This window comes from Aptenodytes patagonicus, chromosome 5, assembly GCF_965638725.1.
Source record: "Aptenodytes patagonicus chromosome 5, bAptPat1.pri.cur, whole genome shotgun sequence".
Classification (NCBI taxonomy): domain Eukaryota; kingdom Metazoa; phylum Chordata; class Aves; order Sphenisciformes; family Spheniscidae; genus Aptenodytes; species Aptenodytes patagonicus.
Window position 1 is genome coordinate 4,327,740 of NC_134953.1, and position 251,003 is coordinate 4,578,742.

Consider the following 251,003-nt stretch of genomic DNA (forward strand, 5'->3'; position numbering starts at 1 on the left):
CCATGTAAAATCATGTAGTGCATGTTATATATCAAGGCTATTGCTGTAGAAACCCGAGATCATCTCCTTGATGCTCAGGGATATTGATTCACTGATACAGCCCTACAGAATTAAGTTCACTTGAATGCTCTGCAGGAAGACCACCCATCTGTTTTCTGAAGTATCCTCTCATGTGACAATAAAGTGAGAGGCAAGTGCTTTCAGAGACGGGTTGCCCACCTCATGGAGATGAGACGTGGGCAGACACAACAATTGCTTTAAAAGCTGCTGCAGAAAAAGGAAGGGATTAGTCAGCTCCCCTTCCTCATGATTAGGACAAAAAGTGATGGTCAATGTATTTTGATGAAGCATTGCATTAGACATTAAGAAAAAAAAAACCCAACAAACTTTCTAACAGCAAAAATAACGAACTACTGGGATAGGTTGCCAGGGGCAACTGAGAAATCCATACCATTGGAGTATTCAGAGGCAGTGCAGGCAAAACCAAAAATGACATAGGTTTAGCTGCGTTGTGGCATAGGAATGAAATAGATCCAATGCAGTGCCTTTTTTCTAAATTGTGATTTTAAAAAATTTCTGTCTTTTCACAAAATGGAGATTTTTTTTTTTTATTTTACCAGTTTCGTAAGAACTAAAAATTTCAGCTTTTCAGTCAGCTCCAGCAATCATGAAATATTCTCACCAGTTAATATTACAGCTTGTTTATCTACAGACAAAAAGTCCTTTCTCTTTTTTACATGGCCCACTTGTGTTCTCCCTCAATGTCATTCCTCATATTTAAAAAGAAAGCAGAAACACAGACTTCTACCTATAGCCAATGGCAGCTGTGCACAGCCATCTTCTCAGTGAAGCACTCGTTCATACCATTTATTTCACTGGTTTAAAAATCATAGTTTTCCATATGAATAAATTTGTTGACATAATAGCTGCCATTCAGAAAATACTGGTGTTAGAGTAAGTTCAGATTCTTGACTATAAATACATTTCTAACATCAAATGTAATACTTCAGGCTGCAAACTGAGTATTGACAAAAACAAAATACAACTTTTGTAATGGTTTTGCACTCTGGAATTGTACTTTGTAAATCAATGATTTCTGTATCTAGCAGTTCATCACTGGAGTAGGTTTGCCCTTAACAGTCAGGGTTGAAGTTTCTCTCAAGTCTATATTACTTTCCAGAACTCAAACTCCATTACTTCAACCTCAAAATAATGCTTGTGAGAGGGTTGGAATTTGTTACTGGAGTTTAAAATAACAATTTTTTCAGCACCCAGATTGAAGTGCAAAATTTTGACTTAAGTGTAACTTCAGCTGGAGTCTTAACTGCGACTAAACACAAAAGCGTATGCCTTTGGAAGAAAAAGACGAAATAGAAAATATAAAACGCTCTGTTCTCTCTTTGTTTGCAACTAAAGACAAAGAGGTGTGAAGGGATGAAATTGAGAAGCAATAATAACTTGGATGAGGAAGAGTAAGAAATAAGTACATGGCTTATATTGCTTCAGAAGAACTCAGGAAAACCACTGGTTTCCAGAGATTTCAGTAATCTCTTGGAAGGCGCCCAGCTACTCGAAAGCTAAAACTAAACCGTCCAAAATGTGACTCTCCAATCAAGTGATTTTGTTGCATTCAATGATAAGTCAAGGAAAAGGACCGGCTCTGACCTCCTTCCCTTCGTACATTCAGTGACTGTTTTGCACATGGGAAAGAAAGATAATCACAGCAGCCATACTCAGAGTAAAAGTACGTTCTCTTTTCTGGAGGCCCTCTTGCGTTCCTGTGTTTGCCTGAACTGGTTTTGAATACTGCAATGATACAGATGTCACAGCTTCCCCAAGGCAGCCTGGGCTTCACGGCAGCTGCAGACAAATGTGCTTGCACTACAAGTTTTTGTATGCAACCCTGCCAACTTCTGACTTACAATTTAATTTAATTCTTGACCTGCTCATTATCTCTGGAGCAAAGACTTCCAATTACTTTGGCAATTGATATCCTAAGGACTGCTCTGGCATACCCAAATCCTCACTATCGGCTCCCAAGAAGGATGTCAACCAACCTCCCCAGAAAATAACATTCCTGTCATCAGCTAGTGCTCTCACAAAAAATCATGGGTACCACTAAAAAAAATAGACATCTGAGAAAGAGTCTTACTCATGCAACTCTTCAAGCTGTACAAGTGTAATTGGAATTAGAATTTACTCCATACTGCTACTCTGATACAAACGTTCATTGCCAAATCAATAGCAGCAATCCTCCCAGGCAAACCGGGGACAAACTGGGTCTATTCTTCCTTAACCTCTCGCATTGGGTCAAATTTCAGTGGAGAACGGAACTTGCAAAGACCTAATACAGTATCCCCTCAGGGATTTAAAGGACAAGGCTATAGAAAGAAAGAAAGAAAGGTTGTAAGTGAGTCCTTCCTACTTTTAAAACATTTTTCATGTTCATTTTGATATTAATATTCATGTCTTGTTGACAGGAACATGAGTTGGCAATACAGTGACATTTGTATCAATGCGAAAGGTAGAATGAACTGTACTACAGAATAATCCACTGAATCTGTGGTTCTCTGGTCACGCATGAATGTCAATTACAGTCACTTTAATTGCTCCAAAAAAGACAACAATTGATTATATCCACCTGCTTCATTTGTTCTCCATCAGTAAACGTCTGCGTAAGCAGCCAACTTCTGACTATGGAAACATCAGGTATGTGGGCAGAAACATATACGTATGTGTTATTGTTTTGCCAGGTGATGCTGGCAACAATAACAAATGAGTTCAATCAACTAAAGGTCTCTTCAAAACACGCAGCGCAGGTTCACACCTGCAGACAGGGTTCACGTGGTTACCGAGCATCCTCTACGCAATACCAAGTGGACAGAAGGGGAACAACCAGTGTGGAAGAAATTAGACCAATTTTACTAAAGGAATTATTAAAGTTTAGGAGAATACTCTTACAAAATGTTGGTCTAAATCAGCAGATAATTAATCCAACTTTAGTTTCGTATCCAAGGACGAGCATCCTTCTATTACACCGTTGTTCCTCAGCCCGTTTGTGGTTAGGTGCCAGCACCCCAGACTCCCAGCACACCTTCAGACCTGGCTCCAGACACCCCTGGACATCTCTCTGCACTCCCACTCTACCACAGACACCCAGCTTCATCCACCGCTGTCTGTCACTTCAGAGAAACGTGTTTATTTTGCGACATCCTCTGTCATTGAGACCTGTCCCTACGTTACCTCTGCACACCAAGTCTTCCCAACAGTACAGAATCTTAAGGGAAAACTCCAGTACCATACAGGGTGTCTGAAGCAGAGTCCTTGTTACAGCAGATGTACTCCATGGCACAAAGTCCTTTTCTTCTCCCACCCCACCATTTCTCAGTCGAGGTCTACTACACAGCTAATCCTGAATTCGCGTACAATTCTGGTTGACTTCTAAGAGACCTGGAGGAACTCTGGACAGACATTTTACACACAGATGATCCTCCCTGATGATGCACTTCTCCATGGTCACTACCCAATGGTACCAAAGACCTTTTTCTCCTAATGAACTGATGTCCACAGGGAGTTCAAATTAAACACTTTGTGGATATTCTTCATGCTGTTCACTCACAGGCTCTAAGAAGAAAGCTCCTTACACTCTATAGCAGCCCATGGCTCACAGGTATATACCGTTCATGACACCACGCCGCGTTAGATGTGGAAATTGAAGGGTAAAAAAAAAAGTTGCTGCAGTGGTTCAAATTTACAGGGAAAAAAAACCCAAAGTATGATTTTGCCTGCAATCAGCCTAAGGAAACGTTTCATAGGCTCTTGAATATGAGCTGCTGTTCTGCTTCATTACGAATTACGAGTCTGGTAAATCCCTAGTACCTTTAGCAAAGTCAGAATTATATATATAATTAAATCAAACGTTAAAAAAAAGATCAGAAGAGCTCATATCTCATTCTCACAGGACCATCCCTAGCCAATAACACCAGAAAAGAAGAAAACATCATTCTGTACTCTGCGGAGGGAAACACAGGCAGAACACCTAATGGATATTTAACTGGCGCAATCATTTGGAGTAGATGCAAAACTATCACACATTCAGTTTTCTAATCAAGAGTGCATACATATTTTAGCTTTTCCACCTTTATGCTGTTATTTCTTATTTCTTTCCCTAGTTTTCTTTGGCCAATTAATCAGGATTAAGACCATCCACTCACATTCGCACTGCAGGAATATAAAATATGAAACACCACCCTTTTTAGATGCAGATGAATTTGACAGATATTCAGAGCATCTGAACATAGCTTGACACAGAGGTAGTAGCACTTTTGATTTTCTTAAGATCCTGCTACAAATATTTTAATAAAGAGCCTTCGAAAGCCCACAGAAGCCTTCCTGACTTACCCTTTGATAGAGGCTAAGGACTAGTTAGCAAACAGTGGGAACCTAAACACTTCTTTCTTTATCCCAGTGACACTAAAGTATGTACAGCAATCACCAACTGTTGTGAAGCTGACCTGTACTAGTGTCCTAAAAAAAAATGTGTATAAACAAACATAAGCATACAAGGGGTGTGAGTGTAATGAAATGATTAAACTGGACTTTGGAGACTCAGGGCGATTGGAAACTAGCAATGTTTCCCCAGAGAAATTTCTGCCATTTAGTGCAATGTTACCTACTCCAACAGCTTGCTTTTTGCTTTTACCTCTTGAGCATTATTTCAGGAAGCCCCAGGAAGGGTCCTGTCTCTGGCACTGGTTTCCGATCTGCGGAGACACATCCAAGGACGATAAACCAGAGGCTCAGAAATTATCCCAACCTTCCCTTCTGTTAGGAGTAACCAAGAAATGTCTTCCTCCCCAGCAATCTTGTATACGATTATGTGCTCCCTAAAAGCTTTTTCTATTTTTTTTTTTTCCTCTCATGCCAGAATTACCGCCCTGCCCTTGGTTTCCCACTCTTAGATAAACAGACTATACAACTGCTGCAAGAAACCAAAAGTGCTGCTTTTCATGCAGCCACAAGACAGACTTCCTTTTCTCAACGTATTCTGTGCACAGCATCCACGCCAGCCTCCAAACCAGAGAGACGATAATGTAATCGCCGAAATGCTGAGAAGTTCCTCTGGGCATAGACCGAAAAGAGGGCAGGAGTGGGGAGGCTCTGAAATCAGAGAGTGCATCACATACTAAAAAGTAACTTTTCGGCAGGGCGTTGGGAGGCTGAGCACCAGGCAGAGAAGGGGAGCACGCAGCCACATGGTATATTCCTGCCTCTGCCTCTCTCCTCTCTCTTTTGGTCCCTCTCTCCGGCTTTCTCTCCCACCTCCTCTCCCCGGCGCTGCCTTCCCCTCTCCCCCTGCCGCAGGCTGCAGAATGGGACACGCTTGTTCCCCAGCCAGCCGGCAGCTGTCACACAGCGGAGGCAGCCAGCAGCCGGTGCAAAGAGTGAGCCTACTCTGTCATTTAGGATGACTCACTGGAATCTGGCATTAATTTCTCTTTTTCTGGTAGTGGACGGAGAACAACCAAAAAGCTACACTGGACTAGACCAAGGTAAGAGATTTAAAAGTCTTTTTTTACCCGAAAGCCGCCCGACGCTTTGAGGGTGCCAAGCTGTGTACAAAAGCTGGCACTGGGACTAATTCGGTGGGTGTCTGAACACCTGGCGTTACATGCCACCAGTGTGCCTTTCTGGTGTTAACCCTGCGCATGCCACCCAGCTACGCACCCGGGGGGAGAGACGGCAGGTCAAAATATAGCCTAGCGACTGCATTTTCTCCCCTTAATGCAACTTTTACGGCAGCGCTACCACCTGCTCCTGTGAATACAAGAAGCTTCTCAATATTGCTAAATGATCAGGCACGCTTTTGTGTTCTGCCGCTGGGAATATAGTGTATGAGGCGTCCGTCATGGACTCCGTGTGGATTCATTCCCGCAGCAGTTGTTTCATCACTTTAATGAGTTGAAATTCCACAGTCCACAGAAACGCTTCCCTGTCATTTCCCCTCCCTCTGAGGGATTCTCGTAGGATCATACAGATGCGATCCATTTTCAGGCTTTTCAAAAGTAGTGCTCACTGAAACCACCAGAACAAGTCTGCTGAAGCACGGGCAGCGCTGCACTACATAATTCTGTCTCCATTCCTCTCTGTGCTTTTTCTGCCGTGAATCAAAAATTCAGTGCTGCAGGAGGGTTTTTGCAAGGACAGTGCATGTCTCTGGCACAGCCATTTAAAGTAAAGGGAGAAGCTGCTTCTCTCAATTCTGAAATCCTGGGCAAGTTCCCTTCTTCCATTTTCTGAGGAGGTACAGTATTTCAAGGAGAGTTACCTAAGCAGGTTTCTGCTGGGGCTGATTGACAGTTTTTAGTTGTGACTTTAATGAAAAGATTTCACCGAACATCTACAGCTTTGTTTCTGTCAATCCAATGCTTTTCACCAAATGGCTTACTTCAGAGGGTGACACCTTTAAAATTAACCCAGCATCACGCTTTTCTAAATCTATAAACAGAGTATCAGACTAGCTAGTGCACATTGCAGAATCACACGGTCTTACCTTTGCATCTTTAATGGTCTAACTGCAGTGAAGGCATTTGGTTTGGTTTACGTGTTCTCTGTACTGTGGAAAGTGTTGCAATTGTCACTGGATGTACCTATGTTTCTTATACGTTATACAGTATTTTTCTGCAATATCTTACACATTCTATTTGTTCAGACCTCCTGTGTACTGGCAATCAGTTTATTACGAGCTGACTTTTAAACCCACAAAGGACAGTCCTGACATTATTGCTATGAAAAAGAGTCTCTATTCAAAGACGATGATGGGTCCCACATTGATCACATCTACAGAGATGACCAAACAGGTACCAGCAGTTAACACTGAACACCATTCAGCTTCCAGGTAGTCACCAAGACCCACAGTCTGTTGACCCAGCATGAGCATTTTTGGAATGAACTCAAAGATGGCAGTAACAGACACTCCCCTTAGTTACTGCCCCTCCATGCAATCTTTTAAATAGATTCAGGGAAAACAGATCCTTATTTCAGAGAACTTACAGGACTTTGGTACAGAACTTCAGGAAGAGGTAGGACAACAGCTTGATGTGTCAGCACGGATTCTACCTCATTTTCCATCGGAATATGGTACATTTTTCCACTTGATAAAAGTGGAAAGCGTTTACCAGCATTATGCTTTAAGATTATTTCTAATCATTTGGACAATTGTAGAGACTTCAGCACATTTTTTTTAAATTTACCTTTTCTCTTAGCATTTAGATATGATACCTGACTGCAAGGGTATCGATTATTTCCAGGGAAGGTAACCCTGAAGTGCAATTCAGACAACAGATCATTGTGATGCTGTCTTTAAGCACTTGACAATATTCACGCTACTTATTTTTAAATTAGTAGCTATTTATTGTATGCAAGCTCTTAGTCACTTGCTACTGTAGCACATGTCATAGTCTCTGGGGTCTGAACAGCTATTTTTGAGCCTGTCTGGCTAATGTCTAGAATACAAAATTATCCTGTTCACAAGTTGGGTTTTTCTGTTTTATTTTCCTCTCTTCAGAGACATCAGTATATTATCAGTTTTCATCAGTATGGCTCTTTTCAGGTGGAATCTTTGTCCATTTAAATGCAATCTACTGTGATAACAGTATATCGTAACTTGGCAACAAGAGCTAAAAAAAATCAAGTTACATCCATCACGCATGCAAACCTTGTATTGTGCTGCCCCATACTTAGCAAATTAAACCTTTGAGATAAATGACATTCTAGACTCGTGCACCAGTCAGTTTAATATCATTAGCTGGGCTCGCCGGTTGTCCTAATTACAGAAGTCAAAGACTGCAGGAAGCAGCTGCAAAGTCAGCACATGTGCAAGGAGCTGTTTGTAAAGCAGAAACACATGTTTTAATTTGAGGCTTCTTTGTTGCAACATGGATTATTAAGGAAAAGTATGGCATTTAATATCACTGTCCAAAAAATGGTCCGACTACGGCCCAGGTGATGAGACTTGTATGGGTTGTATTGTGTTTTGATTGTATAGAGCTCAACGATTGTGATGATGGTACGGTTGAGTGTCTATGGGTAAGGATGAGGGGGAAGGCCAACGAGGCAGATATCCTGCTGGGAGTCTGTTATAGACCACCCAACCAGGATGAAGGGGCGGATGAAGCGTTCTATAAGCGGCTGGCAGAAGTCTCTCAATCGCTAGCCCTTGTTCTCGTGGGGGACTTCAACTTCCCGGATGTCTGCTGGAAATACAACACGGCAGAGAGGAAGCAGTCTAGGAGGTTCCTGGAGTGTGTGGAAGACAACTTCCTGACACAGCTGGTAAGTGAGCCTACCAGGGGAGGTGCCTCGCTCGACCTGCTGTTTACTAACAGAGAAGGACTGGTGGGAGATGTGGTGGTCGGAGGCCGTCTTGGGCTTAGCGACCATGAAATGATAGAATTCTCGCTTCTTGGTGAAGTAAGGAGGGGGGGCAGCAAAACCACAACCATGGACTTCCGGAGGGCGGACTTTGGCCTGTTCAGGACGTTGGTTGAGAGAGTCCCGTGGGAGACGGTCCTGAAGGGCAAAGGGGTCCAGGAAGGCTGGACGATCTTCAAGAAGGAAGTCTTAAAGGCACAGGAGCAGGCTGTCCCTGTACGCCGTAAGAAGAATGGGCGGGGAAGACGACCGGCCTGGCTGAACGGGGAGCTCTTGCTGGGACTCAGGAAAAAAAGGAGAGTTTACCGCTTGTGGAAGAAGGGGCAGGCGACTCAAGAAGAGTACAGGGATCTCGTTAGGTCGTGCAGAGAGGAAATGAGAAAGGCAAAAGCCCAGCTAGAACACAATCTGGCCGCTGTCGTTAAAGACAACAAAAAAAGTTTTTACAAATATATTAATGACAAGAAGAGAGCCAAGGAGAATCTCCATCCTTTATTGGATGCGGGGGGGAACATTGTCACTGAGGATGAGGAAAAGGCTGAGGTACTCAATGCCTTCTTTGCCTCAGTCTTTAACAGGCAGACCAGTTATCCTCAGGGTACTCGGCCCCCCGAGCTGGAAGACGGGGACGGCGAGCAGGATGAACCCCCCGTAATCCAGGAGGAAGCAGTCAATGACCTGCTATGCCACCTGGACACTCACAAGTCTATGGGGCCGGATGGGATCCACCCGAGAGTGCTGAGGGAGCTGGCGGAGGTGCTCGCCAAGCCGCTCTCCATCATTTATCAGCAGTCCTGGTTAACGGGGGAGGTCCCGGAAGACTGGAGGCTTGCCAATGTGACGCCCATCCACAAGAAGGGCCGGAAGGAGGATCCGGGGAACTACAGGCCTGTCAGCCTGACCTCGGTGCTGGGGAAGATTATGGAGCGGCTCATCTTGAGGGCGCTCACAAGGCATGAGCGGGACAACCAGGGGATCCGGCCTAGCCAGCACGGGTTCATGAGAGGCAGGTCCTGCTTGACCAACCTGATCTCCTTCTATGACCAGGTGACACGCCTAGTGGATGAGGGAAAGGCTGTGGATGTGGTCTACCTGGACTTCAGCAAGGCCTTTGACACTGTCTCCCACAGCATTCTCCTAGAGAAGCTGGCGGCTCACGGCTTAGACAGGTGGGCTCTGCGCTGGGTCAAAAACTGGCTGGACGGCCGGGCCCAGAGAGTTGTGGTGAATGGAGTTACATCCAGTTGGCGGCCGGTCACGAGCGGTGTTCCCCAGGGCTCAGTACTGGGGCCGGTCTTGTTTAATATCTTTATTGATGACCTGGATGAGGGGATTGAGTGCACCCTCAGTAAGTTTGCAGATGACACCAAGTTGGGTGGGAGTGTTGATCTGCTCGAGGGTAGGAAGGCTCTGCAGAGGGACCTGGACAGGCTGGATGGATGGGCCCAGGCCAACTGTATGAGGTTCAACAAGGCCAAGTGCCGGGTCCTGCACTTCGGCCACAACAACCCCATGCAGCGCTACAGGCTTGGGGAAGAGTGGCTGGAAAGCTGCCTGGCGGAAAAGGACCTGGGGGTGTTGGTCGACAGCCGGCTGAACATGAGCCGGCAGTGTGCCCAGGCGGCCAAGAAGGCCAATGGCATCCTGGCCTGTATCAGAAATAGTGTGGCCAGTAGGAGTAGGGAAGTGATCATGCCCCTGTACTCGGCCCTGGTGAGGCCGCACCTCGAATCCTGTGTTCAGTTTTGGGCCCCTCACTACAAGAAGGACGTTGAGGTGCTGGAGCGTGTCCAGAGAAGGGCAACAAGGCTGGTGAGGGGTCTGGAGCACAAGTCTTATGAGGAGCGGCTGAGGGAACTGGGACTGTTCAGCCTGGAGAAAAGGAGGCTGAGGGGAGACCTCATCACTCTCTACAACTACCTGAAAGGAGGTTGTAGCGAGGTGGGTGTTGGTCTTTTCTCCGAAGTAACAAGCGATAGGACGAGAGGAAATGGCCTCAAGTTGCGGCAGGGGAGGTTTAGATTGGATGTAAGGAAAAATTTCTTTACTGAAAGAGTGGTGAAACATTGGAACAGGCTGCCCAGGGAAGTGGTGGAGTCCCCATCCCTGGAGGTATTTAAAAGACGTGTAGATGAGGCGCTTAGGGACATGGTTTAGTGGGCCTGGTGGTGTTGGGTTGACGGTTGGACTCGATGATCTTAGAGGTCTTTTCCAACCTCAATGATTCTATGATTCTATGATTCTATGTATGGGGTTATCGTTGGCCTTTCTGTGAAGCTTCATTTCTGGTGTAATATTTTCACTAAAATAAACAAACAAGCACTTCTGATGCTATTTAGCTATGATCAGGCTCTTGGGTCATTCATTTACCGGTGAGCTGGGAGGACAGCGAGAGGGAAATCAGTTGCACTGCTAGAGAGCAGCTAGCGCAGTACTACCTACTGTCCTGCCTACCCCACTCCAAATCAATCCATTATCAATGTAACTACATGTGCAAGGGGCATTAGAAGACACATAGCTGCTACACTGGGAAGTAGGAAACATCCCCAAGACACAGAGATGCTCAACTCTAGAGCTCTGATTGAGCCTCAAAAGATTAAACCAGCCACAAACCAGCTAACGGGAGGTCAGGCAGCTGCTTTGATGGGTGGCCGGGGATCCCCTCAGCTCTGAGTTTCACGTCCCTCTTTGGCAGTTCACCTCCACAAGCTGAAGTCAGGAGAGGCAGAAGTTTTGCTGTGATTAGCTAAGTGGATTTAGTCTTACAACTGATTCCATTCAGAAAAGATGAAGGTTCAGCCAAGTTCTTCAGCTCAAAAAATCAGCTGAAATAGAAGCTGCTTCACTTCAGTTCTCACTTACGTCTGTAGATTTCATTTGAAAGTAAAACCCCATCCAAAGGTGAAGAGCTCTGAACAAGTCAACAAGTTTTTACACATCAGGAACATACCAGCTCTTAATAACAACCTCTAGAAAGGTATCAAATTCATCCCAACTACTCGATAAACCATAGTCTTCTGTACATAGGCATGCAAAGATGGGTAAAATTTCATTCTCCATTGCAACAAGCACACTTTGCCACTTTCATGGTTCACTATTAATGTCACTGTAACTCAGGCGGCTGTAGCTCTATTCATTGCACACCAAACAGAGTCAAGATTACCTCCTCCTCATTGCACAGTACTTTGTTAAAAGGTAAAGAAACAGTACCTACAGGTACCATTTTGAACAGTTCTATTAATCATCATTAAAATGGTATTTTAAGTTGAACTGTACACAGGCATTAGTTTTAGAACCGGGGACATTTTGCACGCTTGCTATATTGCTTTCCAGGAACTTCTTGTAACATAGTCTCACCAACTAAGATCAAATCTAATCGTAGTCCAAGATCGAGGATGAAAGTTAGGCGTGTATGCTATGCCAAACAGGCATCCTACCCTTATGATTAGACATTACCTTTTGACGAGAGCATTTTTCTTTCCTCAGAGTAAAGAAGTCTTGGTTTCAAACATCCTGTAAATTAGGGATGAATGAATCTGTTGGAGAGGTACTATTGCTTTCTTTGCCTTCAATTTTTGTATTCCTCAACAAACTTGACCACGCTCTTGTAGCATTTTCAGCCCAATAGAATTTGAACCTTTGACCACCTACACCAGTGAAGAGTACAGCCAGCTGAACCATAAGGAGTAGGTAAGAAATGTGTAGTGTATCTCAGGATATATGTGTGAAAGTAGTGTCAGAACCTAATATAAATACAAAGTAATATATCCATTTCAATCACAACCAAGTTTTAACAGACTCTTCATTAAAATAATGTCAGCAATTTTCAGTTTCTATTTATTTAGGACTAATTCCTTTCCCATTAAAATCTGTATTATTTCTTTATTTATTCCAAACAGTGCTCTGTATTGTCTCCCAGATAAAACGCAGATGGTGCAGTTTCCAAGGCACCATTTTAGTTCTTTCTTGCTCAAGCAAAATAAAAACAATATTGTGTTCACCACAAAGTAGCTTTTCCCATACTTTTGAGCTTTGTCATATAACTTGGACTTGTGAAAACTGATGTCTTTCAACAAATGAAACAACAGAAAAACACTTTTTTTCTTCTAATTCATTTCATTAACATGTGAAAAGTCTTTTCACTCAATATCAGCTTGCTTGTTTGTTTTCCTTTGATTGTAATTCAAATTTCCAAAATGATGAGGAAACTAAGTATGCTAGGCATGTATTCTCTTCAGTTTTTGAGGCGATTTCGTTATTGAATTATTGGCTAGTTTAGGAATGCTGCGTTAAAGACAATCTGCGTGAATAAACTAACAACAGCTCAGAAGTGTTTCTGAGAGCAAAGAGTACATTCTCTAGAGCAGTTCCAGTGGATGACACATCTGAAATTGATCTTAGACATAATCTGAATTTTTGGCTATACTCAACAAGCTCTGTGTAGCTTTTCCTTCCTATTTCTCCTTGTGTCTTTCCCAACCTTGTCACGTTAGCAGTGCGTGTTTGAGAAAAATGTTCTTATTCCTGAGGGCACCAGCAGTGCTGGGTAACGTTTAGTGAAGTGTGTATCACCCAAGTGATTCGTAGGTTACACAGAGGACAATACCATGATCCACAGGGTGAAGCAACCAGAGTAAAAGCCATCCAGGAGCAGGTTTTACTAACACAAGTACTGAGATTGTTGATTTCTATGGACGCTTGGAGCCTGTAGCCACACGCTACTTGAAACCATATAGCAAAGGACAAATTTGCACACTGCAGGGATACCGGAACTTTACAGGACAAGACCAATGCATCAAGATGTACAAGGGCACAAACGAAGTGTGTGGTGGAAACAGCAAATGAGATGCATAACTCTCTGTTACAGACTTCTTTCCATCTTTTACAATGAAAAGACTCAAGTTTTTCCTAGACCCTAAACATTACAGGTCCTGTCATGAAATTTAAAAAGATAAAATACTCAAAAATTGTATGAACCTGTGCGCTGTGTGTACATACAAGTGCATATATGACACCATAACAGTGGCTAAAGTTCCAGATGCTAAAGAAGAAAAAAACCACGCCCAAAACAGAAATACAACTGCAGCTTCACAAATCACATCTGATCATGTTTGAGGCAAGGTTGTAGGCAGAAATAATAAATGTAAATAGGCATCCTCACGTAAATAGAAAAGAACATGGAAGCTTTGAGCAGACTGGCCTTTCTTCAGCTCCTAAAGCACCTGCAAACTCTGCCTTGCTTACAACCACATCCTCACAACTTTACCATCACCACTAAATCATGTCTGCTATACTGAACGTAGAGTAAACTAGAAATTATCCCATAAAACTCCAGGATGCAGTTCAGGTCATAAAACACATAAGACCCTGCCTTGCCAGGACACAGTTCAGGTTTACTTCTTGGGGACACCACTGCGGTGGTGTGCGGCACAGCAATGCCATATCCCGCCAGGAAGCACCAAGAACCACGCATACCCCATCTACTGCCCTTGGAGGCCAGGACAGAACAGAACTGGGAACTGACAAAAATATGAGGCAAAAAAAAGACGTCTACGTTACCAGGAACTGCAGAAAGCATCTACAACGTTATAGTTGTTAACTTCATTATAGCTGGTAACTGATTTGAAAGGAAAGGAAACAATACAGAAAGCCCTGCACTTCTAAGAAAGCCAAATAATTCTACAGTTAGTTTCTTCACCAGGGAAATGGAAGAAAGAGTTAATTAAAACTGTTATCTGTAGTCTGAAATATTAACCTGACAGTCCTGTTTATCTTTTGTGAAACAGCTTTAATGATGCTATTTATGCCTTTACATTTTTCTCATTGTTTTGCTCACTGTCCTCTGTTGCCACTAGTATTATTACACTTTCAGTATTAGTAATAAAACAATTACTGAGCCTCTCTGCTGTTTAATGGCTTTGAAACCTCAGGAGTTGAAAATAATTAAGTTGGATATTTGTGCTTGCAATGGAGTTTGATATTTGATGAAAAAAGAAAAAAAAACTAACAGAAAGTTCCATAAATATTAACGCCAAATGGGACCACTGAATAATTGAGTCTGACTTCCAGCATACCACAGAAACCCTATAATTTCATCCAATTTTACCTGTGTCAAGCCTAGTATCTTGTATAGATAAGGCCATTGTTACAAAAATAGTTTCAGATCTTGAAAATGATAATACAGGCTGCAAGTGCAGGACCTTACAACTGCTGATCACAACAGAGTGGGAACATTCCCTTCTGCCCCCTGCACATAACTCAAACCAACTAATGGAAAGGCCCTACCTTGCCACACATTCACCCTGTCTAAGCATGGCAATTTAATCTCAAAATGCATTTCTCGCAGAAAGCTAAGAGAAACTTAGAAAAGAAAGGGAAAGCGATTAGAGAACATGAGCTAGGATTCAACACAGATGACAGGCACTTCTACCACTTGTTATTAAAAGAAAAAAGTTATTAATAATTCCAGAAGTCTCAGAAGAATTGCAACATCACCACACTATTACTTTTTTTTTCCCTGCCTGAATATTTACTTTTTCTTCAGCATATTGTTCCTCCATACCATAATGGGGAAAGAGGAAAAAATGCTAGGTTTAACATTAATCAACAGTTTATCAGTGCTGCACCTCAAAAGGTAAATGTAAATGTTAACTCTCTTTGTGCACTTTCTTGCAAAGGGAGTGTATAAAGTTGTCTGGAGCCAAACGCACACGTGCCATAATGGATTTAAAAAATGAAAGGATGGCTTTTATGTGGTAGGAGAGAACAGGACCAGGAGAGACTAATATCCCTGTGCAGCATTATGGTGGGATTTACTGACAGAGAAAACTCCTCAGTTCCCTCAGCCATTCTCTGCGCTCCTTACTGCCGCCTGAAAAATCTGTTTGCAGCATTACTTCTGCTAATGAATGAAATGAACACAGCTGAGGGAGAAAGGGAGAGAGCACACGCGTTGGAAAATGAAGGAAAGAAATGAGAGGGAAGGAAAATGGGAAAAGAAAAGAAAAAGTATTTGCTCCCCTCCTTTCCTCTCAACATTTCCCACATTTATAATGCATTTAGGGATGAATCAGTAAAGAAACAAGGATTAACACACAAATTAATACAAAAGAAAAAGAAAACAAACACAAATGGAATGAAATAAAGTGGCCAATAGACTATATAGGTGACGTTACAGACGTCATCTCCCCTAAACCCAGGGTTGTCCTATGGTCCATACTGTGGGCAGGAACTAAAACATAGGTCTTTAGATCCAAACCTTCCGACAAAGCATCTGCACCTTCAGCTCACAACCCTTGTGCAATGGAAGCAGGTATAATAATGCCTGCTGGGGGCCGGGGGTGTGGGCACAGGGGTTGGTGGTGTTAGAGAACAGATACCATAGCAAAAGACAGTTGTCACTATGACATTAGTTTATAGTACATTACAAGATCAATTCAACACCTTTCGTAGTCTTGTCAATCATCATTCTGAAGCATTGCAGGACAAATGGATTTTCTCTGTGGCAGTGGGATAGGGAACATGAATTCTGAACCTTCTGGTGGACAATTCAATAGCCATAAAGTTGTTGAGTCAGCAGAATCCACACCGCCTTTTAGTGTCCCGCTTCCAGTACGCAAGGGTGGGCTTCCAGAAGGAGCAGAGTTTTGTAGGTGGTGGAGGCATGGGACGGTGGATTTTGTGATGCACAAAAGAAAGAAAAGACCTAGGAACAACCACTGAAATACAAAGAACGTGGTGCGAACGTCTCCTTAAAAATACTGAAACAGTAGAGATCTGTAGTCTGCTGAAGAAAGAAATAATGAAGGGAAGAAATGTGGGTGCTAGTATATCGCTAGTATAAAAACTGAAAGCTGTAGAACTAAGTAGAGATTTGATTTTCACCTATTGTGACTCAGAGCCGCGCTAAATCATGACAACCTCTTTTCCCTGAACATGTATGCCAGAGCCAAGCCTTCTACGCCAGTTAACCTGCTGGGGATGGGAAGTTCTGTGATATTAACTGAGCATTTTAAGTAAGGAAAAACACAAGAAAAGTCAATAGAAAAACAGCCCAATATGTATTATTTAAGCTATCATCAATCTAGAGTTGCTAAATAACAGCACTGTTTTTATCTTCAGATCTGTAGTGTTAACTCACAGTAACTAATATCCCATTCATATATCGCTTCTTGATATGTTTTGACAGCCAGAAAATTGTTCCTCTGCCTGAACTTAGGAAAGAATTTATCTTCTGAGGTGAAAATGTAAATATAACAAGGCACAGCAGAAATAGCCCAGTCCTCCTCTGGTAAATACGACAATTAGTGGTACATACATTCAGCCCTCATCCAGGAACCTACAATCACACAAATTTCTGTGAGTACTAAACTGCTTAGAGTGTAGTGCCTAATACTACTTTAAAAAGTTATTACTAACTGTTTAAGACAGCACATGGGGGACAGGTATAGAAGGGAAGGGGAAGAATAAACCAACTTTTTCAAATTGCAGATGGTTTGAGAATTGTCCCAGAGAGGGGGTAGAAGAAGTGAGGAAACAAAGTTTAAGGTCCCCTGCTCTGAAAAGCAGACTGATGTCCTGTAAGTGGTATCTCAGCCTTCTACACTAAGTCCTGCCTAATTATATTTCATGTAAATGCAGTGCTTTCCACACCCACCCCTTGCTTCTGATCATGAGAGGAAACGGCCTCAAGTTGCGCCAGGGGAGGTTTAGATTGGACGTGAGGAAAAATGTCTTTACTGAAAGAGTGGTTAAACATTGGAACAGGCTGCCCAGGGAAGTGGTGGAGTCCCCATCCCTGGAGGTATTTAAAAGACGTGTAGATGAGGCGCTTAGGGACATGGTTTAGTGGGCATGGTGGTGTTGGGTTGACGGTTGGACTTGATGATCTTAGAGGTCTTTTCCAACCTTAATGATTCTATGATTCTATGATTGCTTAGGGTCGGACTCTGAAAACTGCCAGCTCTTACCTAGGCCTCTGTGAATATAAATAACCAAATGTCTCCAATAAGCCAGGCAGCAGCTGACTCCAGGGTTTTAAAGGTCAATAATTTCTTTTTAAAAATCAATATATTTGTAACTAGCTAGTAAAAGCTTCCAGCCTAAAAATGTGCTTAAATGGACAATCCAACGGGGCTTTTTTCCAAGCTGCATGAATTTTAACAATGCTCACACTTGTCAGTTTTCAAATTGTCAGAATGCCTTTTATAAGGGATGGGGAATTCTGAAGATTAATTCTGCTCCTTTCCAGGAAGCCACCACTTCATCATCCCCTATTCACGGCTTATCACATACAATGGATACTATTCAACAGCGACAACTCGGGTGCATTAAAACAGGAAAAGTGTGTAGGCCATAGCCAAACAATGGCATTTCGCTGTGTCAAAAAGAAGCAGGCATGGTGTTGTGCTTAGCTTCCCTGAAAGGAACACTCTCTTTCTTTCAGCTCACTCTGTTCTCCAGCTGTTGCTGTGAGAATCATCACTGTTTTAAAAAAAGAAGGGGTTGTCTGTGATCCAAGAAAAATGATTGAGGATAACCCCCCCCTTTTTGTATAAATGTTTGTGCAATATATGAGGCTGTGAGTGAATGAAATTGCTTGCCTTTCCTAGAAACCATTTGTTTGGTTAGCTATGACGTATTTAATTTATTATTTATAGGCCTAAAATTTCACATCATACTGAGATACTCTTAAGCGGGCTTGAATCCTAGCATTCAAAACAAGCATGATTGGGAAATGTATTTGATTGAAAGGAAGTCAGATAATTTGAGTTCCCTTTGTGCTTCATCCCTTACTGTGACCACAAGCAGCAATAAACCACGATAACCGCTGCCTAAACAAAACCTTAAAGGAAAGGTTACAGCAGGGTACATCTCATGCAAGCAAGAAAAGCCTACATGGAAGCAGCTGTAAGTGTTGGCTTTGGTTAAGGTTTTCAGACACCAAGGCAAGCCTCAGCTATTCCCTTGTAAGAGGGGCTCGCAGAAAATAGGCTAGGGAGTAATAGAGGCCCCACAGGAACTAAGTTTCCTAAAATTAGGTCAGCACTGGTATAAAATTAGATTCAATGTTCTGCTGACCGAACCGAAAAGAGGAGTGATTTTTAATCAAGAATTCTTGAGGGTAAGGATATATCTTGCTGGAAGTCACCAAGTATGGGCCACAAACTCGCACAGTGGTTAGCTCCTTCCTCTTGCCAACATCTGCTAACACTCATTCGAAGCCCGAGCACAAATGAGAACTTATAAATTAACAATGAGGGCCAAATTGTTTAAAGTCAAAACATGCAGCACTATTTAGACAAATGATTACACTTTATATTTAAAGGGCGTTCAGTATAAGACTTAGTTATCTACTATAATTAATTTCTAAATTAAATTGCCAGATGAAATTGCTTGTGTTTGGTGGGGGGAAAAAAAAAGAAAAAAAAGGAAGAAAGAACAACACACAAAACCAAAACCTACTTCAATTCAAACCACCCAAACATTCAAAATACATTGGTGGAGATCGTAATTATAAAAAAGTATGATGTAGCAACCTTGGAACATACTAAACAATGATCTTGAACAGTAATTTTCTAAAATCAATTCTAACCATCTACTGTCTTACAATGCAGTATCTCTGAGGCTTCAAAACCAAACTCCAGGGAGAAGGAAATGTTGCTTTCTAGTAATGAATGAACTGACCTTGACTTAAAGAATCATCTGAGCAAAAGGACTAGACTGGAGCAGTGAGAAAGAAGGCTCCACAAAAACCAACACTCATTACTACCTTCTCAGTATTTCGGGACTATTTAAAAATATTTTATTACAAGCTTGTTTGAACAACAGTAAGTATCATCCTGAATTGCCGTAAACTGTATACTGTCCACCCCACTGTTCAGTCTCACTAAGGTCACATCCCCTGCGGATCCCTCTGCAGAGGGCTGGGTGTGCGGACTGACTAAGGGAGATCCTGCTGACTGCCGCCAGCATATGCAGCAGTTAAGAAGGATGTCCGGAGAAGTAGATTACTGCACAAACAGTGCAGGAGAACCCTTTTGGGGATCGCAGCAATGTGTAAGGATGCTGGAAACTGCCAAGAAGGTTATAAAACGGATTTTGGCAACTCTGGGACAGAATTTCCCTGTGTACCTGGGGAGTAGGCTAACTAGTGCAACGTAGGATTTTGTTGGTTTGCAGACATAGTTAATCCAGAAGCTCAGCACGAAATAATCCAGCCTGAACCTATCACAGACCTGGACAAAAAGTTCCTTCAGCATCACAGTATGGCAACAGAGAGCCCTATCCAGTATAAAAGTCTATAAATTATCTTCCCCAGGCCATCTAACATCTAACGGGTTCGTGGTTAATAAATGAGAGGTTGGGAAATAAGCTCCTGGACCACTGGCCTGGAGCAATGCAGGATGGAGTGTTTTAATACTATTGTGAAGACTGTTTACCTGGAGCTGAAAATTGCAAGGAGCTTGTACAGCACATCAGAAGAAGGTTTATGAACACCAGTGTGGGAAGCACTAATGAGATACACAGCATATATCACACAATGATCAGGGGGATGGAACACCTCTGCTGTGAAGAAAGGCTGAGAGAGTTGGGGTTGTTCAGCCTGGAGAGGAGAAGGCTCCGGGGAGACCTTATTGCAGCCTGTCAGTACTTCAAGGGGGCTTACAAAAAAGATGGCAGCAAACTTTTTAGCAGGGCCTGTTGCGACAGGACAAGGGGGAATGGCTTTAAACTAAAGGGGGGGTAGATTGAGACTAGATCTAAGGAAGAAATGTTTTACGCTGAGGGTGGTGAAGCACTGGCCCAGGTTGCCCCGAGAGGTGGTGGATGCCCCATCCCTGGAAACACTCCAGGTCAGGCTGGACGGGGCTCTGAGCAACCTGATCTAGTTGAGGATGTCCCTGCCCAGGGCAGGGGGGTTGGACTAGATGACCTTTGGAGGTCCCTTCCAACCCAAACTATTCTATGATTCTATGATTCTATACCTAACGACAGTGCTTTGAAGAGATCTGGCTTTTTGTAACTAGAGAAACACGTACCCTACTTTTCCTATGATCACTGACTAGGAACTTTGTTCCCAGCCAGGTCTCTACTGGGATGCTGAGTTATGCAAGAACTCATCTAGACTGTCCTGCCATAGCTTTTGATGTTTTACCATACAACTTAAAATCCAAATGAATAATCACATTACTTTCCTTAGAGTTCTCCAGGGGTGGTACAATGGGCACTTGCAACGCTGATGCTGATGCCTTTAAGCGATCACGACAAACTTCTTGTGCAGGCTTATACCCTGCTGTGCTCCAAATAGCATCTGTGAAACCAGAAACAAGCATTTACTTATAGAGGGGACTCTAAGTGACCGTGGACACCATAACCAATCCATACAATGAAGCAGCACCATATGTATGTGCATTTATTGCACATGTGGCAATCTTAATGAGTAATGATTGGCTAATACGCATGCTGTTTTGCAGCAAACTGCTGTGAAGCATATTGTTCTCATATGCGCTGGGGATCTGAAGTGCCAGTTGTGCTTATTTTCTAAAACTTCTTGGATGAAGAGCTTGCCAATCTGCATGTGGTATTTTGTGGCTGATTAATTTTATAGATTGTGCTAGGTAAGAACTCTCTGACTTGCTGAATCCAATATCAATTTTAATCAAACTGTAGTTGCTTGCTAATTTGGAGACACAGGGTGCCACTTTATTCGTTTCTGTAGACTGCTTGCTCTCCCTATATATAAATAGTTCAGAGAAACCTTTTGGCATACCTGTTTCTTCCAGAAGAGTGGACCTACACAAGTTTTTAACCACAAACCTCATGGTTTCATACAAGAAGTAATTTAAGAATAGCGCAGCTAATTGATGTATACTCATATTTTTGTAACTTTCTAACATGACAGCAACTGGAAAAACAAAGTTCAAATCGAAAACGACTTGTGAACTGAAACATAACACAAAATCCAAGCACGACAAAAATCAGAATATTACTTGTCGTATAGACTGCTGACCAGGTCCTGGAGAGTCACAAACAATCCTATCCCACAAGCAGTCAGCAAATGTCACAAAAGACGTGCGAATCGGTGCCTAACCCTACAAAGAACTGTGGAACTGAATAAGGATTTGTAGGCAGTTCTGTTTCAGTATCATGCTCAACACATAATACTCTGTGGGTTCCTGGGTCTGCTCCCTTTCTATAATCTCCACTCTTCTATAATCTCATTGTGTAAGTCAACAAAAGCAGCTTCTGTGCCCCTGTTCGCAGTACGCTAACAGTAACTGCATGAATCCAGTGAATCTCTGTAAGTCATTCTCCACAGGATAATTTCCTTTTGCCATCTGATGCAGCATCTCTGTGCCCAGGCTCATTTGAAGGTGTGTGGCCTTCAAATCTTGCAATAACTGCACAGGAAAAAAGTTCTTTTAATTCTGTTTTTAGATTCAGGATTATTCTCCCTATACGGTCTGCACATGACAAACCCATAGATTCTTTCAAATTCAGGGTTTTCTCCTCTTGCATTTGCAAATTTATAAAAAACTGACAAGAATTTTGGGGTTTTTTTTGTTTGTGTTTTAATGTTTTCTACTATTTCCTGGATGGCATATTATATGTCAAAGACAGAGACAATTAGCTTCTCTGAGGGTTTTTGTTTGGTTTTGTTATTGTTTTTAAGTTAGGCTGCCCACCGAGGACACACACATTCGGGAGCTCCTGAAGTAGAAAAAAGCAGTTTCAATCCAGGACAATGAAGATTTTTGAAAACATGGAGACTACACAACACATAAATGAATGGCTTATTTTTATGGCTGAGGCAGGCTTTGCTAACCAGCTTAACTAAGCAGCTGCATGAAAAATTTGCCAGAATCACCTTCTGGCAAATCATAGTGGGTGGAAGGTCCAGAAGGAGTACTGACAAGCACTGATAAGCTGCGAAGTCAGCGCTGCTTCACAGACAGGCACTGAACGGCTTCATCTAGGGTCTAGAGAACCACCTCTGCTATCTAGAGAACCATGATAAAAAGGACAAAAGAAAAAAAAAAAGGAAAAAGAAAAAACACATTTTAACTATAGACAGTTTTGGTTATTTTTCTTAACACTGGATATTCAATAGCAGCCTTGCAATAAAACTGAAAAACTCAGAAAACCCTACCAAGAGCAATGGACTCGTTTTGTTGATAAGTCCTGTAAAAAGAAACAGGGAAAAGTCCTTGTGCTCATAAAAACTGACAGATATAGCTCATTAACGAGACTATACCACCTCCCACAAAATTACAATTTCCTGAATTCCATGACTTTCCTTAAACTACAGTATATGAATCATGAATATTTTACAGATCATGACAATGCTTTAGAAACATTAGCTGATCTTCCCTGACAACTCCCATGAGACATGTGCCTCTGTGTTTGAATTTATTTAAAAAAAAAAAAGTCCAAGTGACTGAATATTAATTAGCCTATTTCATATATTTATAGATGAATATATATTTCATATATATATATATATATATGGGAATTTAGTGAGGAAGGATGATGAGGCAACGTGATATGCCAACCTTCCACAGATGGGCCACCTACCAGCATTTCCATAGCATCTTCACTCAGACCGATAACAAAGGCGGCATCTAGCACATACCAGCCTGAGGATCTGATAGCTCTTTTCTTATTTTTGAGGCAACGTTGTGGACCTACAGGAAGCTTCATGATGGTGCAGTGGCCAATATATTTTTAAAGGCAATAAAAAAACCCCAAAACCCCGTATGTAGAATCATAGAATCATAGAATAGTTTGGGTTGGAAGGGACCTTTAAAGGTCACCTAGTCCAACCCTCCATGAATCATTTGGCTGTGCCACTTGGTACAGCAGACTGGAACCATCGGATGACTTCATCTGCTACATCCTTGGTACATCTGCATTATGCCCTGGCCAAAACTACCTTCAGATCAGCCACTCTCTGTCCTTTGGACTTCTGAAGACCTTTGACCCTCAGAACAACCCCTGAGAGTCCTCACAGATGCTTAACTTCAGAATATCTTTTGAAATGGGAAACAACTGGATAGGAGCAAAACAAATCCTGTACTTTCAACCAGATTTTTTTATCCCGACACATTGAGCTAAATTCCCTGCAGAACTAGAGCAAGCTGATCCCATCGATTCCCCGGTCCAGACCTTGCTAGAAGCTGCTTGTCACCTGTCACTGCCTTAGCCAGCTCAGCAGTCTAGTCTTTCCTTGTGCGCGTGCCAGTCAGAGGGCCAGAGGAGTTGTACTTAAATGTTACATATGCCAAGATCTTCAAATGGATGCTCTTTAGAAATACCCATAAAAGACACATTTACCTCAGAGGGACCTTTCGAGACGGCTCCTATGAAGTCACCTAGACTTGGGCAGTTTACCAGTGATGCAGCAGCTAACGCCTACAGTAGGGACAGCATGGAGTTTCCCATGCAAACGCACAGGTTGTGCCAGCCTTTAAGATCAACCATAGATTTTTTTTTTTTAGTAATTTGTACTAGGACTCCAGCAAAGGATTGCAGGCTCTGAGAGGCTCGAATCCAGCGCTTTCAAATGAGGTCGTAATTTTCTTGCCTATATTTTTCTTTAAAAGCGCAGCTACATAATCAAGTCATCAAGCTAATGTGTATTTGCTGGCTTTATCTAAGCACTTGTAACACGTGCATTGGCTATGATAAGCCAATTAGACTCTTCTGAGACCTGATACCATCTGTCGAAGAAATCGCTGGCAGTCCAGCAGGTAGTAGTCTCTCAGTCCCCCAGTGGGTTTCACGTTTTACCACTCAGTACTCACAGTGCCAGAACGGAAAAGAAAATGAAGAGAAAAGCTTTAGTCGTTATCTATTGTGAAAAGAGGCAGAAGAGACAAAGCATGCATTTGTGTATGTCTAAAGTCGGTTCTTGCGTTTCCACTCTCACTCCACTTCTGATTTTACCTTGAAGAGATGTAGGTTTTCAGTTGCCATAGCAACCGTATTAACAAATAGCAGCATAGACTTTACACAAATGATGTGATTGTCAGGAGTTGGGGATAGTCTAACAGGTTTTTATTAGCTTTTCTCCCCCCTAAAATACACGCTTATTAGCTAACATAAATCCATCACTTTTGTTTTTCCTTATTGCATACTTCTCATTTCATAACAGCAAAGGTTTTTGTTTAAGAGGATATACCTATATCAAGAGCCTCTGAATTTGATATACCTTATCTTTCATGCCTGAGAAAGGCATCACATGATTGCAGCATTCTTTAAAAGGCATAAACTGATTTGCATTAATGCTTCTCTCAGTGAGCTAACTGGGGGACTATAAATACAGTTCCTGTCTTCAGGATTACTTAGCATTTTTGCTCTGAAGAGGGAAAATAAAAAAAGGCAAGGAGAAACGTAATCTTCTGAGACAGATGGAAAGGGGGAGAGAATGTTCTGTACATCATCCAAAAATTAATGATGAATCTGTCGGTTCCTTTAAAATGTAAAGATTTATAAAGGCTAAATTACGCAGACTTCAACACCTGAACATTTCTACTGTGTGGTTTTTGTGGTTCATATGCATTTCTTGAATAAATTACTGATAGTCCACTGGATTAAATATTAACTTTGGCAGATTTTCTTTCTAGAGAGCAAATTTTAATTTTAGCTGAAGTATAACAGTAATAACAGTTTGCACTTCTCTAGTCCCTTCCACCGTCATACCTCCTTCAAAGCACTTCAAATATCAGTCAAAACTATTAATTTGAAATATGGCCACGTTTTAAGGATAAAGAAACTAAGATCCCACCTCAAAGGGACAGGAAAAGTCTGGGGCATGATCAACCATAGATCATGGTAAACATGAAGAGGTAATTAACTATTCTCAACACCTAAGCATTTGCTCAGCTTTCTATCAGCCAAATAAGACAGATGAAGTTTCCCAAATGATGTCATATAATAAGCAAAGAATTTATGGATCTATTTAAATACAACCACAGTGTATGCATACAGACACTTGGTTAAAAAAAAAAACAAAACAACTTAGCCAGCTGAAGGATTACTTAGAATTCCTATCTCATCTCCTTGGCCAAAGCAGTGACTTACCGCCTGTGCTAAATTTGCTTTCTACTTCACGTAGGTATTATACTAGCCTAAAAAATGGCTTTCTTCCCAACTCTTAACTGGCGCCATGTCCAAAACTGTTCAACAGAAGTGCACTCTAATGACAACTTAGAGCCAACATTTTAGATCACTACAATTACGCATTTCCCCTCCACTGTCCATTCCTACCCGAGGAAGATGCTAGAGTCCTGAGATAAAATTGTACAGAAGATTCTTACAGCAGGTAAATTAAATTTAATTAAGTTCTGGTTTTCCTTATTTTGTATCAAACAAATGTGCTTTCCGTTTAGCTAAAACAGACTACTATTATCTGGAAAGAGGGTAAGGCACTACTCTTTTTACCTACAATTTCTTTTTACCTCTGCAATAAATCCTGTTTCCATTGGGCATCTTTCATCCATATCTGGTTGGTTTGGTAAAGCTAACAAGCCATAGATAAACTTGTGTTCAGCTGTTTAAGCCCACTCTTCTCCTTTTTCCACCAACACTGCAAAACCAAGTTGAAACAGGTGCTGCTAGGAAGACTGATTTCTAAGTGTTTTCTCCTTCCCTCCCCTATTAGCGTCCCAAGTCTCTGTAAAGGGTTAGAAAGATTAGCTTTAACATTTTGACAATTTTAGCAGCAAATATTCATTACCAGCAAATAGCAAATGCGCCACCAGGGCAAATTTCCTTTCTTTCTTTTTTGGCAAGCCGTATCACCGTACTAGGATAAGCAGCTGCTTATTTCACCTGCCTTTGAAGCCGACTGAGCTCTTTATACCTTTCAATCTCTGTGGCAGGTAGCACCTTGGAAAGCCTGCACTAGCCATCCAAGCTCCGCGCTTATTTCCATAGGGAGTTCTCTCCCAATATATTCTAATTATGCCTAAACATTTATAGAACAGCTTCCATCTTAAAAATAGCTCACAAGCTTAATATACCATAGAGCGGATTCACCTCACCTACCCCAGGCAGACCGCATAGCAGTTTGACAGCTCTCAACACTACCACAATCTACATTTTCAGGATTGCTGTGAAGGAAAAAATACATCCACTTAACACTTCAGGGAGAATGTAGATAGATATATACCATGCTATAACTGCATAGTATGGGGTGATATTCAGACTCTAGGACTAAAAACTACCAAGGGTGTAAAAACTATCAAATGGATCTTAAATGTCCATCAGCTTATGCAGTATTGATTTCACATCTTATTAACAGTAGCTTTCACAGACTAGCATTCTTCACCAGCATTCCTATAAGATTTTTTAAAAAAAATTTCTTTGTTTAAAGAAATTGTTGAGCTTTTTCCAGTCAAGAATGAACATTGTGATTTAAAACAGAAGAGGCTCCACAATATTTAGGAGCCCAGGGTACCTATGTGGGATAGGCAAGTTCCTACTTCAAAACTCTAAGAACTGTTTTTTGAAACCACATTTCTTGTTTTCAGGAAAGTTCTCTTTATAATACGACAAGTGAGAGATGTTTATTACCAGTGCCTATCTGCAGCATGGTTCAGGTTTAACAGGGGTGTGCACTACATGCAACGCTTTCTCAGGGTTTCCTAGGAGTTCTTCTCCTAGATGCTACATAGGCTGGTTTGGAGAAGAGCTGAGATAATTTTGGGGTGGTATGGCTGAAGGTTTTTCCCTCTATTTACTTTAGACATATTGGAATTGTAAGGCAAATGTCTGAAATAAAAGCTTACAAGGGCAGAGAGGCCAGACACATTCAACATATGCTAGCAAAAGGGCTTTCTGCAGCTGATCTTTCTTCCGTACTTGGCTGGTCACGTGCAGAAGATCTGATGCCAGGGTTGCAAGCAAGACCTAAACTTTCAGATTTCCAAAGTTCAAGCAGATTATCATGCATTGAGTAACTCAGATCCCTTGGCAGTAGAACATGAAAGCAAGCTAAACCACAAGAGGACCAAGAGTCGGGTCTGACAAAAAGTTATTCTTTAGATGTATCATGCTCTGTCAGTACCACATAATGTAACGCTATGCAGAGATACCCAAACTAACCTAAGCATGACAGCCAGTAAAGTAACAGACCTGCCTTAATGTGCTCCTCCGTCCAGGTTCATTATTCCTTTTGAGAAGCACCTTGCCAAAATGGCAAAGCAAGTGTAGGCACCTCTGCGTGACACTATGTTATGTCCCAAAGATTTAGAGCAGTAGGCGGCTTTGGCAGATTTCAGGTTAAAAAAAAAAAAAGGCAAAAAAAAGCCTTTGACTTTTGTGACTAATTACCCATTGCCTGCCCACTGCATCAAATCACACTCTATATGAGAAGTCAGTTAATATAATAATATTTTTCTTTTTTTTTTAATTGAGAAATAATGGTTTGGTAATTAAGTAAAAGTGCACATGTGGCATCTTCAAGGAATTTTTACCGTGCTTGAGAAAGGTGCCAGACTAATACAGCCATGGAAATTGACCCACTCCATCAAAGCAGAGACAACTACAGCGCGGGTAGTAGCAGTGCAAGCTGCCTCCACAGCTCTGGCAGCCAAATTGCATCGATCACGGCCACGAGGGGACAGATTTAAGCGTAGGGGTAGGCCTGCACCTCTACACCCATACAAAACTTGGCCTTACTGAATGATTGTCGGGGAGCGCCAGCTGCACGGTGTGGACAGTTGCCCACAACTCACCAGCCAGACCCGGCAGTTCATGGGACACAAAGAGCCAAAGAGCTGTCAGATAGGAACAAATTTTCGCCATAATAACCAGAGAAAAGAAGATTCTTTATGCCATTACTAATCTTGTGAGCCACCCTTTTGTTTCATTATTTTAACAGACACCCCTAAGAGACATCCTGGCACCCAGTTTCATAGTTTCTTGATTTCAGTCGTGATACATACGTGGAAAGCACCGTGTTATTGAATCATGCATAGCCCTAACCTTTACTGCTATAGTTGGCTGCTGGGAATGTTTGAAAGACATTAACCCATTTGAATATTGCTGCTGCCTGATTTATACTATTCTTAATTTCTATGCTAAGAAAAAGGAAATCACCATCAATATTGCGTGACTTCCTGCTATCTCGGCATGCACAGAATACAAGACCTTTTGAAGAGGACAGCAATCATATGACAACAGAGAGAAAAAAGAAATACTAGATTCTTTGTCATACTAGCTCATTTTTCATACAACAGGTATTCCTCTGATGGCTCCTTTCTGAGGTTTTTAAACAGTGATTTTAAGACCCTTACTGGAAGCCGTGAAATATCGCAGTAATTTGGGAAGATTCAGAAGTAGAAGTTGAAAGGAGAGGCAGCTACACCACCCCACCAGTCTCAGTCTCTCACAGAGGCACACAGACAAAACTCTGCTGAGAGTTACACCCTGAGAAACATTCTGACCCTTATCGGCAAGAAGTGGAGTGAATATGGGGGGGCAAGGGGGGGGGGGGGGGCAAGGCAGGGAAGGGTACAGGGACAACATGGAACGGCTGCAGTATTTGCATCACTGTCTGACGAGCTAGGTTCAATTCCTACCTGCGTGACCTTGGGCAAGACATTTCTATGACTATTTCCCTCAAAACATAAATGTCCTCGCTATCGGTTAATGCTCTTTTTGTCTAGAGCTTGTTTGCCCTACTATTACACAAAGTTCATCACAAGCTTAGGGTAGGTTCATCAGGTAGCACAAAAGTAACTAACAGTAACTGCCCAATTGAAAATATGCCTGGGCTAGGCCTGACACGCACTCAAATGCTCTTTTTTAAGCTTTAAGCTAAAATCAGGCACCGCTGCCCAAGCATCAATGTAACCCACTTGAGTCAGTGGTCAGAAAGGAAGATGATGCAGGTAGAAGAGCGGTCTAGAAATTATTGCCACACCTTTGTTCAGGCTGCAGTGTTTTGGGTTTTTTGTAGTGCCTGCAAAGTGCCAGATACTTCAAAAAAGATTAAAAGAAGGAAGCGTAAGGCAGTAAAGCTGACCGGTTTTAAGAGTCATGCTTCCTAAAAGTGACAAACGGTAGGAAAGTCAATTGCTCAACACAGGAGAGAGGTGTAACAGCTATAATCTAGGGGTAGGTCAGAAGAGCCCTGATTGCCATTTTTTAAATCTGGAGGAGAACAAACAATATTAAGAGAAGGAATATTCTTTGAGGTTATCAAGAGGATGGAGCCAGGCTCTTTACAGTGGTACTTGATGGGAGACAATGGGTATAAGTTGAAAAAACAAAAAGAGGTTCAAACTGGGTATAAAGTAAGTTTTTTGTCATGAAGACAGCCAAGCAGCGGAACAGGTTGCCCAGAGAGGTTTTGCCATTGCCATCCTTGGAGGTTTTCAAGACCAGATCAGATAAAGCTCCGAGCAATCTGAGAGATTGAAGCCAGATACTTTCTGAGGTCCCTTCCAACGTGATTTATCCTATGATCCCAGGATCTGCCAAAAATAACCCAGACATATTTACAGAAAAACATTCCACACATAGGAAAGATCAATGAATAATTCAGTCAAAGGGGAGAAGGCGTGTATAAAAGGGAGAGGAGGGCTTTACATGTAACTCTTTCAGATGCATATGGAGACATATTAACTTTGCTTTTGCAATGTATAAAGGTTTCTATTTGGAGAAGAAATGCCACCATATTTGTGAAGAAAAAAATAAAACGACAATACTCTCTCATCAAAATTGTCCTAGTACAATAACCTCCTTACAAAGTAGAGCATTTATGATGAATATATTACCAAGACCATTTTTACTTTTTCTCAAGAGAGCAACATTTCTTTATTTAAATTATTTATTTCAAGGAAAATTGACAAGTTTCAAGACTAAACTAAATGAACAACAGAAGTCTTCGCCCTATGTCAGCAAGGAGCAAAAACTAGGAAAACTCTGTCCTTTTCACTCCTCAAAAGTTTAGCAGCTATTCTCTGTCTTTGCAATATTCACCAGCTCTTGTCTTCACTTTCTCTTACTCCTTTTACCTCTCACTCAGTGGGTAAAAGGCAAGTTGCACATCGTTGTCTTGTGATTCATCCTGAATGCAAAAATACCCTTTTAGTATGACATGTGGTGTTAATCACCATCTTCCTCTCACTTGATGTCAGAGTTGGCAATTTTCTAGCATCTTCACTGGATGGCCATGTGTACATCATTTCCCATTTCTTCATTGCATCCAAGTATGGGTAGCAACTGCAACTAAACTAACCTATTTAGAGATTTTATTTTTTTTTTTTTACATATTCAGAATCTGTCTCATTTTTAGACAGTGTTAGATATTAGAGAGATTAAACTACTCTCAATCCCAATGGATATAAATCAATGCATCTTTTAATACAGGGGGGTTTTTTTGTTTTTCTTTATCCATGTCGCTGTATTTCTCTCAGCTATTTATTTATATGAGGGGAAAGCCAAGTACATTTTTCCACCCCCTGCCAATAAGCTGATTGTTCTTTGGCTCAAGCTGTTCAATATATTCCAGACTAGAGCAGGGAAGTTATTTGTCCTCAACAGTTTGGCAGTGTTCTGCTATGTTAAACAGATGTTGTGTTTTACACCCCATTTGTAATTACTTATCACTGGTGGACTTAAAGATCTTTGTACATTAGCTCTTCTTGGTTCCCAGAGGTCAAGATGCACATGAAAATATCTCATTCTTTCCTCCACTGTGCTTGTTCGGTGTGCTAATTCTATTAGAAAACTTTGTTTAGCTCAAGTTGCAGCATTAGGATTTGCATGTGGTTTTTCGAATAGGTCCTTCTGAGCCCCTAAGATTTCACAGATAATACCACTACTAAATTCCTTGTTCTCACCAGGACACAAACTCAATGAGAGCTGTGAAAACTGCAAACAAGTAACAGGAATAGATCATGAATTTGTAAAGGAAACTCTCACTCTCACGAAGGTGTTTAGTTCTTGGACAACTGCCTATGAAATGAGCAGTTCAGAATTTCCCCTTGTAATTCTACAGCTAATATATATCAGCCTCTCTGTAGCAGCAAGGGTAAATGCAAAATCTATTATGACATCATAAATATTTTCCTAAAATAAACCCCAAATTCTAGAAGTATGTGCTGTTAGATATTACCTATGTGCCACCCATTCACTCATTCTTCAGTCACGCAACTTCTCAACAACCTAGCTCACTGCTCAACAACCTAGCTCACTGCACCCTCCACACCTACACCATGCCTTTTAATCAACTTACACACAGTTAGCCCAAAAGAAATTATAAATAAAATAGATACCCCATAGTAGAATATTTCAGCCTAGAAAGTAATAATTATACTCAACGCAGGACAATATGAACATGTGAAAGACGTGCTTAAACACTAATGCACACCTACTGTAGTAAAACTTCTAGCATTACACGCAATGAGAAAGGATGGTGTCGTTATCAGGGTTAGGTTAAAATCCCAGCTGATACAAAGTTATCTCCTATAGAGAAGTTTACACGGGAAAGTTAGAGTGTGGATATTGTTGATGAAGGAGCAGAGCAAAAAGATAATATGAAGGAGACTGGGGAGTATACGGTAGGAAAAACCAAGGCACTAATAAAAGATGGCATAACAACAGACAGAAAAAAGAGAATAAAAATATAAACATTATTTGAATAGCATTAAAAAATGCACACTTGACCTTATTAAAAGATTCACTAACTTCTCACGAAATAGCTCTACTTAAGTAAGTATGATTCTGCGGAGAACCCTTTTCAAACATGTAGTGATAATTTCTTATAGTGCAATCCCTAGTAATAAATCTTTTGATCTGAGCAAAAGAAGAATCAAAACGAAAGACTAGTCTCAGAAAAACATGGATTTTTTTCCCCATGCTTTCACACTAAATCTACTCAGCAAAACAAATCACAGAAGGCCAAAGTACAGAGGAAAGAATAATTTAGGTCAAAAGGTTTATTTATAATATCCAATGAAAACCCATCATCACAAGTAACAGAAAAATATTCCCTGTTCTGGAAATGTAATTGCATGCAATGGCACCCAGATAAAAGTTATAGTAGGAACCTAGATAACAATCAAGCAGATAAAGAACTGATGATGAATGAAACAAAATTTTAACAGACAAGTAGCTAGTCACTTCAGTATTGAACAACATATTTAATGAAATAAAATGGTTGCCAGCAATATTTTTAGGTTTGAAACTGAAGTATAATTTGTGCATTGAAGCTACCGTATTGCAAGAAACTGCCACATTTGTGTGCGTTACGTGCGTGTGTGAGATTGATTGGTTTAGTAGATGGTATGGAAAAAATACATAACACTAATGTTGTCCACACCTATACGAACTGGCACTTTGCAAGAGGAAAGTAGGCCAAAAAGGCAGGGCAGAATGCAAGAATATCGGCATCGACATAACCTCGGATCACCTATTTTATGTACAAACAAGCACCTCTGCTCTGACAGCAGTTGTACAAGCATTAAATTAGTGAGGAAAAGAAAAAAATATTTCTCCGAACATTTTTTGGAACCAGTAGAAGTTAGGGAATATCTTTTATATAATGAAAACTAAGTAGACTAAGATTGCACCATCTGGCTTAGAGATAGATGGTATGATCAAGGCATGATTTTACAGGAGTCTATAAAACCATGAGCAACAGGAAGAATAAGGTCGTTAGTTCTATTCTCTATGTGAAAATACAAGTAGAGTGCATCAGATGAAATTATTAGGTAGCGGGTTAAAACCAGACAAAACAAGGTATTTCATTTAACATATCTAGACCCTGAAATTCAGTGATACAGGATGTGGCAATCAAGAGGGAAAGGGAGTTTGAATTGGCTGCCCACACTTTGAGCACCAGTCACCCCCTCCATCCTGGCCTTAGTGAACAAGTAGAAAAAATTATTTGTAAAAAGAGATGCAAAACCCCTGTTACTGTTACAGAAATAATTTATTTTTGAGGTCCCATCCACCATGTTTATTGTTCAGCTGTGTGCCACATAAGAGAGAGAAATACGGATAACAGCCTACCATTTCCCTTTTGTGTTCACATTCAATCCAGAAGCATTATTACCAATGCATACAAGATTTCAAACCACAAAATTTTCTAAGAAATGTTCATTCATGGACAATGTATTAGCCTTGTGGCAAAACCAATACTGTTTTTTTTTTCTGAACACATAACCCTGTTGTCCAATACGCGTGTTGGAAAACATTTTCTCAGAACACATGTTTCTGATATCCAACATCCCTATATTGCACAGTTGTGCAAAGCAATCAGATCCTTCGCACACACGTAAATATCTGAGCTCTGTGGCGAAGACACAAACATAAACGCATAGCATGAGTGACTTAACTGCAGAAGGTTGCAGAGTCAACGTTGGAATTAGAAATCTGTTCCGGGTTTCAAACATTAACATCTTATCACAGCAATTTGGTATAAACCACTACTTTACTTTTTTAAAATGCCAATCACATGGGTGGCAACACCTCGGTTATTTCCTACTATTGCTCGGAAATTTTATAAATATGATCTGTGTTCCAAGAACTGTTTTTCTTTTGCTGTACAGAATTTTTCTCCCAGAGTTAGTTTTTCCACTAGTGATAGATAAACTCAGTATTGTCACTTTAAGAAAGTATGTGGCATTTACTTGCCCTTTGTTTTTAGTCATCCGGTGTACATTCTAGAACTAGACACCATCTTGAATTAATAATTGGAAGAAAGTATAATGAAAAGGTGCAAATGGAAACATACAAAAAATTCCTATTAAAAAGTATAAACTGTGCTTCTACAAACAACTTTTCAGTTGATACCCTTTTTCATGAAAGCCTGGCAGAGCCACATACATTCCTCTAACGACTCCCATCTGGGCTCTCATCTATAATAATGAGCTAAGATCATTATAGTACAGGGTAGTTTTCTATCAAAAGCGTTTCTTAGACTCCGAAACCAAACCCATCAAGGCACATGGTTTCTCAGAGCACTGCCCACAGAAGAGGAAGAGTCTCTCATGAATTAAAACCAGGTGAAAAACTTATTTATATATTCCTCTAGTCTGCAAGCAAAGCCTATTGAGTTAATCAATTACAGAAATTTAATTTCTCCTCAGAATACTCAATTTTTCACATAGTTTCATCACTCACTGAAGTCTGGGAATAGTATTTGACAACTAAGCTTAGGTATTGGTTTCAAAATTATTAATTTGTTTTTTCTGTTGGCTGCTGGGTAATTTATTGTGACAATCTTTGACATTATCCAGCCAGCTCTATTTGCAAATCATTAAAATAGGTAGCCGTTGTTTTCCACCCAAAACGAAGTTGCTCAAAATTAGGAAAAACAGCTTAAAGATCTGATTCAGCTTGCTTTGCATACCACCTGTCTGCTGCCCTTGTGGACAACCAGAAAGAGGTATGGCATCATTAAACAAATCCACCCAAAGAGCGTTAGAGGAAAAAAATGCGCACTCAACTAACAGCAGACATGACCGCACCATACAGAAGCTTTTCATTTGCAACTTTGTCCAATAGAAATACGATAATACTATCTTGTGGCCATCCTCCTCCTTGTCACGGCCCTGTGAGCAGCTCTCCATAACGGACAGCAAACAATGACAACGGACAAAGAAAATGTGCAGGGCCAGCCTGAGAGAAGACCTTGGAGAGAACACACACCACCTATAATCTCTTTTCATTTCCACTTAAAGAAAGAAAAATACCGATTCCTCTGCTGAACTTTTCTTTTTTATTATTTTTATTAGTGATAGAACTGATCTGTAAAGCCTAGATATTTCAGGTGTGTTAGCAGGTAGGGTTTTATCTTAGGCAATGCCTAATAATAAAGGCAACATCTTTGTGCAGATACTAAACTGTCATTGGAAAGAGCAGAACGTACAGATGAAGATGCACAAATAGTCCTTTGATAGAGAGGTGTTACGCCCAGCTTTTCTCCAAATGTTCCAGTACTGACTAGTAAAGAGTAATTTGACGCCAGGCCACTGCCAGCTTTTCATTACTGCTATTTTAACGCCTTTCCATGGAAGCATCAGCTCCTATTTTATAGCTGTCAAATGTGTTATGAAAATAAGTAAAAATCTTGCTCATACACGTTGAGCTCTACATTTCAGTGTAGGCAGTGTGTTCCAACAAGATATACTTGACAAGGAATTAATTCCTTTATGTTTTTCAGGGGCTTCATTCATATAACACTTCATTAAAAATGCATCCGCATACTGTTAATTGTACATGGGAAAAATATGTAGAGAAGATACATTTACAGAGAAGTAGTAAATTTATACTTTTAAATCCAAAACCAAAGGGCCTACAACAGATTTTGTATGCCCAAGGCTTCACATCTGCATATTTGCTGTTCCAAAAAGCACCAAGAGATGTTATTTATGATGTCAGAAAAGGCTGCATGAATCCAGGACTCTAAAACTTACATCTAGTCACGATTAAATTCAGCAAAGCGAATCATTCACCATGTTTCCAGCAACACGTGCTACCCCAAAAAGCTAACCTACAAGGGATTTATACTTTTATTCAGTTCCCTAATTTACCTGCCTCTGCCTGCAACTATACCACGCCGCACTTTCATCACATCACACTTTCAACATAGCTAGGGTAAAATTGCCTCGGCATTAAGTAAGAAGCAGAAAACCAATTCCCATATTGAAGGAAATTGTAAGTTGAGAAGATAATGAATCAATAATACAGTGTGTCCTGGTTATCAAAGTCCCTGAACGACTTCACAAGTGTAGATCAAGAGCCTTAGATCAGACAGTGTCCTGGTTAGACTGCAGTTTCGTTACCTCCGTCTTTCCTCTCCCCCAGTTTTGTCTGAATTGGATACTTCCCCAAGCAAAGCCACATTTGTTTTTTAAGCTGTCCCTGATCAGTCTTTTCTGCCAATTGCCTCCTAACCTATGTCAAGCCCTGTAATTTCCCACCAGTACTTACATCACCCGGTACTCCACCAGAAACAGCAATATTGGGAATGCTGACCTGTGAAGAACACCATAGGGCTGCAGATGTTCTGAAGTACCATGTTGTCTAACCCACCTCACAGGAAGCCCGGATGCCATGGTAATTAAAAGCTGGATACCGTAGAGAGGCTAGTGTATAGCACACTCCCAAAATTCTCCAATATGTAGAGATACTCTAATTTTATTAACAAATAATTTTAGGAAACTACATTTAATGAGAGTTACAGCAACAGACACAAATATAAACTAGGATGTGCATTTATAGAGAGAAGTGACTATGGGTCATCCCCACATACGCACACTGTTGGTCTAGTTAACATGTAGATATTCTCTAACTATAGTGCACCGGAATATTCATGAAGGTGCGTTTATTTTCACTCATCTTTTACTCACTGAATTCCAACTTTCTTCTGTAACATTGCCAATAAGAATGCTTAAAAAAAATTATAACCACACGTATGAAAATTTATGCTTCATTGCACAAACATTTGTGCTAAACAAACCTCAAAGGGGTATGTCCTTTACCAAAGCGATGTCATTTAAAAACTTAAACGCATATTCAAAGGAAATACTTCTCTAATATTTCTCCCTTAGCTCTGGGAACACAGAAGATACATTATCCATAACTTTCAGTCAAGCATTTTTATGACCATCAAATTAAATGAAAAATATTTTAAAGTGGAAGATTCCATACAACAGCACACAGACCTGACAAAAGTGCAATATACTAGCCAAACTTTTTTTTTTTTAATTATTCTTACAAAAGTCAAGGCATATCTTCTCTGCATGCTCTAGAGAAAATATTATCCTTCTTGATTATCAGTACATCTCCTTGAAGATTAAAATTATGAAATGTTTCTTCATTACAGAACATTTTTATCTTCAACACCCTCAGTAGATATCATCAGAAAGGACGTGCTTACAAAGAGAGACAACATTTTCTTTCTCTCTGAAGACATGCAACACACAGGCAATCTATAGAGAGTAATTGCATTTAATGTAATTAGCTAACTATGCACAACCCTCACTACACATCAACATTAAAGCTAGGCTTTTAAAGCCATTCTAGGTTGTGTGTTTGGACACAGCCACAGCAAAGGACAAATGACCATGATTATTGTTTTTGATTTTACTGCTTATTTCACCTCTATTCATTTGCATAAAGATTATAACGTAGCAAAGCAAAAGCAAGAGGAATCTTCAGATGAAAGGATGGTGAACAAATCTTTAACGCCGTAGAAGGCTTTCTTGAGTGAGCAACTAGTATGTCTCTGGGGAGAAAATGCCCCACTGCTAGAAAAAGTAAGTTTATCTTAATTAGTAGATCGATGAGCATAATTATATTCTATTATGAGAAAGGACTCACTTAGTAAAGTATAAGTTGGCTTGACCAGTTAAGCACAGTTGAGAATGCGGAGTCCATAAAATTGGCTTGGAGATCTAGGAATGGTTCGCCATGAAATTTTCAGTACTTTCAGCTGCCAAGTAGACATCGTCTCTCTCAGGGTACTCTGAACACTTCCACACATGAAAAATAATAATGCAACCATCATATGCCTATGCATGACCCCATATATACATGGAGTCCCTTGGTCACAACCATCCAATTATCACCTGTGTTATCTCAGTGAGTCATTGGACTTTGATCTCTCTTATTGATTTCTATTGAAATATGAAGTGACTCTTCAAAACAAAAAGCTATTTGTTCAAGGAAACATAAGACAAGAGGAAAAGGGTAAAAAAGAAGTGCATAGGACCTATATGCAAGTTTTCCTTGCAAGTTTTGGTAGGTCCACTTGTTCCAAGTACCTACCATAATTGGGAACAGATGAAATGGCTGTCCAGAAGCCTGTGTCTTAACCTGATTTAATCAGTGTGCATTCCTCGGAGCTCACAGGCAGTGTTTCATTCTTTTCAAAGTTTCTTTGTCTGTTCTGGGAATTTGGAGCCTGCCCAATCTGATTAGTTCATCAATAAAAGTATAGAGGACAAAAGTACACTTCCACAAAAGAGTCTGCTGTTCATTCAGCACCTTCAGTTATGTTACTATCATTGCCACCTTCATGCAGGTCTCCTTCAGGACTGAATTAATGCTTTTACTTCTGTAGCAGAGAGTATGAAAAAAAAAAAAAAAAAAAATCAGGCATGCACCAGTAATATTAATTACAAATAAACACAACAGCCCCCACTATGGCAACAAGCTCCTTACAGAAAAGGATATGGGCAAGGATGACCAACTATTGCACTGTCAGTTTTCTAAAGGAAACATCTTGTTAGAGTCGCACACTGGCATTCTGGGGCTCTGGAGTCAACACCCTGCACCTGCCACAGGTTACACTTTTTTCGGCGACTCAGGGAAAAGGCAAACAACATAAGCATGCAGGAGATAACTGCAGTTATGATATGGGCTGCTCACACGCCATGATAACAGAAACCAGATAATTGTCTTAGACAGAGATATTTGCCTGGACAGAAAATAGTATCTTCCCTATTAGATAGCAGGATCTATTAATAAGAATATTAACTGAATAAAAAAATAATTAATTTCCCTTTGAAGTGAAAGACAGATTTAATCATTTACTAAAGGGCGTAAGTCTGCCTAGAGAGAACAAAATGACAGAGCATCAACTTTCCAACGTTAACACTGAAATTTGGCTATGCAAAGTTCACAGTACAATCTAAAACCGCAGTAATAAGAATAAGGAAGGGTCTTTTAGAGCTTTTCAGATCACAATCCACATGTGCAGATGAGATCATGCTAGCTCTATGGTTTGTGGCAAGAGCATGACAGTAACCAAGACAACAGCACAAATGCTTACTCCAAATTCCTCTTATTAGAGCATACAGAACGTGGTGACCAGCCTATTCTTTCCTCCAGATAAAGCACAGTCATCTATGTTAGCACAAGATCTCATTAAGACTAAAGCTTGTCTCGGCTAATTAACATTAACTCTTGCATTTATCATGCCCAGTTTTAGTCAGCTGGTGCATGGTTAGAGGTTCAAATTGGGGAGCCAAGATTCCCTACGTTGTACCACAACACTCAACAGAAGCAAATCTTAACAAATTCCCTGTGACAAACTGCACAGGGTAGAAATATTTGTATGAGGATGGGCCCCTCCAAGTACATTGACCTACCATCGATACTCTTCTGCTGCACTACATTGTATTCAACAGAGCACTTAAGCATACATGCTATTCCCCTTTATTTCTGTTAGATCTAAACACACAGTTAAGTCCTCCAAGTTTGTAGAGTGGCATTGCATTTGAAATTGGATGCCTTCTTTATAGGGAAGGATGAAACAACTCTTTCGTATTAACCAGTCTTGAACTCCAGCAACTCCAGCACAACTTGAATGCGTTTCTGAACTTTGAAATAGGTTCCATTAAATTTCAGTGCACTTCTGCTCTTATTACTTTCTAGTCAGTTGAATGCTTATCTGTACAAAACCTTCTGAGTTATGTTCATCATTACTTTCAGGTTCATGGCTGCTCTAGCTTCCCTGACAGCATCAGAATGACCTCATTCTTCACATTCATTTGTTCTTCCCATAAATAAATTTCTCAGGTCACGTAAGTTCATTTCAAAGAGGTGTCTGCTTTTGCTAAGCACCATAACACGTCAGTCATCCGGACGCGTGATGGTCTTCAGCTACCTAATTCATCATGGACTGTCTCAGCATACACCTTTCCTTTGCACTTACCCACAGGCTTAATCCAAAGCTTACTGAAGCCAAAGGGCTTAAGGCAGCCTCTTTCCTTTTCAGCATCCTTTAGATGAGCTGTATTTTCTAACCTGCAGTTCTTGATACAAAAAATTACATTCAAGTAAACATGTTTGTGTCTATTCTGGTGACCAGCCATTATGAAATGCAAAGTAATTCTTCCCTTTTGAAAACATAGGTGCCATCTGGGGCGACCATGAAAATAATTTTACTAATTTTTAAAAAATACTGCTGTTGTTATCATCTTTTGTTTAATAAGCTCCTGAGTCATCACAGAAAACTTATTTCAGCAGAAGGGCTACAAAATCCACCCACCTAAAATTTACCATAGGTATGTGCACTAAAAGACATTATAAATTTGGGACTCAGTTCTTCTTACTGTGAGTTCTATACTTTATTCAGTCACTGTGACAGTGCAGACATAGAGAACAAAATACCAAACCTCAATTTCTTACATAAAACCATTTCCCTTTACAGTGATTAAATTTCTCTATCAATAGCTAATTATTAACACATTACAAAATCTCTCAAGTGCACTTACAATTTTTTTACAAGAATGCATATTTTATTGTGTGCTAAGCTACGTCTGAGCTACTTAAGTATTTTTTGGCAAATGTTTTTGAGAACTTCTCAAACTTCTCAAAAACGCCTGTATTCTCACACTAGGTTTTATGGAAGAAATCTTATCACCATTATATAAGATGGCGAACGGAGGCAAAAGTGAGGTTAACTAAGAGACACGGGCGTCTTCTGGGGGGATCATATTGTTGCCATTGTGACTGCACGGGCGTACTTTTTTCCTCCTTTTATTCAAAAATCAAATAAACTTTTAAACAAAAAAAGTTATGGGCATGGAGCATTGCAAGCTTGCAAGCTATTAGATTACTGCATCTTTGCACTTGTGGTTTAACCCGGCAGGCAGCTAAACACCACACAGTCCGATGTGCCAGGCCATCGAATGCACACCGTCCAGTAAACCCGGTTGTCCCTTTCCTCCACCTGGCTGGAGGCAGGGCCCCTCTAACTCCTGGTCATAGTATCCGTTACTCACTTCTTGTAAATGCAAATCGAAAGTCCCTTTATTAAGATCGGAAGTAAAATCAGCCCTTCTGCTCTGTCTGGGGAACTGCTCACTGGAAACTGGCGCAGCAATTTTCCCGGAAGACCCCCCCTTCCGTGATTGTTTTTCCTTGCAACTCACGTACCCGTGCCCCTAGGGTCGAGGTGGATTTTCCATCCCACTTCCTCATGTCCTCTCCATGGTCACGTAGGTAAAACCACAGGGTGGCCCGTGGTGTGCATCCCCTGTATCCTCTCTCTTGAGCAGAGGGACGCTGACTCCTAACGGCTGAGACACTGGTCCGTACAGGTGGGGAGTAAGCTACTAGGAAGAAAACTAACTCTATCCCAGACAAAACCAGGACAGCACTTTCTGCCCTAATGGTGGATTTAGAGACATGCTAGTCAGTTATAAACAATTACAGAAGTTGATTGGATGCTAAAACAGAAATGGAATGGATTTGTTCATATTTATCCAAGAAACCTGTTGCTCATTTTATTTTTATTGTTTTCCCTGATACTATTCTGCTGCATTGCAATTAAATTAAAAGGCCCAACTGGCAGACAAAATATAATGAGTTATTGCACTGATATAACCTATTCTGGGAATTGAAAAAGGTTAAGACTTTCTCAGCAAGAGAAAGGTTTTATAGGGAAATCTTCCACAGTTCCTTCTGTAATGAGAATTTGCATATCAAATACTCATTAGTTTGGAGTGGTGAGAAAATGTTTACAAAAGGTCAAATCCATATCCTCTTTCATAGCCATTCAAGAAAATAATTATAACATACTTAGAAATAATTCTCAAATATTTTAACAAAGTATATTTGGTTGCTACTTGCAACTATTCATCAAAGATTCCCGGGTTTAAATGTGTGATTTTCAACTTTTCCACAGACTGCATGCAGTTTAAGAACCACACATTTAAATATGTGCAAGACTACAAAAATGGAGTCAAATGTCAGAAAGGATACGAAGAAAACCTTAAATTTTAGAAGTGAAATATATTAGGAATTCCCAAAGATAACATAACAGAAAACAAACAAAATTTTCTAACATTCAGGAAACATCTTAGAGAATCAACTGCCCCCTCCTGTCTCTCTCATTTCAACATGCTCTTCCCTAACGTACCCAAATTGTACAACCTTTCTAACCTATATCCGTTTAACTATCTTATGCTGTTGATTAAGTCTGCATGCACATTCTTTTATTATGATATTGTTAAAGTTACAATGTTGTCAACCATTTAACTAAGGTAAATTTTAGCAAGTACGTGGCAAAAAACCTAGCCTTCCTCCACTAATGTTTTATGAGGACACTCAAGCTATTATCAAATTTACAAACATTTTAAACCAACAAAGTCACATGCTTTCATTATGCCGTTGACAGAGTCATCTTCCTTTTCTTGCATTAAAGACGAAACCGTCAGACACCTAATTGTCAGACTGAATTCCCTTCCGCTCGTTGCTGAAACTGACTCTTTCTAGTTGTTACTGCTGAAAGTCTCCACATAAAAACCTTAATACTGTCAGCCTTATTTTAGGGTATGTTAGACTTTATAATGGAAAGTTCCGATTTTCAGATTTAGATTAGATTTAGAAAAGTATAAGATCTTTTCTATGTGCAGGTTCAAAATACGATTTACTAACAGCCATATAGAAAGGCTGTGTATATGGACAACTAGAAATAAAAAGTTATTAAAAAAATCTATGTATTTTATATGCATATAATTTGTGTATATATATATTCGATGTATCTAGTCTTCACTTGGCAACTGGTTTACTAAGAAATATGTGTTTAATATTTTACCTCTATAACACCCAATTTACTGCCAGTGAACCACGTGGCACTAGCTCAATGCAGGCTAACTTTCTCCAGATCAAGCATTGGCCATAACTGCTAGTATTCACAACTACAGTTAGCACGAATGGGTTTCTTGTCACTATAATTACTATAAATTCCCTATTTATCTTTTACCTGAAGCACTGAACAGACTACAGAGAGAGCGCAGTAAGGAACTGCAGAAGCCTTTCTGAAGGCAGCCAACAGCCAGCGCAGAGTGTGTCACCCAGAGCGGTAAAATCATCGTTCTTTATCATGCATATATACCCAACCACACTTCTGTCTGTAAAGCCCAGCTGGGACCGTTAAAAAAGTCCCACATGTGAATTGTGTAATGTTTTCTGAAGAGACCATTTGAGACAACTTGGGCTAGATTTGTCAGAGCGACTTCATAGAATCGAAACACGCCAGACCTGAGCTTAGTGCCCCTCATTCATCCCTGCAGAGGATTCTGCAGAGCTACACTGGTACCTTTTTTCCTTTCCTTTGCCAGCCCCACGCTGTAGAGAGGTCTACGTGCTAACAGCATTTCTGCTCCTCACTTTTATTCTTCATGGCTCACGAGACTTTAGAGACCTCCCCTACTCTCCTCCACTATCAGAGACACCGAAACTTTTCAGAACAAGAGAGAAACACACATGTTTTCCACCTACTGATGACTTGCCTGCTAAAGGAGTAGCAAAGGGGAGGTAAAGAAAGGCACGTTTGGTTTCTAAATTACATCATTAGCGTAAGAAGAATGACTCAGAACATTCTCTGCTTCTGAGACAGCACACACAACAGTACACCTACTGGAACGGTTTCAAAACCTTTCAAAACCTCTTTGCATGTCTTTGCTTTAGTCCTATTTTCTCCCAGATAGCACAGGCATGTCGGGTGTTTTGAAGTCTAGGATAACTACAGTTCAGTTCAATGATCACCCACCAGTACCATTATACAGGTGTCTAATTGCCGTGACAGACCAGAGATTTCAGCAATAGCAACTAGAACTTTTAAGAAGAATTTTCTGGTAAAATAATCTCATTTTACAACATAGCTGGAAGTCCTCAAAAGCCCATGAACCCATGATAATTATTTTATTCAACAATTTACCAACCGTTCTGTAGGTCTATACATCTTCCTTCCCACGTAACAACCTTTTGAATCAATATGCCACTGGAGCGTCAAAAATAGTTTAAGGATCAATGAGCTATAACTCTCACATTGCTGCAACATCTTTATTTTTCAGTCAGCTGTAAGCTGATCCTTTTCTTGTTTTCTTTCTTTTCCTTCCATCCTAGGCCTTCATCCGATATGCCACTCGTTCACAGTCCAAAACAGGCAGGAGTCTCTATGTCAGCTGTATTAGATGAACTTGATAATTATTTGCTCTTCTCAACTTGCCAATTATTTACATCCCCTTCCTAACTCTTCCCCCAGCTTTTTGAAAAATGCCATTATATCTAATATTTGAAAGGTCACCTTGCTTCCAAGCCCAGGCCTGGCTACCAACTTAATCAAGAGCCTGTACCCCAAAAAAGGAAAAAAAGGTCTTTGGCACCAAATGCTTCTGTTATTGCAGACATTAGTAACAGGGCTGACAAAGCTACCTATTCTTTGCCACAGCCTCTGCCTTTCTGAGGAACACTGTGCACTGCTGCAAGATACGAATAAAAATTGTGGAGGAGCATATTGCCATGGAAATACTTACAAATGCCTTCATTTCTGAGTCACACTACCACAGGGAGTTTCCAGCTTGCTGGGAATGACTCAAATGTTTATCTCCCAATTGCAAACTATATCCCAATTATGTCTGGATTCTGAAAGTATCCCCCTTTCTCATTATTTTCTCTCTTGAGAAGAGCTCCACAGTTCCTGTCCCATGAAACTATTGTCTTGATTCTTTTTGCTTTTCTATTCTCTTCTCTAAACAGATCTGATGAGAAGTCACAGCTTCAAATACAGATCATTAGACTAAAAACAACCCCTTTCCCCAAGTACCTTTTGATGCTAACAGGTATCTAAAACAAGGATCAGAATTTTTCAGAAATGTTCCCTGTTCTGTTCCTACATGGACATTTACAATCAGACCTTCATGAGAAACTATCATCCACTTTCAATGCATACATTAACGGTAAGGCAACAGTGTGCAGCTCCATTTATTTCCATCATCCCTCCCACGCAAATTAATCCTTTTGTTAGGACATAAGTTACTAGGTGCTATTTGGGAGTTATTTCTGTTTCTATGCAGTAAGTTTCTGCAAAACTAAAGCACACTTTTTGTATTTCCTCATCTAATATACTGTCAATTTCCCGGTCTTTCTGCGTGATCCAAGCTCAGTGGGCACAAAATATTAAATTTTAGTCTTGCTGTATGGATCTGCCCAAGAGAATCCTCCTTTGTTTTCAAGTCTATGAAATCTAGAATTTCTAATAGCTGTTCCATGTTCAAAATGTAATATATCTCAAAATACCTTTGCTTACTTTAATCCTATCTACTACGTGTTTTGCAAATGCAACAGAGCTCAGTACAATATCTTATTACTAGCCTTGGGCAAATATTTTGTCTTTATCAGCATATTTTCTTGAACAATTGTTTTTTTAAGAGTGACAATTGGCAAATGACCTTTAATATAATGAAGCAAGAACGACAGTACAAAGGCTACTGCTTTGCAGATAGTCATGAGTTGCAGTACAAATCTGCAACTTAACCTTGGCTGTCAAAAGAAAATCAGAACTATATTACGAGTTGCTAAGCAAAGCCTATTCAGTCTGTCCTTTGGACAAGCTCTAATAAATTACGTGACTGATTAATAAGTTCTCTAAGCAACAAAAACTGGCAATTCAAAGTACAGCGGTCACCTTTACAAGATTATTGCGTAAATCCTGCATCTCAACTTATCTCTGTACACTTCAACTTAGATTCCCTGGGTGCTATCAAAGCAATTATAATTGGAGGCACAATAGTTGTCACTAGGAAAGGCAGACCTGCATGTTATTGATCCACTCATGCCTTTGTCCTATCCCTTCACTGCCAACACGTCCCTTTCTCTTAGAATGCTATTGGTGATAAAATACTTGTTCACTTAATTACTTTCATTAATGATGAACCTCAAGCTTCAAAACATGCAACAAAGACAAGAGACTAATTAGGTATTGAGTTGTCTGTATCAGATTAAGTTCAGTTAATCCATGATTGTTCCCATTCAATTATTTCAGAGAGTACAGCTTTTCTTTCTAGACGGCGTTACCATCCAATGAAAAAAGTCATCTTTTAGCTCCACTACAGTATAGTCGGCCATTTTATGATGGTATCTTTAGGAGATGTGTAGAAGATATAAAACTGAAACACGTTTTCAAGCCAAATTAGCGGGGCAATGAGATTACAATGTTCTCAAGCAATTTGAATCTCCCTCTGATCAAAGGGGAAAAGCACACATATAAGGGAAAATACAATTTCTTTAAAAATGTGATAATGTATTATTTGTCTTAGGAAAATATATAGCACCTATTGATATTTTTTCTGACCTCTGTAGCACCAGAGGTATTAACTGTACTGCAAAACCCTGAAATCATGATGTGCAGAATTCACTGCTGTGACGCCAGTGTCTCCATTCTCTTCTTGTACAGTGTTGCAAGGTTATCTGTCACGTGCCTCATCCCTACAGCATTTTTAATATGACAAAAATGTTGAGACTTTCAGAAGTGAAGGTACTCAGGTTCCTGCAAAATAGTTCGTTCTAAATATCAGCACAGCCTTGTAACAATGGATAAAATACTTTCTGTGAGGAGTAACAAAGTTCCCACTTAGTCACTAAGCTCAGAAATAGATTTCCTCTAATACCTGCCTGCTTACAAAAATTGCCACTACTTCACGGAGAATAATACCAGTTCCCTTGAAGGATAATTCACTGCAGAACTGCTCCCAGCAGAAAGCATGGGCCAGACCGAGCCAGCTTTTCCTTTTTTCTAACCTATACTGTCCTCCAGAGCATCCTTTAAGCCTTGCACACTTTACGTAACCTTGTGCCCTGAGGCATAAAAGGTATACCCTCAATTTCAGGTTACAAAATCAGCACTCTGGCAGGCCTACAGCCCTGCCATTTTAAACATTTGGAATTTAAATAATTAAATTTAAATCATTTAAACTAAATTTAAATAAAAATGTGATGATAATGAAATCAGAAGTACCATATAGTACCCACTAGTGACCTGGATCAAGAGCTTTAGATCAATCTAATATAAGGGAGCTGGATCTAAGCAGCATGTGGAGGAGCCTCCTGTACCACTGGGCTAGGAGATCATTCCTTGAAGGAGAGTCACTTGTAAGTAAAGATGTAGTTTTGTTCCTGCATCTGCTTGATGCTGTCATTCACTTGGGGTTTTCTGCCTAACAGGACCAGGGGAATTACGATCTGACACTACGAAGAAGAAAGGGCTCTTTCATATTAATGGATCTTCACCATGCACAGATTTAGGAATTAGCTGCAAGTCTGTCACCTGCTGAAAACACCTATTAAAATAAAAGGGAAAGGGAAAAATTAAGAGCAAAAAGGGAAAAAAGGGAAAGAATAAAAAGGGAAAAATTAAGAGCAAACAGGACTGCACTACTGCGTGCTGATCTTGCTGTGTGTCCATATCCAGTTGTTTCCCCCCAAATACACATCATCAGCCCTATTTACAGCACCAGCTTTCTAACAGTCCACAGGACTGTGATATACAATTAATAATCCTGTGCTTATATTAAGGAAGTTTCTTCATTCTGACATGAAAATATTCTTTATTATTTTTGTTCTGTTACTTTAGAGGAGTGGTTCACAGTACTACATTAATAATATTATGTACAATCAAAACCTTAAATGGAAAAAAAAATCCCCCTTTAAAACAAACAGATCTATCTTTCTTATCTAATAGTCTCTGCAAGACTAGGAAAGAATAAGTCCCTTCGTATAGGAATACGGACCTAAATTACAATGAAAAGAGTTAGTAAGAAAAAAACTCGTCATGTCTGACTACAAAACAGTTTTTACAATTAAAGAAAACAACACAAAGTATCGATGAGGAGGACTCTAAAGCACTTGGAATGACAGCAGTATTTAAAAATCACCATTGTCTTTTTTCTCTGGTAAAACAGCAGCCTGTATAAGTCAGAGCTCTGACAGGAACAAGTTACCCCAAGTCACCATGCATACACCTGTGTGAGTGCTCTTAGCTAAAGTAAAGCCAATCACACTAGATTAGTCATTAGTAAAACAGAGTTAATTTAACTCAAATTCCTTCATTTACCTTGGGTTAAGAACAAATACATGACCAACTATCAGGCATCAGCTCACTCCAGTCAATTTTTTGCATGTCTGCACTTTATCCCACTGAATTGCATAGATGGAAAACCCCCAAATTAACAAATGTGATAGGAGCAAAAAGGCTTCCCTTGAGAACAAAAAGGTTAATCAGTTGGAAATGCAGCATGGTTCCTACCGTAGACTCATTTCAATGTGGTATGTGTAGTGCAGTTAAATCAGGCACATAGAACTTCATTTCCTTACATTGTATTTTTCTTATTATTAGATGTTTTAACTGTCCCTATCATGGAAACAGGTCTCTTTTCAGGGGCTGCCCTACTTTAGACATAATATGCATATGTGGCTCTCTTGAAAACCAACACCACTTAGATTACCTAAATTTGTTGCTATAAAAAACCCCACATCAAACATCAGCTGAAATTTGTTCTGAGTTAGAGTCTTTCTGAGGTTTATTTGTACAATATCCTTCCACCTATCCTGTTTTATAGTCATACTAGCAATAAGTAATGCACCCTTTTGTCCTGGCAGCAATGGTGATTCACTGGAATAATTTTGCATGGTCCATAAAATACAGCAAAAATCACCTCTCACTAGCAAATGTCTTAGAAACCTTCATGGATATTTTTATGGAAACATTACAGAAACAAAAAGATAAGGCTTGTCAGGAACTAAAACCATGTTAGAGGGTATGCCTTAAAAAAGACTGCCTACAACACTGCGAGTAAAGCTCAGGAGAGTTAAAAAACCCAAACAAAACCAACCCCAAACAAAAAAAAAACCCTCTAAGAATCTACTCATTATAAATTTAGGCAGCAAATCAAAAACTGAAAATGGGATACAAATGAATTTTGTGTCTCACCACCAAAGCTGCAGGGAACAGTTTACCAGAAACTCAAAGTCTGGTGAATAAGCCCCTAAAGGCTCACTTGGAAAAGCTTGAAAACTGACTGGCATTTTCCCATCCGGCATGGAATGAAAAAGCAAACCTGAGAGCTGCCAATATTTATCTCTCTACATTTGGAGACTGTGGTTTTTATCTGTGGAGGAAACCAGCTGGGGAGGGGAGAGGCAGAAAGACTGTGAAACCAGAACAAACATTTTACAGTTCCATTTTTTTCCCCACAGAGATTTCCCTGCTGGCATTAATTAAAATTTCTTTAAGGTTATGCACTTGGAGAGTTTGTTTTCTTTTCATTCTTAAATAGTTTATTCACCGTGTGACAGATTCTGTTCTGCTTGGTGCATTAAATGCTGCAGGACAGGGAGAAAAAGCTTACAGGAAGATACTCTTGCCAGGGGCCCAAGCACACAGGTAGGAGCGTAACTTGAAAGTCAGCGCGACAATAAAAAAGATCCAAACATTCAGTCATGAAACGGCTCAAAAACATTGCACAGCCAGACAGTTCTTGCCCAGCTCCTCATAGTCCAGGGATGACACCTGAAGAAACCGTACAACGCACGCAGGCAACAGCTACGAGGCACCCAGGCACCAGCTTCATCATCTTCAGAACATGTCTCCAAAAAGCAAGGGCTCTAACACGCAAGCTGTAGCACTTCCTACTGTAACAGGTTCAACCACTACCACCCCAGACATCCTTCCTGCTCCTCTGCACTCTCACACAATAGCATTACAAGAACGGTACTTGCATAAATAACTAAATATCCCTCATTTACACGGAGACAGCTATTCTTCACGGACCAATCCCGCAGGCTGTACTACACAAGCCACTACCCACTGACCTATCCGCCCCCCCCCCAATGACTGGCAGCAATATCAAGGCCTCCTAGTCTAGATTTCATGCTCTAAATTTTTTTTTATTTACACTACAGGATTGATATTGATCGAAAAAAGGTGAACTTTCAGCTTAGATGACAAAGTTTGCTATCTATCTATTTACTTGGTGGGATTTCTGGTTAGAAAAAACGAGATGAGACTGTGTGTGTGCTAACCACCAAGAGTTTAGACTGGAGATGGGAGTACCTTAAACAGAGCATGAGTCGAGGGTTGTTTGGAATAAGTATTGAAAAAATAATTAAAAAAATCTGATGTCTCTACAAGTTTCCCAAGTCTGCAGAACTTGGCAGAAAGTCTTGTGAGAAAATGTTAGTATTGCCATTGTTTCGTATTTCCCAATAGATTCTGAACACTGAGAGTATCTCCTTACACAGTAGGACAGCACAGATAGTTCTTACAGGAACCTGCAGACTCTGAGTGTATGCAAAAGTTTATGCACAAGACTGGATGAACAAGGATATCTTACATTTCATAACTGGGTTTGCCTTTTTCAATGTTAAAAACAAGGCCAAAATATGAAAAAAGGAAATAACTTTTTTTTATTAGTGGGGGAATTTTAGCAGCACTAACTGTAAGACTTATCTGCACCTTAGCAATCCTCTAAACTGCCTTGAGAGTGGTGGCTGTGGCAAGATCCAGATGAGCAAAATAAAGCTGGGTGAGCAGCGTAAAGCCATCCCAGCAGAGTGCAGGCAACTCCTCTAATGACAGGAGAGTGGCTATTCAACATCTTGATCTGAGTTGTCTCATCTAGTGATTTGGTTGCAGTTCTAAAAAAGTAAAAACTTCTGTAACCTGGGTAGAAGCTAGTGACTATTCCCTTTGATCTACGCCCCAAAACATCTTTATTTTCCTATGTATCTCTTAAAAGCTCTTTTTTAAGTAAGTATCATTAGAATTACTGTACTGAAGTTAAAAAAATGCATATACCAGACAATATTACATAAAGGTTCAATCAGTTGCAGTGCAGTATCACAGTGCTTATGAAGAGCCATGCAAGACAACTCTACACAAGGAATTTACTATGAGAGATGCTAAACACCTCATATGATTTTATTCAGAAAAATTTTCACACGTTTTAAACTGAAAAACAAGTTTGATGTTAAGTGTTTCAGCAGGTTAAAAATATTGGGAACTGTAGTTTGAAAATTTGCTGTAAGCTGCTTTTGTTATTGAAAAATCAAATCAGCATTTTCTGCAAGGGAAAAAAGTTGTGTTGAAAAGTCTTAACAAGCTTTAGTGAAACCAGGGCACTGATGGGAAAAAAAATCATGAAAATTTAAATCGGGAAGATGAGATATTAATACAATAGTATTAATGTTAATTATATTGTCTTAACCAGAGACAGACCTCCCAAGTTTAGTCTTTGCTTCAAATTGGGCAGAGTGGGGACTTGAATCCGCATCTCTGACATCCAAATTGGGAGTTATTACTCCTCCCTATCAGCAATTAGAGAGGCAAGGTGGGGGCAGTGGTGTAAACGTTTATAATTCTGACAAGAAATTGCATGGTGGACATAAATAAAACACAAACTTCAATGAAAATGGTAAACTTGTAAGTCAATGCACTGGCATCTTCTGAAAATTTTATACTTGTTTTGGCAAAAGATTCCAGCACAGTTCTGAAAATACTTCCCATTTTCAGACAAAAGACCAAGTAACCTGACGGCATCTTTTGTCTGTTGAGTTTAATCTCCTGTATTTTGAGTCAGACCGAATAGAGGAAAACCGCTTAGATGGAAAAACTAAAGTTACAGATTCATTCTTCTGCAGTCTGCCACTCCTGTTAACTCAGTTCAGTCACTGGAAAACTTTCCCAAATCACTGCTATTTAACAGCATGCTATGTTAACCGCATACTATATATTAATTTTTCCTTACCAAAAAGAGATCCCTGAAATCCCTGTTCCACACCAAAGTGGAACCAAACACAACTTGGTTAATGTGTCACCATGCACAATGACACCACCACCACAGTAACGAGCATGTAACACAACAATTCAGGTTTCTCTGTATTGCTCTCTAAAACATACTTTGATCAAACCACCACAGGTGACAGATGAGTGTTACTCTGCCCCAATTTACAACATGTCAACTGGAAAGACTATTTTCTACTTATTGTTCAAGGTGTCTGAACAGAGCTCACCAGAAACTGCCTCGAGACACAGGCTTCATTTGAAGGCAAAGGTTTTGATTACTAATTACGTGGCTGTAAAGTCTAAACACAAACTCAGCCTAAAGTCTGCTCGAGTGTACTCTTAATTGGCCAATACTTCGTCACTTAATACATGATTTCACATTCCCATAGAATCGTGGCATTGAGTGTCAATGGTATTCATGAACTGCAATGGATTAAAGACAGAACATGCTACACGCTTTAGAGTCTCACAAAGTGTTGTTGTGCTGTTACATCTATCTAGCCAGTGAGAAGTGTGTTTTGGCAGAAGGTAAACACAGTGATACGTACTTTCCTCCAAAGGACTACCAACCATTGATTAAAATGGAGGTTTGCATATCAAAATCTGTAGAAAATCCAGATTTAATTCTGTGAACTACAATTGATTATGATTTGGGTACGTCAAAACCTCACCATGCCTTTCGGTAGCCAGCTGTTGGAGGGTTCAGTCATACCTCTTCAGAGGTGTGTGTTCATATTTAGCTAATTAATATCTTAATGATTTTATAAATCATTACTAGATTTCCCAAATAAAAGGTATCAGATTAACTCTGTAATTTTTTATTTAATTTAATCTGTGTTTAATTTAATCTGTAACCCTTCAGGTATGCAAAAAGCATCACTGAAAGACAGGAAAAATACTTTAAAATAATTTACACATTAAAAAACATTTTCTTTATCTATTGTCTCAGAAAAATGGAGAATGCCTAACTATGTCATCAAATTAAGCTATCTTCCACACAGGTTTTTGTTCCACCGTCAGTACCACGTATGTCCTAATGCCCACAAACCGCTCAGCTACCAGCACATAACATTCTTATCAGGTCCAGGCTCCTCTGTGAAGACAGGAAATCAGCTTTTCCTTGGTATAACAACGTTACCTGTTATATCTGATTTTTCTAGTACCTTTTCTACAAATAAATCAGGCTGTCATTTACATGTGTAACGTAATTCTGTAAGTGGCCATGCAATCCCCATTGGAAATACTCAGTAGAAAGAGAGCGAAATAAAACAGAGAATTTAAAGCATCTTTTGTCGAGACATTAAAAAAAAAAAGTAGCAAACGTTACTTACATTTTGTATGTATTCAGCAAATACTGATTTAACTAGCAGCACAAGGAAAAATCCTTTCTTTTTTAGTTGCCATGTATCTATGACTTCTATTAAAAGTTCTTGGTGAATCTCAAGGGAATTTCACTAGCTATTATTTTTTAAATGCTTGTGAATCTGTGCGAGAATGACAGAAGACAGAAACTGAGTGGAAAGCTGCAAAGAACCATTACACCAAGTCTGAACTGGGAGTACAGCCCCGAGATCTGGTAGGAAGGTTTTTAGGCTGAATAATGGATAAGAGGGATTTGGAGCTGAGAGAGGAGGAAGGGGGGAAGGGGGGGGGGGAGAAGAAAAACCAGCTACAATTGATTTGATTTCTAGTATTGTGTAGATTATCGGTGAATTAATTGCGTAGGTTTATCTTTTTTTTTTTATTTTAGCTGAGGCGGTAACAAAAAAAGCCCAGATTGTTACCAAATTAATTATGTTACAATCTATCTAAGTTGGAAAACATCTCACCCTGTAGAGATCAATGTCAGGTTTGAAAAATGACTTTCACCAAGTGCTTTTCTAAATGACTCCACCCCCCCCCCCAATCTAGTCACATTGACATGCCACAAAGTATTAAGAAATTAATCTCTTGGTGTTAACCTCTAAAGTGGGGGTGGAAAAATCAAACAGATAAAGGGGAATTAATATTTTTTTGACTGCGTACATGCAACTTCAGTACTAACAACTTGTCTCTGTCAGCACAGAGTACAGAAATTAGCTAAAATAACAAGCAAAAACCCACCAAGCTTCACATGCAGATGAGTTCACTATTATAATCACAACACAAATGGGATAAAAGCTGGAGGTATTGTGAAGACGGCTATTTTCTGATATTGTGAAGATACCGTAAGGAAGTCTGGGTTTACTAGTTTCTATGCATTTAGTAGAGAAACTGCATCAGCAATTTGATGCAGGAGTCCATTCCAGAGGGAAGCCAGCCAGTGTACATTTATAAAAAGACAGAAGAAAAAAGGTAAAACCAAATGAATTTAAAAAAGAGGTCTAAAACACATTTTAAACTTCCAGTGCGTACAGATGAATACCGAGAAGATTAAATAAATATATAAATAAAATCAGTGAAACATTTCAATAATGATCCCAAATCGTTTGTCTTTGACCAGCTGTTTCTCTGTGTTTCACAATCCCATGGTTTATAATTCCCATTCAAAGAGCATCGTATGAGAAGTGATTTGGGGGTTTGCTACACAGTTGTCAGTGAAAAGAGACATCGAGTAAATTAGGCAGTCTCCTGGTTGAAATCAATCATGAGCACAGATTATACAAAATGTCAGTGACAGAAAGCAGTTATTGAGACCCCCACATGATTGAAGTTGATTAGTCAGAAATGTTTTCAGCACAGTCAATGGGAGTTTTGAACATTCAGCAACTCAAAGGGTCAGGCCTCAGCTTTACGGAGACTAGCTTTTCCCTGCACCTCACATTAATGGAAAAACAGCAGTGCGATCGGTACCATCACTACAGCCAAAAGGAAAAGGACATAACTAAAATGAATCAACACATTGTGTTCATACACAAATTTTCATCAGTAATCTGCACCTCTTTGTTTTATTCTTATTTTTTAGAAACTGCTCTAAGTGTGAGTGGAGGAAAATGTCTATTTTGTGAAGGCCACAGTCAAATCTGATTCCATGTGCAAGACCCTCAGATAAGCCTATCTTCAGTACAGTCTGCAGGAAGCGATAAGAAGGACCTTGCTCCTCTCTTCACATTCCTAGTATATCACTACTTGTTTTGTGGAAATTAGCTCCTGATTAGACGGCTTGAGAAACAATTCCCAGCTAATGCGACTGCGCTAGCTATCCGATGATATTTGTGTTCCCGTTAGCAGGACTTAACTTTTCCTCCAGATCTTTATAGGTAAAAAATCAACAGTATGACAGTCTAATAAAATTGCAACAAGTCAACCCAATCATCTGTTTCTAAATAGTGAGGTAACATCTCTCTTTTTCTGCAAAGCCTTTTCCTATTCCTCCTACTGTGGTGGGCAGGATTTAGATTAGACCACAGATGACACTAGCAACTAGAGAGTTGGGGTTGTTCAGCCTGGAGAAGAGAAGGCTCCAGGACACCTTACAGCAGCCTTCCAGTGCCTGAAGGGGCCAACAAGAAAGCTGGAGAGGGACTTTTTACAAGGGCCTGTAGTGATAGGACAAGGGGTAACGGCTTTAAACTGAAAGAGGGTACATTTAGATTAGATACAAGGAAGAAACTCTTCACTCTGAGGGTGGTGAGGCACTGGAACAGGTTGCCCAGAGAAGTTGTGGATGCCCCATCCCTGGAAGTGTTCAAGGCCAGGCTGGATGGGGCTTTGATCAACCCAGTCTAGTGGAAGGTGTCCCTGCCCATGGCAGGGGGGATGGGACTAGATGATCTTTAAGGTCCCTTCCAACCCAAACCATTCTATCATTCTATGATTCTGTTTTATCTTTTTTCAAACAAGATCATCAATCTTAGGACTTTGGTAGGCCTGATTTGTTGAAATTTTATTACAATGTAACTCTCTGTAGAGTTGATCTGTAATTATACCGACATGTTTTTGAAGCATGAGGTTAAGTCCTGAGCCTCTAGCACATTTAGCAGAGCACCATATGCTTGCAGGCCTTCTTCCTCGAACGACAGGATTGGTTTCTCAGGGAAGATAAATATGGTCCTATGTAAATTAAGTTAAGAGCTGCATAAATATCTCTTATCTAAGTACTGATTTGGTCAAAGAGCTTTTTATTTATCTCTATTTTTTGAACAACTGCTATCAGTGGCAGTAGAAAAAACTGAGTAGTAGGAAAACCTCAGCATAATTAGTTCAAGGAATAGAGCTTTCAGACCTGCTGGTTTCTTAAAATGTAAAAGCTTGTTCGAACAGAAAGAACATCCTGACATCAATAAAATAGGAAACACTAATCCAATAATTCCCTGCTTTGAAATACTAAACCGAAGGAAAGAAAAAGAAAAACCTCAAACCCAACCCTCACATAAAGCCACCAATCTATAACGGTAACCACAACCCAGCACTGCCTTCATCGGTTGGCAGTTTTACACCATGTTCCTCTCCGGGAGTAAAAAGCTGAGTCTTGTTAACGCAGAGAAACTAACACTATAATTGATCAAACTGAGATCTGTTTCCTCCTGATCTATGAAACTGATATTCTTCTCACTACTTTTATTTCTAGTCTTAAGCCCACATTTGCTTGAACCTCGTTAAAACTAGCTGCCAATTTGTGTGTAGCATAGTATCTAGAAAAAGAAAACCGGCATTATACACAAATTGTGTGTGTGATCGCAAACAATACCACATGCTCGTGGGATCATTTTTCCTTTTAGAAGAGTCATCCTAAGTCAGAAATACTTTTATTATTATTACTGAAGTCCTTCCTAAGGTTTAGAGTGGTTTTCTTGTCTCATTGATGGAGCCAAGATTTCTTTGCAAAACCCAGGTCCTGCTGCCTCGTGGGGGTTTTTTTGTGCTTGTTTTGGGGGTTTTGTTGTTTTTTGGTTTTTTTTTTCTTAAGGCAAGATTTGTCCTTGTATGGTTTGTCTTCTGCTTTTCTCCAGAAACCACTCTAAAAAGTCTTTGCAACTGTTTACTGTGAGAAGCCCATCATTCTCTCTGATCCCAAGGTTTCCCCAGTTGCCTCTACACAATGACCTTCATGGGAGCATCATAAAGCTCATCGTTCTAGAAAATAAAGCGATAAACATTGTAAAAAATGTATCTTCTTTCAAATTTCCTTTTCTGATAGGTTTCTGCTACCCAAATCACTGAAGCACTAACACGCTGGGTGTCCAGAGCATAGGGCTCAATTCTTAGTTCTGCCACTGCATTGATGGGTGACCTGGAACAAGCCATCCTTCGTTGTGCTGCAGACAGCTCAGTTTTAATAGAAGGGAAAACATATAACTGCATGAATTTCAAGAGCTCTATGCATAAACAAAATACTATTTTTCAGTTATTAAAATTATAATAGTTTCCTGTATTTGTACAGCCAACATTTATCTATTAAAAACCGATGGTTTGTTGCAAAATGTATGGTTTTGATTTCAGATACAGTAGGTACATCATCAGCATTTGACTAAAAAGATTGCTCTATGGTTACAAAATAGCTTTACCCTAAAGATTATTTTTAAATAGGAGTTAAAATAACAATTTTGCTTGGTAGGAAACAATTATTATCTGCCACATTTACAAGGATAGATGCTCTAAAGAAAGTTGAGGTAAAAAGAAAGAGATTTTTGTAGCTCTGACCTGCATAAATACTTTTTCTTAAAGCATTAAGGGCTGAACATTTTGCAACACAAGTAAATATAATGAAAGCATAAGGTTCAGTACTACGTTATAGTTATCCATACTGTTTGATTATAAAGTGAACTTAATAGGAACATGTTTTTCCAGTACCACTCATTGCTACTTTAAAAATGAACCTTTTGATGAGTTTCTTTGTGATACACCATATAATGTAGGCATCCACCAGCAATGTCTACAAAGACTTGGATTAGGAGCATGGAGATGTTGAATACTGTCACTTTTGAAAGATGAATTAGAACAGATCTTAAAGTAGACCACATCATCCAAAAACTGGTAAACTACATAAAAGTAGCAATCAGGAACTGATAAGTAACCTACGTGACTGAACAGAAAACACAAGAAAATAGTTAAAGGGGATAAGAAAGTAAATTTTGTCAGTAAACTTTGAAAGCTGTTCTGTTCCCTTCTCCCGCCCTTATTCTAGACACATTTGTGCACAGTATATACGAAAAGGATGAAGCGAGATAGTGTTATTTATTCATCAATATTTCATGTCCGTGAGTAATTCATTTCATGACTCTCTCTAGTGGCAGCAAATTGCACTACTGCTTGGTATTAACTGTCAGTTTTGTTTTGGAAATGGTTTTATTTACAGGTTACTGTAAAATGAGTTTGTTTGCTCCTTATGTTCCTACAGCACATTTGAAAGTTAATTGTAAGAAGAAACTAAAGCTAGTGAAACAATAATTCAGTGCTGTTGAACAAGGACAGGCCGTTTGAGAAAAGCCGTTTTCCAGCAAACTATGATCCATTAACATAATAGGAATGGCAAAGCCAAGGCAGCATCTGTCACCACTGAAAATTATATATTTATATCGGGAGATAATTCAAGAACAATGAGGACAAACCACGGCGAGTTCATCAACTAGGTTTAGAAAAGGTGTGAGATTTGTGAAATACTGCACATTCACCTAATACTAGCTTTTAACATAAATCACGCTAATACCAGCCAACCATTTCCTCCAATAGCCCACCCACAAAATTTAATTCTCTCTGTCCAGATTGTAATGATGCAAAATAGGCTGCTTCAGGATGAAAGTATAAAACGTGAATGTATTAAATGAAATATTCTAGAGACCTGAGAGTCTTGAGGTCATAAGTATTTGTTTGGGATTCAAAAGACATGGACTAAATTCCAAGCTTTTCTCTGCCTCTTTTCCCAATGCTACCTTTAGAAAGAATATAAATCCTTTGTCTGCTTAGACTATTGAACTTTTTTAATGAGGGGTTGTCTCCTTCTACTGTATTAAATCTCCCAAGTAGAGAGGATAAATACTGAAATCAAGATAACTCTAGATGCACACCTCAACATCTACCGGTCTTCAGGTATTTGCAGAGGGTCTCACTACTTAGACCAAAGCTGGAAAAAACTTTCCTAGTCAGAGTACAGACTGATACACCTCTAGATGTTCAAGTGGCATGCACCTTGATTTTTTTTTTTTTACAGTTCTTTTTGCTCCTGCTTTACCAGATACCGATATGCTGATAGGGTGGTAATTCAAATGTTTTCCCACTTGGAATACACCTTGCCACCTGAAGACAGCAGTGAGGTACCTGGTGGGTGGCAGTAGCACAAAGATTCCCCACAAGGCTTTGCAGATCCTGAACTGGAAACACCATGTCAAGGGCTGAGCAGATAATTCAGTCTCACCTCCTACTTTATTTAATTATAATTAAAATAGCATTTGCACATATAAATATGTTTGCATGCATGCTTACTTATGAGGGCATAGTTTAGAAGTTTGTTCACCAAAATCAGATTAACATTGTTGACAGTTATACCACATAGACAGACAGAACAAAACTTCCTACATTACACTGTATCCAAAAAAACACATTTAGCACTAGTTCTGAAACAAAATCAGGTGCATGAAGGATTTTGATACCTGGTGTGTTTTGAGAAATGAAACTTCCAAAGGAAATTTCTTGGCCTACTGTAATACTTTTATCTTGGTTCAGGCTTCAAAACTAGAAGAAGCGTGGAGTGCAGTTCCTTTTTGGGTGTCTCCTACCACAAGACTGATGACAAGAAGTGGGCCAAAAAAAGCTACTGCCAGCACTTCTTTGGCACGATACTTGCATAAAATGTTTGCAGTGTCTTCTTTGCAAGATTAATGTGTCAGGGAAGGGCAAAGGCACTTAATTTGCTAACCTCTTCATGACTACAATTCAAGAGACTCAGCAGTCCAGGTCAATCACCACATATACTTGGCTTTCAACAAATGTTTGCTGGCTTTTACGTTGTTAAGGGATTAATATACTATAACTGTGCTAATTACATGACATGAACCATTTAGCTTTATTCCTATCAGCTGGATATAATGGTATATTCTTCACAGATAGATGATTTCTCCCTTCTGACACTAGCTGGGGGTTTACTTCATATGGTATCATTTGTTGTTTTGCATCTATCATGGGCAAAGAGGTTGATTAAAAAATAAATCATTTCAGCCTTCCTTTTTAATATTGCTGGAGGAGAAAAGAGAGGGGGAAAAAACCCCAGCAACTGACAGCTCAGAACCTTTAGCAAAATTAATTTATGGCATGAAGTTGCTGCCTACACCAAAATCTGCCTTTTAAATCCGTGTATAATACAATGGTGCACATTGATTATCTGTTTTGAAAGAGCAACATGACCCAAACATCTTCTAGCCTTTATTCACTGCTCATTCTGGCATGCAAGCACATGTTTTAGTAATAGGATTATATTTGTATCAATCCTATTACATGATTGGATTACAGTTCCTGATCCCAGGGATGCTTTTCAGCCCTAACAGGGATTTTATATCCTGCACCTTTAAGGACCAGCAGTTTCTGTCTGTGAGCATCTTAGCTTTGAAATATTTGCAGATACAAGTAGATACTGAATAAGGTAGCAGAGCTGTATATAGCTTGCACATATGCTTATTGCACTGATTTCGTGAGTTCTGCTAATATAATTTACTTCTTTTATATTGTTGCTCTGTTCTTATTAGCCTAATTCAGGAAATGAAAAGCTACCTTTGGCGGGCTGTTTCAAGAAGAACAGACAGGGCACTCCAGAGACTACAGTATCTTTTCCAACACTCTTCTATTGTGATAAAGAACAATTCACCCCTTCTTCCTACACTTCAGTCCCCGTCTTGCATATCTAGACTTTATATTGTCTCCACCTAAGAGGAGTCATCTTGTATCATCTCAAAATATGGTCTGAGTCCTGTTATGTCATATAAACAGACTTATCTGAGTCATAAAAGTGTTGGTTCATGGAGCGTGGGGTGGTAAGAAAGCCTTCACTATTTTAGACTACATACTTGAATAGATAGTAACATTCATGTTCATTAAATTTTAAAACCTCAGTGCTATCAGGATTGTGTTGTCAAGATAGAACAAGTATAAAACGTCTTCATGCTGTTTGGTCTGGCCCATCTGGAAGGCACCACTTTGCTATAAGCATCCTATTAACCTTGCTGGAGACCTAATTTTTACAATGCTGCAAGTACTATTCAGTCATGTGTTTTCCTTCCATTGACATGGGTTATGGAACAATTCAGCATGATTACCAGGATAGCTTTGTTTTTACAAATTACTATTTTATTGCTTTTATTGTTAAGAGAATATACCCCGATGGAAACAATGGGAAAGGATGAAAGCCGATTATAAATCTCGGTGTTAGCCCATTCCGAGTCAGTATTGAAAATAGCTCTGAATTGAGGGCAAGGAAAACTCTCATTACGTATCATGAAAAGCCTCACAATTGATTACTAGCACTCATATTGACATCATGCCAATCCTTCCCTCCATGGCTCAGAGAGAAAGGCGGTACAAATTCTCTTCTGTTAACTACGAGTCAAGTTTTCCTTATTGCAGCAATGTTAGAGGAAAAAAAAATAGAAGGAAACAATAAGAAGCACAGATGGTAAAATGGGTAACAAGTTTACCATCATGAATGTTGATATAGTTAACAATTAATATGCACATACATAAATAGTGACAGATTTCAAAGCTTATCACAGCACATTATGCAAACAGATATTCTGCTGTTGCGGTACCCAAGACCCCTTCCTTCCAGTTTTCATTGGGCTGAAACTTAGCTACATGAATGAACTAACATACTCCGGCAGGCTAAGTCTCAGCCCTAACTTAAAGGGGTATCAAGTACAATCTTCTCCTCTCTCAAAACAACAAAACCCCCTTAATAATCTGTAACATATTCAATTGAACTTTGCAAGCATTTCAACCTGTAAGAAGAATTAAAACCTTTAATGTTTCAAAAGTACATCCATCAAGCAGTCTAAAAGACCTATGGTCTAGTTTCTATCTTTAAACATCTGAAAGATGGTCTCATGGAGTTTATGCTTGAAATTATGATGTATTTAGTCCTTGCTTAGGGGTTTCATGAGATTCTTTACTTAGTTATATCACAGAAAATTGTAATACAAAAATAAACGTTACACAACTGCCTTTCAGGTATTAATTAAAATCTTTTTCTTTAATGCTAGTCACTTGCCATTCCTACTTTTGCCTTAGGGTAGATGTAGAAAGGACTCAAACAAAAAAAGAAAAAAAGTGGATTTTCTTTTTTTTTTGTTTTGGTGTGGTGGTTTTTTTTCAAGGAATGTATATGTTCTGCAAGAATTGGTTTTGCTATGTGATATACAGAGAGAAATGGTTCACAAATTAAAAGTGTGGCAGATCCCCACAAGAAGAGCTTGACTGAAAGTCTAGTGATATAAAAAGAAGATGAATCCACAAAAGGATCATTTGCTTGTGAAAGTACCTAGCCTCTCCCAGCTGAGAAAAAAATGGGAGCGCATCTTCCCTGAGAGCAGTGTTCTGGCACTCTAGTTCATTGAACTATTTTAGCTCAACTTTTTCCTTAAATATTTAATCACATAAAATTCAGAATCCAGAATCTGCTTTTAAATTCAGAAGCATTTGTTTAAAAATAATCACACTGCTGATTAGATGTGGACAAAATCTGCAGTCACTGACAAATTTGCCCATGTGATACTTCCAACATTTTGCTTAAAAAACAAAAAAAAAGTTGGGGAGCTGAGAGATCTAAATGCCTGCACAGCAGTCTCAGCTTATGTCTGCTTCCCATAGTCTCAATCTGTGAACTGGACATATGACGTACACCACGATGTAGTGACTATAACTTGAGAATTTAACAGCAGAGAATCAGGTCAACACATTTTTTGGGGAAAAACTGCTTACAGTGCAGAGCAGCGAGTAGCCATGATGACTTGCCAGATGTGATCCTGCTCACTGTAACACATTCCCCATATCAGCACTTATTATTAATCAAATGTTATAAGAAGCTGCCTGCAACAGCACTCTGCAACCATGATTAATTAGCCAGCAGGTTTTAAAGGGAACCAAGTCACTTTTTCACAGCCTAGAGCCTCTAGATTAAAAAATCATAAGTACAAAGGTAGGACTGCAGCACGTCAGCTGCTCAGCTGATTGCGTCCATCTTGAATGGCAGAGGTGCGTGTCAGGCAAATTAAATGTTCTTTCACTTCGCATCCAGAAGTACTGCAGAGAAGCAGCGCTATATGGTGCTGAATTGTCCCTGAAGAATCAACAAACAATGATACCGCTTGGTTTTCTGTAGAGCATAGGCTCTCTAGTGAGAGGATAGAGCCAAAACTTGGTAACTAGTGGCAAATACCTGTAATTTAGACCAAGTCTTTAGCTAAATTGCTTATCAGGAAAAAAAAAAAAGATCTTAAGACTGACATAAATGACAATTCTGCCTCACTAAAGTCTGAATAAAAACTGAACAAGCATTTGGCCTTAACATATTGCTGCATAGCCATATTCTACTGGAAAAAAATTGTTAAGAGTTTTATATCCTTTATAACGTAAGCGACAGAAATACATGTTCTAAAAGCACTTCTTATTAATGAAGAAAAAAGAAGTCATGTTACATCCAGTTACGAATTAGCCATTCTAGTTCCAAAAGTTAATCACATATCTAGCTTCACAAAAAATAATGGTATTGCAACAAAACGACACTTTTTTCTGTGAAACTACATTATTTGCTGTTATACACAATTATCATAGTAAGCACTAGCTAGTTACTAAAATATCCAGGAAAGGTCAGATTTTTATTAAATTAATCAATTAGAATTTAGAATAACATTTAGTTAAAAAAAAGTTGTTGTAGTTCAAGTCTGAAAATATTTCATAAGTAATCAGAAAGGGGAATATATTACCAATCATATATATCAAACGAGCCACCAAAAGAGGCAAAGACATAGAAAGTTGACATAAATGAGAAGCGCAAACAAGGAAACATAAAACAAAGAAAGGAAGGCATTCTAAGAGGAAAGGAAAGAGAAAAGAGCTGTTCTACTTTAAGTAGAACAGAAGTGTTCTCTTGGGAGGCTTTGATTTCTAGCTTGGCTAGACCTTCACAACTTAAGGTGGCAGGCGTCACCAATGCAGGAGGACGCACAACTCCTGGGGCTCCTTCGTCCCAGCGCAGAGCGGGAACACTAAGGGCATGTGACTTGTTCCTAAGGCAGGATTACCTTTGGGACCTTTGGCAGCCACTGCCTAACCCCCGACATAGCATTATCACACGTCCTTATGTAGCATTTGACAAGCACAAGAGCCACACTCAAAGCTGTGGCTCATAAGCCACAGGTCCTTCCCAAATTAGGGCATCAAACACATCCAGGCTTGGTTAATGATCCGTTATTATTATTATTAAAATAGATGATAGAACTGTGGGTACTGGACTACCAACCTTGGTACACAGGTGTAATTCCTACCTCTGCCAAATACTCTCCGAGACGGGTCTCAGTTTCCACTCTGCAAATAGGACACAACACTACCTTCTTTCCTATCTTTTAATTTTTCTTATCCCATTCCATTCATCCATGTAATACATCATTCCTTAAGGATTTTAATATGCATATACCAACATCTGGCCAAGCCCACTGACCTAGGATGTGGTTAGGGTTGCCAGGACAAGTTTCTTAGGAGTCAGTATGAGGTTCAACCCCAACATCCCAGACGCAAAGAAAACAGGCAGGAGTAGAGACAAACACCAAAGAGCTCATGCGCTACATCATTATGATAACACATTAAATAAATACAGGTATGAGCAGCCACTGGTGGCAAAAAGGGAAGATAGGGTAACAGGAACATACTCATAAAATAATAATAATAATAATAATAATAATAATAATAATAATAATAATAATAATAATAATCCTTTTCTACCAAGCGTGCAAAGGATGGAGTAGCATATACAACTGCAGCAGCCTTAGGAATGAATTCTCTATTTTGAATGCTTGCATTCCTTTAACAAGCCCCTGAATGAATGACATGGTCCTGATTGTGCTGAAGGCAAACACTTAATGGTTTTGAACACATTTTTAAAAATGAGTAACTCAAGTTTGCTTTGTAGCAAAAGTGTCAACCTACGTATGTTAAGAGCTGTCAAAGAAAGATACCCAATAGGAAGCACCAGACAATCGCTGTGAGCACTATTTAAAACACCAATGATTGTGCTATAATCTTGGTATGTTCTTGATAAGAGCTGTTTCCAAACTGTCAGACATCAATTATAACTCACATTGATGCTACGCAAAGTAATACACTTGCTATCACTGATTACAGCAACTTTATCTGCAAGCACAGAGCATATGGTATAAAATTACTTTGTAAGACATGTAGCAGACTACATAGCTCCTATTTACCAGCATGGAAATAATGAACAGCAACCAGAAGAACAGAAATCAATTACAAATTATCCCCTTATGTTTTCAAATTAAAATTTTCACTTATTACTAAAACGTGGACAATGCAAGAACCAAATACGTGCTCCAAATAAACAAAAAAGGAGGGGGGAGAGTTATAAATGCAGGATATAGCTTAAATACATGTTAACTCACTGTTGCAGAATCCACCATCAGCACTGCTATGAACCCCTAAAACTAGCAACTCAAGCTGGAGAATGACTGCTGTGGTGCAGGTAGGCAAGCACTGCTTGCAAAAGAGTTTGAGTAAAGCTGGCTTGCACGCCGCAATCCCCACTCACCTACTCCCTTCCCCTGCCAGCACTGTGGAATGTGTGTGAAGCAAAAAACCTGCCAGGGTTAGGGCTTTATTCAATGACCTCGGTGAGCCTGACGTTGGCATCAATACGTTTGGCAGCAAAACTACTGGCAGAATCTCTGCACGTCAAAGAGTTGTTGAGGCGTCAACATGCAACTGGCACCGACCCACAATCAGTGGCGCTGCTGCGAAGTGCTGGCTGCTGGTCAGGCAGCACATACACTGTCCCACCTATCTTACAGTGACGATTGACAGCAAATGTGGTAGGTCAGCATCCGCTGGATTAAAGGCCAGCAGTATAAAGGCCTGGACTTTATATTCTATCTCACAGATAGCAATCTAATCTTCATATCTCTTTCGGTACTAGCCCAGAGGATCCTTGAAGATCCATTGCTGTAATTATCACACTGAATTTAGGGAGCAGTGCACTATTCTGACACATCTTGATGCGCTATCCTAATTAGTGCTTCGTAGCCCTGGGTCTTTTACTGACTATCATCCTAGTTCTCATATTTCTGTGGACATATTTTTATACTTCTCAGAGTCCAAAAGTGTTTTCACAAATTAGAAGTGCCCAAGAACTTTTGAGAGAGAAGGAAAATGGCAAGAAAGATGACTTTGCCTGCATCTAATACTGGCTTATTTCTCCAGGAGAAGGAAAAAAAAAAAATCAACAGCAAAACCCCTTAATAATCTTATTCAGATACCCATTTGTGCATGTAACAAAAACATTCATTTTGACAGCTGGCCTCTACTCCAGAAAATGGAATCACACTCACAGTGCGCAACCACAAGGTTAGCAGCCTATCTACCCCTGGGCAATACCTAACACCGTAAGCAACCTCACTGACCTTGGCGGCAGCTGGTATCACACTGATTGCTCAAGGCATTTGAAAAATCAAAACAATTAAGATTTGGAGCCAATAAGAACTCTGAATTTCTTTTTTTTCATGGAAATTCTGACAATTCAGAACTACTTTTTAGGTCACAGGGAAGCACATCAGGATTCTCAGACACCTTTCCTTATCACACAGTCAAAATCCATTTCCCCTCTGCTTTGTTTCCAAAAAAAAAAAAAAGTTTCAAACGTTATTGCCACTTTATTACATTGCACAGTAGCAGTGCATCATATGACATGTCAGAAAGGACATCAGTTGCCATGGTATGTCACTGGACATATTTCATCTTTCTTTCGTTTTCTATAAAAAATTAATGACAATGGCTACGTACAGATTATATTTTCACGATTCAAGTGTTTTATTTTGTATCTGAATGAAAGAATTTGACATTGAAAAACTGAAACCTATACTGACAAAAATATTGGTGCTGACTAGCCCCTGGTTAGAAAGCTAGTGCTATTCATATTTCATTTTCACAGGCAGGAAGGAAGCCAAAACCCCATCCTAAGAGAAACACAGCATTTTGGAAATTTTCTTTTTTGCCTGTTCATTTTCAATGGGCGTGGTGTTTTTATTCCCACTCCAGAGACCACCCAGCTTCGGGTTACCAGTAGCGTGTGCTCCGGGGGAGGACAGGAGCGCTCAGGACAGGACAAAGCTGCAGTGGCAGAGCTGCTTGGGGGGGCGGCTTTCACAGAGACTGCCTGGCACGGGCTCTAGCAAGTGTGCTGCTCTCCTGTCCAAGCAACCGAGGCAGTTAATATCGTTCCTTATCAATAATAAAAATAGTGATGCAATAACACATGCAAACTAAATATTAATCAGTCTGAACGTAGTATCACCTATTCTGACACTGCCTGAAAAGAAAACCAAATCCATATACTTAAGTCCCACTTTCCATCCCATATGCCCCCAGCTGGTTGCCGGGCAACCAAAAAAATATCATTGTGCGTGTGAACTAGGAGCGGGTAAACAAAACACAAACACACCAAAGAAATGTTTGCAAACATTGTAAACTGCCCTCTCCCAAATGGTTCCCAGGACCTGCATGCCCTGAGCTAAGCTTGCTGCCAGGTGGTCCCGGGGCAGGTGACAGGTAACACCCCTGCTGGCATGCAGCAGCCCACATGCATGGGCTCCCGGTAAGTTCTCCTGCAGATGTTTTAGAAGTAGCTGATTAAAAGACAACATGGCTCAGGCAGCTCAAGTCAGCAAGGTGACCGGGCTACTGAACAGGGTTAGGGGGTGTAGCGGCGCTTTCCAGAGGAGCAGAGCAACCACAGGAAGTCGGATACAAATTGCTTTATTTCTCACAGGCAACCACCGCTTTCTTGCAACCTGTCTGCTCCGGGAAGGGACAACTCTAGTGAAAATGAGTGCTAGTGGACTTGGAACGCTATGCCAAGACCCATAATCTGACCAGTAACTAATGTCACGTGGATACTACACGTGCACACATGCACATCTCACATTTTTACCAAAGGGAATTCTCTGCAGTGAAACAACGCTGTCTGCCAATTTATTAAGTGATGACAGCTCAGAACTGAACTTCCGCACACAGTTAGAAAGGATACCACAACGGCAGCAGGCTGAAAGTGTGGCTCCTGACAGAGCCAGGCAGGGGAGAAAATGATAGCAGGATACCTGTTTTCCATCAGTGTCATGATAGCTGGGGGGTGAGTGTGTGCAAACTTCTTGTCTGCTCCGTAACAGGACAAGCCTTGCAGCTTAGTAAAGTTATTCCAAGTTGTCCGTCATGTAAATGCTACACTTTTGAATAATAAGGTTTATCACGGAACCGCAGAAATGTTGTTTGGAAGAGACCGCTGGTGGTCATCAAATCTAACCTCCCGTTCAATGCGGGGCCGTCAACAACATTAGATCAAGTCAGCCATGGCTCTGCCTAGCTGAGGCTTGAATACCTCCGGGGATGAGAGTCCAGAGCCCCAGCAGGCACCCTCTTCCAGTGCTGAACCATCCACCCAGGGAGGAAACACGTCTCTCTGTTAGAGCCTTCCAGGAAGGGGACAGCATGGCCCCATGCTGCAGTTGAACCAGAGGTTTAGAGATGAAAGCCCTGGCGTCCTATTCCTTGTCTCCAGAGACATTGTTTTTCCTTAATTTGATATAATGCTGTTATTACATACTCATTTACAGCTGGTGAATTAAAAAGGCTGCCTAAAAAACATTCTCTCACTTGACTATGGCAATACTTCTAGAAACTGGCACTATTTGTTATGATTGAGATATTAATAAGAATATAACTGAAACTGGCTTAATTTCCAGTTGGACTGAACACAGTTTGATTGACTTTCATCTCTTCTTCACCTTTCCCTACAAATATACTGAGTCTGAAGATGAATTTTGGTGATATAGATCTCAAATATACATTTTAGTAAGTAAGGTGAAAATGGATGTGCATCTTGAAACAGGCCAAGCAAAATCAGCTCTTTATAGATCATGTTTTTAGGCACAGGAAAGCGAAAGGCTGTGGGTTTAATCTGTGAAATTATGCACACTTGAACGTGCACCTCACATCGTAAAATAACCCTGCAGAGCAGCAATTCTGATTTGAAAACATTCATCCACTGTTCTTAACACTTAGCTGAAAAAGGGAGAGGAATGATATACTTACCACTCCATGCACAGTGCTTCAAGGAGAGCACTTTTTTGACTCCTGAGCAAGAGAGAAGCAGAATAAAGAAATAAAGTACTACATGGAATTCTCTGCATTGATCTTCCCTTGCATTCATTTTGTCTGTGTGTGATGCCATTCAGTGGGGTATCAGCACACCATTTTCATGTATTCATTCCCTGAGAGCTACAGAATTATTACAGTCCCATTCTAAATCATCCATAAACAGCCCAGGGAGCTCACACAGTCTGTGAGGAATTACGTTCCTGTCTTTCAAACCCTAGACTAGCAGACCTCTACAGATACCTCCAATCAAAACTGAACGCTACAAAGATCTGACCAATCATCCATATTATACTCTCATCCACTCCAAAAAAAAAAAAAAAAGCTGTTGCTATTTTTTGATAATGACAATATTTAGGCCTCCTATGTATTAAATACATGTAGATCCCAGCCTACCTGTGGTGGGGTTTTGGTTTTTGTTTTTCCCCTAAAAGAAACCATGGCACTGTAGCAAAATAAATTGCTGATTTTCTCAGGTGGCTGGAATCATACCATGACTACAGAAGATTATGTGTAAAGATAATTAGTTCCCACAGACAAAAACACTTGCATGAATTCTTTAAAACATTGCGTGGCAAGAATTTAACACCTATCAGATGCACATCAGTTCTACCAGAAAGCTAACCCCTACGCAATTGCTTTGTTTAACCACTAATTAGCCTGACAAAAGATTCAGTTGCCCCCAGCCTTTCTTACTCTATATTTCAGCGATTTGTCATACCAGAAGCTCAGATCCAACGTACACTTTACATATTAATGTCTTTACCTGACACCTACAGCAACTACATGGAAGATGTCTTTTTTCCCAGGGGCAATAGGTTTCCCTACAGCATTACTTGCCGATTCCTCTATTTTCATAGACTTTCCACTGGGACTATTAAAAACGCTTGGCGTTACCACCAGCCCCAAATCCATTTCAAGGGGATGGCTTAATAAGGGCTCTGACATGAACACCACGTTCATCCTCAGACGAATCTGAGGACATTGCTACCTCAAGCCCACCAGCCTTCAGTCTAGCCAGCTTCCAACACTGGCAGCAGCTTCTGGTTCCAGACCTTAATAAATAAATGAAATAAGAGGGCCTGAGAGTGTTGTGCATACATGAGTTGTAAAGAATACTTGTTCCTTTCCTACTCGTTTCCCAAATAATTTTCGCTAAGAAACGCTTCCTCCCACAATTATAACATCTCTCAGCATGCATCACGAATAGCCTAGACTGTTTTTTGAGCCTCCCCTCTGGAGCAAGCCTGCAGTCAGTTCTCACCCTCCTTGGCTACTGCTGAAACAAGAATCCCCTCCTCAACCCTGTTATCAGTCTACTCTACTGCCAACAGCACCTTTAGTGTTTTCAAGGTAATCTACACAAGAGAAAGTAATTTGTCATGCACACTGACTGACATTTAGCTCTCACCTCACAGGCAAGAAAATCATCAAGGCAAAAAACGTGTCTGATGTAGAACAGACAAAATAAAGCACGTCAAGTGAAGGATGAATTGTATGCCAAAATGTTGAGAGAGAGAGAGATGTTTTTTTCCTCCTAAGGCATCTGCAAGAGAAACCTAGCATCAACTGAATTATAAACTTCCTAGGCTAGGATATAATATGGAAATAAACTTATATATAGCATAGTGCCCTCAATATACCAGAATTGGCCGTGTGCTAAAAAAGCCTAGAAAAGCCTCATTTGCATTTTTTACTGCCTCACAGACTAGAAGTCTGAAAGGAATAATCAGGAGAGACAGCTTTGCTCCAGAGACTGCTTTGTAGATTAATTTGCACTTAGTAGTTACCTAATAAATGAGGAGTGCCAGTTGGTAACATTGACTGAGGAAGGGGATTAAGTATAAGAAATAACTTTCAGAATGGCATCGTGCGTTTTGGGATTATGTTGTTTGCTCTGACAGGAAAGACCTTTACTCAGAAGTATAGAGGAACCTTTCAATACATCTTGACAACACCTTTTGTTTCTGTTCTTCCAGGAATTTGTTGCCAAATCTGTAATAAAAAAGTTATTCTTTTACTTAGCAAGAAGTAACAAACTATTTCCCCCACATAATACAAGCGGTTTGGGGGTAATAGGACAAGCAGAGTACCCTCCTCCTCAAGGAACGGCAAATCCATACCCAGTATTGACGGCATAGTACGGACAGGTTGCCAAATGTGTTTTGGGGATTCACAAGAGCTGAGTCCACCGATCTGCAATGAATCATCTGAGAGCTAGTGAGATTAGGAGCAAGGTTATCAGTGGGCAGTTCTCCTTGGCAAGCATAAAACAGCTCCTCTTTCAAACAGCAAGCAGTGGGTGGGGAAATAGTTTATGAGTCCAGGAAAACCACTATGTGCAGTAAATCTTCTTAAAAATGAAAGCAAATGTCTGCTTAAATAAGTCTACCTTGAAAGTAGTGAAGCAGAACTAACCTAAGAGTTTATAACGCCTTTCAAGACTTACAGAGCAATAACATTTTAAATCCTACTAATCTGGTATTTATACTACAGTATAAATAGCTACCACATCCCTGTTCATGCACAGGCATGATTCATTTTACTTCTTGCACTCCCCCTTCCTTTTTCCTCTCCCCACAGGCATCTACTTTATTTCTGAGTGTAACTGTAAAGGGGTGAGAAAAAAGCCTGGGAAACTTAAGAACTAAAATACTAGTTATGTAACAGAAAAGGCAAACAAAAGGTGGAAAAATCCCAGGATAAGAATAAAACTCCAGGCTGTGACCTAGGTTATAATTCAACTCCGCAATAGCATTGCAAAGACCTGAGGACTATAAAACTGTAGTACAATATTTGCAGTATTGGTGAGAGCTGCTTCCAATATATACGGTCTACTGAATTACTTAAAGCGTCAGTTCTGCAAAGCACTTAAGCATGTAATTAACATTAAGCGTACGCTTAAGTCGCACTGATTTTAAAGCAGTTTAGACACACATAAGAACTTGCAGAATTGGAGATGTCAGAGCCAGACCATCAGCCTGCACTGTTTCAAGTGAGCTACTACATACTTCAGATGAAGATCTGCATTTAACTCTTCGGTTTTGGTCCACTGCATCAAGGAAAGCTTCTACTAACCTTTTCTTGCACCAAAGGCAACCCATACGCTTAAAAAGAAAAATCAAAGGATGTGATTTTGCATGCAGATGAGAAAGCCCAGACAGAGTGTTCAAGGCCTTCTGCAGCAAAACAACTTGAAATTAAATCATTGTAGTAGCACTTTTTTCCTGATTTATATTACACACAAAGTACTGTGTGCACCTTTAAACACCAGTATACAGCACGTTCTACTGGTCTCAGCTGATGAGTTATTTCTCTAGCTTAGCTGCTAAAAGTTAGTGATGTTCAGCATTTTTAATTTCTCTTTCCCTCTGAGGGATGAAGAGCGAGAACAAGACACATGCAACTACTAACCACATACGCATGACTGATTCAATCCTTCTTACTGTAACATTATATTAAAAAATAATGCAACAGTCAATAAAAAAAGTGAAGGGACAGATTTTGTCAAAAATATATCCTTTTTGACTTAAAAATGTCGAAACTCTTCAGTCATGTCATTCTAGCATTATGTGGTATACCATGAAAGGACCTGGGAGCATTTACAGGAAAGGTCGTATATTTTTCCCATTCTAGAGAAAGAAAAACGTAGCGACTGTGCGACCTTCCCAAGGTCATACTGCAACACAAGTAGCGTAGCAGAGATGTCCTGAAGGGCAGGAAAATCCTGCATCCCCCTACATTACAATCCCTTCCAAACTAGACATAAACGGGCATTTGCCTTTGTCTCGTATGTATTAAGCACACCCATTTTACACTGGTATCGTTCTTTTCCAGAATACACATTCCATCACACACAGTTAAAGTGTTATTCATCACATTTTCAGCTACATCGTTTGAGCTCCTTGCTTATGTAAGATTTGTTCAGTATATTGACTTTTTTCCTGCAGAACTTAGCTGTATCTTTTCCTACTTTTCAATAGATAGATAAGCTTTGAACATAAGTGATCAGTTGGATTACCCTTGTGAGCAAACTGCTTGGCAAAGCGAGCGTTTCATCGCTCTGACCCAGTATATGAAATAAATTAAAAGACTTGTATAAGTATGTCTGCAATGTGTCATATCTATAAACAAAATGAAAACTGAATACACAAAATTTCCTCTGTATGGTAGATCGTCTTTTAAATGCAGTATGTAACTTATCTCAGAAAATATTTCAAAAAATATAAGATTTATCAGAAAGCTACAGGTCTGTTACTCAAAATGTCACAAGATTTATTCCGGCTTCAATCTCATCAGATATTTCTTTGACTGAAACGCCTCTATATGAGACAGCAACTTTATTTACACTAAGATTTTTTAGACTACAAAGCACTGTGAATCAAATGACAGCAAAGACTGTCAGCTATGTCACAGAGGAATACAACTGGTAAAAACATATATACACACATACACAGGTACGTGTGTTGCAAAAACTGCATACAGCGCTATAAAGTAGAAATAACACAACTCAATAATATTATAAAACAACCCTAAGATTAGGTCTTTTGACAAACTAAGAAATGACCAGTAATTTTACGTACGTTTACATATTAATGTAAACGCTGTAACATTAATTAAAATTAGACATGCTTGGTTCAGTGCAAATGAGGAGACAATTCACCAAGTTTCTTAGGCGTGGATATTCCTCTCCCTTAGACCTCAATTTTTTTCTACGTGTCTCTCTGTGCTGTATGCAAGATGGAGCTTTTGCAAAAATGCATTACAAGGTCAGGAGGGTGCCTGTGCAGGTACACGTATCTTTTACAGTTACAGTCATCGCTTCTAAATACAGATGCTATTTAAATCTAAATCTGGCTGAAGGGGTAGGTCGCTTCTCTTTAAATCTAAACCTGACTTAACTGTCCCTGTTCCTAAGACAGGCTGACTACAGCTATTGTGGCAAATTTTAAAATTCTTTGATATCTTCCTGGTTTAGCTAGTATGAATCCCAGTAAATTCATTTAAAGCCTAAAGCAGCTTTTTATGGTTCAGGATGCTTTATGTATAACTCTCTGACTGCTTTTTGGTAATTAAATATATGGTCTCATGCATTCTTCTCTCATCCCTCAATTGTGTAAACGCAGGAAAACATATGTCCAAGCATAATTAAGGCTTGACCAACAGATTAAGAAAAATAAGTAACAAAGACTTTATTCTAACAAGATGCAAATTACTCAAATTCCCAAAGGTCAAAAACATAATTTTGCCCTCCTTTTATTTTGGGATTGGTAAAAAGTATTTATTGTTGTTTTTTAACATTTTCATATCCGTCTTACCACTCTTTGGAACACCTTGGTACAGACTGCATCTGTAGCCCTGATAATATACACACCGCTGTTCAACACAGAGAAATAAAGGAAATTATAGACTGGAAAATGGAAATTACAGAGGACAATACGCATTTTTTTCCATACAGAGCTATTATAAATTTATATAATGTAAATGTATTGTATTTGTTTATATATAAAATATAAGCATATAAAATATAAAATTAACTGGCTTTACTAGCGTTACAGCTGAAGAGAGTTATTACAGGAGATATAGAGTAAGGAACAAATAATGCCTTTGCAAATTCGGTAGGGAGATCACTCCATGCACAGAACTGAGAGAAAAGAGGAAAAAGAACCAGAATACACCGGGGACAGATTTTTCAAGTCTTACACCAAGACAAACTGTACCTGAAAGAAACCTCTAAAAGTTGTCAATCTCGCCAAACGTTTGTTCCTAGGCATCCCATTAACTTTCAAGACACGCTGTCAGTACAATTGCTGCAAAGCACTGTCAGTGAAGGTTTCAATACCAAGCTAAGGTTCTGGGTTAAATGGCTGTTAAAGGGAAGTTATTAATAGAGCATTCATTTCGTATACTATTGCTGCCATATCAATTACACCACTCGAATGTCACAAAAAGCAGGGCAAGCCAAGATATCCTAACCTGAACCAAGTCCAGAATCTGCCCTTACTTTTATTGCTTCAGAGAGAGAATGCTGAATACCGAGCTTCCCCAGCTGTGCCATACATTTGAAACATCTTTGCAGAGAGGATCAATTTGCATCCAAAAAGCAAAAATGCGCTGCCTTTAATACTTGTTTTTCCGCGTGGCATTACTGTTGTCAGCACTACTGCAGCATCAAAAACGGGGACAGACTTCCTTAGGCCTGAAGAACCACTGCATAGTTAATCCGTGAAGGAGTGAAAGCCCCCAGCCAGCCAGGGGAATTGCTCTGGCCTGGAAGTGCTTGAAGGACAAGGACAATCTCCCCTTGCAAGCCCCAAGAAGAGGGGAAGGAGACGCAGTAGGGAGGTGCTGTGAGAATTTGGACAGCTGTACTTCAAGGCAGTCAGAGGAGATGGCGATTTTCCAACAGAGGCCGCTGCAGCCTGCGCTACAGCCCGGAAAAGCGGAGGTGGACAGGCAAAAAATGGGGATGACCACTTGGTACTCACCATAGCGTGTTCCCGGAGGTATTTGACCTGGGTTTTCTGAAGCAACAATGCCTCACTAGTCAGGCGTTCCGAGATGAAATTAAAGGTTTATTAGGCTCTGCGGAAGGCTGCCTCGACGCAGCTATTCTCTGCATGACAACCTTTCTTTGTCCTCTGCCATCCTCATACAGCAATATTGCACAAGCATACCCTGTATGCTGCATTTACCCTTTTTTCTTTTAGATATATTTACTCCATAACTTTCCAGGCAATATGGATTTTTACTGATGTGTGAACTTCTTATATTTTAATTATCAGCCAGAAAGGTCATTTGAAATCCTACCCTATTAGTAGTCACTCCCAGGTGTGCAATACTGATCAAATGTGAACACTCAGAAACATTTTTGATGACTGCTACAAAAAGGAAATCCACTGCAAATGCAGCTAGTTTGTTGACAGTATTATGCACAGCACTAATACAAAAAGAGACAATTTTGTAAATGCAAATGAACAAACAGTACATTCACACATATATTCACTCTCTTCAGTCACATTCAAACTCATTTTGTCACAGAAAGTGGCACAACATCCTCATTTGGCCATAGCTGTAACTGTATTTTCTGATGCAATGCTTGTGGAGAGCAGAGTTCTGCTCTTTTCAGCATAACAGAAAGGTATACTGGGCTGATACTGACTTAACTGAGGTGATCCCCCAACAGAAATGCAATAAAACTAGATTTTGACTGAAAGTGCAGGAAAGGACTTCTACTTAAGAGCCTTCATAATCAGGGAAGACATTTCCTAAACACAATGGGTGGAAATCCTCGCTTCCCTTTCTCCCCAGTATCTGGGCACAGATGCAGTTGCTCCAGAGAGCAACCACAACCAAAGCACCATTTCCTCCCCGCATGTTCCTTCCTCCAAATGACAATGACTAGCATATCAGCAAGCCGGGTTATATTGGCAGAGCACGCAGAAAACTCAATCCCTCTAGCAGAGATGGAAAATACACCACAATCTGGTACCGTACTGCTGCTGCAGTAAAGAGCCTCAGCCCAGCGGCCGCCAAACTTCAAGAGAGCTCTTCATGATATGCTCCAGTGCTATCACAGGGGCTCTGAGAAAAAACGACGCTGTGGAGGCCTCTTTACATATTTTACAGCAAACAGCATCGATTCAGGGGAAAGCTAGTAAGGACGTGCTCTTTTCTGGGTTCCCCTCCTACTGTTTCTACCATGAGAAGGAATTATTTTGGAGCAGAACATTGCAAATTATCTTAGAGCAGTGTTTTGCGGCTTGGGATGGGGGGGGGGGATGTCTTTTAATTAATATGAAGTATTTCGCCAAACACTCTCATTTTCAAGCAACATGTGAAATGAGGTTAAATGCACTCCACACAGAAATTTTCTGTGAGCTTTCTTTGACTTGTTTCGTTCAACAATTTATACCAACTTAAAACTACATTGAATGGTAACAGTGATAGTGAATAGTAATAGTGAGACTCAAGTGAATCAAAATGACACACACAAAATGATAATACCGCACCTTACACGCTCTTATCATAAAATTTCAAAATCTAGCCCAAGTGTATTACAACATTGTTAAATCCGGCTTTTGCACTTGGAACTATCACTTGATAAATTAATACCACTTGGTAAATGAGACGTGGACACCGTATTTTGAATCTCATTTATCTGTCAGCACTAGTAAACTCCAAGATGTGACTTTGGAATCATCAGTGATGATTGATCATTTATCATTAGCCTGATTGCATAGAATTCATAGGGAGAAATATCCGTAACTTTGAGACTCCCACTAGGCTCCCAGCTAGAAATGAAATCAGAGAAACAGTGGATTAACTGGGAAATAAGCATTCTAATTTGTTAAGTCTTTGATCCACATGCAGAATATGCAATATAAACGCTTTTACATATGTCTGCTTCATGAAAGCATGCGTATTAAGATTGCTTTTTAAATTACTCATTAACGGTTCATTAATAGTTTGACTAATGGACAGCCAAATCATGCCTGGGAGGATTTCATTTACTTGCCTCATAATGGCCTTTTTTTGCCTACTCACAAGAGAATATGAGATACCTGGGCTTGCAGTCTCATAAGACTGGGGTTGGTCTACATCAACTATTTCAACTAAAAAATTATAATCATTTTAGAGAACACTGGGAGTCACTTAGGGGTGGATCGGGTAGCAATTTCTAATATAGAAGATGGGGTAAAATGTGAAGAATAGCATAGAAAGGCCAAGACCTGAAGCAGCATGTCTGAAGGCAGACCAACCACCCTCTAGCTTCTGTTATTCTAATTATTAAAGACAAACATTGAAAGTCGAAATGAGATAGGCCCTATACTTTAAACAATTTATCAATACATTTTGAAAGCTTAAGAGATTGTACTATTATCTGGGTCATTTTGGTAGAAATACTTGCAAACACCCATTTTTTTTTCTGATTAAGATTAAAAAGGCAAGGTCTTCAGGAAATGAAGTTATCTTCATTTGACTAATGACTAATGACTGTTCTCAGCACAGTAACTCTGTCAATGTTTCCAAGGGGTTAAGTTTGAAAATGAGTGATTATGAAACTAAATGTATGTCTGCACATGAAAACATTAATTATGATTTTTCAAATGAGTACAGAAAAAGCCACACGTCTTTTATAGAACCATATGTTTCTGCTTTTAAAATGAAAATAAATTAAAATATCCATAGGAGCTTTTGTAGTGATTAAAAACTGCCAACCAACTGAGCTAAGTAAGTTAATTAGCACCAAAGAAGCCTCAAGTGATCCGCAGTTTTAGGCACTATTCCTTTGTCTTATTTTTAGATGACTAAGGTTATTTCATATATGGAAAAGATTTATGTAGCACGGTACAAAAGACAAAGAGCAATGCTGGAATGATTTTCACCTGATTTCTACCGTATTTCCTATGCTTGTTTAGTTACAGCACAAAGCTCACATCAGATAATAGCAGCCATTTTATAATCGTCACTTTACCAAGTGCAAATGCCCATGAAGAGGAAACTTACTTTTTAGAAGTTCAAAGAAAATATCTGCTAGAGCTAAATGCCCAGGCATAGACAAATTCAAAATTAATACAAAAAATGCCCTTTTTTGGTGCTTTTTGGGCCTCAAACTGTTTGAAGCTCTTTGTATCATTTTAAAACTATCTTCTAAAATAGTACAGCTATTACAGGTATACAGGTACTACAGCTTTTCTTCAAAAAACTAGCAAGCTATACTGAAAACAAATCCCCAACATTCGTTAGTTGCTCTCTAACAGCGACCAAGTGCATACACACAACATACATTGCACCCAGTTGTAATATCATGAACAAGGAAAATAATTTTTATTTTACTACTGCAAATAGGTCTACGAAAATACGGAAAACAATTTTCTATGAATACTAGTTGTAATTTTAAATTAATCTGCCATTGTATGCATGAGCATCTGTGTTTATTTTCTCTGAATAGTCTATTTACTGGCAGCATTTCTAAATGAATAAAGTTACTGGCAGCACAATTCATGTACACAGAATTCACTTCTTGCAAGCGTTCACACCAAACCCGATTCAGCAAGGAGCTCTTGCAGTGAAATAACAAAAATAATAAATGCAAAGGAATAAAATGTGATGGAAGTTAATGAAACACCTCCTGTGTCAGCATAGGATCTAGGACCATGCACAGCTGGGACAGAACATTCAGCCAGTTTTCCTGTAACCAATATTCACAATTGCTTGGTAATGAGCTGATGAAATTATGTGATAAAGTCTCTGTGAAATACATTTGGGAAAAATGTCATCCATCAGTGACAGTTTGTAGACATGAAAAAAGAAGAAATTAGTCAAATAATTAGTACCAAATTACAAGCAAAGAATGAATTTAGACAAGCACTTCAACTGACCAGTGTGCACAAATGAAGAACATTAATAACAATTGTAGAAATGCAGTCTCTGTGCATTGTGCAGGTGCCGTCAACCAAATGGTTTCTTTGCACAGATCCTTTATGCGTTCTCCTTGTTCTTCAGAAAAAAATGTCTGCAACTACACCTTTCACCCGCAAAAGAAAAATGGGTGAAAATGCCACTGCAGCCCACTGCCCTCAGAGAGTTCTTTGTGAACTGAAGTAGGCTACGATGGAAGCGTCAGAGGTCTTCCAAAGCATGCTCAAAAGTGTCTTAGTTAATGGCTACCAGGCACTCCAGGCTGATGCTCTCAACTCATACAATAATTTAAAATCCTTTGGCCAACTGCTATGTAACATTTCAAGGTTTTTTTGCAATTTTTCCAGCCTCTAAAATTTCTCAACGACCTACTTCAAAGCCCTTACACAAACCCGGTTTTGCTTCACAAAATGGCATTATACCATCGTACCCCAATCAGTGAAATAAGCTATGCTTTTCTACTCACATTACTATAACACCACGAGGGAAGAACATATTTCTAATTTCACCAGTGTCACTGAACTCCTTTTGCAGGGTTGCCTTTTGCATTCATACAAGATCGCCTTCTACTTTATTGCAAGTCAAGTGGTATCTCAACAGTGTAGCACCTCATAGTTCAGATGCTTAGTATTTTAAGGATTTTTTTTTTTTAATTAAGTCCATGAATGGCAGAGCCGTGTTGAAAGACCAAAGATAAGAGCAACATTCATTATTACGGAAACCTAATCAGAATAATAGCAGTCTCACAATTATGTCATTAAATCTGTGGGGAAAAGTGACAAAACTACTACTTGACTAACTCCCACATATTTCTGACTGTACATTTGTTTTCAGCAAGAAAGCTTCAACAGCACTTTGTGACAAAGGCATCATCTTCATTGAATGATCTAAAGCTGGGGATCTCTAGGACACTACCATAATGCTTACTATATTGTAAACTGGGCGAGTCTTGCATTCCTCCTGGGGTACTGGGAATATTAATTTTTGGAAAAAACTTAGAGACATAGTTATGGAAGCACAGAGTATGGAAGAGGGAGTATAGCAAATGCGGAGTCTTCTTTTCCCAAGCCTAGCCCGAGATGTCGGCTCAGAGAGAGAGGCCTCCCTGTGAGAATGTGCCATGTCCTCTGACCTCTGAGAATTAGGGATTTCAGCGTGGTTATCCACAAAAGGAAATGATTATGCATTTAAAAAACCTGCCTGTAATGGGCATTTCCTTCATCTCAGTGAGATTAGAGTAAAGTAAGCAGCCTGCTACTGTATTAGAAGTCAGTGTCATTACAACTGAAAGAATTCAGGTAGGTGTAATAAAGAAAAATCTCTATTGCTGTAAGGTTGTCTCATTTTATATATATATATATTTTGCTACCATATAATTTGTGCAAAAAAAAAAAATTATTTTAAATTAGAGCGACTGATATTGCTGGGAAAAACAGTCAAGTTTCCTCTCCACAAGTTCTCCCTCAGCCTGAAACTGAAGCAGTAACTTTAAGTACTGGCTGCAATCAATTACATTTTTAGTTTTTAGTTTGACTTGATTACGCTAAGCAACCAATTTGATAGAAAGTAGGTAGTAGCACAAGGAAATAATAGCAAAACCATTTTTAACCTATTACATTTGATGTTTTCTTGAATCACTGTGCAGCAGGGCAGACTGAAAGCTTTCCTAAGCACAGCAACACAGCAAAAACTTGTTGGACTAAGCTCCTAGTTTAGTTTATGCATTATTAGTAAATTTGAAAGAAAATATTCATGGGGATTAATTTGCATAACCATTCTAGAAAATATGCTGTACTTTCAGGTCTTAAAATAACCCTTTACAACCACCTGTGAACCACACACATCTAAACCACTTTCCCATAGAGACCTGTTGATTTTCGTTTTAGAGGCACCACCAATGCACCTTCTTTAACATTTGACTGTGTGTGTCAAAGTGTTTGTTAAATCGGTATCAGTGCTGCGTTACCTTCGGCCATCGACATGAGCTAACCAGCAGGACATTTCTACGAGATTCCAAAGTAACAGGCACTGATGGGATTTTTCTGCTAACAATTGAGGCTTTTTCTGACATTCGATACAATAGACAAAAGAAAGGGGTCCTGATGCATCCGCTCACATAATGAGTGTTATTATTAATCTTTTTTTATTTTCTGTCATAAACACGCATCACTTTTCTACTTAGGTAAAAGCACCCTCCCTTGCTCTGCAATATGACCGTGCTGCAAAGGTTTAAATCTTAAGCAAATCCAATCCTGTGCACCAAACTCTAAATTTGATAGAAAACATAAAACAAGTTGTGTATATATTTAGTCAACAATTGCAGTAAAGTCCACCTGCAAGAGTATGTAGTAATGAGAGGACAGAAAAGTGGGGTTGCTATCAAGAGGGTAACATCATTAAAATCTTACAGTAATAACAACTTCCTTTTTCTGAACTGTTTCTGTAAATTATCATAAACCATCTGTTGTCTACAAGCTTCTACAAGTGGATGCCACAAACTTCCACTACGTTATTTTGAAAACGGCATATTTGTACATTTCTCTCCTCTGTCCTGGTTCAAATTCAGGAACTGACACCCAGTAAAGACCTAAAACAACGAAGACAAAATACTTTCTGAGGAAAGTGAAGTTGATGTTACAGATTCCATTCTGCTGGATTAGGAAGACATTCATTCATTTTGATACAAAATAATTCTCCTCCAAATTTGTAAAGCACAGCCATGATTTTGGAACTGAAATGCTGAAATATGTGCATTTGTACTTTGAGCTAACAGATTACATAATTTAATCTTTGTAACAATCTGTAATATTATTATAACCTACCTGCAGACTAGTGCCATCTTTTTCTCCCCTCAGACTTATTAGCCTTATTAGTCTTTTGTTGATTCCCTGTAGGAATCAACAAAATAAATTCGAGATCTCCTTTACTCTATCTATCTAGGTAGCAGAGAAAAGAGTTGATGTTATTTAAATGGAGAGATTACTGAAATATGGGAGATTTGAGAAAAAGGGAAAGGCATACTAACATCAGTAAACATACAGTGAAAGTCGGAAGCTTCTCAAAGAACTAAGTACATTAAGGGAAATATTATAAACAATTCACAAGAGCACAAGAGCTGTACCATGACATATTTACAGAACAGAAGAAATGGGGAAGGTAGGTCTAAGCAATAGCCAGGAAAGGAAGGACATTTAATTTTTATAGAATCTGATGGATGATAACTAATCCACAATAGCTGGAATCTGCTAATAGGCAGAGGAGCAGCAGCACAGGTGTTTCACCTTGGCTGCTATGAAATTTTTTTCCCATCCTTGGATAAATTTTAAACAATTCAGACTAGACTATTAAAACTCCGGAAGTATAAGCTCAGGGTAGACCCCAATGCAGCATTTGAACAACTTACAACGCATTTCCCAAAGGTTATATGCTTAAGGTAAAAGCACACTGGAAACAAATTGCATACATTCACCAACTATATTCTGAAACTGCCAATTTCATTAAGAAAATAAATAAATTGAAAATCCATAGTCAGTGACTTATTAGTTTGAAATGACAAATTATATACCAACTACAGCTCCAGTCAGCCTAAACGGGTCACACAGCTAAAGCTCACTCCATTTGAATTCAGGCTGGTCACCAGCATGTTTTCAGAATTATTCAGCTGAAGTATAAACACTATGAGATTGGTTTGGTTGTGTATTGCACTATTTAAAAAATTTCAAAGGTTGGACACAACAAGGAATGTTCAGACATTACTTACAGTGCGAATTCTAAATTTCTCTAATTGCCACAAGTATGACCACAGATCTTGTTTTTGTTCAGTCTAAGAATTTGAGAAGATGACCGTACGGTTAGCAATTCTTAAAATCATTTACTTCTACCCTTTTCTGCATTTTAAATACTACAGTGTGCTCCAAACACAAAGGAATCTTCATTCAAATCAGAACTTCATATACAGCATTTTATGGCAAATACTGGCCATTTCCAAACCCAAGAAATTATCCTTTCTTTATTTTGTGTTATTGGGCATTACATGCTTTAACAGTAGATAATTCTGATGTAAATACTTGTTCAGTACAAAAAGCGAGGAGTAATTAATCTTGACTAATACTTTGAGTTTCTCCAATATTCACTGTCACAAAACGTTGGCAAGCAATTTAGTCATTTACAGGATTGATTTCCTATGGATTTTCTGCTATACTTTAGTTGCCAAACAATAAAACCAAATGCTTTGTCTCAGGTAGACTAGCAATCCAAACTGCAATTTCAGGTAGCTTTGTTTGGACATATGGAAGAGAGCCATTCCTATCAGAATAAATAATGCAGTGAATTTCTTCTAAAGATCACAGAAATGTAGCAACGCACAGCTGGAAGGGAAAGGTGAAGAGATGATCTAAGCTAACTGCTGCTTTGAATTAGTATCCTTGCAGATATCCATCTAATTCATTTTTAAACACTTCCAAGAAAAGCTATTTTGCAGTCTCCTAAGGAGACAGGTCTACAGTTTCTTTCTTAATCTACAAAACTCACATTCTTAATTCGTCACCTAAATCTCCCTTGCTGCAATTAAGCAACTTAGCATTTGTCCTGCCCTTGGTGAGAAAACTCCTCTCCTTATGACAATATTTTTCAGATTTTTAAGACTCTGCTCTTGTCTCTAAACTCAGTTCCGCGAACCCTTCCTCACAAATCACATTTTCTAAAGCTGTCATTTTTCTTGCAGTTCCTTGCACTCTTTCCTCTTGCTCTGCATTTCCCTTATATGCAGTGCCCATAATTGGGCCAGCCTCACCACGGGCACGCCCTGGCAGGGACCAGAGGGAGATGATTGCTTCCCATGGTTTACATGCACTGCCATTGCTAATTCCACCCAGAACAGGCTCTGCGTTTTTCCATACCATCACACCGCTGGCTCACATTTAGTTTGTCGTCCACTATAAATGTCCATACTCTTTTCTGCTGTATCACTGTCTAGCCAGTTCCCTTTTTTTGCATTTGTGGCTTTGCATCTCAGTGCAGTACTTTGCCATTGTCTTTCTGAGTGTCATCTTGTTGGTCTGAGGCCATCTCGCCATTTACCAAGCTCTGGTCTCCACCCTGCCAGTTCCCCTCCCTCAGCTTGGTGTCACCCGCAGGGTTTACCTAATCCCAGTTACATTACCTAAGATGCTGAGGAGTACGAATAGACCCGGAAACATTAATCCCTTCTGGGAAATCAGATAAAATTATATCCCCTTTGATGAATTTTATTGATAACTATTTTGAAGTGCTTTGCAAGCCATTTGTTAACTTGCTTCATGACAAGTTTGCTGATACCACTGCTCTTCAAACTACAGATTGCTATCCTGAATAGTATTATAAGCCACTTTCTGCCCGGTCACAAGTAATCCCATTTATCTATTTTGATTAAGTATATGAAGTGGAGTTCATGAAGTAATTCTCACTTTCAGAGGAGCTGAGATGAGCGCAAGACCTGCCGGTCGGAGGCCATTTCCTCAGCAGTGACAGTGTTGTGTGGAACAGGCAGAAATGTGGCAGAAATAGGCAGAAACAGGGCAGAAACCCAACTACTTCCCTTTCCCTCACCAGGCCAGCCGTCCTCTCAGCAAAGGCAAATTAGACAATCCTGATTTTAGTTGTTCTCGACAAACCCAGAGTGTCTATGATTTACTGTTGGATTAATCTCCAGCCACGTACTTGTCCAGGCACACTGTGATGGCCGGGGCTCCCCGTGGTCCAGTGAGGCAGGGCCTGGAGTCAGGGTCCAACCTGCCGCCCCAGCCAGGGAACAGGGCAGCCAGGGGACATGGGTAGGCCTGGCTCAGCGGGGCCCATGGCTGGGCAGGGCTGTGGGGAGCGGGTGGCCCTGGGCTGGGCTGAAGCGGGGTCCTGGGCCATGGGCAGGGTGGGGGGAGGACCCCAGGGGAGAGGGGTCAGGGCCAGGGAGGCCTGTGAGTGCCCCCAGGGCCCTGACATTACCAACCGATTGCTGAAACATTTGCTCTCATGGTTTTTTTCCAAGCATCACAGTTATAACTCATATAACAGACTAATAGACTTCTGATTTATTTATATCTTTTCCTCCTGTTCAAATGTCCGAGTACTGCGTTTTCACTCTGGTTGGTTGGGATACCATCCATCCTCCATCACAAAAATGGTCACTAACATTTCAGCAATACTGTTGTAGTCAGTTCTTTACATAATCTGGAATTAACTAGCTCAGAACCCTTGTATTTCATAACACTAGTGATTATTTTATTTATTGCTATTTTTAATGCGCTATTTCAGTGTGCTGTCTTCCCTAGTATACCCACCGATTACATGAAGGACCTGATCACAGTTAGTAAAAAGAAAAAGCTATTGGATGCTTCAACCTCAATCGAAGACCACGATCAGTCTGAGCTGAGCTTTCACAAAGGCAGACCTGAACAAAGGATTCGTGAGAGTTTTAACAACTCTTCAGACTTAGTCCTCTTTTACACATTAGCCTTTAACCCTCTGGACCAAGATTAAAATCTTTAAGTCAAATTTAAAATCAAGTTTTATCCTATTATTTTAATCTGTCTTTTGTCCTTAAAACATGTAATCCCAAAGATTCATTATTATAGTAGCCTACATTTTTTCCAAAAGGTTCAGTTTTATATACAGGGTTATAACGTTCCTTCACAAATCAACTCCAAGGCGAGGCTTTGAAAATTTCCTACTGTAGAAAAAGACATATTTGTATTTAACGTTCATCAAAAGGTTTATTTCTTCAGACAGAGAGCACAAGGAAACCACGCACACTGTTCTGCATTAATTTTAATCTAAGGTAACATAGTAGTACAATGTTGAACTATTTTGGCAGAGTTGTGTAGTTAGCAGAGGTGGCTGAGTTATCTGTTGCAAACCATCTAGCGGATATGGACGCTCTTCAGTCTCTCTGTCTGTCTGTCTCTCTCTGTCTGCTCTTCAGTCACACTGAAGATTGGTTACATGACAATGGGAGCCTCATCTACAATGTCAGTAAGATTTTTAACTGCTATCTCTCTAGCAGTCTAAATCTTCCCTAAACAATAATTAATGCAAAAGAAAATGTTAAAACATACAGAACAGTAACTCTAATATTTAGCTAGAAATGTTGGAATCAGAATTAGGGTTCAAGCGTCATCATTTTCATAAATCCTACCGGACTGCTGCAGTTTATCCAGATGTTTTTATTCCAACTGTGCTTCTTACTAGCAGTCAGATCTTACTTTTGGTTCATTAAAGATAGCATTATGAGAGGGTTTGTGGGGTTTTGCTGTGCTTTTTGTTTTGCCTTATGATTCCTTCTTCTGAATCTTGTACTCATTGTTGCCATCTAAGATGCCATCTAAATTCAGTATGCCTTTACATAGAGAATTTGCTTCCTAATTTTCAGTTTAGTATTTAGCTCTTCAAGAATGCTTCAGCATTATCTCTTTTCTAGTTATTAGCACACCCTCAAGTTCTTATCTGGATGGTGAATTTAATTTGAATTTTCCTGCTTTTATTTAGAGCTTGATTTTCTACATCTGTTAGTGAAACCAGTCAATGAAATTTTAAGCCTTTAGCCAACCTCCATAAAATCAGGTTTTTTTCCTTTTACATACATTTAAGATTATAGGCTAGTTTCTTGTCAATCTGCCTCCAGTCTCCTAACTGTATGTCCCTCTCGTATAAAATCCACTTTAAGACTCATTCTATTCCAGTTAACGCTGTCAACTTGATACAGAGTCAAGTTGCCAAATGCATGCGTAGTGACAAAAACAAAAACGTGCTTTGTATCATTCTTCCTCATCACCTATTGACATTTTAATGCCTTTTCCTGTTCCACAATCTCTAGCGTCATTCATACTGACTAAATGATGCAACCAAGACTAAAGAGAGCAACCAATTCCTGTCATGGCTTTCTTTGAATAAACTTTTCATCTTGGGCAGAATGTCTTTAGCAAACAATTAGTTCCAACCTTTTACCTCTCGTATGACTTCATAATCATAACACTTATATGTACCCTGTGTTTTGATCTGTAAGTTTCAAAGCACTTAAAAAATAGATGTACATTAAAAAAAAAAAACCAACCAAACCATGTAAATGTGTTGGAAAGTATGTATGCCACTAAAAATTGCCAGAAGGCAAGTTTAGCTCTGCTAAACTTCTTACCACCCAACCGGGTGACTCCATAACTTTGGGCAGCAATAAAAGACAATTTTGAAAGGTACTTCCACACTTGAGTATGCTGCCAAACAAGTCACATTCATGCAAGCGTTCAGTTTCCAAGATTAGAGAGTCTACCTTGCTTGTTTTCAAACAATTAAAAACCTGCAGCTCTAAAAGCCAGGAGAAAAAAAATTATATGAGCAAAACCACAAGAGCATGAGTTAGACCAGACCTGGTACCAATATACGACCCCCTAAAGGAAAGCTTCACATCACTTCAAGGGTTATAGGAGTTAGTGAATTATGCCCAAGTAAATGCCACAACAGAAGCAAAACGTGGTCCTTCATTGAATCAAATGCCTCCTGAACAAGGCAGGCTAAAGCCAAAAATTGAGCTACACTGGAAGCTATCAGAGTCTGGCACTGTTCTTTCCCTTGCACCCCCCTACCTGCTAGTCCTTCTTGTGCTAGCACAGGTGTTTGTGTAGTTGCTTCATAAAGCCAAAGGCTGGTTTATAGCTGACCATTTTACATGGGTTTTGTGAGGGGTTTATTTGGTTTGGTTTGGTTTGGTTTTGCTATCACTTAATTAAAACCCTATTGCTAGTCAAAACCGCAACTTAAACGAAATGATCAAATCCTGACCGATTCTGAAGGTTATGAAGGTACTGAGGATGGGCAGCAAGACGCAAACATAAAAGAATGTGTCTTTGCACATCCAATCACTGCCACACATAAACACCAATTTGGCAGATATCATAAACTATAAGGAAGTTGAGTTAAAAAAAGCTTCTAGCAAATACTTTGTCCCGGAGACCATCCTTTCCGAACCACCATACTTTTTGATAAGCACTTAGCTAGAAACTAATTGGAAACTGCTTGGGGAGTTCAAAATAAATGCTATAAGCAAGACAATCTTTATCATCCTACTGACTGAGTTGACTAAGATACAACAAGGTTTAAGGCAAAAAGAAGCTGAAATGGTAATAGTATAATTTTCTTTTTTTTTTTTTTGTGCATTGGAGTGCATTTCTTTTCCTACCCAGGTTGTAGATCATTGCAGTGAGTGGCAAATGATAGTGTCACTGTGGTCTACAACAGAAGGAGGCAGAAACCCCTGTACTTTGCATAGCTAATGGAACAGATTGCTCTAAATCAGAAATAAGTTCTTTGCAATTCATCTGTTAAATTTGTACCCAAGAAGCTTTTTCCTTTTGGAAAACCAAAAGCAAAGAAAGCAGAAGGCTAACTGTGATAGAACATTTGCTCCTACAAGTAGCTTCTTTGGTAGATATTTCTGGGATTCAGTAACAGAATCAAAATCGATTCTGGGCAAAAGGAGAAGGCAAATTCTAATTAGGGAACTGAGTTTTATATGTCTTCAATTTTACACGATTGTAATCATTCACGTGGGCAAATAAGGCCTATACCTCACTACTGACAGTCTTTTGACTGAACCAAAGGTTCAGTTTTTGTTCAGTGGAGGGTGTAACCTCTATTTAGAAGTGGACATTTTAGACGGGAAGTCAGAAATGCAGCCGTGGAAATAGCATTCCGAGTGGCAGAGAAGAACACAAAACAGCAGAGTCAATCATAAATAGGAGCGGGAAGATCTGCATTATCCAACCGTGGCTGCCCATACTTCGCTTCTCACTCCGGAGGGTAGCGCATTTCAGTGTGCATACCAGATTAGTGAGAAATCAGAAAGACATGAGCATTGGTCTATGACTTGAAAGAAAACACACACAAAAGGGAAGATAATGTAATTTGATTAAACTCAACATGCTCCAAAACCAGAACCATTGTTATTCCGTAATATCTTTATGAAACAAAGATAACAGATTCTGAGGAAAAGAATGGAGTGAAAGTACCAAGCTCTGAAAAGAACGGACTGAAAATGTAGATGGAGTGCACTAGAAACTTGAAAAACAACATCCTTACTTTTACTAATGTACATGCTACATTAACTGACACATCTAATGGTGTCGCCGTGTCACCACAAACACGTCTCGAATAAAGTTATCATCAATTTAGCATATCTATGAACTCTAAACCAGGAACTTCAAAGTACTTCCCTTGCTGCTCTGGATCTCACTACCGTATAACAACATTGAAGCACGTTCATATCTGGGAATTTGAGTCTGTCTGTCTTCCCACCAACAAGAACCTATTCTAAGAGGTTCTGACTGTGACTCATTTCTCAAGTGTACATAATGGGCCAGTTTGAGCTAAAAGCTGGTGCATCCTGTTCTTGATTACAAAAATAAAGGGGCCAATTTAAGTCCCCCTTTTTTTTTTTTCTTTCCTTAAAGTGATGGCTGTACTAGTGAAAGATGCCAAAAAGACAGCTCCGTAAGATAAACTTCACCATTAATCACAGGGTGGAAACAGTTCAGCACAAAAGTCAGCAGAGCAGGCTACAGAAGCAGCTGTGGTAGTTCTTTTCTTACTGTCCTGCCAATGCATCTGAGCCAGCAGTGATTCCCCGAGCAATTGCTTTCCTTGCTCTGTCTTCGCAGCTGATACTCCAAAGTATGACAGCTAGGGTTGGTTTTGGTTGTTGGTAGTTTTGTTTTCCCAAAGGTGGAAAGACATTTCAATAATCCAAATATATGGCATGCAGCCCCAAACTGATAATCCATTTCATGTAGCTTAATCAGATAACAGCCAATTGTAGTCATTTAATTGTCCATTAAAATCTTTATCGCACACCTATTTTCAGCTCTTGAACTGATTTCAAGTCAGTATTTCTAGGGTAGTGTGCCAAACTAACTTGCAATCAGTAATAGATTCATAAACTAAACTTTTAACAACGCTAATGTTACTAAAATGGGTTGGTGATGGAAAGAGGAATTTGCTGATTTATTCAAATTTCATGGATTTCTCTGTAACAAATTACCATTGAAATTTCAGCTTGCTTTTTAGCATCCCAAATGACAGGAGTTTTGAGGGCTACTGAAGGACTTTTTAAGAGCGCAGAAAGAAGTTTTATGGTCTGACAACAGACAGGGACTCTACAACTACTTGGAATGCAAAATAACATTAAACTGCAATCATCCTCTGAAGAAAATATATGAAGCAAAATGTTAAATCACAATCCATGACGAATTTGTCTAGCTGATGAGCAGTTCCAGACCAATAGCCTTAAGCTTCCAGATTCTTTCTGCTCACAAAATTAAATGAGACAAATGGAAATGGAAAGCAACAAAAGCTGCAAACGTGAAAAATGGAAAGAAACATACAATTAAAAGCATCTGAGAGTTCATATCCTTTACTGCCTCCTAAGAACAGATTGTCTGGAAAACTAGATAGATAATATTAACGAAGAATCATAATAGAGGAGTTGAAAACCAATAGCATTTCTCTGTCTGGACCCGACAGTCACCCTAAACAAAAATTCTGCTTTCCCTGAATTGGGAAGTGGTTGCAAATCTTTAACCAGATCCTAAGCTGACAGCAAGAATATTAATTTCTTAATATTAGACTACAGAAATACAGAAACTTAAAGCACCTTGCCTGGTGAGATCCCCTAAATACAAGATTTTTGCTGATATATTTAGATCTCAAGAAAGGTAGCACCTTGTCTGTGTTTTAAAACCAAATCACAGGCAGCTGGAATACAGTAGTTGCTTACTCATGATGCAGGAGCTGACAGGGCCAGTGAGAGATACGCAGTTAGACACAGCTAGTTAGACAGCTTGCCACAGAGAGGACCAGCTAGTTAACAGTGCAGAAACCTAGAGTCTTGGACACACAGGGTGAAGACAGGATGTAGGGAAGGGGATTAATAATTGCAACATAGACTACAGAAGGACTAGAGGTTTGTAAAATTCCCCAGGAACAAAGCAGACGGTACCTCAGCTGAACTTCACTGTTCTGCTCAAATGATGCCCTAACAAGGTAGACTATTCATCTGCTTTCCTTCACCAGTCTAAAAGACACCTTGCTAACCTGAAGACAGAAAGGGTGAGTTTTAGCCACAGACTTTCTCCTTGTTACATCTAAAGGGATCCCTGGCACGATTAGCCCAAACTCCCGTTTCCTATTCTCCCATTCCTTCTACCAAATCATGCAACAGTGCCGTGCCTGCTTACTGCTCCTTTTTGCCAAACAATAGCTGCATTTCAATGATGTTTTACAAGTACATTCTTGGACTGTAAAGCCCTTTGAATGAAATGCCTCATATACATGTACAATATGCCATGAGTATTGTCAAGGAAACACTAGCTCAAAGAGAAATGCAGCAGTTGCTAGGAAACACTATAGCGGAAGAGAGATGGGGACTTGTTTACTGGCAGATATATACATATATTTGAATCATTCATCATTGTTATTTGGGGTATTTGCATCTCGAACCACACCTATATACTCGTAATGACTAATTCTAATTTAAATTTTAATTTAAATTCTAGTTCTGAAAGAATCCACATATATGTCAACATCACTGAATTGATTTCCCCTAAGCTCTAAGACCATAAACAGACTAAAAATCCTGGACTTTTGTAAAATCAGGTGATGGTTTTGGAACATTTTGTAGCAGACAGGACTACCATGCTTGTCACAGATCACCACCATCCCAAAGACCTGACTGACCTGCAGGAATTTACTTCCACACTACATGGGCTCCAGCAGATTTTATAGCAAGTCTTTTGAGACAGATTTAAAAAAAAAGAAAAAAACACAGAAAAAAAACCCCTTTTGTTTACTTTCAGGCAGGGGAATTATTTGCATAGTTGCTTGAACAAAGCACATAGAGGAAATCAACATTCCTGAAACTTTTGCAAGCAATAAGCAACACAAAAATTAAGACATACAGTATTATGTAAGCTACTCGGGTTAATAGAAGAATATTGTCAGAGCACACGCTCTCATCCTCTGACTTTATTGCAAAATGGAAAGAATTTCATCGGTGTAACTGAGACAAACAGTAAATGAGACTTGAGTGGGAACAAAAAAAATACCAACTTTTATAAGTGCAGTCATTCAGTCATACATTATAGAGAACAACAGGAAAAAATCACGTTAGGAAAACTTTACTCAAGTTGCCAAGTCAAACAGTTAGAAGGTAGAACATAATACCAAACAAATAACAAAAAAAATCCTACAGAACTTTCACCTAGTCCTTTTGTACACATATATCATGATAGTATCTGCGTGTGACAAAGACACTGAGAAACCCCATTTTTCCAAGATAGCATTCAACAGCTTAAAATGTTGCATTTTTTCATGCATTGCTGTCCCCAAAAGGGTAGCACTCCCAATTTGTACAACACGATACAGAGGTTTCACAAAACAGTCCTGCTTACAAAGGAGAGCTATCCTATACTTAAATGAATCAAAGAACCCATGGGAAAAAAACCGCTACAGTAATTAAAGGGTAAAAAATAGAATCATAGAATAGTTTGGGTTGGAAGGGCCCTCCAAAGGTCATCTAGTCCAACCCCCCTGCCCTGGGCAGGGACATCCTCAACTAGATCAGGTTGCTCAGAGCCCCGTCCAACCTGACCTGGAATGTTTCCAGGGATGGGGCATCCACCACCTCTCTGGGCAACCTGGGCCAGTGCTTCACCACCCTCAGCGTAAAACATTTCTTCCTTCTATCTAGTCTCAATCTACCCCCCTTTAGTTTAAAGCCATTCCCCCTTGTCCTGTCACAACAGGCCCTGCTAAAATATTATTTATTATATATAAATAATATATATTATATATAAATATATATAATATTATTTATTATATAAATAATATACACGTAAAAGAAGCAGAAGTTGTAAAAGCTGTTAAGCTATAAAAGTAACATCAAAATGGAAGATCTCAATTTATTAACACTTGACACTGCAAGTCTAATAATATGTAAAATACAGCCTTCATGCATAAGAACAAATGGAAAAAACCAAAAAAAAGTTTTAGCATCTCACACTATACTGAAACCAGTGTGAGTCAGCACCAGAGTCAACTAGAGTTTGTTGAAAATTTTGCTAAGTTACTCTCATTGTAAAACTCCATAGAAACAAATCAATTCCAACAACCTCTCATTCAATTAAAAAAAAAAACAAACCCAAAAAAAACCAAAAAGAAAGAAAGAAAGAAAATCCACAGGAGGCATTTCAGTAAGATGAAATGTCTTTCTCCAAAGTTCATTTTTAGACTGCAATTTATATCAAAGAAAGCAGACCAAAGGCCCAACTGTGAATAAACCTTTTTGATTTTAATGAAAAACAGAGCATTTTGTCTGACAAAGGCAGCTATAGCTGCTGTCATTCTTTCAAGGGGATAAAAATATACTTAGCTGGACTCATATGTGGCCCCAAATGGGTTGGAATTGTGTAGGGATCATTTGCATTAGCGCATGCCCAACACACGTTTATTTTCCCCATTTGAATATTTTGCCCAGGAGGATTTTGTACATCGTGTGCATCCCACAGCCCAGCTGCAGCCACCCGGACATGCCACCGCGCTCCCCAAAAGCCACCCTGTCACTCAGGCTACCTGTGCAGTGCCTGCCTAGTAAGCTCAGTGCTTCCTGGATTTAATGAACTCACTGAGCACAGGCTATGAAGCCCAGACACATACACTTCTGCCTGGCAAATCCACGAGAAATATCATGACAACCCTCTTCTTACTGCATTATAAAGGCCTGCTACGAAGTACACTAATATTATTCTAAGAAATGGCCACTTGAATGTGTTAGCAGAAGAAAAATCCTGTATTTCTGTTTCTGAATTTATTATCAGAAATAGCTGAAATTAAACCAAAACCACCTACAAAAATAGTAACACCAGAAATCTGCAAGAAAAACCCCAACTTGTAATGTGAAGTGTCTGTAAATGTTAGTAATTCAATACTGTTAACCATCTCGCATATGAATGGTATCCGCAACAACTATCGCAAGCTGAGAAACTGTCCAGCAGTAAGTACACAGAACCAATTTTAAAAACTCTCCTTGCCAAGTTTTGGGTTTTTGATGTCATCATAAGTAGGATTATATTAAGAAAATTGTCATGAACCCAATTATTATTCCATTCTATGTCCATTTTCAACAGCAAATTAAAAGGAAAAAAATACAGATTTTCCATCACCCACTTTTTATAGGCTTGATGCTTCCTCATTATATTGGTGATTATCTGGGTATAGAAATTTTACACTGAAAAGGTTGCTTTTAATATTACTCGTCATAAGAAAGTCGGTATGAATAATAGGATCCTGAATAGCAGGGGAAAGATTCATTATATCTGTTGGGGACAGATAAGCATTCATGAACAGATTCATAAAGTGCAGATGAGTTCCATGGGAGCATGATGTGTCAATCACCCTGGTGGCTTTGGGAGACAAGTCTGCTGAATGGACACGTTATCTTCCAAATAACCGATTAAAAAAAAGTAAGTGCTCTTAATCCGGCTCCACTGAAGTTCATAGGGTAAAACCAAGATGCCCCACATTTTTCTATTAAAAAATATATAGTATAGAGATCTACAATATAAAAATTACTTCTCCTGCTAATAGTCGTTTCCCAAACAATAAACTGGCACATCAGCTAAGAAAGAACAAATGTGCTCTACTGTGAACTAATTTAAGTCTCCACCCCAGAGCACAAGCCAAACTTGGGGAAAGAAATAAGAGCGAGTGATTTTGGTCTGCTCTCAAACAGTAAAACCAGAAGGTCTCTGCTTGAGGCAGGAACATGGAGAGGCTTCTAGTCAAGAATGGAGGTGAAAGCTGTGTGTAAAGTTTAGAGAAGGATCTGCATTTTGGAGCCCTTCCCCAAATAAATGTGCACAGTTATTATCAAATTTGAACACCTGAAAATTTTCGTCATCACTTGCCTTCTTAGTAAATTAATATAAATCATTGGGATTTCAGAGTTTAAAATGTGCTAAGGAGGTAATAGTTTTTAGGGATCAACTTTCCCCTTTTCCCTTAAATGTGATTTGTAAAAATTCTAGTAGCCTCGATCTGAATCTAAAAAAACTACATAGGAAGATGATATGCATTCATCAGAGTCTGAAATTAGAGCACTTAACTCGTTTATGTGCGTATTATGGACAGTAGATGGGAAATACAACATACAGGTATAAAACTAAAAAAAATTAAATACAGAAGTAACTGAAATCACGAGCTACGCATTATAGAATGTATCATTCTCCAGAAATTAAGGTCACACACTATTCAAAGACCATTTGCTGATGCCTAACAATACACAAGCATAAGAGTTTTTTTCCCCCCTTTGGGTTTATCTTTGTATCACCTAGCAAAAGATAATCTATCAAGACAGATGGTACCTTAGCTGTCAGTTTTGTGAAAATTGCTTCAGAAATAGGAATCCTTCAGTGTCCAGCACTATCTTCTAGCAACTTTCTTATAGCTATAATTTACTGATAAGGGCTATATGGAACCAATATATTATCATGTCTCCATCAGTTCTGTAGCTTTAGAAATATTTCCTTCCTGAGGTCGTTTAGAGAATTTCAGCTTCCCCAAAACATTTCACAGCTGGCAGAGCTGTAAATTTTGTACTATATATCACCTGCAATTTGATCATTTGATCATCCGTGTCAGCCAGCGTCAACTCTGATTCCAGTACTCACTCCTGCAATGCGGTTCCTGTCTGTGCTGCAACTGCCTGAGGGAGGCCAGGATTGATGGAGAACCCACAAGGCATCACTACAGGCTACGTAATAACTGCTCTGGAAATCAGAGAGCTAATACGGAAGTCAATGAAACCCACGGCTGTTCTCAGATCACCTGTGGGTTTCTGGCAAGTTCAACATTCATTGCAACCTTACCAGAGCTCAACGTTTCTCAAATCAGGTAAATACATCTTACCAAATTTAACAACGTGAATAGGAAGGCTAGATCAGAAATGCAATCTGCTTCAGAGATGGACAGAATGTACTTTGTATTTATGAAGTCATTTGAGCACTTAACTACTACAATTCTTAAACTGGAATCATCATTGGAAGTGCGATGGACCACTTGAGTCAGATATTCTGCTTTCGTCAGTAACTGTAGCTATTGGCACGTAGGCTTACAGAAATTGTTTCTGATTACTCAGCTAATTGTTTGGTGCCATTTATGATTTAGATAGATCAACAATAGTATGCAGATTTAAAGCATATCGCTTATCTTAGCTCTCACAAGACTTCATGAAGTTGCCCACCGTTCAGATTATGCATTTGATACTCTTACATTATTCTCCTCTGTTGAAATATAAAGAGGAGCATAGAAAATTTGAACCATCTACATGAAACCAGACAAGAATTATGGCAAAGCAAAGAAATAAAACAAGTGAGCAGGAGGCTGGACTACATGGCTCCCTGAGATCCCTTTTATCATGAGTATCCTATAATCCCATGAACCCATCGTTCCCAGGCTTCTGCCCTCTGGCCCTTTGTACTCGTCCTGTCCCTAAGTATAATGCCATTATAGGAAACCTAACTGCAGACTTTATTTTTCTGAAAATAAATAGATACTGAGCCTTACTTCTTCTCAGTCATGTACTGTATTAGACTAATACTGAATTCAAATTTCAAAATAAGAACAAAATCTCAGGGATTAGCCCCGACATTCACACTTGCTGCCATTATACTTCACAACATAGTCCCCTCGTCTGGAGTGTTTTACTGCAGCACTAACTTAGGCCAGTCAAGGCTGAAGCTTGCTGTGCTAATTCACAAGCGTAAAAAAAAAGACGACAAAAAAGTATATACGGAGGGATCTGATGAATAGCAAACGCAGAAAAAGAGAAATTGTTATTTCTATTTTGCAAATGTGCTATTCAGAGAGGAAGTGACACTGAAGCAACAATCTCCTTAAGGGCTGACAACCCCACTCTGAAGAGCACCTACCACACGTTGCTCTGCTGGCAAGTGATTCTCACTCTCTTTCTCATTAAGACTCTTCAAGCAAAATAATCTCAGGCTTCTTAAACTCACGTTGGCCAGGATGATCATAATGTCTGTCACCAATCTTGGTTTTCAGGCTTTATTAGTCATACATTTAATCTGCTGTCCAAGCCTTCAGCTAGTGATTTTGTTCTTTCATTTTATATGTCAGACATAATATGCAGCTATGAAGAATGATTACTGTAGCTATTTTTCAAGAGGATCTTTAACTAATACACATATAAATTCTCAGTTCAGCAACTAAATGAGGTATATATTTGCAGGATGAACTAACAGCTCAGAAGGGTGCATTATGGACTGCTACATAAATAAATAGGCATTTCTAAGTCACCTGTTTACCTATTCAAATTACTGATGCATTTCAGGTCAATACAGTATAACCGTGCCATAAAATATTTTGAGAAGACAGACAGGCACCCACCTCAGCAAAATAACCAACTGCTTAGCAAGATCCTAACAAACACTAAACGTAAAATCTTTCTTAAGTAGACCAGGCTAAAGTCCTAAGATGTGCAAGCACAACATATATATGTAAAATTCTATTTTATTTACACAGCAAGCAATTCCTTGTACGTTTAGTTTCTCGAGCCGCTATTCAGGGGCAGCAAGGGAAGGAAATGTTTGCAGAACAGCTGTGGGGGAACAATCAGAGGAAGAAGTGGCCTGCGGGTGTCAACCCTGCGGGACATCCCTATTGTGTCACACCTTCCTCGGGGTCCAAGGGACACGAGGGGGAAACAAAAAAGGCCTCTGAAAGCGAGGACAAGTTGTGCGCTCCTTGAACAATCACTTGTGTCTCAGACTTGGGCGAATGAGCAGCCAGCATGGCACCCCAGGCTGGCCATCGCCCAAGCCCACCCTGGGCCTGCAGCAGCGCGTAAAGAGTTTCAGCAGGGAACAGAACAGTTTTGTCTCCTGGGGAGGGAGGAGGAAATACTGCCAGTAGATAGAATTAGCTTGTTTGATGGCTCGTATTGGCCTAAGCCCTCCGTCAGCTCAGGAAAAAGATTTTCCTGCAGTATGTACTGCTGTTGCCTCTGAGTGTGTTTGTCCTCATGGTCAGAAACAGGTATTGGACAGTGTGAGTGATGCAAAGTTTAGATGCCAAGAAGCTTCGCTGGCACCATAAGCAGAGAGCGAGCTACCTGCAGCGCTGGGATCTGTACCTGCGCAGCGCTATCTTAACTACCAACAAGCAATACCATAAAAACAGGTATTTTCATCTGTGGCTTTCAGAACGCTTTATAAAGATGTTTAACCATCGTGATTCCTAGCTGACAGATGCTTAAACAATCTTAGAAAAGTTACCTGGCATTTCGCAGACAGTTGCCATGGCTGTTTAGCATTGCTTTCGTACACATTTTTGAGGCACCCATTGAATAAAAATTGGGACTGAGCTGAAGCTAAGTAAGGTAGGTAGCTGTTTGATGACGTTATCACAGATTTCGCTTTATGGTAGCAATATTCAAGCAAAAAGTCAACTCGACATATTTCAGCAGTTGATGGCTTCTCAAACTCTAAAATCATTCTTGATAGAAATACAAATGATAGTGCGAAGACAGGAAACATTTTAGGCATAAGTGCAGACACAGCCACAGAAATCACTGAAGAGTAAAAATTGATTCCATTTGCTAAGAAAAGGCAAACACTTTGAAAAGATTAGACTGTGTTGTGTTATTCCATTAGAAAGCGGATGAAGTTTGAAGCTCTGAGGAGGCATTCAGATTAGGTCTATGAAGAGCTAGTTCTGACAGAAACATGCTGACTAAGAAAAATCCCCTTCTATATTTAAAAATTGCAGCAGATGGTGCTAGCAGTAGGATGCTGCATCGAGTTGTTATGACTGTGGGCACTCTCATCTATCACTGAAAGTCTCAGAATGCCATCACCCTACTGCAGGTCTCAACCTGAACTCTGCGAAATGCTCAAAGTACTAACATGATTTATTGGGTTCCAAGTGCCTCTGGGTCAGGCTTCTTTGGAAAAGCTTCAAAAATTACATTCCTGTGGCTTAGGAGGACTTGGGATGTTTTTAAAATAGCCAGGACGTTGGAGATCTGTACCCTGTATTCACTGAGCAAAAATGTTCCCGCATTTCCAGCATAAAGCCCAGAGCTTTTGGAAATCTTGGGTATTTGTACACAGCATAACATAGAGATACGCAAGCCTGTCAGCGTGCCCGAAGGGGTGTGAGCCGGGGCCTGGCCCGGAGGGGACAACTCACGGCTGTGAAAGGTGGCGACTGACAGATGTAAGCGACATCTTCAGCCTTCTTTGGAGCTATGAGGCACGTGGGTTCAGGGACCCTTCGCTGAATGTGAGGCTGCGCAAGGATGGGCTTTCAACTGCATCAGCTAACAAAATCATCCTCAGGCTGAAAAACGTGATGGCCAGTCTCTCCTCCTCCTCCTCGCAGAGGAGGAGGCACAAGGGACGCTAGCAGTCTCTCTGTCCTCCCACGCCACTCACGCTGCTTGGAGCGGCACCGCTCCATCCCACCCTCCTCCATGCTGTGCCAGGGAACCAGGCTGTCTTTGCCTGAAGGTTTGAACACGCTCACGCCCACGTCAAAGCTAAAAATCACACCATCATGTAGCTACCCCTCCTGGTCACCTCTGCTCTTTAGCAGCATGTGCAATCATCTGAACAGAATGAGACAAATCAGTGGAGAAATTCCCTCCCAGCCTTCTGAAAAATCCACAGTATTTTTTATGAGTTATTAAGCTCACAGCCCTGCTGAGTGATGATTTTGGAGTTATAAAGGTATTCGCTGCAGGAATTTTTTATTCTTTTTCGGTCTTGCCATGGCAACCAGGGTACCGAAGTACTTCAGAGGAAGACAGCGCCTCACAGTCTATAAAATGTTTGCAGCACATCTGACGTTTCTTTTTTATAATGAGTTGAGCATTTTTAAAGCTCTCTTAGAAAAATTGGTTGAAAAAACAAAACCTACACAGCACAATTTTTTTCTGCCTGCTTTAACAAAAGGATGTGGATATAGTCTACACTTCATAGAATTAGAGGTCCAGGATTCTAATAAAAGGCAAAGACTGCAAAACAGGACCTAGCTTGTTTTCTTACAGTCACAGGGCACACCTAAAAGAACTGGCAAAAATACCAGAAAAAAGACACTTTGTCTTTTAAAGATAGTTCTGCGAGCATTGGTGGAAATGCATTAATTTAGGTTTCTCTTTTTTTGTCAATGCTCAAAGTTCAGGATCCTGCTTCTGCATATCTTATCTGCGTGCCAGTAGCTGATGCCTTTCCTCAGTTGTACAAGACAGCAAAGAAATATAGGGAAAATTGACATACCTAAAATACTGTGTATTTGTGGAGGCAGGGAATCGATAGCTGAAGGACTCCTTTAACCCAAGTCAGGATCAAGTTTGTAGCATTTATCCCAATCACAATGAAGCAGGAGATTTTCTCATTCCTAAAATAGCTGAAATTATTACTGTGCTGTTAAGAATTTTACATGCCTGTTGGGATCCCGACACAATCAGTAGACATGCAATGGTAATGATGAACTTCTCTGATTCAACAACAATTCTTTAAAAAGACTTGTCAAAATCAGACTGATTTCCATAAAAAGAAGACACTCCATTAGCAAGGACTGTCTTGCCTTTCTCTTGTTATCCTTGTTGGGGCAACAGAATTCTCTCCCGAATACTTATTTGAACAAAGATAAATTACTTGCCTTAGGTAATGTCTTATGACAGTTAGCTACAGTAACACTTTTCTACTCTAAATTGTTTATGTATACTTGCTTTCGTATCCTTTTATACCCATACTGTAGAGCACAGAAAATGGGAAGACTGAAATCTCTTTCCCCATTTTGGGAAGTCCAAAACCAACTATAGTCAACCAACAGACTCTTAGTGGCTTCAGCAGACTAAAGAATAAGATAGAGCACATCTCTGCTCTCATCCTTCTTTCAGTATTTTAAGATGAAAAAAAAAAGTTAAATGGAAATAAATAAAACTCTTAAGAACTGTCTGGAAATAGCTTTTAGGCTTTCCGAGCAGTGTGACAGAAAATCAGGGAAAGGATTTTATTCTCAGATACTAAGAAATTAAATTTCCAAGAATGAAAAACAATGAATGCTTACACTAACGAACACTTCCCGAACACTTTCACACTTGTATCGATTCTATTATCCATTTGCTGAAGAACAACAGTTGTCTACTCTCATGCAAATTAAAACCAGAGTGAAGAACAAATAGCCCATTTCTATACAAATCACGACAGATTCTTTAGTTACCAACAGTTATTATATTATCCTATCGGATAATATACACACAATTGAAAGCCAGGGGGCAAAAAGCCCCACCAGACAGTATTGAAAACAGATTTCTCGCACACTGATTTTATGCAATGCATCACAATGTGCCAAAACCAAAACCAAAACCTATGCTTCTGTACCAACTGAATTTTGGAAAATGTTCAAGGACTAATCGTCTGATAATTGTGTTACTGTCCATTGTAAAACAAATGCAATTTTGCTATCCAACCCCAATATCTTGTTTCATTATCCTAAAAAACATTTATTATTGCCTATTTCTCAAGTAAGTTCATTTACTTTTTTCCCCCTTTTTCTTTTTTTTTTTTTAATATGCTTTATTAGCAGTCCATAATGCACAATAGGAAGGAATCTTATTACTTCTGAAGAACAGCATTTCCATGGCAATACAAGTCATCTATAGCAACAATCTCTTATCATCTTTCCCCAACACCTACGACTGCTGGAGCTTTGCTTAAATTACATAATAAAACACAGTAGAAAGAACACAATCTCAATAGAGACTTTAGTGCTTCCCTGATGTCTCTTAGATATTCTTGGTTATATAAGAGCCTTTAGGTCATAACATTTCTTAAGCAATTAGAAGCTCTTTAATTAGACACAGGTGCACACAATGTTGGCACACATTTCCAGAGACAAACTCAACTGGATAGACTCTTAACGAAGTCACAAGGAGTGGATGACCATAGCTACGAGACCAAATGTTTGCTCTTACTTCTTTTGCAAATATTCTAACGCAAAATTTTTACTGTTGCAAAACCAGTAAAATTACTGTGTTGGTTTTTTTTTTTTAAAATTCACAGTGGGTGTGAAGCATAGGAACATAGTAGGACATGCAGTAGCACTATTTGCTTGTACTTTTTACTTACCTTTATAAATGTCCTTACATCAGTATAGATAATGTCAATAAACTCATCTTTAATCTGACATACCAAGCAGACTCACTGATCTCTCTCCAAAACATGCAACTGTCCAAGTCAATTAAAGCTATTGCATCTGAGCATTCAAAGTTAACATTGAAATAACAATTCTGATCAAACTCTGTAGTATAGATGATTCATATTTGAATCTTATTGGGAAAAAAGGGAGATAAATAAGAAAGGAATACTTACACCCTGATTATTCTCTGATTTGGGGGGGGAGTGTGCTTATAATTGTTACCAATACAAACCTTTCAGCCTTAATACCAGCATATCAGCCGTAGTTAGAAACGTATGCGCTATTTTCCCCTGTCCACAAGGCAAAACAGGCAGGTGACTTCCACAACCAATTGCAAGGAAAGGGTTGAAGGTCAATTATTGTGCTGTTGCTGTTAAACCCGGAGTCGGTTTTCACTATACCAGAAAGACAGCACGACTGACGTAAAAATGAAGGTATTTTGACATAGCAAACTGATTATTTTATTTCTAACCCTCACTGATAATTATCCCACTTTCAGTCTGATCCAGCTAAGAGGGAACACAAAAGCCTATTATAAACTGAAGCATATGGCACCGATCAAAGGAATTTCTTTTCCAGGCTAAAATTATTTTCTTTAGTAAGACCAGAAAGCAGCATTGATCTGCTGCTTTCATCTTCATCTTTCACTTCAGCAGGATAACAGCAACTCAACTGCATTGTCAGCAATGGACATTATCTTCAAGATGACTGACTTCAGGCCTGCTACTCATTTAATGACAATACTGTTTGTTTAGTAGAAAGAAGGCTGGATGATTACTTATGTGCAAGCAACAGTTAAATCTGAGGAAAAGGCTGATTTTGTAATCTTAATCTGGAAAGGCATTATACCATTCCCTGAAAAATGAGTAGTGAATGGATAGAGTGCCTCAAGAAAGGGTTGGCATCAACCAGAGTAGAATCTAAATTGCATAAAGTGAAATTAAAACTCTGATCCACTCTAAATAACAGCTTCTACAAAAGAAACGTCTGGTCCAAAAGAAAAATTCAATGATTCGGCATTGCAGTACTGCATTAAATATTAACACTGATGTTGAAATGACCCTGCTGTCTAATGCAGGAACGCCATGTGCTGGGGCTGTTCTAAGTAGCACCGCACTGAAAACCGGCTCAGCCTTGCTGCTGAATTACCATTTCAAGCTTTGCAACATCTTTCAGGAACAGTCATGGCTCTAAGTGAAGTATTGCCGAGAAAATATGGTAGCTGCTCAGTGAGTGAGGAAGGGGACGAGGGGATATAGATCCAATCTAAATCAGGCAGCAACAACTGCTTTATGTGATGCCAGACTGCGCACATACTGATCAGTACTAATGGAGAGATTTCTCAACTTCCTTGCATAAATATATGTCCATATAGCAAATACTCCATGCTGCTGCTACATCAGTGGCAACTGTATCTTTTAATATATTCACAGATCTTAATAAGTCCTCTGATCTGGAAAATGCTCTGACTGCAACACTACACAGCAAGAGCTAGAAAGCTTCTCTCGTCCCTTGCTTCACTCAGGATTTTTAAGGGGCAGAATACACTACTATTCTCCTCTCCCTTCTTAAAAGAAGCTTCTTTCCAGTGGTGGTCCTCAACAGACCAACAGCAGTAGTCAGTGAAGAAAGCCTCCAACGTCTTCTGCATCTACATCCTCTCATATATTTGCTTGGTACCTCAGAGAACACAGAGCTAAGAAGAACAGAAATATAACTTCATTGCGGCTCCAAAGAAAGAATCAACTATTACTTCTCCCCCAAAGAAAAAGCCTTTTCAGAACATCACGCAGGCGACTGAGTCCCCTTAATCCTACCTTCACGTGACTGCATGTGAAATAATTTCCTGTTAGCAGTCAATAAAGAAACTCCAATCCAGATATCAGAAACTTAAGGAAATAGTAAGGCTAAGCTTACAATCTTACATTCAATTTACAGTGCTTTAGCATGACAGCTACAGCATCGCAGTCTTCGGGCTGTTCAGATGAGCTGTTTCCATAGCAGATTTTGTATAGTGATTGGCTTAATGTTAAAAGTCTCTATGTTAAATTGCTGGAAGAGCAACACTGCATCAGTAAGGACTGTTACCATGCATTTCTTTTTTTGGTGGGCAGTGCCAAACAACATAAACCATTAAACAAACTGCAGCATTGTGGAAGATAAAGACACTTCATAAACTGATGGTGCATGCCAAAAACTCTCCTCCCCTGAAAAATGAGAGGAATTTGCATTGATAGCTTCAAGAGTTTACATATGGTTCAGTGACATTTTTCATTCCATAGTGATCAAAAATTGTTGGGGGAAGGGGGAGAAGAGAGAGGGGAGAAGACAGATGACTAATTACAAAGACTGAAATAATACATACTAAAGAGGTACTTTCTTGATCACTTACGCATGCAAACACATACCTGAATCACAAAAACATAAAATATATACACATACTTCGAGTCTTCTACAATTTTTGCGTACTCTGGGTCGTGGTTCCCGGGTCACTTATTCTTTCTCATTTAATTAGACTGGGAAATCTGGAACAAATTGCTACTGAGCAAAAACGGAACATACATCTTCCTATGTTACATGTGAAGAAGAGATGGAATATAAAATCATAATCAAAAGAGTGTGCTAAGGAGAAGGTTACTAAGGCTGCAAAATGATTGTAGTAATTATTGCACATACAAGTAAAGCATTCCAAAGTTAGGGAAGGCCGTGGTTGAAGAGGTCTGTATAATCTTGACTTCACCCTCTGGAGTGTTACGATCCAGTCTTCAAGTGACATAATCGTACTTTGCTCACTATGTATACACAGTAGGCAGCGCTCAGGGAACCAGACATCAATTAACAATTTGGTTTAGTCTCGCTGTTCAGTGTAAACTACCACATACTGACGTAAGACATAATGACAAATTACATACTGACCAAAAACTGCTTTAAGACAGGAATCTTTCTGACAGAGCTTTCCCTCAGTAGCCATGACTTTAGTATCCAAGGGCTTCACCAGGAGTCTTTACAGCACCCTGCTATGGGAGGGGGCACTATTATCTCCTCTTTGCAGCTATCGGCAAATTCTTACTCGGCATCAAATATTGGATTGCAAGTTTGAGATCCAACGTAGAAAATCTCTTAAGCCTGTTTCCGTTACACTAGTAGCACCCAACTAAAACACCTTCCAAATAAAAAGCATGTTTCTAATTGATGCTGTCCTGTTTAAAAACAAGCAGTTTCATCCCTAACTTTTTACGGAGCCTTTGTAGAATCAGAGACACTGAAATCAATCTGAACTGGCATGACCCAATAAATCCTAGGATTCTCTCTTAAAATCCTCCTGTCTCAGCCCTTTTCTTCAAAGCTGCTCTTCTTACTCGGTTGGAATTAAAAAGACCATATTGGTCTTGGAGGACAAATCAACAGAATATCTGAATTTCCCCGTAGGTTTTGAGCAGCTTTTATTCTCTCCTCTTCCATTCTGAAAGGTTTTGTCACGTTTGCATATTTTCCACATTGCTTTTAATGCAGCAAGAATCAAGGGAAGAGACAAAACATCAGCCCATTATATAAGCTTCTGAAGGCACTAGTTTAAATTCCTTCTTTTGCCAAATATTTCAATCAAATGGTTTTGGCTTTTTTTTTTTCCAAATAGAAATAACTGCTCTCTTTTGCAAAAAATCAAAACTGACAAGTCACTCCCAGATTAAAGAAACTGAAGAACTGCACAAGACTTCTTTAAAGAAAAATATCCCAGCCTTTTTACAGAACTACACCGCATGGCCCCAAACATTCAAAGTATTGTTGAGAGACTAAGAGGAATGCAACAGCTAACTCAGAAGTGTACAGGGATTCTTACTCAGCACATTTTCTTCTTCTTTCTGTTGTGTTACAGAAACCGTTGAATGATTTTATAAAAAGGACAAGAAAACCTTTTCTAAACAGAAAAAAAGGTAAAATCTCGAGAAACACAAAACTCCCTCTTTTGACATCTATTCCTGCTTTTCAGTGACAACATGCAATGTGCCTTAACTTTTCTAACAGCTCAAAAGAACTGTAAAAATAGCTTGCTTACGTATTCATTCATTGTTAAAGGAAAGAAAGTCATATTGTTCGAGTCAATAATACAGAAAAAAAATGTAAGTTTCTGAAATATTTTGTTTTATCCAAATCTGGATTTCTCCGTGAGAAAATGTTTGGGCAAAACACCTCTACAACCTTAGTCTGATGCTTTTTAAAAATGAGGTAGGGATTCCACCTTTTTAACTAAGTGACTAGTTCAAACAGTTATGTTTTGGTACTGGATTGTAACCAGACCATCAGCTGACATGGCTACTTAAATTAAGTAAGCATTGGCTTGTCTTTGCTTAGTACGTATTATAATAGTTTAGTTTTGATGTATGTGTCTTAATATTCCTGAACCTAGGACAGCAACATAAGGAAGCTGTTTTCCTAAACCAGGTTTCCTCTGATCTTGGAAGACTTAGAATCATAGAATCATAGACTCGTTTAGGTTGGAAAAGACCTTTAAGATCATCGAGTCCAACTGTTAACCCAGCACTGCCAAGTCCACCACTAAACCATGTCCCTAAGCACCACGTCTACACATCTTTGAAATACTTCCAGGGATGGGGACTCCACCACTTCCCCGGGCAGCCTGTTCCAATGCTTGACAACCCTTTCGGTGAGGAAATTTTTCGTATTATCCAATCTAAACCTCTCCTGGCGCAACTTGAGGCTGCTTCCTCTTGTCCTATCGCTAGTTACTTGAGAGAAGAGACCGACCCCCACCTCGCTACAACCTCCTTTCAGGTAGTTGTAGAGAGCGATGAGGTCTCCCCTCAGCCTCCTTTTCTCCAGGCTAAACAACCCCAGTTCCCTCAGCCGCTCCTCATCAGACTTGTGCTCCAGACCCCTCACCAGCCTCGTTGCCCTTCTCTGGACACGCTCCAGCCCCTCAACGTCCTTCTTGTAGTGAGGGGCCCAAAACTGAACACAGCATTCGAGGTGCGGCCTCACTAGGGCCGAGTACAGGGGCACGATCACTGCCCTACTCCTGCTGGCCACACTATTTCTGATACAGGCCAGGATGCCATTGGCCTTCTTGGCCGCCTGGGCACACTGCCGGCTCATGGTCAGCCGGCTGTCGACCAGCACCCCCAGGTCCTTTTCCGACAGGCAGCTTTCCAGCCACTCTTCCCCAAGCCCGTAGCGCTGCATGGGGTTGTTGTGGCCGAAGTGCAGGACCCGGCATTTGGCCTTGTTGAACCTCATACAGTTGGCCTCAGCCCATCGATCCAGCCTGTCCAGGTCCCTCTGCAGAGCCTTCCTACCCTCGAGCAGATCAACACTCCCGCCCAACTTGGTGTCGTCTGCAAACTTACTGAGGGTGCACTCGATCCCCTCGTCCAGATCATTGATAAAGATATTAAACAGAACTGGCCCCAGTACTGAGCCCTGGGGAACACCGCTCGTGACCGGCTGCCAACTGGATGTAACTCCATTCACCACAACTCTTTGGGCCTGGCCGTCCAGCCAGTTTTTTACCCAGCAAAGAGTATGCCCGTCCAAGCCACGAGCAGCCAGTTTCTCCAGGAGAATGTTGTGGGAAATGGTGCCAAAGGCTTTAGTAAAGTCTAGGCAGACAACATCCACAGCCTTTCCCTCATCCACTATAGTGGGTCACCTGGTCATAGGAGATCAGGTTAGTCAAGCAGGACCTGCCTTTCATACACCCATGCTGACTGGGCCTGATCACCTGGTTGTCCTGTACATGCTGTGTGATGGCACTCAAGATGAGTTGCTCCATAACCTTCCGCGGCACCGAGGTCAGGCTGACAGGCCTGTAGCTCCCCGGATCCTCCTTCTGGCCCTTCCTGTAGATGGGTGTCACATTTGCTAACCTCCAGTCAACTGGGACCTCCCCCGGTTATCCAGAACTGCTGATAAAGGATGGAAAGTGGCTTGGTGAGCACTTCCCCCAGCTCACTCAGGACAGTACCCTTGGGTGGATCTCATCCGGCCCCATAGACCTGTGTATGTCTAAGTCGTGGAGCAGGTCGCTAACCATTTCCCCTTGGATTATGGGGGCTTCATTCTGTTCCCTGTCCCTGTCTTCCAGCTCAGGGGGCTGGGTACCCACAGAACAACTGGTCTTACTGTTAAAGACTGAGGCAAAGATGGCATTAAGTACCTCAGCATTTCCCTCATCCTTTGTCACTATGTTTCCCCCCACATCCAATAAAGGATGGAGATTCTCTTTAGTCCTCCTTTTGTTGCTAATGTATATATAGAAACATTTTTTATTGTCTTTGACGGCAGTAGCCAGATTAAGTTCTAGTTGGGCTTTGGCCCTTCTAATTTTCTCCCTGCATAACCTCATGACATCCTTGTAGTCCTGAGTGGCCTGCCCCTTCTTCCAAAGATCATAAATTCTCCTTTTTTTCCTGAGTTCCAGCCAAAGCTCTCTGTTCAGCCAGGCCGGTCTTCTTCCCCGCCGGCTCGTCTTTTGGCACATGGGGACAGCCTGCTCCTGCACCTTTACGATTTCCTTCTTGAAGAATGTCCAGCCTTCCTGGACTCCTTTGCCCTTCAGGACTGCCTCCCAAGGGACTCTGTCAACCGGTCTCCTAAATAGGCCAAAGTCTGCCCTCCGGAAGTCCAAGGTAGCAGTTCTGCTGACCCCCCTCCTTACTTCTCTGAGAATCGAAATATCTATCAGGTCGTGAGCACTATGCCCAAGAAGGCCTCCAACCGTCACATCACCCACAAGTCCTTCTCTGTCCACAAACAACAGGTCCGGCGGGGCGCTTTCCCTAGTTGGCTCCCTCACCAGCTGTGTCAGGAAGCTGCCTTCCACACACTCCAGGAACCTCCTAGGCTGCTCCCTCTCTGCTGCATTGTATTTCCAGCAGACATCTGGTCAGTTGAAGTCCCCCACGAGACTTCTTCACAAATGCAGGCTTTTCGCTTAGGGACGATTTGACACATTAAGATGTGTATTTCTCCAGCATGCACTGACTATAGAGAGAATAAAAACAGAATGGCCTGGACAGCAAAAGTATCTGTAATGTGAGTGAAAAAAGCATTTAAAATAAATAGTTAAGATAGAAACTGAGTCCCTCAGACTAGAACAATTCTTTGGAGGTCTCAGTCCGGTCCTAGAGTGCTGCTAATTGTCTTTAAGGCAGCACAATTTACATTTTTCTTCTCTTCGTTTATTGCAATCACAGAACTTCTTCAAAAATATTTAGATATTGGAAGCTCAGAGAAGATATGTTTACATAGCTGAAATTGTGAAAGGATAGGAATTTCTCTGGTGTACAATGATCCAAGAGGTTTTATCCCTTGGGTAGGAATTCTAGTACTCTAATCAAGATAAATTATGTTTTACTAATGTAGACAGACACTAAAGAGGATATTTTGCAAACAAACAGTATAACACGAAGTCACTTGCTGATACACTACGCCACATAATATTTGGGCAACTGGGTATTTCAAGAGAAAGAAAGCAACAAGATTAAACATATTAGGACCAATTTTCATAGCAAGTTAGAGCAGGAAAATTAGTCAAGTGGTTGCTAATGGAATATACTCACATCAGCAATAGCTTATAAACCTCCAAGCAAGAATTTTTAAAACCTATTAGCCGTTTTTTTCTGCAGTGCCAGTGAAGCAGAAGTTGTGTACATTAGAAAATGAGAAATGAAAGGAAAAAAAAAAAAAGAACACCTGCTTGGTACTTTTGCTACTAGTAAGACAATTTCCTAAAGAAAGCAAAAGGCCAGTCATGCTTGGGCAGAAACTGAGATACATATGAGGTACTTTGTTAAACAAATGTGACTGAGCTTAAATGGATCATATTTGTAAACGATAACAGAACTCAGTTTCAAGGTCAACATAATCTTTGCCTCGTCTACCTAATCTTATGATAAAGATGACAGTTTTGATAATCTGTGGAACTCCTAACCTTTCAAATTGAGTTGACGCCACCATTAACACACTTTACAGCAGTAAGCCTTCTCTACTTGGCCTACAAGCAAGTGCTTTGCATGTGAAAAATGTCATTCCTCAGCCACAACTGGTTCCTCAAAGCAAGTCAGCTGACCTCATATTCACGTATACCTTTGACTTGAACAGCAACAAAGAGAGTCACATTTATTTTACAACGCAGCTTAAAACTAACCACATCAGCATTAGTATTTACAAGTAGTTTCTCTTGGAAGACTAGCATGTACCACTAGATGCATCTTTCATGCCTGAGTTTTCCAAAGGATAACTTGGGATGCGGAGAGCACAAAGTAAATCCACTGGATTAAAGGACAGAATAAATTTTTTTAAAATCCGAAGGAGGACAACTTGTCAGCCCACACTGCAGCGCTGCTGAAAACTACCAGAGTGCTGATATGAATCATAGCTGAGTCAATTACGTAACGCTGCAGAAAAAATAAAAGCAGTCCTGGTAGGTAATGACAGGAATATTATACGCTATATGCAAGATGGGAGAGGTAATCACGCCTTTCTTGTCAATACGTTCAAATGGGATACTGGGCTCAAACTGGAGTTCTTTGCAGTGGAAAGGATATAGACAACACACAGTGCCCAGGAGAGAGAAGCAGAAATGAAAATACGTTTTGGGAAATGCAACTGGATTGTTTCATTTAAGGAGCACCAAACTTCATTTTCTGATAAGTAAAAAATTGCCGTAAAGTGGACAGCATTAATTGTTCTCAGTGGCCACACGTACATTGGCGGTTAGGAAGGGGAGGAGAAAGGAGGCCGCATAGAAAAGATCTCTATTTGCAGCAAGAAGCATTAAGGTTGTATATTGTGAAAATCTTGACCCGTTCTTACTGAATCACTTGAACAGGGCAGGTATTGATGCAGTCTTGGTCTGACAAAAGAGTGCAAGCTTTGCAGAATACAGAAATGAACCCACCACTGGACATTACAAAGGGGAAAGAGGAGTGAGGAGTGGGAAGAGGCTCCTTACAGAAAACACTCCCCAGTTACATGAAAATGTTAAACAAATTTCTTAGTACAGTGCTTTCTTGATATTTGCAAATAGTTCAGAAAAAATATCCACCAGCAAATTTGCAGGCAAATCTGATCTTCCTCAGTGTAGGGTGCTGAACTAGGTAATCTCTTGAGGAGAAAGAAGCCTTCTTTTCTATTATTCTATTATTAGATGCAGGAAAAATTTCGTTTTCAAGAGTAAATTATAGGATCTAAATGACAGCTTTAACTGAGATTATTAGGAAGAGAGTAATGAGGCTCAAGTCCTAATGAAACTTGCTGTAACATGGAGACCTTAATGAGGTTTTAGGTTGGTTTGTTTTCTTCTGAAACATAATTTAAAGTATTTCAGAGATAAGACAGTCAAGTAGCAACTATGGTTAACAAATTTGCCTTTTTGTATGGCTTAAATTTTACTCCTTATCTTGAACAAAAACAATCAGCTAAAGATTTTAAACCAAAAGAGAGCTAGTTTATTAGCTTAATCTGGGCTTGCAGGAAAATTTAGGGTTCTTCCAAATTCCCAATAATTTTGGAGTACAGAAATATCGGAAGATGCCAAATAGATTGCATTTCAGTTGTTTCCCAGCAGGTACGTTTCCTAAGGACTGCCTCATGCTGTGCAGCATTTCAAAGCCATAACAATCAGCTCCCATTATAATTATTACAGTAATGAGTTGCCTACAGCCATGACCTTGTTGCCTCAACAAAGTAAGCGCTGGCCAGTGTTTCCAGTGATCCTTGATGGCTTCCTGTCTAACATCTTTAAGGGTTTGGGCAATTGGAGAAGCAGAGCACTTGCTCCTGGCTACTAATCCATGTTGTTTGCTTCAGCTTCTAAATGAACTCGTTGCACCTACGCTACTTTAAAATATCTCTACAGTGTGAATCTGGTTATGGTGCATTCCCTCATTTCCTATGCAGGACCCCTAGGTGGTACTGGCAAATTAGCAATCACTGTCTCTCATATCTTCCTGAAACGGTCCTTTTTCTCCGTTCCAATGAATGAATGGATGGCATCCCATTTTTTTGCAGAAAAACACTTTTGCGACGATTTGGTGAAGCTCTGAGAGGAATAAGTATGCCATGAATAACGCTACTGTTTGATCTACCTGAGAGTACCCGTTATGAGCAGTCTTGTGCAACTTTCAGCAACTCACTACCGACGTGCTGCCTCCTGTGGGTGTTTGAAATAGTTTTCTAATACACCCTGACACTAAAACTTAGAACAACTGCACGTACCACTGGCAGTTCTCTCACCTGTATCTTTTATCACGTGAAGTATCAAGCACTGTATGTTATTGTACTTATTTTACTCTGCAGCAGCTATTTTTAAATAGATCACTCTGCAGAAAGTTTCTGTGAGCACCTGTTTTCATGCAGCATTTACATATTTACTTGAACAAACAGTATTAGGTCTAACGCATATTTTACACCTTTCCATTTTGGTTTTCTTTTCAAAAGAACAAATTATATGAGAGAGAACAACAGAACCCTAAAATACAGACACAGTTAGTAATTTTATGTAGATGTTTAGCTGATGTTTATGCTTTTGAGATTTATGACTTCCGCATTATCTCTCATTTCCAATTACTGCTGTGTGTGCAACTTGCAGGGTATGTACTACGTTTTATCACTGCCATATGGTTCTGAGTTCAATGAATTAATCTGTAAGGTTTCCAATCAAAGCATTGGTGTTGGGAGTAACAGGGAAGATTCAGTTATAGATTTTTAAGTATCTCCCACATTGCACTAATTCCCATAACCTTTATTTACCACAGAGTGCCCTGCATGTAGAAGTGAAATGCTTGGTGGGGAAAAAGCATTTACTAGTCCACAGCAAAATACATGTCATTAGAGATGCATTTATAACAGAATTTGACTTAATGGAGATGGAGGCCTACAGACACTGTGTTAATGCTTTACAGCAATAAGGTTGTAGCACGCTTTTAGCACAACATAATGATTCACCAGGCTAAAATTATACACTGAACAGCGCTTGGTTGAACCAGCACATTATGTTTTCGGCACATACTCACACAACTTGGCAAAACACAGCTCCTTCAAATTGCAAACATCATTTATAATAATTGGCAGTATCTTCCAATTGTGCTGGCACTAGAAGCTTCGGAAGAAAAAGGGGTTAAACTATCCTCACACCATCATTGTGCAACTAGTTTTATAGCTCTCTTCACAGAGCTTAATATTAAAACCACTGATACTGTTGTTTATGGGAAATTCATAATGAATAAAGGCTAAGTATAATGTTGTTTTCAGTAAGAGACCGTTTTACAGACTAGGTTCTTATCAGCTCTGTACAAAATCCTTTTAGATGACCTTTGTGGAACAATGAACACCGAAAATTACCGTAAGGATTTTTGTCAGACTTTACTTTGCATTAGCTAGAAATTTTCATTAAATGCAGTACATAAAATTATCAGAAGTGGTTCTATGACATCCCTTAATGAAAGTATAACATATAAGATGTTCTTGCACTTTTCTTTCTTTTGCACATATGGGCTTTTCCAGAGCTGATAAGAATAACTCCTTGTTATATTTCAAGGTGAATTTTAATATGTACGGGAAACAACAAACTGATGGCTACTGTGAGTAAAGCAGCCTGTTTATCTAAATGATAGACATGGCAGAGGCATCCTGAGGACAAGTTTCCCTTACACACGCTGCCCTCCTGCTGATCTGCAAATTTGAAAGGGTACCCTACTCTATGCAGAATTACTCCTTGGCCTCTCTGCTAAGACTATGAGCGAAGGTCTTCTCCTTCTGTTCTTTATGATAGGGATACCTTTCCACCCACAGATGACTGGATCCATTACTCCTCAGCCCAGTCTGCTCAGATAGAAAAGGCGGGTAGAAATGCGTGTCAGATGACAAATAGGCTTTCCAACGCAGGATGTAAAACCGCCTCACTGCGAAACATAGTATTTTCTTTTGGTTTTGTGCAAAATGGCAGCCAGACAATTTTTGTATTTGAAAATAGCTGTATGAATTTGAATCAATCCAGATTTCTTAGTTCCTTCTTAGTTTCTTCTTTTAATACACTAAGTAATAATGTCTAATTCATCAGGCTGATATAAAGGAAAAAAGTGCTTCATACTACAGCCAGTTCTACTAGGCATCCAAAAATCAGATATCAATAACAGCAAAGTCAGACATTTCATTTTCATATGTTTCCAAGTAAAATATCTTTGCAGTGACAGTTAACAAGTGAGAAATGGAGCTGTAAAAGCAAATCAATAATCTGTTAGGATTATTACACATATCTGTGAATTACATGGGTGTAACTGGGAGTAGCTAGAGAAAATTGCTGAGGATTAAAAACTGAATGGAACGTTAGGAAAGAATTGGAAATATCAATATTCATTATCTACATTTCCATACTACAGTCTTACTGCACCAAAAGTAACATCTAGATGAACATGTACAGGGACAGTACCGAATGCTTAGGCGAGTTAGGGATTTGGGATACATCATTAAATCCCAATACTATTTTACCACAAGCAGTGACAGATGATGACCAAAAAAAGAAACTCTGAGGAAAGACCCCTGAAGATGGTTGGTTATCAGACACATATTGAACTGGCAAATGTTAAGGCATACCAAATTTTTTGGCAAGCCTTGCAGTATTAACTGCGTCAAAATGCATTTTTATGCGAGATGCTCAGTTGCTAGCATATTCATTAATAAAACTTGTAGAATATTTCTTTGCCAGCTGAAGACAAAAAAAATCTCATCTAGAAACAAAATAAAACCGGGACAGGTTGTATCTAGTCCTCTGGAAATTTGTAAATGGGAGCAAAACAGGAAGAAAGCCACAGCAGATCTCTTGCAGCTTACAGACAGACTTCTGCTCACGATTCTTTTACAACAGCTTTCCAGTACAGCTTTAATCGAGCCTCCTGGGCCAAAACATGTAGAGGTCTCTGAATTTAAGTGACAAGGAGTAAAGGTGTTGGTTCATTTTGGAAAGCAAATTTCAGAGAGGTGAATACCTGGGGCAGCCACGGAGGCTGCAGTTCCACGGCAGACCAAGCCTGCCTGATTGCTCGCCCCTCCAGCCAAGCCTCTGCACCCGCTTGCTCCTCGCCATATATTTTGGGCCTTCCTTTCGCATCGATTCCCACTACTGACCACATTTTTCACCAAGCCGTTTCAACGCGCAAAGTCAGTAGGAAGCTCATCAAACTACCAAAAGCAAATAGTTTTCTCACAACTTTTAGTGACGACAATGAATGCTGAATAGATGGCAGTAAGGACTGGAATTGCTTCTGGGAAATTTCCTCCCCCCTGCCTACCCCATAGCAACAGGGACCAGAGGAAAGAGGCAGAAATTGTACTTACCTTCAGAAGCAGCTCTAACTGGAGGCTTGTCAGGTGTGAATGCAACCTGGGAGCGAAGGTTTCTCCTTTGGCGTTACCCAGAATATGAACTGTAAATACAAACCAGTCTGCTTTTACCAATTTTATTTCCTGAGTCAGGAGCCAAGAGCAACTCAATGCACGTTTAGCAGTATCTACCATTCGTTATTCATTACAAAATATCAAAATAGATATTGTAGCAATACATTTTAAAGGACCAAAATACTCTCACACCAAAAAGAAAAAGCACTTTTCCTTGATACGTTGCAAGACAAAAGCATGTGTTTTTTAGCTTTACTATTGAAATACATAGACTAACAAAGCAAACTGATTGAGTTTGTACTCTATGTGCTAGATGCACAGAGTATCAGTTTTGCTTTGGAAGACTAGAGAAAGAACAACACTTGACAGCAAACAACCACCATTCCAGAAACAAACCCCACATTTCTGGAAGAAGAGCTTACCAAGTCAGATAGGAATAATAATAAAAAAAAAAGAACATTCCTTTAATGCAAATACGATTAGCCCTGTTCTTGACTACCCCAGCTCAAATTCTAGATGCAGATTTTTTTTTCTTCACACCATTTGGAGAATTCATTGATCCTTTGTGTTGCTATGTGTAGCAGAGAAAAAGATTTCATATATTCAACTTCATATCTACGTGACAGAACTCTTACAATCAGACTGCTAACAGCACCACAGTATGATAGTCCTCAAAAGGCAAATAAGATCTGCTTCAAAGGCACTTCTTATCTTTCCCTGCTCTGTGACTTTTTATACTCCCTAGCCTGCAACATTGCTGCGCTTCTTTCCACAGACCAGCTGTGACTGAAAGATAGGTCTGCAGCCTGTCCTCCCTTACAACAACCAACGGCCTACGGGGAAAAAGCAAGTCAAGAAAAAGCTGATGTTTATTTCAAGTGCTCAAACTGTGTGTAGTCCTACAGGATTAACTTCTTGCTAGACGTTTGTACAATTGTTATTATGTTCACCTCAAGTTATATTTCTGAGTGACTACGGGAATACAAACTACCCTTCGGTAGCTATTGCATCTCACTCTTTTCTCCACCTATATTGTGATCACCATTTCACATGTAAAACCACTAAAGTACAATTAATTAATCCAAATGAGATTATGGCAAGCACTATGCAGTTTTATAAATAATGCAATTGTATGTGTGTGTGTACACACACACACACAAATCAATATCCATACAACTTTAACCAAACCAGCTAGACTCTAACACCAACCCATCACACACAATAATGCATCGTCCCTATTTAATGGCCTGGTCAACCTCTGGTTAAATAGTAAAGCCGGGATCAAGACAATACTAGCTGATGGTATGTGGATGGAGACACTACTTTATAGTTTGTAGCAGTGTTATTTTCAATTATTATTCTACCACAAGAATATATATTAAGGAAGTACAAAGAACTGGAATATTGCACGTTTTGCTTAACACACTGAACATAGTACTTTAACAATAGCGCTTCCCGTTCAGAGTCCTTCCTAACGCTCAGATCCCATATCACTAAGTTGTCACAGCACTCTTACTATCAGTTAAGATAAACTCGTCATTTTCATATTATTTTGGATAAACCTAATATCCCAGTTCAGAATAGTACATGTCTGAACTCAATGGATGCCAATGCTTTAGATGTGTTTGTGAATTGAGACCTAAGTGAGAGAATTAATGTATTCATGTCACCTCCTGTTTTCTAAAGTACAAACTATTTCAGCAATTACTTCTTTCCTTTTGATTTCTTCAGCAGGTTATGAACAATGCAAAAGCAACAAAATTGCAGAGAGTGACCAAGAAAAATATTATTATGCATATGTCAAAAAAACCCCATCCCAAAACCAAACCCAAACAACCCAAAACCGTCTTGGTGGGCCTAATCAAACAGTTAATCCAAAAAGAAATTAAAAATCTGTTTATGAGCTAATCACTTTTACCTTTAAAGATCATCATTACTACAGCACAGAGAGAGTAAGGTTTACAGCTGATTTAGCAAATTGAAAACTCATAACTGTCAAATAAAGTTTTCTGAAACAAAATATAAAGGCCATTTCCAGCAAGAATAACATTTAAATAAATGGAGGCAAAAGAGATTGCAAGCCTCTCCAACTAAAGAATGCTTCTTTTCTTAGCTGACAAAAAAAGAGGAGAGACATTTAGCTATATAATTACAAAAAACGTTATCACACACAGAAATAAATCTAGGTCTGAACATATGGAAAGGCATATTCAGAACTGATTAAGTGTGAATTAAAGCAATGCTCCAAAAGGTCAGAGAATATGAATTTACACTCTGAAAGACAAAAGCTTATTTTTAACACACAGAATTCCTCTCTTTACACACAACGTTTTAAGTAGTAGCTCTGCAAGTTCTGCAACCTTCTACAGGCTACCCTACCTTGAACATTTCGTGAAGGACTTTCCCATAAACGCATTGGGGAATAATGCACAGTGGTGTTTTTGGTTCCTAGCATGCTCATTGCTATTTTCAGAGCAGTCTGATTAATAACCTATATTTTTCTGTTAACACTGAAAAATAAATTAGTACCCTAGTAAACTTCCTTAATTGTGATCCTCTGCTCTCTAGAAATTGGAATTATGCTCTAAAATCTCTGCACACAAGTCATCACACATGTTATTAATGGTTCTGGTTGTTATCCTTGCATAGGAAAATGCTCATCAACAGAACAGAGATTTGTCTGTGACTAAATCACACTAGCAGACCCATTTATAGTAGGCTGATGTTATTTAGGTGATCTTTAGCCCACAACAATCCTGCTAAATTTGTGACTTTTAACAGGATCTGTTCATGAGAGATCTGATCAAGCTTCCCTTGACATCAACAGAAATCCCCCTACCAACTTCAAAAGGAGATCAAATCAAGGAAAGCCAAATCCAAACCCAAGAGACAAAAGCTCAGAATAACTCGCTAATATTTCTGAATGAGATGCTTCATTGTCGTGCTTTGTTATATTCAGCTCTGGAAACGAGACCTTGTCTCCTTGGCTGACAGAGACTCCTTAAAAATACAAGTTCTAAATGATAAATTGTACGTGTCTTTATTCAGGACAGGCTTTTTCACAGCAGGCTTGTAAGGGGCTAGGAAGAAAGCCAATAGCGACTGTCTACAAATTCAATTTTAAAAGCGAGTTGACATTAAATGACACAGATGAATTCTTTCTACAAATGTAACCCAACCAGTTTGCATCTGGAGAATATCTTATCTTAATGTTTTTACTAGAACTAATGCAGTCAGGGGGTCATTTATCATAATCTGTAGTCCTAAGATAAACAAACATTGGTATTTTGGGGGGTTAAAGAATGCAGGTGAGAGTTACAGTAGGCAATGAGAGGACCTACCAGTTCATGAAACAGGATACCATGAACGGGTGCAAAAAGACTCAAAGGGTTTTGCTCTTTCAAATGCCGTCAGTTGAATTTGTGATAACGCTCACAAGAAATTTAGCGGATTTCCTGGAAGCACATTCCTGCAACTGCTTGCAAGTATTCTTACTGCTAAGCTTGGGAATAAACTCTCCGGCTTGAATAAAACAACAAATTTTAAATGGTTACACACATTCTTTATAAATAAGGACCTGAGAAAGGATGTGGAATACAGCAATGTAGGCTTTGCACAGATGATGCAAATATGGGAAAGGAATAAACCCCTGGATTCTGACATTTCAGTTACACCCCTGCTTTGCTCTATTTTTTGTGCATCTTTAGGTCTGAGAAATACAATTAGATCAGCACCAGTTTTTCTTGTTAACCATTTTTGTCAAAGATACTTGGACATATTTGAGCAACGGCTGTTAAGGTGGATTGCAGGCATGCTTCTTTCAGGAGCTGTTGAACAGGCTGAAGTGTATATTTGGAACAGGGCTGGAACAGGGCAGCTTAGCATGGCGGTTAGTATGTTGGTGCAAAACCAGCAAAAGTTGTCCTGGGAACTAACTGTATTGTACCAGGGATTTGTTGTTGTTGAAGTTTGTGTGCAAAAATCACACCAAATGTAGCACAGTAGCATTGTGCATGATGTAAAGCTGAAAAATCAGTTAGCTGTAAACATTTGATGTTTGTTCAAGCTAATTAATCCTCTAATAGCCGCAGTATTCAGATGAGAAGCTCATGAGAATAGATATGTAATTAGTTTTCCAATATTCTATTTGTGCCAATTCCATAATGTTCCGTTTTGTAACCAGCGAAGAGCATATAAGGGGAGATGCTAGATTGCTAGAGAAAGATAAACACAGCGTTTTAAATGGTGGAAGCAGGAGGGACTCGCTGTATTACATACAAGGACGCTAACTGTAATGCTCAGGAAGAAAAACAATCAATTTGTAAGCTCCTAGAGCACAATAAAGCGATGAGAAATAGCCGACACGAACTTGTCAAGAACAGATCACGTCAAACCAGCCTAACTTCCTCCTTTGGCAGGATAACTGGCCTAGCGACTAGGATACAGCAGTAGGAGCGACAGATCTTAACTATGCTCAAGCTATTTGGTCTGTCACAGAGGGCATTCTCAAATGGAGCCTAAGAAAGTTTCCTCCACAGGGAATCAGCGTAAGCAGGATCCACAATCAGCTGGAAAATCATAATGGAGCCGTAGTTATCAGTGGCTTGCTACTGTGTTAGCAAGCTGTCTCCAGTGGGATTATATGGGGTCTACACTGTATTCTGCCCTGTCTATTCAGTATTTTATTAACATCATCAACAATGATATAAATTACACATGAGAAATTTAGGAACGTTATCAAAGTGGGAGGAGATGTACTTGGGAAGACAGCATTTAAATTCAAAGTGTTCCTGGCAAACCAGAATCTAAAAATAACGGGACAAAGTTCAAATTAGACACATGCACGATGAGCCCAGAGAACTGCTAGCGAATGCACTCACATGAACAGAGGAACTCAGTAAGCAGGAGGTGTAGCGGATCACAATATGAGCCAATAATGTAACTCAGCGTGATTGCTAAAAAATAATTTTAAGAGATGAGAGGAATGTTATCTGCAGGCAGGGGTGGTAACTATTCCACTCTTCAATGCTGGTGTCTCTCCAGCTGGAATACAGTGCCCAAATTTGAGCTCCAAACTATAAAAACCCAGGAAGCATCCAGAGAAAAGCAAGAGAAATGAAAAATACTGGAAAATATCCTACAAGGAAAGACTGCAATTGTTTTGTTTACAACACACACAAACAAATCTTTCATTAAAACCTTTAAAGAGCCATTTCAAAGCCACATGCCAAGAATACCGTGCACCTTATCTTGGGTAGATTTTAAGTGGTATCTCAGGTCACTTCCAGGCCCCATTTCTAGCATGCTCTTCCTGAAATATTTCCAACAAGACAAAACAAACCCCACCACTGAAAGTCTTCATTGTATAAAACAGATGTAAAAGAGAAAGGTTTACACATCAGACTTGCAAATGATAACAACTTAATGAGATAATCCATACAATTCAGAAATAAAAAAAAGAAAGACCTACTTAATCTGTACCTAATGTAAAATTAAACTACATAACATTCTTCTCGAGAGAAGCACACACCATGAAAAGATAATGCGGGGGGGCGGGGGGCGGGAAATCAAAGAACTTCTATCCTTGATATTGAGAGCAGCCACTCCTAGTGTCCCTACATGCTGCAGTACTCAGAGAAATGAAAAAAATGAGGAAAGAATTCTACTCTTAATTCAGACTTAACATCCAGTAATTGGGGAAAAACTCCTTTTTCAGCTGCAGGAAAAAATAAAAGGAATAATAATACCTGTCTCCCAAATCAGCTAAGATGCATTTAGTATTGCATAATGATGACACGGAAGGACTTAAGAAGATTCAGAAAAAAATATTTAAAAATATTTTGGCACTCTGGCACTGACCTCAGTGGATGGAATTGCATTAGGCTTGTTAAACGCAGACTAATCAGGCTTTCCATAGGAGAGCTTATGCCTACATTAACTATCTATAAGAAATTGCAGCTCACTTTCACAGGGCTATGATTTAATTATGAATAAGCTTTACCAAACTTTTTTTTATGAAATCTCTTTTCAGTTCAGTGAAAGCTAAGAGGTGCATGAAATGACTTCACTTGTACAAACCATACATTACCTCTACTGGAAATCTGCATGAAAAAGAGTTCTCCCACATGTACCTACAAAGGAGTGATGAAAGGTCAAACAAAGAGACAGTATTGATACGGGTTTCTTTGTGGGTTTTGTACCAATAAATGAGCTGAGTGGGTCACAGGACTGGATGGCGTGGGAGCTGGATTGTTTACCTGGCTTTGCTGTTAACTCAGAACGGTATCAGACAAAAATCACTGAGCAGAGAACGCATTGCCTTATTTGAAAAATAAAGTTAGTGGTACTGCTTATGTTTTTGGAATCCTTCTCAGTCTATGAAGGAAGAGTACTAAATTATTGCTATCCTGAGGGGCAAAGAGCACTCCTGGGCCTTTGCACCCTATTTTAAGTAACTCATTCAACATCCTGTGACCAGCAAACCTAGCTGCTCAAAAATAATCTAATAAAGTCCAGCTCCCCACAGTAAAGGTTAATTGGTTGTTGTTAGTAGCATGTTTAGAGTCCTTAGACAAAAGGTGTGTCTCAAATGGTTACCGCTGATTTCAGAAACGAAAGGGTTTACACAAAGCCTGTATATGGCAGCTGCCACCTGGAATCTGCAAAGCAAAAATGTTGGAACAACATGATGTTTGGCCCCTGTGATCTGTCACCCTGTGGGCACAGCGGTAGATCGGAATCCTTCTAGGGCTCTCAGACTGGACCTTCCATGAATTACCAAGCCAGACTGCTGACAGAGAGCAAATTTCCCTGTGCCCTTCCATGGAGACATATTCCCAGTGCCTGAGTGAGAATCTGACTGCAGGTTTGTGGCAGGCGAGAGCATGGGACGTGGCTCCAACATAATCTGTTCACATACATCGCCTTGTATGCCACTGAGCCTCATTTTCAGTTGACGTAAAGATTTTAATGGAATTAACAATTAATTCAGCTGAGAATCTCGCACATTGTCATCTTCTTGGACCCGAAAGTTAAAATGTCATTTCTAATGGTGACTTTGAAGTTGACTCTTATGAAAGTTGGCATTTAGGTATGCTTTAGGCCCTGACACTTTCCAGGGACTACAGCAGTGGCCAGACCTACATTATATACCTGGTACATCAGCTCATGCATTAGTAAATCAGTCGGGTGATGCATTTTTGGTGGCCAGCTCATTGTGGCCACCAAAATTAGCTGATCAGGTTAAATTTCCGCTAAATACCAACGCTGGCTTTCGAAGCAGTGTGGTCAGAACACGCATACCACTGTCATAAACCTCATGCTAAAATATCAAGTATAAACTAACACATGGCCTTATGAAGATAAATGCCCAAAATAATCAGGTGGGAGAGAAATTGCATTTCTCACCTTTATTCCTGATCAGTTCAGCTTGTATTTGCTCATGTCACACTTACGCATGTCTTTCTCCTGAAGCGTAGATGAACATATGACAAAGAGTAGATATTATGCTCTGCTAAACAAGCTCAGTATTGAGCTTGTTGAGCAAGTGTTGAGCAGTGTTGAGCACCCTGGTATCAGACAGATACCAGGGTGCCTGTTCACCTCTGAACTTCACAATGTTACTGCCAGATTGAGGCCGATTCTCTTGAGCAAAGTATAAAACTGAAGGATGGAAGGGCGGGAGGCGTGTATCTGCATGGAGGTGGCCCACAGGGCTGCAGCGGGCACATCAACACCTGGCCCAGCCCTGGGGAGGCTTTTCCTTGTGTTGCTGCTGTTGGGAAAACCACTCCTGGGCACCCAAGTGCTCACCACACCTGACTTGCACCTCCCACACCATCAGTGGCAGGGCAAATACGTCCAAAAAGAAAAGAAGATAAAAGAAAAAGCAAGCAAGCAAAACCAAAAACAAAACAAAAAACCCCAAGAAGATATTGCCTGCATGGTGGGAAAACCTAAATGCAGAGAACTAACCGGTGCTGGCAACTGATGTGCAAAGTAATTGCTACAACTGAGGAGGGCCTTGGAAGTACAGGTCTTAATAATAATTTTCAGCATCCACTAGTGATTTTTCTTTTTTTTTTGCTGTGTCTTTTTGCGGTGATGACTGTCTCATTTCTGTAATTATCAAGGGTGTCTGTCTTGGTCCTGTTTTCCTCATCACAGCAAGCGTGTAGCGCTAATGAGAAGTTTTTCCAAGAAACAGAAATATACACTGACAGTTTTTCAATCTGTAAACTAGAATGGAGACATTTCTGTTGTGAGAAAGTCTCAGCATCAAATCATATGCTACCCTGTCACCCACTGGTTATGAGAAAAGGAGAGTAAAGAGATGCAGAGTTGCTTGAAGGAAAGGTGACTGTTGTTTTTTGTTTGCGTTTCTTTGAAGATAACTTTTCTAGATTATTTCTTACAATTTGTCAATAAAATCCCTAAGCTGTTTATAGTAGCCTGTGACAGTACCCATTATACTTTTAAACATTAGAAAAAAGCCTTTCATTAAACTATTTTAAAGGCAAGGTGTTGATTCAAACAGAAGACGTTGTCCGATGAGTAGGAATCAGTAACTTCTCAAAACCCTGAATCAGCCACACATCATCCATGATGCTACACTACGTGATGCAGTTCTCATGAGCTGCAGACTGTGCTCAGCACAGCATCGGTTTCCAATGCTTTTCCCATACTTTTATCCAGCCTAATGAGGGGTGTAATATGGTGGGACACAGGCTTTCTAATTCTGTTCTTTTCACTCTGCGCGATGTTTCACTCCCAAAGCGCTAGAGCACAGCCTAACACTCACTGTTTGAAATAAATACGTAAATAGATAGATAAAAGCACCACAATACAGTGTGGGATACTAAAACAATCCAAAGAAGGAGATGCAGCCTGAGCTTTAGCGAAGAAAACTCCATCCAGAAACATAAACTGTAAGAGGCAGGGGATGCTTCTACCAGAATTACGTGACAAAGGAATGCCAAAGCACACACATGCAAAATATGTTCAAGCAAATGCTCAAAAAAGGAAGGATATGACCAACAAAATGAACCCCTTAGTACTTTGAAGCCAAGTGCCTTACATTTTCTTTTACCACCTTATCCTGATAATATGAGAATCGTGCTCCTTCTCCTGTACATAGCACACAGCCATAAGAATCCGCCAGCTGAGGCTTTCCTGGTGCATTTTCTGTAGAGTGCTGTGGAACGGTGACCAAGTTGTGGCTTTTTTTTTTTTTTTTTTGGTCTCATTTGTCAGAGCAAGCTTTATTTATTCATTCAAGTCAATCTTCCATAGAGTGGCCTTTTGCATCTACCAGGAAAACAACATGTTACTGAGAAAAACAACACCATCGTGATTCATGCTAGAAGCAGAGTTCACTGTCTGCTGGCCCTCAGCCCAGATTGTGAAGTGTCCACGCTTATTTTGTAAGCCTGCATTACCATAATAGCAATATTTTATTAGCAGAGAATTTCAAACTCTTAATGTATGTCCGGCTTTTCACGGCTACATAATGTGTGCAAAGTCCAAGTTTTTCTTCCCTTCCCTTTCACTTCAATCCGATGAAACACATCCTGGCTGCAACACCAGCCCCCCTTCTTTCCAGAAGTATTCTGGCCCCCTCTTTCATATTGCCTTTTTTTTCTTGGAATAAAGCCTGCTTCTCAAACCTGTTTACCTTCTTCCATATTATCACTTTCAAACACCTTTTATAACAATTGTCATATTGTGACTGTACAAACCATTTTCAGATCAAAGAGTTTGGAGTTGCCTGTAAACAAGAAAAATGCTGAAGGTTTACGTGAGAAATTGTTCGGTGCTTTCCAGGCTGGATTTTTTCACTTGAGCTGTTGGGTTTTTTCTTTCAGAATTGAGGATAGTTGCTTTTTCCACAGCTTCTGCTTTGGTCACATGTGGTGACCGCCTGAGGCCTCACGCTCTTCGGAGGATCCTCATTCTATTCTGGGACATGCACTGGGGGACATCAGAAAACACAAGACTGCAGCAACGGATAATAGCTGAAAGCATCAGCTCATACACCGATTGCTCTCATTGAACAGTCAAGCTATAGAGGACCACCTGAACCTAAGTAAAGCAAAACACAGCCTGCACAATAAGAAAAACAAAACAAAAAACCCCCTACATTTTAACACAACTTTTCAACCAGAGAGTGTTTAGTAAGAGACAAAGGATGGTTCATCATTAATGCAAATATAAAGTGATTTACCAGTGATGACACATGTTTTTAGACAAAATCAATGTTCCAGTGTGATCGGAGTATAAATACTTGCGTTAAGAAAGATGACCAAAAATGGAGATAGGGTCCAGGAATGGGGATAGGCCACTGAAAATTTGGCTCAAAACTTGCAAATGTTGAGCCCGTGCCAAGCGATCTGCTTCACCAAGGAAATCCCCAGTAAATAGCCTATTTCCTGAAAAGTGTACAGCCATTCTACAGCCAGAAGTTCCCCTTCTGACTTGCAAATACAAATGCTTTTAAACAAAAAAAGCAACGGACTTAGTACAAGTAATTTAAGCCCCGTATTCAGCATCATAAAGAGTTCTACACAATGGAACAGTAAGGCATAGTACAGCCTTGCCAATTAGTTGCCCATTTCCAGTTTCAAATACGGAAATAAAAGTGTTCATTAGCACATGGATGGAGATGAAACTTGAATTAAGAAATGGAAAAATATATGTTCCATCCTTCGCTTCCCCAAGAATGCTTCAGAAAAATAAGAGTCAATGCCAATATAGCCATGTGAATATCAAACCAGAGACTAGGGAGCTAACACACAGCTCACAAAGGAATCTACAGCAGAACCAGAAAATGGACTTGGTCTCAACTTGTATCTTCAGACACTCCCAAGATTACATTGTTTTACTCAGATTTATAGTACCGGTACATAGCTAAAATGTCAGTGTGCATATATGCCTTACTGCATGTTCTATAATTATTATGGGTAGCAAAACATTGCATTTCTTTGTAAAGGACCAACGTTCTGCTATGATCTGTTACAACACTTGAAGAACAGGGGATTGTAGCCTTCGCAGCGCTGCCGATAGGGGCAAAACTCTGCCATCGATAGCACACAGCTGTTCCCTACTCAGGTGGCCAAAACACTTATTGCCACCCTGAAAACTCTCCACAGATAGCGTCTGTCTAGTTATTATTTGTAGCATGGCCGTGCTTGGCTCATACCTGACGGGCCCTGGCAGAGGTGGGACCATGCAGGTTGTGGCCTAAGGTCCGCACCTTTATTTTACATGATGTCCTTCTGAGAAGTATTCTCACTGTAATAAAGCCATTTAATGCCATCTACATCAGTACGACAAGAATGTCTTCAACAAATTGCAGAAAAAGCTATGGGAATTACTTAACCCACAGTGTCTTTGCTTAACAACAAAGAAAAGAGCTCACAGTGAAACCAGTCTGGAAGAAAACATTTTATTTTGGTCTGCGTCTCTCCATGCCTTTTAAAAATTGAGTATGTAATTGAACAGGTGTCACAGGGAGGAACAAGGGATGCGAGTCTAAGAGAAGCTTTTTGCAAGAAACGAGAGCTATCGATAAAAGATGACATCCCAGGGTCACTTTCCAAAGCACCATCACAGAATCATAGAATCATTGAGGTTGGAAAAGACCTCTAAGATCATCGAGTCCAACCATCAACCCAACACCACCATGCCCACTAAACCATGTCCCTAAGTGCCTCATCTACACGTCTTTTAAATACCTCCAGGGATGGGGACTCCACCACTTCCCTGGGCAGCCTCTTCCAATGTTTAACCACTCTTTCAGTAAAGACATTTTTCCTCAGGTCCAATCTAAACCTCCCCTGGCGCAACTTGAGGCCATTTCCTCTCGTCCTATCGCTTGTTACTTGGGAGAAGAGACCGACCCCCACCTCGCTACAACCTCCTTTCAGGTAGTTGTAGAGGGCGATGAGGTCTCCCCTCAGCCTCCTTTTCTCCAGGCTAAACAACCCCAGTTCCCTCAGCCGCTCCTCATCAGACTTGTGCTCCAGACCCCTCACCAGCCTCGTTGCCCTTCTCTGGACACGCTCCAGCCCCTCAACGTCCTTCTTGTAGTGAGGGGCCCAAAACTGAACACAGTATTCGAGGTGCGGCCTCACCAGGGCCGAGTACAGGGGCACGATCACTGCCCTACTCCTGCTGGCCACACTAGTTCTGATACAGGCCAGGATGCCATTGGCCTTCTTGGCCGCCTGGGCACACTGCCGGCTCATGTTCAGCCGGCTGTCAACCAGCACCCCCAGGTCCTTTTCCGACAGGCAGCTTTCCAGCCACTCTTCCCCAAGCCTGTAGCACTGCATGGGGTTGTTGTGGCCGAAATGCAAGACCCGGCACTCGGCCTTGTTGAACCTCATACAGTTGGCCTGGGCCCATCGATCCAGCCTGTCCAGGTCCCTCTGCAGAGCCTTCCCACCCTCAAGCAGATCAACGCTCCCGCCCAACTTGGTGTCGTCTGCAAACTTACTGAGGGTGCACTCAATCCCCTCATCCAGATCATCGATAAAGATATTGAACAAGACCGGCCCCAAAACTGAGCCCTGGGGAAGAAGTAGGATCCTTCAAAAGGAGTAGGATCCCTCCATCTTCTTGCATGCATATAAAATAACTGTCGAAGTGAGTTTTGTCCAGTACGTTTTGTCCATTTGTAAGGCTCTAAATGTTGCAATTAGCTCTCCAGACCTAAGTCCCACTCTCCGGTGTGAAGCCTCGGCACAATATTGGGCTAATGCTGCTGTACTACTTCCGTATGCAATCTGACAGCATTGATCTGCACTGCATGCAGGCAGCGACTCAAAGCGGCACAGCCTGGGGTATCTGCATGATTCTCCACGGCGCAGTGAAGATGTGCTCTTAGAGACTTGTAAGGAATTATGAATTTTCACTTCCTTTGCTAGCCATTAACCTATGAGCAGTGTACCAGGGATAGCTAAAGGGAAATTCATCTCCATTTTAAAGGAAAAACTTACAACAGTATCAGTCATAATCTATATGTTTTCCTGATACTTTTCCAGGTTTATTGTATTTTCAAAGTTTAACTGGCAAACGTAATCAAACCTAGTTTCCCCCCTGTTGTCATGATTATCAGAAAAAAGAAGAGGCTTTCTTTCAAATATGGAAGCTGGTTTCAAGCACAAAGTTTCTCACCAACACTCTCATAAACAACAAGTTGTATTGGGCAACCAAAGACAATCTTCAGAAAGCCACAAATCAGACATCATGCAGTGATATTCTGGGTCTTTTTTTAGAGTGCTTCCTCTTTCCTACTTTAAATAAAACTGAAAGGGAACACAGTTTAATTTATAATATATGAGAAACAGTTCAAAGAACTATTTCCTCAAAATCTTTGCTACTCGATAAATGATTTAAAATAAAAAAATGTAGAAATTCCTGCATATAGAAAAATCATGACTATTCTTTTTCACTTTATTTTAACTATTCCAAGTTTACATTCAAAATAAAAGTTCCAACATCAAAAAATGCTTAGTTTCTGCAATTCTCTACTTCCTAGAGTAATGGTAGAGTAACAGAATAATGGATTAATAACCACCTTTTCCAGGCCAAGTTGCTACCCGTCTCGTATCAGAGCATAGTGCTTGGCATTTCTTCTCTCACCACTAGCATCTTCTCCCTTTTGGCAAAAAGCAACGGAAATCCAGTAACAGCTCCCTGTTCTAGGCCAATGCTTCCTCAAACACATGGCTCTGCCAGAGCGTCCTGTAACAGTCACTGCAGCAGAGTCTCCAGTGTCTTGGAAATACTGCAGATGTAGCAGGGTGCCAGATAAGTCTAACTTCTCCATCAGCACCACAGTGCTGGCACCACTGAGGTTACCCATCCGTGGCCCGGGACTGAAACACAGCAAGTAGCCCCAAGAGGCAGTCAACTAAAAAGGTCTCAGCACTGCTTTCCATGACCGCTCCATCTCGCAGATGCCAGTCAACCTGCTGGACTTCCAAGAACCCACACTATGACAACTTCCTACCCGGCTAACAAGATATCTTTTGCTATCCAACTGCTCACGGTCCTCAACTAATTGGAAATAAAAAACTGTTCGACTCTCTGTATTTCCCATCCTCCTCTTCTGAAGTTCCATTTTGCCATTGCAGAATCAATGGCACTGATGAATGATAATAACAAACCAGTACCAAGCAAGAGGAGACACCAAGATAACTTTTAGCATCATAATGAAGCACAAGTCAAAATATAGGCGCTGTGCAGGTACAAAAAAATAAAATGAAATCCATATTCATGTGTGGCAGCAGCCTTGGCATTGCTCAGAGACAATACTCCATCAAAACTAAACTGCAGTAGTAACAGTCAGAAATGGACTGTTGCCAAACTCTTGGAGCCTACCTTCACATTTCAAAAATGGAGGGAAAAAAGTGTCTCCTTCCGAAGTCAGTGACTTCCAATGACAAAAGAAGATTATGTCTGTGTTCACAATTAGAAATATTAATCACAATCCACCCACGTAAGACACATCTTTTGTTCAACAGCACTCTTACAGCTTTCCTGGGAAGTATAGTGCTTCTAATTTCAAGCCTGCAGCACATATGGGTCTTTTATATTAGGAAAAATCACAACTGTTTGCGTTCAATAATAAACAGCACTTATACATTTAGAAACTATATTTGGAGCATTGTTTTAATATTATCATAATATCTCAACAAGGAAGATGCAGCCAAGAGACATCACTGCTGTATTCTCTAATACCAAGTACATATTCTCTAATACCAAGTTCTGCAAAAATATCCCCCAAAAGTCAGTGATTTCTTTGGGGTTTTATTAGCTTTTTTGGTCTTTTCCTCCAAACCACTGTATACAAGTAACTGGGTGGATGGTGAAAAAACCCCATGAGACCTTTTTACTCCCACAATAGTTTCTCACTTCTCCAAAAATAAACACACCATTATGTTTTTACACTTGCTGTAGGTTCCACTACATAAAATTTTGAGGGGGATGGGGGTTTCCACTTTATATACACAGTGGTATGTTGCAGTATCAGTGCTAGCAGGAAGCTGCTCTCTTTACAGAAAGGGAAGCTGGCTGCCTGCAGTTTTTTGAAGTCACAGCCTAGTTTAACCCTATATGGGCACATCCACCTTCCGCCAAAGCCGAGCCCATTCAGTCTTTTCAAGCGTGATATGTGGTTGCGAGAAGCAGAATAAGACATGACAGAGTAAGTGTTGATTGCACCCATGCGTATGCCTAACTCATAATGCAGCAACTACAAAAGGTCACATCTTGCTAATGCTGAAGGTCAAGACAAACTTTGCCTGGTAACTGCACATGGATCACATTTAGGCTATGGCATTAAGAGGCTTTCTCCGATCCTCGGGCAAGATGATGTATGTCCCGCTCTAGACCTATTTGTCATCCTCACGAGTAGACAGGAAAAGCAAAAGGAGATACCAAAGGTACTGACTTCCCATTGTAGGGTATTAGAGCACTTTAGGCTTTACTGAAAAAAGAAACCTTTACAAGGAAGCTGCATAAACATAGCTGGCTTCCCAGTAACCGTGTTTACTGATAACACAATCTAAACACAATTGTATGCTCCTACTGCGTTAGGTTCTCATGGCATCTGCAGCAGAGCTTGGAAGGCCTGCCAGAAGGTCTTTGTATTATTTATACAGAAGTCATCTTCATCCTCAAAGTCATTGGAGAAGCTCTCCTGAATCAGGAACATATTTACTGATTAAAAAAATAACCCAACCAAACAAAAAACTACAAACAAAACAACATTTTCACTTCAGTTCCAGGCAAAATCTGCAGCTGTTAGCATGGAAGTAAAGCAGCATTTCTTCATTGATATTACTAACACGGAAAAACCTTGTATCATATGAAAGTAACAGAACAATGTACATCCAACTCAAAATTGCATTTTTCATGTTTCTTGCTTATTTCCTATATTTCCTTCTGTTTGTATAATGAAAATCAAAGAAATCAGATTTTGCTTTGAAAACAGACAGTTACTTTAATTTAAAATAACCCACAGATTAATTGAATCATAGAATCATAGAATCATTGAGGTTGGAAAAGACCTCTAAGATCATCGAGTCCAACCATCGACCCAACACCACCATCAATTGAGACCACAGGAGCCCTAGAAGTTTTTTAAAAGTTGGTTTAAACTAAGAGATTGATCAAACATAAGCTGAAAACAAAATTTGTTGATGACATTGAATCACTTTGGAAAATTCAGACTTGAAGGTACAAGTACATGACCATTTAGTCCTTAATTCCTTATGGTCATGAAGTCATTATCACTCTCATAACTGACTGTTAACCTACTTGGTGTAAAATATTATAAAATATTTATACATTTAGTCACATACCATTTTTTGTGCAAATAAGTGTTATTTTTTAGTCTGATTTTCAAGGGAAATGAGTTTTGTGTGCTTATTCCAACTGTCTGTCAAGCTCCCCCAATATTTAATTCCAGTGAGTAATTCAAATTTGAAAAAGGTAGAAGTCTCGGTGCTGAAGAAATACCTGCTTGGAGCAGAACAACTCAGGTTAGTGCCGTCACTGAAGGAAAAGAGCTTCAGCTGTTAACAGACCCGTGTGGCTGGTGCCAGCCAGCATGCTCACAGCTCTCTTTTAATTTCATATTTAGGAGGAAAAAAAAAATGCCTTGAAACTACTAACGCTTGCACCCAACTCAGTGGCACTAATCACAACATAAAGTTCAGCTTAGTAATGCAGCAACAGTGAATTTCCTGTACAAAAAAAAAAAATGAAAAACCCCAAGTCCTACTAAAAACCTGCAAGAGTCGGTTTTGAAGTTGGTCTGTGGTGAATTATCTCTGTGTTTATCATAACTATAATGTGTCTTGAAGCAGCTCAAACCTGGATTCGCTTCAGTCCATTTTATCTTAGGTGTCAACAGAACGGTTGCCAGTTTCTCTATATTCTTTATTTTTAGGTCACATTTAAGACAGTTTAATAGATACTAAACATATATAGTTAATGATTTATCCATCATTCTAATGAGATACGATTGTGCTGTCACTTTCCTTTATGCTGCCACAGTACTTCTCAAGAAGAAAAGAAGATTTATTATTCTTCTATCACCATAACTGCACTAAGGAATAAAATTCTAAATTCCAAGGCTTCTGTTAAACAGTTTTCAGCACGCAATTTAATAACCAGTCAATTTAGCGATGTAAATATTATTGGTATTTTACTAGATATTGCTTCTTAATGACTATTACAAAACTGCTGTCATTGGGGGACTGGGGTGGGGGGTTTAACCCTTCCAACTCCTTTCCTATTGCCCTTCTCTTGGCACCTAGTATTTAAAATTCTGCCTTTTTCCCTTTTTTGTAATACCATAATTTGTGCTATTTCCTCCTTCTTATGACCCTCCCCTCTCTAAAACTATGCATGCCAACTTTTATACTGATACTACAATGCATTTTCTGTGGAAAATAACAGTGTGTTCTGAATAGTAATCCATTGCACCCCTCGTTTTAAGGGGAAGGAGACAAGACATATGACAAAAATCATAGAGTGAAATAGCTGGAAGTCCACCCACTGGGAAAGGCTGGATGGCAGAACCACTGTGCAATGCTGCTGTAAAGAAATGCAAAGTAAGTATTATTTTACTTTTTATGAGTCTTCCGTAAAAGTTTCTTTTTTATTTGAAACCACTGGTGTAGGATAATTTATAGTTAGAGATTTATATTGTTTGGAAATCACACTGGGCAGCCTTAGACTTGAATAAAAATTAGTTCAGACATTAGAAGACTCTGTAAGCAGATGCAGAAGAATGAATCTTGGAACTATTTGACGCCCAGTTGTGCACTAGGAAATGCAGGCAACAGACACTGAACAGTGGCGACAGTTCACTGTAAAATTCAATATTGTTGATATTTGCTTTCAAAACCCCCTTACTCTCCCCCCACACTCACACCATCCTTTCCTCCCATCGCTTCAGACAAATCTCTGATTAAGGGACTCATTACGTGCTCCTCAGTCATCCACTTCTCCAACATCCACTTCTCAGATCTCATCCAAACACACACGTCACTCGTAAAAGTCAAATCCTTCTCATCCATTACTACTGTTCATCTCAGATACCATGCCCCATGCAAGATTAAATTAAATGCATTCTGCTAACCTCTTCCAAATGTATTCTACTAGCATATAATCACATCCCTATCTTGTTACCTTCCCCTTTCTAAACTATTCCTTCACATTTCCTCTATGGAAATGCCAGCTCCATTTCCATAAAGGTATGTCATCATTTTTTGCAATCACCTTTGTGCTTTCTTCCTCATTTCCTTGGCCAATTGTCCAGTTTCCCCAGTCTCCTTATTTCTACATCCTTGTTTAAATTTCTATACCTTTATACAAAACCCACTACAAAACAAAACAAAACACCTCACCGCTGACATGCTGTCTTCATGAACTACAAACTAACATTACCTACATAGAAAATTCCTTTCGCTATTTCCTGATTTGCCTCTGCTTGGAAGATTTCACACTGTAGACGTATATGGAATAGAGAGAATTCCTTCTTTCTTATTATTTTACTTATCAAGGATCTAATACCATTCAGAAAACGAATTCAGGTTTCCAACCAGAATACATCTAGTATTTTTTCTGTACGATTTCACTGAGCTTCTGAAGAATGTTTGGTATACTGTGGACATTACATTTGTGCAAAAATCAAGTACAGAGAATGGTCAAATGAAAACCGATTTAAAGAAAAAAAAAAGTCAACAAGCTTAATTCCAGAGTGTTGGTTCCTAGCTGTCAGATTTCCATAGAAAACATCGTAAACAATTTCCAGGTAGCTTTGTAGGAATTTTATATTTTCCTCAAAAAAGATAATCAAATTGAGACATTTGAGAGATACTGCTCTAAAATCATACCAAACCGAAAACAGAATTTTGGAGGAATTTTAACAGCAATGATATAAGAAAGCAGCCAGTTAGAAACGCCTGCCCAAAACCTACTTCCTTTCCTTCCCATCATCTGTACACTAGAATGTCAGTTCCTATAACCCTATACATAGCGAAAACAGCAAAAGAGCCTTGGTTTTGCTATAGCTCAAGGGCAGGGATGGAAGTTCCCCGTCACTGCCCGGCAGCCCAGCACATGACACCTACGTAGTGGAAGGCTGAGACTCAGAATTTCCTCTCATGCGCTACCTTCCGTAGTACTTTCAGTTTTTCTGGGGTATAATTGTAATGGAAAACACAGGGCTCACCACAGTCCCCAGCACGCTTTGCCTGAACGTAGACGCGAAAGAGGAGCGGTGAAGCAGCTCTTTGCTTCCGTGGCAGCATAAAGCAGGGGTGCCCCAGATGTGAGAAGACATGGTCCTTGAGACGCCGGTAAGTTTTGCACAGTGCTGTGCTCTATACTCTCTGTTCCCATGTGCTGCTGGTGTTTTAGGAGGCATATACGGGCAAACTACAGCGAGAGCAGCTCTGTGCTAGGTATTGCTACTGCAGCGATGGTAGAGGTCAGCCATCGAGAGACATCTAGCCACGCGTGATTTAGTCAAAGTAATTTAATACTATGTTACAGAGAAAGCACATTTAAAATTGTGATGCAGTTTATAAATTCACTGGTTATTCTGTGTATTATGTCATACTTAGATCGTATGTAATGAGTTGATACTATCCATAAGGAAGATTGGGTGGCGGTGGCTTTATAGGATGCTGTTGTGGAGAAATGGAAACAGAGGTTGCTATTTCATGTTATTACATTTTTTTTTCCTCTTGAGTGGAATACCAGAAAAGACAGAAACATCGATTTGAATGAATATTTACCAAATGAGATGGTTTCAGTATTGTGCAGGCAGGTTTAAAGTGATGCAGCCCATTGAGAAGCCCTAAACACGGAATCAAAGTTCAGCTTTCCAGGGATGTTTGAAATTTTTGAGACAAAATACCTATCTTTGACTCAAATATCTGAAGCTTGATTGTTGGTGTTCTGGGGAGCACCACCTGAGTTTGGGATGGGCTGACCCCAAAAGGCAAATTCATTCTCAGTCCCTTTTTTCCCAAGTTTAATTAATTAAACAAACAAAGAGCAATAACAACATTGAAATTTCAAGAGTAACAGGGCATTTGGATTGCAACAAGATACGCCTTCTGTTCGCTTACGCAACAGAAAAAAAATATTTTACGCAAGATCAAAAAAATAGCAGGTTTTGGTGTATTACAGATAAAAACAATTAGAAAGTGAGAGCTCTTATTTTCAGACACGTGGGATTTACCATCTCCAGAAAACGTGGTTCAGGGCTGTTTTCAGTATAACTTCTGCTAGACCAAAAATGCTATCCTGGTACTTTGCAGGGAAATGAATGTTTCTGCTGCAGCAAATAAGATCCAATCCCGCACTGAGTTTCTCAGTCTGGTGAATTTAAGCTTTAAGTGGATTGGTAGGGACCTGATGCACATAAGCCGTGCAATCCCTTGAGAAACGATTTTCAAATTAACTAATAAGATATTGCACCGCTTACAGCTTATTAGAAAGAAACAGTGAGCAGCAATAGCACATAGCTACTGTGCCTGGGATTTAAAAGCTGGATTTAGCTGTCTTGTCCATAATTCTTACTGCATTGGTTATGTAAAGGAGTAGGTGAGAGGAGGGTTTAGTTTCATATCAAGGAAAGTAAAAAGGCTCTACAGAATGTAATTGCAGGATTAGTAAAAAGTATAAGGCAGCTTTACTCCACTATTTACACTTGAAGGCAATTTATGGAAATCCTCATATAGAAAACTTCAATAATTGAAAATGAGATTAAATTAAAGGACGAGCAGTATAATTTTTCATGTTAAAATATTATGTGTAGAGAAGAAACTGGTAAATTTTCACAAGATACTTTAAAGGTTATCTCTCCAAGGAAAAGGAATAAGGTACGAGAGCTTCTTGACCAACATCGATAGTTATGATAGTAATATCTCTGCAAGTTCCCAGACATCCAAATGATAGTCTACATGTTCACAGGATTTCTACGCGTGAGAACATTTTGGCAGTAATTACCATTCAACCTAAGGTGGAAAGTTAAGGGTAAAGGGACAGAGCGAGCAAATGCCTTGAGAATAACCTGGTAGAGGTAGCATCACAGTATGTGGACAACACTTAAGAGAAACTATACAGACAACAGACGAGATGAGTCTCAATGAACCTAGCTGGGCAGAGAAAGTAGAACGATTAGAATTAAGGACAGAAACTGTCAAGTTTGGTAACGATACATTCAATCCTGAGCACAGAAAATGAGGTTATCATAAAAACAATCTTTAGCAAAGCTGCCACCTCAAAACCAGAATGGCACAAAAAATTGAGATTGCACACCAGAATGCATCAGTGAAGACTACCAAGGTAGCAGCTAAATTTAGGAGCAAAAAGTACTAAGGGAGCAAATTACAGGACAAGAGAAGTAAAAGTCATTAACTTTAGTCTCATAGAAATGTCACGTACTGGTGGAACAAGTGATCTAGTTGTATGTGATTGCAAAAAGGGACAATTCAAAATAAAATATAAAACCATTACAGAGGACTGCAGTGAAAGTGCTTTGCTTGGAATACATATAAAGCCAGTGGCTACTGCTTTCCAATTTGTGAAACCAATTTCAGAACCTTCCCACCGAAACAGAAAAAGTTACCATCCCTTTTAATAGAGATGACATGTTAGAGGAGCTGAAAATGTAGTAAATGCATAAACAGTTTGCTTGAAAATTAAGGTCATTAAAATAACTATTTGATGTTTGACGTGTAAGTAAGGACCTCTAGTTTCAACCTTTAGCTGCCATCGTCACGGAGTTAGATTACCCTTTGTCACACAGCCATCCTTGCACAAGCCCTTGCACAACTTCTCTCCTGTCCTAAGGAGACACAGATCAACCTCGCTGTCACATCCCATTAGGAGCAGAGCTGATAAAATGTACTGGGATTCCAAGGTGACATAGCTTCTTTCATTACGTTTGTCACAATATTGATTAGATTAGGTCTGAAGTCCTTCTTTGGCCTGCTACTGACCCATCACATCTCCTGGGAAATTCTGCTGAGTAGGAAACAAAATTGAAAATGACTGGAACAATAGAGATGTTCAAGATGGTTATAGCTCATGGGACTCACATAGATGTGACAAGTGCCGATTTTTACTAACTATGCATCCTAATCCATTAATCCCAAACTTGACGAATAAATATTACATTATCTTCTTCACAGTAGTTAGCCTTTGGGAGCTTAATAGCATGAAAATAACACATCAAATATTTTTATTTCTTTCATTGGAGTGAATAACAACATGGTCCAAGTGCTGCCCAGCTCATTTCACCCACCAAAAATTTAAAGAGTAAATAAAGAGCAGGTAGATATGCTCTCGGTGGAGCCTTATAGCAATTGTCTTCTGCAGTATGTTTAGTTTTAGATATTACACTCATGCAGGATAGCTGATGATGTTTCAAGTCAGGGAACTGTGCAACTGAGCCATATGGCATTCAGCTAATCGTAGCAGGCGATAGCTGAAGACCTGTTCTGATGTTTTCAGCAGGCTTTACTTATCGGCATTAAACACTTCTAATATAATACATGCCCTTCATTGATGTAGCCTTTGTATGCAACAGATTTGACAGTTCTGAAGGCACAAAGGACTACTCTGAATTGCTAAATATGTTTTTTGATTTAGAGATAATGGAGGCTAGAGATTTTTTTTTCCTTTTTAAGTATAAGGTCATTTTTTCTCTTTCACACATGGGCTACTCTACAAATACCATCAGTAGGCACATCTGAACTACAAGGAGCCTGAGCAATAAGTTCAGTAAATGTCACTCCTTTTCCCTACGCCTTTACCTCCCACACATAACACCCACTCCTCTGACAGCACCAAAACTATGGTTTGATTTTTCCTTTCTTCCAAGTGTTCCCTCCTCCTCCTCATCTTCACACAGCTTTGCAAAATACGACAGCTAAGCAATTAGCATCCAATAAGTAAAATAAACATTCCTATTTGCGGTAGGGAAATTGTAGTACATCTGTCACACTCAGTAACACCACCTGAGACAAGATGACACACACTATGATAGCCTGGGAACCACAAGCTCTCATGAAACATTAGCTTCCAGATTTGCTTCTTGTACGCTTTGGAGGATAAAGCAACATGAAGCAGAATAAGAATTGTGTATTTCATTCCAGTTTAGCGTAACAGAGCATTGCATCTAGATCCTGTATTTATTTTATTTCCGCGGGAGTAGAAAAACCATAAGGGGGGGGGCCCCGAATCTGGCATTTTCTCCTACATAAAATGTTATTACCTAAATGTACCCATGAAAATACACATTCCAGGTTGCTACTTCGGTCCTTTTCACAACTGCTAAACTTCCTTCCAAATTAAGTCCAAGAAATTCTTTCACCCTGTTCTTAAACTGGTCATGCTTTTTTTTCACTCAGAAAAAAAGGAGTAGAGTTTCTCTTAATATAATCCTAGCTTTTTTTTAACAGAAACTTTTTGTATATTACTGAAAGATTTGACAGGGTAATTAACATTCCATTGAAAAAGACTTTAAAAATGAAGGGGGAGCAGGGAAAGAACAATAACTGATTATGGATTCAGTTTAATTAAACTTGCCTTAAATAAGCTCTAGGATGCTTAAATTGAAAGAGATTCATCTGTCTATAGCCGTAAAGATTACTCCAAGCTCCAAGAAACTCAAACAATGTATCTTCATGCTTTGCAGAATCTTGCCTGTAGGTTATTACTGTGCAGACTTCAATTAAGATTCAATAACAGCTTTTACATCCAAAAACTATGGTTTGCACCTTGAGAATGTGAAAGAACCGATCTTCTGAGGATTGCCCAGGAATAGTGGATCAATTTTTTATGCTTTAAGGGCTGAAACTTTGGGGGGGGAGGTTTCAGCCAGAATTAGAAGATTTTTCCTTGGAAGGGTACAGGTCATCTCCCAAAGAAAAATGTTTAGAAGATCCTTTCCTGAATTGTCAAACAATATTCTCTAATTACATTACACTTATGCCCCTGCGCATACCATTAAAATAAAAGTGGTACAACAGCTGCATTCCTCACACATTATAAAATAAGGAAATGCTGAGCACAGACCGAAAGGAAAAAGTGACCATTCCTCAATATCGTAATATCCAATTAAAAAAAAAATTAAATAGGCATTTTTGTTGCACACAGATATTTTTGTTTTAAACACAGCCATTTATTTTTGCCCAGAATAGATCACGCAAATCTAAAAGGACATTTATCTTGAAACTCTTTGTTCATATTAACATGGGAAGCACCCTTCCTTCCTCTAAGAAAGTAATACGCAGTACGCATCCCTGGAGAAAATAAATTTTGACAAGTTTTAAATGGCTGTAATGCCTTAAGGTCAAAGATTATTGCACACTCTACTCGGCTCTGTCCCACTTCTTCGTTCCTATCTCTTCATCCTCTTTTCTGCATTCCCTCCTTACACATACTACTTTCCCAGCTCGTCCGCGTCTCCCGCTGTTCCCCCAGCACGTACCTGCTCTCTGCCTTGTTCCCTTCTCCATACTAATCTGGTCATGCGGCCCAGCTCTCTTTTGTAGCATTCTTAATTACATTCCTCTCCTATCAACTGCTGGCCTTTTCATTACCACTGCTGGGTTTGGTTACCAGGAATAGGATTTATTCCCATTCCCTGCTTCCCGTCACCCCCCATCATCTTCTGGTCTAAATGAAGAGACGCGCTAGACCCGCACACACAAGCCTTTACAAACCTGCAGCTCTGTCACCTGGTAGTTTGTAACCCAGAAAGAAGAAACGTTAGCTGAAGGCTGAGAGTTCTTGCAGTGTGTACATCACAGACTGCAACAGAAATGGACTTGACATAGCTGGTTTTGTTTGGTGGTTTCTAATGTCTCTTTCCACTACAAGAACAGAAAGCTAAGACATCCTAAAGCTGGCTCTCAGCTGCATGAGTTTGCTACTTTGCAAACTTCAGAAGGAGGCCACAAAAAGAGGGTGGAGATGCAAAAAGCAATGTCATTCTTTTGGACTATGCACAGCTTGCTTGTGCCAGGGTGCTTTCCTCTCCCTGCTGACTGTTTCAGCCAGAGAGTCTAAGGTATAAATGTGTCCCCTGCCCGCGCTCCCTTCTCACCTGCAGAGAAAGCACGTGCAAGTCAAGTTGGAAGAGTACGGTAGAGCATGTAGAGAGAAGTGTACAGGAACCCACTTCTTTGAAATTGCTGACATTTTGGAGGATGAAAGAAGCTTGAAATCTCCAGGGCTCCAGCCTCACAGGCACTAAAAATAATAGTTAAAAAATCCCTTAAAAAGAAAAGAACTAGAAGAAGGAGAAAAACTGCCTATCTCTGTATTTAGAAGTTCATATATTTAAGCCCCTTGAGGAAGGAAATAGGTTAGGAAACTGACAGTGAAAAATAACAGATTGAAAAGAAGTCTGATTTTCTGAGGTAAGTTTTAATTCTTTTTTTAAAATGAGAAACAGGTCTTAAAATGAAATAAAAATAATCTGCAAAAGCAATACCAATACAATTTAGCCACCAAAGGGCAAGAAGTTAGGAAAATACAGGCTAGGAATAGTCTGGCCAAAATTTCATTCGCTTTCAGGGACTGTACATGTTTATCATCAGCAATAGGCATGCCATTACAGTTTTTGCCATCAAGCAATAATGGAAATGAACGTTACTTCTTTTTTTTTTCTTAATGCAAGTAATAGACTGTCTTACAACACAGAGTAACTGAATCCTAAAACTGGTACCGTAAGTCTCTCAGTAACACACGCAACCATTTTAACCAAACTGGATTTTTGAGAATAAACTAGAATAGCCATATCACATCGAGGGTAGCATTATTTATCTCACATGCTGAGGATATTCAGCGTTACCTCTGCAGACAACATCTATCGCTAGCTTTGATAAGCATTTGAAATGAGAAGAGTAAGTCTGCACTGCTTGTAGAGAAGGGAGATGGGCAAGTTAGGGTAGCAAAGCAGCAGCTGAACGCAGTAAGCTGAGGTGGGGTATGACCAGACCCCAGTTCTCTCTGCATTGTGCCCAGGTCCCTGGGAGCCGCAGAGACTATGGACAAATTAGAGCGATTGCCAGGTCTCTCTGACTTGTGCTATGGGGCATCCATATGTGTTTCAGGACCACAAAACGGATGGCAGTACTGAATGCTTCCAAATTATAACCAGAATCTAGTTTGGACACATTATTTTACATTACCTTCTGCCACATCTTTTGACCTTGTTTTTGCCACAGAAAAAAGCTCTGAAAACAGTGTTTGCGTACTTAAATGAGAGAAGGAACTGGTATCCCTTTACGTTTTTCATTTCTGAAGGTCTTAAGGGAGGAGTGAGGATGCACAGTAAATAAATAGCTTAAGTTTAAAGAACGGACCGTAAGCAACTAAAGCTTTGCCTCTTGCAAAACTATAGTCAGTGTGATTAATGGTTCAGGAATTATATTAAAGTGCAATAACTTTCCCTGTAGACTGGTGATACCCGGGAGAAAATAATCTCTCCTTGGAATGAGAACATAAAATTTGATTTGCGTATTCTAAAGAAATAAATAATAAACTCTTAATTTAGATAGATCTCCTTACAAAAGCAGCATCTTCCCACTTTGACCACAAAATAAACAAGAAAAAAGTAAATAAAGAAGTCAGGCTGGCTGAGTGCATGAAAGAAAAGGAGAATCTACGTGAAGCAATCCTCTCTTTTAATTAATAATAACAAATTGATGGGCATTGCCTCTGCTCAGCGCCTTCCAATATCATGACTCAGAACTGCGCTGTAAAAGCTGTAGACACTGCTAACAGCTCCTTTCTTGAAGGGCTGTTTGTGCTAAAGGAAACTTGTCAGCGGACTGAGTAAAGAAGGATTTAGAGCTTCAGTTAGTGCTGGGCAGCCATAACATCTCAGAAACTTTTGGGGTTGCGGAGTTCACCCTAACTACTTGGTACTTTCTCACCATACACACCAAGCAACAGCAATCAGGCATTTGATGACTGACCTTAATTTTTAGGGAGCAGGCTCTAGCAGGCTACTGACGTGTTAAAGGATACAGGAAAATCCATAAAAATGAAGATTAAACGCAGAGCACACACACGCAGGGATGTAAATCAGCACTAAACCAGTGCTCCAGGCAGAGGTGCCCATACCAGGCTCTTGCCCCTTGCCGGTGGCTTGGTAAGGCTGGTTCTTCCCGAAGGCTGCCTCTCCCACTCTGTTCCCACGACAGCAAGCTCATATTTCACCGCAAGTTTAGCAACTCTTTTCTGTGCCATAGTCACTGATTAATACCCTGACCCTTGACTCGTTAACCTCGGCGGTAACAAAACAGAAAGCAAAGGCTCACAGCCCCAAATCTTGAATTGGTTTAAGGACAGACCTTCCTGTGTGGCAACGGTGGGACTTGCAGAGTTGTTTGCGTGAATAAACACAGGCCTTTTTTTACCCCCCTTAGCCTTTTCTGAAATTTAGTAGCAACAGAAAAGTAAATAGGTAACTGTTCCAACACAACCTTAAATGATTCAAAGGATGGCATTCTTTGCCTACCTGAAAATCCAGAGCAGCTCACGTAACAGTAAAGAAGCTTTTAATAGATTCTAAAATAATAAGAATATAGAAGATAGATGACAGTAAGATTTAATTTCGTTTCTAGTGGGCAGAATTTAAAAGAGCCTGAATGCTCCTCTCTTAGAAAACTGAAATAGGAACACAAGTTTTAAATAAACTTCTTCTGGGCACAGCTGCAGGGAACGGTTCACAATCGAGCAGTCCTTGAAATGCTCTCATGCCATTTGCTGTGGGCGCAGTGCAGTTTTAATCACTGCAAGGAGCTTCAGCTATGCCTAGGAGTTTTGTTCTTCATCGTGAGCCTAACTGGAAAAACCCTGAAAAAAGCAGGTCATTGCACCACAGGGGCTCGAACGATCCCCATGCTTCCAGAGGGGCGAAGCCACGCGAGGCTGCAAAATGGAAGTCAAATGTTCAGATGACACCTGGGGCTTGGGAAGAAGAAGGAGGCGACTGGTGAAAGGTCCAGGCCACCCGGGTTCTCCTTCCAGCCCCACGATTCACCCAGTGTGTGACCCAGGCCAGCTGCTTCCACTTCTGCCTTCCTCAGTTTCCCCACGTGCAACACAGAGAGGCCGGGGACCGCAGCCAGGACACCTCCTTGCTGCCTGGTTTTGGCACAGCTGCACGACGGGGCCTCAAGGCACTCCTGCAACGCACGGGCACACACGCAAATCAGTCAGCGATAGGTGTGTTGTGAGAATTAACCCGGAGTTTCAGTGGCTTGTTTGAAGTACAAGGGAATACTAGCTACATTTCAAAGCAATGCTAGCGTCAAGCAATGGGAGGGGAGGAGGTTTATGCTTTAAAAGCTTTTATTTCTTAATTTTTCAAAGGGCAGAGAGTAGTAAGTAGAACTGTGAAGCTGCACAGCTGGCTGGGAAGCGTTGGGGCGCGAGGCTCGGCGGGGAGGCTGAGCTCCCCGGGCAGGCGAGAGGAGCACAGGAGCCGCCCCGGGAGCCTGGTTACAGGAGCAGTTGGAGGTCACAGCCCGAGCGCAGTCCTGGCAAGCAGCAGCTCCCTTCCCTGATTTGAAATGATGGCAAGGAGAGAAACGCTTGCTAGTATAGAAACAAGCCTGGAGAGCAGAAGCGAACGCTTCCCCTCTGCTGCGTAGGCTGCTACAGAGCGTGCCAGCAGGCACTGCCGCTGAACAGCTGGAAGAGTAGGCACGGGCAGGAGCACAAATACGTAGCCTTAAGGATATTCGGCACTGACACCAGGAACAACCGATCGGCTGTTCGTGTGCCAGTGACTGAGTCACAACAAACTGGCACTCTGGCAGATTTTATGGTCGCTTGCTGCAGTGATGTGCTTTGCAAGACACCAGCATCTTAACTTACTGCTACAGTAGTACTGCCCTCCACTTGGGATACCTTCATCCCTATGTTCTGATCCAATTATGCTCAATCTTCAATGAAGTTACTTTAGGCATGAAAAAAAAAAAAAAATGAAAGGGGAGAAGAGGGAAACATAGTTGGTCGTGCCTATAATCTTACAGCTATATCTGTAATTCCAATCACAAATTATTCTTTTACATGATTGTCAGGCAGAGAAAGCTACTGCCAGCACTTCATACCCTGGTTTTGAGCACTCACAGTATCTATTTAAATTAGCAAGCAATCAGCACCCACAGCAATTAACATCACATACACAGTACTCCAGTTGTGCATTCTCAAGTCACTCTTTTCTCCCATGAAAATCTTCATTGCACAGGGCTTGTTTTGACAAGTTCTCTCTTTTTTAATTCAAGAATTCTAGGTACTTTTCACTCAGATTTTCACTTTCAGTTAGTCACTATACCCTTGAGGTGTATGTACTATCAACATAAAATAACAAACAGAGCTCAAAAATCAAAAATTTATTTCCTCTTTCTTATGTATTATGACTTTTTCTCCTGATTCCACCAGGGAAATTAACAGAAATTTTTTCCCTATTAGTTATGCATTAATAGAAAAAGATAACTCTTGAAGTGGAATGGATCTAAAGACCAACAGAAGTCTGAATTTGGCCAATTCAGTCTGAATTTTGACCGTAACCGCTTGCATATTACAATGAGAACCAAAACTGCCTGATGTCAAAGGCACTATCAAAACCTAAACCAATGCCCAGCTACACTGAATCTATAAAGTATGCATTTCTGATCAATTCCTGTTCCTTTTCAATTCCCATTCCCACACACAACACATCTTCCTCCATACTTATCACAAGCAAAGTCATTTATATTTACATATGTGATCATAGCAGGAGTGCTACCAAAACATTGGTTCCCCAGACCAAAGTATTATATATGAGACCATCCAGAGAGTAACAGCTGGATACTTGTTCTGTGCAAGCTTGGGACCCATCTGATAGAAGTCACGTATGATGTCTTTCCTCACTGGTTTATTCTCTCATTGACAGTAACTATTCCTTTAACATTACAGACATAGCATAGATACAGACATAGCAAAAAAATTCATTTTTGAAAGAATGCCTTAGAATGCCTTTCTGTTTCTGACAACATGTGGAATGAAGATACACAATTTCTGATGTGGTGAGGTGTTGAGGTCGTATCTATATTTATGCTGTAGAACTAGTGCAAAAAAAATCAGCTAATAAAATCTCCCAAACCAAGCAGGTATCATGCTAGGTTAGTGAGGTTTTCACCAAACCTGAGCCAAGTTTCAGGAGCTAAGGATGATTTCAGCATTTTAGGTGGTAATGTAGTTTGGACCAAAAGAGAGAACAGCAGCTGTTCCGGTGGAGCTATGCATTTGAATTTCGAGGGTTCGTCCTAACCCCTATAAACTCAAAACAAAACTCAGCTGGTGTGAACTGAAACAAGAGGTTTGAGTGAAAAAACTGTGAGTGGAAACCACTGAGCCTGAGAATCAAAACCAATGTTTGGACCTGCACTGCACACATGCCTGGCAAACCTGGCGCAAATGTTAGTTTTCCTTGCAGACAATTCTAAGCCCAACTAATTTTTTCACTGAAACCAAGGGTTTGGGGGCCAGGGAAAGGAGGGAATTAATGTGAAATGGCACCTCCTAATGAGCAAATAAAAGTCAGGAACCTCAGGATCTACTCGTGCAAGAGCAGGGAAATTACCTTTGCATATTTGGTTTTCAAGAGATGAAGGAGAGAAAGAGAAATGGAACCGTGGCCACAGGGGGGAAATTTATGAGAAATGCAAGTTGTGTGGTTCAGGCAGCTTCAGGGAGTGCTGAAAGATTTCAGAAGGTGAACAGATTCCTTTCTCATTAATGAAGGGGCCCTGACTCTAGATCCGCTGAACTCACTCCGAGTGGAAGGCTATTCAGCTCTCTCCTTTGATTGAAAGCAGCTCTTGGTAGCTTTCCTTTTAATAGGAAGTTGGGGGAAGGGGGAAGAAGATGGCTGGAGGAGGGGAAGGAAAAGATGGGTAGCAAAAAACGCTGGTAGCTGAACATGGGACTTCAAGGGATTTGCAGGACAGGCCTTTGGGGAAAGGCTAAAAGCTTACAAGGTAAGTGATGCCTCTCCTGGGCTGGTTTTTCTTTCCTATTGTTCACCAACATGTTAAGAAGAAAATTTCTCTGCATCTTAATCCACCCTTACCCTCCTACTTTCCCACAGTCTTACCAAATTATTTATTCTGCTAGCACGGAACTAAAAGAATTGCTGATTTTCATTTTTTTTTTCTGGTGGATATCAGCTGTATTTGAATAATGCTAAAAAAATACTAAATAAATAAAATCCTGACCATCTTCACTGCTGCAACAGGGAACATGCAGCTTGCTGTTCTAAATTGTACACAGCCGCAAGCTCTCGTCAGACTTTGTGTGGGCTTGAAACGTTCTTTCAGTCCTCTGCAGCTGAAAGCTGAACACAGATTATCACTAAAAGGATGTAAAGGATGATGTTGGGACATTTGCTATAACTATACAGGAACGCTCCTCAAAGCCATCAGAAATGTGAGCGGATTACTTAGCTAGCTCCGTTTTGAGGACAGTATTGCCAGCTAGCTGTTGCTGTTAAAGGTTACCTTTTTATATGGAACAAAAAAAGATGATGAAAAATACATTTGAAAGAAATCCACACATATTGCAAATGCCCATGACAGGTACTTGCTTGTAGGTAAAGGGCAAGACAGCGACCATGTGTCTAAGCCTTGGCATGTACTGTAAAGGGACGGCATCTCAACTCCTGTTCAAATAATTTGGGCCTAAGTGGCTTTAGTGAATTTTAAGATATTTAAGCATAAAAAAGCTTAAATAAAAAAATAATGTGAAATATCATGATAATTATTATAGCAGCAGTGTAAGTGCACTCCCCTTGCAATGTGAATTGTAAAATATCAAATTTTAAAGACCTGACTGATGGTTTTAAAAGATAGAATATTATTAGTAGTTGAATTAGTACTTAAGTCTTTCAAAAGCAACGTAGTTACAGAAAATGCTTTAAACTCACTCAGTTGTAGCCAAATCTGTTGAAGAAAGAAGGCTTCAGCTGTTTCAGTGTTTGGACAAAGCCACAGCTGTAACGTCTGGGAATGGCTGTTTTGTTCTGCGACACTCCAGACCACTTCTCAGACCAGAGTTCACACACCCAGCTGAGGGTACAATTTTATTTGTATTCAAAAATTCAGGCATGAATTTACCTGTAAGCTCCACAGTTAGCACACAACAGGGCATTAACTTACAGCATCCTCTCAGGCAAGACTTTCAAATAACATCCAAACTATTAACTGCTGGAGCGCTCTGGCTGTACAGATGCATGCATGTTCAGGATAGAGCCCAAAGCCTGATAAAATTCAAAATCTGACAAGACCCAAGATGACACCTAATTTATACAAACGCAAACATTATCACAGAAAAATTAGAGCTATCACCTTCAAAACTATACTTTGGAGCATTGGAGCATAATGGACTTGTTAAACATCTTTCCTTTTCCTTTTTAACTACTTCATTATTTCAAAAATAATTGCAGAAGAACTCATTTTGGTCAAAATATGAAACCAAAGTACTAAAAAGGAATAAATAAACCCACCTAATAACTACTTTCTAAAAACAAGTAGGTGACTTGTAAATAAACTACCTGACTGCCCAACAGGCATGGTAGAAATCATTCTTTGGGAGGGAGAAATTTATTTATTTATATTTTTAATCAACATCATCTACTATTTATTCATCAACAGTAAAAAATGAAAAATTGAAAGGTGCAGAAAAGAACTGTGATCTATTTATAAAGCAAAGGACTAGATTTTCAGTTATCTGTACTAATCTTGCTGGTATCTATGGATGCCTGAATCCAGTTCAAACTGTATTTTGCTAGTTTTTATCTGTTGCCAAGGAAGATATATCAACCAATTGCAGTCTGTAATAACTTTGGTTATCTTCTAAACTGAGCAGAGATCTTGGTAGGAAACTGAATGGGCAACTTCAAGATAAATCTAAGTACTACCTATGCGTACTGACTTGGGCCGTAACTTCGGTGCTGTAACGTTGGGAGCGCTATGTTCTCGATTCGGTGGAGCTCCTAGGTGTGGAGAATATTAATAGTCACTTTGACAGAAATATTATATCCAGACTTAAAAAAAATTAGCAAAATCTTTATTTTTTTGCTCTTGCTAGGCACGTTAATGAGACAATTTGTATCCGCGTTTAAAACACAATACATGCAGAATCTGACTTTGAAAGTCAGGTGTATCATCACAATATAGAGGAAGGGATTATGAAGAAAAACAGTAATAAAAAAAGATGAGACCATTTAGCTCCGTAATGAAAATAGTGACTTGTGATTGTAGAAAAAACTAATATGGCTTACTGCAAATTATACAGTAAAGCACTTTAGTGCTTAACTTGTTAATCCCCAAAAAACAGTTTTCATCATTTCATACACTGCAAATATCTGTAAGCGTATGCTAGTGAGAGGCTGTTTGTAACTGCATCTAGCTTGCAGGGAAAAACAGGCACTGTAACATCCGTGAGGTTGCATGAAGGTTTAAACAACTGCAGTTATTATGAGATACGTGCAAAATTTCAAACAGGAATTAGGCACATGATGTACTTGCCTCTGCGAGTTTCCTTCATTTGATGTGATCAGATTCAAACCAGCTGCCATGCAAAGCAGTTCAAGCAGCACTCTTTAGCCCAGATCTAAACCCTGCTCTCCCCACCCTCAAAGTCTCCAATACTCAGCGTACCTCCTATTCCTGCAGGAGAACCCATGTGTCTTACTACATTCTCAGTTTCTTCGGAAACAGGTGTCATTTCAAGCCGTAAACTTGCTGTGCACCCAGGGCTAATTCAGCAAAGCAGGACCTTGCACACTGCATCCTCCCAAGCAGTACTCAACAAAATCACCCAGCAAATCCCGCTACTTGAACAGCATGCGTCTTCTGATTCTCACTGCACTCCTTACCAGTTTCACCTGAATTTGGGTTGAGTTTGGAGGGGGAAAGGAGGAAACAGGTATGAGTAGAAGGATACCTAGGATACCTGGAAGTGTTGACGATTTCTGCATAACGGTCTCACAGCACCAAAGGGGAAGGAGTGATTAGGTAACACTGAAAATCAACCTTTAATCTAAAACCTACTGAAGTCGCTTAGACGAGTTCAGTTGCCTCCAATGAGCTTTGTACTAAGACCCAGATCTGCAGCATTGGACATGATAACCTATGGCACCCCTTCTATAAGATCATTATGAATTTATCATCATTTATTTTTGAAAGAAGAATGGGGAACGTCCCAATATCACTAGCAAAATAGTACTTCCTCACTCTTTAAAACACACACATACACATACCACAAGAACAATGCTGACTTGATGCTCTTTGATGTGTGAACATATAAGACAATTGGAGACATTCCAATTATCTCCAGTTCAAAGTTAGGCCAAAATTAGAAGCAGTTATGAATAATGCATTAGGTTTTAGTAGAAAGAGCAACGCTGAGCAGAATAAAGATGAAAGTTTAGCTTAGCTGTGAATACGTGAAACAGGTAAGCAACACTGCTTCCTTAAACAGACACGCTGGAATTGCACATCCTCAGAAGTTCAATTAACAAAACATATGTCAAAACAGAGTTTTGTGACAGATTATAAATTGCTTTCAGATGCAATTCTGATGTTTTCAGGATAATATTAGAAGCCAAAGTTTTTTGGGAATCTTCCTCTAACTTCTCTATGAGGCTTTTTAGAAGAAATAACCATGTCAAAACCCTTATCATTTACCATAGTAGCCTAGGAGTTGGTTCCCGGTCAAAAGACGCATCTTGGAAGGTTCATTAGCCAACACACAGGTCAACACGCTAGCCCAGATCCTCAAAGGGTGCTAAGCAGTCTATTTCCATTCATTTCAGAAAGCTGACCAATCTCCTGAAAATCTGGCATTTTAATTAAGGAATAAATGACTTACAGGTAGTAATGCTTCTAGCTGGAGCAGCTATTCTTGCTTGGATGTCCATGTTATGTTCCAGATAAAGACGTCCAGTGGGCGTTCCACCATTGCCTTATATTCCTGCAATTCTACTTTACTTTGGGGATTTTGTGAAAAAGACTGGATCTCAGAAGATGATCACAATAGTGCAGATTGTAAGAACGAGAAGATACATATGGCTACTTCTTTGGGTTTTGCACTCTTATCAGAGACCTGTTTTCCATTATCTACCTTGTATCTTCATAGTTCTTCGTAACTGTGGGCAATCTGAAGTAAGCCTTTCCGGTTAGGCAATGGCTGGCACTTAGGCTCAGTGCCTTGTTATTGACAGTTTTGACAAGGGTAACTGACAACAGGCCAGAGATGATTTTTCATGGTTTGTGCATGAAGTTATCTGTACTGTTATTTACAGATGCCCTCGTTGAAATCCTGTGTTGCCTTCCTTCGCTGACTTCAGTTTCAGTTTGCTAGTATTTTGCAAACCATAAAAATGAAGCGACTACATAAAACAATCCAATAGTCTCTAGATATTTAGTAGCAGTAAACAAGATTTAGCAACAACAAAAAATTGTATCACTCAATAGACTCACTGGGAACTACAAAACAATAAAGCACACATTTCAACAAATTCATAGAACATCTGTTATAGAAGTGAATTAATGTACTAGCTATTATGAATTATTATCTTCTATATCATGCAATGCTAGGGCAATTCTAGGCTTTCATTTACTTTAGAAAATAACTACCAATAAATAGCATTAGCATATACAGTGCTTTTCATCTTTTGTTTTAAAATCACAATTCCATTTCCTACAACCAACTGCTCCACTTGAACAAACCTTCATTACTTCAATAGACGTAGGTGTGAGAGGGGGTGGGCGTTTGACTTCATCTACCAAGGGCATACAGCAGGATTGTGCTCAACTTGCAACAGAGACCTTTAAAATGCCAACACTTGAGTGCCTCTATGGTCTCAAATTTCTCCTGCATCACCCAGTTTTTATGCCAGTGAAACAGCAGATCCAGTAAGAAACACAGAAGCAGGAACAATGTGATTTTTTCCCCCTTTTCTGGACTGGTCTTGCACAAAGTAGAATACGACAAGAAATTCCTCAGCCTACTTATCTCAGTGATGCGATGCAGACTGGTGTGTAATCATGGGAGAATTTTGTCTATAATGTTTAATATTATGCTCATAATCATTCTTGGAACAACATAAAATGATAGAATATAGCGTCTCTAGTTAGGTAGAGAACTCTCCTGATTAATGTACGTCTATAAAACATTTATGTTGAAAACACACAATAAAGCATTTCTAAATCTCACTGATTAAAATTAGACCAGAGTTCATTAATGAATTTGAAAAGATAGTTATTTAAGTAACTTAATGCATTTGCAACACTTCACATGAACCAAGCTGTACTTTTTTACTTCAGGATTAGGCTGCCTGATTTCCTTTTAGTTAAATCTATAGCACAACTAACTCCCAGTGGGATGTCTTGTAAATTTAGGATTTCTAGCTCATCTTTGCCATGCACGTGTTCTGTGGGAGCTGCTAATGAGAAAAGAGGAAATTATAAAATGCTCACAAGGAATTAGTCTCCTACACAAGGAAAAAAATCCGATTTCCAGTGAACGTTCTCAAATTATCAATCAGTACTGCAACACTGGTAAGTCATTACTATTAAATGGCTGCATTTGAAGACAAGGCACTTTGAGGTTATTTTCCTGCATATAGATCTTACAGAAATGTAAGAGTACTACCTGATCAAAACTCCCATATAATTAGGAAAGTTAAGGGCATTATGAATAGACTGCCCAGGAAATCTGCCATGACATGGAAAGCTTTTACTTTTAAACCACCCGCTCAAATCTCGCTCAGGCAGTAGGTAACCGTGTATCAGTTCAGGACACATACGAGCGCCAGGAAAGGATGGGGAGGGGGAAAAATGAAATAAATAAATAAATAAATTGCTTTCACTCTTGCTATCCAAAGTACTTGAAATAATTTTTTTGTTTTAATTATTATGTAATATACATGTGTATATGTACGAGCATGAGCTTTACATGACATCTTACATTTTGCACGTGTAGTGAAGCCAGTTTGTTTTGAAAGTTTACAGAGAGAAGACTAAATAACAGAGTTGACTATATTTTCCTGAACGAGTGGAGGCCACTCTTCTGAACACCCCTTAATAATTCTTCATTTCATTTATTTTTATTGCAGCCATTTCTTACAGATGGCTATCCGTTTCACAAGCCCAGCCTATATCTCTCTATAGCTTCTCTCCTCAGATACACCTACAGTCTGGACCCATTTCTATCTTGTCTAGCTCTGGAGAAAAAAGGTAGTTAGGAAAGAAGGAAATACAGGGAAAATAGCATCAATCACGGCAGCACTCTGTGAATTCTACAGGGATTACAGACTTCTGAGCTCTAGTTCCAAAAATCTTTCACCAACATGACTATTTTAGGGAGGCTTTGGCATCCCCACACAAATGAAAATAATAATTAAAAACAAAGAAAACGCAGATAAGTTTAAAAAAATTCTCCAAACCTGAGCGAGAGCTAAGAGTAAAACAGGCTCTGCCCACCGTATGCGCAGCTTTTGCAGACCCAATTGTCCTAGTCTAATGGGGAACACAAATGAGCACCAGAAGGAACAAGCTTCCCCTGGGGAAACAATATCAGCTTTAAGTTTCCCACACGTTCATGCCTGGGGAATCCCCTCTGAAGTTGCTAGCTGACGTGACATCTGTTTCATGCCACTGGAGCAAGGCAAACAGCAGCAGTAAGGTTGAAACCCAGACCCATGAGAACATACAGGCCTCTTGAATTCACTGTATCTGTTTTATACCGTTTGATGACTCTTCTGGTGAGAAGGGGGGAAGAATATAAAGTGTAACACTTAAGTAAAATAATAAAACAGCCTCCCTAAATGATCTTTAATATTGGCGCAATGAACTTGAAAAAGGCAGAGAAAAGGGTGACATTCAATAATTATCCTACTGACATCAAAATAACTAAGCGTTCCGAAAAAAATATATTCAAACGGAAATTATTGAAACTTGGTATCCTATGATATAGCTGCCTTTCAGATGAGTGCCAGTCCTAAATGGCAAAGCCAAACAGGTTCAAGGCGCACATTGTTTTTTCATCATCAGTTATTTGAATTGCGACTTGATCAATACAGAGCACAGGGAAAATTAAAGCTCCAGGAAGACACTAAACCTTTTTCATTTGTAGTTCACTTACATTTATTTCCTTATACAGATACTGTCATAAAGGGTTGGGCCAAAGCAGCTCAGTCGTGTTAATTCTTTGACTGATTTATATCAAGATGCTTTAGCAAAAGAGAACACTAAGAAATTGTTCAGTTGATTTCACTAGCGTACAGGTAGCTCACTGAATTTTTTTTTTTTTTTTTTTTACTTTCAACACATGCATATATAGCAGGGGGTTTGTTCACCTGCAGATTAGTCCTCAGCTCAATCCAATGCAAATCTGACCATATAGAGTTACCATATTTTAGTGTTTCATGTTCAATAGTTTATGCTTGGATCATCTGAGGCTGTGTCCTAGGATATATAAGATAGGATAAATATACATATATATGAGACAATAGCCTATACTCTGTACTACTCAGCATCAACTCAATATACATTTGTTTATGCACTATGTTTGTGATATGGTAGTGCAAGTCCTTCCCAAGTAGCTCAAACTGTGCTGAAACACACTGTAGCTGATAGTCTCATCTATACGCACATTTCTAAGTAGGCTTGGGGGCTCATCCATCTGTTCGCTAGCTCTTGTTATTCATCAAAATGCTTTCTTAAAAATAAATTATTTTTTGAATACTTAATTTGGTGACAGCTTCTTGCTAAAATTAAACCATATTTAACTTTATTTTCTCAATATTTCTCCATATCTTTTGCTCAAGATATCATTAAGATTATCATACCTTGATTCTATTCCAAATAGTCATTAGAATTAAACCAACAGCTGTTAGCTGCCCTGTAAACTGAGTAGATTTTAGCCCACTCTAAAACTTCCCCAATAATTGCTGCTGAACTTCTTGGCTGTGTCAGCAAAAAGAGTCCAAGCAATAGATGGGTACAGGAACTGAATTATTTGCAGTAATTCAGGTAAGACAGATACATCACATGTTTAACAGAAATTTGTTGGTATACTAGTACAGCTGCAAGGGAGTTACTGCAGATAAGCTCATCAGCCCAGCATTTCTTACCATCAGCTGTAAAATAAAATTTGTAAAACCAAAGAGATTGAAAACAGGAAAAAAAAAGAAATTGATCCCATCACTGACCTTAATGAATCTTCCAAAATACCTGTGGAAATGCTAACAATGTTGCTGTCATAGTTTCTGCTAAAGCAAACAGAAGGTTGCCTACTCAGACTGGCAATTTTGATCTGCTAATTGTGATGCCCTGAAGCTTATAACACTAAAAATAAGCTGCTTTTTTGTTGAGCTGGTTAAACGAAATAGCAAACCATGTGCATTTACAAAAATACCATATCAAGAAGATTGACATCAGCAGACATGCAGATTTTTCTTCCCCTGGGCACCAAATTGCTGATGTATGTACATGCTCCCTTCTTGGCATAATTGATTTTCACTTTCCGCACGGTGGCACATTCTTGGAATAGCTGGTGTCGCAGCAAGCATGAATATGCAAGTGAAGGACACACTAGCTAGGATAAGACCAGAACTCCTGCATGTTGAACCCAAGCTTGAACCCAATTTAAAATAGAATATCAGTTGCTTTTAAATATTCAGCCTAAAAAGACCCTAAATACAATTAGTAAAAAGAGTGCATATTACATTAACATACCTCTGTTCTTCCACGTTAGAGTCAAAGTCAGACCAAATCACAAACATTAAAACCAGCCTTTTTATGCTTTTTCTGCCCTTTCTTGGAAAACAAGACATGAGAAACGGAGCAGACTCCATCACCTCCAGAAAACTTGCAACATGAATAAGAATGGAACAAATCTACAACTATAGTAGAAGCAGCTGTTCAACTACACCCTGATTGCCTAAATTGTCATTTATGCATGACAATTTGTAGCAGCTCCTTTAAGCAGAGCAGGCTAAGACAACTATCTTTTTCTGAGATCTTTTCTTTTCATTCACTCTCTGACTAGCTCTCCTATGCACTTAAATGACCTGAGGTCCTCAGACCCCTGTAAGATGTTTCTCTTGCTACATCATTGATTCAAAGGAGTATCACCCCTTTTTATTTGCCTTTTTTTTTTTTAACCAAAGCCAATTCATCCACACCAATCAAGAATATAATAAAGACATCCATGATATATTACAGTGTTGTTTCCCAACTGGGTGTACCTTAAATCTCAATTAGCAGGCAAGATAATTCCTAAAAACTACAGAATTCTATGACCGGAGCATCTATGAAAATCAGGAACCAAACTGACTACTAGTGAACTTCTTCAGGCAGCTGTGCCAAAAGAACCATTAAAATCTCAGTCGCTAATTGACAGCCACACACCAGTATCATAGGCAACTTGTGTCAGATTATGTTAAATCTCCTATCTTGGCAGAGGCGCAACAAACTGGGGATTAGCAGCACATCCTCTCTAAATCCTAAGGGAATAGCCTTCCTTTCAATCCAAGGGGGAGCTACAGTACTGAGCATCAGTGAAAAATCAGTTTCACACTGCTCAGCAAACAGTTATTCTCAATGGTGTCACAAGGCTGACCTTATGCCAGTGAAAACATGCTTTGCTCCACAGATATGTAACTGAATTTTCACAACTAGTTTTCCCTTTCAGGTAAAACTGAAAAAACAGACATAGCGATGAACCGCATCTTAAATTGTTCTTATATTTTCAGCTTGGTTTGCTCTGAAAATTGCTGGATATCTCAGGGGTAGAGCTGGTCAAGACCTCTTCAGCAAAACATTTTAAAAATGGAAAATGCCATTTTCAAACTGCAACATTCATTGGCTCTGACAAAACCATTACGCAGAAAGATTCATCGCGTCCCAGGTCAGAGAGAGAACAAAAGCACAGTCAATAATAACCCCAGACTGATGGTCAGAGCGTTCAACCTCACTTCCAAGTCTCAAGCTTAAAAAGCTTTGCTCGGTTCAGAACCGCGATTTGAAACTCTTCTCTCCCACTCCCATCTGCTGCCAAGTTATTAATGTGCCATCAAGTTATTCTGCAGCATGAATCTCTGAAATTTAGAAATCTTCAAATTCATCTAAAAGTGGTTTGAGAACAGCTTTCAAATCTTAAAATTTGCATGCAACAAGGAAATCTTGAATATCTGTGGAGCCCTACAAATAAAACCAGAAACCTAAAATTCCCTGAAGATGTTCACCCGAGGCTTTGAAGCTCTACTTACATAATACTACTTAAATTATAAATTCTTACAAATGGTCCATACTAGCTTGTGTCCATGCAAAAGCCCCATCTGAGGCCACTGTTGTTACCGCTTGTGGAGTTTAAAGGCATGTCCTGAACAAATTCCTTATTTCAGGTCCAGATAAAATGGTTCAGCCTATAACCAAGGCCATCAACCAATAAAAACCATGAATATAACGTGCATTTTTAATTCACCATTCTTTTTTGCGTTCCAAATGACAATATTTGGCTATATGCCTTAAAGCCTTCCAAAATGGAAGAACCAGAACATACTGCTATATACAATATACTTGTAAAGGTGATGGGCATACAAAACAGTTTCCGGAATCATACTGCTCCGTGAGTATGATGTACTACTGGAACAGAATATAACATGCAAATACAGTGACCCTCTATACCCTGGCCACTTTCAAGGCCCGTAGATCTCTGGGTAACAGTTCAGACTCAACCTCAGATTAAGAAACAAGGCTATGCGCTAAACCCAGTCGTGCTTCAAAGACCAAAGCAATGTGCTATATTCATCCTACTGCGTACATAAAAGGGTGGGAATGGGCAGATGAAGATTTGATCCCGTTTTGTTATTTAACCAAAGAATGAAGAATGCCATACGCAATTGAGTCCACTTTCCATGCAGACTCCTCTGGTTTTGTCCCTCTTCGCTTCCTCCACTGCAGATGCTGGGGCTTTAAATCATGTTGACATACTCTGTTAAATGAAACCAAACGTTAATAATAACCAGATCTGTGTGGAAGGTGACCAGCAAGTGACTTGAGTAGCTTGACAATGAAAGCTCCAAAGACAGCATGTCTGGGAGAGTCCCTTTATACTTGAGGTTATAGCCTTAGATCAGCACTAATGACATTTGTAATTACTTGCTTTTCTTAAGTACAGTTACATTTTAAATAGACACACAGGCACATTTGAGTAAGTTGTTTCCAAAACGTTGTTTTCTAAGACCAGTGGAAAAACCTCAAGTTTCTTCTTCCCTGACCCTCACATCTAACTTTACAATCTTCACTCTCAAATCGATTTCTCTTTCACTTTCACTTTCACCCACTTTTCTTTGCTAATATTCCTTAATTTTACCAAGTTATTGACCAGCAACTTTCCACTTAAGAGGAGATATAACTGTACTAGGAAGTTGTACTCAAACACAATAAAGCAAAAACTTACTGCCCAAATATAAAAACATACAAAGTAAGAGTGTGAAAACATCCTTATCAATATCTCGCAGATGAATACTGAGGCACAGGTTTGTCCAGCAAGTCTGTAGCACAAGCAGGAATAGACCCCAAATACTGCAAATGCCAATCCAGTCCATTAATCGTAAGGTAATAGAACGTGTTACACTGATGTTAGCCAGTGTAAGAGAGGCTGAAGCAACCTTCAAGGTTGAGACAGTCATGGCGTGACTGCTGCTGACTCACTCTGCAGCGAGATACTCCTCTGACCTGCTGGATTGAACCGCAGCAGTGTTGCCTCAAAAGCAAGCTACAGAACAAGTACAGGCTCTGCTGATTAAACTCGCTCTAGGGTCCACCCACCAGTAACATGAGGCAATGCCTAATGAAAATATCTTCAAAATACAAGCAATTTGTTGAGGAACAGAACTTACATAACTACAAAAACAATTAGACCTTGGAGAGTTTCTGTATCGACAGATGTCAACATTCAGAATATAGATAGCTAAAGGTCATCGTCCCCACTTTACAGAAAGAGAAATGGAAATAAAAGGATAACATGATTCATCTGTTAGATGCTATACGAGCTGAATTTAGGTCTTCAGCTTCTCGGATTTATAAAAACTACTTTTCCAACAACATTGCAAGGCTACACAATACGGCGCCCCCAAAACAAAGCATCGTGTATGCTAGAAAAGGAAAAAAATACCTTTCCTGGAACTTGCGTTCTCTAACACCCCCCCCAGCGTTTATATACACATATATAGGTATGTATATAAACAAGAAATAGACACACACAGACATACATCCCTTTATGTATACATACAAAAAAATCTGAACAGAATCTGCTGGACTGCAGAATGGAGGAGTATGGAAAAACACTTTGATATGGTGCCAATAAGCACAACATAAGGAACTGCAGAGAACAGGATAAGTCTCGGCCATTTGCCTTTACATACATTACTTTGGATTTTATCCAACTATGGCAAGAATCAGCTCCTATGCAATCTGTACTCTGGGGAAGAAGTACGGTCCGTCAGCTATTCCAAACCTTGGTATAAACCCTAGGTGCTCTTCACGGTGCTTATTGTGCGATGGTGTAACAGGCCTTTGCCTATAGACCAGAGCACAGATACATAACTCTCAGAGAAGAGAGAGCATGCCTAGCTAGTATAGTTTTCCTTAATTCTATTAGAACATTTCTAAATTCCTACATTTCTTAGTTCCAATGACAGGATAGATCTAATTTCTGATGTCAGAAAAAAACCCAAACGAACAAAAAGATCAGGGGTTGTTTTTACAACAGATTGAATCTGTGACTAGAGCTCAATTAACTCTCTATGTTTTGCTAAGGTTAATGGACGTATACTTCTACAAGTCTCAGCAAATGTTTGAGTAAGGTGGGAAAACAGAGTAGCACAGAAACAGAATGGGATCTGATACTTGTTTTTCATGTGTACTTATTTGCAGGCTTGCTGGTGTTGTTCGTAGCTGTAAATATTAGATGAGTTATTAAAAGGTGTTCATAGCCTTCAGAAAGAAATTTTATCATATTTATTATACAGTGTTAGCCTATAAATTCCTACCTCCTGCTTTCGATAACCTTTTATAAAGATCTTAAAGATGTTTGAATAAGACTTGACAAAACTTGTCCCTCACCCTCCTCTAGCGTTGCACGCTAACATCCTAACGTGGTACCGCAGCAGGTCAGAGCGCTGGATTCAAAGCTCATGCCGCCTGGGACTTCCCTGGCGTCCAAGGCAGGCGGCGTGCCATAACTGAGGAAAGCCTCAGGGTAAAGAGGTATCAGATCTGCTACAACATCAGCACGCTCTAAAGGTGGTGGAGTACAGCTAAGATACGGGAGCGAGACTAACAGCAAAGCAGATGTGGCAGGGAGGAGAAGGACTGACTTCTAAGAGAAAAAAGCTCATTTTAAATAAGGAAAATAAACTCTATAGCAGACCTGTTAAGATTTGGAAACCAAGAAGGAATTTAGTAGGCGAGCAGTAAAGATGATGGGTAGCTACAAATCTTTTCAAAATTGTTGCGTGTTTAGGGTGGATGACAGTGCTCGCCCTCAAATGGTGAGCAAACGTGAATATATTCCTTATACTCTTGAGTACGTGCATGTTCCCGAATTCGTTTGCCCTGCCCACCTACCTAGGCTGGCATGCTTACTTCCAAAAAGGCTTTTCCCGCATTAATCACCATGGAAACCAGTGAAGCCTTCTGCTACATATTCAAACAGAGCCATTAAATAAATAAGTTTAATAATAAAATTAATGAATGCCTGGAGACAACGGGGCAAACACCGAAACATCCTGATTGAAGTAAAATGAGAAACAGGACGGGAAAAATCTGTTTATGCAGGGGAAGGCTGCAAAGACGGCAATCCTCAATTGCTCCTGGGTATAGGTGAGGGATTCTGTGGGGCGGCTGGATGTACCCACTGAGCGCTTCCACGGGAGATCAGATTCCAGACAGGCACCCAAGCCTGGGTGTGAAACAACGGGGGCTGGTCCAGCGCCAGCCCTACAGCCTACGACCAGCCCAGAACTATCAGATGACTGGCTCAGGCAATTTGAGAGGAGAAACAACTCTAGCAGAAAGAAGAATAAAAACAATTATTAGCAGGGAGGGTTGGGCGGCATCCCTCGGTGCTGCAGTAATTGCGGCGGGTGCTACCACGCGTGCTGTCGTAAACAGCTTAACAGGGAGAATCGCGTCCCAAGACTCTCGGGTCAGGTCACCCGCCCCGCACAAGGCCGCGCCGCGTGAGGAGCGTGGCCCTCGCCAGCCGCCTCGCTTCACGCCGTGCTTTGCCACCTTGCGCGAGGGCCACCGGCAGACCGGGACCGCCTAAGCCCCTCGCCGCGTTGGGGAGGTTTCCCCACCGTAGGTGGGAAGGCGCGCACAGGCGAGGAGCTTTCAGAAATCCACGCAGCGCTTGGGGTGTAAGAAACGAGCGGTCTGGTTGCTTAAGAACGTTTTTCTGGGGGGAGGGGGGAAAAAACCAACCCCCAAAACAAAACCAAACAGAAAAACCCCAAAACAAACCAACAGAAAGACCGAACGTTTCAAAAAAAAGTACCTCTGAGACAAACGCCAGCGGTCAGACCAGCGCAAGCCCAAGCCCAAGCCCTGCTGAGGTGAACGAGGCGACAGCCCCTCGTGGGCCCCGCCCGCCCTCCCCGCGCCCGCCCACGCCCCCCCCCCCCCCCCGCGTCGTTGACTCGGCTCCGTTTGAACCGGCCACGCTCGCGCTCAGCCAACAGGGCGCCGCGCCGGGCCCTGACGTCACGGGCGGCGGGAGCGGGGCCGGGCCGGCCGCGCCGGGCGGGCGGCAGCTCCGCCACGGGCGGGCAGAGCTGTCAGCCGCGGGGCCGCCGGCGCTGCCGCCCCTGCCCACGCGTATGTACACGTCGCCCAGGAAAATGAGGGTAAGCGCCTCGGGTCGGTCGCTGCCTTCGTGACCCCCGCCCGCCATGTGGGGGCACCGGGGGCGGGGAGGGGACAGCGGGCGGAGGGGCAGAGCAGAGCCCCAGGGTGGCGGTCCGGGGGTACCGAGGGGGAGAACCCCGTGACGGTCACAGGGACGGGTGGGTTTGCCTCAGAACTTCCCCTGCGGCGGAGCCAGCGCTCCGCACGCCGCAGCCCGCCCCGCCGGGCTCCCGCCGCGCGGGGGGACGCAGCCAGCGCCTCCCGCGGCCGCCAGCGGCGGGTGCTGCGGGGGGGGGGGGGGTGTGTGCTGTCTGCGTCCCCGGGGACGGCCGACCGCCGCCGGCGGGAGGGCGGAGGGGACGGCAGGTGCTTCCCGAGGGCGCCGCAGCGGTCCCTGCCGCCGCCCGCCCGCGAGGAGCCGGGGGCTTGTGTGGGGAGGGTACTGCGAGTTTCAACGAAACGGGTGGAGTACAGGGGCCGAGAGCGCTGGGGCTGCTCACGGCGGCATTAACCGCCCTCCCTGCGGGGGCTGCCTCCCCCTCAGCGCGGGGGGGGGCCGGCCGAGCGGGTCCCTGGCTGTTCCGGGGAGGCTGGAGCTGGCACCGTGGGGAACGGGTGCTGGGGGCAGCAGCCGGCCCCGGGGGGAGAGCCAGGGCTGGGCTCCCGGCCTTTGCAATCCGGCGACGATCGTTGCAGGCTGCTCCGACAAGGGTCTTGAAAAACAGAACTGATGCAACAACGAACGTCTTAAAGGAGTTTAAAAGACTTGATGGCAAAACCGGGATACGTTTCCTCCAAAAGCATCTTTAGTTAGCGGTAAACTTCCCTTAAAACCCGGTGCAACTTCATATTATTAGCCAGAAACACCCGTTGCAGCCTGTCCAGCCTGAGAAGTAGCTTTCAGCTCTATTGCTATGGACCTTAAAAGGGAAAAAAAACCCCAAATTACTGGCGAGTTACATAGTATGCATAGCAAAGCTGGCTGCTTCATGATATGCTCCAGTGATTTGTCAGATTGTTGTTTACTGCAAAGCTTAGGCCTAACAGATAAATCTGTGAAATACTGAGAAACCTTCATGCCTGTTTGTGCAGAATCGTCATTTTTCATTTCTTTTGATATGCCATTAGATCCTGTATTTTCTGTTTTATTTGACTCTATGTCCTGAACTTCTGAAACTGAACTCCGCTCCTCAGAGTAGTCTCCCTGGTCGCTATTAAACAGCTGCTATATTTTAACTTCCAGGGAATTACATTTCCCTTATATCTGTATCACATATGAATACATAAGGGTCTTCTGGTTAAAGCCACAAAACAGTTCTACTTATCGGCCTGATATATAAGTAAATCTGTCACCTTGATGAACAAGTATCATTAATACTGGTATTTTTTTCCTTACCGACGCACCTAGCGTTCATCTGAGCTCAAAAGCAGAAAAACGTTTTGTATCCCAGGTTGCAAACATGAACGACGACTTTGGAGAGTTCGAGAGGAAGAATGTGCCTTGCATTAAAAGAATACAAAGTACAGTTTTGCTCTGCAATTGTTTGAAGTGCTACCTAAAAAAAAAACAAAACAAAACAACAAAAAACCCCCAAAACCCCTTATAGCATTTAAGGTTTTCAGTTCTTAAACTAGTTTTTGAGAAATTGCTAAAGAGAAAGAGAGGACTTATGTCTAAGACACGAGTGCAGTTAGAAACAGCTGTCGGTTTAAAAGGTACTGGTAATGGCCTAATCCCTTTTATCTACATGAGTGCTTTTCAGAGTGTGACATTAGCATGTTTGTTTCATAGAGGGTGACACAGCAGCTGAAGAGTTAACGCTGCCTTCTTTTCACTTGGCCTTCTAAACGGTCTTAACTATTTCAGCAGCCAGGGGGAACTGTTTTGATACTGATGCTGAACAGTATTTTCAACCTTTACATCCAGTAGCAGGGTGTTTTGTTTAGCCTCCTGCATGTATTTAAGCTGTAGCCGGTTTAAAACAAACAAACAACCAACTCCCCCCCCCGTCTACTCACAGTAACTACGGCATACTGATACAGCTCGTGGCCAAGGGGAGGGAGGTGGAAACCCCAAACCTTCGTGTGGTTTTTGTGTTGTGACAGCAGGTTTGTTTCCTAAGCAAAAATCTCCAGAGAGACTGTTAGACTTGTATATTATGGTATGTGTCACAGCATTCCTGTGACACTCGGTTCATGGTTTCATGTACCAAAAAAAAAAAAAAAAGGCAGTTTTGTTCAGACAGTATGTCCCCCACTGTTTCCAGTGATATCTATATGCAGGAGAAGATGCACTTCTGTCGAGACCTGGATTACATCTAGCTACAGAAGTGGTGAAGGATTTATCATCACAAGTTGACTATTTTGGCCAAACATCTGACTTCAAAAAGAGTAAGAAGAGGGACATTATGGCACAGTATTTGTTGTTTGATTGTTCAGCAAGGCACTGCTTCAGTATCTTTGAAGTTCAGACGGCATTTTGCATTTTCATCCCTGTATAGTTTTATGCATAAAGAGCCAGCGAAAAACTGGGGAGAAAGGAGAAATCAAGTACAGTGAAGAAAATTCTTACAGCTTCTGCATCTACAGCCTTAGTGACATAGTTTAAAGTGCATTTCAAACCCCAAAGCCAGCTTACAGATGTGTGACTGCTTGGATTCAGAACTTAGCGCTAATGCCCAGGTTGCGTTCAGTCAAATATGTGATTGTGTTTAATGTATGTCTCTAAAACCCACACATAAGACATCCTGAAAGAAAGCTTAACCCTCTCTCTTCTTTTGTCCCGCCTCTGCAGGAAACTATGCCCCAGACGCCCATATTTTCCAGCATGCTTGGTTCCAGTTGTAGTGGACAAGTGCAGCCAGATATGGGAGAGAGGTGTGTGGACCCTGTTTATCAGGATGGGAACCTTGTTTCTGGATCACTGGAAGCCTTGATAGAGCGCCTGGTGCCCACCATGGACTATTATCCAGATGTAAGTAGGCACCAAAGGGTTTTTTTTGCTTCCCATGGTTTTCCTGCATTAGTATCCAGATTGGTGCTTCCTCAAGAAATTCAACCTCCATCTGATTCAAGATTAAGATGTGGGCTAAGATGCATTTATTTTACTCGCAATATTCATTCACTAAAGATGTTGCTCAATGGAGATACTCCCCTTTCTGTTTTTAAATGAGAACACTTGTTAGAAAGATAAAGCTGTGTTGAACCCAAATGGGTGCCTTAAGAACCAATTAAAAGCAGCATTAGCCACAGAATTTTCAATCCCTCTAAGCTGCTTTAGCTCTAATACAGCCAAGATTAACTACTAACCAGCTCCTACCTAGGGAAGCAGACCTGAAATCAGCTCTAGTATTTTTTTTTTCACCCCCTTAATTTTTTTATGCATCTCCTAGTTAGGCCATCAGAAAAAACAAAAATAGATTTTAATTAAAATGCTCTCTTTGTCAAGACATTTTAATGGGCCAGCACTGTAACATTGCATGTTCCTGAGCCTGAAAATGATTTTGCAACTGATTAAACATCCTCAGTGCAGTCCCCTGAAGTAAATACTGCTTACAACTCCAGGGCACGCAATAAGATTCTGAACCTAGAATATTATTGAGAGATCACTTTATCACTTAAAATGACCCCTTGTACCCATTAATGAAAGATGTTATTTAAACAAGTTGCCAAAGGTCAGAGAGGCTATATAGCATATATTCCATTTGAGCTCTGAAAAAGTGGCAGCTATGGCAGAAGCATCCCAGGTCTTTGTAAAGACTAACACGGGGGCGGGAAATTGCAGTCACTATTAACTTGTGTGTTGAACTTAACACTTGCGGTAGCGGGCCGTGCTATACCTTGTTGTATGTTTGTCAGTCTAATTTGTGTAGAACTTTTTGCTGTGGTTTCACATCAGTGATGATAAAGTCCCTCCAAGCTCCCACGTATACACCACCCATCTTCACAATCGCCATGCACAAAAAAGGGACTCCCCACATGAGAGTTCAGCGGGTATAAGCAGCAGAATTGCCAGCAATCACCAGCAGAAGATTAAAAAAAAGCAAAACCAGGATGTTTTAATATTCCAGTTCAAAAGCAATCCTAAACCTTGCATTTAAATATGGCTAACGTACAGTTGCACTACCTTTGACGGATGCTGACTTACTACCAAGTCCTTTATAAGACACAGAGGGATAACCATTGCTAGACATTAAATTTCTGCTCCCTGCCCTCAAATACATATGGTAGAACAGATGCAGAAGAAAGCAGCAGGTAGAGCTGGTATGGTATACCAGTGGAATAGCTTTGGGCTGCTGTAGTTAGGCCTTCCAAGGAGTCTGTTCCCTGTCTTTTGCGTAATACTAGAATATAGTTACTTGCTGCTTGGATTTCTGGAATATAGCTAAATTTAAGTAGCTGCTAATGCACATCCCTTATTGTAACTTGTAACATAGGATCTATTTATAAACACAGCTACTCTGAAAATGGTTCCACGAAGTGAGCATTACTGAAGGGGTCTACGGCTTATTTTGGAACGCTGCTAGTTTCCGCGGTGCTATCCCATACCCTGTGCAAGGGAGCATTGCAAAGCAAGCAGTCACGGACCCCACCCTGGCAGGCTGCAGTTCAAATAGACAGCAAGCTGACAGCTGAGAGAGATACAACAGAAGCAATCAAGGGCACTCCAGGGAAAGAGAGGTGGAAAACAGCATTAAACCAAATTCATCTCCTCTACAGCAGGATGCATTCTTTTAGTTCAATCAGATCACCCAATTCAGCTGAAAGGATTAATTATAAAACGAGTAGATAAATAAGCTTTCAACAACATAAAGAAGGAGCTGTATTTGAGTCATCTTCAAACCCGAGTTTTCTAGTTCAGTTGCATGTTTATACTTAATTTCATGCTCGTTTCTATTTTTAGGGAGGTTGCCACAGAGGGTTAGGGTGACAGCCATTTGCACTGATGTCCTGTCAGAGGAGTAGCCAATACTCCTGTATGTTCGAGAGAAGGGTATAAACACCTCTCGGTCTCGTGTCTCTGGCTACACGTGCGAAGACAGGCAGCAGGGCATCACCAGTTAATTCGCACCAAGAGAAGCTATTGGTAACGTTAGCAGAGATTACCTTGGTTTCAGAGTGACATATCTGTAAGTTGCAGTACTCATCCAAATTTTTGGATTAGTACATCTGAGCACAGTGCTTAGAAGGCATTCCCGCCTGTGTGGACATTAAGCTAAAGATCACAGCAACCTTCCAGACAGGAAAAAAAAAGGGGGCAGGGGAGAAAGCAAACACAGAGTGTCTTTCTGTGCTGGTTACAGAGGCAAAACAAAAATATATTTGCCATGTTGGCAGAACACGAGACAGGCAAGGGAGGACGGGAAAGATAAGGGCCTACATTTGTGTACTGCTCTTTTGAGGCTTGTTTGTGTGCAGGGACTTGTTCAGCACATGGAAAAAAAATGTATGCTCATGGGACGGAGGAGTTCGGGAGGTTAGGAATGGAATGTACCAGTCTGTAACCCTTGTGCCCAAGCAAGAAAACATTTCAAGAAAATATTTCACAAACAAGAAGTTCCAGAATGAGCAGGGAGTGCACAAAGAAAATATTTTTCTTTTTTTTCCTCCTCGAGAGGACATCGGTGCATTCTTCAGTCAGAGAGTAACAATTCCTTCTTTAGTCTTGTGCGCTTGCGCTCTCGCCTTTTTTTTTTTTAAATATAATTCAGCTCATCTCTTAGCAACAACTTTAGGCACTAAAGGAATCTGGCTTCTTATTCTCTTGTAAAGCACAAGCCCCTTTTGTGTCGGCTTACCTTGTTCCAAGCGCAGAAAGGAATTTTTTTTTTTTTTTTTTTTTTTTTTTTTGCCTCTCCTCCCAAATACCTGTCACTTTTGTAGGATAAATGGAGCTTAACTTTCAGTCTTACAGCTTATGGAAGCATTTTTTTTTAATCATTGTCAAACCAGCTAGCTTCATAGCTAAATTTCCTTCTCCAAACCATCTTCGTCATGATTAGGGGACTGCCTACGAGAGAGTGTAGGTTTTTACACTGTTGTAATGTTTAGCCTATATGTGTATGGTAGTACAGGTGCAGCAAATCACAGAAATCCTTGATCTAGATAAGGCACATGACATTACTATGAAATATTTGCTATCCAAAACAACTGTGTTCCTAACCCCTGAGACCTACCGCTAAGCTGAAATGTATGGCTTAGTTCAGCCTGAATTTTCTTTATTGGATAGGGAGTGGCTATTAGCAGAGAGGCAAGGAGATGGGGGTCAAAACTGCTGTCAGACCTATCATTTTTAATTTGGTTCTTAATTGCAGTTACTCCTTGTCTATGCCAGCATAAACAATAACAGTATCAACCCACCCACACACACACAATTAGATGCCAATATATTGTAAACCAGCATATCTTGATTGACCATAATGGAACAATTTTGTTTTCTAAAGTACTGAACCTAGTTCCAGTTAAGTGACTTAAAAAATGGAATAAAAATACAGCAGATGGGTTCCAGAAGTAATAATAGTCTGTTTCTGAAACCTAGTAGTCCAGTGTTGTCTGGAAAAGCATTGCATGGGTCCAGTACAGATATCACTGATTAGAGAGAGACATCAGCAAGCCTAAAGTGGAAAGTACACACTTTTATGGCCATGTATCTTCCTGCATCTTGCCAGTTTGTCGCTTTTTTGAACATCATATAAGACATTATCAAAGAGACCAAATAAAAGCACAGGTCATCTGGGTCACACTTTTCTTGCAGTATAACAATAGGGAAATGATACTCTGAGTGGGCCTTTCTCAGAGTCACTCTGCATAAACACTGTCCCACATCACACAAACTTCCACCAAGGAGACCAACGCTAGAATTAGTACGAGAAGCAAAAGTTATATCTTTCCTTAAAAGAATGTGTTCCAGCTTATCAGAGCGAAGGTCACTGGCAGGGCAGCGTGGCTTAAGTTGTTGTTCCCCACTACTTACACTTACAGGCATCTTTTCAGACAGGCTTCTGAACTCCCAGAACAAGAATGTGGGGAAGGGATGAAAGTATCAAAGTCCATAATTTTTTTTTTTTATTCCCCATCTCTCTCAAATGCAAATAGGGTAAAAGTGAGGGCTGCTTCACATTTCCAGAACAAAAATTTTCACACAGCCCAATGACAGCTGACACACCCAACAGCTAAATTCCTTTCCCAGATAGTCCAGACTCACAGTTTTAAGTTCAGGGACAACACCGGTAGAAATGAACACAGAAGCTGGCTACAAAAAACAACAGAGGATAACCAGGCATAGTTTAAAACACAAACAAAAGACAACCCAACCCCCAAACCGCCCCCCCCCAATCTCACAACCCAACACTACTCTTTCTCATGCTTTCATTCTGAATGGGGAGTGTATCAGTTCAGGGATCTCTCTCACATATGTAAGAATAAAAGATCTGATATGTTGTCCCATAACACAACCAGGTCCCCCTTTGTGAATCAGGTTGGCTCTTCAGCCTAATTTTAGCGCCCAGAACACACCGCATACACTACTATAGATTTTTATAAAGCTTCTCCAAAGCTGACACAATGTCATCGGCTGTTTCCAGATGCAGGTGTAAGAGCTACATGGAATTTCTTCTACAAGTTAATGAACTTCAATTTTTTGTCATTGTAAATGTAAAAATAAATTCTGGAGAGAAACATAAACAACATACCAAACAGAAGCCCAGTTTTGTAAATTTTCCCAGTGTATACTTGTGGGGGATGTTTGCAACCATGCCATCAAGAAGGGAGGCCATGCTGTTAGTGTCCTGTCACTGCCCTGACCACCTGCTTGAAGTCACCGAGAGCCCTACTGTTAGGTGGCCCCAGCTATTCATCTTCTGCAGGCATCAGTGGAAGCGCTAATCAAGCGCCCGACCCAAACTGTTCATCCAGTTAACCCTTTTCCTCCTCTATCCATAAACAGTAGACAAGGCAAAGACTATGGATTAACTCCAGTTTTGATTGAACAGAATTAATGCTATTCCTAATTTTAATACATGAACCCCAGTGCTAATAAGATCTTCAAATCAGAATGAGCATTTTAAATGCCTCCGCTGTATCACACTCCACTCTTATTTCATTAGCTTCCTCCACAGGCTCAGGACAGAGTTGGATGTTTAATAGATACGTGCTTAATCTGTTCGTTTACTCCCAGAACACTGTGACTTTTAGGTAATTTTATTTATTTTGTTAAAAAAAACATTCCTTTTTCCCCTTCTGATATTTGGAGGGGTTTAGTGCTAAATTTATATTATAGGGCACACTGAGTACTAGAGAAGTGGAAACATTTTTCCTTAATAGCACATTTTATTGTGATTAGAGAGATAAACCCCATAACCTTTTTAAGGTATCCTAAAGATACCATTATTGTTTAACTACCAGTGTGTTTTAGAGACTGCAAGCAGCAGAATTCGGTAGCTAATAGTAGAGATGCCATATTTCAGGCAACTGGTCTTAAATTTTTAGATGTCTCCATTTACTTGCCCAGTCCAAGGTGGTTTATGCGTGCACCTGGCTGTGGCCTGCCAAATCACATTTCTAAAAAACACGTGGGACAAGGTCACAGTACGCACTGCAGACATAACAAAGGTTAATTGAAATCCATTGCCAAGGAGATCCCTTACAATTTCCTAACTCCAAATTTTGTCAAAAAGCCTAAAGGAAAAACAGAAGTCCTTACAAGATGCTGCTGTCGTTACTGGGGCAGTTACATTCAAATACAGAAGCCAAGTTTCAAACACTGCCTTCATGCCCTAGTCTTGCTTCATTCTCGCTTCAATGAAACTGTCCAGAGTATGATTTGGAATACAATGCATTATAGCTTTTAAAATACAAACGGAGAGGCTATTTCTAATGAGAAATAATAGTTGTTGGCATTCATTAGCAGTGTTCATACTCAAAAGACTCTGAAACAGGCCCCAAATAAGTCAAGTCAAGCTTAAAACTAAATTATTGTCATATGGCCACAATCTAAGCTAAAGCTTGTGTCAGTGATTGTGGGGAAAAAGGAACAAAAAACCCCATACATGAAGAAATTACAGCTGTGGTTTGGAATACACATGAAGCGGTTTTCTGCAGCTCAATGAAAAACAATCACTCTTAAAGAAACAAAGCCGCAGAAACAGTGGTGTTCAAGAGGCATAACACCCTACAGCGGGCATACTTCATTTGTCTTTTTGGCGAGCGATGACTAGTTAGGCATATTAAGTCTAGCATTTTAAGGGGAAATAATTTGGGAATCTGAAAACACCACAGTTAAGAGCCTTGGAGCCTGCAGCATTTCCTTTAAACAGAGCTAGAAAAGACCACCACATCTCTGGAGAAAGGAAAAATTATAAAAAGTTTAAATGAAGGAAAGTTACATTTGTGGTTTAAGGAATAGTTTTTCCAAGGAAGACAGATTCGTTTTGCTAAAGTTACTCAACTTGTTTTGTTTTTTGGTTGTTTTTTTTTTTTTCCTCTCTGCTTCCACAGAGGACTTACATCTTCACTTTCCTATTGAGCTCACGAGTCTTCATTCACCCACACGAGCTCCTGGCTAAAGTGGGGCAGATCTGCATTAAACAGAAGCAGCAGCTAGAAACGGGGACTGAGGCAGAAAAGGTAAGCGAACCATTATGTCCTCCAGTTAGCTGTGCTACTGTCATTTATTTCCCACTCTCTCCTCATTATAAAGCTAATCAGATTAATAAAGAACAAATGGAAGTTGTAATTGCCGTGCGTTACTGGATGCACTTTTATTTGGGTCTTTTTCCTTGAAGCACTGTTGCTTTTTTGCTAGCCACAAACATAGGTCATGTACTACCTTACGAGCCGGATACAGTGGCTGGAAATACAGCCTTGCTCATGAGCCACAGGTAGGTGCCGTGCACGGGAGCAGTGCGTATCTGCCACGAGAGCGGCCCAGCAAGTCGCTTTGCCCTTTTGGGCTTTCGCCAAGTTAGGTCTTCCTTGAATCTGATTCCCCTTTCTCCAGTCACCCTCACCATCCTATCGGAGTTGAGTGCTCTGCTGTAGGTTATTGGTGGGGTGTTTTAAGTTGGTGTAACGGTAAAGCAGAAAGTTACCTCTCAGGAAAATTAAGGGATGCACTACTTAAAACGGTAGCCTTTGCTGATACATGTGACTATGCGGTTTTACTACAACCGATTAAACCAAACTGGGTCAGTTTACGACATGCACTTAAATCCATCCGAGTCTCACCATTATGGAAAGTGGGTATTGAAGGGCTTTTGACTGAAATTGCAGTACCAGAATAGTCCAAGCTGGGATGCAAATAAGAGCGACAGAAACAAGGATGAAATCAGCAAGTATTTAAAGACCTGAATTGTTGAAATCCTGAGCATGTTTTGGATCCATTCTTCTACGGTGAGAAATTACATGCTCGCATTCCTCATCTTCAGCATGTTGATAGTCCCATTTTGTTTTCTTCTTGTTGTATCAGGACTCTGATTGGGGAGCACAAAAAGCAACCCTGTGGTTTGGCAATACAGAGTTTTTGACAGCAATACTGACCTAAGGGCTTCTTTCTCCCTTACTGTTCCTGGGTGCGGTCTCTTACTGTGTCACAAAATGACCCCACAGGAAAAAACTAACCACTTGGTGCAAAATGACTTTCATCCAGGTCAGTCCCCTGATCTACTCGCCACATAGCTATGTAACCTGTCACGTAGGTGCTGGGGAATTCAAGGGATCGGGGAAAGAAGGTGCAAGAACCACTGCATCCAGCTTCGTACACAGAGGTGATAACCGTTCCCATCGCCACGGCCAAACTAGTTCATGACTGAGCAACCTCAAAGCGATGCTCTGTAAATTGTAGTGGTTCCTCAGCAACAACAGAGGTAGGAACTTGTAAGAGATGCTGGGACCGTCTGAAACATGACATGAGTAGAGCTGATCTGTAGGCATATGAAGGACGACTGCTGTCAGTAACTAGTGTCAAAATACATATGTGAAATACTTGGATTTAAAAATAATGGGACATAAGATGAAACTTTTGTGAATTACAGTATACTTAGGAGATTTTAAAATGAAAACAGTATCCGGGGACTAAATCACCTGGCTGTTTAAAGATACTAGCTGTAAAGTAGTAGTATTCTGGCTTTTCAGCAGATGTGTTAAAAAAAAAATCCTGGCTTCCACATTGAAATGAAGTAGCATTACATCCTAACAACAGGATGTAAAATAGAGCAGCTCGTATTCCAAACACCCACACTCCTACACCTTCTGATGACAATTTGGAAATGGTCCTACAGGAAAACCAACAAACAGCAGGGTGACAATAAACCATGAGTGTTTGGGAGGCTGCTTTAATTTACATGCTTTGCTGGTTGCTTTTCCTACTATGCCCTTGATCCCTTCCTACCCCCTTAATATAAACTGTAATTTTTTCCTGCCCGCTAAACACAAAGTTCTTGGAAAACACCACAAACTTCTGACATCCCTCTCAAATGGCTGCTTTACTGTCCTCTACTGCAAGCACCTGTACGTTTTACAGAATAATTTGGCTACTAGCATTTGCAAATGTTTGTTTTTCTATCTGGCAACAAATAAAAGCTCATTTCACACGCAGCATAGAAATTCTCGACTCAAGGCACTCTACCTATTCGCAGTCATAACCCATTAAGGTATCATCAGCTACCAGCACCTTCTAATTAAGTGGCTCCACAGCAGGAAATAGCTGGCAAAAGTAGTTAAAAGCAGCTCTGATCATTTCTGATAAGAGATTTGCATAAGCAGAGGAGAAGCTGGCTGACTTGTTGCCTGGATAGCATATGAGCTGAAAAAGTGGCAAGGAGCCAGGTTTTGAGGTTACGCACCACAATACTTATCATTCCTCTGTTTTTGACATCACTGGCCAGCCAGAGTCCTATAGAAAACAACCCACAGAAAAGTAGATTAAAAAGAAAAACACTCTGGGATGTCTTGGTGTGCGCTTAGAGTTCTTTTGGCCACTCATAAAAAGGAAGGGTTTCACAGTTTAAGACGTCGGTTATAGTATGCAAGTCAGTAGTTAAGCCTGACCATAAAGAAAATTTAACTCTCCGTAAGCACGTTAGAGATTGGAAAGACCCGAACAAGATTGTCACAGAAAAAAGCACTTGTATAGTACTATTTGGTGGAAAAACCTGTTGTTAAAACTGTGGTGCATTATTTCTGCAGCTTGAGGGTGTATTTTAAATAAGAAGTTAAAGGAGTAAGAAATAAAAAAAGAGGAAGTCGAAGTTAGTTTCCATTAAGCTTGTCTGGCCTGTCTTGGAATATGTAGGTCCCTTCAAAAATTATGATTTCCCTCGTTTTTTTGTCAGTAAGTTCTCCTTTTTAAAACCAAAAATTAAAGCAATACTCATAACCGGGTCATTGTCATTAAACCTCCCTTTCCTACAAGCACAGTACTGCTATTGCCCTCCTTTCTAATTGGTAGTTGTTTCTCAGCACTGTCTGTCTTGTCTCATGCAGAACAGGGCTGATCCACAGTACTTAAATTAATAGGAGTATTTTTCTTCTCAAAGAAATATTTATGGGAGAAGTATTCCCATAGGCTCCAGAGAACTCTGCGTCAGCAGGCAGCTCACAAGGGGAGGCTCGTATCTGGAGTAGGACTACAGAAGAAGTAGGTTGGTAGGTTTATTGCAACCATGACAAAAAGGAAATGTGTGCTGCTACCCGCATATCCGTGTGATTTCTATCTAGGTTATCACAAATTACATGCATCAAGCCTGTCACGCTGCTTTGGGTTTCATCAGAGCGCACATGAAACAGGAATCTCATGTTTTGCTATATTGATGTTTTTTAGTGTTGCTCTCAGAAAGCATACCTTATTTTCATGAGCATTAAAAGCATCTGATAAAACTTTAAGCTTTTTTTTGCACCTGAAGAGTAATTACACAAAGAGTAACACGGTTTGCAGTTTGTCTTGCAACGGATGCCAAGCTTTCCATCACGAAGGTTACACCCTAGCAACTCATGAGTAGATACGTGAGATGGGAAGTCAGTGTTCATATGGAGATGCTTGCCACGGCCTAAGGAAGGATTTTTGGAACCTTCCTGCCCCCATCCCTCCTTTTTCAGTTTCAAAAGTTAAAAAGAAAGGATAGTCAGGATAATTAATACCAAAAAACCAGTTCTGTAGCAGCTTTTGGTAAACAAAAGTGGAGTAGGCACGTACCTATTAACTTTAATTGAATGAAAGCACACTGGCTAGCTAATTAATTCTCCATCACCACCTACAGATTATTCTTTCAATAATATCAGGCTCCATGCATTTCCTAGCAAAGAAGTATAAATTGTCTTTTCCCCAGGGCAGTTGACAATGGGAGTTTGGAGGACAGACAACTATAATCTGGAACTCTGTCCCGCACTGTTAAGAAATACCTTGAAGCTGGGCTCCGCAGGAGTGGCATTGGCAGAGATTGCTTTGCAGGAATGCCTACTGCTGGCAAAGAGAATGGTGATGTTTTCTTTTTGACCTCACTATCCCAACTATTCCGCGCTTCTCTTACTAGCAGGATCAATTAAATGCTATCAATAAAAAACAGCTAGGAAAAGCATGCTAGCAGAGTGCAATTTGCAGCTCCGGAAAAAAAAAAAAAAAGCAAGAAAATTCCCATCAGACTTACAAGAAGCACTGGCTCATTTTCAGATGGAGGATTCAAGGGTGCATGGTTTAACTTCAAAGTTCTTATTAATCGTCATTAATGGTCCCACTGACTGTATACCAGTGAGATGTAAAAAAAAAAAAAAGGCAAAAAAAAATAGCTTAGTTTGGTTGACTTCTGGTTTTGATTAAATAAGCTGGGACATACTATGGTCAGATGATGTTTTGGCAGGAGTTCCTACCAGTTCTTGGAAGACATTCTCTTATTTGTCTTAAAAGAAAATACACCGATTTCCTGTAGCGACACTCACGTGCTAAGTCACCTTCTGTAACCCCTAAGAGGCCGAGGGAGAGTGCAGCGAGGAAGGCGCACTGTGCGTGGGGAGGAGGAACTGCTGTGCAGTGGGACTTCTGTAGCTTGCACAGGTGGGGAGGTAAACACAGATGCAAACTTCCTCTTTTTCCTCAGCGCATCACAAGTTGGGTGGGGGGATAAACATAACCTGAATTAAGTTTTGATTCTTCTTGTTTGTTAAAAGCGTTCTTAGCACTCACACTCCCGATTTTACAAGAGTGCTCCCTTGGATTTACTGGTGCTGCTCCCTATGCTACCATAGTGGAGTAACTGGCATCCAATTCAGGTCTCACTGATGAAAAGCCTTAGAAGGTTCACAGGTAACAGAAGAACTTCAAAAATAGCTCTCCCTCCCCTTTCTGTCGTTGATAGCTTTTTGAGTAAGAGCCAATACTTTTCATTTTCAAAGTCCATTTTGATTTAGATGTCATGGAGAGAACACACACATCTTTCCTGTCATTCATTTCTTTTAATATACAGCTCAATCTGGAGGGTCTGATAAATTCTATGGAACAAAAATGTCTTTGTGAGCGTTTCTCATGAAAGATGCTTGGTAGAGCGCTGCAGTTTGTATGCATTTGAATTCAAACGCTAAGGTACTGCTGCCTCGGATGGCATAAATCAGCTTAAGTCCCATTGACTTCAATCAAGTCAGTCACTTAAACTATTCTGTCATCTTCCTGCCTTTATACAACTAACCTTGAAAATTTCTTCAAAGGTGTTTGGTAAGAGACATTACCAAGCTATCATGAAAGGAAGCTAAATCATACTATTTGGGAATCTGGCTCACAGTTAAATGAGTTCTTTTTTTATTCCCTTCACCTACTACTAATGCAGAGTATTTTCAAGGGTGTCTCTAGTTTTGTGTGAACCTTCATCAGCTAATTTACTCTGCAGTCAGAAAGGTCTATGGTCAGTAATCAACTCATTGTTTCTTTCCAGGCAAAGCTAAAATCCTTCGCTGCCAAAATCATTCAGCTCCTGAAGGAATGGACTGAAACTTTTCCCTATGATTTCCAAGATGAAAAATCCATGAAAGAGTTGAAGGAGATTGCTCACAGGATCACGCAATGTGATGAGGTAGGGGGTGGGGGGGAGAAAAACCCATTAAGTGGGAAAGCACTATTTGTCAACCTTTATACGTAGTTTATCATATAACATACAAACCCTCGCTCCTGCATGCAGTATTTTCTAAATGGACTACAGCAGCAGTTGCTAAGCTGTCAGCGTAACTGCAGGACGCGGGCTGAGCGGTGAACTTAACGGTCCATTAGCAGAAACTGTCTATGTATAGTCACCAAGCATAAGAGGAAGAGACAAAATAGCCACGACGGCATGAAAAATGCATGTGGTGCAGAAGGAGAAAGGAAAGAACAGTGACTATAACGGCACAACATAGTTAACTTTTGTAATGAATTATGTACCGTCCTTTGTGCTTTGTTACTACTCTATACGTCTAAGTCCCGCAAGACACATCAACTAGTTGTATCAAATGTACTCTTGCTCAAGGTAAAGATGCTTAATATTCAATAGTTCATTCCTAGCTCCTAGCAATAATCAGCAGCTGTTTTGTTGCTATGTTTCAAGTGACATGCACAGTATTTCCACTAAGGAAGTTATATTTGAGCTCTGCTAGCTAGGCAATCACCAGTCTTAACAGCTCTTGAGTTTCTAGCCTATGAAGAAAACTAGACCTCACAGAAGACTCTTCTGAAGCAAACAGATAAAGCAAATTCAAATAAAACAAGGGCTGTTAGTTTTCTGTTTTGTTGGTTTTTGTTGTGTCCCCCCCCCCCCGCAAGCCTACACTTTTTTCTCATTGAGAAAGTCACTGTAAGTACCAATAGAACTGCAAGGGAATTAATTGTAAAGTGTTTGTATGAACGTGAAGGCTTACTTACAGAGAAGCAGAAGCTTCTCCTTGTTTTCAAACCCACAACTTCAAGATATTTTTGAGAACAATTAGCAGGAAATGGGAAGACAGTTGTATTACGTGTGGTTTTGTTGATTCAAGTACAGAGAAAATGAAGAACAACAGGTTTAACAGCACTGCATGAATCAGTGATAGGACACAATACAATTAGGTGTTACCAAGTTGTCAAAAGGAAGTATGTCGGTTTTGTTGCATCAGCAAAGCTGTTTACCTGGATGCTGCTATGAAAGTGTCCGTGCCTTAGTAGGAGGGGAAGAGGAAATAGGATTATAATATGCCTTTTATTCCCTTTGTAGACAAGGATGAAGAGGTGTATGTCGGCAGAGATACTACTGTGAAAGGGGACTTGGCAGAGGTTTTATTTAGTGTCTGTATCTCAGTATGTAGTTTGTCTATTACTTTGAACTAGAAAGAAGTTGTGGCCTTTCTTTCTCTTTCTCTTCCCTCCCACTCTGTTAGGTATAAATAAACTGTCATTTGAGAAAAACTCATCTTCATGTGGTGGCTCAGTGCTCTGGTGTCTGAGGCATCTGATGACATCCATTAATTACAGCATCACCGTATTTATCCCCTTAACAAAGCTACAAGTCAAGTTTGATCAGTGAAGAGCTATGCCACATCTGACCCCTAGGAAACACAATTTGTCACTGACAAAAAGCAGCTCTTGCTCTCAGTATTTGTTGCCACAAGAAATTATCTATACTGTGCTTCAGCAAGGGATTATGGTAATGGTTTGAGGGGTTAGTTTGTATTTTAAAGCTTTTACAAATCCCCTTAGGACATTATTCTCCTGACATAGGATAGAAAGTAAACTGAGAACTCGCACAAAGCGGTCAGGTGCTTGTCCTAGTGATATCAGACAGCAAACCAAACAGCTATAGCTACAGCCAGGGTTGCGCCCCAAATTAAGTACAAATGTCTTGTTTGAACTCAAGCAAGGACAAATTATTGTATGCTTATTGACATTTTCCAAAGCTGTAAGAAAATTTAGGGTAAGACTAGCGATGAAAGGAAACTGCTAAAACTCTATGGGCATTTGTCTAAGTGTTAAGACGCTAATAAATTCACAGTAGCTTAAGCCAGCCATAGTTTTTCATGTCACTGCCGTTTCTTTGTTCACTTTCACATAATATCTGCGATACTCTCACCTGCCTTCAAATTTGATTCTCCACGATCCATATCTAGAAAGTCTGCCTCCTCCCAGACACATGGGTAAGTCAGGCATAGCAGCTGAAGTCAAGTGATTTACAATAGAAAGCTCAGCATACCAGAGAGCAGAATTAGCGCTTTATTTTAGTCCCACCACCACGCTCCCTTGGCATTTCTGAACACTTGTAGCACAATATCCGAAATGGCTCCAGCCAGCTGCTGTTCAGCGGTAATCCAGTTGCCTCATCAAGATGAGCTACGCTGCCTTCAGCTTTTCATTTGATTTCACTTGGGAGTCAGATTATTGCCTTGTAAAGCAACATTCTGACACTATTATTGCTTAATTATAGCATGCAATATACAAGTATTTGGTAGGCATTGTCTCTCACATCTGCTACATAATTTCAATCATCACTGCGTATTAGTGGCTTCTTTGAACGATCACAGATTCATTGCAGTTCTTTCTAGTGCATCCAGTTGACTGGCAGAAACCAACACAGCAGGTTGTAAACTAACGGTTAACCTTGTGGCTAACTTCAAGAGAAATAGTTTGCATGAAAGCAAGAGAACAATTGTGTCGGGAAGAGGAGGAGGACTGTCTTTGGTAGAATTAGTTTTTCCAGCAGCAGGAAGAACAGGGTTGGAGAACCTGGCTCATTTAAAGCAGTAACAGGAGGGATGGAGGAGTAGGAAATGTCGACCTCGGAGAAATGTCTGCAGGACACAAACAATCAATGGCAGAAAGAATTCAGCTTGCCTTAGTTGCCAAAACACTGAGCAGATGGATTATATTTCTGTGGCTTTACCAGTATGTGTCCTTATAGATTCTATGTTTAAAATCTGCACCTGATTAACAGAAGGGCATTTTAGTTGTCCAAGAACGTGATATATATTGTGCTCTTACCTAAATCTTTGGATGCTATAGTTGTTCAAAGCCAAGCCAGGGTATTTTACGGGTATATTCCTGGACATAATGTGAATTCCCTGGATTCTGCCTGCGCTAGATAAACTTGATCATCGGCGGGTCTGATCAGAATGAGAAAGAGCTTTTTGGCACTTGGTACACAGAGGATCCAAGAAGCCTTGTGCGAGCAGCTCAAGTCCGTTGCACTATACCCACTTTTAAGCTGTTTACCCAGATGCTTTTGAAACGGGGTACTAGCCAAAAACTGCCGCAAGGAGCAGACCAGCCAAGCAAGTGAAACAGAGTTGGGAAGGCAGGCAGGCATAACAATGTCCTAACTGCCCGCACAACTCCGTAATGACAAGTTCATTTGTCACAGGATGATCAGCTCAGATAAGATGAAAGAAAATGGATATTAGGCGTTTATTTTTTCCAGTCAGAAATTGTTTGGCGATCTATGACTGCTAAAAACCTTTAGCTCTTGCATTGTTTCTGCCTTTGCTTAGGAGAATGGAACAGTGAAAAAGATCATTAGCCAGATGACACAGAATCTCCTGATGGCCCTCTCCGCACGGAGCCAGTACCAAGAAATCAGAGAGAAATTCCGGCAACCTGTTACTGACAAAGGCACCATCCTCAAAACCAAGCCACAGTCAACTCAAAAGGACATCCTGAGTGTGTGCTGTGACCCTCTGATCTTGGCACAGCAGCTGACCTATATCGAACTGGTGAGACACTAATTTGTGTCAAGTATTTCATTTTCCATTTACTAAATACTAATATATTCATCAATATGAATTTTGCTATGGCTTCACTGAAAGCCTCCAATGTTTTAATCGAAAAATAAAAACACCTCACACATCTGCACTGTAGAAAGATGAAAGTTACCAAAACGTTTTTTCCTAACTTTGGCTTATTGATGCATTTTTCACTCAACTCCCTGTTTGTCTGTACAGTGACAATCTCCCATCTCTCCAAACACAGGAAAGGGTGAGCAACATTTACCCAGAGGATCTGATGCAGATTGTCAGCCACATGGACTCCCTGGATAATCACAAGGTACAAGAAGGGGTACGGAGGGAAAAAGAAACAAAGAGTAGCCAGGGTAAAGAGCCTCCGTGATTTTAGTATGTATACCCTGCACAAGAAGGGCTGACATTTTCTAACCTTCTTTAAGCTCGTGCCTTAAAAAAAAATCCAACAAGATTTTATCAAGACACGAAAAGGAAGTTAATCCTTTGGTATGTTGACTTTATCATGATACAGGATAGGATTAACACGTGGCCTGTTCTCTTACAGTGCCGCAGCGATGTGACCAAAACCTATAATTTGGAGGCCTATGACAATTGGTTCAATTGTCTCAGCATGCTGGTGGCTACAGAGATTTGTCGGGTAGGTATTCGTAGAAAAACAGATAGCAAAGTGATCCTGGCCTTAAGGACAAAAGGCAAGCAGTGGTCTAACAGAGATTTAAATATTAGCAGTTCAATTAAAGATAATGGCATTATTCAAGCATTAAGTTATTTGAATGCTTGTATGATTAAGCGTTCATGGCTATGTTGGGCATTGCATATATTCTCTAGTTTTGTGTAGCTTCCATAGTAGCATTAGTCATGCAGTGAAATGGAACTTGTGTGGAGTTTGAGTTAGGAGCTCTTTTGGATTTATTTTTTTTTTTTTTAAATACATCCATAAATTCTCAAAGATACTCATCTTTAAACGCAGATTTACCAATAAACAGCTGTCCTTCCACTGCATTTAGATATCATTAGCACTGTCATATATTCATTTTTGTTGTAGAAAAATCAGGAACAAACTTTCTTCAGAAGTCTGGAAAGAAAGTGGACTACTGGAGAGGTTAAAAAAAAAAGAGGGAGAACAGCCTTATTAGAAGTTAAAGTAACTTCTGTCCTATAATAAGCAAAGAAATAGAAGGTATACTGCCCCAGAAACCTTCCCCCCCCCCCCAATGTGTATTCTGTGTCTTTTTAGATTCCTATTAATATGCACCAATTCTAGCAAATGGGAAGTTTTCTCTCTATTCCTGCTTGGTCAGTAGCCCTTCTGTGGAAATCCAGATGCCTACTGCAGTTTCATGAAGTCCGATATATTGATCCTAATCTCTTAAGATTTCCTGCTCTCACAGAAACTTATTTCAAAACCACACCAAGACATCTTCCAGAGCTGGCTGGTATGGCTAATACATTTAGTAAACCAGTCAAAAAGGTTTAGCATACCAAGGGCTAAGCCAAGCCATTGACTGACTACTGAGCCATTTTCTTTTGATATGGCACAGAAACTGAAGTTTTTAGGTAAGAGATTTTGTTGTGGGGGTTTTTTTTGGTTTGGTTGTTTTTTTGTTTTTTGGGTTTTTTTAAAAGAAACAGGGAATTCCCTGGTGAAGTAGTCTGCAGTCACCATTCAGGAGCCATTTTTGTATAAGCCAGACCAAACTTCTAGACTTCTAGATCTAAATATGGGAAAGATTTTGATGAATGAATGTAATCTAGGCAGTAATACTAGCTTAAAAAAAAAAGATAAAAATAGAGAGAGAGAAAGATTGATGGTTTTTGGAAACAAAGTTTGGAGACAGCGCTATATTAACCACTCAACCAATTGGAACAGGCTGCCCAGGGAAGTGGTTGAGTCCCCATCCCTGGAAGTATTTAAAAGACGCATAGATGAGGTGCTTAGGGACATGGTTTAGTGGGTGGTGGTGTTGGGTCGACGGTTGGACTCGATGATCTTAGAGGTCTTTTCCAGCCGTAGCGATTCTATGATTCTACATTAATTTTGCTTTGCAATTTATAAAAGAATCTGCAAAGCAGATGTTCAGCATCACTTGCTAGATCCTTTGCATGTCTGCATGAGTGGGAATTTGTGTACTTGATCATCATCATCACTACCTGCTCTCAAGAGGTCATTTTTACAGAGTAAAATGAGAAAATCAGGACACGGCAATTTTTCTCTCTCACATTCAGGTTACATGCCCTTGGTCTTAAGTCTGTTCGCTGCTTTCCCCACCCCTCTTCTTCAGAGGTTTAAATTTTTTGCATATATTCTTTCTGATAGCAGCTTCATGTTATCTCCCTTTTCCAGCAACAGGAAATTGCTGAAAGTGTCCAGCTTGCTTGTACAAGATTCCCCAAGACATTGAACTTTATGTATAAACAAAAACTTACACTCCCCCCACAACTAGACAAATAATTGATAGTAGCCCCAAATACTTCTGCTATTTTAATAAAAAGTTAATCTTAACAAAATACCCTCAGGCCTATATCATCTTAAGATTAAGCTAGCTGGATAGTCTTGACACGTCCATTCAATCAACCTGTTACAATGCCTTTGACTGAACATCCCATCCAAAATTGAGGCCATCCCTTCCCTCTTAACAGATCTTGGGTTTTTTTTCAGGTTGTAAAGAAAAAGCAGCGTACAAGAATGGTGGAATTTTTCATTGATGTGGCAAGAGAGTGCTTCAATATTGGAAACTTCAACTCAATGATGGCTATTATCTGTGAGTATCCTTAACACAGATGACAAAAGGCACTCCATTTTACAGCCTGACTGGCAAGACTATGCTTATACTTGCCTTAAATTGGCTGGCCACATCAGCACACGCTCTCCTACGGGGGCAGTATGTACCAGTGACAGATTAATGTGTGCGTGGGCGAGTGTCAGCTACAGCTTTTGTTTGTCAAGCTGAACTGCCTTCCAAAACGTGTGGTGGTGCCGATACATAAACACAGAGTTACGTTAGCCCTATATTTTTTCAACTCAGTTGTTTCTTTCTTTGTCTCTTCTCTCTCCATTCAGCTGGCATGAACTTGAGTCCTGTGGCACGACTAAAGAAAACTTGGTCCAAGGTCAAAACAGCCAAATTTGATGTTTTAGAGGTATGTATAAAGTTTAGACTTCATACAGAAATCCACCAAATAGTTTCATCCAAACCTCTGCTGTGGAGTTACTAAGTCAGAGATCAGAGAGGCATCTCTGTCAGCGGTCACCAGCGTAAAAATATTAGGGAGAGCATTTCCTGAATTTCAAACTCCCTACTTGCCTGCAGTGAAAAGCGGATGCAAGTTTTCTTTAGGTTATTTCTTCCTAGCATATTTTTTCCAATTTAACATCAAGGTAGTTTTCACTCAAGCGAATGCCATTTTGCTACCCTTAAAACTAATTAGAGTACTCCATCTAGTGGAGATCTGAATGAAAACAAAAAAACTTAATTGAAAATTTCATCGGAAAGATTGGTGACAGCAAGTTAGAACTTTGGTTTTTTCCGATAGTCGTTTATCATTTCCTCTCAGTCTTCCATTAACCACTGAAGCAAAGCACAGATGTAAAGCTAGTACAGAACCCTTCTTTCAAACAAGATAGAAATTAGAAAAACCTGCATCCAGACCTGATCAGCATAAGGTACTTTATCTTGAAAGTTTAAAAAGGGGCCCCGCGAATTCATAAAGAATGAACTCACTGATGGTTAGATCAAAGCTTTTTATATTTAGGAAACATTATTACTTGACTGCCTTTTTCCCCCCCATAAAAACAGCATCACATGGATCCATCCAGCAACTTTTGTAATTACCGCACAGCCCTGCAAGGAGCAGCACAGCGATCTCAGACTGCCAACAGCAATCGAGAGAAAATAGTCATCCCAGTTTTCAACCTGTTTATTAAAGATATCTACTTTCTGCACAAAATACATACAAACCGCTTGCCCAACGGGCAGATAAACTTCAAGGTAGGACTTTGCTACTATAGAAACTGTAATGCTAGTTAAACATTGTACATTACAAACATTTGCTAGTTTTGAACTTCTAGCTCATTTATTATCAATTCCTTCAGCATTGCTGTGATAGAAAACCATAAAGCGATATCATTATCTAGGGGAAATGATTTCACCAAATTTCTGTGAAAGCTAGCGCTTGCAGTTGCCGTGTTTATATTACATCTCCAGCAGATCCACAACTGCACACACAGAAGAGAATCCATAAAACTGCTGGAATGTAATTGCCTTCAGTTAAAAGCTTAGTTTTAAAATGTACTGAAATAGAGACTATTTTTTTGTTAGTTGTACCTGAAAGTACAGTGTAGATGCACTACAAAACATAAAATTCACATAAGCAGAACTGATTGGAATAACATTAATTTGTTACCAAAACTGTTGCATGAAAAGATTGAGAAGAAAATAAGAATTTCAGAAGCCAAACCCCCAGCATTAAAAATTACTTAAGTAATACAGAAATAGTCTAATGTTAGCCATTTGGACAGGGAAATCTCTTCAAGGACCGTTATACTTGTGCAACATTTAAAATAGAGGGAAGAACTCGAAATCAGGAAGTATAAGAATTTTAGTGTACCACGTATGATGGCAGACAAAAATTTGCCACTCCTCAGCCCCGCGCCTGCCTTACGTTCAAAAGGGATTGGGGGAAAGCGGAAGGCGGTAAAGAACGGAAAGTAAACTTTTCTGTGGCAGCAAGCCGTCATATCTGATCAAATCGTAATAGGTAACTTCCCCCTAAATCATCAGCGTTAGCCGATTTAACCTCATCGGGTTAGTAGCTATAAATGCTACGCACAACCAGGAAAGGGTATTTAGCAGGCCTTCAAGGGAGTTCCTACGGCTTCTGGGTTCTCTCTCCCTGGCTAATAAACATACATGTCCAAAAGTCCACAGCCTGGCAAAAGTACTTCTGAAGTTTTTTGCCATTATTAAGGCTGGGTAGGGGGAGGGGGGCACGCAGAATATACAAGACAAACCCAAAGTAATTACGCATTTCTTAAAATCCTAAGAAGGAAAGGATATCTGTAGTTTCTGTATGTTATTTTGATTATTTCTTAAATTTAAAGAGTGCTTTATGAAAAAATCAGATATGTCATATTTCGTTTAAGTTGAAGGTTGGAAATGTAAAAAGTAAAGTAAGTAAATAAAAACCATTTACTGACCCGTTCCACTCGCAGGCTAATTTAGAGGTAAGACCCAGAAAACAGGCCAATAGCACTTTATTATATACGAAGAAAAGGTTGATGATGAAAAGAACTGAATGCAAAAGACCGGGCGGGTAGCAGGGATACGCTGTTCTAAATGTGAGAGGCTAACAACGGATGAGGAACTAGGAGCAAGAGGGGGGAGATGAAGGGAGCAGTAAGAAGAAAGGATAACAAAGACAACCACCGAATAAGTGATAATAAGAGAAGCAGCATGAATAAGAACAAGACCGAGAGGCTCTGAAATGGAAACAAAGGAACTAATATTTGAAAGAAAACAAATATGATTTTGATAATCATCTTCTAATTACCTCATGCAGAAATTCTGGGAAATTTCGAGACAGATTCATGATTTCCTGACATGGAAGCAGGTTGAGTGCCCTTTTGAAAAAGACAAGAAGATCCAGAGCTACCTACTCACAGCACCCATTTATAGTGAAGAAGGTAAGATCCTTTACTGAGCATTATAGCGAGTCTTCTTACTTGTTGAAATGCAGATGAAAAAAATTAACACGCAAAAAAATATTTGATAAGTAAGTGGTATCACTTCTGTATCGGCTTCTGATGAGAATAAACTTCTTTATGATGTCTGCTAAGTTAAACCTGCTATATTGTACCTTTTTTTTTTTTTTTTTTTTTTTTTTGAGTTAAAGAACCCATGTATCTGATTGTTCTTGTTTTATTTACTAGCTCTGTTCATTGCATCCTTTGAAAGTGAAGGTCCGGAAAACCACATGGAAAAAGACAGCTGGAAAACACTCAGGTATGAAGCTTCCTCAGAACATGAGCACCTCATCACCTTAACGTGATGAGATCAGTTAATTTAGATGAGATTTCTTCTAATACTGAGGCCAAGGCAGAAAGATTTAGACCTTTGTAAATCATGTTAAACATTCAGATTTGACATACCCGTACCAGATGCAGAATGGATGAAGAAGTCTATAGGTCCTGAGCTGCAGCTGAGCTACATTATGACTGTATTGTCCTAGACAAGACAGTGTTTCCCAGTGATCCCGGCGTTTGTTAGGAAGTCCACGTAAGCTTTTCACTTATGACACCCGCGCAATGTACCTCGCATCAAATCCGATGCTGTTCAGCAAGCAATAGTTTAGGATGACAGAGGAACATATGTTACTTGCCTGAGCGCATCTTAAGGGCCTGAAGTAATGTTACAAAGGTTAAGTTTTCATTTAATTTAAAGTCAGCATGTTTACTGGAATTCATAGACGTTTTCCAGTTTATAGCAGTTGAAAAATCTATCCCTTGAAGAAAGGCTTCCAGCTAGTGATGCGAGATAGACCTGTTGCCAGCCTTTACCAAAACTGTAAAACTTTTTTCCGTGATAGAAAAGATAATTTTATTCTTTATTACTTCTTCTTCTAGGACAACTCTGCTTAATAGAGCCTGAGATTTTTGGATCTGATCTGCAGACTTTGAAGCACATCGAATGAACGTGTTTTTACAGCCTGAAAGACTTGGACTGAGCTAAGAAAGACCTCACTGGCTGAGGTCTCTTTTGTATATACGGTAACTTTTATGAAATAAAATGTGGTAAATATTTCACATGTCAACCTTAAGGCACTTAAGTGAAGGGTTTTGGGTTTTTATTTTAAATATAAGGGCAGGGCCCTGTTCTCAGAGATGAAATGTATCATGGGAGATGGTATCCCTGGGGAGATCTTATTCTATCAGCATCCAAGTTTTTATTTTTTTTTACTTCCACCAAAATAAATAAAAGTTAAAACACACATCCCAGCTAAAGCCAGTGTTCAGGTTAAATACTCCGTTGGACCAGTATCATACAGAACACTCAACACGTCTCTCTAGCTTTGAGGTGAAGGGTCTCCTTCAAATCAGTGATACCGTTCGCATGTGTTAGTAAGTGTTTGTAGAGTCAAGGCCTTCGACATCTGCAGCAAGCGTGTTCCTCTCCTACATCAGAAAATAGTGCCTTACAAGGTACTGATATCGTTTAGTGTACCTTCTATTACGCTGGACTGGAAGTAAAGAAAATAAAAATATGGATGTCTCGAAACCAGCTACGATGTACTTTTTAAATAAAATGGAGAATATGGCACATGAAGTAGAGTATACCTGCCTGTAACATTGATGGTGCAGCAAACGTATTTTTGTTACATGATTTAAACAGATAAGATGGGGTAACTGCTGGGGGATGTGCGTTTGTGTGTGCGTATGTGTGCGTGCATGTGTGAAGATGCACACATGTCTAAGTTTTAATACTTACTTCTGGGAACTAGCCTTTAAATTCTGGCTGTCAGAATAGTTTGTGTTTTCCTTTTTAAAAATCAGGGATTTTTGTTTTGTTTTGTTTAAGAGAATGACGTCTAACCTAGATTATCTCTGCAAAACAGGCTCCACGTGAGCTAGGGAGAGGGAAGTAAACTCAGATGTCCAATTTGAAGTTAAGGCTAAAATTTCCAAAGAAGCTTGAGTTCATCACCACTGAACGGGGCATTTAATTCCCTTGTTTCCTTCGAAAATGCTAGTCTGCACTTACAGACGATTAAAGCAAAGACCAGCTTATGATGCAAGCTTTTCCTAGTATTTTGCAAGCCATGATTAACTGGCCGGATTAACTGGTTTGGGCCAGAACCCATTGAAATCCGAGGGAAAACACCACAAGAAATTGGTCAAACCTTTGAACCCAGGTCAGTACCAAAATTAGAGATGATCTGTAAACCCGCTGATGCTTACCATTTCTAATTTCTCCTTTTAGCCCTGAGTTTGCACCTAATTTGGCTACCCAAATGAGCACCCCAGGAGCTTATGTTATGTTAAGATTCAAGGTATTCATTTCCAGGAAAAAATATACAGTTCAGGACTTACTTTCTCACCTGATCTCTGAATTCAGAAAGAAAAAAAAAAAATCTAGGCTCAGATTAGAGACTGTTTTGTTTAATCAACAAATTATTACGTGTGAGTATCTACTGTGCTTTCCAGTAATTGTCCTCTTACGACTTGGGGGCTGGATATTTGTAAAGATAATGACTTGAGCCAGACAATTTTTTTTTTTTTTTTTAAACAAGGCCCTCTGGAGTTCCCAGTGGCTGCAGCCTCCCTTGTAGGGCCTCGCAGAGGGCCTCTGCACAAGCTTCTTTAAAAATGATCAGCTCTAAGTAGATGGGTTTTACCTTATTCTGCCTTCTGTTGAAGAAGGGGCAAGACTTGCTGGACCAAGGGTCTGGTTTATTCTGGTCCAGTAGACTTTTCTTGCCGAGCGCTTACAACCAAGAGCAGTGCCACTGTTTCATATAGCATCTGCAATCACTTAGTAGAAATTATTTGCTGTATTGGCCCTGTAGTACAGTGAAAAACTGAAGAGCCTTCCCTCTCTCCCTGTTCACTCCCCCCTTGACAAGTGCTTAAAATTAGAAGAGTAAGTTGCAGTAAGGAAGGGAGATAAATCAACATTTTGCTATTCCTGTAGCATTGACATCAAAGACAAACAAAAACAAGTTATGCCATGAAGAAGGAAGAAGTAGAATACTAACCGTTAACAAGAACGGCCCAGAAAAGGGGAAGGGGTAATTCTTATGATTTGCTGCTATTTTTCCTGTGCTGAAGTACTGACCTTCAGCCCTGGATTAGAGTAAGAATATTTATACTGTATTATTACAGTGTTTTGCACTTTCAGAGATGTTCTAGCTAGTAACATTGTCGGACACTATAAGAGGGATTGTATATCAGCTTTGTTTATGTAATTGAAATTTAAAAGGGATGCTTAAAATTTAAGAAAAAAATATATATTTGAAATGCAATTTTAGAACACTTTCTGTAAATGTATAAAAAAGCTTTCACATGAATGTGCACTTCACCAGTCAATCAGTCCTAGTATATACTTGAAATCAATGCAGTATCCACATTGGTTCCTTTCTATTTTTCCTCCCTCAGTTTGATACATTCCTTAAATACCGTGTTTTGCTATTCTGAGCTGAAATGCTAAATATAAAGCTGTACCATAAAGCAGGATATTCCGTGTTTGACTGGATGTGCTTGCATTAATAAAAAAAACCAACTTGCTTCAACCAGGCTTAACTTTTTCCATGGTTCTTTTTCACTTGCAAACTGATCGAGCCACAAACAGCGGCTGAACGAGGTGAACCGACTGCGGAAGGCAATACAGTCGCAGCGAACCAACTGGTTACTTTTAAATTTAAGTTCTGACTTATAAAGATACATTATGAAATATTTAAGTATCTTCCAACAAAGGCAAGAGCAACACTAAGCCAACAACATGCTGCCACTTCTAACGTGCTCTCTATAACAGCGGTTTATGGATTTGATAGAGCGTCTGCTACGGAGTATTTTCATTCTCTCAGTGAAGGCGATTAACGGTTCCCCTGTGTAAAAACATTTTGTCTGTCCTAAGAGTTGAATTTTGGTTTTCCCCCCCTCCCACATATTTATCCTTTTAACAGGAAAGCACAGCAGCTTTTGCCGGCTGCAGCACACTGCAGGGTTTCCTGTAGCAAGATTCTGTTGATATTTCCACACTCCAGGACCTTTGGTTGCAACCACTACCCTTTTTCATGCCCTACTTTACAGAAGCAAAGCCACTTCTCCAAGGTCGCACAGGGACTAGGCAAGCACAGAGCTGCGAGGAGAATCCGGCTTTCCTAACACACTGCCCCAGTGCCACCCACGCTACCTCCTTTCCCAGGGATATAAGCCTTAAAAAAAAAAAAAATGTTAGATCTTGCAAGTGCAGGAGCTCTGGAAGTCCCGTACGCACTTTTAATCTGTTGAAAACTCTCTGGGGAAATTGTTTCGGTAACCAGACATCTACAACAGACGCCCAGAGTAGAACAGCACTACTTTCAGTCATCATGGCTCATTAGAAAAGATAACGATGTTTACCAAGCATTAAGAGGATCAAGGAGACAAGAGTCTTCTTGATGGCCAGTGCACACTCATAATTAATATGCATATTGCATCCTCAAAAACTCACTCCCAATTATGTCCCATCCAGTCATTAGGATAAATTAGCTATTTACACAGGCACAAGAGTAAACAATAAAATTGCTTTCCAGGCACTTTACTGCCATTAGAGTACGACGCAGTATGATAAGCAGTAACTCAATGCCAGCAAGATATCTTTAGTTACATTAGCAGCAACTTGATTTATCAAGTTAATAGTTCCCAAGAAACAGCTTGCTTTTAGCAAATAGCTCGCGTAGCAAAATTCAGCTGACAACTTGTATTAGTACATCTTTTGGAGGGAAATCGGTAATTCTTCTGAGGACGTGCAGGCAGATCTTCCCTCTTCAGCCTGCAACGTATATAATTTTATCAGGGCAAGCCCAGCTTCCCAACTAACCAGAACAGCCTGCAAGCAGCGTATGGAAGCAGGGTTTTGTCTTGCGGTTCTCTGCAGCCATTAAACACGGCTGTGTGGACAGTGAGATACTTAGAAAAAGTTAAAAAAAGAAGTAAGTTGCAGAAGGACTTTCTGCTGAACTGTTAGTGCATGCTATCAAGGAAGTTTCCAGACCAGTGAGCACGCAAGCGTTAGCAATAGTTGCTTTCAAATTCCTCCTTCCATGCTTGTCCCTGGAAAAGCAGAGATAACTGGGTATGCTTCGAGGTTTCGGTACATCTCTACGGGTCTCCGACACAGGTTCCGTGACACTGCAGAGGTTTGCCTTCCTCCACCCCCCCCCCCAAGGTGGGCCTGGGACTTTGGAAGGGAGGAAAAACAACATTTGGGGGTGTGTTTCTGCAGTAATTTGGAGGTACCATTGCTGGAACGTTATTCCTTACTAAAGAATGTAAATATTTCCAATGTTGTAAGCAATTTCTAACATCAGCATTTTTGTGGCTTCTTGATACCACATTCAGCTTTTGCACAGAAAATGAATGCAGTTAATTGCTGCAAAATAGCTTTGGGATATTAATATTTCATTATGAAAATAAACTAAAAAGCAATGAAGTTCTCCGTCATGCAGGGAGTGCTGGCGCAGTCTCAGATAGATATTCTGCCCTCTCCTCAAGAGATGCGATGAGGAAGAAATTCAAGCTGCCGGGAAATGCAACATTAATTTAAAAATACCAAGCCAATAAATATAGCGCTTCTGACCTACTAGGACGCATACCTCATGATATTAAGAATACTTAGGCTTCTAACAACTAATAACAATAAAAAGCACTCCTATAGAATAAGTTCTGTAAGAAACAGTGTTTGGCAAAACCAGTATACAGTTACTTGAAACTATTAGTAGCACCTACCAGAAAACAAAACAGAAAAACCCCAAAGCGCCCAAACAAACAAACGCACCCCCCAAACCCCAGGGCTGTTGCCACGCGGAGGATTCCTGTTAACAGCCCCCCCGCAGCGCAAGGTGTGGAGGCCATTTGACAGGACTGAAAGCAAGCTGAGAGCGAACGCCGGCTGAAGCACCAGATGCAAACATCCCCGCCTCGTCTGGGTCAGGAAAGAAGAAACTTCGAATTGAGTGGAAATTTGCTTCCAATATTTCTAATCTTATCTAGCTTCTTCAGATTAAGCAGGTATCTTAATATAATTCTGTTTGGAGGCAGAAGTCCAATGAGATCCAACAGAATCTCATTACGCAGACAGAAAAGTACTTAACGTCTTGTTAATCGCTGTCACATGAGCACACTAAGGCCTCTTCTGATTCTGGGGTGTATTAAATCCAAGGAATCTTGCTATCCATCAGCATCGACATTGAAAGTTTCCTTTTAAATAGTTAAACAACATCCAGTTGTTTGCATTCAATTCAAAGACGACATCACTAGCAACACTCCACCTCCCAAAATACCTATTAACATAGAGAAGGGCAACACATCATCAGTTGGAGCAACAGAGCACTTGGGACTCAGCAAGCACAGCTGTGAGTGATGTATTCCATTAAAGTCTGTAACACTGTCCTGGTTTTGGCAGGGATAGAGTTAATTTCCTTCCCAGTAGCTGGCACAGGGCTGTGTTTTGGATTTAGGGTGAGAACAATATCGATAACACACCGATGTTTCAGTTGTTGCTGAGCAGTGCTTACACTAGGCAAGGACTCTTCAGCTTCCCGTGCCACACCGACTGAGCAGGCTGGAGGGGCACAAGAAGCTGGGAGGGGGCACAGCCAGGACAGCTGACCCCAACTGGCCAGAGGGACATTCCATACCATGGGACGTCATGCTCAGTACATAAACTGGGGAAAGCTGGTCGGGGGGGCCGCTGCTCGGGGACTGGCTGGGCATCGGTTGGCAGGTGGTGAGCAATTGCACTGTGCATCACTTGCTTTGTATATTCTATTATCATCATCATTATTATCATCCCTTCCTTCTCTGTCCTATTAAACTGTCTTTATCTCAACCCACAAATTTTACTTTTTTTTTTGCCCCCCGATCGTCTCCCCTGTCGCAGAGGGGGGGCAGCGAGCGAAGGGCTGTGTGGTGTTTAGAGCTGCCTGCCGGGTTAAACCACAACAAACACTCATGGCAGTAGCAGAATTTAATCAGACATTGAAGAATTTTAGGAGTGATTTTTTTTTTTCACATCAAGACGAGTTCTTCAGCTCTGAGCTATGGTGTCCACAGACACAACTAGTTCAAAAACATAAAATCCAAGCAAGTAATGAATAGATCCACAAATCCAAGCAAAAGCAGGTTTTTTTCCCTATATGCCTCTTATCTCACTTGGCTTCTCAGAAATTCCACGGTATCCAAGTATCCCAAGAAGAATTTCGCAACAACCCAGCAGCCAAAAAGTCACTTTGACAAGATTTTAAAAGCAAACAAACACGAAAAACCCCAACGACTACCCTACGTGGACTGCATTTGCAAGCCAGAACACCATCCCAGCTGCTCCCCAATAACTGCACGGCCCAGGAAAGCGTGCAGCTCGCCTGCTGAGAGTAGCCTGAGCTCTGGTCTGTCCCTAAGCTCCTCTCCAGAGCGTACCTCAGCACCAAGCAATCTCAAAGGTTTTTCTTTTTTTCTTCAAACTATCCCTTTTACATCATCATTTTCCCCATGGCTTATAACGAAGGCGGAGAGAAGCCCCTTAAGCTTGCGTAAGGCTGCAGGAAATCCGTGCAAGAGCCGGGGGTCTCCCGGGGCCAAAGCCACCGCTGCGCCCGTTAGCTCGCGTCTCCACCGCTCTGCAGAGCTTCACCTCCTGCCTCCTCCACGTTCGTACGCTGTGCAAACGCGCGCCGCTGCTGCTCGCGGGAGAAACTCACTGTTCGTTTCACAGCCACGACTCTGCCGTCCGGGCACGCTTGCCACCGCCTCCAGCAGGAGCCAGCCAGGCTGTTTTACAGCCTCTGCACTAACTCCAGAGATTAATTGGTTTGGGTTTTTCTTTGTTTTTTGTAAGAAGAGCATTTTTAGCAGGTCTGAGCCCACTGAGGTGCTAGCAAAGAGCACGTGCGCCCCCCATGGACACGCAAATGCCAAAGCAATTGCCAAAAAACCCCCTAGTTGCCGGAATTTTTAAGATCAGACACCCCCACAATCATAAAGACGGGATCAGCTTGCAAAGAGTTCGGTAAGCCACTGGCATTGCAAATGGCAGGAATGGGTTAACATCCTCTTTTACGCGCAATTCAAGTACAGACCGCAAAGCATTCTGCCTGCGGAAGAAAACGGTAAAGCCTTTAACTAAGTTAACTTGCACGAGCAAAGGGTTTTTACAGCGGTTGGAGTGGAAGATGGAAGGACGTGGGTCAAGAGACCCAAGTCACGTCGGGGACACAAGTCCTACGGCTGCAAGGCACCCCTGAAACTGCTGGGGTTAAAAACGGTCCTTTTGAAAAACTCACCACACTACATACAAACGGACAGCAGTTCAAATAAACCCGTTAGATCGCCACAAACTCCTACCGAGGCGCTTTATTTCAAGTTTCGAGGGACTTATTTCCCTTACCCCAGAACAGGACTAAGCTAAGCAAAACAGGGCTGTGTTTTAATACAACTTTACACAAACATTTAGGCTTAAAGCGTTAAGAGGGATTTAGTTAACGTTCTACCTTCAGTTCAGAAGTACTTTTGCCGCACGGTACCGCCGTACAGATCCCCGCTACACCACCTATTCTTCAAACCCAGCACAACATACCCTTTGCAGAAGCGCACAGGATCTCCTGTTAAAAAAGAAGGAAGCCATTCCCTTTCTGGCACAACCTCAGAGTAGCATATCCCAGAAAAAAAAAAAAAATCAATAAAACTCCTACCTTATTCTGACCCAGGAGAGAGACCGCGTTGCTTGGGAAAGGAGTGGAAGAACCTTTTTCCTGCCAGCTCCGGGTACCAAATGAGAGGAGCCAATTATTCCACAAGGCCCTAATTAAGCACACAGCTGCCATCGTGGCTGCAAACGCAATGGCTGTGGCAAAGGCAGCCCCTCGCGGCAGGGTCAGGGTCAGGGTCAGGGTCAGGGTCAGGGTCAGGGTCAGGGTCAGGGTCAGGGTCAGGGTCAGGCCCCAAAAGCTCTCTTCTAGCGTTGGCTGGCAGTACGGGATAGCACCCCTCTGCACCTTCCTAAAGGAGACGTGGGGGCCCATCTCCCAGCTGATACAAATTCACAAGGGGCCGGAGGCAGTCATGAGGCCGAAATTTAAAACAGCTGGAAGTCTGGATCCTAAAAGTCAGGCAGCGTAGGGGAATTTTGTTTTCCGGGGGGTGGGGGTTGCTTGCACCAGCCCGCTCCCAGGCGTGTCCTGCACAGCTGCCCTGCGGGCTGCAACAGCCACACAGCCCAAATGCACTTCTCCCGGTGATGCATTAAGAAAAATTGATACTAGACCAACAAAAGCAGAGGTCTGCGGAGCCAGTGCAACCACAGAAATGTAAAAAGCAGCATTTTATCCCAGTCCCCTTTGCTGTAAATCTTTTTCAGTGAAGAAAGAGGTGGAGACCTTTAGTTTGCAAGCAGCCAGGCCTGGCGAGGAGGAGATGAGCATCGCAGGGGGGTGAACCAACCACTGCTTAACTTTAGCCCTATCTCTACGTTCCTCCTCTTACTTCACAGCTGAGTAAAATTCGGACGACTAATCTCTTTAAGAGGCAGCTGGGGGTCACACACACAGAGCAAGGGCACCGCAGGCAAACGAAAGTTAAACCCACCTTGGCTACCCAGAAAGCTTTTCTCGTGATACCTGATGCAGTAGTCAATGTGTTACTACATTTATGCTGAATCACCATTTTAAAGGCTATTTGAAGTTCTTTTCCTTTCATTCACCGATCTGACAGAGCAAAAAGCTGTTTAATTTTATTCTAAAGTTTATATTCCGGCATGCACTAATAACTGCAATTTAAATATACGTCTGCATTCAGATACAAGTAGTTGGGGTTTACCCACCACTTCTCTTTCCCTCCTCATGCAATTCTCCAGTCTCAAACACAGTTTACAAAGAAGTTTTGAGTCTCATAGGTGTGTGTATCTCAGAGTCCAAAGGGTCATGGGCTTTTACAAAATTAAAAAAAAACCCACTGAGTATTTTCTTCTGGATGCAGCGGACCCAGAACTAAGTATTTCTCTGTACTTCTTCCACTTTCTCATCTGTATTTTCTGATTCTCCAAACCAGTACCTACTAGTCCCATTGAATGGCATATTTTGAAACAAATTCAAGTGCAAATTCAAAAGCATGACCTGAATTCATTCCTGTAAAGGGTCTAACATAAAAGCGTGCCCTGAGCTAATCTCATTTTGACTTCCCTTAATCAAGAACACTTTCCCTTCCCTCCACAGATTGCAGGTTCCTTGGAAGAGGTTACAATTAATGCGGCCAGCATACAACAGCTAAAAAAAAAAATAGTTACTTCTCAATTCAGTGGAGCGTGTTCCTATTTAAACAAATGTTACTATATTTACTACTCTAACACTAAAATGCAGTGACTCCTCCAGGAAAACACAGCTGGCTTTTTACACTTGGACCACAGCTTAAACAGGGGAAACGGTGCGTTACAGAACCAGCATCTGTCAAAACACGAAGGCATGGCCCAACACCCGGCCACGTAACCTGAGCGCCGGCCGTGGGCAGACAGTTGATTCTGACCCCAAAGCGTAATATTTTCATCTACCTTTCCCATGCCCCGGCGGCGGGCAGCCCAAGCTGAACAGCGTGGGGTTTATTCTCCCTCTGCAGGCAGAGCACGTCTTGGGAAAACCAAGAGCAGGTCTCCTCCGCTGAGCCAGCGATGGTCCGTGCGTGGCAAACACCCATTTCGGACAGCCTGGAGCCGTGCAGGTCGGAGCCGCGACAACCGACAACGACCCAAGCGCACTGCTCAAAACCTTGCTGTTCCTCCTTTCTCCAGATACTGCCTGTGGCTCCAACCGAACGGCATCGGTCCGTCGAGCCGATGGGTTTTGCGTTTGCACCGGCTCAGGCTAGAGGTGACCAGCGATAACGTGAACTCAGTATCAACACCGAAGCATTAATAATTAAGTTACTGAACTTGTTCTGCGGACGGAGACACCCCTGGGGCTTAACTTCTCCCTCAATTAACTCAATTCCGTGTTTGTTGCTAAAGTAGACAGCAAACCCAGGCCAAGGCTCCCAAGGAGAAGGACTGGCAGCTCCTGTGGCACGCACCGGCCGCCGGGAGCTTCTCACCAGCGGGGAGGACGGCGATGCCGAGTCTGCAGCCTTCAGCCGCCCCGTTCCCGCCGTCCGACCTGGCAGCTGCGCTCTTTGCACGGGCTGCAGCCCGAGGTGCAGCACGCGGCTGCGGATCCACAGGGTAATGTTATCTCTGCGGTCCCCCGCTGGCAGTTACAAGCTTGAGACTAGACACTTAGCTAACATTTTCCAGCCATTTAGCCAGACTTGTGCCTAGAGCAACATGCACAATAGAATTTATTACTCAAGCGAGAGATTTTTCATGTTTGAAACATGACTAATTTCCTCCCTTTCTTGGATGAGGTTAGGAAACACCTAACCTAAGGAAGAGTTGCACATTTTACTGGGAAGGGGCAAACCTTCCCCGTATTACAGCACGCAGCAGCGACGGGAAACGGCTACACAGCCATATACAAACACATGAGCTCCTGTCACAGTGTGGCTATGCCAAAATGCAGTCAGACGTTCAATACACTCAGGTAACTGAAATCACTTGTAAACTCACTTTATAATAAAGGCATATCCTACTATTTCTGTCCTAGCTCCGTTACAGAGCAGAAGCAACGGTGTGCGATCAAACACTGGGTATGGGTAATGGTCTTAAACGACTGCTCTTTGCCATGAACTTCACGTTGCCCTAACAGTTTACTGTATTTCAGCATGAAATATTATGAGAAATACAGAAATAAGAAAAAAGCCTAATCCGTAGTACAGAGTTCATAAACGGAGTCCTTTGTGGTTGAAAGCCAGTTCTCAGAGCTGGTGAATGGCAGAGAGCAGTTCCCGCGCTGCCTGGCAGCTCCCGTCCCGCTCGCGGGGTCCGGCCGCTGGGCTTCCCCTTGCCAGGCATCACCGCTCGTCCCCACCACCGCTCGGTCAGCTGGGACCCCCAACGGCTCCCGCGTCGCCGAAGAGCCGGGACTGGAGCTTATAAAAGGCTGAAGGCTTTAAGGCACAGAGCGGGAAGAAGTAAGAGAGGAGCCGTATCGAAGAAAAAAGAGACTGGGTTAATAAGGAAGGTAGCACAGAGAGAGAGACGAAGCGTAATACAAGAAGCCTGGTGAAGACAGACACCAGGGCAACACGATGTGAGATCTGAAGAGGTGATGAGAAGAGCCGTGCAAGTTTTCAGTATATAATATATTTATACAGCGCGTGTAATTTCTTTTAGGCATGCTAAGGACTTGGGGGGAACAAACTGCGCGCTCTCATACATTTTTCTGACCAATGCTGGGCAGGGACTTAGGTTTGTGTTAATTGCTCAGGAGTGTAATTAAAGCGTCACTGTCATCCCCAGCCACATAAAAGAGAAGACATTCGATGTCTTCTCAGATACTGCAGCAGTATCTGATAACAACTGCAAAATTGGCCTCCTGAAACGGGCTCTACCCATGCCTTTCCCCAAGACTACGGTGGAGAAGCAAGAAAAAGTGAAGCGCTTCCAGGGGACTTTTTGCCAGAAAAACTCTCGTACAAAAAAATGATGAAAAGCAGGCGAACAGGACCGGGAAAGCAGCCGCCATGTGGTGATCTTGTGCTGTTTTCATAGAGATTTCAGTAACTTCTGGAGCAACACACTGAACAGAATCGTTCTCTCTGCAATTCGTAGGTCTCAACCTTTTCTCCATTTTGGGATTACTAGGGTTACATAAAGGATCCTGTCCTCTTCTGGAGAATCCCTGTTAAAACAGACAAAACAATCCATCCGTGTAATAGTCATCAGTTAACTTAGTCCAGTGAAGGCCTTGCTTACCGGAAAACATTGCATCTTATTTTGAAAAAATACCTATTAATTCATTGAGGGGCAGTCATTATCTGAAGTGAGAATTTTAGATATCTTTTTTTAACTAAATAGTCAAGGCCTGTAGCTTAGCCCAAGAGCAAAAGTTAAAATACTTGAGAATGATAATACCCCCCCCCCTTTTAAGATTTAATTAAAAGCGGTGAAGTTAAGGTAGTTATTTATAATTTTTAATCTAATTTAAATAATAATTTAGAGACAAATGAGTAGGTAAAACGGTAAGTCATTAGGGAACATGAACTATACGTGATTAGTAATAATTCCCTGGAAGTGTAAATTTTAAATCGTAACAGCTTTTAATTTAAGTAATTGATTTAATTTCTGACGTCAAAGTTGCTAATAAGCTACGCCTCAACCTGTAAAGCACTACGAGAACCGAGTATTTTCCTGCTGTAAATGTTCTACAGATGGACTGTTAGCAGCAAAACCATCTTCCCTGCAGATGCACGCGGTGAGGCGTGTGTACCGCATCCAGTACCACGCAGCAGCGAAACGCATCCGAGGCGATTCCATGCTTAAAATTACTCTTGTTCTTGTTACTACCATTGGGCTGCAAGTACCTTGCGATGACTTAACATGGCACGTAGCCCATACCAGTAGCTCTGGCTTTCGTAACACAGCGTGAGCACAATGGGTCGTAGTTGCCCGTGCTCTTAACGAGCTGCCAACCTGACGCGGCACGTAGCAACACGTTCTTACGCAGGCAGTTATTGCAGGGAGCTGAACTAAGACAAGAGAAAGACCAGGTCTGCAAGGGCCCCCAAAAGTTCAGGAGTCCTCAAATAATCAGTCATTTGGACTACTTGTGTCAATACCCAACCCTGACATTAACTACTTCTGACCTCCTTTTAACTCCAACGCATTCACTTCCACATTTTGGGATGATGGATGGGAAAAAAGTTTTCAGAAGTGGTTTCTGCTGACTGCATTCAGTTCCAGACTTCCCTGGCTGCCTTCCAGCATCTACACCGTAGACCGTTTTTGATCGCACAGATGCAGACAGTTGACACGGTTCTCCTTCCTCTCCATTGCTGATAAGCACAACCACCCAGTGGAAAGTAGCAGAAGAGAAGAGATCTGGCTATCAGCATCAGCAGCCTGCTGTGTTTCCAAAACATGAAAACTAGGACAACCGGATCCTTCTGAAGTAGTGGTTGAGTGATAAGAGCTGAGCTGCAGCAATGCTCAACACCTCTGCACTACCTCAGCATGCATTCCAGCGCGTGCCAAGCAGCGGTGGTGTCAGTGAGCAGCATTTTTGATGCCTATTCTTGTGCAGCAGAGCCAGGACAGCAAGAGCAGCTGAAGTTTTAAGGGCTGGAGTCTCAGTAGAAGGTCCAATTTATATCTTTAGCCCAAATCATCATGCCTATGTGTTTAATCTTTTCCTCACTGGTACCTTATCATTTTTATTAGGAACCACCAAGATACCTTAAAGTAAGATTCAAAGTAAGAGTTAAAGTAAGATGAGATTCAACAAGGACAAGTGCCAGGTCCTGCACTTCAGCCACAACAACCCCATGCAGCGCTACAGGCTTGGGGAAGAGTGGCTGGAAAGCTGCCTGTCGGAAAAGGACCTGGGGGTGCTGGTTGACAGCCGGCTGAACATGAGCCGGCAGTGTGCCCAGGCGGCCAAGAAGGCCAATGGCATCCTGGCCTGTATCAGAAATAGTGTGGCCAGCAGGAGTAGGGAAGTGATCGTGCCCCTGTACTCGGCCCTGGTGAGGCCGCACCCCGAATACTGTGTTCAGTTTTGGGCCCCTCACTACAAGAAGGACATTGAGGGGCTGGAGCGTGTCCAGAGAAGGGCAACGAGGCTGGTGAGGGGTCTGGAGAACAAGTCTGATGAGGAGCGGCTGAGGGAACTGGGGTTGTTTAGCTTGGAGAAAAGGAGGCTGAGGGGAGACCTCATCGTGCTCTACAACTCCCTGAAAGGAGGTTGTAGCGAGGTGGGGGTCGGTCTCTTCTCCCAAGTAACAAGCGATAAGGCAAGACAAAACAGCCTCAAGTTGCGCCAGGGGAGGTTTAGATTGGATATTAGGAAAAATTTCTTCACCGAAAGGGTTGTCGAGCACTGGAACAGGCTGCCCAGGGAAGTGGTGGAGTCACCATCCCCGGAGGTATTTACAAGGCATGTAGATGTGGCGCTTAGGGACATGGTTTAGTGGTGGACTTGGCAGTACTGGGTTAACAGTTGGACTTGCTGATCCTAAAGGTCTTTTCCAACGTAAACGATTCTATGATTCTATGATATCTGGTATAAGTTTCAGTTTTCTGGGGAATTAACTCTGCACTTTTGTATCTGGTCTGGATAGATATTCACTTGAGATGCAAAAATGAGCTGGTTGACCTTCTCGCTGCAAATACTACTACTTGAATCCGGCACGTCATCTGCCTTGTAAAATATTATTGTAACAACTTGTTTCAAAGAAACAAAACAATTTCTAAAATGCAGAAATTCCATTTATTATATTGAGAATATCAATTGCAAGAAGTCTTGCAATGCATTCTCTTCACTCTAAGTACAATACAGTACACTGTTCTCCACAATAAGTTACATAAAGGCAAATTTTATATACATATAAAAAGGATCAGTGCCCAGAACTATTTGCACAGCGTATCTGCTATTCAGAAATCAACCATTTAAATCTTTAATTGCCTTCAGAATTCTTGAAGCAAACTGAATTCATAAACAGATCTTAATTACCTGGTTTGAGAAGGGTTTTCAACTAATTTAGAAATTCAGTGGAGACCATGCAAACGGTTTAACCACCGAATTAGCATTCTCAGCATTCATTCTATAAACAAATGTATTAAAGATGAGGCATGCCATATGGTAGCATATAAGACTACATGAAGAAAAATGACCTGCCTGCATTTAAACTGTTTATGCATCCCAAAATACCCAAAAGGGAAGTAGCGAAGTAGTAGCGCCATTGTACAAGGCACTAATGAGACCACAGCATAATTCTGCTTATGCATGCTCAAAAAAAAAAAAATTAAAAAACCCAAAGGAAAAAAACCCCCAAACCCCTAAAACCCCATCAAACTGAAAAAGTGAAGAATAAGGCTACTAGGATAATCAGTGGAACGGAGAGCATCGTATGAAGAAAGACCGTAATAGCACTTGCTTTTTTCAGTCAGTGAAACAGCTAAGAGTATATGGCTGCCTTCCGAAAACACGTAAGGAAAATGCCAGAAAAAGAAAGCAAAAGGACAATATTGGCATAATAGCAAATGGGCCTCTAATAAATTTATATGGGAGGGAAAAGACGGTTCCTCAACTTAAAGGATGAGACGTACAGGCAGGGCCTTTGAATAAGGAGGAGCGGGGCCAAAAATCTTTAAACCACCGAGTTTAGGAGCACAGCTCAGGTTATAGGAGGGATTCTGTGATGTGGCGTCTACTGTGGGAAGAGACCAGACCCAGGAACACCCAACTGGAACGTTCCCAACTGGTCTGATCCATCACCGAGAGAAGAAGGTGGTGTCTCTTTTGCAGTGTGAAATTACATTATATGCGCCAAAACTCCACTTAAAAAGATTGTCATTTCCCCCTCTTTCACATGAATCATTCCATGTTCAGCCACGCCAATGTCTGTTCGTACAGCAAATGCGGCACCAAGCCCTTGCTGTGAAATCAGCAACCCGAACAGCTGGCGTACCAGCCAGCGCGTCCCGTACACCTTTCACGGCCAGATTCTTTTTCACACCTTTCTCTTGTTTCTACAATGGAGTGTAAGTACAGTATCCTTCTAAAGTCACAGTGCGGTGAGCCATACGGACTGAAAATACTCAAGACAACACAAAAGATTATTTAATTTAATTCTTAAAATAATGCACATATAAGAATTGAAATGTACCATGTGGAAGAGTGTTGAGTTGTACATTCTACTGATTTTTCCAATCGATACTGAAGACACTTTCCTTGAACTACATACACTTTCCAATTTATTTGAGGTGCTTGAACTTGCAAGATATGTAGGTAACAGCATATCAGTCAAAGAATTACTCGGAAAACAAATACAAGAACCAAAAACCCCCTAAACTCTTCTTCACTGAAAAAGAGCGGCACTGCATTTTTAAGCTGAATTAAGGCTGTAAAATGATGCTGGTTCATTGTGAAATTGAAGTCATCAAATGTCACGGGGGGTGACACTTAACCCACTGCTTCGCTGTTAGTCCTGTAAGCCTGCTTACGGAGGTGAGTCTCGATCTCCTCCCTGAAGACCAGCATCCCAAGGTGCGAGTGAGAGGCCTCGTTCATGGCTTTGGACTGGATGCACATGCGATACTGCTCCGGAGTGAGTTCGTCTGCACAGTGTTTCTCGTGCCAGAGGTGAAAGAGACCAGGGACCGGTGTCCTGATCACAATAAGGTCACCGTGCAAGTACTTTCTGTAAAGGTGAACATCCTCACCGCCCCAGCCTTTCACTTCCAAGTCAAAACCCCCTATAAAAACACAATATCAGAAAACGTTATTTTGGCACACAGGCTAGATGGGAGGCAACGCTCCTTGTGTAACCTATTACCAAGTCCGGTACGACATACCAGAAAGTCTGGAGCAATTAACAAGTTCTCCATGCCAAAGCATGCCAAATCGAGGGAGAGGAGCTTCAAGCATATCACATCCTTTGCAGTGGAAACTGCCCAGGACACAGATCGTGCACTGCTGGCTTCAGAAAGTCTCTTAGAACAGTGTCTCCCAATCGCATTATGCATGACATCCCATGTGACAGCTGCAGAAAACCATAGGCAAACCTCACTGGCTATGCTTTTGGGTTATTTTTAGCAATCATAATGGATTTCGGCAGCTGGAAAGCGAAGCAGTCACGCACCAAATGAAAAGCCCTCTCTAAAAATGCCAGCAATTGCTCCATAGGTCACAACTCAAAAAGCTGGATTAAGGAAAGGAACCTGTTCCACCATTTTACGTTCTCTTGCCTTTCCAGGACCATAGTGAAAATCGACCCAGACTCATGCACAATTTCAAAACTCTACAATTACCAAGTCTTCATTTAGCATATACCATACGCATGGCAATACGACTGCTATCAGATATCAGCCTGCATCCAAGCCGCTGTACAGCACGTAGGGCTGTATCATTGCACCTTCTGGCAGCCTATCTTCAAGACGGTCTTCCAGAAGCAAGTACGCCAAGCTGCTCTCAGTTTTAACAGCGTGCCACAAGGGGGTACCCAAGCATATTTCTAAAGCCTCGAACAACCACATTCAGCTACTCAAGGATATTTAAAAGAAAGAATTTGAATGCTTCTTGTCTACGTTAGTGGTTTACTTGAGGGACGTGTTTCTTAAACTTGATTAATTTGCTTCAGACAGTCACAAAGTACAACAAAAGAAAGATTTTTAGAAGTTCTAGAGCGAAACGTTGTTACCAAAAACTATTGTGACTTTTAACAAACACTGATAGGATGGGACATCGAAATCTAGAGAAACTAATTTATCTCATTGGTCAAACTTGTCAAGCAAGCCTGACTGCTGGGCTTGGGAAAATAATAAAAGAAATAAAGGCATTACTTTCCCATCGTTAGATAAGAAGAGAGAATACATTTTTAAACGCACAATGTTTTGGGGTTTTTTTTTTTACAGTTTCATCTTACCAACAGTCAGAAAGTCTGTCCGATATTGACAAGTCATCCCAAAGCCAAAATCCCGCCAGAAACCAGAATCCTTCTTGTGTACCTGCAATTTTAAAACAATACAATTTTGAAATGCAAAATACATCGAAGGAGGTACACTGCACTTGGTTTTGTAGAAAGCTAAGCTCTTCCGATCACTTGCTCAGCGCAGGATACAGCACGTAACACTTGAAGTATTTCTGCATCACGCACAGATGTGGGCTTCCTAATTACCTGCTCTTCACTTCACCCTTTGCCATCCGATTCCAAATACCTACTCGCATTGCAGTTTCCACATTTACCTTTCTGCCACACCACCTCTATTTTCCATATATCTGCTCAGACCAAGCAGTAAATTTTTGGTAGTCTATTGCCATATCATCTGTTCCCGATACTCCAATTCCCACCCGGTTTCTAAGGCCACATTCGTCTCTTCTTGTTCTGATACGACAAGAAAAGTAAGGTTTGTGATCGAAGGCAGCAACCACCAAGTTGTTGGATTCACAAAAGCAAACAGCAGAGCTGTCAGGCAGGAGCCCACTCCTCTCTCAGCTGTGACTACCTGAGGCCATATGCAAAAGCTTCCCTCCTACTTTCGGTAGGACCCTTGCAAACAACGTAGGGGGTGAGGGTTGTTATGTTTTTCTTTTCTTTTAGTAAGGCTGCGTTGCACTCTCTTTTCTCTCCTCCAAACCTGTCTACCTCCGAAGTCCCAGCTGCGAACCCCAATTTCATTTACGCAGTCTCTTGAAAGAGAGTCAGCCCGGACACTGACCGTGGCCGTTCCGTCTTCAGGCAACAAGGACCCAGAAATTCGGTACCTCCTTCTTTCTGCTGAGCCCCAAGTGCTCCTTAAGCCTGTTCTCTTGAATGTCTGCGGGGTTTATTTATTATGTTGACTACAAGCTTCCCTAGAAGCAGTGTTTCTCATTCCGAAAGGAAGATGAAATTAGCGGTGTCACAGCCCATGGCTCTGGCAGATGTTGGATGGCAAAGGTCAAGAACCAATCTGCACGGAGCACAGCTGTCCACAGCACGGGAAAAGCGACTGACGGAACATCTTGGCCCAACTCGCGTTACGTGGCACGATTCCTGCGGCTACCATTTGGTAGTTAGCAGAGAGCGTCGATGCTGAGGGAAGCTTATCAAGCACCGTTCACAGGTTTTGTTTTTTTTTTTTTTTTCCTTTCACCACTTCTTTGTTCGCTGGAACATAAGATGAAAGTTGCTGCCACGTTATGCTGCTATCCTCCTAAAATACTGGCTTTCCAAGCCAGAGTTAAGCAACAGATCAGAACTACCAACTTCATTTGATTAATAGCACTTTTTTTTTTTCCCTAAATCTAGGTAGAACTCCAAGTTTATCTAGGAATGAGTTTTGTACTGTTTGATAAGCTTTTCTTCCAAGTGCTTTGCCCATAACAGAGAAAAGTGTTTAGATATGCACTGCCAAAGGTCATAAGATACCCCAGACAGACTATTAAGTTACACTTAATTCTGTTTTAATACAAAGCACAACTAATTCTATCCAGAATAAATCACGCTGCTTACCAATTGTTGCTCCACAGGGGGTGGTATATCTTGGTTGGCATAGACAATAGCAGGATTATAAAGGCTGAATACCACAGGATAGAAAACCTTTTTCCCTGGAAGTCAAAAGGTAATTGTTACTAACTGCGGGCATCCTTTCCGAAGGCAAGAGGAAACAAGAAATACTCTCTTTATGTGAAATATTAGCTATGAGCCACCTAGTGAAAACAAATAAATATAAGGTCTAACTGCTAGGATTTCACATTTAGGTGGCCCATAACATCTAGTCAGGCAGAGCCCACAGGATTAAAAAAAAAATATTTATGTACACATTTATATATACTCTATGGGTATACATTTATAGATAGTTACACATACTTATATACATAACATACTATATAGTATTTTATCTCTCTCTCTCACAATTTCACATTAGATGACAGTGAAAAATCCCTGCAATAACGGTATGCAGTAAAGCTAAAAAAATAACCAAGTCCAAGTAAGACCTTGCATAGCTTGAGTTTTACGAGCGTGCCTCTTTCCACAAGCATTTAGAAGTGTGTACATCCAGGACGCCCCGCAAGGGCATTAAGCATCACGAGTATCCTGATTGTGCCGTGACACCAGTTCTAGGCCCGTTACAGAAGCCAGGTAAGTATTTTTCAAGGATCGCTTGCATTGCCAGTGGTGCAAAGGTATCGACGACAGCCCACAAGAATACTCGGCACCCTGATTTGGGCATGAACTCTGAAGGTGTGAGAAGCCTTTTCAGATCTCACTTGAAGCAAAGGTGACAAACTGTCAGTATGAGTTGTCGAGCAGTCTCTCAAACTCCCGTCTTTGTGAAAGCTCACAAGACGCTCCTCTCCAAAGTTTTTCCAATTATTTATACAACTCGTTTCACGAAGTGCAGAGACAGACAGAAATGAAAGAAAAAGTAAGAAATAGAATCCAAATATCTGGCTTATAGCAGACCTTCTTGCCTGTTTATTGTGTGAAGAAAAAGTATCTATTCATTCCAAATTGACATTTGGAGAAAATGGTTTCTGGCTGCAACAAATCTGGAGTAAGAGTAAGCATTAAAAAATAAAACAAACCCCAAATGTTTGACAGGAGAAGGTCTTAGCTAGCACGCTTGTTAACTCAAGAAAGCTTTATCCTTCTTGGCAGAAGCTTGCAGAACAAGCAAGCTTCATATAAACCTGAGAAAAATGGTCAGAAAATTTCAGAGCTTGGGATGTAAATGTGGAACGTTAGCTCAGTCTCTGTAAGGAGCACATCGTGCAGCTTGACTGAAAACCATTCGTGTGAGATGTGTCTTGGCCATGCAAGTGTGAGAAGACATAAACCAAACTTGTTAGAGATTTCAGTATAACAAAAAGCATCTTCCACCGTAAGTGCTGCGCTGAGTTTTGCTATACAAATTTACACGCAGTCTAACTGTTAAAGCAATTAAACCATCCAGCTTTCTTTTAGACAGCCGAATCTTGTGAAAACGTGAAAGTTGTACTTACTGTACAAAAAAGACGTGTTCTTAAAACAAGCTACACTAAGGCAAAAGTTATTTCTCAGTCTAAATACTACTGTCTTTTGTGCACAGGGTATTTTTCATTTTCCTAGGTGCATGGTATTGAATAAGCTCCACCATTCAAGTCCGTTTTCTGTACGCTCAACCACAGGTCAGTTTAAGCCAAACAAGGTGACAAGACTCCGTTACAGCAACCGTAAAGGACCGTACCAGGCTCAGCATTTAAGCGACAACTGTTGAGGAACTCGGCTGTGAAATAAACATCAACATCACAGAAGAACATCAGGACCTCGCCCTTTTCCCAGGCTCTGGCACCCATGTCAAGTCCCCGGCCTCGGTTAAATTCCTCATTCAGAGAGACGAGCGTGTAATTGTGGAAGTTAGTTTCTCTAGAAGAAAAACAGAGCCAAACCCAAAATAAATCCGTGTGGGGGGCGGAAGGGACCATTTATACTATTTCAGCATTTTACAGTAATTTCATTCCGGAAGTTTTTAAAAAAAAAAAACAGTTATATCATCAGGATGAGAAAAAAATATCCGTTCCACTTATTTGTCTATTTTAAGTGTCAGAGTTTAGACATGGTAAAAAGATGGACCAGAGTCTTACTTCACAACTTCACTTTGCATTTAATCATTCAGACAGACTTAAAAGGCCTTTTGGCAACTGACGTGAATTCAAGTGTTCTCTGAAATTACAATGCCATCTAAAATTTGTCCCCACAAACTACGAAGTCCCGACTAACAGAGCAATAGCGCTGTCTTCGCTACGTCAGAGAGGAGGGCAAACGGAAAGAGGGAGTCCCGGCACCACCAAACTCATGAGGCAAAAGGCCATCTGCCTGGTGATGCCACCATAACCCGGTCAAGCTTGCTTCTCCTCGCCGTTTCATGCCAGTAGCACACACGCCTCTACCCATCGCAGAAGAGGGAAGGAGCAGCAAAGGGAGACGGGGAATACACCCGGGGAATATCTTCAAGCAAAGTTAAGTGTCTACTTCGGAGACACTTCAGAGGTCAATGCTCGCAGAGAACAGAGTGAAGATACTCAACAGCAGCACCACTAAGAAGATAAAGAACCAGATAAATGCCCAGTGAGTTCGCAGCGCTGAATCTGACTCAGTGCTGTGAGAAGAGGAGGACGTCTCACAGGGAGCGGAGAGGCCTCAGAAACAGAGGCCGCCAGCGCTCGGCAAGCTAGGTGCCAGGGAGGCTCTGTGGGAGGAAGGCAGAAGCACTCCTCCCTTCCTAGAAGATGTCTGCGCACGCCAGGCCAACTGGCGCAGTCGCGTTTTAAGCCAGCGACACAATAACCTGTGCCCAATACATTTCGTCGAGCAGAGCCCTGGCCTGCGTTGCGAGATGGGGATACCTGGCAGCCCAGCTCCTTCTTGGCTAACGAGGGCAACAGGCTCCCAGCTCAGGGGCGAGCGTAAGAGCTCACCAGAGAAGGAGCCCCTTAGCTGCGGGCTTACGGACGCTATCACCTGTCCCATCCCTCTGGAACAAAAAAAAAAAAAAAAGCAACATTTGGGAATTTTAAATCCATACTACTGTAACGCTACTTGCTGAGACAGCCACGATGAAACGGTGTTTAAAGTTGTTTTACAGCAGAGGGTAAGTATGGGCCCAATTACCTAGTACCTAGAGGATAAAGGGCAAAGCTTAACTTCTCGCACTCAGCAGCCCACCAGCCAACTTTTACTACGTTTCTCTTCCTTATTATTAAATAAAATTGATTCTCCAGTGAAAGAACTATCGAAATGTACCTCCCAGTTCCAAAGAACTTTAATTCTGATCAATCTGTTAGCACGACTGAATATTCACTGCAAAACTCACCCCTGTTGTTTCTTGGACTGTCAAATAGAAACCTCAAAGCCACTGCTGCTAGTCTTTTTTGGCCTATAACCTGATATTTAGCAGTCTTCAGGAGACTTTTGCAACTTCAGCTGTAAAATGCCAACCAAAAAATAGTGTTCTGTAAATAAAGCTTATTTTTTCCTATTAAGCTGTAGCGGACTACAAAATTGTTCTTTTTATTATTTCATCCTTTTAAAAAACCATTTTAAATGCCAATCAATATAGTTTGTATTGACTGACGTTGGATCGACACACTTACCTAGCTACGGATTCCAGGATGCTTTTTACTTCTGATAGCCCATCTTGTCCAAAATACACCACTGTGAGGTGAACACGCTTATCCTGATGAATACACACATCCCTATAAGCACAAAGACAAGCCGGTATTAATAATTACTTGCAACACAACAGAAGCTTCAGGTACTTAAAAGCTATTGCATTTAAAAGTATTAGCAGATTTAAGTAGTCTGGTCAGACTTCAACTGGCTTCTAAAGAAAACAAGGAAAGATATTTTCCCTCTTCTTTCCCCATCTTTCCCATTTGAATCAGAAGGTTCCAATACTGTGTGTCTCATTCCAACACCTGATTTTATAAACAGGAGCTCAAAAAAAACTGTTGTAAAAACAGAAATGATGTTCAAGATCATCTGCGTCCAGGTTCGCAGTGGCCTTGGCATTCGGTCTAAAAGGGGTTTTGGTGCAGTTTGAGAATCTCTTAAGTCCTTTTAGAAGGAATATTTTCTCCATACAATAGGTTCAATTGCAAACATCCCAAGGCAGCTGCACACAATGTTGGAATCATTAGTTCTGTCGCAAATCCACCAGAACAGAAATGCATTTTGAAAACAAAACAGAATACTGAAAATCAGCAACATAGCTCACTACATAATCTCATGCACCTACCTAAAGTTTTGCATAAATTGTGCAAATGCCTCAGTTCTTCCAGCAAGAGGAACAATAATGTTAATGATTGATCTAGAAATATCGACCGTTTCGCTCTTCACTTTCATGAGGGGTCCAAAAGGTCGGAACAAGGTGACATGCCTGTATTCCATGCCATCCATCTTCTTATAAAACAGCTCATACTGTGTCCCCTTATCTCTTTCTGTACGATAGTAACCTGAAGAATAAGTCACACAAGTGATTTGTAAAGTCAAAGATCCCAGCAATTGTATTTCAGAAACACTGTTTTTCCTGAGAACTATAAAGAAGTGAAAAATAAAGCTTTGGGGGGAAAGCTTCCGGGGTTTTCCTAAAAACAAACAAAAAAATAATCCACAAACCACCAATTATCACAATCGCCCTCCTACCTTCTTAGACCAGATCTGAAAAACAATCTCAAACAACCTCCAGCTTCCCCAGCTTCTTAGATAGGTTTTATGGTCCTACATCAACTTCTCAGGTGGAATTAGAGTTGGGTCTTCCCCACAAAAAGGGAATTCAACTATTTGCGATGGAAAAGGATGGCTGAAATCTAATATTGCCTGTTCTTAAGCCCTTTGGTAAGGATCTTCCCCTGAGCTCGTCCACAGTAAAAGCTGAGATCATCTGGCCAGCAATCAACACAACACAAGCTGTGGGCAGAACAAATGACACAGTAACTCGCTTGACAAAGCCTGTAAAATCTGAAATGCGATATCTACAAAAGAAAAAAATCCATGCGATAAATGCTGGAATGCTTTAAAACCATTTTCACCGCTGACCTAACTACAGTGCTTTCTATCCCGCAAATAAGCATAGTGGCATTTTACTGCAGCTATGGTCCGCTAAGGACGTAAGCGGAAGTTTTCTGCATAGCTGTAACACTGAGAAAACAATACCAGTTCTCTACAAACAGGACTACCTATTTAGAGACATTTTACTACTCTTTTCCTTACTAGGGAAATCTATCCCATTCAGACCAAATATTTAGGTTAGCCGATTGCTTTCATTTAAGGACCACCAAGGAAGCAACTCAAGCCAACACCCTCTCTAATTTTACACCACAAAGGAAAAGACCAAGACTCATCTGTGGCTTTGACTGAACCGAGCTCTGCGTTGGTAATCCTGTATCTATACTAACCTGAGAGTATGAAACGATGACAGAAAGAAATCCTCCAACAGAGCTGCCCTACGTTCACCCCATCTCCGCTCTCCTCTCTCCCCCACAAGGAAAAGGTGTATTATGGAGAAGAAACATAAGCTACGCTATGAACCAAACAACTGTCAGTTGAGCTGACCGCACAGACCATTGAGAAAGTTATGAATAGGTGCATATCCCCAAGTGCGGTGGGCACACCTGCCTTTACACCACGCAACCGGCGCATTTCCATTCGCTCGGCAGGCCTGAACTGCCTCTTCTCCTGCGAGCCAGCCTCCAGAGCAGCTGAAATCCTCTCCCGGCCTCCCACCCCGAAAGGAGGTGGCAGGGCGCAGGATAGATGCACTGTTCCGGTGATACAAAGGGTTGTCTCTTGCGCTCAGTATTGATACTGTCCTTTTTGTTGCCGTTGTCGTCATCTTTTTTGCAACTGAAATCAAGAGGGGTCAAGGTATGTGAAGGGAGCAGCCCTCAAAACTTAGAGCAGCTTGGTTTTGTTTGTCTATCTCAGGAACTAGAAAGAAGTGATCTTACAGCTTTGCTTCTCTCCCTGCTCCTCCATGTTCCCTTCCTCCCATTACCTTCTCCTTCAATACAAGCAGCAAAGGAATGCGTACACCACCTTGCCCCAGCTCTTCTCCTCTATATCCCGGGTTCCCTTACAAAGAGTGCTTTCCCTAAATCTACCTAACTCCCTCCACCGCTCCTCCGCTCCAGCCTCCCTCCCCAAACCAAACCCAGTTTCATTCACTGATGTTCCCTCCTTCTGCCCCTGCCCTGTTGCTGCCCAACAGCCTCTCTTTTACAGCAAGCTCCCTATTCCCCTCCAATATCCAGCTCTGTAACCCGTTCTTTCTTGCCGGCGAGCGTGTGCACTGGCAGACCCGATGGGAAACGTGGACGACCACCACACCGGGTCTGTGGGGGACAGGGTGTAGCAGAACAAGCTGGTGCCATCACGCTGGGAGTTAACGGTGACCGAGTCTAACCTTTCAACTCAAATGCTTTTTACCCTTTGGACAAAGTTTTGCAATGCACTCACTTAAGGGACAGAAATCCACATTTATTCCTTTGTGAACGCAGAGCTGCGTAAAATATGCACCACATCTTAATGCTCAGGAAAAGCATGAGAGTTTCAAATCAGTATTGATTACAAGTACTGAAAAGGGTGTTTCAAACAATGAAAGTCCACGGTGTTGACTGTCAGAAGCAGAACAACATCATAAATCCCTCTCAATCCTTTTCCACTCCAACCCTTCGTGCTGCGTAGTCCAGCGCTGTAGCTTGAAAACAGCTTCTTGGTTATCGGAGCAGCTGACTGCGCACCACGGTGGTTGCACACCACGCTCTCATGCAATATGCAGCAAGTACTTTGTACCAGTACTCCTGCATAAATTAACATTCAGTATCGTATATTTTATTCCTTTCTCTAGCATCCAATAGCCCTTTACAGATGAAAATACCATTTACAATGTGAGTGAAGTTTTTAAAAAGCATGTCACAATCGCCAATAGCTTATCTTTAATCACAGCGTAAGCTTAGATGTCAGTCTACAACAGAAGGCACAGAATAAAAATTTCTAGATTAAAGTAACTTTATGAAGTTACAGCAGCACTTTTTTTAAGACCTTAATGTGCAAGTCCGAATTTGAGCAGTGCCTTATCAACATTCAATTGCTGGAACGTAAGATTCCAAACTTTTGAATCTCACCATCCTACCAGCACCACACTTCTTTTAAACAGTAACCATGCGCTCCTCGAGTTACTCTCCTTGCTATGAGCTAACCTCCGTAGGTAATCTACTAATTTGAATACTTTTATGGGATTAAAGCTTCTACACACAGAAGCCAGAACTGAGAACAGCCAGAAAAAGAACCCACATCTGTTTTACTTCTTAGCTTATTCAGGTTTTTAACACTTGGGATTGACTCATGTAATAAAAGCTGCTATCTCACCTTCCAACTAGCATACGCTGGCTGCCATCCAAAATAGAGCTCTATAACCAAAGGGGTAAAAAGCAGCAGAAATAATTTAACAGCTGTTGTTCCTGCTCCACGAAGCTTTACTCCCTTTGCAGAAGTTCTGTTTCTCAAACAAATTAAATCTTAGGAATACTGGGGGTCAATTACTATCAAAGCCAAAAAGCTGTTCTTCCATCGCACCGAATACTATTACTTGTTTTACAACTACCAAGAAAGCTACCAAGAAAGTGTTTGGTCTATGGAATTTAAGACATATGTCCTATTTTTTTTGTGTATTAAAATTCTCCGTTGAAGTTCCCAGGACACTGGCCAGTTTCTGGTCTTATGCAGGACATACTAAAGGGGGTGTTTGCATGACAAACAGCCCACGCTGTTCTACGGATGGCAAGGACTCTGGAAGAGTTTTGACTCTGAGCTTGCAGCATTGGAATAAACACTTTTTACATGCCAAGGACGTATTTCGGGTGGCGAGTCTTCCGTTGAGATTCAGACCTAAAGATAGTTTCTGGACTTTGCCCAGTTCCAACTGGAAACACAGAAGCAAGAGAAGTGCACCCAAACAGCAGCGCTCAAATTCTGGTAGACATTCAACAACAAGACCTTTATTACAGATTAACTAATTGCTAATTAGCTTCCGAAAATATGCTAATGCCTCTATTTTCCAAAGGTTAATTTTAAATGTCTATCCAATGGAAAAGCTTTTAATCTCTTGATAAAATAAACCCGCTACACTGATAAATGTAACCCAAATAAACCAGTTACACCGATAGTACAGTACAGATATCCATGAAGGCTCCTCACTGAGTTTTGCATCGCTATTCAAGACTTAATGTCACGGGCTTCTGAAGTAAGGGGATGGACAGCGGTAATACTATCATGCTCTTCCCATCTTACTTATCCTCTCTTTCTCAATATTATCAAACGCTGATCTCAACGAAATCTAGTTTTATTCCAGGACTACCTTAGAATGCCCAATTCAGCAACTGCATTCGTTGTCTGTAGTCCTAGACCCCTTCCTTTGTGAAAATATGTACCATTGCAACTTTTCTTCTCTCTAGGGATACCCTTCACCCAAGGGGGATAGCGTACTCCTATTTCTCATACGCTTAGATCTAATGGAAATATTAAGAAAAACAACTTCAAAGTGTTTCTCAAACGGCAACTGCAGAACAAGACTTTTTTTAAGGTCAGGGTTTTGTTCTGTTAATATTAGAATTCTGGAAGTTTCATTCTGGGTTGCAGCAAAGCGAAAAAGGTAACTGTGCACCAAACAGAGCCCTGCAGAGCTGAGAAACTTCCTGGTTTTCTCTTCATCAGCAGAGAAAGTCAACTGAGCCTTGAGAAAAATAATTTGGAGCTTTCAGAAAGTATCTTTATAGTTGCAATGCGTACTTGCAAATCTTTTTTTTTTTTTACTTGATGTTATTACTCGAACCTGCCAATAGCCACGACGTGGCTGTGGCAGCTCTGCCTAAGCACAGCTCCGAAACACATTTGATCATTACTTTGTTTTGCAATGCTAAAGAAAAAAAAAAAAAAAGAACATCAGTTTGGATAACACCTCAACAGGTTGCTCCCTATCATGGATACAGCTTCCTTGCACCACTGGCAGAAGGCAGAGTATCTTCACGCAGAGACCACAGAGGCTGAGCATGCAGCAAAAAAGCTGCACGAACAGTTAAATCAAGGGCACAAGGCAGAAAAAACCCAGAGTAGCAAGAAGAAAGTTACCATCCATCAGCACGTCTTTTGAAGTTTTTTGGCCCACACGGTATTAAGAGTAATAAAAAAAATCAGTTGATTCAGACTACCGTGTATTATTGAGTAATTAAGCGTACTTTTCCAGAAAAGTTTATTTAGGAAATTTTTCTATTTTATAAATAGACAAGGCAGACTAAGTTTAAATTCATGTCATTAGTCTTTGTTGTCACAAGTGACTCCAATACAGGTAAATCCTAAAATACAGTACGAAAAAAAATTCTCGATCCTTTTACAAATCAAGACAGTGATATTCTACTGAGTGGGCAAAGACAATGTAAATGCTGGGGAAGAACTTCAGACATTCAATGGTGATGAAGAGATACCATTAGGTCCAATTGTCTATACGATAAAAGATTCTGAACTTATTTAAACAGCCACCAAATTCTCTAAGGATTTACTAATACAACTTAAAGTACATACCAGAAAAGATTACATGGCTCAAGGGCTAGTCTAGTATCTCACAAGCCTAGGAAAAAAGCTGAAATAATTCCCAGAACCAAACATTGACCTACGTGAAAAGTTAGCTTATTGAGGTAGGAAGCTACAACACTTCTAGAATAAAAACGCCCATTTCTAGTTTAGCTTATACTTGTGGCACAGTTTTGTGGGTCAGTTTTTGTAGATAGAGATGCGTTAGTTTTGAGAAAAAAATCCCTGCAAGTCAGAACAAAAGCAAAATCAGTTTGTTTATATTAAGCATAATATATGATGGCTATGTATTAACTAATGCAGTGTCAGTTTTCTCTTTTGCCCTCTGAACCAAAGTAATCCACGCACCAAGTTTCTCAGCCTCTTGTTTCAAATTGCATAAAACTCTAGTCTTAGTCCTAAATCCCAAAATAATCTTTAGCGACTGAAGAGGATACAGAACTGAAGTGACAAACTATTTAACGCCAGCCGACTTTAACGAACTGTTTCTCTAAATGAGCAATGCTAAGCCCGCAACAATTTAGTTGTGCCCTTAGGACAGTTAGAGGAACCGTTGTGGCTTCAGTAGATACACCAAGTCTGCTATGGGACTTGAGCCCAGCAGTTTATGATAGCTTAAGGGAGCAGTATTTTCCAAATGGAAAGACATCAACTTTCCAACTGCACTTCCATCAAACGAGGATGCACAAACCGACAGCCGGGGTAGCGCGCTAGAGCCCGGTCACAGGGCTGCAGGGACCGCTACCGCCTGGTTCCATTTCTCACCTCTAAGTTTTGGAACAATAGAAGGAAAAAAAAAAAGTGTTAATATTCAGAAGCAGCTTTTTTTGCTGGCCCAGTGTCTAAATTAGCCAGTAGTAGTCTCACATACACAAACACAGAATACCCACACAACCCACAACTTCTGTCTGAAACAAGACACTGATATATATCACTATGGCTAGTTGGTAACACACCCATATGAGCTACCACATAAAAATTACTTTCTTTTAAGTGCTGCATATTTTTTCTACAGTTCTGTAACCTATGCTTGAAGAAACTGCCTTTACAACAAAAGGAAACTCGTTCAACTTCCAAAACCAATTATCAATATACCGGTGTGAAGAGAGGCAGAGGTATAAGTACAGTTCTAAGGTCCTACATATCTCCTGCTTTCTTGGAGGTCTGCAGTCATTAAAGGCAGTACACCAAGAAAAATGAACAACTATTTCAGTACTGGTTAAAAGAGAAGTCTACTAGTAGAGTATAAGCAGTATCTCGAACAGTAAAGGAAAAGCAGCTGCACACTTAATATAAAAAGAAAACAATTAAAAGACTGCAAGAATGACTACTTCCAGACAAAATAATATGGTTTTAAGTGAAAACTGTACTAAGAGCCTAACACTGCGCTGGCTGCGTTATACTGAGACAGTTGAACAGATTCTATGCCCTGCCCCACCTCCTGGAATGAAGAGTACTTGCATTAAACTTTAAACACAGTAGCTGTTAAAAGCAGAGACTTTTTGCGCTACAGACCAATTACATCATCTTAGACTGAAAGAACCGATTATTTCAAGGCCAACGGTACCTTTCTCCAGCATGTGTTTGCTTAATAATGCAGACATCAGTGCTGCTGAGATCCAGAATCCCTTTTACAGTAATGCTCTTATAACATGGTCCAACTTTTGGTTTTTTTATGGCAGCATGAACTGTATTTAATACTGTAAATGCAAAAAAGAGGTACTAGGGCCGTTTTTGATAATACTTATCTCCATCAGCATTACACTGTACCTTGAAAGCCATCTTTTACAGGAATTATCACTAACGCACTTTTAAGGGCGTCACTAAATGTTGACAGCATAACTGCTATTTTCGTTTTTATAGTAACGTGTTCATAATTAAATTTACAAGCACTGAAAGAGAACTGAATGGAGAACAAGAGAACAGTTTAAGGTCGCGCAGCTTAGCGAACCGCATAACTAGCATACCATGAAGGGTCTCTCTATTCAGGACACGAAGTTCTTCAGCTGACACGACCAGAGCACGTTAGCCCACCAACGCTCTCCCTCCAAGATGAGTATGCCAGCTCTACGGGAGTCAAAAGCCTGAACAGTGACTAAAAGCAGCACAGAGATGAGTGAAGAAGAAAAACCCTGTAGCTTCATACTGAGTAGCTTAACTATGCTGGAACAAGAGAGATGAATCGATTTCTCCCTCCCACTGCCACCAGTTTCACTGGAAGGCTTTCAGTTATTTAGTACCATAAGCAGTTGTGTCACACTGACTTCAGCTAAAATCAGTTACGAATGCCTCAGTATTTTCAGCAGTTACAACTTCCCTGTACGCTTCTTGTGGTGAGCCCTTCTTCCGAAATGGGCTTCTTGCTCCCTACACAAAACACAGCATAATGAAGCAGTAATATCCTCATCATTAGAAATAAAGGTTCTTACTGCGCAATTACTGTTCGAGACTATATTCAAGTAGGTAAAACCCCTAAAAATACAAACAGCATTAAACGTCTGCCGGGACATTCTGTTAACTGGCTGGAAAGCATGTAATAAACATACCTTCTATGAAATCATTTTCACCATACAGCTGCCTCTCTCCTACTCCATCATCTTCATCTTGTCCATCTTCTTCATCTGGATTATTGATAACTTCTAGGCCAGCCTCAATAACTTCCACCAACTCGTCTCGTTTATCCTTTCTAACGGGTTTCTCTTCTGGATGCCGAGTGAGCCCCATCTCCAACTGGAATACTTTCATGGACGTAAAGCTTTCAAAAGGAACGACGCCATATTCACTAGCCAGTTTGGCCCCCACGCTCACCTCAGCTTTGTCAATCTGGGAATGAAGAAACTCTAGGAGATCATTGGATGCTTGTTCTTTGGTGCCCTGGTAGCTCATACCATTGACCTTGGGGCTCTTTTTTTCCTGTAGGGATTTCAATTTATCACTCATTTCCTGAAGCTCTTGCTTTAACTGGGCAATCTGACGTTTCAGACTGGTAGCTCGGTTTTGATAATGCTCTTCTTGTTCCTGCAAGAGAGCTTGATAGTATTCTTTACCCATGTTTTCGCCTACGACACCAGGTAGAGATCCATTACCATCTGTTTGGGGAGCACACTCGAGCAAATACATGAGCAAGACTAAACTGAACAGTAAAGCAAGGCCCACTAATAGCCAACGAGTCCTGGCTTGAATTACTAAGCCTCTTCTGGGCATTCTCATATTATTTCTGTTTCCAATCCCGAAAGATGACTTATCTGCTCATGCCCTCCAGGGAACATCACCCCAGAGTTCAAATCTTAGAAAGAGAGAGAAAGCATGACGTAAGAGTTACGACAAGTTTTGATAAAGTAGCTGATGAGCAGTTTTCAACCTTTGCCTTAATCAGGTGTCATTGCAGAGACATAAATCTGAAGTTCCTATGTCATCCATAACCATCAACTGTAAGTTTGGTTGACGCCATACAATTTGTTCAGGATTTCCTACCCCAGACAAAAAACCCTGCAGAGGGGGAGGAAGATGGAAGACACCACCAAGGAGTCATATTTCCATTTCCTAATTCAACCCTAGTTGGAGAGTTTTAGCCTATTTGAAGTTCAGTGAGGAACGTCTGCAAAAGTCATTTTATAAGCCTTGAATCGACAGCAATTTCTTTCCCCCCACGACGTGTAAGTGAGAGCAGTCTACAGTTTAGTAACAGCAATTTTCATAGGCTAGTCTGGCTTTTCCTCTGGCACTTGAGTATTTTATTCCACTTCCCCCTCCTTTCCTCGGAATCTGCGGTTTGAGTCAGCAAAATGAAGACAGAACCTAAAATTAAAAGAAAGGTGCATATTAGAACTACAAAGCAGCCAGTCATTTGGAAAACACATGAACAAAGTCCTAACACACGGATGCAAAGGATCGCTGGGGGAAGGGGTGGGAAGAGGAGAAAGAGAAAACAACATTTCTTTCCATTGTTACCCATCAGTGATTCCCTTTGACATAGGGTCTGGAAAATAGCAATATGGACAGTCTAATGAAATACATTTTTTCACATAGCTAGCTAAAGCAGTAAGGGTTCTTCTAGTCTCATCAAGTTTTATTTCTTTTAACTCCCCCATTCCTTCTTGGGTTTTTTTTGTTTTGTTTTCCTCTGTGGGAGGGAAAAAACCACCAACAAAACCCATGCCTTTCCTACTCCTCTAAACTAAAAAAAATGCCAAGAACTATTTTGAAGCAGCAGCAGCTTGCATTTCCATTTGCTTTTACTTTAAGTAAATATCTTTTAGGGAATAATTATTCACTCATGAATAAAGTATTGCAGATTTAAATATCAAAGTTCACAGAAACAGCGCTTCAGGATAGGCCAAATTCAGCAGAAATTCAAATTCAAACCCCAATTCCTGATTGATGAAAGGGAGCCTCAGACTATTCATTCACTAACATTTCCACCCTTTGACTTGGGTGGGCCAGCGTGAAGAGGTGTTGACCGTTTCCACGGGTCACCCGCTTACACGGCTGACCAAACCAGCTCAGAGGAAAACACCAGGGAAAAAAAAAAAGCCACAGTTAGGCAAGAGGGGGATACCAAAAATCCTACTCAGCAACAATAGTCAGCAAAACCGTTTATCAGTCCCTTCAATGACAGCATAAAGAGCTAAGCAGTAAGCTCAAGGCATGTTAGTCTACTTTCTAACATCAATAAAATACTTTCGTTTACAACTTGCTTGTAGAAAATAAGTGAAGCTCATTAAAATTTATCCAGGGATCTATTAGCTCTACATCCGTTTCGACTGTGTTGTGTAATTATTGTTCGGGGGAAGTTCTGGGACTTGAGTAACTTCAGTTTATTTTCAGTACGCTTACAAGAGTAGAAAAAGAGCGCCCGCTCCAATACTCCTTATATATGGGTTGGACAGATCATTATCTAACACCGCCAGCAGCCACACACCCCGTCCTCCTCTGTCCTTGCGAATAAGTCACCGTGCCACGATGCACTCCATGTGTTTACAACAAACACCTTGCAACGCTTCTCCCCAGTTGTGTCCTTGCAACATTCCTCCCTTCCCATTCGGCTTTCAGCATCGGGATACTGCTTTAGTGAGAACCAGGTACCACGTATCAGCGGTATCAGCATATTCAGCATCCTCATTTGCAAGAAAGCTCCAGTGACAAGGCCTGAAAGATTAAGTAATTTCTCCGTACCACCAACACCAATGCCTGCGATAGCTGATCCTAAGTTTGCACGCGTGTCATGCACACCAAGTTTTGCAAGAGCTGCACACCTTGGAGCTGTCGAGTTGAAGTCTACAGGACTGCTCGAAGCAGTTATTAGTGTTTCTAGCGCTGAAGTCCCTGCCTATGACCCTGTTCGCGAACAAATTAGATCCATTATGTACAAATTCTTAATACAGCAGCTTAAAGACAATAGTTAACTGAAACTGAAGCCTTCTGAACTCATGTAAAGCTACTGGACACTTTGGTACAAAATAAGTAGAGGACATCCTTTTAAGTCCAAATAAGACAGAAGTTAGTCACTCCTCACTGCACAAACGCAACATTATATAAATGCAAGTTAAATGCCTATAAAGAGTGATCAACACCAGATGTATCCTCAGACTATTGACCAGGGTCCAGATGTGGTGAATCAAGGGAGACAGAAGAAAAAACAATCTACAGGATAAAACCAGTTCACAGAAATTATGTAGTATCATCCCAAGCTTTCTTTAGTACAAAGTTGCCTATATGTTTTTTCACATTTCTGCCCGAATTCTTGTTCTGTGAGACCGCAGGAGGTGAAGCCACGATCAATAACAAAGAACCGTATGTTCCTTTAAACCTAGATAAATGCTAGACTGTACTAAAGCCACTCCATGCAGAAGCTGGCACGTCTTCGGTCAGTCGAGGCATACTGAAGAATGATCAAACTACCCGACTTGCATAAAATATCGACAAATCCACCTATTTTTCACTGCACAGCCTTATTACTGCTGTCAAGAACAGCAGCATCCTTGCATCGCTGTATACACAAACACAGCTACCGTACCACTACAGAAATCAGCTTTTCATGTTACGAAGAGATGCTTTTGGTACTGGGGACAGGGTAGAGAAACAAGGCTGAGTCTTACAGCTCAGCGGGACACGAAGAAGAGAGCTTTGTGTTTTTCCTTTACCTTTCTCCTCACTTTTACAGGCTAATTAAAGAAAATGAAAGCATGTACTAGAAAGCAGGAGCTAATATTTACAGTTAAGACTGTCTTAAGAGATTCTGTGGGCTACCGTGGCACAGTTTGGTAACGGGCAGTGCAGGCAGCTGCAAACCACGGCCAGATGTGGTTCATCACTGAACCTCTAACTTAAAGCCACCTGAGTCTCACAACCTCCTGCCACCATGGGCTTTAAACAACCAGTAACTGTTGTTAAGCGATAAATAGACACCCCTGAAGCTGGGACATGAGCCTAGCAGGCCTTTATTCAATTCTTACCCTACCAATAAATTGCCCTGCGTTCAACTTTGGTGAGTCACTAAGTTTCTTTAGGTCTCGTTCATGCCTTAGAAGCAAGTGACAACAGGTTTCCTGATGCGGTGTCAAGAGGACACAACGTACGGGGAGATTAAGATTCCCTCAGACAATGGCAGGGGGCAACGAAAGAACAACTCTGCTCTTAATAACTTTAACTGTGGCCAAATGTACATCATTGCGGTAAGCATGGATTAAGAAAGTCAGCACGCCTCCACAGGGACTCGCCGCTTGCACTGCATCACCAACGCGAGAACAAAAGATGATGAATAACTGCAGATTTCGGAGCCTTCCTACCGGCACTTTACCTGTTTACACTAGAGGGCTGTTTTGTGGAGCGCTGCCTTAAGGGGTGCTTAGGGAAGAGAAACAATAAGCCCTTTCTGAAGCAGTGGAAACTCCACGTGGTGGGCTGTAGAGAGCTCCCTGGTTCTTTTCCTTCTGGGCTCTAATTATTCTCTTATTAGTTGAAACCCTTTTCTAGTGAGCTAGTGACAATCTTATTAACAAGACAGCCTTTTCGCACAGAGATAGGCCTTGCCTATTTATCTTTGACACTTTCCGTGTGACACCATAAAGAACAGGCGTTTTTCCCTCTACAGCTTCCCTGCGTCCCTTAAAGGCAAGGAATGCTTGTGCAACGTTATTTTAAACAATATTAAAATTTTAAATTGCACACGGAGAGCTGAAGGCGTAAGTTAGTTTGCTAAAGCAGTGGGGACTGAGCCAATTTGGACATCTCTTCCCCCCCCCCAGTATTACTTCTGCTGAGAAGAGTCATCATAAAGGAGTCAGACACAGATTTCATCTTGCGTCCTTCAAGGAGTGAGCGAAGCCAGTAAGAATCTCAATTCTCATCCCATCAGAAAAGGCGGGTTTACGAGCCCTCTATTTCACTCTCCTCTCTTTTCAGAAAAGCACTAGTTTTGCACATTTACAACCCCAATTTGATATGAATTAGGTCTGGCACAGCACTACTTTAGGAATTCTAGTTAACTACTCCCAGGCTGTAGAAGATGATTACAAGAGAAAGCAGGCTGTGAAACCCCAGAATTCGCAAAAGCACACGGGATCCCAAGAATCACAATAGAAAAAGGAATTCAGTGTCACAGGGTACGTTCTGAAGTTTATAAAAAAGAACAAGATTACCTGGAAATAAGTAATTACGCATAAGTCCCTGGGATCGGCGTTTCGGTGTTTAAAGATTAAGTTCAAAATCTTTAAATTGCACATGCTGATGATATTTCACTTTATTTCAATTCTTCGAAACAAGCCTATTTGCAATACTCCCTATGATCTCCAAAGAACGAGACATCTGAGGCTCATACAATGCTTATAAGTTTTCCAGAAGCAACTGGTTGTTATTCTTTCTGCATTTCCAGGGCCTTATGTATATTCAACTATGGAAACGTTTCTGTTCCTTACAAAAGAGCTCATTGATTCTCTAAGCACAAGGGAACAGACCAGCATGCTAATTGAAAATGCTTTTAAAAGTGTTTTTATTGTATTAGCGTTCTGTTTTGGTTCCTTGTTGCAAAGGATGAGTATGTCTTTCTAAAGAGGGGAAACATTCACACTTAAAGCAGTGACCTAATTCAGTATGCACTTGGCTTCGTGCCAGACTGTACGGACATTCCTCATTTTAGCATGTTCTGCTTTAGACATGTCCTTTTCGTTCAGCATGCCCTAGATGGTCATAGTTTAGCTGCTTAGGAAAATCCAGCTGATTTTCATAGCTATTTTATTGTTCATAATTTCACCCAGATGCCACAGATATTCACCGTCTTAAACCCCCTCCACACACACATACTTCTCTCCCTGGCAAGTTATACAATGAAAACGTTAAGGTCCAATATGATCCCTTGAATATTCCTTCTTATTCTGAAGAAGAGTGTCACTGAACACAGAATTGCTTGTGAACGTTAGAGAAACACGGCGTACGCAGTTATTTTCTCCCTTGCTGAAACCAACACAAAGCACGCTGGCCGTCTTTGCTGTAGCGGACAATCTTTGCACAAACCCTAGAGCGAGAAAGCTCAAACCATACCTTACGTACGCAGAAACACATCATCTCTGCTTAGGACAGTCTGCTGAGGTATGGCCTCAGAAAAGACACAAAGAAATTTGTTCAGGGCTTTATTACAGAGTTCTAGTCAAACGAGTACCGAAGTCAGATTTTTCAGCTGTTGGGAAGGTTAATGGAAAGGGAAAAGCAAAGAAGAGAAAAAATATCCAAGAGAAGAGTTAGGGGCCATAGTTCTCACTTTCCACAGAAAACTGATCTTTAGTCTAGTATCCCACCCTCGCTGGACTGGCTGTAAATAACATGTTTTTATCACAATTCCACCATCTGATTTGCTTTCAGCTACAGCTCTGCCTGCCAAGCACACATGCACGCACACACACACACGCACTGCTGGACGGGAGAGAAGTTGAAGGCCACTATCAATTTATGGAAAGAAGATCTACATTCAAGAAAACCAGCAGGAAAGTGAAAATAGTCACAAAATATTTTAGACCTTACCAGTTTAATAATAAATCCTGAAGAATTTGAAAGCTGTGCTTATACACATTGCAACCACTGCCCACGGCAAATCAATCACATCAGGCACAAGCAGCAGCTTATTTTCAACTTTGTGAAAGTTTAGAGCATAATACACTGCTCCAGTTCATCACAACACGCAAGTTGAGTTTGTAAGCAGAGAACCTCAGCTTTGCTACTCACTGACAGTCACTCCGTCTGACTGACACCAAAGTGAGTTTTTCTTCCAGCTACCTCTTATGTTTTTCATCAAAATTTCCTCATGTCCTCCGCTGTACCTTCCCAGCATTCCCATCGTATGGCATACTACCTTGGCATGCTCACGTGGGCAACACTGTACAGGACCAAACCTGTAAGAGCACACACCAGCACTCTTCAACAGGAGAGAGCAGTTTCTGCAGAAAGTTATTTTTCCAGACACTGCAGATCTAAACCAGAAGTCCAAGAGTTTAAAAAAAAAAACAAACCGAGACATCTGCCTTGGGAGACTAGGTGACAGAATCAGCTCTCCATCAGATCTAACTCAACCCCAAAATCTGTGATCCTTAATTCTTATAAGCTTATCAGCTCCACTTGGTTGATCAACATGAAGAATGGTTGCATTCGGCTCGCGTCCATCAGTCACGCGGCAGGGTCCAAGCAGCGTCAGATACGCAGTCGTCGGTGTTACTGCAGCCAGCCTCACCTGGCTGCTCATCAGCTAACAACCCAGGATCATGTCGAGCCATCGGTTTAGCACCGCTCCTATTCACTCACGGGTTTGGGGGTTTTTGTCTCCCTCTGCTTTCTTTGTTATAAACTCCCACTGGTAAACACTGCCAAAGCCAGTCCCACGGAGGGGCGGGAGGACGACGATGACTGCGCACTGATCACTGAGCATCTTACTTCATTTTTAATTAATGACATGGAAAAAACCTCACCGCACAGTCAGCACGAGAACTACTGTATACATTACGAACAGCCCGTGATGAATTGTAACATGCTCGAGCATATCCGCAACAGGTAACTTCAGACATTTGTTTAGTTCCTAAATGGGAAGGAAAAAAATTCATGCCTTTGGCACAAGGATCATAGTAGTACTTACAGTACACCAGGAACAAGTAGTTCAGGCATGGGAACCTGTAGGAAAAAGTTACTTCAGTGCTGGGTGATAACAATCACAGGACTTATTACTCAGAAAATAATACTCCCTATGCAAATGGCTTATTTTACTAAAGCAACATCATGTTTTTGGCAGCAGAAATGCTGTGCTCCAAAATAAAATTAAGACTAGCCCTCCACAAGTTTCCACTGTCACTTTAGAGACCCCAGTACACGGGGAAGATATATGGGGTTTATCATCTCCCCTGTTTCATGCAATAGATCAACTTAGTCTCAACACTAGAGAGGGACTTTATCGATAAGAAATTCTGCCTTTTCCCAGGATCTGATCCTGTTTATTATTTGCATCTCTTCAGGAGATGCAACTGAAGCAGCACACTTTATACTAATCTTCTTTAAGAAGAATAGAAGAAAAGAGTAGGGTCTCATTTTAATAGCGGAGTTCAATCATCGTAAGATCGAGTCTACCTAGGCTTAGCCTATGAAGAACAATCAAGCAGGTCTTGCTCTTTACAGCCTTCCCAAACCCTCTCTTGCAATTTCTCCCTCAGTTTCAACGAGTTCACTGGCATGTGCTTTTACGATAGCAACACAGACCATCAGGGCTGTGCGAAGGACCCATCCTGCCCCTGCACCACATACCCCTTCCTCACCCCGCATACGTGACCAAAAGATAAATCAGCATGCCTAAGCCGACTGATAGGAAATACATATATATAATGGGTTTTACTGTCTCCGTCCTCAGAGAAAGCAAGCAGAAGGTGATATCCAACAACCCAGAACTGGTGGTATTTCTGCCACAACAGTCCCTGGAAAAAGCAGTCATGCCGTCATCCTCAAACAAAGGAAACATTAACTGTACTGAAACGGTTTAAATGCAATTCTTACATAATCTACTGTGAAATAACAAGGCAAAAAATGGCTTTTTGCTAAAGCAGTTTTATCTCCCATAAGTTAGAGAAGCAAGCAAGTTATCATGTGTCCCGGCATTTGTTGCTCCTACACAAAACCAAATCCATTACATAGTTAAGTGGACAAATGAAAGAACAATGTTATTCACATTATTTACTTTACACCTAATCCAAAGTAAGCAATGAGCTTATGAATAGGAGCCCTGCTTCGGCTTCAGTGAAGCCGGAGCAAGCCTGTTTGTCTGGAAACTGCTGAATTGAAATTGGAACTTGAAACCCAACCAGCTACACCTTAACTACGCTGGTCAGCATTATCCCATTTCAGATAAGGCCAGCAAATAAAAGTCAACTCATAGTCGCTGTACTGTTTTTATGGAGAGAGACATCTGCTTGGCAAGAAAGACGCTGGGTAAAATGGCCTAGGTAAAGACTAGCTGAAGGAGTTTCACTTGTTTGCTTGCTTGTTTTAAAATTATTAGTGAATAGCTCTCCTGCAAGACTCACTACCTTCAGCTTCCATAAGATAAGTAACTTCTCTATTTTACCCACCTTTTACCTGTAGTTTATACTATTTAGCTTGTGGGTTTTTGCATTGCTGTAGGCACTATTCCTCTTTTTAAATTTGGCAAAAACCCCACAAACTCCAAACGCAGAGAAGCGAGTCTTCTTCCCCTTATTGTAAGGGAATTAAAGCAAGAGCTTTATATTCGTATTACACGACCACACTTACTTTGCCGATCCTACTGGTTGCTTAAGTTCAACCTAGAAATGGGAACAAGAAGCTACCTTAGTACAATTATCAGGGAAGCGCTTTCTCCTGGTGTTCCTAACACCTCGTAAGCAATGTCATTTCTTACATGAGCACTAGGCAAGAATCTGACCTACTTTTACCACCTGCTTTGCAATACCCTTATTAACAACACACTCTCTGAGACTGTCTAAATTACACGGGCAACCGTAACGTGGCAGCGAGGTGCGTGCCCGGTCCAGGGCACGCCACCCGAGCGACCGTATCCAACTGATGGCAGTACTCAGGTCTGTTCACCGAAGGCTGGCAGGACCTCGAAACAGCGCATGTAACGCCGCGCGCTCAGTCAAGGGCAAAAGGCCAGCTGCATTACTGTGGAGGATAGCTCAAGCAAAACTAAATCACAGCTCTTACAGCAACTTCAGCTTATCTTCAAGGATGCATAGTAGTCTCTATTAGAGTACGTGCGGCGAAATCTTTATACTCCTTGCAGTATGATCGAGCAACAGCTGCAGCAAGAAGCAGAAATAAAACTTATGATGCCCAGTAGTCTTCAAAAAGATAATGCCGTAGGAGGTTTGGGGGGTTTTTGCACAGGAAAACAGCATTTTGGAAGGACAGAGAAAACAGTTACACTTAAAGCGCATCCCCTTACAGTGAATGAGGAAAGGTAAAATACTCTTTAGACACCCTAAGTGTCTAAACATCTTAAAAGGCCCCAGCTAAATATTTCCCCCCTACAAGATAAACATGCCCCAGCAAATGCAATAGAACAGTAAAAGGTAACTAGCGATCCTAGCTCGGGTGCATAGCATTTGCACAGCATACTTAACATTTTCACTGATGCCATTTTCTATTCATTAAAAAACCAAGCACTGAGAATTACTAAAATTGTCCATTGTGGGCACGGTAGCAGGCAAAAACCGAAGAGCTGAGAATGATGTGGCTTTCTTGGAATTGCTTCACCCAAGTACCACATCTAACTGCGTTTGCAGAGTCAAGTCGTCTTCCATTTTCTCACATCTCTCTAATTATCACCTACTTCTCTATGTACGGAGATCGAGGCAACGTAGTTACTGTACCCTGAGCATAGTGAAAATATGTATGTCAATATATGTGAACTCTTGCGCTACTTTTAAAGGATAGTCGTCATCCAAGTTCACACACAGAGCCAGCGGAAGATTTCCCACTGTGGGAGGTAAGGAGAGAGGTCATGCACCCAGTTTCCTTACGCTTGTAAAGCAAATCTGAGAATGCTGCAGAGCAAATGAGATCCCCTTGGAGGCTTTCAAAGGTACCTAACAGGTGGTTATCACATACAGATTTCTCTTTTTGCCCTATAAAAAGAAGAGATGGAAAAGGACAGGAAGAACACCCTGGCTAAGAACTAACAGTTGCACAGCTAATTAGCCAGTATTTTAAAAAACAGTTAGAGATTTAATCCAGTGGAGGAGTTAAATTTTTTTTTTTTTTTTCATTTTCTGTAATTTTTCTACAGTAAGAGCTATACTGTTTTCAAGGACGTAAAAATCCAGGTTATGATGAAGCTGTAGCAGTTGAAGTGAAAATAGCGAGAAGTTAAATTCTCAAGTGCCCCCAACTTTCTTAAAAAGACTTTCAGACTTCTATTAATATCTGCCTTAAAAGCAGAACAGTATAAAGGCAACTGATTTAAGTTTCATAAAAAAAGTTTCATTGGACAACTGTGCACCAAGTACTACCAGCAATGTTTTCATTAAAGTTATGATTGATTGCCAAATTTTGTGGGGGGTACCCTGGACCAAGTAGTATTTGCATAAAAATCTCTTTGTTGCAAGTTTGAAGAGCAATAAAACTCCCGAAGTGACCACTGGAAGACATTTCTGTGCATTTTGTCCAACTGGTAGTTTGGTTTGAGAGTTTTAAAATATCTAAAACCAGTTTAAAATACAATTTGATACGGAAATCCTGAGAAAAGCGGTGCCTTGAAAATCAATCACCCTGCAGTTTTTCTTAAATGAACCGAATCAGCTAGCTTAAGTTCACACGTGGTATTCAAAACTGGGCTCGCTTTGATATTCCTCAGTCCGTGAATCTAAGATGGAAGGAGGTACACAACCTACAAATATTTTTAGAATGGCTAGAAATCAGCGTAGTAGTTTAGGTTCTGCTTTCAGCACAACAAATCAGCCATGAATATGTCACCAGAAGTGAAAGCTGGATGCCAAATGATTGAGAAACATCTGGTGTGTTCCAGAGGCACAGCTAGCTGCACTTATGTCATCTGTAATTTTTCAATTTGACATTATAACTAAGCATTAACTTACTCTTAAAGGACTAGGAATACCCGGCTTCACTGAAAGCAGAGAAGCCAGCAGCGTGTCAGAACTATCTATCTTGATATTTGGGTTGGTTTTGGGTTTTTTTTGGTTTTTTTTTTTGTTTTTTTTTTTGTTTTTTTGTTTTTTAAAGTTGCCTTGCATTGAAGACAACACCGGTACGAAAAATAGAAAAACCAAACACTCAACACTTCACATTACCCTGCTCCACCTCTCTTTGCTTTGTTTTTGAAGTCCCTGAAGTCAGTCTTTGGACCACTTGGACCATCTTTCCTCCTCTTCAGAAAGAGATGATCGTGATTTGGAGAGGAGAGAAGCCAGGAGTTTCTGTAAACCTCTGTTGAGTTTTTGCAGGTTCCTTGTGCCACTCTTCCGTTGTGCTTATATTCCACAATTTTTTTTTTTGCTAGTTTTGCTTCACAACAGGGAAATACAGATTGCTACCACAGACACTCATTACCACAGACGCTGTTGCAAACTCTTTATTCAAGGTGCCACATCTGACACATGAGCCTACTGGCAGCAACTTCTGCCACCCTATTTTAACACTGGTTTAAAATTTGGTTACTTTCTCCTCCTGCCTCTTCAGACAGCCGACTTGAATCCTTATCACACTTCCACCTCTCCATCTAGCGAGGTAAAACTCTAATAGAAGCTCAGGACCTTACACAACTAAGGAGCAACTCTGAAGGGTTAAATGCGAAAAATTCAAAGTCACTGGATTATGTCTGAAATCTGAAAAAAGAAAAAACAGCCCAACTTAAAGAAACAGGGCTTAGTAGCACTTAATAGCAGAATCTAATACAGCATTTTGGATGTTAAAACGCAGTCCCGTTGCAAGCATGGCGTGCTGGGGCAGAGTTTGCCCTGTACAGACACCTTACTGGAGCACTGCTTCCAGACCGTGCTGGGAAGAAGCAGGCACACCAGCCTCTGTCCAGCCTGCACCAACCGCCACCGATACTCAATCTCCTCTTTGCAAATCGTACGTCTCTTCTTCAGGAGGCTTCTACCCGTATCAGAAGCTCCCGGATCACACGAAAGATGGACTAAACTATCACTCAGCAGTCTTAATTTCCACTCTACTAGAGCGCTAGGAAGACATGCAAGCCATCTGCTGCCCTCGGGGCTGCGAGTAGTATCAGCAGTGCTGACAAGCGTCTTACCATTTTTGACACCGCTGCTTGGGGAAACCTTTAAGAGACAGCAGAAGTGCTACCACAAGTCATCTGAAAGCTATCACCCAAAACACTCTTCCGGGGCAGATTTTATTTCATAGAAACTAATGACTTAGCGCTCCATATAATTCCAGAGACCCTAAACTGTCTACAAGACTAGCATTTTGTATTTTCAGAGCGTGCTTCAAAACATGAGCTTGCTTACCTCATTTCCTCTGCTTTAATGCCTCTCCACTGCTTTAATGCAGCGGTGTTCCCAGCGAGCTTCAGCTGCTGCCTGCGCATCGCTGCCCAACACCTGCCCTTGCGACAGCAAGAAAAGCTCAGCCCAGAAGAATTGTTCAAGTATTATTTCCACCGTTTCTACAGAGAAGATGCACATATGCTAACACCAGACACGCATGCTGGAGTAGCAGAAAATCTGCCTTGGTTAGCTACCTTGCTACAATTAACTATCGCATGTTAAACGTCACAGGATATACCCACAAATCAAGCTTCCAACATGTACAAACAGAATTATGTGCAGCACCTCTGTACAACAGCACCTCAGCCATCGGCTTTAAACTCGCACAGCTTCCTGCAACTAGACACCTGCAAGCCAGAAACTGTCCTTCCATGTCTTTCTCTTGCAACCGGCATCTGAAAAATTAGTGGGGCCCTTTTCCTTACAAGATTATCTGGGACTAGTCACCTTGATTTCCAAATCCTAGTATGTTAGTTCAAAACTAGCCTAGCTTCGTACACAACTTTTTGGAGAACTCAGGCGTCCTACAAATTCGGTCTTTTATGAAAGCGCTGATCTACCTTCTTGACAAAAAGCACGATCAACAGTGCAGACACATTAACCTCTTTTTGTGGTTGATGTTCATTTGTCAAAGTTAAATACGAGAAACAGATATCTATATAGGGATAAAAAAAAAACCTAGGCTGTTCAGCAGTTTTACTTAGAAATACAATACCTGCACGTATTCAATATTTCCAAGTCTACCTTTAACTCCTAGCTGTTCTGCATTGTATTATTTTACCTTTGAACACACAAGAACCAGCCTTGGGTTACGTTCAGCTCGATGAGAGGACTGTTGCCGGTGACAGCCACTAAGTACGTGGCAGGACCCATCTCCAGAGGATTTGTTAGCCATGAAAGGCTTACTTCTGTTCTACAACTGGAATATCGATTTCCTTTAACAGAAATTCCCTGCAGCATGCCAGAGAAGAGTAATTAGTTCCCTTAGTTTTTGGGAGAACAAGTGCCAAAAGCGTCTGCCCGCCCAACCCTCTCCCAGCGTCAGTCCAGCCATCCCTATGCCGCCGAGATGACATTTTTTTCTTCAGTCGCCTCTTGTGTACTTGCACTCGGAGTCCCACAGGTAAACGTTCTTACCCCTCCGTCTAGAAGTGACAACTCAGGTCATTTCTGGCCATAGTAGAGAAGCTGATGGGAGGACTTTTGACACCAGAAGGACACGTATGCTGGCCGTCGGGTGCTGATCCAGGCTTTCCAGACAGCTGCCCTAAGTGACATCCCTACCAGAAAGCCCAGTACCACAAAGGAGATAGTTCCTCTTCCACAAGCTGCTTCACCGGTGAAACAGCACCGTTTAGTACGGGGGAGGAAGAAAGGGCAAGAAAAACAGCGAGACAGACCTGCCCTTTACCACCCACCCACTCCACCAGTGAAAGACGTCTTTAATACGGAGGAGGAAGAAGGTGAAAGATAAACACAGGCAGACCTGCCCTTTCTGTCACCCACCAACAGCTGCCAACACCATGATGCATTTGCCAACAGACGCACCCATTGAGGAGACGTGCTCACCCTCCGCTGCAGGCCGGGGACGCCGGCAGGATCCAGACCAAGAACTTCCCAGGACCAAGAACTTCCCAGGACCACGGTAAGGGCTAAAGGAAGGGAACAGACCCAAGAGCATAGTGCTGGAAGGCAACTGTACTGCAGGCAGACGCTAATGAGTAAACAGGCCAATCGCTCTACTTATTTCTGATTACAGTTGGAGATGATTAAGAATGGCAGGAAATGGTTAGATTAAAAAAAAACAGTACGTGCGAGATTTCCTCACACGATAGCTTCCTCGCCTCAAGTCGTATTTGGAGGCTCTGAACTTCGCTTTGAAACACTGACGCTCCATCGATGCTCTTTCCAACGCTCACATCTGCACTCGCAGCACCTGCAATGGCTTGCCAGCGTTATCAACTCGCTAAAAAGAGTTTGAGAGCATTTGGTTTGTGAATGGGAAAAGCCTTCAAAAACAGGTGAGGTAAAGCAGAGGCGATTCCAAGATATTCTTCCCACCATACTCCACTCTGAAATAATCGTGTAACAAGTGTCTCCTGCCAGCCTTACCGCACACGGAAGGGCAGCAGTATAGTGCCAGCACCAAAAGAGCACAAGCTTCTCACAGGTATTTTAGTGTGCCGTATTTTCATGTGCAGCAGAATCTTCCAGGATTAGGAAAAAAGCTCATTTTCCTTTTCCCTTGAACCTCTGATCTTTAGTGACTACATATAGCTTGCAGTGATTATCTAGTTACTCTTACTTTTAAAAACAAAGTTTCTCAGCTAGCAGTGACCATCAGTCACCAATTTAGATTAGGCACACAACAAGGTATAAGATACCCAAGAACTATTCAGCTGTCTAACCCGCCTGTCTACATTTTTAGGTATACGCAAGATACCCACAGCCTTACTCTAAAAATTTTTAAACAGGCTTAGATGAAAGCAGCAGCTGGATGCACCTAAAAAAGGCCTCAGACAGTATCTTGTTCCACTCCTTTTGCGCCAGAAGACACTCAAGACAAGGAGGGCTGCAACTTGCAGAACTGTTCCTGCCTCAGAAACATGTTTTTTTGGTTTTGTTTTGTTTTTTTTTTTCCAAAAGAGCTTCATAAAAAAGCAATTAAGAGTATTAAAGCCATTGTACACTTTCAGATTTTTCTAATAAACTGAATAATATTAATGGATGTGCTGGGTTTTTCTAATCATCATTCAGAATGAAACTGTTCTGGCAGACAGTGAGCAGTGCCCTTCTGCAAATTCTTCTTACAAGCTGCGGCTATAACTCAGAAGTAAAACTGTATTCCCATTTCCTTAAAAAACCATTCTGTTTCTTTATGAACATCTTGTGAGTTATGATCTCATTTTCCCATTTCCAGCACTAAGCTTGCAAGAACACAATTAGTTGCATAGATAAAGCACAGTATTTTTTTTCTTTTTTACAAAAGCTGTTATACTCCTGAAACATTCTTTCCCTTGTGCCCTTCGAGAACTCTTTTTTAAAGACGACTTTTTTTAAATGAAAGTCTTGTGCTTGAAATCCCTGCCTATTTGCTGTTTTATTTTTCCAGAAGCAAGATTATTATGGTCTCTTCCCATACTTTTATTCTGCAGGGCTGATCCTCTGAAGAGGGTAGAAGACAGATGAGCTAACTGAAAGCCAAGCACATTAGCAGTTCCAGTGCCACCCAAATCCTTATCCAAAGCCTGAGTTTATTCCCACCTCCATGATTCTGCTTCAGCATTATTTGAAGAGAAAATACTGCAAGTCACGAAGCTTACTTCATAATGACAGACTGTTTCAGAGTTAAGAAAAATATTGTGCAACTTGTTTTCTGCAATAAAAAAAGCCTGGCCTCGTATTTCTCACAGCCTCCCTCCCCCAAGTTTAGTTTTTCTCTCTTTTAAAAGTTCAGGTCATTCTGGTGATCCTTTTCAGAAAGAGGTCCACAGAACACTTCTGGCAAGCGGGAAAGTAGCAGACTGTGGTGCAGGGGTAGAAATCGTTGTGCCAGATATGCTTGTGGGTTTTCTTGGCAACAGACCACAGCTACTTATCATTTAACTATGCCCTCAGATGATGTTTCTCACTGACTTGGGAAGACCCATATCCCGGGGCTGGAACTTAAAAGCAAAGAATTTCAATTCAAGAATAACTTGGTGCAACTTCTACCGTGATGCAGCAGCCTTAGTGATAGGTTTGGGGTTTTCTGTTTCTTTTGCCCCCCCCCCTTCTTCCCCCTTTAAGCCTGAGGAAGAGACTGAAACAGTCTCATGGGATCAGGAAGGGAAAGAACTATTCACAGTCAACTGATCTTAATCACACTGAAGTTTTCATGGGTTTCCTCCAGGAACAGCCAAGCTAAACAATTTCTATTTGTGTCGTACAGCCCTGTCCTTCAAAATCGCTGTTCTTCCTTCCATTCTCAGCTTACCGATGGTTTAGGACAGTGGCGCTGGAGCAACACTCAGTGTGGCTCTCCCGATACTTACGGTTAAGGACTTACCGGCGCGAGTCCCCCATAAAAGCCTCAGGGCATAACTGAGGCCCACAGCTAACACCCCGTCCGCAAAACACATCTGCCTCCACTGACAGCTACTGGGAATACTTCTGAGCCGCCGTCTTTGACAGTGTTTGGGGACTCACTACCTAGCTAATAAATAAAGGGAAGCCAGAAGTTTCCTTCAAACACACTGAAGCAGGATAGGAACTTCCAGCTAGCGCAAGCTGGAAAAGAAGAAACCGTCTTATTCACGGGCCCCGGCACTTACAGTCTCCAAGACCAACTTAAAAAAAAAAAAAAAAAGAAAAAAGAATTTTTATTATTTGGCCTTAGCTTGAGGGATATTCACGCTGTGTTCAGACAGCCTCACTCTCTTTTGCAGCTCTTCCGAGTTACCCATCAGAGCAATAGAATACGCTTAGTCCTTATCCATCACCTACAAGCTTAGCAGAAGAGAGCAGTGTCTCAATTTCCACCTGACAGAGGGACTTGAAGAGGAAAAAGCCACAAACAAACAAACTACAAAACCACGGAATAAAGTAAATGTTAATTAAGCAGATCTGGATCATACTTCACTGAAAACACATAGTATCAAGTTTATACTCGGCTTCAAAAACTGTCTTTTCCAAACTGCAACCCCCCCTGTTTCTGCTTTAGTGTTCCTCCTATATATGAGCTACTTTCAAGATTAATAGACTGATAACAATGATACCATTTTATTTTTGACGTTCAGTAGCAAAACGTTCCAACTTTCACCGTTTACAAGAGCACAGAATTTACTGAGCAAGAACCCGGCTGACAAAAAGCAGGAGATGTAAACCAGAGTTAAACAAGTCTAAATATCCCACTGAAAATAATTAAGCGCCCTCTTATCGTCACGTCCTCTACTCCGGAGGGGTTGGTTGGGGGGGGGGGGGGGGACGGGACGTTGGTGGAAGGAACTGGAGTTTCTAGCGGTTTTAACCCCCCCCCCCAACCAGCCCACGCACGGAGACAGGGAGATGGCGTTCTGACCTCCCAGCTTTGCGCTATCACCAGCTACGCCCGGTCCCGAGGAGACGGGGGAGATGGGCAACGACCCCTGCTTTCTCCGGAGATGTTAAACCTCACTGCATCTCCAACGCTCTCTCCAGACACGTGCACCTCCAAAACCGCACTCGCCGGCATATTTAAGGCTAGTTAAGATAATGGAAACGCAACCGCGAGGAGGAAGAGAGATGAATTTTATTGTTGAGATAGCGCTGAGATAAAAACCGAATTAGGTTTGCAAGGCCCCCGCCGCGAGGGCGATTAGCAGCAGCCCAGGTTAGAGCTCCCTTCTCCTTGTCCCCAGGCACCGCCGCCACCCGCGGAGCGGAGCGGGCACCACACCGGCCGGCCCGCCGGCGCACCCCGCCTCCCCTCCGCCCGGCTGCGGGCGGTCAGCTCGGGCTGGCCTCGGCCCCGCCACACCGCTCAGCGCGGCCCGACCCGCTTCCCGGCCGGGAGACGGGGACGGACCCGCCGCGACGCCGCTACCCGCCGGGCGGCTCCCGGGGAGCCTTCCACCGGCGGCGAGGGAGGCGGCCGCGGGCCGGCCCCCTCGGCGGGCCGAGGCCGGCGGGCGGGCGAGGGAACGAGGAGCCGGGCGAGGAGCGCGGCGAGCCGGGGAGGGGAGCGCGGGCGGGAGGCGCCGAGCGGGGGGAGCGGGAGGCGGCGGAGGGGCGCGGGGCGACCGTACTCACCGCGCGGGCCCCGCCGCGGAGCCGCGGCCCCACTTCCTGCGCGCTAGGAAATGAGCGGGCGGGGCGCCTCCGCCGCGGCCCTTAAAGGGGACGGCGCCGGCCGCCCCCGACCGCCTCCGGGGCGGGACCGGGCGGCGGCGGCCGCGCTGAGGGGGCGCTCCCCCACTCTCCGGCGGCGGCCGTCCCCCCCGGGCTGCCCGCGGAGGGGAAGCGGGGAGGGGAGGGGGCCCGGCGGGGCCGTTGCGGAGCGGCCGTTAGGGCGGCGGCAGGGAGGGGCCGGCGGGGCCCCGCGGCCTCCCGCCCGCCCAGCGCCCCGGGGTGCCTTCGCCCCGCACCCCGTCCTCCACACATCCTGAGGTGAAAGGCACGCTGGGCTCCTGTGCGCCCTGGAAAGGCGAGAAGCGCGTGGCTGAGAGCTAATGTTCGGAGTGCAGTAAAACACCCCCATAGGTGACGGGCAATAAGCACCGCGCAGCTCTACCTGCTCGTCCCGGCAGGTTCGTTCACCGCTGCAGCGCCCTGGGCCACGCGTAACGTGCAGAGGCCAGGGCCGCTCTCCTTGGGTGAAGAAGGGCCCATCTGACCCCAGGCCCAGGAGCGAGCGCTGCCTGCCTTGCAGGAGGCCTCTCCGCCGGCGTTGACCCGCAGCGTGCTCAGCATCCCGGTGGTGATGGGATGACCGGGATGCCGCTGCACGTAACGCGCCGGGAAGCAGCCGCCCTGCTGAAGGCCGTGCTTGCTCTGCGGTGCTTTGGACCCGTCGCCCTCCGTCCTGTACAACTGTTCGGTCTGGATAGGTGTTTGTCACGCTGTGGCGCAGCGTGCTTGTGCTCTTCGCTGGGTACAACCATGGCACTACCTAAGTACGGACGGCAGACGCTGCTGTGCCAGCCGTGGCGACCAACGGCTAGCAGGGGTCCAGCAGCAGCAGGGTGGTGCCGATTTTTCAAATGTTAACGAAACCGTAGAATTGTGATGTAGCCTTTATGCCGGAGACGCAGGGTCTACAACGAGCAGAATTTACTGATAATTATTTTCTACTTGCCCAAACATTTATTTACAGTTCTGTATTTCCAGAAGAACATTTCCTTATATTTTTTTTTTAATTTTTCTGCAGGGCTTGACTTGAAAGGAAGCCAGGCTCAGGATCTCGTGCGCTTTTCAGCCGTCTGCATGAAGGGTGGCCTACAACGGCTTAAAAGGGTAAGGCCAAGAACAGCTCAGGAAGCAGGTGAGGCAGTAATGTTCTTTCATAACTATATATAAAATGTTTCTGGCCCCGCTCATCAAAAACGGAGTCATACGCACTCAAAAGCAAGTAAAGGCTTATTCTGTAAAGACCTGCACCCCCCCGCGTGACATCACTCTGCTGCTTTGCCTCTCGCTGCTCACCTGCCTGACAGGCACTAAGTGCTTTCCAGAGCGGAGCCCGCGATGGCCTCGGCAGCAGAGGCCGCCTCCTCCATCACGTTGTTGCTCTGTCGAGGTCTGCACCCCGCTTAGCACAGGGCAGCCCTTCGTCTTCAGGCAGACGGAAACCTGTTCGTTCATGAATAGCTACACCGCGCAGCCTGGGAGGGGGCTGGGTCTCCAAGGACCTGGTCTGTTCAGGCTAGATTTCAAGCCCGCGGACAACAAAGGTCTTTCCAGGGAATACCTTAAATAAACGGTGATTTTAAATAGACAGGGTTTTTCCATGTGGACCGGGAGCCCTCTTAACTACTCTTCGCTGTCAGGCTCCGCTTCACTGCTCTGGTCCATTAACAGGGAAGGCACACTTGGCTGGTGTGACCAGCCGTCCGTGCGGGCACTTTCCTGTCCTTTGAAGCTTGTCATACGAGGCTGGATCGTCGAAGTTAGGTATCCGTCAAAAATATATTTCAAGAGGCTTATGGAGAAGAAGAGTTATCAGCAGGTTTTAGATTTTCACGTATGCGCTCCTGAAACTAGGTAAACGTGGGTTCATTCTTTTTTTTTAAACAGTATGTAAATGTACTGCTATTTTAAACCTGCCCTCATGCGAAGTTTCAGCGTATTACAGATGACTGTTGAGTACCCCTCGGCTCCTGCTTGTCTTCTGTGTTGTGGTGAGCGGGTAGGAGTTTACTAGACACCCGTGTTATTTTACTGATACTGGAGGCTTCAGTGTTCCGTAGACATAATATTATTTGGAAGTGCAAGAAGATAACAGAATGGAAATAACTGAAATTACTGATCTCATTAACTAACGCCACAACGTAGCTCTCAAACGAACTCCGACAACCCTGCATCACCCACTGGTTGGTCTACAGAGAGCAACCAGACTCTGAATATTGTCCTTCAGGCTTCCCAAGTACCGCTTTTCCGCACAAGAGCTAATTGCCACTACGTGGGGAGATCTCTACGGTGCCTTACAGGAGATTGGACACAGAATACTTTTTCTTCTTTTTTAAGTGCCAGTTTCCTCTATTTACCAGAGTTCCTTCACTTCCAGAAAGATTATTTTATTTTTTTTCAGATTGAGAGAAGGAAAGAAGAACGGGTTTCTTAAACTCTAGTAATAAGAACTTGGGTATTCGTAGTCATCTCTGTATAAGAGGTCTACCACGACAGGAAAAACGATGTTTTTGCAGTGATGTGTATAACTTCCTGACTCTTCTATCAGAATGAGCTACTCCAAGATTAGACATTCCTTCATTACTCAGAGCTGTATTTATGCTGACAGATGTTGTAGTTCCTATTTGGTGTTAGTCTTACAGGCCTACAGAGGAATTCCCGGTTGGTTTGTGAATAAAGGAGGCAATAAAACATTTAGCAAATGTCTCTGTTTTAAGACACAATTCATTTCAGCCTGGGGATTCTCCTCAGAGGGGTAGCTGCAGACCTCCTAGCATCTGAAAGCAGTAAGTGTATATATATAGGTGACGCTACTTTGAATTTTATGAAAATATTATGATAGGATGATTATTTTAGAGACATAGAGACAGACTTTAAAAATGTTTTGCTAAACTTCAGTAAACGCTGTTCTTAAATTGGTACAGTTAGGGGAAAGGAAGTGGCTGGCAATAGCTGATTCGAAAAAGAGTAGTTTTCCAGAACAGCATTAGCTCCAGCCTCTAGTGGTTTTTGGGTTTTTTCTTTTTTTTTCTTGCCCCCTTTTTTTTTTTTAAGCATATGTGTGGGCTGGAGGGGAAGAAACAATAGAAAAAAAGGGAGAGGAGCTGATCTGAGAACACGATGCCGAAGTGAAGGAGTAATGTAAATGAGACCAAAGGAGAAAAGGAAAAAAAAAAGCAATCCTTCAACAGTGGATATTTTTGTTCTCTTATCCTCTCGAGCCGAGATGAAATGTGTATGTGGAATAAGAAGAATGGTCTGTTATTTTGCCTGAAAATTCAGAACTTTAATTGCCAAACAATAGTCATTAGTTTGCCTTGACACAGGGCTTTTTGTCAAATACCACAGCTCAGCCTTCCTGATGGCACAATTCCAACGCGATCCCATGTGAAGCCGCTTTCTTTATCCTTAATTGTTGCAAATTATTTATAACAGATATCGAACCACGCAGCCGAAAGTATAAGGAATTTTTAATAGCCTGAAATAAACCATCCTACAGTATTTTAATCATCTTGATTTCTAGTTTCTTCCCTTAAAATCCTCATTTTGAGCTTTTATTCTATATTCCATAACCCCTTGTCAGCGGTCCTGTCCAAATACATCTTGTTGCTACGGGCTATGAAATAAGGGGTCGTAGAAGTGCTGCGCTACAGTAGAATTAACTTATGTCTGGCTTGGGGAATGCTAACCTCGACCTCAGGCTCCGCTGACGACGCTGCAGCGTGAGCATCGGCCAGGTCACCGAAAGGCTCACCTGGGGCTCGCTTTGCGCGTACCTCCCAAAGCAAAAAGGACACCACTACTGTCTTATCGTTACCGTGGGGCATCTACGATGAGTATTAAGGGTGCTTGGAAGGTCTGGATATTTTATTTCACTGCTTTAGGGGCTGAAATAATCTCTTGACTTACGATAGGTTTAGTGTAAACTTACTTTGTACCAGCACCCCAGAGCAACTCTACGGTGCAGTAATCTCCCTGTATTTATTGTTACTGTTCCCTTTATTTTGCATTGTAGCGACGTTTTGGTTTTGGCAATGCTTAAACTTTTGGCCTCTACGTCTTTGAATGTTGAAGGACTGCATTTATTTATGTAGTGGTTTGGTATCAAATAAATACTAATTCTTTGGTATTACAAGGTACTAAATTTTGAACCCAGAAGCATATAATTTATATAATGTTTGGGAAATGAACTGCTATAGATTGTTTTTTCCTGCTGTTTTGGGATCACAGTTGCTAAATTACTTCCTTTCAGAAATTCCCATTAGAAAACAGTCTGTACAGACTGTATCAACCATGGTGTGAACCGACATTAAATTTATACAGTCCTTTCATACATTAAAGCAGACTCAGTAATTTTTATACTCATTCATGAAAACAGAAGACATTCCTTATTGGAAAAGATGATCAATACAATCACAGCTGTAAGTGAATGTAAATAAGATTTAATATTATCTACTATCTGAAAAAGCTTTCTTCTGGTAACAAAAATGCTTATTATAATCCACTTGGTTTTTCTTTGAATAGTGGTAATTTAGTTTAACTTTATCAATGGAATTGGCATCTGGAAAAGCGTATGGAAGGGGACACATCGGAATTGTTCGGATACAATCTCTTAAACTAACTTTTTCTTTTTTGAAATCAATATATAGTCGCTGTTAGCAAGAAGTGTTTGCTGAGCTCTTCGATGGTAGCAAATGGATCCCAGAAACGTTACCGTACAAGAAGTACGGGCGTCACTTTGGTTTGTGCCGCAGAGGAACGGGAATGCAGACGGGGAATTGCGGGGAGCTGCGTCCAGTGCCCGGGCTCTGCTCCCCGGGCAGAGGGAGCTCCCTGGGAGCAGCAGGCGATATTCTGCGGCGGTAGCTGATGATTTTTCCTGGCCACATGGCCTTATTTTTTCTGGCAGGCACAAGGGGTCGTACGCCCGGGGCTCCACCGCTCGCTTGCAACCGCACCAGGCTATCACACCAGACTCACCAGTAACAACACGTATGGAAAGTAGCCCATGTACGTAGGGCTGGAATTCTATATTGGTTTATTTCTGACTATTCCAAGACACCTTTACTATATAGCTTCTGTCTAATGACACCAGTAAGGGCTTTAGGCATTTTTCTAAAAAGAGAAGACAATTTTGTCACAAATACATTGACTATAAAGCAGCTCTGAAACAAAGTCCAAGCAGCTGTATTCTGTAGCTAGAATGGAAAACAAATTAGGAGAACTTTGACTAGAGGACTCAATATTATGCAAAACATACCAAAAATGACACATTCCTTTTTTTCCCTTCTCCAGTATTGCAGAACAGTAACCTGTTAAAACTATAAAGTAATATATTTAAGATAATCCTATTAAATGACTTTTTAAACTGTAGATTTCACTGTCTAGGATGCAGAAAGAGAAACGAGTTAGATCATTCTATATATGAGATCTAAGCCAGACAATCTTCCACGAGCACTCCTTGTCTGAGAAGATAACAGTATAAATTATCAAGGTCTTTTGGTTGGTTATCTGGTTGGGTTCCTTTTTGTACTTGAAAACCTCACGCACCAAAGCTCAAGTTATTCAGATAAATAACTACATTAAATACAGTATCTTTAGAGAGGGAAATATTTGGTTTTCCTTAATCTGAGACGCTTCATGTTTTATACAAAATACTCAGTATATCAGTATTTAATATGCCTTACTGCATAATCTGTTGTACCCACTGGGCCTGTCCAGGCAGTCAAAAAACCCACCACCACCTTCCACAGAAAATAAAGACAAAGCTGGAGGGAGGCGCAGTACAGAGATGATCACCCATGCTGACAGGTTAGCAGGCGGTTAGTACAAAGCCGGCGTTCGTTTCTTTGTACAATAGACAGGACCAGAGAAACGTCTCAGGTGTTCGTTGTCTGTACTGGGCTGGCCCATTTTCGGCAAGATCTGTCTACTTCACTCCAGTTCTGGGTTTGTTTTTTTTTTTGCCGGTGTTCGCTACAGGCTTGTCTGCCCAAAAAATATCTCCCTAAGTCCAAACTCCAGTCAGTTAGTTCATAAAATAAGTTATGTTTTTTTCTCTTGTTTCTGGTACCACTCATTGTTGCGTATAAATCATTAAAAAATGTTTTTAAGTGCAACATTTTCCGTAGTTGTAAACTATTCCCCCCGTAAAATGACATGGAAATAATAACAAAAACACAGTACCACTTTGATTTTATTAGTAGTACTTTACTATCAAGGACTGAAAAACTCTTGCAGCGTTGAAACGGTGTAAGACGGGGCTAAAGGAAGGTAGGATGTACACTGTTCCCTCATCAAGAGGGAACCCTCCTGGGTACCACAGAATATCAACAGGCAACCAGAAAGAAATACCGTACCTCAACTGAGCAGTTGAAAATCCTGTGCTTAGATTTTCATGGAAATCGGCATCTCATCCTGTGGTGCGCAAAACCAGCGGCTGATTTTGAGAAACGTGTTAAAGCACGCTGTTGAGACTTTGCTATTATCATTATAAAACTCATCGGTAAAGATGAAGTGATGTGCAAAGCCAGGCTCGAACGTCACTGCGCTACCTTCCTAACAGTCTCACAAGCTCCTCTTTAATTTTTGACTTGTAACAATTGTTTTATCTTTACCTTTGTTAAGAAAAAGCTTTGCTGATAAGAATCTTGCAATGGCTCACATCTGTCGGTAAAATGGAGCTCCAAATCCAATTAATTCAAAGCAAGATTTTACATTAGGAATGCAATCATAGGACAGCTGAACAGCAAACCACTTTGAAATTCACTTGAATTTGTTCCCACTTCTCCTCAAGAGCAATGAAAATTTGTTCCTGCTTCTCCTTTCCTGCTCCTATTTTCAGAACTAGAACGACAAAGACCTGATCTGGCAGCCCGCACCTCATTTAAATTAAGGAATATCAGGTTCAGAAGTATTTACCAGAAAGAATTGAATCTTTTTTTTATATATTTTTTTTTTCAATTTTTTTTTTCTCTTTAATTTCAAGAATGTCAGTTCCCAGTTCTTTGACTGTGCTAGACGAGCGACAATTTGTACTATTCTAAAAAACAAATCGTATCTATGGCCGGATAAGGACAGAGATAAAAAGTTTTTACAACTGACTGGTTCTGCAACGCAAGCATCTTAGAAACCGTGTGCAGGCTGTGTTAAAGTTACTGACGTGTGCTCGGAACGTGAGGATGTTCGTTACAAATGCAGACTGGTTTACAAAATTTGGTCACGTGTAGCGGGTGAAAAAAACCAGCTTAACCTATGAACGCTAACAGGCTGCTGATTATTTTGTGCATGTTTGTGTGGGGCAAACGCCTACAGTTTTGATCTCTCGGTCACAAGCCTGCTGCTCGGCAGCCAGGAGAGGCTGGCTGTAAGGTTTGGTAAGACCCGGGTTAAACACGGGCAGCATGTCCCGAATCCGAGACGCGAGGCAGAACTGGCGATGGGGACGGCGCTCGCTTGTGCTTCCGCACGTAGGCTGTTTATGCGGGGAAAACCCAGCGGGGCTGGGGTTCTGGAAAGACGAGGCGGTGCCAAAAGGAAGGGGTCCTTGGCCATCCCTTGCCTGAGATGGGTAACGGCCAGCAGTGGCCCAGCACGAGCTGGCACGACTCTCTGCCCCGGCTTCCCGGGCCAGCAGCAAGCCCCCGCTGCAGAGGGAGGTCGGGGCGCAGCGAACGTAGCGTTGGGGACGGCGAGCCCCCGAGGCACTGCGTGGAATAAGCAAGTAGGCTAAAAGCTCTGATCTCAGTTTTTAACTTAACTCCAGTATCCAGATTAACTAGGGACTCTTGTTTACCGGCGACACGTAAGGAGGTGCTGCTTAATCGCTGAGGGGGATGTGAAGTTTTTGTGCGCTTTCTGTTGTAATGTGGATTATAGGGTCATCGTGCAAGGTACAGTACTGGACCTTCTCCCTTTGCTCCCCTGAGCTGTGTTCAAATCTTGTATGACAAGGTCTTCACTGTATGCTTGATGCCTTTTATAGCAAAAAAGATAATATGTGCTATTCATATTACTGCATTTCAAGGTCTAATACCACGAATAGTGTTCTGTTATGTATTGCCTAATAAATACATGATTATAATTTGAAATGGTAACTATTGTAAGTAATCTCTAGTTTAAGGCCTAGCGCTTCAAAACATTCATTTCACATTTCGTAACATTAGTAAGCCATAACAGAGACTCGGTTAAGCAAGTCAAAATGATTCAATAAGCATTATTTCTGTTTGGTTAAAAAGTTGTCTCCGATGACAGCAATCCGATTGCTTACTTTATCTTTGTGCATGTAAAAATGGCGATAAACGTCTTTCAGTATAAATTAAAATATTCTCAGTAGTGTTTTTAAAAAAAACCCACATCATCTGTTTCTGCTCAGTATTTAACAAATCGTCACAGTTCATTTTAACAAATGATCCTGAAAGAGCAACACTGGGTGAGACATCCGTGTTTTAAAATAAAAATCCTCATAATCAGCATAAACTTAATGCCTTTCTATTTGCTATGTCAGGACCAGGCCACTGTTTCGAAAGCCTCTCCGCACTGGAAAACCAGTTAAGTAAGTGTTTGAATGATTTCCTGACTCGAGGCTAAAATCTTTCTCGATTATTTATACCCTGTAGGAGAAAGAATCATGCCTGTCTTCTGCTGTCAAATCAACCACCGACAGTCCTGACCAGACAAAAACCATCTTGGAGCGCAGTGAACTCCGCTTGCTTCTTGCTGGCCGATTCTTGAAGCTGCATACACAATTTAAAAAAAAACCCAAACCATAAATCTGGTATTTATCTCCTAGATATTTCCATAGGCTTTTCCCACATCTCAGTCTTTACAATGGTCTCCCAAACTTTTCAATCATCTTAAGAAGATGAACCCGTGACCAGCTTTCCCAAGGGACGAGAGCCACCCTCTCGAGCAGCCTCCTCGTCTGTCCTATCAGCCACCGCTTACCTGGGATTCCACCCTTTTGACATTTTCCTTCCCAACAGACCTAAGGTTGTAATGAAGTTACTCCAAATCTCTTCCTTTTTTTTTGTGAAAGACTCTCGAATAAATGGATGCTATTCTTGTTATTGGTAGCAATTTGGTAAACAAGTAGGATCAGTGTATCCTACTGTTTCATTGATTTGCATTGGGCTATAGCTTGCTTCTTCACAACATCTGAAAGAGCAAGTGGAATTGTTATTTTTCTCCCGCAAAATAACCTTAAAATTTACCTAAATGTAGGCAAAGCAAGATTCTTAGCGAACCAAATGCTTATAATACAGGTTCCTTTGATTTAGTTGTATTAAAAGATTTAAAATACTTCCATCCTTAAGCATAGTAAATTCAGACGGGAAATTGCTTTGGCAGCTAGCTATGAAAATGGCACATGTTGCAAATGAAAATCAGTGCTCACATCAAACTCTTTCAACTATGATCATGGCAGGAGGGAAAGCCCTGAACAGCTGAAAAATTATATAAGGGCTTTAACAAGTACTTACGTGGCCGGGGGAATGCAGAAAAACCAGACTGGAAACTGCGAAGTTTGATACCCAGATCTAGGCTGAGTTTCTACAGGAATTCAAATCTGTGGCTATATCGTGGGCTAAAAAATTCAAGTTTGGCAGTCCGAAGTTTCTTGAGTTGTTCTAAATGAGGTATCTACCAGCATGAGGCAAAAACTGAGGGAAATGATGGATTAGTTAAAATGAGGGAATTAGCTAAATTAGCTAAATTAGCTAAATGAGGGAACCTCAATGATTCTATGATTCTATGAAATGCCTACGCGCTCCAGCCAAACTTGCTTCGTTTGTGTCTGAACGCGGACTGGACCCGTTTCACATCTCTGAAGCCCCTAAAGATGCAGGAGGTTTATTTTGGCATTTCTGAACCTTCCTTTTGTTGCCGGGAATTTGTTGAAATTAAAAATCCAAACGTTTTTGGCTAGTGATAATTGGACGTTTGGAGAGAATCGTATAAAGAGATTGGTTAACAGTGGGAACCCAGCGTTACAAGTGCCAAGGGGTTTTAACAGCTACAGTTTTCTGTGGGAGGAGGTATGTTAGCTGCAACCCCACAGACGTAAGGATAACATTCTCCTTTCATAACCTCACAGCTCTGGGCTTATACAATCACAAACCACGCTATGTTTATTAGGTGCCAACCCTCTCTCAACGTCAGGGGGTACACGTACATTAACTTCTCATTTCAGATCAGGACTCTACTTTTAAAGTTCTTGAACTTCAGATCGCTTTTGTTACGCTGCAGGGTTTATGAACGTGAGTGTGAGACTAGACCTCCACGTCCCGGCGAGCCTCCCTGCGAGCCTTCACACGATACCTTCCGCGTGGCCCGTGCCTGGGCGGCAGGACATTTGTCTTCTGCCAATTCTGTCCGGTCAGTAGCTTGTCCGTTCACAAGCTTCAAGAGTGAGAAGGTATGGAACCCCATCCTGCAGAATATGAACAGAAGAAGGGGTCCCCGTCTCCTTACCATCTCAAACCCTTCTGTCCCTGCAGACTTCAGCATACGGAAAAGTCTCCTGTGGGCAAATCCGTGTTCCTACCCAGACCAGATCAAATGGGGAGGAAGGGAATAGTGGGGTGATAGCAGAGAAGAAAGAGACCATGCGTACCTGCTCTTTGCAGTCATCTGTTGACTCCTTGTCCAACAGATGTAGTGCTAGTCTGGTATGTAGTAACTCCGCAACTACTTTTGGCAGCAGTGTTGTGAAAGATTAAAATCGTATGTCCCTGCAGCATTCAATAATAAGTTATTTTGCAAACATAATTCTAAATCTAAGGCCCTGGATGTGTTGGCTTACATGCTCTTCTGTCCTCCACTTAGAGGAGATTATGAAATACATAAAAACCTAGTCCCGCTACAATGGACATGCTTTCCGGCAGGGGACCTCTATTTCTCTTTTGGGACATGCCAACACGTTTCTGAAGTTAAGAAATAATCATAATATCTGGTTCTGTTAATAACTAATCTCTTGCAGAGAGGGTGAGAAAATGAAGCTGATGTATCAGCTTCCGCCCCAAGTCTCTAACTTGATGCTTTATTTGTCTGTCATCTTGTAAATACAAAAGGAAACTCACACAAAATGCTGGGCTGACCTGATTTCCCGCGGGGACTTCTGCAGGTACCAGGCTGATTGGACCTGCCCCTAACTACAGGCTAGGCGGGAAGAGGGACTGCTTTGACCTTCATACCCTACTCACGTTTTAAAACACGACGCGGTATCTACGCAGACATACTCAGTAATTCTGACCACGCAACTAGCGGTTCTTTCCACTACATCAATACTGTGATAAAATAAGCCTCTTTTTATATTGATATTTTGGGTCAAGATTTACCCCTTGGCTAAACTTTCTCTCCATTAAAATCAGCAGAGGTTTATCAGGGAGGTGACCTAGGTCAAAGCTGAGTGCTTTGTGAAAACCCAATCCATTTTTATATTTGGGAGCCAACAAAAAAACCCCAAAACAAACAGAAACACCTGCTGTAAACATCACTATTTATTCAAAATACGCACGTCACTTGCTATCAGTGTAATAGTTTGAACCTCTACAAACTTCTGTGCTTAGCTGATTAAATGGAAAGCTTTTTCTCGTGGCAAGGTAAAAATGCACTTAAACCAGTTATCTTATATGTTAACACACATTGGCATAAATCGGCAAGGATAGAATCAAACTCGGTCTGATACCTAATGACAACGATCATTACATTGTCATTGATTTCAAAAGTTACTAATTTTTTTTAACTACCTTGGACATGAACACACTTTTCTTTCATTCTCTTTTCTAATAGAGAAACTCAGAAAGTTATTTCGTGACATGTAAAGTACAACTGCAGTGCTCTTAAATTGTTCATACCATTTCGGATGTGCCTGTAATCCATATGAAACGGCTTCTAGATGAGATAAAGTTGGATTATTATGAAATGTACATTTATTAGCCCAAAGTAAGGAGCTAATTATTTCGGATGAACTTAAGGAGAGGTGTACTTGTCTGCACTCAGGTAGGCAAAACCTTTTTACTTCATTTCAGAACGTTATCAGCAAAATGAACTTTCACGACAGCTCAAAGAAGTAAGTTTTTAGCAAGAAATTTGTTGTGTTGAGATACCATGCCACCCTTTATAAACCCAGGTAAACCCAAAAACCACACCATGAAAACAGAGGAACTATTCAGCTTCTCAAAATGCATTAGGAGTATATGTATCTCTATCGTAACGGGAAGACGCAGGTTGCTGTCCCAAAGAATTAGAAGTGAGAAACAAATATGAAACGCAGCCTATGTGAACGACTCATCTTTATCGAAGAACTTGATAAATACTGAAAAATATTTCATTCACTGTCTCTTCTAGATAGATATTAGAGATATATTTGTGCTTACCTGTCTTCTAGTCTCTAGTACCTGCTTCTAAATACGGCCTCTAGATAGACAAGTTACAATATTGTGCTAGGGATGGGTAAACCCGGGCTATTGCTACTTTGTCCATATTTTGATAATATCTTTTGTACTTTTGTTAGCAGACTATTGGGCTGTTTGATTTTAGACCAGCAAGTGTTTATGAATAATTTATTCATGAATGATCCCACTAACTTCAGAGGGGCTACTCAAATTATATGAAGTTAGATGCAGTGGACCTGAACAGCTTAAGTTTTCTTACTAAGTTTTTACATACGTTTATACATCTTTAGGGAATCATAGGGTTCCTTTTTCAGAAAGACAGCTTAGGCTGAAGAAGTCAAACCATTCATCTCACTATGGACAATCTGCACCTTGTTTATGGGGAACGTTGCCTGGTGCTACGCTGGAGCTGGTGCCGCTGAACGTCATCTCTAGTATTCCGTTATGAATTTACCATTGTAGCTGCAGTGAGAGACACAGGGCTTTTAGATGGGCTGGGTTTTGAAACAAAGCATTTCAAAA

The 251,003-nt window shown here is 41.0% G+C and overlaps 2 protein-coding genes across 5 annotated transcripts; one reads left to right on the top strand and one right to left on the bottom strand.

Moving 5' to 3' along the window:
• The first annotated feature begins 5,327 nt into the window (after window positions 1-5,327).
• Window positions 5,328-190,530, top strand: RASGEF1A (RasGEF domain family member 1A). Of its 3 annotated transcripts, XM_076338371.1 has the most exons (14): window positions 5,328-5,552; window positions 134,019-134,133; window positions 165,326-165,505; window positions 172,027-172,155; window positions 177,447-177,584; window positions 180,997-181,218; window positions 181,475-181,549; window positions 181,790-181,882; window positions 183,905-184,007; window positions 184,307-184,386; window positions 185,043-185,234; window positions 186,805-186,928; window positions 187,175-187,247; window positions 187,868-190,530. In XM_076338371.1, the coding sequence occupies exons 2-14, from the start codon at window positions 134,092-134,094 to the stop codon at window positions 187,890-187,892; spliced, it is 1,476 nt and encodes a 491-aa protein (XP_076194486.1). In that variant the 5' UTR covers window positions 5,328-5,552; window positions 134,019-134,091; the 3' UTR covers window positions 187,893-190,530. The 3 variants fall into 3 exon arrangements, with proteins under 3 accessions (XP_076194486.1, XP_076194489.1, XP_076194488.1); XM_076338374.1 differs by lacking the exon at window positions 134,019-134,133; XM_076338373.1 differs by lacking the exons at window positions 5,328-5,552; window positions 134,019-134,133 and adding an exon at window positions 162,438-162,530.
• A 13,156-nt stretch (window positions 190,531-203,686) lies between these two features.
• CSGALNACT2 (chondroitin sulfate N-acetylgalactosaminyltransferase 2) lies at window positions 203,687-238,029 on the bottom strand. 2 transcript variants are annotated; one of them, XM_076338376.1, is made up of 9 exons: window positions 237,991-238,013; window positions 226,806-226,840; window positions 219,235-220,486; window positions 211,341-211,557; window positions 210,697-210,798; window positions 208,791-208,969; window positions 207,074-207,168; window positions 205,505-205,586; window positions 203,687-204,335 (listed from the first exon to the last, which is right to left on the bottom strand). In XM_076338376.1, exons 3-9 carry the CDS (start codon window positions 219,896-219,898, stop codon window positions 204,043-204,045), a joined length of 1,632 nt encoding a protein of 543 aa, XP_076194491.1. In that variant the 5' UTR covers window positions 219,899-220,486; window positions 226,806-226,840; window positions 237,991-238,013; the 3' UTR covers window positions 203,687-204,042. The 2 variants fall into 2 exon arrangements, with proteins under 2 accessions (XP_076194491.1, XP_076194490.1); XM_076338375.1 differs by lacking the exon at window positions 226,806-226,840 and having other exon boundaries at window positions 237,991-238,029.
• Window positions 238,030-251,003: the final 12,974 nt, after the last annotated feature.

Bases quoted from the DNA above. Each gene is read 5' to 3' on its own strand.
- RASGEF1A (XM_076338371.1), top strand. From the start codon at position 134,092: ATGGCAGAACCACTGTGCAATGCTGCTGTAAAGAAATGCAAA. The intron at 181,219-181,474 runs GTGAGACACTAA...CTCCAAACACAG, and splicing joins AGCTGACCTATATCGAACTG to GAAAGGGTGAGCAACATTTA. The intron at 184,387-185,042 runs GTATGTATAAAG...CCATAAAAACAG, and splicing joins CCAAATTTGATGTTTTAGAG to CATCACATGGATCCATCCAG.
- CSGALNACT2 (XM_076338375.1), bottom strand. From the start codon at position 219,898: ATGAGAATGCCCAGAAGAGGCTTAGTAATTCAAGCCAGGACTCGTTGG. The intron at 207,169-208,790 runs GTACGGTCCTTT...TTTGACTTCCAG, and splicing joins TCGCTTAAATGCTGAGCCTG to GGAAAAAGGTTTTCTATCCT. The intron at 205,587-207,073 runs GTAAGCAGCGTG...TTAAAATTGCAG, and splicing joins CCCCTGTGGAGCAACAATTG to GTACACAAGAAGGATTCTGG.